This window comes from Coturnix japonica, chromosome 24 (assembly GCF_054131305.1).
Source record: "Coturnix japonica strain WE chromosome 24, WE-NBRP24, whole genome shotgun sequence".
NCBI classification, from domain to species: domain Eukaryota; kingdom Metazoa; phylum Chordata; class Aves; order Galliformes; family Phasianidae; genus Coturnix; species Coturnix japonica.
This window is the reverse complement of record NC_140686.1, coordinates 7,273,772-7,525,439: the sequence shown is the minus strand read 5'-3', so window position 1 is coordinate 7,525,439 and position 251,668 is coordinate 7,273,772. Positions and strand designations below refer to the sequence as shown.

General features: G+C 48.7%; 14 protein-coding genes, 43 pseudogenes and 10 gene segments (V, D, J or C); 35 read left to right on the top strand and 32 right to left on the bottom strand.

Moving 5' to 3' along the window:
- Positions 1 to 10,249: 10,249 nt before the first annotated feature.
- Positions 10,250 to 11,296, bottom strand: LOC107324972 (feather keratin Cos1-2 pseudogene; annotated as a pseudogene). The gene is made up of 2 exons (XR_014937095.1): positions 11,279 to 11,296; positions 10,250 to 10,984 (listed from the first exon to the last, which is right to left on the bottom strand). The product of XR_014937095.1 is annotated as a feather keratin Cos1-2 pseudogene (transcript).
- Positions 11,297 to 15,034: 3,738 nt separating this feature from the next.
- On the top strand, positions 15,035 to 16,160 carry LOC107324978 (feather keratin Cos1-2 pseudogene; annotated as a pseudogene). Its single transcript, XR_014937094.1, has 2 exons — positions 15,035 to 15,055; positions 15,427 to 16,160. The product of XR_014937094.1 is annotated as a feather keratin Cos1-2 pseudogene (transcript).
- Positions 16,161 to 24,404: 8,244 nt separating this feature from the next.
- Positions 24,405 to 25,543, top strand: LOC107324973 (feather keratin Cos1-2 pseudogene; annotated as a pseudogene). Its single transcript, XR_014937136.1, has 2 exons — positions 24,405 to 24,432; positions 24,786 to 25,543. The product of XR_014937136.1 is annotated as a feather keratin Cos1-2 pseudogene (transcript).
- A 2,809-nt stretch (positions 25,544 to 28,352) lies between these two features.
- On the bottom strand, positions 28,353 to 30,424 carry LOC146757239 (feather keratin Cos1-1/Cos1-3/Cos2-1 pseudogene; annotated as a pseudogene).
- A 78-nt stretch (positions 30,425 to 30,502) lies between these two features.
- On the bottom strand, positions 30,503 to 35,448 carry LOC146757238 (feather keratin Cos1-2 pseudogene; annotated as a pseudogene). The gene is made up of 2 exons (XR_014937135.1): positions 35,273 to 35,448; positions 30,503 to 34,901 (listed from the first exon to the last, which is right to left on the bottom strand). The product of XR_014937135.1 is annotated as a feather keratin Cos1-2 pseudogene (transcript).
- Positions 35,449 to 37,460: 2,012 nt separating this feature from the next.
- LOC146757237 (T cell receptor alpha variable 4-like) lies at positions 37,461 to 38,472 on the top strand. The segment is given in 2 exon segments: positions 37,461 to 37,589; positions 37,766 to 38,472. Coding segments are annotated over 2 exon segments (459 nt in total).
- A 315-nt stretch (positions 38,473 to 38,787) lies between these two features.
- LOC107324968 (feather keratin Cos1-1/Cos1-3/Cos2-1-like) lies at positions 38,788 to 39,757 on the bottom strand. The gene has a single exon (XM_085523738.1). The coding sequence runs from the start codon at positions 39,463 to 39,465 to the stop codon at positions 39,160 to 39,162; it is 306 nt and encodes a 101-aa protein (XP_085379864.1). The 5' UTR covers positions 39,466 to 39,757; the 3' UTR covers positions 38,788 to 39,159.
- A 9,581-nt stretch (positions 39,758 to 49,338) lies between these two features.
- On the bottom strand, positions 49,339 to 50,306 carry LOC146757236 (feather keratin Cos1-2 pseudogene; annotated as a pseudogene). Its single transcript, XR_014937093.1, has 2 exons — positions 50,177 to 50,306; positions 49,339 to 49,805 (listed from the first exon to the last, which is right to left on the bottom strand). The product of XR_014937093.1 is annotated as a feather keratin Cos1-2 pseudogene (transcript).
- Positions 50,307 to 51,934: 1,628 nt separating this feature from the next.
- LOC146757235 (T cell receptor alpha variable 4-like) lies at positions 51,935 to 53,328 on the top strand. The segment is given in 2 exon segments: positions 51,935 to 52,513; positions 52,623 to 53,328. Coding segments are annotated over 2 exon segments (429 nt in total).
- An 850-nt stretch (positions 53,329 to 54,178) lies between these two features.
- On the bottom strand, positions 54,179 to 54,484 carry LOC146757234 (feather beta keratin-like). The gene has a single exon (XM_085523737.1). It carries the CDS (start codon positions 54,482 to 54,484, stop codon positions 54,179 to 54,181), a length of 306 nt encoding a protein of 101 aa, XP_085379863.1.
- Positions 54,485 to 57,445: 2,961 nt separating this feature from the next.
- On the bottom strand, positions 57,446 to 58,682 carry LOC107324971 (feather keratin Cos1-2 pseudogene; annotated as a pseudogene). Its single transcript, XR_014937134.1, has 2 exons — positions 58,539 to 58,682; positions 57,446 to 58,167 (listed from the first exon to the last, which is right to left on the bottom strand). The product of XR_014937134.1 is annotated as a feather keratin Cos1-2 pseudogene (transcript).
- A 2,102-nt stretch (positions 58,683 to 60,784) lies between these two features.
- LOC116654440 (T cell receptor alpha variable 4-like) lies at positions 60,785 to 61,535 on the top strand. The segment is given in 2 exon segments: positions 60,785 to 60,855; positions 61,032 to 61,535. Coding segments are annotated over 2 exon segments (513 nt in total).
- Positions 61,536 to 62,228: 693 nt separating this feature from the next.
- On the bottom strand, positions 62,229 to 63,511 carry LOC146757233 (feather keratin Cos1-1/Cos1-3/Cos2-1-like). Its single transcript, XM_085523690.1, has one exon. It carries the CDS (start codon positions 62,732 to 62,734, stop codon positions 62,429 to 62,431), a length of 306 nt encoding a protein of 101 aa, XP_085379816.1. The 5' UTR covers positions 62,735 to 63,511; the 3' UTR covers positions 62,229 to 62,428.
- A 9,303-nt stretch (positions 63,512 to 72,814) lies between these two features.
- On the bottom strand, positions 72,815 to 74,064 carry LOC146757232 (feather keratin Cos1-2 pseudogene; annotated as a pseudogene). Its single transcript, XR_014937133.1, has 2 exons — positions 73,921 to 74,064; positions 72,815 to 73,549 (listed from the first exon to the last, which is right to left on the bottom strand). The product of XR_014937133.1 is annotated as a feather keratin Cos1-2 pseudogene (transcript).
- A 1,997-nt stretch (positions 74,065 to 76,061) lies between these two features.
- Positions 76,062 to 77,072, top strand: LOC146757231 (T cell receptor alpha variable 4-like). The segment is given in 2 exon segments: positions 76,062 to 76,256; positions 76,366 to 77,072. Coding segments are annotated over 2 exon segments (477 nt in total).
- A 783-nt stretch (positions 77,073 to 77,855) lies between these two features.
- On the bottom strand, positions 77,856 to 78,252 carry LOC146757230 (feather keratin Cos1-1/Cos1-3/Cos2-1-like). Its single transcript, XM_085523736.1, has one exon. It carries the CDS (start codon positions 78,232 to 78,234, stop codon positions 77,929 to 77,931), a length of 306 nt encoding a protein of 101 aa, XP_085379862.1. The 5' UTR covers positions 78,235 to 78,252; the 3' UTR covers positions 77,856 to 77,928.
- A 3,169-nt stretch (positions 78,253 to 81,421) lies between these two features.
- On the bottom strand, positions 81,422 to 82,896 carry LOC146757229 (feather keratin Cos1-2 pseudogene; annotated as a pseudogene). The gene is made up of 2 exons (XR_014937132.1): positions 82,515 to 82,896; positions 81,422 to 82,143 (listed from the first exon to the last, which is right to left on the bottom strand). The product of XR_014937132.1 is annotated as a feather keratin Cos1-2 pseudogene (transcript).
- Positions 82,897 to 85,404: 2,508 nt separating this feature from the next.
- On the top strand, positions 85,405 to 86,299 carry LOC146757228 (T cell receptor alpha variable 4 pseudogene; annotated as a pseudogene). The gene is made up of 3 exons (XR_014937091.1): positions 85,405 to 85,485; positions 85,662 to 86,045; positions 86,262 to 86,299. The product of XR_014937091.1 is annotated as a T cell receptor alpha variable 4 pseudogene (transcript).
- Positions 86,300 to 86,646: 347 nt separating this feature from the next.
- On the bottom strand, positions 86,647 to 87,586 carry LOC107324975 (feather keratin Cos1-1/Cos1-3/Cos2-1-like). Its single transcript, XM_015885415.3, has one exon. The coding sequence runs from the start codon at positions 87,355 to 87,357 to the stop codon at positions 87,052 to 87,054; it is 306 nt and encodes a 101-aa protein (XP_015740901.1). The 5' UTR covers positions 87,358 to 87,586; the 3' UTR covers positions 86,647 to 87,051.
- A 3,307-nt stretch (positions 87,587 to 90,893) lies between these two features.
- LOC107324969 (T cell receptor alpha variable 4 pseudogene) lies at positions 90,894 to 95,677 on the top strand (annotated as a pseudogene). Its single transcript, XR_014937131.1, has one exon. The product of XR_014937131.1 is annotated as a T cell receptor alpha variable 4 pseudogene (transcript).
- On the bottom strand, positions 92,824 to 93,126 carry LOC107324970 (feather keratin Cos1-1/Cos1-3/Cos2-1 pseudogene; annotated as a pseudogene).
- A 1,841-nt stretch (positions 95,678 to 97,518) lies between the features above and the next one.
- Positions 97,519 to 98,561, top strand: LOC146757227 (T cell receptor alpha variable 26-2-like). The segment is given in 2 exon segments: positions 97,519 to 97,678; positions 98,056 to 98,561. Coding segments are annotated over 2 exon segments (516 nt in total).
- Positions 98,562 to 101,151: 2,590 nt separating this feature from the next.
- Positions 101,152 to 102,191, top strand: LOC146757226 (T cell receptor alpha variable 4 pseudogene; annotated as a pseudogene).
- Positions 102,192 to 102,285: 94 nt separating this feature from the next.
- On the bottom strand, positions 102,286 to 107,770 carry LOC107324945 (feather keratin Cos1-1/Cos1-3/Cos2-1-like). The gene is made up of 2 exons (XM_085523735.1): positions 107,367 to 107,770; positions 102,286 to 103,010 (listed from the first exon to the last, which is right to left on the bottom strand). Exons 1-2 carry the CDS (start codon positions 107,565 to 107,567, stop codon positions 102,684 to 102,686), a joined length of 528 nt encoding a protein of 175 aa, XP_085379861.1. The 5' UTR covers positions 107,568 to 107,770; the 3' UTR covers positions 102,286 to 102,683.
- A 15-nt stretch (positions 107,771 to 107,785) lies between these two features.
- LOC146757225 (T cell receptor alpha variable 26-2-like) lies at positions 107,786 to 109,020 on the top strand (annotated as a pseudogene). Its single transcript, XR_014937130.1, has 2 exons — positions 107,786 to 107,895; positions 108,043 to 109,020. The product of XR_014937130.1 is annotated as a T cell receptor alpha variable 26-2-like (transcript).
- A 106-nt stretch (positions 109,021 to 109,126) lies between these two features.
- Positions 109,127 to 112,830, top strand: LOC107324958 (T cell receptor alpha variable 20-like). The segment is given in 3 exon segments: positions 109,127 to 109,899; positions 110,661 to 110,965; positions 112,613 to 112,830. Coding segments are annotated over 3 exon segments (572 nt in total).
- A 620-nt stretch (positions 112,831 to 113,450) lies between these two features.
- Positions 113,451 to 113,777, bottom strand: LOC146757224 (feather keratin Cos1-1/Cos1-3/Cos2-1 pseudogene; annotated as a pseudogene).
- Positions 113,778 to 119,627: 5,850 nt separating this feature from the next.
- LOC107307799 (T cell receptor alpha variable 17-like) lies at positions 119,628 to 122,257 on the top strand (annotated as a pseudogene). Its single transcript, XR_014937129.1, has 2 exons — positions 119,628 to 119,792; positions 120,168 to 122,257. The product of XR_014937129.1 is annotated as a T cell receptor alpha variable 17-like (transcript).
- Positions 121,685 to 123,107, top strand: LOC146757223 (T cell receptor alpha variable 1-2 pseudogene; annotated as a pseudogene).
- LOC146757222 (uncharacterized) lies at positions 123,055 to 124,348 on the top strand (annotated as a pseudogene).
- Positions 124,349 to 124,394: 46 nt separating this feature from the next.
- LOC146757221 (feather keratin Cos1-1/Cos1-3/Cos2-1-like) lies at positions 124,395 to 129,856 on the bottom strand. Its single transcript, XM_085523734.1, has 2 exons — positions 129,474 to 129,856; positions 124,395 to 125,119 (listed from the first exon to the last, which is right to left on the bottom strand). Exons 1-2 carry the CDS (start codon positions 129,672 to 129,674, stop codon positions 124,793 to 124,795), a joined length of 528 nt encoding a protein of 175 aa, XP_085379860.1. The 5' UTR covers positions 129,675 to 129,856; the 3' UTR covers positions 124,395 to 124,792.
- Positions 129,857 to 130,010: 154 nt separating this feature from the next.
- On the top strand, positions 130,011 to 131,126 carry LOC146757220 (T cell receptor alpha variable 26-2-like). The segment is given in 1 exon segment: positions 130,011 to 131,126. A coding segment is annotated over 1 exon segment (624 nt).
- Positions 131,127 to 131,221: 95 nt separating this feature from the next.
- On the top strand, positions 131,222 to 133,600 carry LOC146757219 (uncharacterized; annotated as a pseudogene). Its single transcript, XR_014937128.1, has 2 exons — positions 131,222 to 132,005; positions 132,788 to 133,600. The product of XR_014937128.1 is annotated as an uncharacterized LOC146757219 (transcript).
- Positions 133,601 to 135,179: 1,579 nt separating this feature from the next.
- Positions 135,180 to 136,193, bottom strand: LOC146757218 (feather keratin Cos1-1/Cos1-3/Cos2-1 pseudogene; annotated as a pseudogene). The gene has a single exon (XR_014937119.1). The product of XR_014937119.1 is annotated as a feather keratin Cos1-1/Cos1-3/Cos2-1 pseudogene (transcript).
- A 2,191-nt stretch (positions 136,194 to 138,384) lies between these two features.
- On the top strand, positions 138,385 to 141,088 carry LOC146757217 (T cell receptor alpha variable 4 pseudogene; annotated as a pseudogene). The gene has a single exon (XR_014937118.1). The product of XR_014937118.1 is annotated as a T cell receptor alpha variable 4 pseudogene (transcript).
- Positions 141,089 to 141,557: 469 nt separating this feature from the next.
- Positions 141,558 to 142,279, bottom strand: LOC146757216 (feather beta keratin-like; annotated as a pseudogene).
- Positions 142,280 to 144,808: 2,529 nt separating this feature from the next.
- LOC146757215 (uncharacterized) lies at positions 144,809 to 146,712 on the top strand (annotated as a pseudogene). The gene is made up of 2 exons (XR_014937127.1): positions 144,809 to 145,042; positions 145,426 to 146,712. The product of XR_014937127.1 is annotated as an uncharacterized LOC146757215 (transcript).
- A 30-nt stretch (positions 146,713 to 146,742) lies between these two features.
- Positions 146,743 to 150,809, top strand: LOC146757214 (T-cell receptor alpha chain V region 2B4-like). The segment is given in 2 exon segments: positions 146,743 to 147,415; positions 148,213 to 150,809. Coding segments are annotated over 2 exon segments (675 nt in total).
- A 1,038-nt stretch (positions 150,810 to 151,847) lies between these two features.
- On the bottom strand, positions 151,848 to 152,556 carry LOC146757213 (feather keratin Cos1-2 pseudogene; annotated as a pseudogene).
- A 2,655-nt stretch (positions 152,557 to 155,211) lies between these two features.
- LOC146757212 (T cell receptor alpha variable 4 pseudogene) lies at positions 155,212 to 156,383 on the top strand (annotated as a pseudogene).
- A 949-nt stretch (positions 156,384 to 157,332) lies between these two features.
- On the bottom strand, positions 157,333 to 158,393 carry LOC146757211 (feather keratin Cos1-1/Cos1-3/Cos2-1-like). Its single transcript, XM_085523688.1, has one exon. It carries the CDS (start codon positions 157,774 to 157,776, stop codon positions 157,474 to 157,476), a length of 303 nt encoding a protein of 100 aa, XP_085379814.1. The 5' UTR covers positions 157,777 to 158,393; the 3' UTR covers positions 157,333 to 157,473.
- A 3,433-nt stretch (positions 158,394 to 161,826) lies between these two features.
- On the top strand, positions 161,827 to 163,029 carry LOC146757210 (M1-specific T cell receptor alpha chain-like). Its single transcript, XM_085523652.1, is given in 4 exon segments — positions 161,827 to 161,986; positions 162,362 to 162,706; positions 162,709 to 162,750; positions 162,753 to 163,029. Coding segments are annotated over 4 exon segments (594 nt in total). The 5' UTR covers positions 161,827 to 161,943; the 3' UTR covers positions 162,917 to 163,029.
- Positions 163,030 to 165,460: 2,431 nt separating this feature from the next.
- On the top strand, positions 165,461 to 166,083 carry LOC146757209 (T cell receptor alpha variable 4 pseudogene; annotated as a pseudogene).
- Positions 166,084 to 166,600: 517 nt separating this feature from the next.
- LOC107324961 (feather keratin Cos1-1/Cos1-3/Cos2-1-like) lies at positions 166,601 to 172,032 on the bottom strand. Its single transcript, XM_085523731.1, has 2 exons — positions 171,685 to 172,032; positions 166,601 to 167,328 (listed from the first exon to the last, which is right to left on the bottom strand). Exons 1-2 carry the CDS (start codon positions 171,883 to 171,885, stop codon positions 167,002 to 167,004), a joined length of 528 nt encoding a protein of 175 aa, XP_085379857.1. The 5' UTR covers positions 171,886 to 172,032; the 3' UTR covers positions 166,601 to 167,001.
- An 82-nt stretch (positions 172,033 to 172,114) lies between these two features.
- On the top strand, positions 172,115 to 173,173 carry LOC146757208 (T cell receptor alpha variable 26-2-like; annotated as a pseudogene). The gene is made up of 2 exons (XR_014937125.1): positions 172,115 to 172,213; positions 172,361 to 173,173. The product of XR_014937125.1 is annotated as a T cell receptor alpha variable 26-2-like (transcript).
- Positions 173,174 to 173,623: 450 nt separating this feature from the next.
- LOC146757207 (uncharacterized) lies at positions 173,624 to 176,210 on the top strand. The gene is made up of 2 exons (XM_085523730.1): positions 173,624 to 174,217; positions 175,002 to 176,210. Exons 1-2 carry the CDS (start codon positions 174,169 to 174,171, stop codon positions 175,613 to 175,615), a joined length of 663 nt encoding a protein of 220 aa, XP_085379856.1. The 5' UTR covers positions 173,624 to 174,168; the 3' UTR covers positions 175,616 to 176,210.
- Positions 176,211 to 177,438: 1,228 nt separating this feature from the next.
- Positions 177,439 to 178,362, bottom strand: LOC107324960 (feather keratin Cos1-1/Cos1-3/Cos2-1 pseudogene; annotated as a pseudogene).
- Positions 178,363 to 180,162: 1,800 nt separating this feature from the next.
- Positions 180,163 to 182,379, top strand: LOC146757206 (T cell receptor alpha variable 4 pseudogene; annotated as a pseudogene). The gene has a single exon (XR_014937117.1). The product of XR_014937117.1 is annotated as a T cell receptor alpha variable 4 pseudogene (transcript).
- A 493-nt stretch (positions 182,380 to 182,872) lies between these two features.
- LOC146757205 (feather keratin Cos1-1/Cos1-3/Cos2-1 pseudogene) lies at positions 182,873 to 183,175 on the bottom strand (annotated as a pseudogene).
- Positions 183,176 to 183,590: 415 nt separating this feature from the next.
- On the bottom strand, positions 183,591 to 185,006 carry LOC146757204 (feather beta keratin-like; annotated as a pseudogene). Its single transcript, XR_014937116.1, has one exon. The product of XR_014937116.1 is annotated as a feather beta keratin-like (transcript).
- Positions 185,007 to 189,175: 4,169 nt separating this feature from the next.
- On the top strand, positions 189,176 to 190,407 carry LOC146757203 (T cell receptor alpha variable 17-like; annotated as a pseudogene). The gene is made up of 2 exons (XR_014937126.1): positions 189,176 to 189,350; positions 189,733 to 190,407. The product of XR_014937126.1 is annotated as a T cell receptor alpha variable 17-like (transcript).
- A 1,134-nt stretch (positions 190,408 to 191,541) lies between these two features.
- On the top strand, positions 191,542 to 194,630 carry LOC146757202 (uncharacterized). Its single transcript, XM_085523727.1, has 2 exons — positions 191,542 to 191,734; positions 192,533 to 194,630. Exons 1-2 carry the CDS (start codon positions 191,686 to 191,688, stop codon positions 193,156 to 193,158), a joined length of 675 nt encoding a protein of 224 aa, XP_085379853.1. The 5' UTR covers positions 191,542 to 191,685; the 3' UTR covers positions 193,159 to 194,630.
- Positions 194,631 to 194,716: 86 nt separating this feature from the next.
- Positions 194,717 to 195,393, bottom strand: LOC146757201 (feather keratin Cos1-1/Cos1-3/Cos2-1 pseudogene; annotated as a pseudogene).
- A 3,754-nt stretch (positions 195,394 to 199,147) lies between these two features.
- Positions 199,148 to 200,171, top strand: LOC107324942 (T cell receptor alpha variable 4-like). The segment is given in 2 exon segments: positions 199,148 to 199,229; positions 199,663 to 200,171. Coding segments are annotated over 2 exon segments (552 nt in total).
- A 685-nt stretch (positions 200,172 to 200,856) lies between these two features.
- On the bottom strand, positions 200,857 to 201,312 carry LOC107324959 (feather keratin Cos1-1/Cos1-3/Cos2-1 pseudogene; annotated as a pseudogene).
- A 7,838-nt stretch (positions 201,313 to 209,150) lies between these two features.
- LOC146757200 (feather beta keratin-like) lies at positions 209,151 to 210,755 on the bottom strand (annotated as a pseudogene).
- A 1,832-nt stretch (positions 210,756 to 212,587) lies between these two features.
- Positions 212,588 to 220,052, top strand: LOC107324951 (T cell receptor alpha variable 17-like; annotated as a pseudogene). Its single transcript, XR_014937121.1, has 3 exons — positions 212,588 to 212,846; positions 213,221 to 213,827; positions 219,917 to 220,052. The product of XR_014937121.1 is annotated as a T cell receptor alpha variable 17-like (transcript).
- Positions 219,088 to 221,697, top strand: LOC107324948 (uncharacterized; annotated as a pseudogene). Its single transcript, XR_014937090.1, has 3 exons — positions 219,088 to 219,136; positions 219,917 to 220,192; positions 220,492 to 221,697. The product of XR_014937090.1 is annotated as an uncharacterized LOC107324948 (transcript).
- An 80-nt stretch (positions 221,698 to 221,777) lies between these two features.
- On the bottom strand, positions 221,778 to 226,579 carry LOC146757199 (feather beta keratin-like; annotated as a pseudogene). The gene is made up of 2 exons (XR_014937122.1): positions 222,826 to 226,579; positions 221,778 to 222,517 (listed from the first exon to the last, which is right to left on the bottom strand). The product of XR_014937122.1 is annotated as a feather beta keratin-like (transcript).
- A 603-nt stretch (positions 226,580 to 227,182) lies between these two features.
- Positions 227,183 to 228,375, top strand: LOC107324950 (uncharacterized; annotated as a pseudogene).
- Positions 228,376 to 229,527: 1,152 nt separating this feature from the next.
- LOC107324949 (T cell receptor alpha variable 36/delta variable 7-like) lies at positions 229,528 to 232,117 on the top strand. The segment is given in 2 exon segments: positions 229,528 to 229,653; positions 230,442 to 232,117. Coding segments are annotated over 2 exon segments (633 nt in total).
- On the bottom strand, positions 231,769 to 233,225 carry LOC146757198 (syncytin-2-like). Its single transcript, XM_085523718.1, has one exon. It carries the CDS (start codon positions 232,997 to 232,999, stop codon positions 232,160 to 232,162), a length of 840 nt encoding a protein of 279 aa, XP_085379844.1. The 5' UTR covers positions 233,000 to 233,225; the 3' UTR covers positions 231,769 to 232,159.
- Positions 232,966 to 235,807, bottom strand: LOC146757197 (uncharacterized; annotated as a pseudogene).
- A 258-nt stretch (positions 235,808 to 236,065) lies between these two features.
- Positions 236,066 to 236,753, bottom strand: LOC146757196 (feather keratin Cos1-1/Cos1-3/Cos2-1 pseudogene; annotated as a pseudogene).
- Positions 236,683 to 239,676, top strand: LOC146757195 (uncharacterized; annotated as a pseudogene). The gene is made up of 2 exons (XR_014937120.1): positions 236,683 to 238,602; positions 239,137 to 239,676. The product of XR_014937120.1 is annotated as an uncharacterized LOC146757195 (transcript).
- Positions 239,677 to 244,945: 5,269 nt separating this feature from the next.
- Positions 244,946 to 245,655, bottom strand: LOC146757194 (feather beta keratin-like; annotated as a pseudogene).
- A 1,902-nt stretch (positions 245,656 to 247,557) lies between these two features.
- On the top strand, positions 247,558 to 249,183 carry LOC146757193 (uncharacterized). The gene is made up of 2 exons (XM_085523720.1): positions 247,558 to 247,789; positions 248,590 to 249,183. The coding sequence occupies exons 1-2, from the start codon at positions 247,627 to 247,629 to the stop codon at positions 249,162 to 249,164; spliced, it is 738 nt and encodes a 245-aa protein (XP_085379846.1). The 5' UTR covers positions 247,558 to 247,626; the 3' UTR covers positions 249,165 to 249,183.
- The last annotated feature ends 2,485 nt before the right edge of the window (positions 249,184 to 251,668 follow it).

The following is a 251,668-nucleotide window of genomic DNA, read 5'->3' as shown; positions in this document are numbered from 1 at the left end:
GGTTGTGACATGCTGCAGAGGCTCCTCTCATGCACTGTCCCTTGCAGCTTTAGAAGATATCCCTGCCAGTGGCACAGCAAGTATGTATTGGCCTTTGCTTTGCAGTGTTTCTGCCCTCAACTACCCCCACTCAAGTCTTGGAAACAGAGAACACAATCACTGCTTTGCTTACAGGAAAAACTAGGAGTATGTTGGAGGTCGTGGGGGCAAGCTACCCTGCAGGCTTTTAGTAATAGAACTCTTCCCACTCTCATCTCTGCTGCAGTTGAGAAGGAAGAGAGCACATAATTGAAGTAGAACTGTGTGGATATCTCTCTGGTGGCTAATGCAGCTCGTGTTGTTTAGTTGTGTTGTATCCCACCCACATCATCCTGCTTATGTCAGACCCAGCAGTGTCTGATTGATAATGGCCTCAGTCGATGTCTGCTATAGGTCCTGTGCTCATTCCTCTTGAGAACTCATGGACATGCACCCTGGTCAGGATGGACTTTGACGTCTCCTGTGGGTCCTGATGAAACTGTGCCCCTGCCCCACCAGACCCCTCTACAGCAGCACCAGCTCTTCTCCCCATCCCCTATGGCATGACCGGGGCAGCTGATTCCTCCAGTGTACCAAAGCGCATAAGATTATTTTCAGTAACTTGTATCAGCATTGCACTGTACACTCCCCATGTCCAGGCTTCAACATAGCCATTGCCAATTGCACACTGATGCTTGGTTGTTGTTGAGTGATGGGTGCATGCCCTGGGCTGGACTGGGTCATTTGGAGGAGAAGATCTGCTGCCATGATGGTACAGGGCAGGAAGCAGACACAACATGTGATGGGCTGGGCTGTGGTCAAGACATGCCCACCCTAACTGGATTAACCAGTGCTGCAGCTGACTACAAGTGCACAGAAATGTACAGCCTTAGTATGGGGAAGATTCAGGCACTCAATCCTCAGCCATCACACAAGCTGCGATCAGTGAAGATGCCCTAGATGTGCAGGCAGAGCCCCACATTTAGCTCACCCTTGTCAGTATCCACAGTAGTTGGTTTTGGGGACAAAACCTGCCAGTGCCACTTGATCCAACCTGATGTCACCCAGGTATGACACTTCCACCAGATCTCTTTGCCGCCATTCCCAGTACCTCACCACCTTTACTATAAGAAAGTTCCTCCTTTTAACCAATTTAAATCTCCTCTTTTTGTTTGAAACCATTTTCTTTTGTCCTATCACCACAGACCCTGCAAAAAAGTCTGTCCCCTCCTTTCTTATAGTCCATTTAGATACCGAAAGTCTGCTATCAGGTCTACCAAGAGACTTCTTTTCTCCAGTTTGAAAGTCCTACCTCTTTCAGCCTGTCTTCTTAGAGGACATGTTACATCCCCTGGATCATTTCTGGCATCCTGTCCCTTATGTGTGTTGACCTCACAACACAGCTTGGTGCCATCCACAAACTTGCTGAGAGTGAACTTGATCCCTCTGTCAATGTTATTAATGAAGATATTAAACAACACTAGTCCCAGTACTCACCCCTGAGGGACACCACTCAACACTGACCTTCATTTGGACATTGAGTCATGGATCACCAGTCCCTGGATATGATCTTGGTTGTTCCCAGGGCTCCCCATGCCCTGACTTGGTAGTCTCGGCTGGGGAGCAGACTGAACCCCCTGTGATTCTTGAAGAAGCGGTCAGGGAATTACTACTCCAACTGGACTGTCACAAGTACATGGGTCCGGATGAGATTCACTCGAGAGTGCTGAAGGAACTGGTGGAGGTGATTGCTGAGCCGCTTTCCATTATCTTTCAGCACTCCCTGTTAATGGGTGAGGTCCTGGAAGACTGGAGGCTTGCCAGCGTGACTCCCATTTACAAGAAAGGTTGTAAGGAGGATCCAGGGAACTACAAGCCTGTTAGCCTGACCTCAGCGTCAGGGAAGGTAATGGAACAGATTGTCTTGAGGGAGATCACGCGGCAGGTGTGGGATGACCAGGAGATCGGACCTAGCCAGCATGGGTTCGTGAAGGGCAGGTCCTGCCTGACCAATCTGATCTCCTTCAACGATCCTGTGACCCATCTAATAGATGAAGGAAAGGCTGTTGATGTGGTCTACTTAGACTTCAGCAAAGCCTTCGACACTGTCTCCCATGCTATTCTCCTGCAAAAGCTGGCAGCCCCTGGCTTGGATGAGTACACTCTCGGCTGGGTAAGGAGCTGGCTGGAGGGCCAGGCCCAGAGAGTGGTGGTAAATGGAGTTAAATCCAGTTGGAAACCAGTCATGAGTAGTGTTCCCAAGGGGTCAGTGCTGGGGCCTGTCCTCTTCAACATCTTTATTGATGACTTGGATGAGGGCAATGAGTGTGCCCTCATTAAGTTTGCAGATGACACCAAATTGGCAGGGAGTGTCGATCTGCCTGAGGGTAGAGAGGCCCTGCAGAGGGTTCTGGATATGCTTGAGAACTGGGCCGAAGCCAATGGCATGAGGTTCAACAAGACCAAATGCCGGGTTCTGCACTTTGGCCACACCAACCCCAGGCGGTGCTATAGGCTTGGGGCGGAGTGGCTGGAGGACTGTGTTAAGGAAATGGATCTGGGGGTACTGATTGATGCTCGGCTAAACATGAGCCGACAGAGTGCCCGGGTGACCAAGAAGGCCAATGGCATCCTGGCTTGCATCAAAAACAGTGTTACTAGCAGGAATAGGGAGGTAACTGTCCCCCTGTACTCAACATTGGTGCAGCCGCACCTTGAGTACTGTGTTCAGTTTTGGGCCCCTCACTGCAAGAAAGACATTGAGGCCCTGGAAAGTGTTCAGAGGAGGGTTACGAAGCTGGTGAGGGGTCTGGAGCATGGGCCTTATAAGGAGCGGCTGAGGGAGCTGGGATTGTTCAGCCTGGAGAAGAGGAGGCTCAGGGGAGACCTTATAGCTCAGAATCACAGAATCACAGAATTACCCGGGTTGGAAGGGACCTCAAGGATCATGTAGTTCCAACCCCCCTGCCTAGCAGGGCCACCAAACATACACCTTTACTAGATCAAGTTGCCCAGGGCCCCGTCCAACCTGGCCTTGAACACCTCCAAGGACGGGGCATCCACAACCTCACTGGGCAGCCTGTTCCAGGACCTAACCACTCTTCTAGTAAAGAACTTTCCCCTAACATCCAACCTAAATCTTCCCTCCTTCAACTTAAAACCATTTCCCCTAGTCCTGCTATTATCAGCCCTTTCGAAGAGTTTACTCCCTTCCTGGGAGTAAGTTCCCTTCAGGTATTGAAAGGCTGCAATGAGGTCACCCCGCAACCTTCTCTATAGCTCTCTATAACTTCCTGAAGGGAGGTTGTAGTGAGCTGGGGGTTGGCCTCTTCTCTCGTGTAATCAGTGATAGAACTAGAGGGAATGGTTTTAAGCTGTGCCAAGGGAGATTCAGACTGGACATTAGGAAGTATTACTTCTTGGAAAGGGTAGTCAGGCATTGGAATACACTGCCCAGGGAGGTGGTGGAGTCACCGACCATGGGAGTGTTCAAGAAACATTTGGATGTTGTATTGATGAATATGATTTAGCCGGGAAGTATTGGTAATTGTTGGACTAGATGATCTTCTAGGTCTTTTCTAACCTTGATAATTCTGTGATTCTGTAATCTCACAATCTATTTCTTGTCTATTGAACAGTTCATCCATGAAATCCATATCTTTCCAATTTGGAGAGAAGGGTGTTGAGGAGGACCATGTAAATGGCCTTACAGAAATCCAAGTATACTACATCATTGGCTCTACCTTTGTTCTTTGATACGGTTATGCCACCATAGAAGGTCAGTAGCTTGGTCAGGCAGCATTCTTCCAATAGGAGGCATCCTGAAAATACAATTTCCTTACTGAGAGCCAGGCAAGAAAGAGAGGAATGATTTCTTTTTTGAGGAAGGAAGGAAGAATTTAAGACTCAAGAAAGGGAACTGACATGAGGAATTAAACTTTTGTCAAAATATGAAATATGATCTTTTGACTATATGAGGAAGGGGACCAAGGTGTCCGAGGATTAAAATCAAAAGCTACTATTAACAGTAAATTTCTACCATTGAAATGAGACATTCAGCTTTCAAGGTGGATGTTCAGACCCTGAAATAAGATTTTGGATACCAAAATGAAGCTTTGGACCCTCCCATTGGCTGCTTGAATGCAGAATGGAATTTTTGTCTGTGAAAAGGAGGGTTTAATTAGGTTTTGAGCACTAAAAAGCTGTGTTTGGTCATCAAGAGGGAGGTTCTGAACACTCAAATAGTTCTAATTAGCGCTGCCTCAGAGAACCTTCCATCTGTCACCTCAGACAATGAGTCTTTCCACCAAGATCATGAGAGAGATCTCTCAGATAGAAAAAGTCTTGAGGATGGAAAAAAGTGCTGAGGAAAAGTCCCTGAGACAGCTTTGCTTCCAACTGCATGTTGGGCTGATTTCAGAGCAGCAGCCCAACTGTGAAACCCTTCATCCTCCATTACATGAAAGAGTACTGGGGACAAACAAAAACTCCACCATATTTTGCAAGACCTTTGTAAAAGACCTTTTTCAAGACCATCTCTTTCCGCATGATCTGAAGACAAATGGAGCAAGAATGCTCCCCCTGAGGGTGGATCCACAGGTAATAAGTTGGCTCGTCACCACTGGCGTGGGAGTACACTCCTTGGGAGGGTGGTCCCACTTAAGGGGATATCTCAAGAGCCCTGAGAACCCCACAGGTACAGCATGCAAGGTATCCAAAGAGTGAGGCCGTAGTGTGCTCAGGAATGTAAACTTTCTAATACTTTGGAAAAGTCACAGCTACAAAAGTGTGTCAGATCCATGGTTTCATTCTTCTGTGAGGGAGACAGCTGGAGACTGTCACTGAAGTGTATAAAGTGACTGGTCAAGTGGGGTGAGCAAATGCCCCAAATGATTTTTCTTTCTTTTCATGATAGGATCTGTGTTTGTCATTGCTGTTATCTTTGTAATTGTGAAGTGTTTCTGTTATAAAAATATTGTTTGTGGAATTCCATTTATAATATAAGTGCTATTGGTGTTGGGGACATTGGTTATAGCTCTTGTCCAGGGAATTCAATGTTCCTGTGCGCTGGGCATGTAGACAGGTTCCATTACCCAGCAAAGGATATTTTATAAGCGGCTACTGTATAGTGTGAATGTTAAATAATGGATCCAAGGTGTGAGTGGTATTACTGTGTGATCTGAGAGTAATTGGATGCTTGTTACACCCTGAAAATAATTGCAGTTTATTGTTAAATGCTTAACCTGTAATGCTGTTCAGGAATTACAGTGGAACACAAGAAACTGGCATATCTGTTGGTGTTGAGAGCCAGGGTTTAAAGAGGAACATGTATCAGGTTTAACTGATATACTGGCTATGAGGTGTGGGCCTTTGGGAACAATAAAGAATCAATAAGATTTAATATGGGGGGAGCACAGAGGAAGGAGGTTCCCAGGTGAACCTCACTTGGATGCATCTTGGCTCATTGGCGAGATATTGTCAGGGAGTCTGGGGGCACCCTGAGCAAGAAACATTTAATCAAGTATTTTGATCAGTGGTGGTTGTTATACAAGTTGGAAAGTGGTGAGAAATGGCCTGTAAATGGCACTTTGAATTACAATACCTTTCTGCAGTTAATGTGGTTTTTGTGGAGGAAGGGCAAATGGGAGGAAGCCACCTACACTGATATGTTCTTTACCCTCCATTATAACTCTGAATGGCAGCCAGATTGTGGTATAGGGCTGCCCCAGGACCCGATGGTTTTAGCTGTAGAAAAGGAGAAAAGGGGTGGGGAAAACGGTGACACAAAACGCTTCCTCATGTAGCATAGGGCAGTGTTGCACCAGACCAAACAAACTCAGGGACCCTACCCAGTTGCTGTTAACACTTTCATGCTCCAAGACTCCGTGGGCAGAAAACAGGTCACAGAGTGGGGAAGAAACTCCCCTGCTGCTGCCTACACCCCCACACAGTCCTTTAGCATCAAGAACTAGGAAACATGGGATAATCCAGGCACCCGTAGGGGAAGCTGTAGGGCCAGAGGGAGGGCCAGTTCTTATCAAGGTGCCCTTTTCCTCTTCTGATTTTGAGGTGTAGAGTGGAGTTGCTAAGGAATATCAGAGTGACCGCACAGGAGTAACAAAGCATTTTCAATTTTTGGTTAGCAGCATAGCCCCAACTGAAGTGATATTCAGCTTTTGCTAGAGTATTGTCAGTTGTTTACCTCTAAGTATAAGTCTATGGCAGGGGAGCACAGGCCCTGGGAGAAGAAAAAGGTGAGAAAAAATAGCTAGGAAAAAAGGAAGGGGTTTGCCACTACCTGGACAGTGCCATCCAAGCACTCCAGGAGAGGAGAAAAGGCCTGGAGACCATCGAGGCAGTGTATTCCAACTGACCGGACTTGAAGAAGGAACCATTGGAGGAGGCTGAGAACTCCTGGTATATTGATGGTAGCAGCTTTGTGCGACAAGCTGTACACAAAGCTGGTTACACTGTGACAACTGCTAGTAAGGTAACAGAGTCAAAATCCCTTACTCCAAACATGTTCGTGCAAGAGGCAGAAATTATAGCCTTGACCCAAGTATTAGAATTGGCAAAAGGAAAAAGAATTAACATATGGATGGGTTCAAAATACGCTTTTGGTGTTGGTCATGTCCATGGAGCATTATGGAAAGAGAGAATGGTTTTATCAACTCAAGGAAAAGGTATCAAACACACCAAGGAGATCCTTAGACTCTTGGAAGCAGTACAGCTACCAAAGGAGGAGGTCATCATGCATTATAAGGTGCACCAAAGGGGAGAATCACTGGGAAGCAAAGACGGCAGCAGAGGAGGATCTAGTGGAAGTACATCCCCTGACTCCAGAGAGTAAAATTCAAATTGATGGTGAACCAAAATATTCCAGGGAGGATCAAAGCTGACTGAAAATTTAGAAGGGCAAGTAGAAGAAGGGGGATGGGCAATTACTCCTCAGGATAAGGCAGTAGTTTCCTCAGCCCTGTTGTGGGCTATGGTGATGGCTGAACACAGGAAAACACACTAGGAAGTAGAAGCCCTGTACAAATATTTAAATCAAAGGATCACAGCTTGTAATTTATATACAACTGTCACACAGGTGACCCAAGGTTGTGAAATTTGCCTGCAAACCAATCCTAGCATTAGTCCTATTGGTGCCTATGGGGCAGATAGGAAAAGGAAATTATCCAGGGCAACAATGGCAAATTGATTTCTCAGAACTCCCAAGAAAAGGGAGGTACAGATACATGTTGGTATTAACAGATAACTTTTCAGGTTGGCCAGAGGCTTTCTCATGCAGGACCTGCAAAGCACAGGAAGTAACTGAAGTACTGTTACAGGAGATAATTCCAAGATTTGGGGTTCTAGTGACTATTTCCTCTGATCAAGGGCCTCATTTTGTAGCTAAGGTAGTAGCACAAGTAAGCCAACTATTAGGAACCGACTGGCAATTAGATACTTCCTATTGGCCACCGTCAAGTGGTCAAGTAGAGAAAATGAACCATCTGATCAAATTGCAAATTGTTGTTAGGGCAGGAGGCTGGGGTGACTTGGCCCCAAGCATTACCATTGGCTTTACTGAGAATAAGAACGAAACCTCAAGAGAGGGAAGGACTAAGCACATTTGAAATATTATATGGTAGGCTGAATATGATTAAGAAATGTACCTGAAATCAAGTAAATGAAGAGACCTTGACAGGATATATAATAGGCCTGCAACGGCACTTAAAAGAAATAGAAATGTTGGTTTTCGGCATAAAGGCAAGAGGACTGGATGGACCTGCTCATAATCTTAAACCTGGAGATCATGTATATGTCAAATCCCTCTCAGATTCACCACTTGAGTCCAAGTGGGGAGGACCATTTTTGGTGATATTAACATCAAATGCAGCAATCAAGGTGAAAGAACAGGCATTGTGGATTCATCATACTCGAGCTTCTTCCACCAGAGTGGATCTCCTCTAAACTCTCACCAGTGTTTGATAATGCATCCTAATGGTGAGTGTTTGGAATGTGCTAATTCACATGCTGTAACAAACTCACATGCCACTACATAAAGAACGAAGAGTAAAGCTTAACACTATCTAGAGATTCAAACCACGCGCATAACACAAAAAGTAGGAAAGCTTGGCACCATTACAGTATTACCCATGTACATGTGCTCACATACAAAATTAGGATGCTGGCAACCACAACACAACACAACAATCAGTAAGTGCTACAGTTTCTCTTAGGGGAGCCTGCATCCCTCAACCATCACTTTATAACAGTATTTGGGGGACATCAGAACACTCTTGGCCTTTTACGCAGGGTCTTAAATTGCAGGCTCACTATATATAGGGGTGCGCTCCTTGACAGTGTATGATGGGTACACTATCTACCCCTGCCCTGGGATCCCATTACACTTGCTCTCTGTACATGATATGGACTTCTGTCATGATTTGCTGGGGGCAATAAAAAAAATGCCTTACCATATTCCAGGGAACTTGCAGCCAGACCTAATGGAGATGGGATTGGGGGAAGAATCACTTGATGTACATGCTGAGTGGAAGTCCCCTCCAGTCCTTTGGTTCACAAGATCTCAGTAGCAAAGTCCCATCTACATTGTGAAAACTGCCATCCAAAATCCGGAAAGAAAACTAACTCCAATGCAGTATTAGATAGTGGCATTATTTTATGCCTCACAATACGTACCAGGCAATTTGACAAAACAAGCTTGTGTGCTCACAGTTCAAGTTCTACACTTGAACCGTTAAGACATACATCAGCATAGACATTCTTTTACAGAAACTCATTAACTCATTAAGATAATGCCCTTTGAGCACATGCAGTGTGGCCTCTGGTGGTCTTAAGACAGTGTACTCCATCCCCTTTATTTCAGCTTCAGCTTCTCCATGACCCTTGGCCAACTTTCAGCTTTTTGTTTTGTTTTGTTTTTCTCAGTTTGGCAGATTTCTATTGCTTGTTAGGCCACAATGAGCAACTTTCTCTCTCAGTGCACTTGAATCCAAGACAATATATGTGAAATTTGAGGAAAAGCTCCTTGTACCAGTTGGATGCAAAGAGAAAAGCAGTCTAATGTGGTTCTAGTGCTCCAGTGAAGCAGAATCGTTGAGAATGGTAAGAAAAAAAAAAAAAAAAAGAAAAGAAAGAAAGAAAAAAAAAAAGAGAGAGAGAAAGGCTGTTGACACAACAAACAAAGTTAAACTGGAAAGTTTTATAAGTAGCACTTGTCTATTTCTTATGATAAACCAACATATTGGTCCTTAAACTAATATATTAATCCCTCTTGCTAAACCAGACAAGCAAAGTTAAAATGGAAAGTTTTAGAACCAGCATCCTTGATTCCTTTGGAGAAATTAGTATACTGATCTCTACTGCTAAACCAGCCTATATCATTGTGAATCAGCCACATTACCAAACCTACTGGAGTTCAAGAGGTATTGGGCTATGTTCTCAGACATACAGTTTAATGTGCTGTGTGGGTGGACTCACTAACCTTTGTGGATCAGTTCTATCCCAGGATATCCAATGATTCTATGATTCTATGCTTTTCAGAGAGAAAAAGTTTCCTTTCAAAGTATTAATCTGGTTCTCTTCAATTAACATACTTGCAGGCAAGGAATAGGAGAGTCAGATCAACAATCTAACCTATTCCATAGTAGGATTTTGCCATTATCAGGAGAACGGTGAATCACCAACATGTGAGTTTGTTATTCTATCACAGATCTCAGTTTTAGATGATGGGTAATTCCAGCTCAGAAGAACCTTCTGGAAATTGCCCTAAGACAAGCACCACGTGTGTTATGTGAAGAAAGACTCACTGTTGAAGTGAGAGCTGGCATCCAGGCAGAGGCCAGATCTAACATCGACCTTACTGAAGTCTCTGTACAGTGACTATAGTGGATTAACAGGTAGCCTGGCCAAGCCAAGACAACAGAAGGCCAGGAATAACAGGCTGCCATTTGTAAAAATTCCTGTCACATTATGTGCTCCAGGCTCTAAGGAATGTGTTTAAGCAGAAGCACATAATGGCAAGGACTAAGAACACTTGGTTACAGAGTAACCAGGGATGACATCCTCTGCTTTAGAAGAGAGCTCCTGAGAGATTAAATCTCTGCAGCATGCACTGGCCTCCAGTATCTAGAACAGGGATGGAGTCTCCCCCTAAAAGCCAAGGCTTTCTTCTTTGGCCATGTATATGCACATGGAAAAATAACACAGAAGGACACACCAAAGAATGCAGCAAATGTTTAATGAGTCTGAAGACAGAAAGGATGTCACTCCAAGTACATACAACAAGTGTGGGGAGAGCAGGAACAGGCAAGAATCTGTTCCCCTTTCCTATGGCAGTGTTGCCACAGGGCCAACACTTACTGGCCAAGAGATAAAGAGAAGCAGGCAGGTCACTGAAGTCTGGTTTTGAGGGGTAATAACAGGGATCTGAGAGGGGAAAAACAGCAAAGCTATCAGATAGGAAGAGAGACTGAAAGAGAGTATCAGTAGACTTTCTCCATCCTGTCCATGAAGCCAGGCTGTCTTGTATGTGTCTGTCTTGCAGGGCAAAAACAGCAGCACGCTCCTTCTTCTATCCAGTGCCACAATCTGATTTCCTGGGTGTCCTTGTCTGGGTCAGTGTCTGGCACCTTTAGCAGGGGCATCTTCTGCCACAGTAGCGGTTGGAAATGCAGGAGAGGTCAAGGCCCCCTGAGGAGATGGGAACTCCCTCACAGCTGAGGATGCTGCCAACAGCAGCAGAGGTGGAGGATCCCACAGCAGTGTTCTGTGGGAAGGAGCTGAGGATGGGTCCGGGCAGGGTCACCACCACAGGAGAGGGCTGGATGACAATGGTGGAGGGCTGGCACTGTCTGACACAGGGCTCATTGCAGCTGCTGGCCAGAGGTGTTGGGCCACAGGGCTGGCATGGCTGGCACTGGTCACAGCAGGACATGTCTTGGAGCTGAAGTTGCACCTAGAAGAGCAGGCAGGGAGGAAGCAGAACATGGGGATGCCTGTTAGCATTCTATGAGACTTCCAAGGCACATGCACTGCTGGTAGTTGGAGGGATTGATAATTGCTTCATGTGCCCATAGCTTGCATAGTGCCCAAGCTTGAAAACAGCCATTGGAACATATCCAGCTAGTCTCTGGACTCTAGTCCACAGCCTACTTACTCACAGTTCCTGATGCCTTCCATGATGAATCTTGTCCCTACTTCCCTCTGTCATGACAAGCAGTCTCAAGAAAAGAAAGAGCTTCACACTCACCTGGTTCCAAAGAGAAGTCGAGAGTGGTGGATGACTGAGCAAGGAGCTGGGCTGTCTTTTATAATGGATATAAATTGCCCCAGGTCCAGAGGCATTACTTACAGCTGTGATTATTTTCTGACAAACATCTCTTGAATGCAAATCATCATAGTTAATGATATAGGCTGTACATTGCCTTCCTGTGCTGATTAATTAGATTTCCAGTTTTACTATGTCCATTCCTGGCTGAAGGCATCTTTTGAGTGTCAGGAACAGAGGTCAAAGCATTTTCGGACAATAAACATCAATTTGGGCAAGAGATTCATCTCTGAAGTTAGCACTGCACTGTGTCCTCCCCATGCTATAGCTTCAGCTCAGGCATTGCCAATTGCATGCCAATATTTGGCTGCTGCTGAGTGATGGATGAGCTGAGCTGCATGAAGTCTGTGGGTTGGACATACCTATCTTATATGATGGAACTCTTTCTGTCATTATACCTACCAGCCCACAGTACTGCTGGGCATTGTGCACTCCGGCTGTTTTCCTTTATGCAGCTTCTCAGGATAACATGGCTTCTCAAGCCCTAAATGCAAAGCCCTACAGAGCAGACTCATCTAGACAAGATCAGTGACTTCTATGTCTTCTGAAAGGCTCTCAATATACTTTCCATCTCTTTGCAGTCTCTCTGGTTACCATACAACACAATGAGCTCATTTAGGACATTGTCTTCAAATGAAATTTCCCCAGAATTCCTGCTGAAAGGGTTTGTTGGCTAAGTATACTATGTGACATATTTCTGAATGTGCCACCCACTTTTGTGCACTTGCCAGTACTGGGTCTGGCAGGGATACAATCCTCTGGCTGAGGAGAGTGTATGCCCATTGGCATGAGACAGGGGAAATGATGAAATGGCTGAAATACTGTATGCTGCCTTTTCCTCAGTTCTCATGGGTGAGGCTTGTTCTCAGGCCTGCATGAGAGGCTCTCCACAGAATTTTAGGGAGTGAAAAAACATTGCCTGTAAGGGAAGAAAACCTTATGGAACTTTTGTTCCACTTGGTCACACTTGTGTCCATAAGATGGGTGGGATGCATCCTTGGGTATTTGATCAGGTGATGCCATTGTCTTTCATCTCTCAAAGGTCATGAAGGTTGACGGGTGGCCCTCCTAGATAGGAAAAACAAACAAACAAACAAAAGAACCCCCTGCTCCCCCCAAGAAAAAAACCACATATCTTCAGAAGGGGGAAGAACAACAAGGTAGCTGAAAAACTAGATGATCTGCTGGGCTCTAACTGGCATGACCAGCTATTCAGAGTACAGCTAGGGAATGGTTACTATGAAAATGTCTTTCAGAGATCAGTGCTTAATAGTATTTAATGTTTCCAGTAATGGCCTGATGATGGGATAGTGTGTAATTGTGGCATGTGTGTGGAGAACCCACAGCTGGGAAGAGCAGTCAGGACACTGTAGGGCAGGGCTGCTAGTCATAGGGACCTGGACAGGTTGGAGAAACACCCTGATGGGAATCACAGGTCATTCAACAAGAGCAGGAGCAGGGCCGTGCATCTGGGGTGGAATAATGACAGGAAAGCATAATAGCTGCAGGCTGTCTTCCACAAAAGCAGCTCAGAAGAAAACAAGTACAGGCTATGCATGCCAGGCCTCCTCATACTGTGTGCACAGAAATGGTGCTAGAACCAGAACACCTCTCTGAGGGTGTGATGCAGGAGCTGAGACAGCCCCTTTGGCTTCCCTGGGCCCACAGAATTCTCACTTCATGGAGTGTGAGCTTGGGCTCATAGCCCCAGGCTGAGCTTGTGGAGTGTCAGCTGGGCCACAAGTGGTGGCTCGTTGGGGTGCGGGCAGACTGTAATATGATCTGACTTTTAATTTATCCTTTTAAAGGCAATCAAATATGTTGACATATTTTGCATCTTTTCAAATAAAACTGCTATTGCTTTCTCAGATTTTTTTTTTTTATTTTTTTTTTCTCTGCTCTCCTGTGAGACTCTGCCTTTTGGGTCACACTACTTCTCTGTTCTATGTCCCTGATGGAGGAACTGGAGCAGCTGTAATCACTGCATCCAGTGCAGCTCAGATTCTATTCTTAAATTTTACTTTTTCCTGCATTATTTCTTTCTAACTCACTACAGAGAATGACAACTAGATTTAGCTGTCAGTGTCCCTGTTTGTTGCAGCAAAGTTGGACAAGTTGATTTTTAAAGGTTCATTCCAACTCAAACGATTCTGTGATTCTAAGAAAGTGTGCCTTCACTCGTGCAGATAGAGTAACTGGCCTTATACAAGCGTATCCAGTGCCATGAGATGATGAGGTACAAAAACTGTGGTTGGGAAGGGCATGCTGACATTGGTAGAGACAATTCCCAGTATTGTGGTTAAAAGCGTGGGGAAGTGGGGACAGAGATGGTGAAGGCTCTTCTGGGTGCTGCCGGGGGCTGGCTGTAGGCTCTGCTCTCCTGATGGGGGGACAAATCAGCACCCACAAGCATTTGTGCAAATCCATCACACAAAAGACACGAGCATATGCTAGTGGCCTTGTATGTGTTAATGACATTGTGTGGTACTCAGAGAGACGTGGAAACATGTACAGAGAGATCTGACGAGGACTCTGGAGACACTGATGCTGACAAGACATGTTTGCTTTATTGGGCCTTCTGTTCAAGACTTGAGAAGCCTGTTAGTTATCCTGAGGAGCTGCAGAGAGGGAATCTACTGCAGGGTGCTAATAGTCACCAGTGCTTTGACCTAATGGTTGTAATGACAGAAATGAGCTTCCATCACTGAAAGAAAAATACGTACAAGTTTTTTTTCAGTTGTTCACTCAGAAAATAAGACACAAAAATATGGAAAGGAAGAAGGAGCTCTCTATGGAAAGACTTATACAGTAAAACCTGGGGAAAATTCACCTGATTTTGTATTATTCTGCACAAAATTGGCAATCCTATCACATGAAGGGATAGAAGATTAACTTGCTGACCATATAGTTCTTCTTTCTAACTGGAACAGCCCTTTTGTTCCACTATCTGCTGTTAGGCCTTTCTTTTGAGATCTGGAATTACACTGCACTACTATTTGCCCCATATCAAGATCCCTGAGAGAAAACAGGAGGAGACAAAACAGGGCAGCAGAATTTTCCAGAGAGCAGTACCAAGTGGGATAGGGTCTCACGCAGGAGATGGTACCTCTCTTGCCAGAAGGTCTCCTAAAAACCCCTATGGAATGACCCTGGCTGACATCACTTGCCTTTGCCGGACTCTACTATCACATGAGCAGAGTTTGTTGATGACAGTGGTGTTTGTTGCATGGAAATGCTTCAAACTCCCTTCATGCCATTCAAAAGATGACTTCAATGTGGAATGGGCATGACATAAAGCTGGAAATGAGAAACAACTGCAAAGGATGACAATGTATGGTCTATACTATTATCTGGGATCACCATTTGACTTTGCTGGACTCTTCCAACATGGAAGCTGAATCTTTTGCCTAAATTAATATTCATTACCTGAAAGTGATTGGGCCTCTCTTCCTGCAACTCAGAAGATGCCTTCAGCCAGGAATGGACATAGTAAAACTGGAAATGAAATTAAGCAGTGCAGTAAGTCAACAATCAGTCTATGTCATTAACTGGGATGTTTTTCATTCAAGAGGAGCTTCTCAGAAAATAGTCAATGCTATAAGTGATGACTTCAGAGCTTGGGAAGCTCACATGCACTATAAAAGACAGCCCAGCTCGTCCCTCCCTCATCCACCACTCTTGCCTTCTCTTTGGAACCAGGTGAGTGTGAAGATCCTTCTTTTATGCCTCATTCTGCCAAGGAAGGTCACACAGTAGTGGATGTCACAGCTGATATCAGTCTGTTCCATGCCAAATCGTAGGACTGTTGTCAGGGGGAAGGGAAGTAAGGTGAAGGCTTGTCATGGAAGGAATATGGGTCTGTGAGAATTTAGCTTACAAACTAGAGTAGAGAAATGAGCTGAATAGGTACTTTTGGCTCAGTCTGAGCTATGGCAGGATGAGACCAAGACAACCTTAACTATCCCTGCACAGTCTGCAGACTGCAGCAGTTCATGGCTCCTTCATAGTGTGGTGACATTCATCTCCTCATATATCCCCATGTTCTGCTTCCTCCCTGCCTGCTCTTCTAGGTGCAACTTCAGCTCCAAGACATGTCCTGCTGTGACCAGTGCCAGCCATGCCAGCCCTGTGGCCCAACACCTCTGGCCAGCAGCTGCAATGAGCCCTGTGTCAGACAGTGCCAGCCCTCCACCATTGTCATCCAGCCCTCTCCTGTGGTGGTGACCCTGCCCGGACCCATCCTCAGCTCCTTCCCACAGAACACCGCTGTGGGATCCTCCACCTCTGCTGCTGTTGGCAGCATCCTCAGCTGTGAGGGAGTTCCCATCTCCTCAGGGGGCCTTGACCTCTCCTGCATTTCCAACCGCTACTGTGGCAGAAGATGCCCCTGCTAAAGGTGCCAGACACTGACCCAGACAAGGACACCCAGGAAATCAGATTGTGGCGCTGGATAGAAGAAGGAGCGTGCTGCTGTTTTTGCCCTGCAAGACAGACACATACAAGACAGCCTGGCTTCATGGACAGGATGGAGAAAGTCTACTGATACTCTCTTTCAGTCTCTCTTCCTATCTGATAGCTTTGCTGTTTTTCCCCTCTCAGATCCCTGTTATTACCCCTCAAAACCAGACTTCAGTGACCTGCCTGCTTCTCTTTATCTCTTGGCCAATAAGTGTTGGCCCTGTGGCAACACTGCCATAGGAAAGGGGAACAGATTCTTGCCTGTTCCTGCTCTCCCCACACTTGTTGTATGTACTTGGAGTGACATCCTTTCTGTCTTCAGACTCATTAAACATTTGCTGCATTCTTTGGTGTGTCCTTCTGTGTTATTTTTGTTTGTTTATTTGTTTGGTTTTTTTTCTATCTGCATAGCAGTGACAAACAGAGAAAACTACGGCTTTTAGGAGGAGTTAGCTAGGGAGGCTTCATCAAAGCTCTAAATACTCAAGGCCAGTGCATGCTGCAGAGATTTCATCTTTCATACACCCTCTTTCAAGGCAAAAGAAGTCACCTCTGGTTACTCTGTAACAAATGGCTGTTCATCCTTGCCTTGATGTACCTCTGCTTAAACATATCCCCTAGAGCCTGGAGCACATCATGTGATGGCAATCTTTACCAATGGCAATCTGTATCTGGCCTGGCCTTCTGCTGTCCTTTTGGCTTGGTCAGGCTCCCTGTTGGTCCACTGCAGTGACTTGGTGGGGACTTCAGAAAGGCCATTCCTGGATCTGGACTTGGTCTGGATGCTAGCTCTCACTCCAACTGAGAGACTTCCTTCACATAACACATGTTGTGCCTGCCTTAAGGCAATTACCAATATCAGCTGATATGTCCAGTCGATATATAGGAGGGAAGGGAAGCCATCCAGAGGGACCTAGGCAGGCTGGAGAAGTAGGCCCGTATGAACCTAATGAGGTCCAACAGGGTCAAGTACAAGGTGTTGCATTTGGGCCAGGGCAATTCTGAGTACTTAGGCAGACCAGGTGAAGAACCCCTTGAGAGTAGCCCCATGGAGAAGGACTCAGAGGTCCTGGTGGACAAGAAGCTGGACTTGAGCCAGCAGTGTGCATTTGCAGCCCAAAAGGCCAACTATATCCTGGGCTGTATTAAAAGAGGAGTGGCCAGCAGGGAGAGTGAGGTGATTGTCCCCCTCGACTCAGCTCTCGTGAGGCCTCATCTGGAGTACTGTGTCCAGGCCTGGGGCCTGCAGTACAGGAAGGATATGGAGCTCTTGCAGTGGGTCCAGAAGAGGCCACTAAGATGATCAGAGGGTTGGAGCAATTCTCCTATGGAGAAACACTGAGGGAAGTGGGCTTGTTTAGCTTGGAGAAGAGAAAGCTCTGGGGAGACCTCATTGTGGTCTTTCAGTACTTGAAGGACACATATAAAAAGGAGGGGGAATGGCTATCTATGAGGCTGGGTAGTGGTAGGACAAGGGGGAATGGTTTTAAACTGAGAAACGGCAAGTTTAGGTTAGATATTAGGATTAGATATTATTATTACTCAGAGGGTGGTGACACACTGGAACAGGTTGCTCAAGGAGGTTGTGGATGCCCCTTCCCTGGATGAATTCAAGGCCAGGCTGGATGTGGCTCTGGGAAGCCTGGTCTGGAGGTTGGTGACTCTGCCCATGGCAGGGAGGTTGAAACTAAATGATTTCTGAGGGCCTTTCCAACCCAGGCTATGATTCTGTGATTCTATGATTCTATGATACCAGTAGGTGCTTCCGGGCTGGTATTACCTGTTATTTAAAGGTGAGATCTGTGATGGATTAACAGACTCACATTTTTGTTGTTCACCCTTCTGTTGATAATGGCAAAATCCTCCTAGAGAATAAATTAGATTACTGATATCATCTTTCCTATTTCCATGCCTGCAGAGTATGTTAATTGATGAGAAAAACGCATCTTATTTTCTCTGAATCACATAGCATCACAGAATCATTGGATATCCTGATATAGAATTGACCCACAAAGGTCAATGATTTCACCTGAAGTCTCAGCACACGGTTAATGCAAAATTAAACCCCATGTCAGAGGGCATAATCCAAATACTTCTTGAAATCTAGTAGGCTTGGCACTGTGTCTACTTCACAGGAGAGCCTGTTCCAGTGCATAAACAATTTGAGTGTCAACTGCAAAACAAATTTTAGCAAATATTGCAAGAAAGCTGTTCAGAAAATGAAAATGACAGTGACACATGAGGCAGAAGTGGAGAACACCTTCTGCTGAGTGAAAGGAGAGGTAACAGGGAGAACTGCATGATGCTGATGTCAGAAATTAACATGAAAAGACAAGTACTTTGGATGATGAGGATGGAAACCATAAATTCAACGGTTTAAACTGGCACTGCCTCAGAAGAAGCATAAAATCATAGTACAAACAGAAACTGATGTTCCTGCTACCCAGTCTGTGCCGATACAACAAGAAAAACATTGAGTTCAGATGCTGGTCACTTTCCCTTTGACAAAGGTCAGGCCATCAGGATTAAGAAAGATGTGGAGCAGATAATCACAAGTGCCACCTGGAATGGTTTGTTTAGCCCAAGAGAAGGAATTCAGTCACAAGTGCCCTGTTTTTTTCTGCCGTGGCTTTATGATTTCAAAATGAGATGTCAGAGTGAGGTTTCATAGTTGAATAAGAGCAGCAACAAGCTTTAAGCAGAATGTCTTTACCTAGCTTATGTGGCTCTTTTCATGGCCTCTGCTGATCACTGCTGGTATCAATCTCTCCATTCTGTCTCCCTCACTTCTTCCACAGACACAGGTGTAGAAATATTAGACCATCCTTCTCCAGTTATCAATTCAGCTATTATTCATGACAGTTCTGGAAGTGAGCTACAAATTACAGTCTCTAAAGTACAGTATATTTTCTTGTTCCTGACTTTTTCTTTTGTACCAATTTCCAGTAATGAAGTCAGATTAATATTCTGTGGCAGAATTCTGTCTTGCAGTGCAAGACAAAGGAATGCTTTCTGTTCCTGTCCTTCTCCTTGTTGATGGAACAGATGAACACACACACGCACAAGCAAACACAGATTTGAGGTGGGGCAGGAGCATAGGCCAAAGTAAGGATGTGAGAGATTAAGCCTGTATAGAAGGCAGATCTACACAGAACAACCTCTACACAGAACTGCCTTTCCTACAGAGTTTTGTGTTCTTCCAAGCCTCCCTAGTGCTTCTGAGGAGGTTTTTCCATCATCCTTTGAGGAAAATAATATGTGCTGTATGATGAGTGGGAAGTGTAATTGGGGCCATGGCTAGTCCTGGCTCCATCTCTTCAGGCTCAGAGCATTAAGGCAACAGGGCTGAGGGAGTCCAAAGAGAAGAACAGCAAGAACAGCAGAAAATGTGTGGGTGATCATATTTCCTGGAGCAGTGCATGCATTTGAGGAAGCAGGGATTTTAAGTGGTTTGGCAACAGTAGCAGAGGATCACTCTGGGGAACTTAGAAAAATGATCTGTAATGCCTCCAAAGGAGAAATTTCATCTGACAAATACCAAACCATTTTGTCTAGGCATGGTTTTTTTTTACGGGAAAGTTTTCAAAGAAAGGGGTGTGTGTGTTTTTCCCTGTGGAGTAATAGAAAATGATACTGGAATTCCCCTGATTTCCCTCGGGCTCTGGAATCCCACAGAAAAATCTGCAGTTAATCCAAGCCTGAATGAAGGGCTGCTCCTGGGAAATCTCTCATGTGAGGTGGCATTTGGGAAATGATTCCCTGGATGATTTTGGGTGGTGATACAGTTGGGGTTGCCACAGAATGTTTCCAGTGTCACTTGTGTTTTGTTGAAGCCATTGGCCTGAGTCACTGTCATCAAATTTCTCCTACTAGTCTCTCTAGGCATTCCCTTCTCTCCCAATTGCTGCATCCACTGAGAAAGAGCCCTGTGAATCTAACAGCTATTTCATCCCAAGGAGCCAGCAGAGTCTCATAGAATTGTTCTTTTACCTGTTTCAGGAGCCAGGATGACATAATGAAAAGGGACGAGTCCCTAGAAGCTGCGAAAAGGAATCAAGAAATGACTAGGGACTCTGGCTCAGCTTCAGTTTCCTGTACTGGTCACACTGGACAACAGTGAATGAGTCTTCTGCAGCCAATGATTCATTCCTGGACCTAAAATTCCGTGACTTTTCAATTCCAGCACTCAGAAAAAGAGTTCAGTTGGGAACAGGTGTAGCAAAAGCAAGAAAATGAAAAGGCAGTGTAAGTGGAAACAGCCACACTGCCCATATCATTAGCTGGGATGTTTTCCATTCATTATGAATACTACAGGGAATAATCACTTCTGTGTATGATACCCCCCAGGCCTAGGGCTGTTCAGGGCCAACATATTTTTTAGAAGTATCTGAAGTGTTTGAATGAAACCAAGAAATCCTCTTGCCTCTCTGTGACATGCTCTGCAATAACCAGTGCCTGTCATGCCTATCCTATTGTATGACCTCACCAGCCAACAACCACAAGTAACCCTGTGTCAGACAGGGTAAAAACCATACTGTCATCATCAATCCTCTTCCCATGACAGTGGCCCAGCTTGGCCCCATCCTCAGCTCTTACCTGCAGAACACAGTTGTTGTACACTCTCTCTCTGCTGCAATTAGCAGCATCCACAACTGTGATGGGGTCTCTATCACCTCTGGGTGCATTGATCTCTCCTGCATTTTCAGACATTACTATGGTAGAAAGTGTTTCCCATGCTTTATGCTATGCTCCCCATCTTCTACTCCTTTCTCTTTTCCTTATATTCCCTTCTTCTGGGTGTACAATTCCCTTCAGCCAACCAGAGCAATATGCTGTCCTCTCTCACTCAATGGGGCTGACAGAAGGATGTGCTATAGGATCTTCACTATGGTGGGCAAAGATTTTAGGCAGCTCTGGTGCTGCCTGCACAACAGTTCCACTTGGAAGAAAACTCATTTCTCTCTTCAGAGTCACTAACGTTTCCTGCATCCCAGCCTCTGCCTCCATGTGATCCTTTTCATGGTGGTCTCAATTTGCTAGGAATGAAGGGCAGCCCTGGACTGCACATAATAAAGTGAGGACTTACTGGAGCCTTTAATCGTGTGGAAAGCACTTGACACTGTCCTCAAGATATCCTTGTCTCTAAATTGAAGAGACATGGATTTAACAAATGGCCCTCTGAATGAATAAGTAATTGCCAGGATGGTCATACTGAGAAATTTGCGGTCAATGGTTTGATGTCCAGCTGGAGAACAGTGACAAATAGCATACTCCAGTTTTCCATACTGGGACCAGTAGTATTTAACACCTTATTTATTACACAGTAATAGAAATGAGTGCACTCTCAGCATATTTTCAGGCAACACCGAGTTGTTTTGTGCAGCTGACATTCTGGAGGTAAGGGATGCTATCTAGAAGAAGCTTGACAGGCTTCAGAGGTTGGCCCATGCAAGCCTCATAAAAATCAAGAAGACCATATGTAATGTAGGTGGTGGCCATTCTAAGAACAAATATAGGCTGGGCAGACAAATGGATAGAGGGCAGCACTGCGGAGAAGAGCTTAAAGATATTGGTTGTTGAAAAACTTCACATGATCCATCAGTGTTCTTCCAGTCCAGAAAGACAGCAGTGCCCTGGGCTGCATCAAAACCTGCATGATCAGCTGTTCAAGAGAGGGGATTCTCCCAGTCTACTCCTCTCACAGGAGACCCTACTAAGAACAATGTGTTCAGCTCTGTGATCATCAACACAAGAACAACGTGGACCTGTGGGAGCAAGTCCAGAGGAGGGCCATAATTATGATTTCACATGGCTAGAGCACCACTGCTGTGAAGAGAGGCTGAGAGTTGAGGTTGTACACTCTAGAGAAGAGAGGGTTCAAGGGAGATATCTTTGCAACATTCCGGTACCTAAAGGGTACAAGAAAACAGAAGAGGGGCTCTATATCAGGAAGCACAGCAATGGGACACGGGCTAAGAGCTTTTATCTAGGAAAGTATAGGTTATATTAGATATTCAGAATAACTTAAAAGAATGGGGAGGCACTGGAACAGGTTACCTAGGGAAACTGTGAAAACCCCATTCCTAGCAAGGTTCAGGGTCAGCTGTACAGGGCTTTGAGAAACATGGTCCTTCCAACACAAGGCATTTTATGATTCTGTGATCACATTAGCAATTTCAATGATGGTCACCAGACCTAGATAAAAGTCCGTATTTGTTATATCCAAAGATACACACACAAAGACTTCTGCAAAGGTTACTTGACAATTCCCCTGCTTTAGACAGGTGAGACAGTCTCATTTTCTCTGAGGTTTTGGTGATCAATCTGAGGTAATACTTAGGTATACACTGCAATATTACACACCAACAGACAAAAGCTAACATTACTAGAAATGCAGCTATGACTTTCTTAATCCATAATCTTAAGCAGCCAAGAAGTCAGCCTCCTTGAAACCCAGAAGTATTGCCTTTTTGAACCCCATGCAATATTTTTGTCTATTTCCATATTTCTCCCAAATCTATAGAAATCCTACTACTTCACTCTACATAGAAGCAACACTTAATGTTAATTGCTTCAAAACCTCCTTCTTTTGCCAAATTTGATGCCAAATTCTGTGTTCACATGTTCTGGAAAATGAGAACAAGCCCATTAATTGGTCTTATTAGCAATTTGAAATGCCTGCTGGATGAATTTATGAAACACATTCTGATCCCATGAGTTTCTTGGTACACTTCCTAAAGTCAACAGAACTGTGTCGTGGTTTTATGATTTTTGTTATCAGTATTCTACAACATAATGTCATGTAGTGCACTGGTAGTTAAAGAGTTCATGCTGCAGTTCCGTGGATTGTTGATAGTTCCAGGTACTCTTTGCAGAAGAGAAGAATAACTGCATCTCCTGGAAGACTTCGCTGTTCCATTTTCCACTTGGAGGGAAAGGTAAAACTGCTTGGGAGTCATGAGATTGTCCCTTCTTCTTCCACTTGTCTCTTTGGTGTGTCCCCATGCAGCTTCCCCTCTAAACCTCTTCAATATCTTTTTAGTACTCCTTTGGACATCACATAATAGTTTGCCTTTTTTGTATTGTGGCTCTCAAAACAGCATGCAGTGCTTAAGGTGAGGCAGCATCAATGCAGTGGCCAGTGGGACAATCATTTCCCTTGACTGTCTACCAATGATGTGCATGATGCACCCTAGGATACAGCTGGTCTTCCTGCTCGCCTGAGCACAAAGTTTTCTTGTGTTCAACTTGCTGTTGACTTAAACCCCCAAATTTCTTTTGGTAAAGCTGATCTCCAGTGTCTCATTCACCAGTCTGTATGTACAACCAGGGTGGTTGCCCCTTCCCAGGTGCTGAACCTGGCACCTGCTCTTGTTAAACTTCAATGTGGTTGGTGATTGCCCAGATCTCTAATTTGTCTAGATCTCTCTGCAAGGCCCTTCCAACCTTGATGGAGTCAACAGTTCCTTCCAATCTAGTATCATCAACCAACTTGGTCAAAGTACCTTCTAGTCCTACATCCAAGTCATTAATAGTGGGCCCACCTTTTCATAGTATCATCATAGTATCATAGTCTCGTGCGGGTTGGAAGGGACCTTAGAGACCTTTTGAATTTGACAAGATGCTTTTGGATAGCATTCCTTTCTTCTGCCACGTGAGCTGCATCACTTACCTTTGTAGTGTCCACAAACTTGCTGAGAACGTACTAGATCCCATCATATGTCATTGATTAAGATGTTTCAGACTACCAGGCCAAATATGAACCTCTAACTGGACACAGAATCATCAACACCACCACACTGGCTACAACCATGAAAACAGTTCTTCAACCACCAAATACTCCACCATTTGAACTCACATCTCTCTGACTTAGAGATAAAGATGTGCTAAAGGATGATGTCAAAAGCCTTGCACAAGTTCAGATAGATGACATCTCTTGCTTTCACTTTGTCCACAGATGTCATAACTCCATCACAGCGGGCTACTAGATAGGTCAGGCATGAACAACCTGTGAAACTGTGCTGGCCATCTCAGATCATCTTTCTTACTAAAACAGACCTTCTGTTACACCATTTGACACCAGGCCTTTCTTTTGAGATTTGGAAAAGACACTGCACAACGTCCTACCCCATACCAAGGTCACTGAGGCAAAACAGGATGAGAAAAAACAGGGCAGAAGAATTTTCCAGAGAGCTGTGTAGATAGGGACACACCCAGGGGCTGGTAAACTTCTTGCCAGAAGGGCCCCCAGAAACCACTAAGGAGTGACTCATTCTAACATCATTTGCGTTTGCTGGACTATTCTACCATGTGAGCTGAGTATGTTGCCCACACTGATGTCTGTTGTGCAGAAATGCCTGGGCTTCCCTTCGTGCCACTCAAAAGATGTCTTCAGTGAGGACTGGGCATGACCTAAAGCTGAAAATTAATCATAGCAGCACAGGGAGCCAGCACATGCCCCTTTCATCAGCTGGGATGTTTTGCATTCAAGAGCAGTTTGTCAGAAAATAAACATGTGATGAAGTGATGCCTCTGGTCAGCTTGGGTCCACTATAAAAAGGAGTCCAGCTCTTTGCTCCCTCATCCACTACTCTTGAATCCTCCTTCTTGGGAACGAGGTGAGTGTGAGGCTCCTTCTTTTCTCAATCTCCATCAGAAGGCCTGAGCTCAGTGGACCTTTTATTTGCTATCACCACTGTTCTGTGCAAAATCCCAGGACCACTTCTCATGCAAGAGGTTTGGCATGGAGGAAACCAGACCAGTATTGCAGGGGTTGGTGGGCTAGGATCTAAGAAGTAGCTGGATAGTTACTGGGTCACTCTTTCTGGGTCCTGGAAGGAAGAGGCCAGGAAGACCTTGACCACCCCTGCACAGCCTCCACCCCTGGCATTTCATGTGCATAGTTCCCTGATGGTGGAATGGCCAACTCCCCTTCACCCTCTACTTTCTTTGCCTGGCCCTCTCTCAACAGGTACACCTCTAACCCCCAAACATGTCCTGCTGTGATCAGTGCCAGCCATGCCAGCCCTGCGGCCCAACCCCTCTGGCCAGCAGCTGCAATGAGCCCTGTGTCAGGCAGTGCCAGCCCTCTACCATCGTCATCCAGCCCTCTCCTGTGGTGGTGACCCTGCCCGGACCCATCCTCAGCTCCTTCCCACAGAACACCGCTGTGGGATCCTCCACCTCCGCTGCTGTTGGCAGCATCCTCAGCTGTCAGGGAGTGCCCATCACCTCTGGGGGCTTAGACCTCTCCTGCATTTCCAACCGCTACTGTGGCAGAAGATGCCCCTGCTAAAGGTGCTGGACACTGAACCAGACAAGGACCCCCACGATCTCATGACATGGTGTTGGACAGAAGAACAGAATTTGTGCTGCTGCTTTCAGAGTAAATGACCATCTCTGGCTTATGCTGTCAGGACAGACAGAAGGGCCAGCCTGGCTTATGTGACTACATGGACAAAGTACCAATACTCTCTTCCACTCATTCTTTCTCTTTTCTTTGTTGTTTTCTGTTTACCCTCAGAACTAACACTGAAGGTCCCAGAAACCAGCTGAGTGGCCTAGTAGCCTCTCTGGTTTGATGAACTGTTAGATAGATTCCCTGTGGCATTCTGCCATGGGGAAAGGGCAACAGATCCTTATCTGCTCCTGCTGCACCCTGCACTCAGGGTCTTCACTTGACTGACATCATTTCTCTCTTTAGACTCATTAAATGTTCACTGCAACACTCATTGCATCCTTCTGTGGTTAATTCCTTCTTCATATTACTATGGTCTGGTGAGAAAACAATTACTTAGATAGAACTAGCATAGTCCATCACTTCCCTGGGCAATGGAATGTTGGGCACTCCGTAGACATTCATTCTTCAGTCAAGGCCATGTCTAGATCAGTCTTGCACCTGACTGCTGCTAACTCTTCCTTTCCAGGCCTTTTTGTGGCTCTTCAAGATAAGGTAGGCAGGTGCTTTTAAAGCCTTAAATGGAAGGCTTAATAGAGCAGATGTTGTCAGCATCAGTAGCTCCAGTGTCTTCAAGTCTCTCAGTACACCTTTCCTCTCTATGTAGTCTCTCTGAGTACCACACAATATCATTGACATATACAGGAATATAAGGATACACATCTGTCTTCTGTGTGCTGGATTTGTGCAAATGTCTGTGGGTGCAAATTTTTACATGATTCCATTCATATGTTCATGAGCTGGTGACTTTTCCTTTGTGTATGGTCAACAGATACAGAGTGGTGTGGTCAAATTGGCGTCCATAGACTGTAAAGCTACCACATTAGAAAAGGATAATTGGAAATAAGTGGAAAATACCCATATTGTAGGCTCACAGGAAAAAACTCCAAGAGGATCAATCTCCAGAAAGAGATCCTTCCCCCATGGCAGTCAACCCTAAAGTGGGGTCTAGGAGAGGTGAAGCCAGGCTCCACCCCTTCTGGTCACACAGGTGAATTGCCTTCACCTGTGCTCCTGCAGCTGTCTCAGTGCTTGCCTCAGCTGATCAATCAGAGGTTCAGGCTGTGATTCAACAGTTCCCATACACCTGTGGCCAGCTTTCTGGAGCTGTGGCAGTGCTGGCTGATCTGCGTGGTGGCTCATCCTGCTTTGACCTGTGTTGGGCACAGACAGCATACCACAGCTCAGCAATATTGTCAGCAGTATCCCATCCTGTTCTGTCCTGCTGCTCTCCTGCCTATCCTTCTTGCATCATGGTGGGTAGGGATGCTGTTTTCCCCTCCACCAAAGGAGCTTTCACAGCTCTTACCCAGCTCTCTGCACACTTGCCTACCCTGAGCAGCATTGTAGGATGAGAACAGCTTTCAGCAGACAAAGCCTGTGCAGGGATGCCCAGCACTTACATTCCAGTCCACATACCTCTAGCTTCTGCTATGCTTCTGCTTAGAATCCCTCAGCCCTGCTGCCTGGGTGCTCTGGCCATGATGAGATGGGTCAAGAACAGGCTATGGGCTTACATCCCCATCTACGATATAGTATATCCTATTCCCCAAAGGATTATTGGAAGAATCCCAGGTTCTCTAGGAAGTACTTATCTGTGCAGAGCTGCAGGAGTTCCCATGTGCATAATTCTCATACCATTCTCTTGGCCTTCTCTTCCACTCCATTGGGAGCTTGTGTGTACTAGACTATCTATGCATGTTCACCTGTTCCATCAACATGGAGAAAGACATATAAAATCCTTACAACAAAGCACTCTGTTGTGATTTGCCCTGCAGCCTAAGCTTAAAGTCCCATGTCCTGGAGAGCTTCAGCAGCCTTGACATCTGTACAGGAAAGTCTTTGCTGGTATTCTGTGGGCAGATAGTGACATTACAGATATTTCTCTGTAATGTGATGTATCCATCCTCATCTTTGATTCTTCTTCTTCCCCTCCTCCACTGTCAAGCACTGGATGTTCAGGTTTCAACCCAACTCTTTAATCTCTTCAGCTCTATTTATTCAAATAAAGGGAAAGTCTGCTGGGGCATACCCCTATAGGATCTCTCATAGTATTGGGCTACACAGCCCTCTTTTATCCCTGTGCCCTGACACTGGAGGGCCCTTTCCAATTTGCTGAAGTACTTGGGGTTCACATTATTCTCTGTTCATCTATCAGTGCTCACCCACCCCCAGCAGCTGCTCCCCTTTGTTTTCTTTGTTTATACATATATCATAATCTGGATTCAGAGTTTGTTGTTTCACCCAACTAGGACTATCTCTGTATCCTGTACATTCTAACAATCTCTCTTCTCTCCAGTAAACAAAATTTACTTGCAGATGCTAAGCTAGTGTGTGCTGCCATATTCTTGTAAGATAAGTCTGTTTAGCCAGATCCTTCTGACCAAAATATTTATTCTAACTTTTATCTTCTTTTGTAGGAACAGTAATCTTTACTTTGTTCTTTCCATATATTATTTGCAAGGACTCTTTATCCTTGTTTTTCCTTCACAGGGAAGGTTCGGGTTGGATACTAGGAAATAATTATTCTCAGGAAAGGTATAGAGTTATTGGAACAGGCTGTCAGGGGAAGTGATGGAGTTGCTGTCCCTGTAAGACCCCAAGAAAAAGATGCGCAGAGCCCAGCTCTCAGTAACCCAAGCCCCGCTACCCGCGCACGGGTGTCGAGCACTAGCAGCCCGGAGCAACCCCGAGTGACTGGAGCGAGGCGGATCTGGCTGAGAGGAGGCTCCACGGGCGGAGCAGATCTGGCGCTGGCGGGGGCAGAACGGCGGGATGCAGCAGTGCTAGGCGGGGCTGGCCGCGATGCTCCTGGGTGTGCGGGGCTGATGGGGGTTGTGGGGGCCAGCGCCAGCCTCGCCTCCGTTCCTCCGGCTTCTTTCAGATCTCGTGCCATTCTCTTCTTCCCTCCTGCTTCCAGCGATCCTTTCCTGCAGTACTCTATTCCTTTAAAAATTCCTCACTTCTGCCTCCTGTAAGCCCTTTCACTCTCATTCCATTCTCCTCCTGAAACCACATGTGACGTTTTTTGTTGGAGAAAAGGGATTTCCTGAGTTTCCTTCTTCTTTTCTTCTAGGCAGTGGCTGTAAACAGAGCCCAGGTGCAGAAGGAGCCATCGGCAGAGACCAGCGAGAGCACCGGTATCAGCATCACCTACTCACATCCCAACATATGAATACATCCACTGGTACCGTCAGCTCCCGGGCTGAGGCCCTACATTCCTCGTCAGCAACATTAAAAGCTCCAAGGAGATGCCAGAACAGGCGGGGCTGCTGTCGGTGTCGGCAGATCTCCATTCCAGCACCCTGTGACTCGCCTGGCCCTGACTCAAGGACGCGGTGGTGTATTAATGAGCGTTGTTTGCACGGGGAGAAGAGTCGGGGCTGTGGCTGGGCACTAACTGCTGTGGGAGGGGTGAGGGCACAGTGCCGTCCGGGACTGCAGGTGTCGCTGCCTCCAGGGCCGCCAGACTCCATACTGACCAGGGTGAACCTCCCTGAGTTCTTGAGAGAAATAAGCGCGCCACCCCACAGCAGCCACTGACGGAGGCCAACAGTGACATGTTTGAGGTGACCAAAATGGCATAAATAACAATACAAGCTGTGTTGGACACCAGAGGGATCTCCACACAGTTCTACTTGATCTTCCATCCTTTCCTCATTTCCCAGTACCACTTTCATGATAGCAGTAGGAGCCCTATTCCTAAGAGTCTACAGAGTGGCATCCCCCATGGCCTTCCACACAGTCATAGATTTTCCTGTGAGCAGAGCAGAGATTGTGTTCTCCATTTCCAATACCTGTGGAGGAAATTGTGAGCAGAAAGCACCACAAGGAAAAAGCCAATATCCTCATGCTTTGCAATAGCCAGCTGCAAGTTAAGGTGCACAAGTGAGGAGACTCTGCAGTGCATTTCAATTTCCTATTCTTCTGCAAATGGAAAATATTCTCCTTAAAAACTCACACCGATAAAGAGCAGAGCCATTCTAGCTGAGCTGTTTTGGAGGCCGTACACAGTGGAAAGTAATATCAAAAGCTCAAACTGAGATGCAGAAATCTTTAATGAATATATAAAGAGAAAAATGAGGTCATTCCAAGACGGGGCACAGTGCAGGATTTGCTGGACCTTATATTTCAGTTCGTGCAAGGCATATGCCTTCTTTTCTGACAGAGCATGAGCTGATTCTGAGGAGCCTCTCAGCTAAGATAAGCATAGGAAGGAAAATAAAAACAGAAAAAGCAGTAAAAGAGGCAGGAATGTGTATAGGTAGAGGAATAGAGGATAAGACATGAGTGAGATACTTAGAAAGTCCAGGCTTGCTCCATCCCCTTATTATTTTCTAGAGTAGCTGAGGATGGTCAGGTAATCTGGAAGCAGGGGCTTATAGATTCCTACTTGATTCAGAACCATGTTTGTGGTTTACGGATGAATTTCTCCAGGACAACGGCCAGCGCCTTTAGCAGGGGTTGGATCTTCTGCCACAGTAGCGGCTGCCGAAGCCAGACAGGTCAAAGCCCCCTGAGGTGATGGGCACACCTTCTGAGCTGAGGATGCTGCCAACAGCAGCGGAGGTGGAGGATCCCACAACAGTGTTCTGTGGGAAGGAGCTGAGGATGGGTCCAGGCAGGGTCACCACCACGGGAGAGGGCTCAATGACAATGGTGGAGTTCTGGCACTGCCTGACACAGGGCTCATTGCAGCTGCTGGCCAGAGGGGTTGGACCACAGGGCCGGCATGGCACACACTGGGTGTAGCAGGACATGTCTTGGGACTTGAGGTACACCTGGAGAGAGAGGTAGAGGGAAGTAAAGCATGAGGGTATGTGAGGGACAGCCTCAGTAGCCTCTCCCAAAGGAGCCAAGGCAGCTACTAAGGATGGCTGCATCAGGATGCCACATTCCTTTATTATGCCAGGGCCCTACAAAGAACAATGTGTCCCAGGGAGGCTCTCTCATTGACAATATATATCTAAAGCCATGTAATCTGTGTCACAAACACACTCTGCACAGACATTATCCCCTCTATAGTCTCCCATACCATGGAGCTCCATTATCTGATTAGATTCCTATTGAAGCAAAAGTCACACTTTTCAAGAGAGGAAGAGAGGGCTTCACACTTACCTGGTTCCCACTGAGAAAGCTGCAAGAGAAGTGGATAGGAGAGCTAGGAATCGGGCTGCCTTTTATGCTGATCCTTCACTGCTAACACCATTGATATAGCCCATAATTTTCTGACAAGCCAACCTTGAATACGTGCTATCCCTTCTCATTATGTGGGCTGTGTTTTGGTTTCTTGTAGTGCTACCTTTTCATTTCCAGATTTATGCCATGCCCATTCTGTAATGAAGGATTCTTTGAAGTACTGCAATGGAAGACCCAAAGATCTGTCATTCAGGATTGCATGGTGAGTCAGATGACTCAGTTCTATTGGTGAATAGGTCCAAAGCAAGCAAGTTGAGCCTGGTTTACTGCAGTGGGGCTGTGGGAAGTGCCATCCACAGGATAAGGTTCTGAAAGTATCAGCTGGATACCCAAGGTTTCCTGCACATTATTTTTCCCTGCTGCCACTTATTTTCGCCTTCCCGTATGAGTAGATAGAAAAGTATCCAGAGCTGAATCAAAAGAAGAGTGCCCAGCAAGGCAAGGGAGATGATTGTCAGCCCCATCTGGAGTATGGTATCCAGATATGCACCCCTAGATATACTCTTTCACTGAGTGGGTGGTGAATCATGCAATTGTAGAATCAACAAGGTTGGAAAAGACCCACAGGATCCCACAGTCTGACCATTCACCTTTCACCAACAGTTCTCACTAATCCACGTCCCTCAACACAATGTTAAAACATTCCTTGAACACCTCCAGGGTCAGTGACTTCACCACCACCCTGGGCAACCCATTCCAGTGCTTGACAACTCTCTAAGTGAAGTAGTATTTGCTAACGTGCAGCCTGAACCTCCCTTGGCACAGCTTGATGCCATTCCCTCCAGTCCTATCACCAGTTACACGAGAGAAGAGGCCAAATCCCAGCTCACAACAACCTCCCTTCAGGAAGTTATAGAGAGCAATAAGGTCTCCCCTGAGTCTCCTCTGGACTGAACAGTCCCAGCTCCTTCAGCCACTCCTCACAAGGCCTGCTCTCTAGACCCTTCACCAGCTTTGTTGCCCTTCTTTGAACATGCTCCAGGGCCTCAATGTTTTTCTTGCAGTGAGGGACCTAAAAATGGACAAAGTAGTAGAGGTACGGCCTCACCAGAGCTGAGTACAGGGTGAAAATTACTTCCCTTTTCCTGCTTGCAACACTTCTGATGCAAGACAGGATGCCACTGTCCTTCTTTGCCACCTGGGCACACTGAGCTGAGCATCAATCAATCCCCCCAGGTTCATTTCCTCTACACAGTCCTCCAGCCACTCTGCCCCAAGCCTGTAGCATTGCCTGGGGTTATTGTGGCCAAAGTGCAGGATCCAGCATTTGGTCTTGTTGAACCTCATTCCACTGGCTTCAGCCCAGCTCTCCAGCCTGTCCAGATCCCTCTGTAGGGCCTCGCTACCCCCAGGCAAATCAGTACTCCCAGCCAAGTTGGTGTCATCTGCAAATTTACTGAGGGTGCACTCAATGCCCTCATTCGGGTCATCAGTAAAGGTACTGAGGAGGATGGGCCCCAGCACTGACTCCTGGGGAACACCACTCATGACCAGTTGCGAGCTGGATTAACTCTGTTCACCACCACTCTCTGGGCCCAGCCCTCCAGCCAGCTCCTTACCCAGTCAAGAGTGTACCTGTCCAAACCACGGGCTGCCAGCTTCTGCAGAAGAATACTGTGGGAGACAGTGTCAAAGGCTTTGCTGAAGTCTAGGTAGACTACTACATCAGCAGGCTTTCTCTTATCCACCAGGAGGATCAAAAGATCATGGAAGGAGATCAGGTTGGCCAAGCAGGACCTGCTCTCTGTGAATCCATGCTGCCTAGGCCAGATCCCCCAGCTGTCCTGCATGGTTGCTATGTGATCTCTCTCAAGACAATCTGCTTCATAACCTTCCACGGCACTGATTTCAGTCTAGCAGGTCTGTAGTTCCCTGGATCCTCCTTACAACCCTTCTTGTAGATGGGAGTCACACTGGTAAACCTCCAGTCTTCTGGGACCTCACCAGTCACCAAGGAGTACTGATAGATGATGTATTGTGTTCAGTTTTGAGATCCTCACAACAAGACATCAAAGCTCTGGAACATTTCCAAAGAAGGGCAACAAAACTTGTGAGGGGTCTGGAGCACAAGTCTTATGAAGAGTGGTTCAGGGAGCTGGGATTGTTTAGCCTGGAGAAGAGAAGGATCAGGGGAGACCTCATTGCACTCTACAACTTCCTGAAGGGAGGTTGTGATGAGGAGGGGCTTGGCCTTTTCTAGTCCAACTGCCATGCTAAAGCACCTAAATCAGGCCAAACAGGAAAGCATCCGGGTGGGTTTTCAGTATCTCCCAAGAAGGAGATTCCAAAGGCTCTCTGGGCAGCTTGTTCTAGTGATCTGCTCTTTGATGTTTGAAGTAAAGATCTTTCCATGTTTGGATGGTGTTTCCTGTGTATGAGTCTGTGCCTGTTCCCACCTGTTTTGTCACTGGGCACCACTAAAAAGATACTGGCTCCTCTTGACACCTGCCCATTATATACCTATTAGCATTGATATGATCCCCTCCTAGTCTCCTCCAGGCTAAACAATCCCAGAACTCTCAGCCTTTCCTCTAAAGGAAGATGTTTCTGGCCCTATAAAAGATCAAAAAGGGTCAAAATATTGTCTTTGCTTCATCCAGAAATTATCTGAAGGGACTGGCTAGGTGCAACATGGCTGTTGTTTCTCTCTTAGTGGAAAATCCATCTCCTCCAAAGCAAAAACAGGCATGATCAGAAAAGGATGTGGGAGAAGGTCTTCAGACTCATTTGGTTACCAAGAAGAAAGAGGTGAGAGATGTTGATTAGAGGGTGAAGGGATCAGGCTGCCTTTAATGTAGACCTGCACTCCCTCAGGTCCAGGCATAGCTTTTATGGAAGTGACAATTTTCTGAGGTGCTTCTGATGAATGGAAAACAGACAATGACATGAGCTGTGTGGCTGCTTCCCTTAATACTGTTAATTCATTTTCTGTCTTATGCCTCATCCATTCCCTCATGGATGCTTCTTCTTTGTTATGGGACTGAGAGGCCTCAGTGTTTGTGAGCAAGGAATAAGTCAGTGATGGCAGAGGACTCAGCTCAAGTGCTGAGATGGATTCAGCTCAGGCAAGTGATGATGGCCCTGCATACACATTTGCTATGTCTTCCTCTTACCCTCCATCCCAACTCACTCCAGAGGTCTCATGTCATTGTATGTTCAGACAGATGGGTTGGACTGCTGGGTTTCAATTCTCTTCATCATCAAGTTGCCCTCTGGATAAGCTGCATAACTTCCTTGGGCTCCACTCACGGAGCTGCCCCTGCACATCTGCAAACTGTGTTGTCATCCCATCTGCAACTTTGTCCTGATTCTTTGTCCTGCAGTTTTGCCCTACCAGAAAGTCTCCAGAGTCTCCTCAGTCAGAAATCCTCTCCTGTGAGTGACATTCATGAGCATTCCCATTCACATGGTATTCTCAGGTGTCGAGGAGATATGTGTAAGGAGATACACAGCAAGGCAGGGACAATGGTAATTGGAGATGGAGGAACATCCTGGAATCTGTCTCCTTCCAGTCAGTGTGCTTAAAAAGTGATTGTCAGCAGTGTGCACAGAGCTCCAGTAAACTGAGTAGTGATGCAGTCTCCCTAACTAGTTTTCACCAAAGGCATCACATTCTCCTTTTGTAATCTCTATGATGGTGGGAAAAGAAAAACAAACACACAAACAAACAAAAAAAGCACCAACACAAAAGGAAACTCAGAGGGATGCAGAAGGTGTTTAATGAGTCTGAGAAATGATGTCACCCCAAGCAGAGAGCCTGTGTGCAGAGAGCAGCAGGAGCAGACAAGAAGCTGTTCCCCTTTCCTATGGCAGCATTGCCATAGAGACCTGTCTTCTAGCCCAGAGTTTTAGGGAGATGAGCAGGTCATTCACGATTCATTTTGGGGACACTAACAGAGATCTCTAATAAAAAAAGACAGAAATGATATTAGATAGGAAGAGTAAGTGGAAGAAAGAATCAGTGGATGTTCTCCATGTTGATGGAGGCTCCAGGTAGTCCTGTACAAGTCTATTATGCAAGGCAGCACCACAAAATTTGTTCTTCAGTCCAGTGCCATGTTCAGCCTCCATAGGCGTCCTTTTCTGGAGCAGTGTTCAGCTCCTTTAGCAGGGGTTGCACCTTCTGCCACAGTAGCGGTTGGAAATGCAGGAGAGGTCAAGGCCCCCTGAGGAGATGGGCACACCCTCAGAGCTGAGGATGCTGCCAACAGCAGCAGAGGTGGAGGATCCCACAGCGGTGTTCTGTGGGAAGGAGCTGAGGATGGGTCCGGGCAGGGTCACCACCACGGGAGAGGGCTGGATGACAATGGTGGAGGGCTGGCACTGCCTGACACAGGGCTCATTGCAGCTGCTGGCCAGAGGGGTTGGGCCACAGGGCCTGCATGGCTGGCACTGGTCACAGCAGGACATGTCTCAGGGATGGAGGTACACCTGGCAGAAGGGACAGGGAGGAAACAGAACATCAGAATGCATGAGGAACAGCCTATCATCATGCTGAGAGGGAAACAATGTACATGCAGTGCTGGGAGCTGAAGTCAGCTCAGGGATGTGCAAGGGATTCTTGGTCTCATCCTGACCGAGCACAATAAAAGCCACTGGGTCCTGTTCAGCTACAGCCTAGGCTGTAGCCCAGAAGCCACCTCCTTACAGGCCCAGCCTCACCCATGATGTACATTCACCCCACTTCCCTCTCACAGGATAAGCAGAGCCAGGCATGGAACAGAGCTAATAGCAGCTGAGAGTTCTACTACATTTAGAACTCTTTTCTGCAGAATGGAGAGAACAAGGAGCTTAACACTCACCTGATTCCCAAGAAGATGGAGGCAAGAGAAGTGAATGAGGCAGCAAGGAGCTCGACTGGCTTTTATAATGGACCCAAGCTGCCCCATTTCCAGAGGCATCCCTTACAGCAGTGATTATTTTCTGAGAAGGTCCTCATGAATGCAAAACATCCCAGCTAATGATATGGGCTGTGTGTTGGTTTCCTGTGCTGCTGTTTTTCACATCCGGATTTATGTCACTCCCGTTCCTCACTGAAGGCATCTGCTGAGAGGAAGGAAGAAAGACCCAAGTTTTGCCAGGCAGTATATGTCAGTGTGGGCAAAGCAGTCAGTTCACATGCTGAAAGAATCCAGCATAGGCTAATGATATCAGCATGCTTAGTAGGCCATTGAAGTGATACAGCTAAACACTTTCTGCTACATATACGCAGGTGCCTCTGGGTATAGGTGTTTGCATGATTCCACACATGTGCCTGAGTAGGTGAGTGTTTGTGTGACTTACATGTCCCACAGTCTCAAGCTGAACAACCTCAGAGCAAACCTGGCAGATGTGTTTCCCAGCAAAGTCACAGAAATGCAGATGTATGTATCTTTAGTCCTCTTTTTCTTTGTGACACCGGTTGTTGCAATATTGTTAGGCTTGCTAATACTCCTTGATGAATACCCCGGAGTTTGTTTACAAAACAGGAAGAATCTGAGCTTTTGTACCAAGTAGATTATAGTGACATACCTAACACCTTGAATTAAGTCGATAAGGGAAGTTCTACTTTGATTCAGCAAATATTGTGAATGCAGTTCTTGTGTGATCAAGACAAAGAGCACACCGAGCATTAGTGAAAATGGGGTTCAAGCAGTGAGCAGAGGAAGGAAAAATAGTGACTTCATCCAGAGGGCTGTAGGATCACCACCACAAAATGTCTGAACATGTATGATGGTGCAGATCCCTACGTTAATGGGAAGTATGGAATACCTATGTACTGTACAGGAAAATGTTTGCATATATAACATAAGCAAAGAATCTAAGCTGAGGATTTTTTGTGCAACATACACATGATATGTGGAGCTTATCCCCCACGCATCCGGCACAGAAAATAAGGAATGCCTGGCTTCTAGCACTCTGGTTTGATCGATGTGAGTTTCATGATTGACTGATTTACAGTATCACTACTGTCTGACCTGAACATCTCCTGGTACAGTTTTGTGCCATTCCCCCACATGTCCTGTCACCAGATAACAGGGAGAAAAGACTGGCACCTCCCTCTCTGCTTTCACTCTTCGAGAAGTTGAAGAGAGTAATGAGGCCACTTCAAAGCTTTACAACACACATGTCCTCAAACTCTCCTCAAAGGATATGCCTTCCAGCCACCCTATCAGCTCTGCTGCCTGCCTCTGGCCGCATTAAACATCTCAACAAACTTGCTGTGTTTTGGAGCCCAGAATTGCAAAATACGTTCCAGGTGAGCACACCAAGACAAACAAAGGTGAGTGAATAACCTTTTTTGATCAGTAGGCTATGGAGTGCTTCGTACATACAAAAATTCATTTGGACCTCTTGGCTGCAAGGGCAGTCCAGCTGTGAGCAACCCTGAGACATTGCTGCCCATGCAGAGATACAGGCAAGAACACCACTGGCCTGCCTGACATGAAAACTTGCCTGGGAATAATAGTGAGAAAAGTATCCTTACGTCCACTGTGGCAGCAAAAAGGAAGCTAAGGAGGCTGTATTTCCATTGGATCACAAAATGTCAGAAACAGTGGGAAGCAAACGTGTAATAAAATGATGGCTTCATTTTCCACCATTTTCGTGATAATTCTTTTAGACTGACCTACAACGGTCCTGAGCTTTATTCACAGAATTCAAGGAAAAGAAGCACTCCCTATAAAGAAAGAAAACCAAATGGAGAACTTAATCCAGTTGGACATACTTGTGCCCTTGAGATGATGTGGGATGCATCCCAGGGTGTTTGATAAGGTGCTATAATTATAATGCAGCTCTATGTCATGTCTCAGGAGTCATGACATTGGAGGGATGGTGGTCATAGCTAGGACAAAACAACATGCATCAAAGACATTCAGAAGGACTCAGAAGGGGAACTAAGGGAATTACTATCCAAATGTACTCCATTCAGCCCTTTCTCAACGACGTGTTGAGAGCAGATCCCTCTTGATGCCATCCAAAAGACAGCCCCGGGGCGGAGCTGGCAGCGGCGGCGGGGAGGAGGCTTCGCGGGCGGGGCACAGCCGGAGCTGGCGGTGGTAGAGCGGAGCCGGCGGCGGAGCGGCGGGATGCGGCAGTGCTGGGCGGCGGGGCTGGCGGGGCTGGTCTCAGTGCTCCTGAGTGCGTGAAACTGCCGCTGGCGCGGCGGGACGGAGGGCTGCCTGGCCCTGAGGCCGGGCTCCTTTACTGTCCGTCCGGCATCTTTTCGTCCTCGTGTGACACTCTCTCTTCCTTCATGAAATGTCAGTAGGAGAAAACGGATTTTCTGAGTTTACTGCTTCTTTTCTTCTCTGCAGTGGCTGTGAGCAGAGCTCAGGTGCAGCAGGAGCTGTCGGCAGCGACCAGCGAGGGCAACGGCATCAACATCACCTGTTCACACCACAACATACAGACCTACGAGTACATCCACTGGTACCGGCAGCTACCGGGCAAAGGCCCCGCATTCCTCGTCAGCACTCTTAAAGGCTCCAAAGAGGTGCCGGACCCGGAGGGGCTGCTGTCGGTGTCGGAAGACCGCCGCTCCAGCGCCCTCTGGCTCGCCCGGCCCAGGCTCGGGGACGCGGCGGTGTATTACTGCGCGTTGTTTGCACGGGGAGGAGAGATGGGGCTGCGGCCGGGCATGAACCGCTTTGGGCGTGGTGGGACAGTGCCGTCTGGGCCCGCAGAGGGCGCTGCCTGTAAGGGCCGTCAAACTTCATCCTGACCAGGGCGCACCTCCCTGCCTTCTCGAGAGAAAAGAGCAGTACACCCATAGCTGACATTGCCTGGAGCCAATGTCAGTCAGACAGAGTTACGTTTGAGGTGGGCAGGACGGAAAACTGTCAAGCTGTGCTTGGCATCAGAGAGACATCCACACCGTTCTATTCCATCTCCTACTCTCTTGTCCTTCCCCAGTGCAGGACATACGAGAGCAGGAGGAGCCCTGTTCCTAAGAGCCTGCAGGGTTGCCTGTTGCCATGGCCTTCCACACAGTCAGAACATTTCCCGTGAGCACTGCAGAGGTTGTGTTCTCTCTGCAGGATCTGTGTTGGTAGTTGTAGGCACAAACATTATAGTCAAAGGCCAAATGCTGCTTCCTCTGACATTGCTAGTATTATTTTCTTCATCTGCAAGGGAAAATGATGAAGACACAGTCTCTACAGTCTGTCACCCTCTCATTCTAATGGGAATGGAGAAGGATCTACATAAACATTCATCCTGTACCCACCAGGAGTAAAGCCATTCTCTCTGGCAGCTCTAGAGGCCACACAGGGAGGGAAATAATATCAAAGACTCAAACTAAGATGCAGAAATCTTTAATGAACATTTCAAAAGGAAAATGAGATCTCTTTGAGCAGAGGCTCTGCAGCACAGGTTTCACACGATCCCTTGTTTGAGTTAATGCAGGGAATGTGCCTTATTTTCTAGTAGAGTGTGGATTGGTTCTGAGGAGCCACACATCTCAGGGGATCATAGGTAAAAACTATTAGAGAGAAAGTGCAGACAGAGATAGGTAGGTGAAATGAGGAATGGAAGGTGAGACATGAATCACGTTGTCAGAAATCCCAGGGTTACCCCTTCCACTCAGCATATCTTAGAGTAGATGAGGATGGTCAGGTATTCTGTAAGCAGTGACTACAAGATTCCTTCTTGATAGAGCACCACGTTCAGGGTATAAGGACGAATTTCTCCAGAACCACGGCCAGCGAATTTAGCAGGGCGGGTACCTTCTGCCACAGTAGCGGCTGCCGAAGCCAGACAAGTCAAAGCCCCCCGAGGTGATGGGCACACCCTCAGAACTGAGGATGCTGCCAACAGCAGCGGAGGTGGAGGATCCCACGACGGTGTTCTGTGGGAAGGAGCTGAGGATGGGTCCGGGCAGGGTCACCACCACAGGAGAGGGCTCAACGACAACATTGGAGTTCTGGCACTGCCTGACACAGGGCTCATTGCAGCTGCTGGCCAGAGGAGTTGGGCCACAGGGCCGGCATGGCACACACTGGGTGTAGCAGGACATGTCTCAGGGCTGGTGGTACACCTGGGAGAGAGAAATACAAGGAAGTAAATCACAAGGATATGTGACAGACGGCCTGGGTAGCCTCTCACAAAGGAACCAAGGCAGCTACTATGGATGGACGTGAAAGCTGTGACAGGGTGCCACATCCCTTCATTATGCCAGGGCCCTACAAAGAACAGTGTGGCCCAGGGAGGCTCTCATTGACAATATGAATCTGAAGCCATGTAATCTCAGTCGCGAATACACTCTGCACAGACATTATCCCTTCTATGGTCTCCACTACCACTACTTACTATCACTATCTGATAACTTTTCTATTGAATCAAAATCTCACTTTTCAAGAGTATAACAGAGGGTTTCACACTTACCTGCTTCCCAACAAAGAGACAAGAGAAGAGGATGGAAAAGCTGGAATCTCGGCTGCCTTTTATACAGGTTCTGTATTGCTTCAGGCTAAGAGACAACCTTGATACAGGCACTAATTTTCTGAAATGCTAACCTGGAATACAAGCCATCCCTTCTCATCATATGGGCTCTGATTTGATTTCCTGTGCTGCTTCCTATTCATTTCCAGGTATCTGCCCTGCCCATTCTCTAATGAAGGACTCTTTGAAGTGCACCTTTCATCAAAAGGAAGCTGTTTGTCATCCTGTAAAACTACACAGGGGAGCAAAAGATGCACTTCACTTTATCCAGTGATTATATAAAATGGCTGGCCAGATGCAACAGGGCTGCTGTCTTTCTTAGTGGAAAATCCACCCCAGCCAAGCCCAATCCAGTCATGATCAGAAAGCATGTGGGAGAAGGGCTTCAGACTCATGTGGCTACCCAGAAGAAAGAGGTGAGAGACGTTGATTAGAGGGTGAAGGAATCAGGCTACATTAAAGAATGTAGACCCTGCACTGCCCCAGGCCCAGGCATAGCCTTTATGGATGTGACAGTTTTCTAAGGTGCTTGTGATGAATGAAAAACAGACAATGACATGAGCTGTGTGGCTGCTTCCCCTAATGCTGCTTGTTCATTTCCTGGCGTATGCCACACCCATTCCCTCATGGAGGCTTCTTCTGAGTGCTGAAATTGAGAGGCCCCGGTACTTCTGGGACAGGAATGAGTCAATGATGGAAGAGAACTCAGCTCAAGTGCTGAGATGGATCAAGCTCAGGCAAGTGATGCTGGCTGGGGCTACCATGCATGCACATTTGCCTTTTCATCCTCTTTTTCTCTATCCCAACTTGATCTAATGGTCTCATGAGTTTGGATACCAAGGCAAGTGGCTTGAACTGCTAGGTTTCAGTTCTCTTCCTCAACCCACTGACCTAAGGAGAAACTGTGTGATTTCCTTGGGCTCCACTCAATGGCCTGTCAATGCACATCTACAAACTGTGCTGTCATCTCATCTGGAGCCCTGTCCTGCTCAGAGCACTGCAGCCTTGCCCTGCCAGAGAGGCCCCCAGTGTCTCCTCAGTCAGCTTCCCATTTATTCAGCATGAGCCTACCAGCCATGTGCATTGGTGTTGAGTGCACACTTGTACCTGAAGTGTGCATGAGCTTCTGTTTCTGTGCCTGCATTGCTTGAATTTTTTTTTTTTTTTTTTTTATTTTTTTTTTTCCCAGGACATTGATGTAACACCTGTGTGCAGGCACGCGTGTGTTTATGTGTATGCACACATGATATGTGCTTCTGCAGAATTAGCCTGACCCCGTGCACAAGTCCAGCAGGTCACAACACCTACAGTGTTCCCTCTGTGCGCTGGCATCATATGCTGGCACAGCCTGAATACCTCAAAATCTGAATGAATCTAGAGAAGTCTGCAATGTTTGTGTTTAACTGATTAGTGCCTGCAGCCAAATCTAGTCTTTCCCTGGTGCCCCCTAGCATCTCCCAGCACCCACCTGCTTCCATAAGGTCATCCCATCTCCTGACCCAGGTGGAAAGAAGTTCCCATGGGAATCTGCTGGGTCCTTTGAGATGAAGTAATCCTTATATTCAGAGGGCCGTTTGTCAGAGGATGCAGTGACTGGGAGAGAAGGGAATACCTAGAGAGACCAGGAGGAGGGATATAGTGACACTTGGTCTCAGGATAATGGCTTCAACAAAACAGCAGTGACACTGCAAATCTTAGAACTATGGCAAAGGACAGCAGGACATAGGTGACCAAATAGAATCTTCTAGGCTTAAACAGACCACACCAGTTTACATGTGGTCTTGTTTTCATTTCCTTTTCCATGTGTCTCCAAATCTTGATGGGAATGGCCTCACCTTTGTTGCCTTTCACTTCACTGTGGGAAGTTAAAGGCAACAAAGGATCCCAGTGTATATCTTCCTTAGTTCATGTTCTTGAGATCTGGTATAGTATTGTTCCCAAAAGTGGAGAATTTCCGTGTCAACAGAAGAAACACTTCTGTTTCCAGGTGAAACGCAGTCATCTAAGTATCACTGAATGTCTAGTTTTCTCAGTGTTGCCCTTGGTTGACATACGCACTTGTCACTGAGTTCTCTCTAGAGCTCACTCCGGGACAGTGGGGACAAACCCAGGGGAGCAGGAACAAAAGTGCCTCCCTTCTCTAGCAGCGCGGTGCAGCATGGCACGGAGCGGCCCGGCCCGGCCACGTGCATATCAGGAGAGGGGAAGGGAAGGGATATTACGATTGGGTCAAAAAAAAATGAAATAGGAAAAAGTGATCTGAGAATGAACGGCAGTTTAATAACCTAATAACACTAAACAACAACAAGAGAGTTTCAACAAAGAGAATGCCATGTCCCCAATGTCACCGATGAGCTGTGGAAGGTGGGAAGCTCCGACTGCGCTGTCTCCTCGCAGAGAGTCGGGCCAGAAACCCCATCCTCTTCCCGACTTCCCCTCCAGTGCTGCTCCCCACATGCCCATTTAAGGCAGTCCACAGAAAAAAAAAAACTTATCCCCTTTACTCCCATTATTTGGCATGGTGTTCTGATGTGGAATACCAACACCAACCAAATTACAAAACCATAACAACACTATACTGAAATACAGCAGTAATATCAATGTGCACTTGTCCTGTGGTACTGGGACTGTTCTTACCCTGGCCTCTGGGAGAGGAATTTCATGGCTCCTTCCTTATTGTCCAAGCTGCTCTCTTTTTATAGTTGTTTCTGACACCTGCATCATATTCATAGTTCTCCTTGCTCCCTCTCCTTTCACTCACCAGAAGGCATTCTCCACTTGTGCTTTCATCACACCAGTATTCCCATTTTTTAGTAGATTTCTTGAAACAGACACAAGACAATGTGTTACAAAGGAGGCAGGACTCAAGAGGATTTTGGTTTACATTTTCTTAAGCCTGTGTGGAGAAAGATGATGGAGTCACTGACTTTTGTCTGTTTGCCTATTCTACCTCAGGGTATGCTATGATTCCCTGATTCCCTGCCTGTGACAGTTTACAAGGTTATCTGTGAACACTGTTGGTTTTTTTACAAAAAAAAAAAAACAATAAAAAGGAGTGGCCTTGCTGAAGGTGTGACTGCATTTTTCGAGTTGGAAAACAGCAAGGAAGTCAAGGCACAGGGAACCTCTGGATTTTCTTATCGTGGGGCAACTGGGCCAAGCAAGACACTGTGCTGAAGAGTGCTGTGATTGTGGCACCATCCCATTCAACAGCATTCAAATCCAGCCCTGCCATTATCCGCCAAATTCAACCTCACCTGAGACTCCCAGCAGCTGCCCTTCCATACTACTGAGGCTTGGCTGAAGTGCAGAGTATCTTGTTGCAGGAGCCTGGGGAGTGCGGGGGAATTCCAGGATCAATTTACATCACACCACAAGGAGAAAAACACACTTGTTATAATATGAAAACATTTCCCTTAAGGAACTTGCCTAGACACAACGTTTTGGCAGTTGCCAGATTTAACCTTTCGTTTGGCTACATTACATGTACTTGTTTTTAGCATCTAAAAATAACCGCTGCTATGTCCAGTTAGCTTTTACCACCGTTGCTGGATTTAGTAGCACCCACTCTTCTTCCACACACGCAGGGAAGGACACACTCAAGGATGCAGCAAATGCTTTATGAGTCTGAAGAAGGAAATAAAATCACTCCAAGAGTGGACACCAAGTGTGGAGTGCGACAGGAACAGACAAAAAACACTCCTACAGCAGCGTTGCCACAGGGCTCTCATTTCCTGGCCAAAAATTATAGCGAGGTAAGCAGGTAACTTGTGGATGATTTTGAGGGTTACCAAGAGAGATCTCTGAAGAGAAAAGACAGCAATAATATTTTCTGAGAAGCTCCACTTGAATGCAAAACATTGCCAGTATAGACCCCGTGATATTTTTCTATGCTGTTCAATTTTATTTCTGGCTTTATGCTATGTTTAGTCCTTGCTGAAGGCATCTTAGAAGTGGCTGGAAGAGACGCTCAAGCATTTTTGGGCAATACACATGCATTTGGACCTAAGATTCAGCTCATGTGCTGGAAGAGACCTGCAAAGGCAATTGATGTCACGTTGGGTAGCTCCTTAGGGTCTCCATTGCCCTTCTAGTAAGAAGTGGCCCAGCTCCTGATTCTTACCCTACCTCAAACTGCTCTCAGGAAAATTCTGCTGTCCACTTTTGCATCCTTCTGTTCTGCTCCAAGGATGAGAGTATGGGAACAGAAGTAGTGCAGGATACTTTCCAGATCCCCAAAGAAAGGTCCATCACTAAAGTGTGTAATTAAAGTGTGTCGGAAGACCGCCGCTCCAGCGTCCTCTAGCTCTCCCGGCCCCGGCTCGGGGACGCAGCGGTGTATTTCTGTGCCGTGAACCCACGGAAATCAAAGCCAGGGCTGCGGGCGGGCATGAATCTCTTTGGGCGTGACAGGGGCACAGTGCCTTCCCTGCATGCAAGGGCGCTGCCTGTCAGGGAGAAGAGTCAGTGCGCTGCTTCACAACCTCCCATTCTCCAGGGAATGGAGAACTGTTTCTTTAAACACTCATGCTCACTGACTACAAAGCCGTGCTCCCATGCAATTCAGATCATTCCCTGTGAAATCCTGTGCAGTGTGTTACAACCTCCTATTCTTCTGGGAATGGAGAAGGGTCTCCAAAATCACACAAACAATATACACCAAGAGCAAAGCCATTCTCCCTGGGCAGGTCAAGAGGCCATAAATGGTGGAAAGAAAACTCAAAAGCTCAAATGAGACACAGAAATATTTAACGAATGTTTGCAGAGAAATACGAGATCACAGTGAGCAGAGGTTTCACAGAACAGAATTAATTCAGGCCCATCTTTGAGCACACACAAGATTAGTGCCTTTCTTTTTGGAAAGGTACGGGATGATTCTCGGGACTCTAATAATGCACAGAAGCAGAGAGGGGGGGAAAAAAAGAAAAAAAAGTTCAGAGTGTGTGGGATGGGTGGTGGGAAAGGAAAATGGAGAGATGGGTCGGTAGAGAAAAAGAAAATGAGACATGAGCCATGTCTTAAGAAAGCCCAGGATTTCCCCTTCCACTCAGCATATCCCAGAGTAGATGAGGATGGTCAGGTATTCTGTAAGCAGGGACTAGATGATTCATTCTTGATACAGCACCACGTTCAGGGTATATGGACAAATTTATCCAGAAACACACCCAGCAAATTTAGCAGGGCGAGCACCTTCTGCCACAGTAGCGGCTGCCAATGCCAGACAAATGAAAGCCCCCCGAGGTGATGGGCACTCCCTCAAAACTGAGGATGCTGTCAACAGCAGCGGAGGTGGAGGATCCCACGACGGTGTTCTGTGGGAAGGAGCTGAGGATGGGTCCAGGCAGGGTCACCACCACGGGAGAGGGCTCAATGACAACATTGGAACTCTGGCACTGCCTGACACACGGCTCATTGCAGCTGCTGGCCAGAGGAGTCTGCTCCAAAGTCTCCCCAGAGCCTCCTCTTCTCTAGGATAAACAACAACAAGTCACTCAGAGCAGGAGTTCTCCAACTCTCTGATCACATTCATGGCCCTTCTCTGGAATCACTCCAACAGGTCAGTGTCTTTCTTATGCTTGGAGATGCACAGATGAACTACATGTGGCTGTACTACATGTGGCTTCTCACAAGAACAGTGGGGGAAGTTCATATCCCTTGAACTTCTCGTTGTGTTTCTTCAGATATTTTCTCATTGCTCCTGTGGGTGATGTCAATCCCCGTGCCCATGTCACTGTGAAGCTTTACAAATAATTTTTAATAACAACATAGATATTGAGATCGAGTGCATCCTCAGCAAGTTTGTGGATGACAGGAAACTCAGTGGTGTAGCTGATATAACTGAAGTGGGGATGCCATCCTAAGGGACCTGCACAAGCTTGAAGGATGAGCCCTTATGAACACACTGAGGTTCAACGATGCTGAGTGCAAGATATTGCATTAGTGTTGGGGAAACCCCAGATATCTGTACAGACTGAGAGAAGGATGGCTTGAGAGAAGCCCTGTGAAGTAGGTCCATGACTGGCTCAAAAGAGAAGTGCCTATCTGGACAAGGAAGGTGATGGTCAGCCCCATCTGGAATACTGCACCCAGACCTACAGCCTCATATATACCCTTTCACTGAGTGGATGGTGAAGTGCTGGAACTGGTAACCGAGAGGATCTGTGGGTGCCCTACCCCTGGAGATGTTCTAAGTCTAGTTTGGATGGAGCCCTGGTAGCTTGTTCCCATGCCTGATTTAGCATTTGTCACCCCTGCCCTCAACATAGTATTTGAAACTAGATGAAATCTGACATCCCCTTCAACAAATGGATTTTCAGGATTCTACGATTTCACGGTCACTGCAGCTAAGGCTGTCTTTGACATTCACATTTTTAACAAACCCATCCTTGCTGATACAAATGTGTCCTGCAGTAGGATATTTCCTATCACATGACCCAGCAAGGTGAGGAATGATGGTTTTTCCTTATGGTGTATCTAAATATGTCTTCATCAGCTTTAAGTAACAGTGCTTGAAAGATGAATCTGTTCAATGTGTCCCACTCTCCCATGCCTACAGGAGTGATAGAGTGCCCTTATCTAATTCCCATGAAAGTAATGGTTTTCTCCTAAGGCCATCTCTGTGCAGTTGTTAAGGTCACATGGAGAAACACTCAGGAATGCAACAAAGTGAAAGCCTCTAGTGTGGGATGTAGCAGGAGAAGACAGGACACATGCTATGAACAGAGGAGTTTCTACAGGGCATCCTTCTACCAGGCACAAAACTGGAGAGAGGCATGTAGCAGATCTCTTTAGGCAGAGAGTGTAGGTGTATCTAAAAGAGTTCCTTGAGAGAGTGAGGGAAAAAAAAAAAAAAAAAAAAAATGTAAAGAAAAGTGAGAACAAGAGTGGAAGAGAATAATAGTAGACACTGGCCATGTTGTCATAGAAGCCAGGGTTGACACTACCCCTAATGTAAAGCCATCCCACCCATTGCTTCTCCACCGAGCACACCATCTATAAAATCCACATCTCACCATCACTCCAAGGGAGTGAAAATCCCCTCTCATGCCCTCAACTTATCCCCAGAAAACAAGGACTGACCCTCAGAGAGTTGCCAGAAAATCCCCCAGGGAAGCATTTGAGGTCTTCAGGTCTACAGGTTTCAGGTTCTGAATATGCCCAGAGAAAGAGATTCCAAAACCTCTTTGGGCAGCTTGTTCCAGTGCTTTGTTCTTTCACACTCAAAGTAAAGAAGTCCTTTCTCATGTTTGGATGGAGATTCCTGTGTATGAGTTTGTGCCTGTTCCCACTTAACCTGTCCCTGGGTACCACTATAAACATCCAGGCCCCATTACCTTGACACCCACACTACATATATTTATTAGCACTGATAAGATCTCTTCTTAGTCTTCTCCACATTAAACAGTCCAGGACACTCTTAGACTCCAAAGGCCACTTCATTTCCTCCAAAGGAAGATGTTTGTATTCCTTCAAAATGGTACAAAGAAGCAAAATGTTGCTTTCATCTAGAAATGATCTCAAAAGAAAAATGAGATGCAACAAAGCTGCTGTTTCTTTGTGGAAAATCCATTACAGCCAAGTCCCACTCAGGCACGATCCGAATAGCATGTGGGAAAAGGGCTTCAGAATCACATGGATTCCAGGAATAAATAGATGAGAGATGTTGATTAGAGGGTGAAGGAATCAGGCTGCCTTTTATAGTGACCCTGCACTGCCCCAGGCCCTGATGTGGCCTTCAGGGAAGTGACAGTTTTCTAAGGTGCTTGCTATGAATGGAAAACAGACAATGTAATGAGCTGTGTGACTGCTTCCCTTAATGCTGTTTCTTCACTTCCTGGCTTATTCCACTCCCACTGCCTCATGGAGGCCTCTTCTGAGCACTGGGATTGAGAAGCCTAGGGGTTTGTGGGCTAGGAATAAGTCAGTGATGGCATAGAACTTAGCTCAAAGTGCTGAGATGGATCCATCTCAGACAAGTGATGCTGGCCTGAAGCTAACCTGTACACACATTTGCCTGTCTTTCTCTTTTTCTCCATCCCAATTGCTCCAGTGGGTCATATGATTGGATGCTAGGGCATGTGGGCTGGACTGCTGGGTTTCAGTTCTCTTTATCATCATGTTGTCCAATGGATAAGTTGCATAACCTCTCACTGGGCCATCCGTGTACATCTGCAAATGGGTCAGGGGCACAGTGACATCTGAGCCTGCAGTGAACACTGCCTAATGTGCACCGAACTCCATCCTGACCAAGGTGCACATCCCTGAGTTCTCAAGAGAAATGAGCACTGTACGCACAGCAGTGATTCACTGAGGCCAGTGTCAACCAGACACAGTTGAGCCTGGGATGGGCAGGTCTGCAAGCCATGCAACAGCAGGACTGACTGCATGAGGTGTGTTTTATACCAGGGGGACATTCATGCAGTTCTGTTCCATTTTCTTTCCTTTCCTTCCTCAATGCAGAATGTATGAAAACAAGAGGACCTCCCTTCCCAAGAGCCTGCAGGATGGCCTGAGCCTATGTCCTCCCACACACTCATAGTTATTCATGTGGAGACACTGGAAGTTATGATCTCCATTTGCAGGACATGCAGGTATAGTGCAAGTGAAAGGCTGATTGCCTCTTACTCTGCAATATCCAGAATACCTCATTCAGAGGCAAGGATCACCGCCCAAATCAGAGCCTCTGTAGTATGACATAACCTCCCTTTTTCAGGGAATGGGAAAGGTCACAACAAATACTCATATCCACCAAGAGCAAAGCCATTCTCCCCGGGCAGCTCTGGAGAACATACATGGTGGGAGGTAACATAGAAAGCTCAAAGTGAGATGCCAGTGTCTTTAAGTAAAGATGAAAAGTAAATCACTCAGAGCAGGGGCTCCACTGTATAGGATTTGTCTTATCCTGTGTTTGAGTTCATGCAGTGCATGGGCCTTCTTTTCCAGCAGAGGCTGCTAAGGAAAATAGAGGAGAAAAACAAAACAAAACAAAACAAAACAAAGCAAAACAAAACAAAAAAAGAAAATGAGAAAATGGAGAGAATGAGGTGGGTGAATAAAGTGACATGAGCCATGTTTTCAGAAAGTCCAGGATTCACATTCTCCGTTTGTAATCTCTATGATGGTGGGAAAACCAAAACATAGACACAAACAAAAAAAAAAAGCACCAACACAAAAGGAAACTCAGAGGGATGCAGAAGGTGTTTAATGAGTCTGAGAAATGATGTCACCCCAAGCAGAGACCCTGTGTGCAGATAGCATCAGGAGCAGACAGGAAGCTGTTCCCCTTTCCTATGGCAGCATTGCCACAGAGCCCTGTCTCCTAGCCCAGAGTTTTAGGGAGATGAGCAGGTCACTCAGGGTTCATTTTGGGGACACTAACAGAGATCTCTAATAAAAAAAGACAGAAATGATATTAGATAGGAAGAGTAAGTGGAAGAAAGAATCAGTGGATGTTCTCCATGTTGATGGAGGCTCCAGGTAGTCCTGTACAAGTCTATTATGCAAGGCAGCACCACAAAATTTGTTCTTCAGTCAAGTGCCATGTTCAGCCTCCATAGGCGTCCTTTTCTGGAGCAGTGTTCAGCTCCTTTAGCAGGGGTTGCACCTTCTGCCACAGTAGCGGTTGGAAATGCAGGAGAGGTCAAGGCCCCCTGAGGAGATGGGCACACCCTCAGAGCTGAGGATGCTGCCAACAGCAGCGGAGGTGGAGGATCCCACAGCAGTGTTCTGTGGGAAGGAGCTGAGAATGGGTCCGGGCAGGGTCACCACCACGGGAGAGGGCTGGATGACAATGGTGGAGGGCTGGCACTGCCTGACACAGGGCTCATTGCAGCTGCTGGCCAGAGGGGTTGGGCCACAGGGCCTGCATGGCTGGCACTGGTCACAGCAGGACATGTCTCAGGGATGGAGGTACACCTGGCAGAAGGGACAGGGAGGAAACAGAACATCAGAATGCATGAGGAACAGCCTATCATCATGCTGAGAGGGAATCAATGTACATGCAGTGCTGGGAGCTGAAGTCAGCTCAGGGATGTTCAAGGGATTCTTGGTCTCATCCTGACCGAGCACAATAAAAGCCACTGGGTCCTGTTCAGCTACAGCCTAGGCCGTAGCCCAGAAGCCACCTCCTTACAGGCCCAGCCTCACCCATGATGTACATTCACCCCACTTCCCTCTCACAGGATAAGCAGAGCCAGGCATGGAACAGAGCTAATAGCAGCTGAGAGTTCTACTACATTTAGAACTCATTTCTGCAGAATGGAGAGAACAAGGAGCTTAACACTCACCTGATTCCCAAGAAGATGGAGGCAAGAGAAGTGAATGAGGCAGCAAGGAGCTCGACTGGCTTTTATAATGGACCCAAGCTGCCCCATTTCCAGAGGCATCCCTTACAGCAGTGATTATTTTCTGAGAAGGTCCTCATGAATGCAAAACATCCCAGCTAATGATATGGGCTGTGTGTTGGTTTCCTGTGCTGCTGTTTTTCACATCCGGATTTATGTCACTCCCGTTCCTCACTGAAGGCATCTGCTGAGAGGAAGGAAGAAAGACCCAAGTTTTGCCAGGCAGTATATGTCAGTGTGGGCAAAGCAGTCAGTTCACATGCTGAAAGAATCCAGCATAGGCTAATGATATCAGCATGCTTAGTAGGCCATTGAAGTGATACAGCTAAACACTTTCTGCTACATATACGCAGGTGCCTCTGGGTATAGGTGTTTGCATGATTCCACACACGTGCCTGAGTAGGTGAGTGTTTGTGTGACTTACATGTCCCACAGTCTCAAGCTGAACAACCTCAGAGCAAACCTGGCAGATGTGTTTCCCAGCAAAGTCACAGAAATGCAGATGTATGTATCTTTAGTCCTCTTTTTCTTTGTGACACCGGTTGTTGCAATATTGTTAGGCTTGCTAATACTCCTTGATGAATACCCTGGAGTTTGTTTACAAAACAGGAAGAATCTGAGATTTTGTACCAAGTAGATTATAGTGACATACCTAACACCTTGAATTAAGTCGATAAGGGAAGTTCTACTTTGATTCAGCAAATATTGGGAATGCAGTTCTTGTGTGATCAAGACAAAGAGCACACCGAGCATTAGTGAAAATGGGGTTCAAGCAGTGAGCAGAGGAAGGAAAAATAGTGACTTCATCCAGAGGGCTGTAGGATCACCACCACAAAATGTCTGAACATGTATGATGGTGCAGATCCCTACGTTAATGGGAAGTATGGAATACCTATGTACTGTACAGGAAAATGTTTGCATATATAACATAAGCAAAGAATCTAAGCTGAGGATTTTTTGTGCAACATACACATGATACGTGGAGCTTATCCCCCACGCATCCAGCACAGAAAATAAGGAATGCCTGGCTTCTAGCACTCTGGTTTGATCGATGTGAGTTTCATGATTGACTGATTTACAGTATCACTACTGTCTGACCTGAACATCTCCTGGTACAGTTTTGTGCCATTCCCCCACATGTCCCGTCACCAGATAACAGGGAGAAAAGACTGGCACCTCCCTCTCTGCTTTCACTCTTCGAGAAGTTGAAGAGAGTAATGAGGCCACTTCAAAGCTTTACAACACACATGTCCTCAAACTCTCCTCAAAGGATATGCCTTCCAGCCACCCTATCAGCTCTGCTGCCCGCCTCTGGCCGATTTAAACACCTTAACAAACTTGCTGTGTTTTGGAGCCCAGAATTGCAAAATACGTTCCAGGTGAGCACACCAAGACAAACAAAGGTGAGTGAATAACCTTTTTTGATCAGTAGGCTATGGAGTGCTTAGTACATACTAAAATTCATTTGGACCTCTTGGCTGCAAGGGCAGTCCAGCTGTGAGCAACCCTGAGACATTGCTGCCCATGCAGAGATACAGGCAAGAACACCACTGGCCTGCCTGACATGAAAACTTGCCTGGGAAGAATAGTGAGAAAAGTATCCTTACGTCCACTGTGGCAGCAAAAAGGAAGCTAAGGAGGCTGTATTTCCATTGGATCACAAAATGTCAGAAACAGTGGGAAGCAAACGTGTAATAAAATGATGGCTTCATTTTCCACCATTTTCGTGATAATTCTTTTAGACTGACCTACAACAGTCCTGAGCTTTATTCACAGAATTCAAGGAAGAGAAGAAGCACTCCCTATAAAGAAAGAAAACCAAATGGAGAACTTAATCCAGTTGGACATACTTGCATCCTTCTGTTCTGCTCCAAGGATGAAAGTATGGGAACAGAAGTAGTGCAGGATACTTTCCAGATCCCCAAAGAAAGGTCCATCACTAAAGTGTGTAATTAAATGTTGGATTTAGTAAGACACAATAGTAAGAGGTCTAGAGGCAGCAAATACATCCCAACTCCCTTCTGGTGGTGGGAACACCATCTTTCTTCAGCATCAGAAATAAACTAGTCAGACTGTGCAGACTCTCTCAGCCGGGAGCCACCCCGAATTATGCGAGTTCAGGGGGCGGCCCCGGGGCGGAGCTGGCGGAGATAGCGGGGAGGGGTCGCCTCGAGTGGATTTGAGCCGGGGCTGACAGAGGCTGCGCGGCAGAGACGGAGGAGCGGAGGGATGTGGCAGTGCCGGGAGGCGGCCTGGTGGGACTGGCCGCGGTGCTTATGGGTGAGTGGGGCTGCTGCAGACGGGCCGGAATGCGGGAGCTGTTGGGGGACGGAGCCGCGGCCACAAATGGATTTTCTGATTGTGCTGTTTCTTATCTTCTCGGCAGTAGCCGTGAGCAGAGCTCAGGTGCAGCAGGAGCCGACGGCAGAGACCCACGAGGGCACCGGCATCAACGTCACCTGCTCACACCCCAGTATACAGGGCAGCGACAACATTAACTGGTACCGTCAGTTCCCGGGCAAAGGCCCTACATTCATCGTCAGTGCTTTTAAAGGCTCCAAGGAGGTGGCGGACCCGGCGGGGCGGCTGTCGGTGTCGGAAGACCGCCGCTCCAGCGCCCTGTGGCTCGCCCAGCCCCGGCTCGGGGACGCGGCGGAGTATTATTGCGCCGTGAGCACACGGGAAGCGAAGCCGGGGCTGCGGCCGGCCATGAACCGCTTTGGGCGTGGCGGATGCACACTGCCTTCCGTGCATTCGGGGGCGCTGCCTGTCAGGGCCGCCAAACTCCATCCTGACCAGAGTCCGCCTCCCTGAGTTCTCGAGAGAAATGAGCACCGCCCCATAGCTGACATTGACTGGGGCCAGTGTCAGTCACAAATATTGACATTTGAGGTGAGCAGGACGGCAAAACTGTCAACATAAGCTGTGTTTGACATCAGAAAGATATCTATGCAGTTCTATTCCATCTCCTACTCTCTTGTCTTTCCCCAAAGCAGTACATATGAGAGCAGGAGGAGCCCTGTTCCTAAAAGCCTGTGGGGCTGCTTGTTCCTATGGCCTTGCAGAAAATTACAATTTTTCCTGTGAGCACTGCAGAGGCTGTGTTCTCTCTCTGCTGGACCTGTGTAGACAGTTGTAGGCAGAAATACTGCAAGTCAAAGGCCAGTAGCCATTTGTATGGCCCTAGACAGGCATATCTTCTATGGACTGCTAGGGACAGTGCTCAAGAGAAGAGTCAGTGCGCTGCTTCACAACCTCCCATTCTACAGGGAATGGAGAACTGTTTCTTTAAACACTCATGCTCACTGACTACAAAGCCGTGCTCCCATGCAATTCAGATCATTCCCTGTGAAATCCTGTGCAGTGTGTTACAACCTCCTATTCTTCTGGGAATGGAGAAGGGTCTCCAAAATCACTCAAACAATATACACCAAGAGCAAAGCCATTCTCCCTGGGCAGGTCAAGAGGCCATAAATGGTGGAAAGAAAACTCAAAAGCTCAAATGAGACGCAGAAATATTTAATGAATATTTGCAGAGAAAAACGAGATCACAGTGAGCAGAGGTTTCACAGAACAGAATTAATTCAGGCCCATCTTTGAGCACACGCAAGATTAGTGCCTGTCTTTTTGGAAAGGTACGGGATGATTCTCAGGACTCTAATAATGCACAGAAGCAGAGAGGGGGGGAAAAAAAGAAAAAAAAGTTCAGAGTGTGTGGGATGGGTGGTGGGAAAGGAAAATGGAGAGATGGGTCGGTAGAGAAAAAGAAAATGAGACATGAGCCATGTCTTAAGAAAGCCCAGGATTTCCCCTTCCACTCAACATATCCCAGAGTAGATGAGGATGGTCAGGTATTCTGTAAGCAGGGACTAGAAGATTCCCTCTTGATGCAGCACCTTGTTTGTGGTATATGGACGAATTTCTCCAGGACCACAGCCTACAGCTTTAGCAGGGCAGGCACCTTCTGCCACAGTAGCGGCTGCCGAAGCCAGACAAGTCAAAGGCCCCCGAGGTGATGGTCACTCCCTCAGAGCTGAGGATGCTGCCAACAGCAGTGGAGGTGGAGGATCCCAAGGCAGTGTTTTGCGAGAAGGAGCTGAGGATGGGTCCAGGCAGGGTCACCACCACAGGAGAGGGCTCAATGACAACATTGGAAATCTGACACTGCCTGACACAGGGCTCATTGCAGCTGCTGGCCAGAGGAGTTGGGCCACAGGGCCTGCATGGCACACACTGGGTATAGCAGGACATGTCTTGGGGCTGGAGATACACCTGGGGGAGAGAGATAAAAGGAAGTAAATCACAAGGATATGTGAGGGACAGCCTGAGTAGCCTCTTACAAAACAGCCAAGGTAGCTACTAAGGATGCAGGTGGAGGCTGTAACAGGAGCTCACATCTCTTCCTTGTGACAGAGCACTACAAAGAGCAATGTGGCCCACGGAGATTCTCTCTGATTATATAAATCTGAAGCCATGTAAGCTGTGTCACAAATACACTCTGCACAGACATTATCCCTTCTATGCTCTCCCACAGGATAGAGCAATACTATCTGGTAACATTTCTATTGAGGCAAAATCTCACTTCTCAAGAGTAAGATGGATGGAGGACTTTGCACTTACCAGGTTCCCAACAAGATGGAGGTAGAGAAGAGGATAAGAGAGATGGAATCTGGGATGTCTTTTATACTGGTCCTTTATTGCTGCAGGCCCTGAGACACCCTTGCTACAGGCAATAATTTTCTGACAAGCTAACCTGAATATATGCCACCCCTTCTCATTATGTGGGCTGAGTGTTGATTTCCCTCGGTGCTACCTATTCATTTCCAGATTTTTTGCTCTGCCTACTTGGTCTACTTGGTCTTACTTAAAAGACAGTACATCTTCTCCTGTTCTTACTATCACTGATTAAGACTCCCTCTCTATCTCTCATAATGGAATACAGCTCCAAAGTCTCCCCAGAGCCACCTCTTCTCTAGGATAAACAACAACAAGTCACTCAGAGCAGGAGTTCTCCAACTCTCTGATCACATTCATGGCCCTTCTCTGGAATCACTCCAACAGGTCAGTGTCTTTCTTATGCTTGGAGATGCACAGATGAACGCTGTACTACATGTGGCTTCTCACAAGAACAGTGGGGGAAGTTCATATCCCTTGAACTTCTCGTTGTGTTTCTTCAGATATTTTCTCATTGCTACTGTGGGTGATGTCAGTCCCTGTGCCCATGTCACTGTGAAGCTTTACAAATAATTTTTAATAACAACATAGATATTGAGATCGAGTGCATCCTCAGCAAGTTTGTGGATGACAGGAAACTCAGTGGTGCAGCTGATATAACTGAAGTGGGGATGCCATCCTAAGGGACCTGCACAAGCTTGAAGGATGAGCCAGTATGAACACACTGAGGTTCAACGATGCTGAGTGCAAGATATTGCATTTGTGTTGGGGAAACCCCAGATATCTATACAGACTGAGAGAAGGATGGCTTGAGAGAAGCCCTGTGAAGTAGGACTTGGGGATCCTCGTAGATGAAAAACTTCACGTGAGCTAGCAGCGTGCACTTGTATCCCAGAAGGCCAAAAGTATCCATGACTGGCTCAAAAGAGAAGAGAAGTGCATACCTGGACAAGAGAGGGGATGGGAGAAGGGCTTCAGACTCACGTGGATTCCAGGAAGAAATAGATGAGAGATGTTGATTAGAGGGTGAAGGAGTCAGGCTGCCTTTTATAGTGATCCTGCACTGCCCCAGGCCCTGATGTGGCCTTCAGGGAAGTGACAGTTTTCTAAGGTGCTTGCTATGAATGGAAAACTGACAATGTAATCAGCTGTGTGGCTGCTTCCCTTAATGATGTTTCTTCACTTCCTGGCTTATTCCACACCCACTGCCTCATAGAGGCTTCTTCTGAGCACTGCGATTGAGAAGCCTAGGGGTTTGTGGGCTAGGAATAAGTCAGTGATGGCATAGAACTTAGCTCAAAGTGCTGAGATGGATCCATCTCAGACAAGTGATGCTGGCCTGAGGCTAACCTGTACACACATTTGCCTGTCTTTCTCTTTTTCTCCATCCCAATTGCTCCAGTGGGCTCATATGATTGGATGCTAGGGCATGTGGGCTGGACTGCTGGGTTTCAATTCTCTTTCTCATCATGTTGTCCAATGGATAAGTTGCATAACCTCTCACTGGGCCATCCGTGTACATCTGCAAATGGGTCAGGGGCACAGTGCCATCTGAGCCTGCAGTGAACACTGCCTAATGTGCACCGAACTCCATCCTGACCAAGGTGCACCTCCCTGAGTTCTCAAGAGAAATGAGCACTGTACGCACAGCAGTGATTCACTGAGGCCAGTGTCAACCAGACACAGTTGAACCCGAGGTGGGCAGGTCTGCAAGCCATGCAACAGCAGGACTGACTGCATGAGGTGTGTTTTATACCAGGGGGACATTCATGCAGTTGTGTTCCATCTTCTTTCTTTTTCTTCCTCAATGCAGAATGTATGAAAACAAGAGGACCTCCCTTCCCAAGAGCCTGCAGGATGGCCTGAGCCTATGTCCTCCCACACACTCATAGTTTTTCATGTGGAAACACTGGAAGTTATGATCTCCATTTGCAGAACATGCAGGTATAGTGCAAGTGAAAGGCTGATTGCCTCTTACTCTGCAATATGCAGGATACCTCTTTCAGAGGCAAGGATTACCGCCCAAATCAGAGCCTCTGTAGTGTGACATAACCTCCCTTTTTCACTCAATGGAGAAAGGTCACAACAAATACTCATATCCACCAAGAGCAAAGCCATTCTCCCCGGGCAGCTCTGGAGAACATACATGGTGGGAGGTAACATAGAAAGCTCAAAGTGAGATGCCAGTGTCTTTAAGTAAAGATGAAAAGTAAATCACTCAGAGCAGGGGCTCCACTGTATAGGATTTGTCTTATCCTGTGTTTGAGTTCATGCAGTGCATGGGCCTTCTTTTCCAGCAGAGGCTGCTAAGGAAAATAGAGGAGAAAAACAAAACAAATCAAAACAAAGCAAAACAAGAAAAAAGAAAATGAGAAAATGGAGAGAATGAGGTGGGTGAATAAAGTGACATGAGCCGTGTTTTCAGAAAGTCCAGGATTCACCAAAGGCATCACATTCTCCTTTTGTAATCTCTATGATGGTGGGAAAACCAAAACAAAGACACAAACAAACAAAAAAAGCACCAACACAAAAGGAAACTCAGAGGGATGCAGAAGGTGTTTAATGAGTCTGAGAAATGATGTCACCCCAAGCAGAGACCCTGTGTGCAGAGAGCATCAGGAGCAGACAGGAAGCTGTTCCCCTTTCCTATGGCAGCATTGCCACAGAGCCCAGAGTTTTAGGGAGATGAGCAGGTCACTCAGGGTTCATTTTGGGGACACTAACAGAGATCTCTAATAAAAAAAGACAGAAATGATATTAGATAGGAAGAGTAAGTGGAAGAAAGAATCAGTGGATGTTCTCCATGTTGATGGAGGCTCCAGGTAGTCCTGTACAAGTCTATTATGCAAGGCAGCACCACAAAATTTGTTCTTCAGTCAAGTGCCATGTTCAGCCTCCATAGGCGTCCTTTTCTGGAGCAGTGTTCAGCTCCTTTAGCAGGGGTTGCACCTTCTGCCACAGTAGCGGTTGGAAATGCAGGAGAGGTCAAGGCCCCCTGAGGAGATGGGCACACCCTCAGAGCTGAGGATGCTGCCAACAGCAGCGGAGGTGGAGGATCCCACAGCAGTGTTCTGTGGGAAGGAGCTGAGAATGGGTCCGGGCAGGGTCACCACCACGGGAGAGGGCTGGATGACAATGGTGGAGGGCTGGCACTGCCTGACACAGGGCTCATTGCAGCTGCTGGCCAGAGGGGTTGGGCCACAGGGCCTGCATGGCTGGCACTGGTCACAGCAGGACATGTCTCAGGGATGGAGGTACACCTGGCAGAAGGGACAGGGAGGAAACAGAACATCAGAATGCATGAGGAACAGCCTATCATCATGCTGAGAGGGAATCAATGTACATGCAGTGCTGGGAGCTGAAGTCAGCTCAGGGATGTTCAAGGGATTCTTGGTCTCATCCTGACCGAGCACAATAAAAGCCACTGGGTCCTGTTCAGCTACAGCCTAGGCCGTAGCCCAGATGCCACCTCCTTACAGGCCCAGCCTCACCCATGATGTACATTCACCCCACTTCCCTCTCACAGGATAAGCAGAGCCAGGCATGGAACAGAGCTAATAGCAGCTGAGAGTTCTACTACATTTAGAACTCATTTCTGCAGAATGGAGAGAACAAGGAGCTTAACACTCACCTGATTCCCAAGAAGATGGAGGCAAGAGAAGTGAATGAGGCAGCAAGGAGCTCGACTGGCTTTTATAATGGACCCAAGCTGCCCCATTTCCAGAGGCATCCCTTACAGCAGTGATTATTTTCTGAGAAGGTCCTCATGAATGCAAAACATCCCAGCTAATGATATGGGCTGTGTGTTGGTTTCCTGTGCTGCTGTTTTTCACATCCGGATTTATGTCACTCCCATTCCTCACTGAAGGCATCTGCTGAGAGGAAGGAAGAAAGACCCAAGTTTTGCCAGGCAGTATATGTCAGTGTGGGCAAAGCAGTCAGTTCACATGCTGAAAGAATCCAGCATAGGCTAATGATATCAGCATGCTTAGTAGGCCATTGAAGTGATACAGCTAAACACTTTCTGCTACATATACGCAGGTGCCTCTGGGTATAGGTGTTTGCATGATTCCACACACGTGCCTGAGTAGGTGAGTGTTTGTGTGACTTACATGTCCCACAGTCTCAAGCTGAACAACCTCAGAGCAAACCTGGCAGATGTGTTTCCCAGCAAAGTCACAGAAATGCAGATGTATGTATCTTTAGTCCTCTTTTTCTTTGTGACACCGGTTGTTGCAATATTGTTAGGCTTGCTAATACTCCTTGATGAATACCCTGGAGTTTGTTTACAAAACAGGAAGAATCTGAGCTTTTGTACCAAGTAGATTATAGTGACATACCTAACACCTTGAATTAAGTCGATAAGGGAAGTTCTACTTTGATTCAGCAAATATTGGGAATGCAGTTCTTGTGTGATCAAGACAAAGAGCACACCGAGCATTAGTGAAAATGGGGTTCAAGCAGTGAGCAGAGGAAGGAAAAATAGTGACTTCATCCAGAGGGCTGTAGGATCACCACCACAAAATGTCTGAACATGTATGATGGTGCAGATCCCTACGTTAATGGGAAGTATGGAATACCTATGTACTGTACAGGAAAATGTTTGCATATATAACATAAGCAAAGAATCTAAGCTGAGGATTTTTTGTGCAACATACACATGATATGTGGAGCTTATCCCCCATGCATCCAGCACAGAAAATAAGGAATGCCTGGCTTCTAGCACTCTGGTTTGATCGATGTGAGTTTCATGATTGACTGATTTACAGTATCACTACTGTCTGACCTGAACATCTCCTGGTACAGTTTTGTGCCATTCCCCCACATGTCCTGTCACCAGATAACAGGGAGAAGAGTCTGGCACCTCCCTCTCTGCTTTCACTCTTCGAGAAGTTGAAGAGAGTAATGAGGCCACTTCAAAGCTTTACAACACACATGTCCTCAAACTCTCCTCAAAGGATATGCCTTCCAGCCACCCTATCAGCTCTGCTGCCCGCCTCTGGCCGCATTAAACATCTCAACAAACTTGCTGTGTTTTGGAGCCCAGAATTGCAAAATACGTTCCAGGTGAGCACACCAAGACAAACAAAGGTGAGTGAATAACCTTTTTTGATCAGTAGGCTATGGAGTGCTTCGTACATACAAAAATTCATTTGGACCTCTTGGCTGCAAGGGCAGTCCAGCTGTGAGCAACCCTGAGACATTGCTGCCCATGCAGAGATACAGGCAAGAACACCACTGGCCTGCCTGACATGAAAACTTGCCTGGGAAGAATAGTGAGAAAAGTATCCTTACGTCCACTGTGGCAGCAAAAAGGAAGCTAAGGAGGCTGTATTTCCATTGGATCACAAAATGTCAGAAACAGTGGGAAGCAAACGTGTAATAAAATGATGGCTTCATTTTCCACCATTTTCGTGATAATTCTTTTAGACTGACCTACAACGGTCCTGAGCTTTATTCACAGAATTCAAGGAAAAGAAGCACTCCCTATAAAGAAAGAAAACCAAATGGAGAACTTAATCCAGCTGGACATACTTGTGCCCTTGAGATGATGTGGGATGCATCCCAGGGTGTTTGATAAGGTGCTATAATTATAATGCAGCTCTATGTCATTTCTCAGGAGTCATGACATTGGAGGGATGGTGGTCATAGCTAGGACAAAACAACATGCATCAAAGACATTCAGAAGGACTCAGAAGGGGAACTAAGGGAATTACTATCCAAATGTACTCCATTCAGCCCTTTCTCAACGACGTGTAGAGAGCAGATCCCTCTTGATGCCATCCAAAAGACAGACCCGGGGCGGAGCTGGCAGCGGCGGCGGGGAGGAGGCTTCGCGGGCGGGGCACAGCCGGAGCTGGCGGTGGTAGAGCGGAGCCGGCGGCGGAGCGGCGGGATGCGGCAGTGCTGGGCGGCGGGGCTGGCGGGGCTGGTCTCAGTGCTCCTGAGTGCGTGAAACTGCCGCTGGCGCGGCGGGACGGAGGGCTGCCTGGCCCTGAGGCCGGGCTCCTTTACTGTCCGTCCGGCATCTTTTCGTCCTCGTGTGACACTCTCTCTTCCTTCATGAAATGTCAGTAGGAGAAAACGGATTTTCTGAGTTTACTGCTTCTTTTCTTCTCTGCAGTGGCTGTGAGCAGAGCTCAGGTGCAGCAGGAGCTGTCGGCAGAGACCAGCGAGGGCAACGGCATCAACATCACCTGTTCACACCACAACATACAGACCTACGAGTACATCCACTGGTACCGGCAGCTACCGGGCAAAGGCCCCGCATTCCTCGTCAGCACTCTTAAAGGCTCCAAAGAGGTGCCGGACCCGGAGGGGCTGCTGTCGGTGTCGGAAGACCGCCGCTCCAGCGCCCTCTGGCTCGCCCGGCCCAGGCTCGGGGACGCGGCGGTGTATTACTGCGCGTTGTTTGCACGGGGAGGAGAGATGGGGCTGCGGCCGGGCATGAACCGCTTTGGGCGTGGTGGGTGCACAGTGCCGTCTGGGCCCGCAGAGGGCGCTGCCTGTAAGGGCCGTCAAACTTCATCCAGACCAGGGCGCACCTCCCTGCCTTCTCGAGAGAAAAGAGCAGTACACCCATAGCTGACATTGCCTGGAGCCAATGTCAGTCAGACAGAGTTACGTTTGAGGTGGGCAGGACGGAAAACTGTCAAGCTGTGCTTGGCATCAGAGAGACATCCACACCGTTCTATTCCATCTCCTACTCTCTTGTCCTTCCCCAGTGCAGGACATACGAGAGCAGGAGGAGCCCTGTTCCTAAGAGCCTGCAGGGTTGCCTGTTGCCATGGCCTTCCACACAGTCAGAACATTTCCCGTGAGCACTGCAGAGGTTGTGTTCTCTCTGCAGGATCTGTGTTGGTAGTTGTAGGCACAAACATTATAGTCAAAGGCCAAATGCTGCTTCCTCTGACATTGCTAGTATTATTTTCTTCATCTGCAAGGGAAAATGATGAAGACACAGTCTCTACAGTCTGTCACCCTCTCATTCTAATGGGAATGGAGAAGGATCTACATAAACATTCATCCTGTACCCACCAGGAGTAAAGCCATTCTCTCTGGCAGCTCTAGAGGCCACACAGGGAGGGAAATAATATCAAAGACTCAAACTAAGATGCAGAAATCTTTAATGAACATTTCAAAAGGAAAATGAGATCTCTTTGAGCAGAGGCTCTGCAGCACAGGTTTCACACGATCCCTTGTTTGAGTTAATGCAGGGAATGTGCCTTATTTTCTAGTAGAGTGTGGATAGGTTCTGAGGAACCACACATCTCAGGGGATCATAGGTAAAAACTATTAGAGAGAAAGTGCAGACAGAGATAGGTAGGTGAAATGAGGAATGGAAGGTGAGACATGAATCACGTTGTCAGAAATCCCAGGGTTACCCCTTCCACTCAGCATATCTTAGAGTAGATGAGGATGGTCAGGTATTCTGTAAGCAGTGACTACAAGATTCCTTCTTGATAGAGCACCACGTTCAGGGTATAAGGACGAATTTCTCCAGAACCACGGCCAGCGAATTTAGCAGGGCGGGTACCTTCTGCCACAGTAGCGGCTGCCGAAGCCAGACAAGTCAAAGCCCCCCGAGGTGATGGGCACACCCTCAGAACTGAGGATGCTGCCAACAGCAGCGGAGGTGGAGGATCCCACGACGGTGTTCTGTGGGAAGGAGCTGAGGATGGGTCCGGGCAGGGTCACCACCACAGGAGAGGGCTCAACGACAACATTGGAGTTCTGGCACTGCCTGACACAGGGCTCATTGCAGCTGCTGGCCAGAGGAGTTGGGCCACAGGGCCGGCATGGCACACACTGGGTGTAGCAGGACATGTCTCAGGGCTGGTGGTACACCTGGGAGAGAGAAATACAAGGAAGTAAATCACAAGGATATGTGACAGACGGCCTGGGTAGCCTCTCACAAAGGAACCAAGGCAGCTACTATGGATGGACGTGAAAGCTGTGACAGGGTGCCACATCCCTTCATTATGCCAGGGCCCTACAAAGAACAGTGTGGCCCAGGGAGGCTCTCATTGACAATATGAATCTGAAGCCATGTAATCTCAGTCGCGAATACACTCTGCACAGACATTATCCCTTCTATGGTCTCCACTACCACTACTTACTATCACTATCTGATAACTTTTCTATTGAATCAAAATCTCACTTTTCAAGAGTATAACAGAGGGCTTCACACTTACCTGCTTCCCAACAAAGAGACAAGAGAAGAGGATGGAAAAGCTGGAATCTCGGCTGCCTTTTATACAGGTTCTGTATTGCTTCAGGCTAAGAGACAACCTTGATACAGGCACTAATTTTCTGAAATGCTAACCTGGAATACAAGCCATCCCTTCTCATCATATGGGCTCTGATTTGATTTCCTGTGCTGCTTCCTATTCATTTCCAGGTATCTGCCCTGCCCATTCTCTAATGAAGGACTCTTTGAAGTGCACCTTTCATCAAAAGGAAGCTGTTTGTCACCCTGTAAAACTACACAGGGGAGCAAAAGATGCACTTCACTTTATCCAGTGATTATATAAAATGGCTGGCCAGATGCAACAGGGCTGCTGTCTTTCTCTTAGTGGAAAATCCACCCCAGCCAAGCCCAATCCAGTCATGATCAGAAAGCATGTGGGAGAAGGGCTTCAGACTCATGTGGCTACCCAGAAGAAAGAGGTGAGAGACGTTGATTAGAGGGTGAAGGAATCAGGCTACATTAAAGAATGTAGACCCTGCACTGCCCCAGGCCCAGGCATAGCCTTTATGGATGTGACAGTTTTCTAAGGTGCTTGTGATGAATGAGAAACAGACAATGACATGAGCTGTGTGGCTGCTTCCCCTAATGCTGCTTGTTCATTTCCTGGCGTATGCCACACCCATTCCCTCATGGAGGCTTCTTCTGAGTGCTGAAATTGAGAGGCCCCGGTACTTCTGGGACAGGAATGAGTCAATGATGGAAGAGAACTCAGCTCAAGTGCTGAGATGGATCAAGCTCAGGCAAGTGATGCTGGCTGGGGCTACCATGCATGCACATTTGCCTTTTCATCCTCTTTTTCTCTATCCCAACTTGATCTAATGGTCTCATGAGTTTGGATACCAAGGCAAGTGGCTTGAACTGCTAGGTTTCAGTTCTCTTCCTCAACCCACTGACCTAAGGAGAAACTGTGTGATTTCCTTGGGCTCCACTCAATGGCCTGTCAATGCACATCTACAAACTGTGCTGTCATCTCATCTGGAGCCCTGTCCTGCTCAGAGCACTGCAGCCTTGCCCTGCCAGAGAGGCCCCCAGTGTCTCCTCAGTCAGCTTCCCATTTATTCAGCATGAGCCTACCAGCCATGTGCATTGGTGTTGAGTGCACACTTGTACCTGAAGTGTGCATGAGCTTCTGTTTCTGTGCCTGCATTGCTTGAATTTTTTTTTTATTTTTTTTTTTATTTTTTTTTTTCCCAGGACATTGATGTAACACCTGTGTGCAGGCACGCGTGTGTTTATGTGTATGCACACATGATATGTGCTTCTGCAGAATTAGTCTGACCCCGTGCACAAGTCCAGCAGGTCACAACACCTACAGTGTTCCCTCTGTGCGCTGGCATCATATGCTGGCACAGCCTGAATACCTCAAAATCTGAATGAATCTAGAGAAGTCTGCAATGTTTGGGTTTAACTGATTAGTGCCTGCAGCCAAATCTAGTCTTTCCCTGGTGCCCCCTAGCATCTCCCAGCACCCACCTGCTTCCATAAGGTCATCCCATCTCCTGACCCAGGTGGAAAGAAGTTCCCATGGGAATCTGCTGGGTCCTTTGAGATGAAGTAATCCTTATATTCAGAGGGCCGTTTGTCAGAGGATGCAGCGACTGGGAGAGAAGGGAATACCTAGAGAGACCAGGAGGAGGGATATAGTGACACTTGGTCTCAGGATAATGGCTTCAACAAAACAGCAGTGACACTGCAAATCTTAGAACTATGGCAAAGGACAGCAGGACATAGGTGACCAAATAGAATCTTCTAGGCTTAAACAGACCACACCAGTTTACATGTGGTCTTGTTTTCATTTCCTTTTCCATGTGTCTCCAAATCTTGATGGGAATGGCCTCACCTTTGTTGCCTTTCACTTCACTGTGGGAAGTTAAAGGCAACAAAGGATCCCAGTGTATATCTTCCTTAGTTCATGTTCTTGAGATCTGGTATAGTATTGTTCCCAAAAGTGGAGAATTTCCGTGTCAACAGAAGAAACACTTCTGTTTCCAGGTGAAAAGCAGTCATCTAAGTATCACTGAATGTCTAGTTTTCTCAGTGTTGCCCTTGGTTGACATACGCACTTGTCACTGAGTTCCCTCTAGAGCTCACTCCGGGACAGTGGGGACAAACCCAGGGGAGCAGGAACAAAAGTGCCTCCCTTCTCTAGCAGCGCGGTGCAGCATGGCACGGAGCGGCCCGGCCCGGCCACGTGCATATCGGGACAGGGGAAGGGAAGGGATATTACGATTGGGTCAAAAAAAAATGAAATAGGAAAAAGTGATCTGAGAATGAACGGCAGTTTAATAACCTAATAACACTAAACAACAACAAGAGAGTTTCAACAAAGAGAATGCCATGTCCCCAATGTCACCGATGAGCTGTGGAAGGTGGGAAGCTCCGACTGCGCTGTCTCCTCGCAGAGAGCCGGGCCAGAAACCCCATCCTCTTCCCGACTTCCCCTCCAGTGCTGCTCCCCACATGCCCATTTAAGGCAGTCCACAGAAAAAAAAAAACTTATCCCCTTTACTCCCATTATTCGGCATGGTGTTCTGATGTGGAATACCAACACCAACCAAATTACAAAACCATAACAACACTATACTGAAATACAGCAGTAATATCAATGTGCACTTGTCCTGTGGTACTGGGACTGTTCTTACCCTGGCCTCTGGGAGAGGAATTTCATGGCTCCTTCCTTATTGTCCAAGCTGCTCTCTTTTTATAGTTGTTTCTGACACCTGCATCATATTCATAGTTCTCCTTGCTCCCTCTCCTTTCACTCACCAGAAGGCATTCTCCACTTGTGCTTTCATCACACCAGTATTCCCATTTTTTAGTAGATTTCTTGAAACAGACACAAGACAATGTGTTACAAAGGAGGCAGGACTCAAGAGGATTTTGGTTTACATTTTCTTAAGCCTGTGTGGAGAAAGATGATGGAGTCACTGACTTTTGTCTGTTTGCCTATTCTACCTCAGGGTATGCTATGATTCCCTGATTCCCTGCCTGTGACAGTTTACAAGGTTATCTGTGAACACTGTTGGTTTTTTTACAAAAAAAAAAAAACAATAAAAAGGAGTGGCCTTGCTGAAGGTGTGACTGCATTTTTCGAGTTGGAAAACAGCAAGGAAGTCAAGACACAGGGAACCTCTGGATTTTCTTATCGTGGGGCAACTGGGCCAAGCAAGACACTGTGCTGAAGAGTGCTGTGATTGTGGCACCATCCCATTCAACAGCATTCAAATCCAGCCCTGCCATTATCCGCCAAATTCAACCTCACCTGAGACTCCCAGCAGCTGCCCTTCCATACTACTGAGGCTTGGCTGAAGTGCAGAGTATCTTGTTGCAGGAGCCTGGGGAGTGCGGGGGAATTCCAGGATCAATTTACATCACACCACAAGGAGAAAAACACACTTGTTATAATATGAAAACATTTCCCTTAAGGAACTTGCCTAGACACAACGTTTTGGCAGTTGCCAGATTTAACCTTTCGTTTGGCTACATTACATGTACTTGTTTTTAGCATCTAAAAATAACCGCTGCTATGTCCAGTTAGCTTTTACCACCGTTGCTGGATTTAGTAGCACCCACTCTTCTTCCACACACGCAGGGAAGGACACACTCAAGGATGCAGCAAATGCTTTATGAGTCTGAAGAAGGAAATAAAATCACTCCAAGAGTGGACACCAAGTGTGGAGTGCGACAGGAACAGACAAAAAACACTCCTACAGCAGCGTTGCCACAGGGCTCTCATTTCCTGGCCAAAAATTATAGCGAGGTAAGCAGGTAACTTGTGGATGATTTTGAGGGTTACCAAGAGAGATCTCTGAAAAGAAAAGACAGCAATAATATTTTCTGAGAAGCTCCACTTGAATGCAAAACATTGCCAGTATAGACCCCGTGATATTTTTCTATGCTGTTCAATTTTATTTCTGGCTTTATGCTATGTTTAGTCCTTGCAGAAGGCATCTTAGAAGTGGCTGGAAGAGACGCTCAAGCATTTTTGGGCAATACACATGCATTTGGACCTAAGATTCAGCTCTTGTGCTGGAAGAGTCCTGCAAAGGCAATTGATGTCACGTTGGGTAGCTCCTTAGGGTCTCCATTGCCCTTCTAGTAAGAAGTGGCCCAGCTCCTGATTCTTACCCTATCTCAAACTGCTCTCAGGAAAATTCTGCTGTCCACTTTTGCATCCTTCTGTTCTGCTCCAAGGATGAGAGTATGGGAACAGAAGTAGTGCAGGATACTTTCCAGATCCCCAAAGAAAGGTCCATCACTAAAGTGTGTAATTAAAGTGTGTCGGAAGACCGCTGCTCCAGCGTCCTCTAGCTCTCCCAGCCCCGGCTCGGGGACGCGGCGGTGTATTTCTGTGCTGTGAACCCACGGAAAACGAAGCCGGGGCTGCGGGCAAGCATGAATCTCTTTGGGCGTGACGGGGGCACAGTGCCTTCCCTGCACGCAAGGGCGCTGCCTGTCAGGGCCGCCAAACTCCATCCTGACCAGAGTGCACCTCCCTGAGATCTCGAGAGAAATGAGCACCGCCCCCATAGCTGACACTGACTGGGGCCAATGTCAGTCACAAATAGTGACATTTGAGGTGAGCAGGACGGCAAAACTGTCAACAAAAACTGTGTCTGAAATCAGAGAGACATCCACACAGTTCTATTCCATCTCCTACTCTCTTGTCTTACTCCAAAGCAGTACGTATGAGAGCAGGAGGAGCCCTGTTCCTAAAAGCCTGTGGGGCTGATTGTTCCTATGGCCTTCCACACAGTTACAGCTTTTCCTGATAGCAATGAAGAGGCTGTGTTCTCTCTCTGCTGGACCTGTGTAGACAGTTGTAGGCAGAAATACTGCAAGTAGCCACTAGTATGATCTTAGACAGGCATAACTTCTATGGACTGCTAGGGACAGTGCTCAAGAGAAGAGTCAGTGTGCTGCTTCATAACCTCCCATTCTCCAGGGAATGGAGAACTGTTTCTTTAAACACTCATGCTCACTGACTACAAAGCCGTGCTCCCATGCAATTCAGATCATTCCCTGTGAAATCCTGTGCAGTGTGTTACAACCTCCTATTCTTCTGGGAATGGAGAAGGGTCTCCAAAATCACTCAAACAATATACACCAAGAGCAAAGCCATTCTCCCTGGGCAGGACAAGAGGCCATAAATGGTGGAAAGAAAACTCAAAAGCTCAAATGAGATGCAGAAATATTTAACGAATGTTTGCAGAGAAAAACGAGATCACAGTGAGCAGAGGTTTCACAGAACAGAATTAATTCAGGCCCATCTTTGAGCACACGCAAGATTAGTGCCTGTCTTTTTGGAAAGGTACGGGATGATTCTCGGGACTCTAATAATGCACAGAAGCAGAGAGGGGGGGAAAAAAAGAAAAAAAAGTTCAGAGTGTGTGGGATGGGTGGTGGGAAAGGAAAATGGAGAGAAATGGGTCGGTAGAGAAAAAGAAAATGAGACATGAGCCATGTCTTAAGAAAGCCCAGGATTTCCCCTTCCACTCAGCATATCCCAGAGTAGATGAGGATGGTCAGGTATTCTGTAAGCAGGGACTAGATGATTCATTCTTGATACAGCACCACGTTCAGGGTATATGGACAAATTTATCCAGAAACACACCCAGCAAATTTAGCAGGGCGAGCACCTTCTGCCACAGTAGCGGCTGCCAATGCCAGACAAATGAAAGCCCCCCGAGGTGATGGGCACTCCCTCAAAACTGAGGATGCTGTCAACAGCAGCGGAGGTGGAGGATCCCACGACGGTGTTCTGTGGGAAGGAGCTGAGGATGGGTCCAGGCAGGGTCACCACCACGGGAGAGGGCTCAATGACAACATTGGAACTCTGGCACTGCCTGACACACGGCTCATTGCAGCTGCTGGCCAGAGGAGTCTGCTCCAAAGTCTCCCCAGAGCCTCCTCTTCAATTTGTCACTTGTTGTGACAACAACAAGTCACTCAGAGCAGGAGTTCTCCAACTCTCTGATCACATTCATGGCCCTTCTCTGGAATCACTCCAACAGGTCAGTGTCTTTCTTATGCTTGGAGATGCACAGATGAACTACATGTGGCTGTACTACATGTGGCTTCTCACAAGAACAGTGGGGGAAGTTCATATCCCTTGAACTTCTCGTTGTGTTTCTTCAGATATTTTCTCATTGCTACTGTGGGTGATGTCAATCCCTGTGCCCATGTCACTGTGAAGCTTTACAAATAATTTTTAATAACAACATAGATATTGAGATCGAGTGCATCCTCAGCAAGTTTGTGGATGACAGGAAACTCAGTGGTGTAGCTGATATAACTGAAGTGGGGATGCCATCCTAAGGGACCTGCACAAGCTTGAAGGATGAGCCCTTATGAACACACTGAGGTTCAACGATGCTGAGTGCAAGATATTGCATTAGTGTTGGGGAAACCCCAGATATCTGTACAGACTGAGAGAAGGATGGCTTGAGAGAAGCCCTGTGAAGTAGGTCCATGACTGGCTCAAAAGAGAAGTGCCTATCTGGACAAGGAAGGTGATGGTCAGCCCCATCTGGAATACTGCACCCAGATCTACAGCCTCATATATACCCTTTCACTGAGTGGGTGGTGAAGTGCTGGAACTGATAACCGAGAGCATCTGTGGGTGCCCTACCCCTGGAGATGTTCTAAGTCTAGTTTGGATGGAGCCCTGGTAGCTTGTTCCCGTGCCTGATTTAGCATTTGTCACCCCTGCCCTCAACATAGTATTTGAAACTAGATGAAATCTGACATCCCCTTCAACAAATGGATTTTCAGGATTCTACGATTTCACGGTCACTGAAGCTAAGGCTGTCTTTGACATTCACATTTTTAACAAACCCATCCTTGCTGATACAAATGTGTCCTGCAGTAGGATATTTCCTATCACATGACCCAGCAAGGTGAGGAATGATGGTTTTTCCTTATGGTGTATCTAAATATGTCTTCATCAGCTTTAAGTAACAGTGCTTGAAAGATGAATCTGTTCAATGTGTCCCACTCTCCCATGCCTACAGGAGTGATAGAGTGCCCTTATCTAATTCCCATGAAAGTAATGGTTTTCTCCTAAGGCCATCTCTGTGCAGTTGTTAAGGTCACATGGAGAAACACTCAGGAATGCAACAAAGTGAAAGCCTCTAGTGTGGGATGTAGCAGGAGAAGACAGGACACATGCTATGAACAGAGGAGTTTCTACAGGGCATCCTTCTACCAGGCACAAAACTGGAGAGAGGCATGTAGCAGATCTCTTTAGGCAGAGAGTGTAGGTGTATCTAAAAGAGTTCCTTGAGTGAGTGAGGGAAAAAAAAAAAAAAAAAAAATGTAAAGAAAAGTGAGAACAAGAGTGGAAGAGAATAATAGTAGACACTGGCCATGTTGTCATAGAAGCCAGGGTTGACACTACCCCTAATGTAAAGCCATCCCACCCATTGCTTCTCCACCGAGCACACCATCTATAAAATCCACATCTCACCATCACTCCAAGGGAGTGAAAATCCCCTCTCATGCCCTCAACTTATCCCCAGAAAACAAGGACTGACCCTCAGAGAGTTGCCAGAAAATCCCCCAGGGAAGCATTTCAGGTCTTCAGGTCTACAGGTTTCAGGTTCTGAATATGCCCAGAGAAAGAGATTCCAAAACCTCTTTGGGCAGCTTGTTCCAGTGCTTTGTTCTTTCACACTCAAAGTAAAGAAGTCCTTTCTCATGTTTGGATGGAGATTCCTGTGTATGAGTTTGTGCCTGTTCCCACTTAACCTGTCCCTGGATACCACTATAAACATCCAGGCCCCATTACCTTGACACCCACACTACATATATTTATTAGCACTGATAAGATCTCTTCTTAGTCTTCTCCACATTAAACAGTCCAGGACACTCTTGGACTCCAAAGGCCACTTCATTTCCTCCAAAGGAAGATGTTTGTATTCCTTCAAAATGGTACAAAGAAGCAAAATGTTGCTTTCATCTAGAAATGATCTCAAAAGAAAAATGAGATGCAACAAAGCTGCTGTTTCTTTGTGGAAAATCCATTACAGCCAAGTCCCACTCAGGCAAGATCCGAATAGCATGTGGGAAAAGGGCTTCAGAATCACATGGATTCCAGGAATAAATAGATGAGAGATGTTGATTAGAGGGTGAAGGAATCAGGCTGCCTTTTATAGTGACCCTGCACTGCCCCAGGCCCTGATGTGGCCTTCAGGGAAGTGACAGTTTTCTAAGGTGCTTGCTATGAATGGAAAACAGACAATGTAATGAGCTGTGTGACTGCTTCCCTTAATGCTGTTTCTTCACTTCCTGGCTTATTCCACTCCCACTGCCTCATGGAGGCTTCTTCTGAGCACTGGGATTGAGAAGCCTAGGGGTTTGTGGGCTAGGAATAAGTCAGTGATGGCATAGAACTTAGCTCAAAGTGCTGAGATGGATCCATCTCAGACAAGTGATGCTGGCCTGAAGCTAACCTGTACACACATTTGCCTGTCTTTCTCTTTTTCTCCATCCCAATTGCACCAGTGGGCTCATATGATTGGATGCTAGGGCATGTGGGCTGGACTGCTGGGTTTCAATTCTCTTTCTCATCATGTTGTCCAATGCATAAGTTGCATAACCTTTTGGGTTCCTCTCACTGGGCCATCCATGTACATCTGCAAATGGGTCAGGGGCACAGTGACATCTGAGCCTGCAGTGAACACTGCCTAATGTGCACCGAACTCCATCCTGACCAAGGTGCACATCCCTGACTTCTTAAGCAGAGCACTGTACCCACAGCAGTGATTCACTGAGGCCAGTGTCAACCAGACACAGTTGAGCCTGGGATGGGCAGGTCTGCAAGCCATGCAACAGCAGGACTGACTGCATGAGGTGTGTTTTATACCAGGGGGACATTCATGCAGTTCTGTTCCATTTTCTTTCCTTTCCTTCCTCAATGCAGAATGTATGAAAACAAGAGGACCTCCCTTCCCAAGAGCCTGCAGGATGGCCTGAGCCTATGTCCTCCCACACACTCATAGTTATTCATGTGGAGACACTGGAAGTTATGATCTCCATTTGCAGGACATGCAGGTATAGTGCAAGTGAAAGGCTGATTGCCTCTTACTCTGCAATATCCAGGATACCTCTTTCAGAGGCAAGGATTACCGCCCAAATCAGAGCCTCTGTAGTGTGACATAACCACCCTTTTTCACTCAATGGAGAAAGGTCACAACAAATACTCATATCCACCAAGAGCAAAGCCATTCTCCCCGGGCAGCTCTGGAGAACATACATGGTGGGAGGTAACATAGAAAGCTCAAAGTGAGATGCCAGTGTCTTTAAGTAAAGATGAAAAGTAAATCACTCAGAGCAGGGGCTCCACTGTATAGGATTTGTCTTATCCTGTGTTTGAGTTCATGCAGTGCATGGGCCTTCTTTTCCAGCAGAGGCTGCTAAGGAAAATAGAGGAGAAAAACAAAACAAAACAAAACAAAACAAAGCAAAACAAAACAAAAAAAGAAAATGAGAAAATGGAGAGAATGAGGTGGGTGAATAAAGTGACATGAGCCATGTTTTCAGAAAGTCCAGGATTCACCAAAGGCATCACATTCTCCTTTTGTAATCTCTATGATGGTGGGAAAACCAAAACAAAGACACAAACAAACAAAAAAAGCACCAACACAAAAGGAAACTCAGAGGGATGCAGAAGGTGTTTAATGAGTCTGAGAAATGATGTCACCCCAAGCAGAGACCCTGTGTGCAGAGAGCATGAGGAGCAGACAGGAAGCTGTTCCCCTTTCCTATGGCAGCATTGCCACAGAGCCCTGTCTCCTAGCCCAGAGTTTTAGGGAGATGAGCAGGTCACTCAGGGTTCATTTTGGGGACACTAACAGAGATCTCTAATAAAAAAAGACAGAAATGATATTAGATAGGAAGAGTAAGTGGAAGAAAGAATCAGTGGATGTTCTCCATGTTGATGGAGGCTCCAGGTAGTCCTGTACAAGTCTATTATGCAAGGCAGCACCACAAAATTTGTTCTTCAGTCCAGTGCCATGTTCAGCCTCCATAGGCGTCCTTTTCTGGAGCAGTGTTCAGCTCCTTTAGCAGGGGTTGCACCTTCTGCCACAGTAGCGGTTGGAAATGCAGGAGAGGTCAAGGCCCCCTGAGGAGATGGGCACACCCTCAGAGCTGAGGATGCTGCCAACAGCAGCAGAGGTGGAGGATCCCACAGCAGTGTTCTGTGGGAAGGAGCTGAGGATGGGTCCGGGCAGGGTCACCACCACGGGAGAGGGCTGGATGACAATGGTGGAGGGCTGGCACTGCCTGACACAGGGCTCATTGCAGCTGCTGGCCAGAGGGGTTGGGCCACAGGGCCTGCATGGCTGGCACTGGTCACAGCAGGACATGTCTCAGGGATGGAGGTACACCTGGCAGAAAGGACAGGGAGGAAACAGAACATCAGAATGCATGAGGAACAGCCTATCATCATGCTGAGAGGGAATCAATGTACATGCAGTGCTGGGAGCTGAAGTCAGCTCAGGGATGTGCAAGGGATTCTTGGTCTCATCCTGACCGAGCACAATAAAAGCCACTGGGTCCTGTTCAGCTACAGCCTAGGCCCTAGCCCAGAAGCCACCTCCTTACAGGCCCAGCCTCACCCATGATGTACATTCACCCCACTTCCCTCTCACAGGATAAGCAGAGCCAGGCATGGAACAGAGCTAATAGCAGCTGAGAGTTCTACTACATTTAGAACTCATTTCTGCAGAATGGAGAGAACAAGGAGCTTAACACTCACCTGATTCCCAAGAAGATGGAGGCAAGAGAAGTGAATGAGGCAGCAAGGAGCTCGACTGGCTTTTATAATGGACCCAAGCTGCCCCATTTCCAGAGGCATCCCTTACAGCAGTGATTATTTTCTGAGAAGGTCCTCATGAATGCAAAACATCCCAGCTAATGATATGGGCTGTGTGTTGGTTTCCTGTGCTGCTGTTTTTCACATCCGGATTTATGTCACTCCCGTTCCTCACTGAAGGCATCTGCTGAGAGGAAGGAAGAAAGACCCAAGTTTTGCCAGGCAGTATATGTCAGTGTGGGCAAAGCAGTCAGTTCACATGCTGAAAGAATCCAGCATAGGCTAATGATATCAGCATGCTTAGTAGGCCATTGAAGTGATACAGCTAAACACTTTCTGCTACATATACGCAGGTGCCTCTGGGTATAGGTGTTTGCATGATTCCACACACGTGCCTGAGTAGGTGAGTGTTTGTGTGACTTACATGTCCCACAGTCTCAAGCTGAACAACCTCAGAGCAAACCTGGCAGATGTGTTTCCCAGCAAAGTCACAGAAATGCAGATGTATGTATCTTTAGTCCTCTTTTTCTTTGTGACACCGGTTGTTGCAATATTGTTAGGCTTGCTAATACTCCTTGATGAATACCCCGGAGTTTGTTTACAAAACAGGAAGAATCTGAGCTTTTGTACCAAGTAGATTATAGTGACATACCTAACACCTTGAATTAAGTCGATAAGGGAAGTTCTACTTTGATTCAGCAAATATTGTGAATGCAGTTCTTGTGTGATCAAGACAAAGAGCACACCGAGCATTAGTGAAAATGGGGTTCAAGCAGTGAGCAGAGGAAGGAAAAATAGTGACTTCATCCAGAGGGCTGTAGGATCACCACCACAAAATGTCTGAACATGTATGATGGTGCAGATCCCTACGTTAATGGGAAGTATGGAATACCTATGTACTGTACAGGAAAATGTTTGCATATATAACATAAGCAAAGAATCTAAGCTGAGGATTTTTTGTGCAACATACACATGATATGTGGAGCTTATCCCCCACGCATCCAGCACAGAAAATAAGGAATGCCTGGCTTCTAGCACTCTGGTTTGATCGATGTGAGTTTCATGATTGACTGATTTACAGTATCACTACTGTCTGACCTGAACATCTCCTGGTACAGTTTTGTGCCATTCCCCCACATGTCCTGTCACCAGATAACAGGGAGAAAAGACTGGCACCTCCCTCTCTGCTTTCACTCTTCGAGAAGTTGAAGAGAGTAATGAGGCCACTTCAAAGCTTTACAACACACATGTCCTCAAACTCTCCTCAAAGGATATGCCTTCCAGCCACCCTATCAGCTCTGCTGCCCGCCTCTGGCCGCATTAAACATCTCAACAAACTTGCTGTGTTTTGGAGCCCAGAATTGCAAAATACGTTCCAGGTGAGCACACCAAGACAAACAAAGGTGAGTGAATAACATTTTGATCAGTAGGCTATGGAGTGCTTCGTACATACAAAAATTCATTTGGACCTCTTGGCTGCAAGGGCAGTCCAGCTGTGAGCAACCCTGAGACATTGCTGCCCATGCAGAGATACAGGCAAGAACACCATTGGCCTGCCTGACATGAAAACTTGCCTGGGAAGAATAGTGAGAAAAGTATCCTTACGTCCACTGTGGCAGCAAAAAGGAAGCTAAGGAGGCTGTATTTCCATTGGATCACAAAATGTCAGAAACAGTGGGAAGCAAACGTGTAATAAAATGATGGCTTCATTTTCCACCATTTTCGTGATAATTCTTTTAGACTGACCTACAACAGTCCTGAGCTTTATTCACAGAATTCAAGGAAGAGAAGAAGCACTCCCTATAAAGAAAGAAAACCAAATAGAGAACTTAATCCAGTTGGACATACTTGCATCCTTCTGTTCTGCTCCAAGGATGAAAGTATGGGAACAGAAGTAGTGCAGGATACTTTCCAGATCCCCAAAGAAAGGTCCATCACTAAAGTGTGTAATTAAATGTTGGATTTAGTAAGACACAATAGGAAGAGGTCTAGAGGCAGCAAATACATCCCAACTCCCTTCTGGTGGTGGGAACACCATCTTTCTTCAGCATCAGAAATAAACTAGTCAGACTGTGCAGACTCTCTCAGCCGGGAGCCACCCCGAATTATGCGAGTTCAGGGGGCGGCCCCGGGGCGGAGCTGGCGGAGATAGCGGGGAGGGGTCGCCTCGAGTGGATTTGAGCCGGGGCTGACAGAGGCTGCGCGGCAGAGACGGAGGAGCGGAGGGATGTGGCAGTGCCGGGAGGCGGGGCTGGTGGGACTGGCCGCGGTGCTTATGGGTGAGTGGGGCTGCTGCAGACGGGCCGGAATGCGGGAGCTGTTGGGGGATGGAGCCGCGGCCACAAATGGATTTTCTGATTGTGCTGTTTCTTATCTTCTCGGCAGTAGCCGTGAGCAGAGCTCAGGTGCAGCAGGAGCCGACGGCAGAGACCCACGAGGGCACCGGCATCAACGTCACCTGCTCACACCCCAGTATACAGGGCAGCGACAACATTAACTGGTACCGTCAGTTCCCGGGCAAAGGCCCCACATTCATCGTCAGCGCTTTTAAAGGCTCCAAGGAGGTGCCGGACCCGGCGGGGCGGCTGTCGGTGTCGGCAGACCGCCGCTCCAGCGCCCTGTGGCTCGCCCGGCCCCGGCTAGGGGACGCGGCGGAGTATTATTGCGCCGTGAGCACACGGGAAGCGAAGCCGGGGCTGCGGCCGGCCATGAACCGCTTTGGGCGTGACGGGGATACAGTGCCTTCTGTGCACGCGGGGGCGCTGCTTGTAAGGGCCGCCAAACTCCATCCTGACCAGAGTGCACCTCCCTGAGATCTCGAGAGAAAAGAACACCGCCCCCATAGCTGACACTGACTGGGGCCAATGTCATTCACAAATAGTGACATTTGAGGTGAGCAAGACGGCAAAACTGTCAACATAAACTGTGTCTGAAATCAGAGAGACATCCATGCAGTTCTATTCCATCTCCTACTCTCTTGTCTTACTCCAAAGCAGTACGTATGAGAGCAGGAGGAGCCCTGTTCCTAAAAGCCTGTGGGGCTGATTGTTCCTATGGCCTTCCACACAGTTACAGCTTTTCCTGTTAGCAATGAAGAGGCTGTGTTCTCTCTCTGCTGGACCTGTGTAGACAGCTGTAGGCAGAAATACTGCAAGTAGCCACTAGTATGATCTTAGACAGGCATATCTTCTATGGACTGCTAGGGACAGTGCTCAAGAGAAGAGTCAGTGCGCTGCTTCACAACCTCCCATTCTCCAGGGAATGGAGAACAGTTTCTTTAAACACTCATGCTCACTGACTACAAAGCCGTGCTCCCATGCAATTCAGATCATTCCCTGTGAAATCCTGTGCAGTGTGTTACAACCTCCTATTCTTCTGGGAATGGAGAAGGGTCTCCAAAATCACTCAAACAATATACACCAAGAGCAAAGCCATTCTCCCTGGGCAGGACAAGAGGCCATAAATGGTGGAAAGAAAACTCAAAAGCTCAAATGAGACGCAGAAATATTTAACGAATGTTTGCAGAGAAAAACGAGATCACAGTGAGCAGAGGTTTCACAGAACAGATCTAATTCAGTCCCATCTTTGAGCACACACAAGATTAGTGCCTGTCTTTTTGGAAAGGTACGGGATGATTCTCGGGACTCTCATAATGCACAGAAGCAGAGAGGGGGGGGAAAAAAAAACAAAAACAAAAAAACCAAGAAGATCAGAGTGTGTGGGATGGGTGGGGGGAAAGGAAAATGGAGAGAAATGGGTCAGTAGAGAAAAAGAAAATGAGACATGAGCCATGTCATAAGAAAGCCCAGGATTTCCCCTTCCACTCAGCATATCCCAGAGTAGATGAGGATGGTCAGGAATTCTTTAAGCAGGGACTAGAAGATTCATTCTTGATACAGCACCACGTTCAGGGTATATGGACAAATTTCTCCAGAACCACGGCCAGCAAATTTAGCAGGGAGGGCACCGTCTGCCACAGTAGCGGCTGCCAAAGCCAGACAAGTCAAAGCCCCCCCAGGTGATGGGCACACCCTCAGAACTGAGAATGCTACCAACAGCAGCAGAGGTGGAGGATCCCGCGACGGTGTTCTGTGGGAAGGAGCTGAGGATGGGTCCAGGCAGGGTCACCACCACAGGAGAGGTCTCAAAGACAACATTGGAACTCTGACACTGCCTGACACAGGGCTCGTTGCAGCTGCTGGCCAGAGGAGTTGGGCCACAGGGCCTGCATGGCACACACTGGGTGTAGCAGGACATGTCTCAGGGCTGGAGGTACACCTGGGAGAGAGAAATACAAGGAAGTAAATCACAAGGATATGTTAGGGACAGCCTGAGTAGCCTCTTACAAAACAGCCAAGGCAGCCACTAAGGATGCAGGTGGAGGCTGTAACAAAAGCTCACATCTCTTCCTTGTGACAGAGCACTACATGGAGCAGTGTGACCCATGGAGATTCTCTCTGAATATATAAATATATAGCCATGTAAGCTGTGTCACAAATACACTCTGCACAGACATTATCCCTTCTATGCTCTCCCACAGGATAGAGCAATACTATCTGGTAACATTTCTATTGAGGCAAAATCTCACTTCTCAAGAGTAAGATGGATGGAGGACTTTGCACTTACCAGGTTCCCAACAAGATGGAGGTAGCGAAGAGGAAAAGGGAGATGGAATCTGGGATGTCTTTTATACTGGTCCTTTATTGCTGCAGGCCCTGAGACACCCTTGCTACAGGCAATAATTTTCTGACAAGCTAACCTGAATATATGCCACCCTTTCTCATTATGTGGGCTGTGTTTTGATTTCCCTCGGTGCTACGTATTCATTTCCAGATTTTTTGCCCTGCCCATTCTCTTATGAAGGATTCTTTGAAATTCTGTTATGAAATGTCCAAAGATTTGTACTGCAGGATTGCATTTGTGAGACAGGTGACTCAGATGTCTTGCAGTCCCATCCATCCTGGCCGTGAACACTTTCCCGGATGTGGAATCAACAACATCTCTGGGCAACCTGTTCCAGTGCCTCACCATCCTCATAGGAAAGAACGTCTTCCTAATATCTCACCTAATTCTACTTGGTCTTACTTGAAAGACAGTACATGTTGTCCTGTTCTTACTATCACTGATTAAGAATCCCTCTCTATCACTCATAATGGAATACAGCTCCAAAGTCTCCCCAAAGCCTCCTCTTCTCTAGGATAAACAAAATCAAGTCACTCAGAGCAGGAGTTCTCCAACTCTCTGATCACATTCATGGCCCTTCTCTGGAATCACTCCAACAGGTCAGTGTCTTTCTAATGCTTGGAGATGCACAGCTGAACTCTGTACTCCCTGTGGGCTCACACAAGAACAGTGGGGGAAAATCACATCCCTTGAACTTCTCGTTGTGTTTCTTCAGATAATTCCTCATTGCTACTGTGGGTGATGTCAATCCCAGTGCTCATGTCACTGTGAAGCTTTACAAATAATTTTTAATAACAACATAGATATTGGGATCGAGTGCATCCTCAGCAAGTTTGTGGATGACAGGAAACTCAGTGGTGCAGCTGATATAACTGAAGTGGGGATGCCATCCTAAGGGACCTGCACAAGCTTGAAGGATGAGCCAGTATGAACACACTGAGGTTCAACGATGCTGAGTGCAAGATATTGCATTTGTGTTGGGGAAACCCCAGATATCTGTACAGACTGAGAGAAGGATGGCATGAGAGAAGCCCTGTGAAGTAGGACTTGGGGAACCTGGTAGATGAAAAACTTCACATGAGCTAGCAGCGTGCACTTGTATCCCAGAAGGCCAAGAGTATCCATGACTGGCTCAAAAGAGAAGAGAAGTGCATACCTGGACAAGAGAGGGGATGGGAGAAGGGCTTCAGACTCATGTGGATTCCAGGAATAAATAGATGAGAGATGTTGATTAGAGGGTGAAGGAGTCAGGCTGCCTTTTATATAGTGACCCTGCACTGCCCCAGGCCCTGATGTGGCCTTCGTGGAAGTGACAGTTTTCTAAGGTGCTTGCTATGAATGGAAAACAGACAATGTAATCAGCTGTGTGGCTGCTTCCCTTAATGCTGTTTCTTCACTTCCTGGCTTATTCCACACCCACTGCCTCATGGAGGCTTCTTCTGAGCATGGGATTGAGAAGCCTATGGGTTTGTGGGCTAGGAATAAGTCAGTGATGGCATAGAACTTAGCTCAAAGTGCAGAGATGGATCCATCTCAAACAAGTGATGCTGGCCTGAGGCTAACCTGTACACACATTTGCCTGTCTTTTTCTCCATCCCAATTGCTCCAGTGGGCTCACATGATTGGATGCTATGGCATGTGGGCTGGACTGCTGGGTTTCAATTCTCTTTCTCATCATGTTGTCCAATGGATAAGTTGCATAACCTTTTGTGCTCCTCTCACTGGGCCACCCGTGTGCATCTGCAAATGGGTCAGGGGCACAGTGCCATATGAGCCTGCAGTGAACACTGCCTAATGTGCACCAAACTCCATCCTGACCAAGGTGCACCTCCCTGAGTTCTCAAGAGAAATGAGCACTGTACGCACAGCAGTGATTCACTGAGGCCAGTGTCAACCAGACACAGTTGAACCCGAGGTGGGCAGGTCTGCAAGCCATGCAACAGCAGGACTGACTGCATGAGGTGTGTTTTATACCAGGGGGACATTCATGCAGTTCTGTTCCATCTTCTTTCTTTTCCTTCCTCAGTGCAGAATGTATAAAAACAAAAGGACCTCCCTTCCCAAGAGCCTGCAGGATGGCCTGAGCCTATGTCCTCCCACACACTCATAATTTTTCATGTGGAGACCCTGGAGGTTATGATCTCCATTTGCAGAACATGCAGGTATAGTGCAAGTGAAAGGCTGATTGCCTCTTACTCTGCAATATCCAGAATACCTCTTTCAGAGGCAAGGATCACCGCCCAAATCGGAGCCTCTGTAGTGTGACATAACATTCTCCCTTTTTCAGGGAATGGGAAAGGTCACAACAAATACTCATATCCACCAAGAGCAAAGCCATTCTCCCCGGGCAGCTCTGGAGAACATACATGGTGGGAGGTAACATAGAAAGCTCAAAGTGAGATGCCAGTGTCTTTAAGCAAAGATGAAAAGTAAATCACTCAGAGCAGGGGCCCCACTGTATAGGATTTGTCTTATCCTGTGTTTGAGTTCATGCAGTGCATGGGCCTTCTTTTCCAGCAGAGGTTCATAAGGAAAATAGAGGGGAAAAACAAAACAAAACAAAACAAAACAAAGCAAAACAAAACAAAAAAAGAAAAAAGAAAATGAGAAAATGGAGAGAATGAGGTGGGTGAATAAAGTGACATGAGCCGTGTTTTCAGAAAGTCCAGGATTCACATTCTCCTTTTGTAATCTCTATGATGGTGGGAAAACCAAAACAAAGACACAAACAAACAAAAAAAGCACCAACACAAAAGGAAACTCAGAGGGATGCAGAAGGTGTTTAATGAGTCTGAGAAATGATGTCACCCCAAGCAGAGACCCTGTGTGCAGAGAGCATCAGGAGCAGACAAGAAGCTGTTCCCCTTTCCTATGGCAGCATTGCCACAGAGCCCAGAGTTTTAGGGAGATGAGCAGGTCACTCAGGGTTCATTTTGGGGACACTAACAGAGACCTCTAATAAAAAAAGACAGAAATGATATTAGATAGGAAGAGTAAGTGGAAGAAGGAATCAGTGGTTGTTCTCCATGTTGATGGAGGCTCCAGGTAGTCCTGTACAAGTCTATTATGCAAGGCAGCACCACAAAATTTGTTCTTCAGTCAAGTGCCATGTTCAGCCTCCATAGGCGTCCTTTTCTGGAGCAGTGTTCAGCTCCTTTAGCAGGGGTTGCACCTTCTGCCACAGTAGCGGTTGGAAATGCAAGAGAGGTCAAGGCCCCCTGAGGAGATGGGCACACCCTCAGAGCTGAGGATGCTGCCAACAGCAGCGGAGGTGGAGGATCCCACGGCGGTGTTCTGTGGGAAGGAGCTGAGGATGGGTCCGGGCAGGGTCACCACCACGGGAGAGGGCTGGATGACAATGGTGGAGGGCTGGCACTGCCTGACACAGGGCTCATTGCAGCTGCTGGCCAGAGGGGTTGGGCCACAGGGCCTGCATGGCTGGCACTGGTCACAGCAGGACATGTCTCAGGGATGGAGGTACACCTGGCAGAAGGGACAGGGAGGAAACAGAACATCAGAATGCATGAGGAACAGCCTATCATCATGCTGAGAGGGAATCAATGTACATACAGTGCTGGGAGCTGAAGTCAGCTCAGGGATGTGCAAGGGATTCTTGGTCTCATCCTGACTGAGCACAATAAAAGCCACTGGGTCCTGTTCAGCTACAGCCTAGGCCCTAGCCCAGAAGCCACCTCCTTACAGGCCCAGCCTCACCCATGATGTATGTTCACCCCACTCCCCTCTCACAGGATAAGCAGAGCCAGGCATGGAACAGAGCTAATAGCAGCGGAGAGTTCTACTACATTTAGAACTCATTTCTGCAGAATGGAGAGAACAAGGAGCTTAACACTCACCTGATTCCCAAGAAGATGGAGGCAAGAGAAGTGAATGAGGCAGCAAGGAGCTCGACTGGCTTTTATAATGGACCCAAGCTGCCCCATTTCCAGAGGCATCCCTTACAGCAGTGATTATTTTCTGAGAAGGTCCTCATGAATGCAAAACATCCCAGCTAATGATATGGGCTGTGTGTTGGTTTCCTGTGCTGCTGTTTTTCACATCCGGACTTATGTCACTCCCATTCCTCACTGAAGGCATCTGCTGAGAGGAAGGAAGAAAGACCCAAGTTTTGCCAGGCAGTATATGTCAGTGTGGGCAAAGCAGTCAGTTCACATGCTGAAAGAATCCAGCATAGGCTAATGATATCAGCATGCTTAGTAGGCCATTGAAGTGATACAGCTAAACACTTTCTGCTACATATACGCAGGTGCCTCTGGGTATAGGTGTTTGCATGATTCCACACATGTGCCTGAGTAGGTGAGTGTTTGTGTGACTTACATGTCCCACAGTCTCAAGCTGAACAACCTCAGAGCAAACCTGGCAGATGTGTTTCCCAGCAAAGTCACAAAAATGCAGACATATGTATCTTCAGTCCTCTTTTTCTTTGTGACACCGGTTGTTGCAATATTGTTAGGCTTGCTAATACTCCTTGATGAGTGCCCTGGAGTTTGTTTACAAAACAGGAAGAATCTGAGCTTTTGTACCAAGTAGATTATAGTGACATACCTAACACCTTGAATTAAGTCGATAAGGGAAGTTCTACTTTGATTCAGCAAATATTGTGAATGCAGTTCTTGTGTGATCAAGACAAAGAGCACACCGAGCATTAGTGAAAATGGGGTTCAAGCAGTGAGCACAGGAAGGAAAAATAGTGACTTCATCCAGAGGGCTGTAGGATCACCACCACAAAATGTCTGAACATGTATGATGGTGCAGAACCCAACGTTAATGGGAAGTATGGAATACCTATGTACTGTACAGGAAAATGTTTGCATATATAACATAAGCAAAGAATCTAAGCTGAGGATTTTTTGTGCAACATACACATGATACGTGGAGCTTATCCCCCACGCATCCAGCACAGAAAATAAGGAATGCCTGGCTTCTAGCACTCTGGTTTGATCGATGTGAGTTTCATGATTGACTGATTTACAGTATCACTACTGTCTGCCACTTCTGCACATTTACAGTATCACTAGTGTCTGCCATTCCCTCACATGTCCTGTCACCAGATAACAGGGAGAAGAGTCTGGCACCTCCCTCTCTGCTTTCACTCTTCGGGACGTTGTAGGGAGTGATGAGGCCACCTCAAAGCTTTACGACACAAATGTCCTCAAACTCTCCTCAAAGGATATGCCTTCCAGCCACCCTATCAGCTCTGCTGCCCTCCTCTGGCCGATTTAAACACCTTAACAAACTTGCTATGTTTTGGAGCCCAGAACTGGAAAATACATTCCAGGTGAGCACACCAAGACAAACAAAGGTGAGTGCATAAACTTTTTTGATCAGTTGGCTATGTAGTGCTTAGTACATACAAAAATTCTTTTGGACCTCTTGGCTGCCAGGGCACAATGTTGACTCTTGTTTAGCCCAGTGTCAGCCAGCACATCTAGAACCCTTCAGGTTCTGTGAGTCTGTGCTACTCAGTTGCTCAGCTGCACTTCAAGGGTGTCCCCAGTCTAAGACCAGAGACTAAACAACACAATGAAAGGAAGGCACAGCATGTGTTGGCCATGGTAAACACACCATAGATTAAGGTAGTCAGGATGATTGAGGCTGGAAGATGGTGATATACTGGAAGAAGGAAAATGCTCTAGATTTAGTTGCACACGTGAAGATTCAGAAGCGACACAGCCCTCTTGACCCTCAGAGAAAATATTAGAACAATTGAGGGGGCTCCTCAGAAGAAGCTATACTGGAGCATTATGACTGTAGGAAGAAGAAAAGGTGTGTGAGTCTTAAAAGAGACACTTCCCATTCATGGTGGATTCTGCAATTTGCTGAAGTCTTAGCTGTTCGATTTCCTTGCTAAGGAATGGCAACTCCAGTGCAGCAGAAGGACTTGTCTGCATATTAGTGTAAAATCCCTTACAACTCTTGCATGTGAGTCTTCCAAACAGTGGTGGCTTTAACCACCCCAACAAATGCTGGATTAGCAATATGGCTGGACATCAGGAATTCTGGAGATTTCTCAATTTGAAAAGGGGAAGTAGAGCTGTGAGCAACCCTGAGACATTGCTGCCCATGCAGAGATACAGGCAAGAACACCACTGGCCTGCCTGACATGAAAACTTGCCTGGGAAGAATAGTGAGAAAAGTATCTTTACGTCCACTGTGGCAGCAAAAAGGAAGCTAAGGAGGCTGTATTTCCATTGGATCACAAAATGCCAGAAATAGTGTGAAGTAAATGTGTTATAAAATGATGGCTTAATTTTCCACCATTTTCATGATAGTTCTTTTAGACAGACCAACAACGCCCCTGAGTTTCATTCACAGAACTCAACGAAGTGAAGAAGCACTTCGTATAAAGAAAAAAAAGAAAAACCAAATGGAGAACTTAACCAGTTGGACATACTTGAGCCCTTGAGATTATGTGGGATGCATCCAAGGGTGTTTGATAGGGTGCTGTCATTGTAATGCAGCTCTATGTCATGTCTCAGGAGTCATGACGTTGGAGGGACAGAAGTCATAGCTAGGACAAAAAAAAAAAAAAATGAATCAAAAACATTCAGAAGGACTCAGAAGGGGAACTAAGGGAATTACTCCATTCCAAATGTACTCCATTCAACCCTTTCTCAACGACGTGTTGAGAGCAGATCCCTGTAGATGCCATCCGAAAGACAGCCCCGGGGCGGAGCTGGCAGCGGCGGCGGGGAGGAGGCTTCGCGGGCGGGGCACAGCCGGAGCTGGCGGTGGTAGAGCGGAGCCGGCGGCGGAGCGGCGGGATGCGGCAGTGCTGGGCGGCGGGGCTGGTCTCAGTGCTCCTGAGTGCGTGAAACTGCCGCTGGCGCGGCGGGACGGAGGGCTGCCTGGCCCTGAGGCCGGGCTCCTTTACTGTCCGTCCGGCATCTTTTCGTCCTCGTGTGACACTCTCTTATCCTGCATGAAATGTCTGTAGGAGTAAATGGATTTTCTGAGTTTACTGCTTCTTTTCTTCTCTGCAGTGGCTGTGAGCAGAGCTCAGGTGCAGCAGGAGCCGTCGGCAGAGACCACCGAGGGCAACGGCATCAACATCACCTGCTCACACCACAACATACAGACCTACGAGTACATCCACTGGTACCGGCAGCTCCCGGGCAAAGGCCCCGCATTCCTCGTCAGCACTCTTAAAGGCTCCAAAGAGGTGCCGGACCCGGAGGGGCTGCTGTCGGTGTCGGAAGACCGCCGCTCCAGCGCCCTCTGGCTCGCCCGGCCCAGGCTCGGGGACGCGGCGGTGTATTACTGCGCGTTGTTTGCACGGGGAGAAGAGACGGGTCTGCGGCCGGGCATGAACCGCTTTGGGCGTGGTGGGGGCACAGTGCCGTCTGGACCCGCAGGGGGCGCTGCCTGTAAGAGCCGTCAAACTTCATCCAGACCAGGGCGCACCTCCCTGTCTTCTCGAGATAATGAACACCGCCCCCATAGCTGACATTGCCTGGAGCCAATGTCAGTCAGACAGAGTTACGTTTGAGGTGGGCAGGACGGAAAACTGTCAAGCTGTGTTTGGCATCAGAGAGACATCCACACCGTTCTATTCCTTCTCCTACTCTCTTGTCCTTCCCCAGTGCAGGACATACGAGAGCAGGAGGAGCCCTGTTCCTAAGAGCCTGCAGGGTTGCTTGTTGCCATGGCCTTCCACACATTTCCCGTGAGCACTGCCGAGGTTGTGTTCTCTCTGTAGAATCTGTGTTGGTAGTTGTAGGCATAAACATTATAGTCAAAGGCCAAATGCTGCTTCCTCTGACATTGCCAGTATTATTTTCTTCATCTGCAAGTGACAATGCTATAGACACGGCCCCTGCAGTCTGTCACCCCCTCTCATTCTAATGGGAATGGAGAAGGATCTACATAAACATTCATCCTGTACCCACCAGGAGTAAAGCCATTCTCTCTGGGCAGATCTGGAGGCCACACAGGGAGGGAAATAATATCAAAGACTCAAACTAAGATGCAGAAATCTTTAATGAATGTTTCAAAAGGAAAATGAGATCTCTTTGAGCAGAGGCTCTGCAGAACAGGATTCACACGATCCCTTGTTTGAGTTCATGCAGGGAATGTGACTTATTATCTAGAAGATTATGGACTAGTTCTGAGGAACCTCAAATCTCAGGGGATCATAGGACAAAAGGATTGGAGAAAAAGTGGAGAAAGTGTTAGGAAGGTGAAATGAGGAATGGAAGGTGAGACATGAAGCACGTTGTCAGAAATCCCAGGGTTACCCCTTCCACTCAGCATATCTTAGAGTAGATGAGGATGGTCAGGTATTCTGTAAGCAGTGACTACAAGATTCCTTCTTGATAGAGCACCACGTTCAGGGTATAAGGACGAATTTCTCCAGAACCACGGCCAGCGAATTTAGCAGGGCGGGTACCTTCTGCCACAGTAGCGGCTGCCGAAGCCAGACAAGTCAAAGCCCCCCGAGGTGATGGGCACACCCTCAGAACTGAGGATGCTGCCAACAGCAGCGGAGGTGGAGGATCCCACGACGGTGTTCTGTGGGAAGGAGCTGAGGATGGGTCCGGGCAGGGTCACCACCACAGGAGAGGGCTCAACGACAACATTGGAGTTCTGGCACTGCCTGACACAGGGCTCATTGCAGCTGCTGGCCAGAGGAGTTGGGCCACAGGGCCGGCATGGCACACACTGGGTGTAGCAGGACATGTCTCAGGGCTGGTGGTACACCTGGGAGAGAGAAATACAAGGAAGTAAATCACAAGGATATGTGACAGATGGCCTGGGTAGCATCTCACAAAGGAACCAAGGCAACTACTATGGATGGACGTGAAAGCTGTGACAGGGTGCCTCATCCCTTCATTATGCCAGGGCCCTACACAGAACAGTGTGGCCCAGGGAGGCTCTCATTGACAATATGAATCTGAAGCCATGTAATCTGAGTTGTGAATACGCTCCGCAGACATTATCCCTTCTATGATCTCCACTACCACTACTTACTATCACTATCTGTTAACTTTTCTATTGAATCAAAATCTCACTTTTCAAGAGTACAACAGAGGGCTTCACACTTACCTGCTTCCCAACAAAGAGGCAAGAGAAGAGGATGGAAAAGCTGGAATCTCGGCTGCCTTTTATTCTGGTTCTCTATTGCTTCAGGCTAAGAGACAGCCTTGATACAGGCACTAATTTTCTGAAATGCTAACCTGGAATACAAGCCATCCCTTCTCATCATATGGGCTCTGATTTGATTTCCTGTGCTGCTTCCTATTCATTTCCAGGTGTTCTTCCCTGCCCATTCTCTAATAAGGACTCTTTGAAGTGCACCTTTCATCAAAAGGAAGCTGTTTGTCATCCTGTAAAACTACACAGGGGAGCAAAAGATGCACTTCACTTTATCCAGTGATTATATAAAATGGCTGGCCAGATGCAACAGGGCTGCTGTCTTTCTCTTAGTGGAAAATCCACCCCAGCCAAGCCCAATCCAGTCATGATCAGAAAGCATGTGGGAGAAGGGCTTCAGACTCATGTGGCTACCCAGAAGAAAGAGGTGAGACATGTTGATTAGAGGGTGAAGGAATCAGGCTACATTAAAGAATGTAGACCCTGCACTGCCCCAGGCCCAGGCATAGCCTTTATGGATGTGACAGTTTTCTAAGGTGCTTGTGATGAATGGAAAATAGACAATGACATGAGCTGTGTGGCTGCTTCCCCTAATGCTGCTTGTTCATTTCCTGGCGTATGCCACACCCATTCCCTCATGGAGGCTTCTTCTGAGTGCTGAAATTGAGAGGCCCCGGTACTTCTGGGACAGGAATGAGTCAATGATGGAAGAGAACTCAGCTCAAGTGCTGAGATCTGGATCAAGCTCAGGCAAGTGATGCTGGCTGGGGCTACCATGCATGCACATTTGCCTTTTCATCCTCTTTTTCTCTATCCCAACTTGATCTAATGGTCACATGAGTTTCGATACCAATGTAGATGGTTGCTGGGTTTCAGTTCTCTTCCTCAACCCACTGCCCTGTCCCTGCACATCTGCAAATTGTGCTGTCATCTCATCTGGAGCCCTGTCCTGCTCAGAGCACTGCAGCCTTGCCCTGCCAGAGAGGCCCCCAGCGTCTCCTCAGTCAGCTTTCCATTTACTCAGCATGAGCCTACCCAGCCACATGTGAGCATGTGCATTGCATTGGTGTTGAGTGCACACTTGTACCTGAAGTGTGCATGAGCTTCTGTTTCTGTGCCTGCATTGCTTGAATTTTTTTTTTATTTTTTTTATTTTTTTCTTTTTCAGGACATTTATGTAACACTTGTGTGCAGGCACGGGTGTGTTTTTGCGTATGCACACATGATATGTGCTTCTGCAGAATTAGTCTGACCCCGTGCACGAGTCCAGCAGGCCCCAACACCCACAGTGTTCCCTCTGTGCACTGGCATCATATGCTGGCACAGCCTGCATACCTCAAAGTCTGAACTAATCTAGAGATGTCTGCAATGTTTGTGTTTAACTGATTAGTGCCTGCTGCCTAGATCTAGTCTTTCCCTGGTGCCCCCTAGCATCTCCCAGCACCCACCTTCTTCTGTAAGGTCATCCCATCTCCTGACTCAGGTTGAAAGAATTTTCTATGGGAATCTGCTGGGTCTTTTGAGATGAAGTAATCCTTATATTCAGAGGGCTGTTTGTCAGAGGATGCACCGACTGGGAGAGAAGGGAATACCTAGAGAGACCAGGAGGAGGGATATAGTGACACTTGGTCTCAGGATAATGGCTTCAACAAAACAGCAGTGACACTGCAAATCTTAGAACTACGGCAAAGGACAGCAGGACATAGGTGACCAAATAGATTCTTCTAGGCTTAAACAGACCGCACCAGTTGACATGTGGTCTTGTTTCCATTTCCTTTTCCATGTGTCTCCAAATCTTGATGGGAATGGCCTCACCTTTGTCACTGTGGGAAGTGAAAGGCAACAAAGGATCCCAGTGTATATCTTCCTTAGTTCATGTTCTTGAGATCTGGTATAGCATTGTTCCCAAAAGTGCAGAATTTCCGTGTCAACAGAAGAAACACTTCTGTTTCCAGGTGAAACGCAGTCATCTGAGTATCACTGAATGTCTAGTTTTCTCAGTGTTGCCCTTGATCGACATACACACTATACTGAAATACAGCAGTAATGTCAACATGCACTTGTCCTGTGATACTGGGTGTGTTCTTATTCTGGCCTTTGGGGGAGGAATTTCATGGTTCCTTCCTTATTGTCCAAAGTGCTCTGCTTCTTATGGTTGTTTTTGACACGGCATCAGATTCATAGTTCTCCTTGCTCCCTCTCCTTTCACTCACCAGAAGGCCTTCTCCTCTTGAGCTTCCATCACATCATGGATCACATTTTTTAGTAGATTTCTTGAAATAGACACAAGACAATGTGTTACAAAGGAGACAAGACTCAAGACGACTGTGGTTTACCTTTCCTTAAGCCTGTGTGGAGAAATGTGTTGGAGTCACAGACTTTTGTCTGTTTACCTATTCTACCTCAGGGTATGCCATGATTCCCTGATAACCTGCATTTCACAGGTGATGAGATGATCTGTGGACACTATGGTTTTTTCAACAAAAAATAAAAAGGACCAGGACTGGCCTATCTGAAGGTGTGACTGCAGGTTCTGAGGTGGAAAACAGCAAGAAAGTCAAGGCACAGGGAACCTGTGGATTCTCTTATCTTGAGGAATACTGGGTCAAGAAAGGCATTGTGCTGAAGAGTGGACTGGCTGAAGGTGTGACTGCATGTTTCAAGGTGCAAAACCATCTCACTCAGTCTTGTGCACACTGGATGGACAAATTACCAGTCACTGGGGAGAGTGGCATGAGTGGCTTGTTGCCAAATGGTGGAGTCAGACTGGGGCTGAAGATGTCCCTGCCATGTGCTGTGTGCTGCTACTAGAAGAGGGGTCCACAATTCTCTAATGGAACACATGCAGGTCTTGTACCCCAACCAGATGTGGCAGGCACAGTTTTTATCCCCATTAACACCCGGATGTACAGCCAATACTCAGGGAGATGTGAAGTTCAGCACGTGCAGCTGGAATAGGGATGGATTGTCTGAATCCTCCCTCAAAGAGATTTTATAGTGTGGATATCTCTGTGATGCGGGCTTAGTTTTGGATCCGGTTGATCCTGTCAGGGAATCTGTAACTGTGCCTCCAGGCTCCCTCTCAGACTCTTCTACGCATTCAAATCCTGATGCTCTACATTTCCAGCCGCCGTCCCGGCGCCTTTGCCGGCCTTTCTCGGTCTCCTCGAGCAGCGATATCAGGACCATGGGCAGCAGCAGCCTGCGGGACCCGGGGCTCGGGGAGATCTCAGGTTGCCGCGTTTCCGGGCAGCAGCGCACGACCCGTTTCCGCTGCCGGGTTTCGGGATCTGCGGCGGCGCCTGGCACAGTGGGGGTAACCGGCCTCGGCCACTTCGCGCTCCCTGACCATTCCCGTCCCGTCCGTATTCTCTCCTGCCCCTCCCGCAGGGGACACTGCAGGCGGGAAGGTGGTTTCTTCTATATTGCAGGAGCTTTCGCAGCTGTCCCTCAGCTCGTCTCCTACTCGGCCGTGCAGGGGTTCCTCTGCAGTACACTAAGAGCCCAAACCCCGCTACCCGAGCACGGGTGCACAGCACTCGCAGCCCGGAGCAACCTCGAGTGACGCCAGAGGAGACAGGGAGGAGTAGGGCGGAGCAGAGCTGCGGGATGCGGCTGTACGGGCGGGGCTGACCGCGGTACTCCTGGGTACGCGGGGCTGCCGCCGCTGGGGCCGGGGCCGAGCTCGCCTTTTTCCGCCCCACTTCTTTCCGACCTCCTGCCCTTCTCTCGGCTGCATTCAGCCCGGTTGTTTCCAGCGAATTCAGCCCACCGATCCCTCCGTCCTCCCTTCCTCCCCACGTTCCTGACTATAGATATCCCTTCCCCCACTGGTGCATCCTTCACAGTCTTTTCTCCTCAGCTGCTTTTGCTTCTGGGATGTGATATTTTTGGTTGGAGCAATGGATGTTCTGAGATTGCATCTTCTTTTCTTCTCAGCAGTAGCTGTCAGCAGAGCTCAGGTGCAGCAGGAGCCTACTGCAGAGACACTCGAGGGCACCGGTATCAGCGTCACCTGCTTACATCCCAGTATACAGGGCGAAGACAACATCCAGTGGTATCGTCAGCTCCCGGGTCAAAGCCCCGCATTCCTCGTCAGCGCTTTTAAAGGCTCCAAGGAGGTGGCGGACCCGCTGGGGCGGCTGTCGGTGTCGGAAGACCGCCGCTCCAGCTCCCTGTGGCTCTCCCGGCCCCGGATCGCGGACGCGGCGGTGTATTACTGCGCCGTGAACCCACGGGAAGCCAAGCCGAGGCTGCGGCCGGGCACGAACCGCTTTGGGCGTGGTGGGGGCACAGTGCCGTCGGGACCCGCAGGGGGCGCTGCCACTCCTCCCGCCTTATTCGCCTCTCCCCTCCCGGCTGCGTACGAGCTGAGCAAGTCCCTCGCTCTGCTCGGCATCCCACGGAGTTACGGTTTCCAGCTGCACACCTTCTTGAGTGTTGAGTGTATGTTCTGATGTCACGGACACCTTCATGTGATCTCCTCAGTGGCACTGTTTTGAGAGTATGAGACTGAGAGTATTCAGGGCCTCTTGTGGTAGAACATCTATCTGTCTTCTTCAGCTGCAAGGGACAATGCTCAAGACGAGTCTCTGCAGTCTGTCACAACCTCCTGTTCTTCTTTGGGTGGAGAAGGGTCGATATTAGTACTCATCTGCAGCCAAGCTGTACTCCCACAACAATTCTGAAGGCAATTAACTTTGGAAAGTAACATCAAAAGCTCAAATGAGATGCAGAAATATTTAATGAATTTTTAATAGAGGAAATGGATTTGTACAGAGCTTCATAGCACACAGGAGCAGAAGGGAGAAAAAATAAAGGGGGAGAGGGGCGTGGGTGGAGAGAAGGAAGAAGAAAATAATGTGGAAGGGATTGGAAGAGACATGAGCCTTGTTTTCAGAAAGCCTAGAATTGCCCCTTCCTGCCAGCATTCCCCAGAATAGCTGAGGACTGTCAAGGACTCTGAAAGCAGTCTTGAAAATTCCTTCTTGATACAGCATCACGTTCGCAATTTCAAGAAGAATTTCTCCAGCAGCATGGCCAGTGGCTTAATCAGGGCGGGTACCTTCTGCCACAGTAGCGGCTACCAAAGCCAGACAAGTCAAAGCCCCCCGAGGTGATAGGCACTCCCTCAGAACTGAGGATGCTGCCAACAGCAGCAGAGGTGGAGGATCCCACAACAGTGTTCTGTGGGAAGGAGCTGAGGATGGGTCCGGGCAGGGTCACCACCACAGGAGAGGGCTCAATGACAATGGTGGAGTTCTGGCACTGCCTGACACAGGGCTCATTGCAGCTGCTGGCCAGAGGAGTTGGGCCACAGGGCCGGCATGGCACACACTGGGTGTAGCAAGACATGGCCTAGGACTGCAGGTATGCCTAGGAGAGAGGAAGAGAAGGAAGTAAAGCATGAGGGTACATGAGGAACAGCCTGGGTAGTCTCTCAGAAAGGAGCCAGGGAAACTACTATGGATGGAGGAGAAGGCTGAGAAAGTCAGATGGCTTCATTATGTCAAGTATGTATCTGTCTAAAGCTATGTAAGCTGTGTCCCAAGCACTGTCTCAGCAGACGTCATCTCCTCCATGGTCTCCCATAGCATAAAACTCAACTATCTCATAATGTTTCTGTTCAGGCAAGAGAAGAAGAGAGGGCTTCACAATTACCTGGTTCCCAATGAGGAGAAGGCAACACAGGTGCATGGCAAAGTATGGAACTAGGCTGCCTTTTATAATGGTCCTTCATCCCTGCAGGTCCAGAGGTCCAGTTGATGCATGCCATAATTTTCTGACCAGCTAACCTTGAATGCAAGCTATCCTTTCTCATTATATGGGCTGTTTTTTTATTTCCTGCAGTGCTACCTTTTCATTTTCAGATTTATGATGTGCCCACTCTCTAATGAAGGTTTCTTTGAAGTGCCGTCCACAAACAAGACCCTGCACTGCCCCAGGCCCAGGCGTTGCCTACATGGAAGTGACAATTTTCTAAGGTGCTCGTGATGAGTGGAAAACAGCCAATGGCATGAGCTGTGAGGCTCCTTCCGTTAATTCTGCTTGTTCATTTCCTGGATTATGCCACACACATTCCCTCAAGGAGATTTCTTCTGAGTGCTCGGATTGAGAAACCTCAGTGTTTGTGGACCAGGACTGAATCAGTGATGGCAGAGGACTAATGGATCCAGCTCAGTCAAGTGATGCTGTCTGGGGCTACCCTGCATATGCATTTGACGTGTCTTCCTCTTTTTCTCCATCCCATCTTGTTCCAGTGGGCTTATGTGATTGGATGCTATGGCACGTGAGCTGGATTGCTGGGATTCAATTCTCTTTCTCATCATGTTTTCCTCTGGATAAATTGCATTACCTCTTTGGACCCCTCTCACTGAGTCATCCCTGCACATCTGCAAATTGTGCTGGCAGCTCATCTGGAGCCCTGTTGTGCTCAGAGCACTGCATCTTTGCCCTGCCAGAAAGGTCCCCAGTGTCTCCTCAGTCAGCTCCCCATTGCCTCAGCCCATGCCTCTGCATCCATGTGTGCGCTTAAGCATGAGTGATGAGTGCACACATGTACCTGAAGTATGCGTGCGCTTTTGTTTCTATGTGTGCTTGCTCTTTAGTGAGTGCATTGATGTAGCCTTTATTTTCAGAGGGCTGTTTGTCAGAGAATGCAGTAATTGGGAGAGAAGGGAATTCCTAGAGAGACCAGTAGGAGGGATGTGATGATGCTGCATCTGAGGGCAATGGCTTCAACAAAACAGCAGTGAACCAGAAAATGTAGAGCCATGACAAAAGAGAGCAGGAGATCAGTGATCAAATTGATTCTTTTGGGCTTTAACAGACCACCCCAGGTGGCACATGGTCCTGTTTGTCATTATCTTTCCCATGCCTCTCCTAAACTTAATGAGAATGACTTCTCCTTTGTCAGTGTGGGAAGTGAAAGGCACCTGAGGATCCCAGTCTCTATCTTCCTTAGCAAGTTCATCTTCATGGAGATCTGGTATAACATTGTTCCCAAAAGTGGAGGATTTCTTTTGTCATATGGGAGAATTATAAGTGTTTCCAGGTGAAAGTCACAGTCATCTGGGAATCTAGAATGTCTAGTCTTCTCAGTGTTGCTCTTTGCTTTACATATATGTATATATATTGTGTACTGCCAGGAATATCATTGTCCATTTAGCCTGTAGGTCTGGGTCTGTTTGTAGCCCGGTCTTTGGGACAGGAACTTGATTGTTCTCTTCCTCATTTTCCTAAATGCTTTGCATTTTGCATATGTTTGCATATGTTCTGACATCGGCATTATCTTCATAGTTCTCCCTGCTCCCTCTCCTTTTACTCATCAGAAGGCATTTTCCACCTGTGCTTCCATCATACCACAATTCCCATTTTTTAGTAGATTTCTTGAAAGAGATGAGAAACAAGCTGTTACAAATGAGACCAGAATCAAGAGCATTGTGGTTTAGCTTTCCTTAAGCCTGTGTGGAGAAAGGTGATGGAGTCACAGACTTTTGTGTGTTTGCTCTACCTCAGAGTATGCTATGATTCCCTGATTCCCTGCATTTCACAGGTGATGAGATGATCTGTGGACACTGTGGCTTTTTTAACAAAAAAAAAAAAAAAAAAAGGAACAGGAGTGTCCTGGCAGAAGGTGTGACTGTAGGTTTTGAGGTGGAAAACTGTAAGAAAGTTAAGGCGCAGGGAACCTGTGGATTCTCTCATCTTGGGGACAATTGGGTCAGGAAAGGCACTGTGCTGAAGAGTGCTGTGATTGCAGCACCCTTACATGCAGCAGTGTTGAAATCCAACCCTGCCATCATCCTCCATATTCAGTCTCACCAGAGACCTCCCAGCAGCAGCCCTTCTGTACTGCTGAGGCTTGGCTGAAGTGCAAAACATTTGGTTGCAGATGCACATAGCCCATGGGAATGCAGGGGAATTCCAGTATCTATTTACATCACCCTACAGAGAGAAAAGCACACTTGCTATCCTTTGGAAATTATTCAATTAAAAAAACTTAAGAATGGTTTGGCAGTTGCCAAATTTAAGCTTTCCTTTGAATACATTACTTGTACTTGTTTTTATCATCCAGAGAGAACCACTGCTATGTCCAGTTATCTTTTGCCACTGTTGCTGGATTTAGTAGAAGCCACTCTTTTTCCACAGAAGCAGGGAAGGACACACTAAAGGATATAGCATATGTTCAGTTTGTCTGAAGAAGGAAATAAAATCACTCCAAGAGTGGCCTTCAAGTGTGCGGTGCAGCAGGAAGAAACAAGTTTCATTCCTACAACAGTGTTGCCACGGGGCCCTCATTTCCTGGCCAAGAAGTGTAGAGGGGAAAGGAGGTCACTTCAGGCTGGCTTTGAGGGGTTCTAACAGAGATCACTGAGGAGAAAAGACAGCAGTAATATTTTCTGAGAAGCTCCACCTCTGTTCAAAACATTGCAGATGTAGGCCTCGTTGTTTTCCTATGCTGTTCAATTTCATTTCTGGCTTAGTGCTATGCTCATTCCTTGCTGAAGGCAACTTAGGAGTGGCTAGAATGGAGACTCGGGTATTTCTGGGCAATACAAATCCATTTGGGCCGAAGATTCAGCTCTTGTGCTGGAAGAGTCCAACAGAGGCAAATGGTGTCATGCTGAACTCCACTACTTGGAGGCATTCTGGCAAGTGGCACAGCTCCTGGGTGTGACCTTATTCCACCTCAAAGTGCTCCCAGGACAATCCTGCTTGGCTCTTTTGCCTCTTTTTTTTCTGTCCCAGAGATCAGAGTATTATGAAGGCTAAAAAAGGTTCTAACAAAGACATGAACAGGCAAATCCAGATGGCATCAGAGCTGTGAACGAGGCCTGCTCTGTCCTGTTTCTGTAGTGCAGAGTAGTGTAGGATCCTTTCCCTTTCCCGCAGCAGTCAGTGCGTTTGTGCAGAGGGCAAATAATGTCTGAGCAACATCAGTGCATCCTGTACACTGCTCAGGAGACGGTGAAAAAATCAAGGATAGTGAATGTTATGTGCCTAGATTTTGGCATGACCACATTCACTGCCTGTTGTATAGTCCCCTCACAATCAAATAGGTGAGTTATGGCTTGGGTTAATGCATAATAATGTAGGTGAAAAACTAGATGATCTGCTGGGCTATAACTGCTGTGACTGTTATTCAGAGTACAGCTGGGAACAGGAATCTATAATGGGGCTTCTGAGGGATGAGTGCTGGACCAGTAGTCTTTGAATTTCCATTAATGCTCTATGTGACTGGATGAAGTGCCTTATAAGCATATATACACACACATACATATATATAGTATATATAGGAGTGTCCCCGTCTCACTATCGGAACAGAGGTCAAAAAGCAGAAGTCAAAGCCTGTTGCTGCACGTTCCCAGCCGTCTGTCCCGGTGACGCTGCCGGCCTTTCTGGGGCTCCTCGAGCAGCAACATCAGCACCAAGGGCAGCAGGAGCTGCGGAACCCGGAGTACACGACCCGTTCCCGCAGCTCCTTGGGCACAGACGGGCGACAAAGGCTCAGAAGCGTTGCACTGCTCGAGCCGTCCCATGCCACTGTGTGAGCTCTCGGCTGCCCTTCTCTCTGGGGACGCTGTAGGCGGGCAGCTGCTTTCTCCTGTACCAAGGGGCTTTCGCAGCCTTTTCTCAGCTCTCCACCTACACCGCAGTGCCCGGCCTACGCTGCAGCACATGCAGAGCCCAAAACCCGCTGCCCGCACACAGGAGCCCAACACTCGCAACTCGGAGCAACCGCGAGTGACGCCGGCGCAGGGCGCAGCCCCAGGGCGGAGCTGGCGGCGGCGGAAGAGGCGCCGAGTGCCGAGCTGAGCAGGGGCTGGCAGTGCAGCGCGGAGCGGGCGGCGGAGCGGCGGGATGCGGCAGTGCCGAGCCGCGGTGCTGGCCGCAGTGCTCCTGGGTGCGCGGGGCTGCTGGGGTTTCTTTCCGACATGTTGACCCTTTCTTTCCTGACGGCTGCATTCAGACCGGCTGTTACCGGAGAGCTCAGTGCACCGTTCCCACCTGTCTGCCCTTTCTCCCTGCGCTCCTTAAAAAATCCCTCCCCACGCTGCTGCTTCCCGCAACAACTTTTGCTCTCACCCCTTGCTCTTTCTGGTTTGGAACCTCCGTAAAAATATCCCAGCTTTTTTTTTTTTTTCCCCAGACAACAAGTTAGTGAGATATTTCATCTACTCAGAAAACGTTAATCTCCGTGAACCTTTTATTTTCTCCTCTACATAACATTGATTTTCTAGTGAAGGCATTTCCTGAGCTTGATGTTTATTTTATTCTCAGCATTGGCTGCGTGCAGAGCCCAGGTGCAGCAGGAGCCTTCGGTAGAGACTAGAGAGGGCACCGGCATCAACGTCACCTGCTCACACCCCAGCATACAAGCCAATTACATCCACTGGTATCGACAGCTCCCGGGCCGAGGACCCGCAATCCTCGTCAGCGCTGTTACAGGCTCCAAGGAAGTTCCGGACCCGATGGGGCGGCTGTCGGTGTCGGCGGACCGCCGCTCCAGCGCCCTGTGGCTCGCCCGGCCCCGATTCGGGGACGCGGCCGTGTATTACTGCGCCGTGGACCCACGGGAAGCTAAGCTGGGGCTGCGGCCGGGCACGAACCGCATTGGGCGTGGCGGGGGCACAGTGCCGTCCGTGCCCGCAGGGGGCGATGCAGCACCTCCGGCTGGGACCTCCCGAGCTGACATTGCTGACATTGCTGACATGGAACATGTCCCTCGCACTGCTCGGCATCCTCCGGAGTAAGGCCTTCGAGCTGCACGCCTTGAGTGCGGCATGTCGAGGTCGCAGACACAATCAAGCGGTTCCCACAGTGGCTATTCCTTAAAACCACCAGATGGTGTGACAGGATTTAGTGCCCCTGCAGGTGAGGTGTAGATTCAGTAGAGGCCACTGTAAGGTGTGTTGGTTGTGAGGTCTGCTGGTTCATGCTGGCTGTGGATCAAGTCCCTTCTCAGTTCCAAGGGAAGTACAATTAAAAGGGACAGTGATAATGCATAGAGTAACCCCAAAATGTAAGCATAAGGGAGACAAGGAGGGAGACAAGAACTCTTCAGCACCTAACGAGTGCCATTAGAGAACGATTGCTGTTAGATTAGAAATGAGTGACTGAGTTTTGTTAGTGACAAGTGACAAAATGAAAAGAAAGATGAGGAATGCTCTTGAGGGACTTGTGGGGCTATTCACACATATTAAGGAATGTTTAGGGAAAGGTCAAAGGCGTCACAAAATGGGTTGTAGGGAGGAAAAACAGGATGCACTGCAGAGGAAGGACAAAAATTTCCGGTCAGTACACCTTCAGGGATAAGCCCTGTGCCTGACCACCACAGCACATCCTGTCGTCTTCTTAATTCTTGACTTGTCTGTGCAGTGTTGAAACTGTGCTCTATTTCTCATGTGGGAGTGCACCAAGATCTAGGCCAGTAGATGCAGAGACTGCTGTGCAGTAGAGATCTGGCTGTCAGAGACCAAAACCACATCCAAAGCATACCAGGCAGGGGTATTGGATGTGGCTGTGAGATTGTGGGAGTCCTTGTAAAGCCAGTGGATGAAAGTATGTTTCCACTGGGGAACTGCAATGCTTGTCAGCCAGAGAGGAGGAACAACACTTGGCTCTGTGCTTAAGGATTATAAGAGAAATGGTGGTGTTACCTGTGGGTGTTGCTAATGGCAGTGTGCACCCTGCCTGTGGAGCCAGCAGACTCATTTCCGGCAGCTCTGTCATCTTGGTCTGGGAGGTGGTTTTCTGCCTCCTTCTCACTCAGCAAACAGAAGGGTCGGTCTCAGCATGCACCGCAGCTATCTCGTCCTCACTGCCTTCCTGGGACAACTGCTGGGTAAGTGCTGGCTTCTAATCAAGGCATCCATCTTCTCCCCAGGAAGTGCTCACCAGCCTCACCGGGTCTTCGTGGCAAACAGCTCCTGAGTTACAACAAACCTTGGGCAAATATTAATGGACAAACATGGTTGTGCACCAGTCCTCTCAAGATTCTGCTGCTGTCAAAAGTGATGAGGAAAGATAGTGAGACCACAGAACTATCTCTTGTTTTTCTCTTTTTTCTCTTTTTCTTCCTTTCTCTTCTGACCCACCTCCTGCCACCCGCAGAGATTGCATCCATTGCCGCATTCCCACATTTCAGCCTTTCCAGCAGAAAGAAGCAGATCCTGTCAAAGTCACAAGAGTGGCATTAAACATTTAATCCCATCAGCATGAAGTGGATGTTGCCTGATGCATACTGACCATGGCTTTCCGTGTTCTCTTGGATGTCAACATAGCCAGAGATCACACTTGTCAAACTTCAGCTCATCTTTGTGTACAGTAAGGGTCTTAGGAGCTCTCCAAGAGGATGTGGATGAGGAAGCAAGATGCATCTTTTCCCACTAGCTCCATGGGTCCTTCAACCTGCAGAGCCAGGACAGGCTGTTCCCTGTTGCCCTCAGCAGGAATGGAGCACAGAACCTGATCTGACCTACAAGCTCAGATCCCCTTCCAGAACCACCTTGCCCAGGCCTCAATACTTTTCTGCAGAAAAAAGGACAGCGAGCACTCTCTCAATCTGTTTTGTGTCCACTCAGTGTTGGCAGCCCAGAGCCTTCCCTGCAGAGCTGCTCACCTTTGCTTTCTTCTTCCAGATGCCGTGGGGCAGACCATTGTCACCCAGCAAGAAAGACAGGTCACAGTGGAGAAGAGAAATACCTTCCAGACCACCTGCACATACCAGACCTCCTACTTTTATGGCTTGTTTTGGTACCAGCAGAAGAAAGGCCAGGCCCCACAACTGGTCACATATCACACAGCAGCAGGCCCCAAGCACAATAGCCGTTTCACCACGTGGCTGAACACCACCGGGAAATACAGCCTCCTGCAGCTGGCAGAAGTCGAGCTCTCTGACAGCGCCTTGTACCTCTGTGCTGTGCAGGACACCCTGGTGCAGGGAGCTTCCTTGGCCGTGCAACAACCCCGGGGAGAGAGGAGTCTTGTCTATGCAAGGCGGAGCTCTGGGGAAGGGGCCCTCAGCTCTCCCCTGGCAGTGCGACCTGGTGTAGGGAACCTGCTTTGGCAGGGGGTTGGACTCGATGATCTCTGGAGGTCCCTTCCAACCCCTACAATAGCCATAGCTAGACTGAGAAAGGGAAATCAAGGAACTGCTGGCCAACTGCACTCCATGCAATCCTTCATCAACGATCTGTTTTAGAGCGGATGTCTTTAGATGTAATTGCTGGACATCCAAATGACAGCAAGGTGGTTCCGATTAGCCACGGGGCGGAGTTGGGGCGGTGACGGGGAGGAGGTGCCGCGGGGCGGAGCAGAGAGCCAGGGCTGGCAGGGGCAGCGCGGCGCAGGCGGCGGAGTAGCGGGTTGTGGTAGTGCCGGGCGGGGCTGGCGGGTCCGGCCGCTGTGCTCTTGGGTGCGCGGGGCTGCCGCAGGCGGGGTCCGACTTTGGGTCCTGCGGAGTCCGGTGGCGCGAACGCTTCTGGACCGTTGGTTGCTTTTCCAGCCCGTACATCTCTCTGCTACAGTGTGAAATTTCAGCCGGAGAAAATGCATTTTCTCAGTTTCTTTCCTCTTTTCTTCTCAGCAGTCGCTGTGAGCAGAGCTCAGGTGCAGCAGGAACCGTCGGCACAGACCAGCGAGGGCACAGGCATCAACATCACCTGTTCACACCCCAATATACAGTCCAGCGAGTACATCCACTGGTACCGTCAGCTCCCGGGCCGAGGCCCCACATTCCTCGTCAGTGCTTTTAAAGGCTCCAAGGAGATTCCGGATCAGGCGGGACGGCTGTCGGTGTCGGAAGACCGTCGCTCCAGCGCCCTGTGGCTCGCCCGGCCCCGGCTCGCGGACGCGGCGGTGTATTACTGTGCCGTGGGCACACGGGGAGTGGAGCCGGGGCTGCGGCCGGGCACGAACCGCTTTGGGCGTGACGGGAGTACAGTGCCGTCCGGGCCCGCAGGGGGCGCAGCGTTCAGGGCCGCCAAACTCCATCCTGACTAGAGTGCACCTTCCTGTCTTCTTGACAGTCAGACACATCTGTGTTTGAGGTGAGCAAGATGGCACGAATGACAATACAGGCTCCGTTGTACACCACGGAGATGTCCTCACAGTTCTACTACGTCTGCTATTATCCCTGATGCCACACTGACGATAGCAGAAGAACCTAGTTTCTATGAGACAGCAGAGTGGCTTGTACCCATGGCCTCCCACACAGCTGAACCTTTTTATATGAGCAGAGCAGTTGTTGTGTTGTCCCTACAAATAACCTTTGGGCTGAGTTATAGGTATAAATGTTGCAAATAATGGCTGAAATTGTTCTGCCATAGGCAGAGAGATCTCCAGCTGCAAGGAACTGTGCACAAGACAGCAGCCTCTGCAGCGTGCCACAACCTCCCATTCTTCTGGCAAAGGAAGGTGGTTTCAATAAACACTCCTCTAATATATACCAAGAGCAAAGCCATAGCTCTAGAAGCCTTACAAGCTGGAAAGAAAAATCAAAGGCCCAAATGAGATGCAGAAATCTTTAATGAATATATTTAGAGAAAAATGAGATCACACTGGGCAGGGACTTCAGAGTGCAGGATGCACCCATTCCCGTGTTTGACCTCTTGTAAGGCTAGTGACAGCCTTTTTGGAAGGGAAGGGATGGTTCTAAGGAGCTTCATAGGAGCAGAAGAGGAGGGAAGAATATATGAAAAAAGAAAATGGACTGAAAGGGTTAGGTAGAGGCAAAGAAAAAGAGACATGAGCCATGTTTTCAGAAAGCCCAGGATTGCACTTTCCTCTCAGCTTCTCCTAAGGTAGCTGAATCGGGTCAGGAATTCTGAAAGCAGTGGCATGAAGATTCCTTTTTGATACAGCACCATGTTCATGGTTCAGTTTCTCCAGCAGTACGGCCAGCAGCTTTAGCAGGGGTTGCATCTTCTGCCACAGTAACGGCTACCAAAGCCAGACAAGTCAAAGCCCCCAGAGGTGATGGGCACTCCCTCAGAGCTGAGGATGCTGCCAACAGCAGCAGAGGTGGATGATCCCACAACAGTGTTCTGTGGAAAGGAGCTGAGGATGGGTCCAGGCAGGGTCACCACCACGGGAGAGGGCTCAACGATGATGGTGGAGTTCTGGCACTGCCGGACACAGGGCTCATTGCAGCTGCTGGCCAGAGGGGTTGGGCCACAGGGCCGACATGGCACACACTGGGTGTAGCAGGACATGTCTTGAGACTGGCGGTACACCTAGGAGAGAGGGACAGAAAAAAGCAGAGCATGAGAGCATGCGAGAAACAGCCTGGGTAGCATCTCACAAAGGAGCTAGGGCAACTACTAAGGATGGAGGAGAAGGCTGAGAAAGAAAGTCACATTTCTGCATTATGCCAGGGTCCCACAAAGAGTTGTCTGGATGTGAGAGACTCTTTTTGAGTGCATCAATCTAAAGCCATGTAAGCTGTGTCCCAAGCATTCTCTGAGCAGACGTCATCTCCTCCATGGTCTCCCATAGCACAGAACTCAATTGTCTGATAACATTTTGTTGAGACAAGAGGAGGAAAGAAGGCTTCACACTTACCTAGTTCCTAGTGAGGAGAAGGCAAGAGAAGTGGATGGCAGAGTTGGGAACTGGGCTGCCTTTTATATTGGTCTTTCATTGCTGCAGGTCCAGAGGTATGGTTGATACAGACCATAATTTTATGACTAACTAACATTGAATGTAAGCTATCCCTTCTCATTATATGGGCTGGTTTTTTATTTCCTTCAGTGCTACCTTTTCATTTCCAGATTTATGATGAGCCCATTTTCTAAAGAAGGTTTCTTTGAAGTTCTGTGATTAAAGGCACAAACATTTATAGGGCAGAATTTCATGGGTGAGACCGATGTCTCAGCTCTAGTGGTGATCAGGTCTGGAGAAGGCAGGTGAAGTCAGCCTGATAAAGTGTAGTGGGGTTGTCATGGTTCTATGACTTTTGTTATCATTGTTCCACATCATAATGTCATCCAGTGCAGTGGGAGTTAAACTATTAATTCTGGAGTTCCATGGATCTTTGATAGTTCCATTACCTGTCTCAGAACAGAAAAATGAACTACAGCTCTCAAAAGACTAGACTGTTTCTTTTCCATTTTTTGTTCAGAAGATAAATCTGTCTCGGAATCACAGGACTGTTTGTACTTTTTGCATCGAAGAGGGGTTTGAAAAACCAAAAGTAGGTCAGACCAGACTCGTTGTAGGGCTAACTAAAAGAGATCTTTGGGGAAAATGGATTGTAAACAGAACGGATGTTAAAAGTGAGTAGAAGAGAGTCATGGTTGACACCGGACATGTTATCAGAGAAGCCAGAGTAGACACTTCCTCTCAAATGCAACCATCCAATTCATTGCTTCTCCTCTGAGTGCACCTTCTATCAAATCCACATCTCTCCATCTCTCCAGAGGATGGAAGTCCGCCTTCATGTCCTCACCTTATTCCCTGACAACAAAAATTACCTTTCTTCCTTTGCTACACAAGACTACAACAACAAAGGATCATGTGGAGGTGAAGATTGGGAAGCAGACAGTTGTAAGGACTAGGAAGAGACACTTGATCTCACTTTGAGAGAACCCTGTCAGTGCAGGCAGCTGAAAAAATCTATTGCTGAGGTTCCATCAAAATCCTATCTGACTGTCCCATAGAGGGAGAGCAGCCAGCAGAATGCCTGGAAGTCTCCTGTGTCCTGCGGGTCTTAAAGAATAGTAGAAAGGAAAGAGAAATGAGATAGTAGGAGACAAGTAAATGAGGCTGTAGCAATGTCTTCAGAGAGTATTTCCTGCCCTGTTTTTTGAAGAGAGCACTGGACACTCGATCTTTCTGACATGCATGGCCGGGATCTCAGTCCTCAGTTCAGCAAACCTTACAAATTCCTGGGGGACCAGGCATGGACTTTCATTTGAGGTTTAGCACAACAGGATTCCATCTGCTGCAATAGCACCTGGCAGTGCAGGAGAGTTCACTGTACCCAAAAGAGACGCAGACTCCATCACTGCTGAGGATGCTGCCAACAGCAGCAGATTTGGAGGATCTCACATTAGTGTTCTGCATGAAGGAGCTGTGGATGTGGGCAGACTGGACCACTATCACAGGAGGGGTCACAGTTATGACAGTGGAGTTAGGCACTGCATCATTTCAGCTTTTGACCAGCAGCATGAGTCCAGAAGTCCAGCATGGCAGGTACTGGGCATGCTGGGCACTAGTCATAGGGGTACATAGATCAGGGCTGAAGCTGTACGTGGGAGAGATGCTGAGGAGAAAGCAGAGCACAGGAACATAAGAGGAACAGTCCATGAAGCTCCAAGGAACACAACAATGAGCCATTTTAACTGGCAGGTAGAATCAAAATATCACAGAAATGTAGGGGTTGGAAGGGACACGTGAACATCATCTAGTCCAACTTCCATAGTAAAGCACATTCCCTAGATCAGCCTGAACAGGATCTCATTCAGATGTGTTTTCAGTATCTCCCAAGGAGATTACAAACCTCTATGGGCAGCTTATTTCAGTGCTTTGCTCCTTCACGCTCATATGAAAGAAGATATTCCTTTGTGTGACTTTGTGCCTCTTACCACACTGAGCACTACTGAAAAAATCTTGGTCCCATCCTCTTGATACCTTTCCTTTCGATAACTATAAGTATTGATATAAACCTAGCTCAGACTCCACCAAGCTAAACAATGCCTGGTCTATCAGAATTTCATTTGTAGGAAGATGCTTATGGCTGCATAATAATTAACAAATGGATAAAAGATTGTCTTCACTTTATCCAGATGTGATGTGAAAATGCTGGCCAGATGCAACAAGTCATCTGCCACTCTTATTGAAAAATCCACATTAGACAAGCCCAACACAAACATACCAGAAAAGGAAGTGGGAGAAGGGCTTCAGACTCATGTGGTTACTAGGAAGAAAGAGGTGAGAGATGTTGATTGGAGGGTGAAGGAATCAAGCTGTCCTTAATGTAGACACTGCACTGCCCCAGGCCCAGGCATAGTCTTCATGGACATGAAAGTTTCTAATGTGCTTGTGATGAATGGAAAACAGACAATGTCAAGAGTTGTATGACTGCTTCCTTGAATACTGCTTGTTCATTTCTTGGATCATGCCACACCCATTCCATCATGGAGGCTTCTTCTGAGTACCAGCATAGAGAGGCCTTACTGTCTGTGGGACAGGACTGAGTCAGTGATGGCAGAGGACTCAACTCAAAGTGCTGCGGGGGATCCATCTTAGGCAAACTATGCAGTCTGGGATTACCCTGCATGCACATGTGCCATGACTTCCTCTTTTCCTCCATCCCAGCATACTCCAGTGATCCCATGTGTTTGGATTCCAAGGCAGGTGGGCTGGACTGCTGGGTTTCAGTTCTCTTCTTCATCGCACTGCATTGTGGTGAAATTGCATGACCTCCTTGGGCTCCTCTCACTGGGCCATCGCTGCACATCTGTAAATTGTGCTGGCAGCTCATCTGAAGCCCTATCCTGCTCAGAGCACTGCAGCCTTGCCCTGCCAGATTGGTCCCCAGTGTCTCCTCAGTCAGCTCCCCATGGCCTCAACCAATGCATCTCCAGCCATGTGTGTGCATTAGCTTGAGTGATGAGAGCACACGTACCCAGAGTGTGCTTGATCATTCTTTTCCCTGTGCTTTTGTGAGTGCATTGATGTAGCCTTTATTTTCAGAGGGCTGTTTGTCAGAGAAGGCTGAAAATGGTAGGGAAGGGAATACGTAGAGAGACCAGTAGGTGAAATATGATGAGACTGTGTCTGAGGGAAATAGCTTCAAGAAAAGAACAGTGAACCAGAAAATGTAGAGCCATGACAAAGGAGAGCAGGAGGTCAGTGACCAAATTGTTTTTTCTGGGCTTAAAGAGACCAACCAGGTGACACATGGTCCTGTGTGTCATTATCTTTCCCGTGCATCTCATAATCTTGATAGGAACAGCATCTCCTTTGTCAGTGTGGGAAGTGAAAGATACCTGAGGATCCCAGTCTATAACTTCCTTAGCAAGTTCATCTTCATGGAGATCTGGTTTACCATTGTTCCCCAAATTGGAGAATTTCTTTATCATCAGGAGAAATGCTCTGCTTTTCATGGAAGGGACATACAGAGAACGGGATGAACACCTGGGGAGGGATAGAGTGGTGTGCGGAAGGGGCCCCTGAGATCTGCTTGAGCCACGTGTTTGATCCCCACAGATTGTTCTGTCCTCTTATGAATCATTTCTTAGCTCTGCACCATCTCACTCAGTCTTGTGCACACTGGATGGACAAATTACCAGTTACTGGGGAGAGTGGCATGAGTGGCTTGGTGCCAAATGGTGGAGTCAGACTGGGGCTGAAGATGTCCCCGCCATGTGCTGTGTGCTGCTACAAGAAGACGGGTTCGCGATTCTAATGGAACAAGTGCAGGCCTTGAACCCCAACCAGATGTGGCAGGCACCTTTCCTATCCCCATAAACTTTGCTTTGGATCCCGCTGATCCTGTCAGGGAATCTGTAACCGTGACTCCAGGCTCCCTCTCAGACTCTCCTAAGCATTCAAATCCTGTTGCTCCGCATTCCCGGAGGCCCTACCCGGTTCCGCAGCCGGCCTTTCTGGGACTCCTCGAGCAGCGACATCAGCACCACGGGCAGCAGCAGACTGCGGGACTCGGAGCTCGTGGAGCTCTCGCGGTGCCGCGTTCCCGGGCAGCAGCACAAGACCCGTTTCCGCTGCCGGGATTCCGGAGTTGCGGCAGCACCGGGTACAAGCGAGGCACCAGGGGTCGGCCGCATCGCTCTCCCCTCTCGCCTGCCCAGGTCGTGGGGGACTCTGTAGACGGGCGACTGGTTTCTTCTGCTCCGAAGAAGCTTTCACAGCAGTCCCTCAGCTCTCCTCTTACGCGTCCGCACCTGGGCTACGCTATGGGACACGCAGAGCCCGAACAGCACTTCCCGAGCAGTTACCGAGCACTCGCAGCCCGGGGCAACCCCGAGTGACAATGGAGCAGGGCGCCGCCCCGGGGCGGAGCTGGCGGCGGCGGAGGGGAGGAGGCGCCGAGGGAGGAGCAGAGCCGGGGCTGGCGGAAGCAGCGCTGCGCGGGCTGCGGAACAACGGGATGAGGTTGTGGCGGGCAACAGGGCTGGCGGTTCTGGCCGTGGTGCTCCTGGGTGCGCGGAGCTGCCGCCGGCGGGGTCGCACTGCGGGGGCTACAGGGGGATGGGGCTGTGCTCTCATCTTGCCCTTCGGCTTCTCTCCGAGCTCGTGCAGCTCTCTCAGCCTGCATGAAATTTCAGCGGGAGACAATGGATCTTCTGAGTTTGCTGCTGCTTTTCTTCTCAGCAGTGACTGTGAGCAGAGCCCAGGTGCAGCAGGAGCCGTCTGCAGAGACCAGCGAGGGCACCGGCATCAACATCACCTGCTCACACCCCGACACACAGTTAGACCAAGTCATCCAGTGGTACCGTCAGCTCCCAGGCAGAGGACCCACATTCCTCGTCAGCGTCATTAAAGGCTCCAAGGAGGTTCCGGACCCGGCGGGGCGGGTGTCGCTGTCGGCAGACCGCCGCTCCATCGCCCTATGGCTTGCCCGGCCCCGGATCGGGGACGCGGCGGTGTATTACTGCGTCTTGGGCACACGGGGAGAGGAGCCGGGGCTGCGGCCGGGCACGAACCGCTTTGGGCGTGGCGGATGCACAGTGCCGACCGGGCCCGCAGGGGGCGATGCCGCTCCTCCCGCTGGGGACGCCCGAGCTTACAGTGCTGACCTGGAGAATGTCCCTCGCACTGCTCGGCATCCTCCGGAGTAAGGCATTCCAGCTGCACACCTTCATGAGCGCGGCATGTCGAGGTCACAAACACCGCACAAACACAGGTGGTCCCCACAGTGTCTCTGTTTTCAGACTATGAGATAGTGTGACAGGATTGAGGGCCTCTGGAGGTGAGGTGTATTTTCAGCAGAGGCCTCTGTAAGGTGTGTTGACTGTGAGGGCTACTGCCTCATGCTGGCTGTGGATCAAGTCCCTTCTCAGTTTAAAGGGAATTACAAGTAAAATGGAGTCTGATAAGCAAAGCACAGACTGACCCCAAACTGTAAGCAAAAAGGGAGACAAGGAAGGGAACCAGAACTCTTCGGACCATAATTCTTTGGCCATTAGGAAACTAAAGCTGTTAGATTTGATGTGAGTGACATAGAACTTTGTGAGCAACAAGTTAGAAGATGAAAACAAATAATAAGGATGCACTGGAGCCATCTGTGTAATCTCTGACAAATTTTAAGGCAATGCATACATAATGGGTCAAAGTTGTGGGAAATGCGGCAGTGAGAAAATGACCAGGATGCACTTCAGAGGAGGGAGGACACAGATTTCCAGTCAGTACACCTGCTGGGATAAGACCTATGCCTGACCAGCACAGCACAGGTCTCTTCGTAAGTCCTGACTTACTTGTGTAACATTGAAATGTACTCTCTTTCTCATATGGGAGTGCACCAAGGTCAAGGACAGCAGATGTAGAGACTGGCTGCCAATGGCCAAAACCACATCCATAGCACATCAGGATTAAACTGTGAGGAAAATGGGACAGAGGTGGGTAAGGAAACACAAAGCCTGGGAGTGGAGGTTCAGCAGGCTGAGATCCCATGGTAATATCTGCGGGACCAGCACGAGTGTGGGGAAGTGTGTGAGAGGAGTGGGGGACTGCATGCATTTGTTGGCCAGTGATCAGCAGGCTGGCCTATCCTAAAAAATGGTTGAGAGCCACATGCTGGCTCCTGGCAGGGGCCTGTGTTAACACTGATGAGCTGTGTGACTATGGGAGTGCTTGTCAAGCCAGTGGGTGAAGGTGTGTGCTTCCACCTTGGAACTGCAATCCTCATTAGCCAGAGAGCAGGAAGAGCACTTAGCTCCATGCTTAAGGCTTATAAGAGAAATGGTGGTGTTACCTGTGGGTGTTGCTAATGGCAGCGTGCACCCTGCCTGTGGAGTCAGCAGAGTCATTTCCGGCAGCTGTGACATCTTAAGCTGCGAGGTGGTTTTCTGCCTCCTTCTTACTCAGCAAACAGAAGGGTCGGTCTCAGCATGCACCGCAGCTATCTCGTCCTCACTGCCTTCCTGGGACAACTGCTGGGTAAGTGCTGGCTTTTAATCAAGGCATCCATCTTCTCTTCAGGAAGTGCTCACCAGCCTCACCGGGTCTTTGTGGCGAACAGCTCCTGAGTAAAACTTAGCCTTGGGCAAACAATGGTAGACAAACATGGTTTTGAACCAGTCCTCTCAAGATTCTGCTGCTGTTGGAAATGATGAGGGAAGATACATAAGAGAGACTTCAGGACCTCTTCTGCTTTTCTCTGCTTTTTTTTCTGGCATATCTGCTGCAACCACCGGAGATTACAGCTATCTCTGCATTCCCACATTTCAGCTTTTCCTACAAATAGAAGCAAATCCTGTCAAAGTCACAAGAGTGACATTAAAAATCTCATCCCATCAGCATTAAGGGGATGCAGGCTGGTGCACATTGTCCATGGCCTCCTGTATTCTCCTGGATATCAGATCAGGCAGAGATGACATTTGTCACCCCCCATCTCAGCTTAGAGTATACTGAGGGACGTAAGAGTGCTCCAGGATGACAGGGATAAAGAAGCAGGATGTGTCTTTTCCCAGTAGCCCCATGGATCCTTCAACCTGCAGAGCCAGGACAGGCTGTTCCCTGTTGCCCTCAGCAGGGAAACAGCACAGCATCTGCTTTGGCCTACAACATCAGAGGTCTTCCAAAACCACCTTGCTATGTCTAGGCCTCAACAACTTTCTGCCTTCTCTCCCATTATTTTGTACCCAATCATTTTTGGCGTACCGGAGCCTTCCCTGTTCACCTTCACTTTCTTCTTCCAGATGCCATGGGGCAGACCATTGTCACCCAGCAAGAAGGACAAGTCACAGTGGAGGAGGGAAACATCTTCCAGACCTCCTGCACATACCAAACCTCCAGTATTTATGGCTTGTTTTGGTACCAGCAGAAGAAAGGCCAGGCCCACAACTGGTCACATATCACACAGCAGCAGGCCCCAAGCACAACGGCAATTTCACCACATGGCTGAACACCACCGGGAAATACAGCCTCCTGCAGCTGTCAGAAGTCGAGCTCTCTGACAGCGCCTTGTACCTCTGTGCTGTGCAGGACACCCTGGTGCAGGGAGGTTCGTTGGCCATGCAACAACCCCGGGGAGGGAGGGGCCGTGTCTGTGCAAGGTGGAGCTCTGGGGAAAGGGGCCTCAGTTCTCCCCTGGCAGCGCTGCTTCCCCTGTGCACACAGAGATCTGCAGGTCAACATCCTCTTCCAGAAGGCGCTGATGTCTGTTTCTTGAGAGGAATGAAAAGTGATGGAAGAGGTCCTGACCTGGACATCCTCTTCCTTTACACTCCTGGGGCACAGGAGTTTTTCCGTGGGCTGTGCAGACAACACATGCTGCATTGTGATTTGTCTGCTGTGCACTGTAGGCTTTAAGCAGCAGGTCTGAAAGTCACCTGAGCTTTGCAGTCCCATGCAGACTGCTTCTTGGTTCATGGACATTTGCCCAATTTCCCAGCAGGGTGAACATCACCAGATGTGACCCTTCCTGGAGAAAGCAATGTTGCTGTTACACTGCTTCAGTAAGAGCTTCTTTCCCTAAGCTCTATGTGGAAATCTCAGAGTTGGGAGGGGCACAGGAGATGAGGCATGTTTTTCCAGTAGTAATTCTTCCACATGAATGCTTTCCACATGATGAAAGAGTCCCATAAGTCCTCACCTTACCATATGCAGTCCAGGGCTGCCATTCATTACTAGCAACTTGTGTCTTCCATGTGTTGCCAAAAAACTTTGCCTATCACCCATGGTTCAGATCTGATTGGACAGCTTTCTGTTGGTCCCATATAGTGAGAGTGAGCACAATATAATCTGGGTTGGCTATGGGGAATTACACACTGTGAAGGGAATACAAGGAAAAGAGAGAAAAGTGTAGCAGATAAGGACCTTAGTATTCTGCACGACATGCACTTTCTGCCATAGTCGTGTCTGGAAATAGAGTAGAGATCAAATAACACAGAGGTGATGGAGACTCCGTCACTGTTGAGGATGCTGTCAATCACAGCAGATGTGGAGGATCCCACAATGATGTTTGGCAGATAAGAGATGAGGGTGAGGCCAAGCAGGGCCACTGTCATAGGAAGGGATTTAATGATGACAGTATATACTTGCAGCTGTTGGCTGGTGAGTTTGTACAGTAAGATGGACATGGCAGGACATGGACATTGCAGGACGTGTCTCAGAGAGGTGAGAGGGTTTCTTGTCTTCATCCAGACGAGACCCTTCTTTTGTTAATACATTGGTCCTGCACTGCCCTTGGCCTGGGGTGAGCATGCATAGGAGTGACCATTTTCTGCAGTGTTTGTAATAAATGGAAGACATCCCAGCTAATCATACAGGCTGTGTGGCTGTTTCCACTTACACTGCCCTTTCATTTTCCGGATTTTATCACACCCATCTGTTTGTCACAGAAGTTTTATCTGAGTGTTAGGATTGAGAGGTCCCATGACTTCTAGGCCGGGTATGAGACAGAAGAGAAAAAGTCAGGAACAAGGAAAACGGTATACTAGAGAGACTGCAATTAGTAAGTCACTTCCAGGAAGGGTCATGAAGAATGTCTGAATGAATGCCTGGAGGAGAATGGAAGGTGTACTTCCCACACTCAGATGTACTACTCCCACAGTCAGGGAAGGTGTACTCTCAGTGACGAGCTAGTCCAAGTCATGTGAATGTACAATAGAGACATAGGCCAATACCCATGAAAACACCGCCTTCCAAGTTCTGGATGGTTTTGTGGGAACATCAGCACTGCCCCTCCCAAAGCCAGAGCAACAGATTTCCCCAGAGTCTGTGGGACTTCTGCCTTCTCTGGACCTTCCCCGTGCACAAAGGTCCTCTCATGAAGATGTCATCTGTCAGGATTTCCATTCATTTGACATGCTCAAGGGTCAAGGAGATCTGTGTAAGGAGAAACACCAGAAGTCAGTGAGTGACTGATGGTAATTGTTTGTGGAGTAACATCTAGCAATGTCTTCCTCTCCTTCAAGAGAGTGTGCTTGAAGAATGAATGTCTGCAGTGTGCCATGACCTCCAATAACCTGAGGAGTGATGGAGTCTTCCAAGCTTGCTATCACCAAAGGCATCACTTTCTCCCTTGGCCATCTCTGCAGATGTGGAGGGAAAAAGTCCACACCAACACAGAAGGAAACACTGAGGGATGCAGAAATTGTTTAATGAGTCTAAGGACAGAAATATTGTCACTCCAAGAAGAGGCCCTGTGGGCAGTGAACAGCAGGAGCAGACAAGAATCCGACCCCATTTCATACATCCGCATTGCCAATGAGCTGTATCTCCCAGCCCAGAGTTTTGGGAGATGAGCAGGTCACTCAGGGCTCATTTTAGGGGGTAACAACAGAGGTCTCTAAAAGTAAAAGGACAGAAATGATATTAGATAGAAAGAGTGAGTAAGAACAAGTATCAGTAGACTTTCTCCATGTTGACAGAGAGCCAAAATGCTGCCACCACATGTCTGACTTGCAGAGCAAAAACAGCAACACATTTCTTTCTCTGTCCATTGCCATGTTCAGAATTCCTGGGGGTCCTTGCCTGCACCACCTTCAGCAGGGATTGCACCTTCTGCCACAGTAGCGGTTGGAAATGCAGGAGAGGTCAAGGCCCCCAGAGGTGATGGGCACACCCTCAGAGCTGAGGATGCTGCCAACAGCAGCAGAGGTGGAGGATCCCACGGCGGTGTTCTGTGGGAAGGAGCTGAGGATGGGTCCAGGCAGGGTCACCACCACGGGAGAGGGCTGGATGACAATGGTGGAGTTCTGGCACTGCCTGACACAGGGCTCATTGCAGCTGCTGGCCAGAGGAGTCGGGCCACAGGGCCTGCATGGCTGGCACTGGTTGCAGCAGGACATGTCTCAGGGATGGAGGTACACCTGGCAGAGGGGGCAGGGCGAAAACAGAACATGAGGACACATGAGGAGCAGCCTATCATCACGCTATGAAGGAATCAAAGTGCCTGCAGTGCTGGGATATGAAGACAGTTCAGGAATGTGCAAGGGATTCTTGGTCTCATCCTGACACAGCCCAGTAAAAGCCTCTGGGAGTTATACAAGCACTGCCTAGACTTTAGGCCACAAGTTACCTCCTTACAGGCCCACCATCCTCCCCAGACAAACATTCTCCCTAATTCCCTCTCTCATGATAAGTGGAGCCAGGCATGGAACAGAGCTTATAGCAGGTGAAAGTTCCGTTGAGCTCAGAGCTCTGTTTGGAGAATAAAGAGAACAAGAAGGGGTTTCACACTCACCTGGTTCCCAAGAGGAAGATGTTGAGAGAAGTGGATGAGGCAGCAAGGAGCTGGGCTGTCTTTTATAATGGACCCATGCTGCCCCATTTTCCAGAGGCACAACTTGAAGTAGTGATTATTTTCTGACAAGTTCCTCTTGAATGCAAAACATCTCAGCTAATGATATGACCTATGTATTGGTTTCCTGAACTTTTCACATCCCAACTTCTGTCATTCCCATTACTCATGGAAGGCATCTTTTGAGTGGTAGGAAGAAAAACCTAAGCATTTCCAGGCAACACATGTCAGTGTGGGTAGAACACTCCGTTCACATACTGGAAGAATCCAGCAAAGGAAAATGATATCAGAGCAGTAATTTTTAGAGCATTGGTGTGAAACAATAGAGCCTGTGTGCTGGATTTATGCAAATGCCTGTGGGTATAGAGGTTTGCATGATTCCCCACGTGTGCATGAGCTGGTGAGTTGTTTTGTGACTTGTGTGGCCCTCTTAGCAACAAGTATTCTTGTCACATCAGGGGCAATTCAGGATCCCAATAGATTCTGCTAATCTGTCTTCTTGCTAGCAAAGCTAATGCAGAGAAGAGGACCTGGAAGGCATCTTCAGGTTCAACTACCTGACCTCATTAGTGTTAACAACAAGGAAAAGCATATTCATGAACGCATTATTAAAATGTCAGTCAACACTGACAGGCATGGGGCATCATCCACATATTTAGGAAGCCTGTACCAATGTTTGACCACCTTCACATTAAACTATTTTTATCCTAGTGATACCAGTTGTATCAATAGTGTTAAGCTTGCTAATGCTCATTGATGGATACCCTGGATTTTTCTGAGAAAACAGGAAGAATCTGTGCCCTTTTTCCAACTAGATAACAGTGATATACTGAACTGCTTGTATCAAGTAGGCAAGGGAAGTTCTGCTTTGAATCAGCTCATTTTGTGTATGCAAGGATTGTGTAATCAAGGCAAAGAACTAACTGAGCATTGGTGAAGACAGGGTTCAAGCAGTGATGACAGGGAGGAAGAGTACTGACTTCATCCAGAGGGCTGTGGGACCACCACCACAAAATTCTGAACATGTGCGATGAGACAGAACTCTACATTAATGATTTTAAGGGAACTATGGAATATCTGTGTACTGTACAGGAAAATGTTTGCATATGTTACAGAAGTAATGAATATAAACTGAGGGTATTTTGTGCAACATACACCTGATAGGTGGAGCTTATCCCCCATGCATCCAGCACAGAAAATGGATAAAAGCCAGGATAAAAGCCAGGCTTCTAGCCCTCCAATTTGAATCTCTGAGAGTTTCATGATCAACTGATCTGCAGCATCACTACTGTCTGGCCTGAACATCTCCTCTTGTGACATTCCCTCACATGTCCTCTCACCAGATAACAGGGAGAAGAGACCAGCACCACCCTTTCTGCTTTCCCTCTTCTGGAAGTTGTAGAGAGCAAAAATGTCCCTAATCTTTGTGTTCTCCAAATTGCAGAACCCACGTGTCCTCAGGCTCTCCTCACAGGACATGCCTACCAGCCCCCCTATCAGCTCTGCTGCCCTCCTCTGGCTGCTTTAAAGCACCTTGAACACCCTTCCTTGTGCAGTGCAGAACAGTCAAATACATTCCAGGTATTTGACAAGACATGACAAGGTTAGCTAATGTAGGGAAATAAATATTTATTGACCAATTGGGTGTTGAATGTGTAACGCATTCTGAAGTTCAGTTGGACCTCTTGGCTGCCAAGGAACAGCAGATGGAGTCCATTGCAAACAGGCCATAGAGAGAGGCAGTCATGATGTTTGAGGCTGGACAATGGTGATATCCTGCATCACAGAAGAGGCTCTATCAGTAGTCACAGACATGCAACTTCCAAAGAGGATGCAGGGATGCAGTCAGGAAGACCACAGCTCCTCCTGAGAGGAAACTTGCCAGGGAAGAATAGTGAGCAAAGTGTCCACCGTGGCAGCAAATAGATAGCTAAGGAGATTGTATGTCCACTGGACCTTGAGACAGAGTAAATAATGAGAAGTGCATATCTAACATAATGAATGCTTCTATTTCTTACATTTTCATGATTAGTCATGAAACTTGGATATACTTGTGTTCTTGAGCTGATGAGCAATTCATCCAAGGGTGTTTGATTGGCTAATGTCATTGTGATGCAGCTCTGTCATCTCTCTGGCGTCATGTCAGTTGAAGTCATAGCTAGACTGAGAAAGGGAATACAAGGAACTGGAATACAAGGCCAACTGCACTCCATTCAAAACTTCTTCAGAGATCTGTTTTACAGCGGATGTCTTTAGATGTCATTCTATGTGTGCTTGCTCTTTAGTGAGTGCATTGATGTAGCCTTTATTTTCAGAGGGCTGTTTGTCAGAGAATGCAGTAATTGGGAGAGAAGGGAATTCCTAGAGAGACCAGTAGGAGGGATGTGATGATGCTGCATCTGAGGGCAATGGCTTCAACAAAACAGCAGTGAACCAGAAAATGTAGAGCCATGACAAAAGAGAGCAGGAGATCAGTGATCAAATTGATTTTTTTGGGCTTTAACAGACCACCCCAGGTGGCACATGGTCCTGTTTGCCATTATCTTTCCCATGCCTCTCCTAAACTTAATGAGAATGACTTCTCCTTTGTCAGTGTGGGAAGTGAAAGGCACCTGAGGATCCCAGTCTCTATCTTCCTTAGCAAGTTCATCTTCATGAAGATCTGGTATAACATTGTTCCCAAAAGTGGAGGATTTCTTTTGTCATATGGGAGAATTATAAGTGTTTCCAGGTGAAAGTCACAGTCATCTGGGAATCTAGAATGTCTAGTCTTCTCAGTGTTGCTCTTTGCTTTACATATATGTATATATATTGCGTACTGCCAGGAATATCATTGTCCATTTAGCCTGTAGGTCTGGGTCAGTTTGTAGCCTGGTCTTTAGGACAGGAACTTGATTGTTCTCTTCCTCATTTTCCTAAATGCTTTGCTATTCATCATATGTTCTGACATCGGCATTATCTTCATAGTTCTCCCTGCTCCCTCTCCTTTTACTCTTCAGAAGGCATTTTCCACCTGTGCTTCCATCATACCACAATTCCCATTTTTTAGTAGATTTCTTGAAAGAGATGAGAAACAAGCTGTTACAAATGAGACCAGAATCAAGAGCATTGTGGTTTAGCTTTCCTTAAGCCTGTGTGGAGAAAGGTGATGGAGTCACAGACTTTTGTGTGTTTGCTCTACCTCTGAGTATGCTACGATTCCCTGATTCCCTGCATTTCACAGGTGATGAGATGATCTGTGGACACTGTGGCTTTTTTAACAAAAAAAAAAAAAAAAAAAAAGGAACAGGAGTGGCCTGGCAGAAGGTGTGACTGCAGGTTTTGTGGTGGAAAACAGCAAGAAAGTCAAGGCACAGGGAACCAGTAGATTCTCTCATCTTGGGGACAATTGGGTCAGGAAAGGCACTGTGCTGAAGAGTGCTGTGATTGCAGCACCCTCACGTGCAGCAGTGTTGAAATCCAACCCTGCCATCATCCTCCATATTCAGTCTCACCAGAGACCTCCCAGCAGCAGCCCTTCTGTACTGCTGAGGCTTGGCTGAAGTGCAAAACATTTGGTTGCAGATGCACATAGCCCATGGGAATTCAGGGGAATTCCAGTATCTATTTACATCACCCTACAGAGAGAAAAGCACACTTGCTATCCTTTGGAAATTATTCAATTAAAAAAACAAGCCTAGGCAAAATAGTTTGGCAGTTGCCAAATTTAAGCTTTCCTTTGAATACATTACTTGTACTTGTTTTTATCATCTAGGGAGAACCACTGCTATGTCCAGTTATCTTTTGCCACTGTTGCTGGATTTAGTAGAAGCCACTCTTCTTCCACGAAAGCAGGGAAGGACACACTAAAGGATATAGCATATGTTCAGTTTGTCTGAAGAAGGAAATAAAATCACTCCAAGAGTGGCCTTCAAGTGTGCGGTGCAGCAGGAAGAAACAAGTTTCATTCCTACAACAGTGTTGCCACGGGGCCCTCATTTCCTGGCCAAGAAGTGTAGAGGGGAAAGGAGGTCACTTCAGGCTGGCTTTGAGGGGTTCTAACAGAGATCACTGAGGAGAAAAGACAGCAGTAATATTTTCTGAGAAGCTCCACCTCTGTTCAAAACATTGCAGATGTAGGCCTCGTTGTTTTCCTATGCTGTTCAGTTTCATTTCTGGCTTAGTGCTATGCTCAGTCCTTGCTGAAGGCCACTTAGGAGTGGCTAGAATGGAGACTCGGGTATTTCTGGGCAATACAAATCCATTTGGGACGAAGATTCAGCTCTTGTGCTGGAAGAGTCCAACAGAGGCAAATGGTGTCATGCTGAACTCCACTACTTGGAGGCATTCTGGCAAGTGGCACAGCTCCTGGGTGTGACCTTATTCCACCTCAAGGTGCTCCCAGGACAATCCTGCTTGGCTCTTTTGCCTCTTTTTTTTCTGTCCCAGGGATAAGAGTATTATGGAGGCTAAAAAAGGTTCTAACAAAGACATGAACAGGCAAATCCAGATGGCATCAGAGCTGTGAACGAGGCCTGCTCTGTCCTGTTTCTGTAGTGCAGAGTAGTGTAGGATCCTTTCCCTTTCCCGCAGCAGTCAGTGCGTTTGTGCAGAGGGCAAATAATGTCTGAGCAACATCAGTGCATCCTGTACACTGCTCAGGAGACGGTGAAAAAATCAAGGATAGTGAATGTTATGTGCCTAGATTTTGGCATGACCACATTCACTGCCTGTTGTATAGTCCCCTCACAATCAAATAGGTGAGTTATGGCTTGGGTTAATGCATAATAATGTAGGTGAAAAACTAGATGATCTGCTGGGCTATAACTGCTGTGACTGTTATTCAGAGTACAGCTGGGAACAGGAATCTATAATGGGGCTTCTGAGGGATGAGTGCTGGACCAGTAGTCTTTGAATTTCCATTAATGCTCTATGTGACTGGATGAAGTGCCTTATAAGCATATATACACACACATACATATATATAGTATATATAGGAGTGTCCCCGTCTCACTATCGGAACAGAGGTCAAAAAGCAGAAGTCAAAGCCTGTTGCTGCACGTTCCCAGCCGTCTGTCCCGGTGACGCTGCCGGCCTTTCTGGGGCTCCTCGAGCAGCAACATCAGCACCAAGGGCAGCAGGAGCTGCGGAACCCGGAGTACACGACCCGTTCCCGCAGCTCCTTGGGCACAGACGGGCGACAAAGGCTCAGAAGCGTTGCACTGCTCGAGCCGTCCCATGCCACTGTGTGAGCTCTCGGCTGCCCTTCTCTCTGGGGACGCTGTAGGCGGGCAGCTGCTTTCTCCTGTACCAAGGGGCTTTCGCAGCCTTTTCTCAGCTCTCCACCTACACCGCAGTGCCCGGCCTACGCTGCAGCACATGCAGAGCCCAAAACCCGCTGCCCGCACATAGGAGCCCAACACTCGCAGCTCGGAGCAACCGCGAGTGACGCCGGCGCAGGGCGCAGCCCCAGGGCGGAGCTGGCGGCGGCGGAAGAGGCGCCGAGTGCCGAGCTGAGCAGGGACTGGCAGTGCAGCGCGGAGCGGGCGGCGGAGCGGCGGGATGCGGCAGTGCCGGGCCGCGGGGCTGGCCGCAGTGCTCCTGGGTGCGCGGGGCTGCTGGGGTTTCTTTCCGACATGTTGACCCTTTCTTTCCTGCTGGCTGCATTCAGACCGGCTGTTACCAGAGAGCTCAGTGCGCCTTCCCACCTGTCTGCCCTTTCTCCCTGCGTTCCTTAAAAAATCCCTCCCCACGCTGCTGCTTCCCGCAACAACTTTTGCTCTCACCCCTTGCTCTTTCTGGTTTGGAACCTCCGTAAAAATATCCCAGCTTTTTTTCTTTTTCCCCAGACAACAAGTTAGTGAGATATTTCATCTACTCAGAAAACGTTAATCTCCGTGAACCTTTTATTTTCTCCTCTACATAACATTGATTTTCTAGTGAAGGCATTTCCTGAGCTTGATGTTTATTTTATTCTCAGCATTGGCTGCGTGCAGAGCCCAGGTGCAGCAGGAGCCTTCGGTAGAGACTAGAGAGGGCACCGGCATCAACATCACCTGCTCACACCCCAGCATACAAGCCAATTACATCCACTGGTATCGACAGCTCCCGGGCCGAGGCCCCGCAATCCTCGTCAGCGCTGTTACAGGCTCCAAGGAAGTTCCGGACCCGATGGGGCGGCTGTCGGTGTCGGCGGACCGCCGCTCCAGCGCCCTGTGGCTCGCCCGGCCCCGATTCGGGGACGCGGCCGTGTATTACTGCGCCGTGGACCCACGGGAAGCTAAGCTGGGGCTGCGGCCGGGCACGAACCGCATTGGGCGTGGCGGGGGCACAGTGCCGTCCGTGCCCGCAGGGGGCGATGCAGCACCTCCGGCTGGGACCTCCCGAGCTGACATTGCTGACATTGCTGACATGGAACATGTCCCTCGCACTGCTCGGCATCCTCCGGAGTAAGGCCTTCGAGCTGCACGCCTTGAGTGCGGCATGTCGAGGTCGCAGACACAATCAAGCGGTCCCCACAGTGGCTATTCCTTAAAACCACCAGATGGTGTGACAGGATTTAGTGCCCCTGCAGGTGAGGTGTAGATTCAGTAGAGGCCACTGTAAGGTGTGTTGGTTGTGAGGTCTGCTGGTTCATGCTGGCTGTGGATCAAGTCCCTTCTCAGTTCCAAGGGAAGTACAATTAAAAGGGACAGTGATAATGCATAGAGTAACCCCAAAATGTAAGCATAAGGGAGACAAGGAGGGAGACAAGAACTCTTCAGCACCTAACGAGTGCCATTAGGGAACGATTGCTGTTAGATTAGAAATGAGTGACTGAGTTTTGTTAGTGACAAGTGACAAAATGAAAAGAAAGATGAGGAATGCTCTTGAGGGACTTGTGGGGCTATTCACACATATTAAGGAATGTTTAGGGAAAGGTCAAAGGCGTCACAAAATGGGTTGTAGGGAGGAAAAACAGGATGCACTGCAGAGGAAGGAGGACAAAATTTCCGGTCAGTACACCTTCAGGGATAAGCCCTGTGCCTGACCACCACAGCACATCCTGTCGTCTTCTTAATTCTTGACTTGTCTGTGCAGTGTTGAAACTGTGCTCTATTTCTCATGTGGGAGTGCACCAAGATCTAGGCCAGTAGATGCAGAGACTGCTGTGCAGTAGAGATCTGGCTGTCAGAGACCAAAACCACATCCAAAGCATACCAGGCAGGGGTATTGGATGTGGCTGTGAGATTGTGGGAGTCCTTGTAAAGCCAGTGGATGAAAGTATGTTTCCACTGGGGAACTGCAATGCTTGTCAGCCAGAGAGGAGGAACAGCACTTGGCTCTGTGCTTAAGGATTATAAAAGAAATGGTGGTGTTACCTGTGGGTGTTGCTAATGGCAGTGTGCACCCTGCCTGTGGAGCCAGCAGACTCATTTCCGGCAGCTGTGTCATCTTGGGCTGGGAGGTGGTTTTCTGCCTCCTTCTCACTCAGCAAACAGGAGGGTCGGTCTCAGCATGCACCGCAGCTATCTCGTCCTCACTGCCTTCCTGGGACAACTGCTGGGTAAGTGCTGGCTTCTAATCAAGGCATCCATCTTCTCCCCAGGAAGTGCTCACCAGCCTCACCGGGTCTTCGTGGCAAACAGCTCCTGAGTTACAACAAACCTTGGGCAAATATTAATGGACAAACATGGTTGTGCACCAGTCCTCTCAAGATTCTGCTGCTGTCAAAAGTGATGAGGAAAGATAGTGAGACCACAGAACGATCTCTTGTTTTTCTCTTTTTTCTCTTTTTCTTCCTTTCTCTTCTGACCCACCTCCTGCCACCCGCAGAGATTGCATCCATTGCCGCATTCCCACATTTCAGCCTTTCCAGCAGAAAGAAGCAGATCCTGTCAAAGTCACAAGAGTGGCATTAAACATTTAATCCCATCAGCATGAAGTGGATGTTGCCTGATGCATACTGACCATGGCTTTCCGTGTTCTCTTGGATGTCAACATAGCCAGAGATCACACTTGTCAAACTTCAGCTCATCTTTGTGTACAGTAAGGGTCTTAGGAGCTCTCCAAGAGGATGTGGATGAGGAAGCAAGATGCATCTTTTCCCACTAGCTCCATGGGTCCTTCAACCTGCAGAGCCAGGACAGGCTGTTCCCTGTTGCCCTCAGCAGGAATGGAGCACAGAACCTGATCTGACCTACAAGCTCAGATCCCCTTCCAGAACCACCTTGCCCAGGCCTCAATACTTTTCTGCAGGAAAAAGGACAGCGAGCACTCTCTCAATCTGTTTTGTGTCCACTCAGTGTTGGCAGCCCAGAGCCTTCCCTGCAGAGCTGCTCACCTTTGCTTTCTTCTTCCAGATGCCGTGGGGCAGACCATTGTCACCCAGCAAGAAAGACAGGTCACAGTGGAGAAGAGAAATACCTTCCAGACCACCTGCACATACCAGACCTCCTACTTTTATGGCTTGTTTTGGTACCAGCAGAAGAAAGGCCAGGCCCCACAACTGGTCACATATCACACAGCAGCAGGCCCCAAGCACAATAGCCGTTTCACCACGTGGCTGAACACCACCGGGAAATACAGCCTCCTGCAGCTGTCAGAAGTCGAGCTCTCTGACAGCGCCTTGTACCTCTGTGCTGTGCAGGACACCCTGGTGCAGGGACCTTCCTTGGCCGTGCAACAACCCCGGGGAGAGAGGAGCCTTGTCTCTGCAAGGCGGAGCTCTGGGGAAGGGGCCCTCAGCTCTCCCCTGGCAGTGCGACCTGGTGTAGGGAACCTGCTTTGGCAGGGGGTTGGACTCGATGATCTCTGGAGGTCCCTTCCAACCCCTACAATAGCCATAGCTAGACTGAGAAAGGGAAATCAAGGAACTGCTGGCCAACTGCACTCCATGCAATCCTTCATCAACGATCTGTTTTAGAGCGGATGTCTTTAGATGTAATTGCTGGACATCCAAATGACAGCAAGGTGGTTCCGATTAGCCACGGGGCGGAGTTGGGGCGGTGACGGGGAGGAGGTGCCGCGGGGCGGAGCAGAGAGCCAGGGCTGGCAGGGGCAGCGCGGCGCGGGCGGCGGAGTAGCGGGTTGTGGTAGTGCCGGTCGGGGCTGGCGGGTCCGGCCGCTGTGCTCTTGGGTGCGCGGGGCTGCCGCAGGCGGGGTCCGACATTGGGTCCTGCGGAGTCCGGTGGCGCGAACGCTTCTGGATCGTTGGTTGCTTTTCCAGCCCGTACATCTCTGCTACAGTGTGAAATTTCAGCCGGAGAAAATGCATTTTCTCAGTTTCTTTCCTCTTTTCTTCTCAGCAGTCGCTGTGAGCAGAGCTCAGGTGCAGCAGGAACCGTCGGCACAGACCAGCGAGGGCACAGGCATCAACATCACCTGTTCACACCCCAATATACAGTCCAGCGAGTACATCCACTGGTACCGTCAGCTCCCGGGCCGAGGCCCCACATTCCTCGTCAGTGCTTTTAAAGGCTCCAAGGAGATTCCGGATCAGGCGGGACGGCTGTCGGTGTCGGAAGACCGTCGCTCCAGCGCCCTGTGGCTCGCCCGGCCCCGGCTCGCGGACGCGGCGGTGTATTACTGTGCCGTGGGCACATGGGGAGTGGAGCCGGGGCTGCGGCCGGGCACGAACCGCTTTGGGCGTGACGGGAGTACAGTGCCGTCCGGGCCCGCAGGGGGCGCAGCGTTCAGGGCCACCAAACTCCATCCTGACTAGAGTGCACCTTCCTGTCTTCTTGACAGTCAGACACATCTGTGTTTGAGATGAGCAAGATGGCACGAATGACAATACAGGCTCCGTTGTACACCACGGAGATGTCCTCACAGTTCTACTACGTCTGCTATTATCCCTGATGCCACACTGACGATAGCAGAAGAACCTAGTTTCTATGAGACAGCAGAGTGGCTTGTACCCATGGCCTCCCACACAGCTGAACCTTTTTATATGAGCAGAGCAGTTGTTGTGTTGTCCCTACAAATAACCTTTGGGCTGAGTTATAGGTATAAATGTTGCAAATAATGGCTGAAATTGTTCTGCCATAGGCAGAGAGATCTCCAGCTGCAAGGAACTGTGCACAAGACAGCAGCCTCTGCAGCGTGCCACAACCTCCCATTCTTCTGGCAAAAGGTGGTTTCAATAAACACTCCTCTAATATATACCAAGAGCAAAGCCATAGCTCTAGAAGCCTTACAAGCTGGAAAGAAAAATCAAAGGCCCAAATGAGATGCAGAAATCTTTAATGAATATATTTAGAGAAAAATGAGATCACACTGGGCAGGGACTTCAGAGTGCAGGATGCACCCATTCCCGTGTTTGACCTCTTGTAAGGCTAGTGACAGCCTTTTTGGAAGGGAAGGGATGGTTCTAAGGAGCTTCATAGGAGCAGAAGAGGAGGGAAGAATATATGAAAAAAGAAAATGGACTGAAAGGGTTAGGTAGAGGCAAAGAAAAAGAGACATGAGCCATGTTTTCAGAAAGCCCAGGATTGCACTTTCCTCTCAGCTTCTCCTAAGGTAGCTGAATCGGGTCAGGAATTCTGAAAGCAGTGGCATGAAGATTCCTTTTTGATACAGCACCATGTTCATGGTTCAGTTTCTCCAGCAGTACGGCCAGCAGCTTTAGCAGGGGTTGCATCTTCTGCCACAGTAACGGCTACCAAAGCCAGACAAGTCAAAGCCCCCAGAGGTGATGGGCACTCCCTCAGAGCTGAGGATGCTGCCAACAGCAGCAGAGGTGGATGATCCCACAACAGTGTTCTGTGGAAAGGAGCTGAGGATGGGTCCAGGCAGGGTCACCACCACGGGAGAGGGCTCAACGATGATGGTGGAGTTCTGGCACTGCCTGACACAGGGCTCATTGCAGCTGCTGGCCAGAGGGGTTGGGCCACAGGGCCGACATGGCACACACTGGGTGTAGCAGGACATGTCTTGAGACTGGCGGTACACCTAGGAGAGAGGGACAGAAAAAAGTAGAGCATGAGAGCATGCGAGAAACAGCCTGGGTAGCATCTCACAAAGGAGCTAGGGCAACTACTAAGGATGGAGGAGAAGGCTGAGAAAGAAAGTCACATTTCTGCATTATGCCAGGGTCCCACAAAGAGTTGTCTGGATGTGAGAGACTCTTTTTGAGTGCATCAATCTAAAGCCATGTAAGCTGTGTCCCAAGCATTCTCTGAGCAGACGTCATCTCCTCCATGGTCTCCCATAGCACAGAACTCAACTGTCTGATAACATTTTGTTGAGACAAGAGGAGGAAAGAAGGCTTCACACTTACCTAGTTCCTAGTGAGGAGAAGGCAAGAGAAGTGGATGGCAGAGTTGGGAACTGGGCTGCCTTTTATATTGGTCTTTCATTGCTGCAGGTCCAGAGGTATGGTTGATACAGACCATAATTTTATGACTAACTAACATTGAATGTAAGCTATCCCTTCTCATTATATGGGCTGGTTTTTTATTTCCTTCAGTGCTACCTTTTCATTTCCAGATTTATGATGAGCCCATTTTCTAAAGAAGGTTTCTTTGAAGTTCTGTGATTAAAGGCACAAACATTTATAGGGCAGAATTTCATGGGTGAGACCGATGTCTCAGCTCTAGTGGTGATCAGGTCTGGAGAAGGCAGGTGAAGTCAGCCTGATAAAGTGTAGTGGGGTTGTCATGGTTCTATGACTTTTGTTATCATTGTTCCACATCATAATGTCATCCAGTGCAGTGGGAGTTAAACTATTAATTCTGGAGTTCCATGGATCTTTGATAGTTCCATTACCTGTCTCAGAACAGAAAAATGAACTACAGCTCTCAAAAGACTAGACTGTTTCTTTTCCATTTTTTGTTCAGAAGATAAATCTGTCTCGGAATCACAGGACTGTTTGTACTTTTTGCATCGAAGAGGGGTTTGAAAAACCAAAAGTAGGTCAGACCAGACTCGTTGTAGGGCTAACTAAAAGAGATCTTTGGGGAAAATGGATTGTAAACAGAACGGATGTTAAAAGTGAGTAGAAGAGAGTCATGGTTGACACCGGACATGTTATCAGAGAAGCCAGAGTAGACACTTCCTCTCAAATGCAACCATCCAATTCATTGCTTCTCCTCTGAGTGCACCTTCTATCAAATCCACATCTCTCCATCTCTCCAGAGGATGGAAGTCCGCCTTCATGTCCTCACCTTATTCCCTGACAACAAAAATTACCTTTCTTCCTTTGCTACACAAGACTACAACAACAAAGGATCATGTGGAGGTGAAGATTGGGAAGCAGACAGTTGTAAGGACTAGGAAGAGACACTTGATCTCACTTTGAGAGAACCCTGTCAGTGCAGGCAGCTGAAAAAATCTATTGCTGAGGTTCCATCAAAATCCTATCTGACTGTCCCATAGAGGGAGAGCAGCCAGCAGAATGCCTGGAAGTCTCCTGTGTCCTGCGGGTCTTAAAGAATAGTAGAAAGGAAAGAGAAATGAGATAGTAGGAGACAAGTAAATGAGGCTGTAGCAATGTCTTCAGAGAGTATTTCCTGCCCTGTTTTTTGAAGAGAGCACTGGACACTCGATCTTTCTGACATGCATGGCCGGGATCTCAGTCCTCAGTTCAGCAAACCTTACAAATTCCTGGGGGACCAGGCATGGACTTTCATTTGAGGTTTAGCACAACAGGATTCCATCTGCTGCAATAGCACCTGGCAGTGCAGGAGAGTTCACTGTACCCAAAAGAGACGCAGACTCCATCACTGCTGAGGATGCTGCCAACAGCAGCAGATTTGGAGGATCTCACATTAGTGTTCTGCATGAAGGAGCTGTGGATGTGGGCAGACTGGACCACTATCACAGGAGGGGTCACAGTTATGACAGTGGAGTTAGGCACTGCATCATTTCAGCTTTTGACCAGCAGCATGAGTCCAGAAGTCCAGCATGGCAGGTACTGGGCATGCTGGGCACTAGTCATAGGGGTACATAGATCAGGGCTGAAGCTGTACGTGGGAGAGATGCTGAGGAGAAAGCAGAGCACAGGAACATAAGAGGAACAGTCCATGAAGCTCCAAGGAACACAACAATGAGCCATTTTAACTGGCAGGTAGAATCAAAATATCACAGAAATGTAGGGGTTGGAAGGGACACGTGAACATCATCTAGTCCAACTTCCATAGTAAAGCACGTTCCCTAGATCAGCCTGAACAGGATCTCATTCAGATGTGTTTTCAGTATCTCCCAAGGAGATTACAAACCTCTATGGGCAGCTTATTTCAGTGCTTTGCTCCTTCACGCTCATATGAAAGAAGATATTCCTTTGTGTGACTTTGTGCCTCTTACCACACTGAGCACTACTGAAAAAATCTTGGTCCCATCCTCTTGATACCTTTCCTTTCGATAACTATAAGTATTGATATAAACCTAGCTCAGACTCCACCAAGCTAAACAATGCCTGGTCTATCAGAATTTCATTTGTAGGAAGATGCTTATGGCTGCATAATAATTAACAAATGGATAAAAGATTGTCTTCACTTTATCCAGATGTGATGTGAAAATGCTGGCCAGATGCAACAAGTCATCTGCCACTCTTACTGAAAAATCCACATTAGACAAGCCCAACACAAACATACCAGAAAAGGAAGTGGGAGAAGGGCTTCAGACTCATGTGGTTACTAGGAAGAAAGAGGTGAGAGATGTTGATTGGAGGGTGAAGGAATCAAGCTGTCTTTAATGTAGACACTGCACTTCCCCAGGCCCAGGCATAGTCTTCATGGACATGAAAGTTTCTAATGTGCTTGTGATGAATGGAAAACAGACAATGTCAAGAGTTGTATGACTGCTTCCTTGAATACTGCTTGTTCATTTCTTGGATCATGCCACACCCATTCCATCATGGAGGCTTCTTCTGAGTACCAGCATAGAGAGGCCTTACTGTCTGTGGGACAGGACTGAGTCAGTGATGGCAGAGGACTCAACTCAAAGTGCTGCGGGGGATCCATCTTAGGCAAACTATGCAGTCTGGGATTACCCTGCATGCACATGTGCCATGACTTCCTCTTTTCCTCCATCCCAGCATACTCCAGTGATCCCATGTGTTTGGATTCCAAGGCAGGTGGGCTGGACTGCTGGGTTTCAGTTCTCTTCTTCATCGCACTGCATTGTGGTGAAATTGCATGACCTCCTTGGGCTCCTCTCACTGGGCCATCGCTGCACATCTGTAAATTGTGCTGGCAGCTCATCTGAAGCCCTATCCTGCTCAGAGCACTGCAGCCTTGCCCTGCCAGATTGGTCCCCAGTGTCTCCTCAGTCAGCTCCCCATGGCCTCAACCAATGCATCTCCAGCCATGTGTGTGCATTAGCTTGAGTGATGAGAGCACACGTACCCAGAGTGTGCTTGATCATTCTTTTCCCTGTGCTTTTGTGAGTGCATTGATGTAGCCTTTATTTTCAGAGGGCTGTTTGTCAGAGAAGGCTGAAAATGGTAGGGAAGGGAATACGTAGAGAGACCAGTAGGTGAAATATGATGAGACTGTGTCTGAGGGAAATAGCTTCAAGAAAAGAACAGTGAACCAGAAAATGTAGAGCCATGACAAAGGCGAGCAGGAGGTCAGTGACCAAATTGTTTTTTCTGGGCTTAAAGAGACCAACCAGGTGACACATGGTCCTGTGTGTCATTATCTTTCCCGTGCATCTCATAATCTTGATAGGAACAGCATCTCCTTTGTCAGTGTGGGAAGTGAAAGATACCTGAGGATTCCAGTCTATAACATCCTTAGCAAGTTCATCTTCATGGAGATCTGGTTTACCATTGTTCCCCAAACTGGAGAATTTCTTTATCATCAGGAGAAATGCTCTGCTTTTCATGGAAGGGACATACAGAGAACGGGATGAACACCTGGGGAGGGATAGAGTGGTGTGCGGAAGGGGCCCCTGAGATCTGCTTGAGCCACGTGTTTGATCCCCACAGATTGTTCTGTCCTCTTATGAATCATTTCTTAGCTCTGCACCATCTCACTCAGTCTTGTGCACACTGGATGGACAAATTACCAGTTACTGGGGAGAGTGGCATGAGTGGCTTGGTGCCAAATGGTGGAGTCAGACTGGGGCTGAAGATGTCCCCGCCATGTGCTGTGTGCTGCTACAAGAAGACGGGTTCACGATTCTAATGGAACAAGTGCAGGCCTTGAACCCCAACCAGATGTGGCAGGCACCTTTCCTATCCCCATAAACTTTGCTTTGGATCCCGCTGATCCTGTCAGGGAATCTGTAACCGTGACTCCAGGCTCCCTCTCAGACTCCTAAGCATTCAAATCCTGTTGCTCCGCATTCCCAGACGCCCTACCCGGTTCCGCAGCCGGCCTTTCTGGGACTCCTCGAGCAGCGACATCAGCACCACGGGCAGCAGCAGACTGCGGGACTCGGAGCTCGTGGAGCTCTCGCGGTGCCGCGTTCCCGGGCAGCAGCACAAGACCCGTTTCCGCTGCCGGGATTCCGGAGTTGCGGCAGCACCGGGTACAAGCGAGGCACCAGGGGTCGGCCGCATCGCTCTCCCCTCTCGCCTGCCCAGGTCGTGGGGGACTCTGTAGACGGGCGACTGGTTTCTTCTGCTCCGAAGAAGCTTTCACAGCAGTCCCTCAGCTCTCCTCTTACGCGTCCGCACCTGGGCTACGCTATGGGACACGCAGAGCCCGAACAGCACTTCCCGAGCAGTTACCGAGCACTCGCAGCCCGGGGCAACCCCGAGTGACAATGGAGCAGGGCGCCACCCCGGGGCGGAGCTGGCGGCGGCGGAGGGGAGGAGGCGCCGAGGGAGGAGCAGAGCCGGGGCTGGCGGAAGCAGCGCTGCGCGGGCTGCGGAACAACGGGATGAGGTTGTGGCGGGCAACAGGGCTGGCGGTTCTGGCCGTGGTGCTCCTGGGTGCGCTGAGCTGCCGCCGGCGGGGTCGCACTGCGGGGGCTACAGGGGGATGGGGCTGTGCTCTCATCTTGCCCTTCGGCTTCTCTCCGAGCTCGTGCAGCTCTCTCAGCCTGCATGAAATTTCAGCGGGAGAAAATGGATCTTCTGAGTTTGCTGCTGCTTTTCTTCTCAGCAGTGACTGTGAGCAGAGCCCAGGTGCAGCAGGAGCCGTCTGCAGAGACCAGCGAGGGCACCGGCATCAACATCACCTGCTCACACCCCGACATACAGATCAACGACAACATTCACTGGTACCGTCAGCTCCCGGACAGAGAGCCTGCATTCATTGTGAGCGTTTTTAAAGGCTCCAAGGAGGTTCCGGACCCTGAGGGGCGGGTGTCGCTGTCGGCAGACCGCCGCTCCAGCGCCCTGTGGCTCGCCCGGCCCCGGCTCGGGGACGCGGCGGTGTATTACTGCGCCGTAGGCACACGGGGAGAGGAGCCGGGACTGCGGCCGGACACGAACCGCTTTGGGCGTGGCGGGGCACCGTGGTTTCCTGGCCCGCAGGGGGCGATGCGTCACCTCCGGCTGGGGCCTCCCGAGCTTACAGTGCAGACCTGGAGAATGTCCCTCGCACTGCTCGGCATCCTCCGGAGTAAGGCATTCCAGCTGCACACCTTCATGAGCGCGGCATGTCGAGGTCACAAACACCGCACAAACACAGGTGGTCCCCACAGTGTCTCTGTTTTCAGACTATGAGATAGTGTGACAGGATTGAGGGCCTCTGGAGGTGAGGTGTATTTTCAGCAGAGGCCTCTGTAAGGTGTGTTGACTGTGAGGGCTACTGCCTCATGCTGGCTGTGGATCAAGTCCCTTCTCAGGTCAAAGGGAATTACAAGTAAAATGGAGTCTGATAAGCAAAGCACAGACTGACCCCAAACTGTAAGCAAAAAGGGAGACAAGGAAGGGAACCAGAACTCTTCAGACCATAATTCTTTGGCCATTAGGGAACTAAAGCTGTTAGATTTGAAGTGAGTGACATAAAACTTTGTGAGCAACAAGTTAGAAGATGAAAACAAATAATAAGGATGCACTGGAGCCATCTGTGTAATCTCTGACAAATTTTAAGGCAATGCATACATAATGGGTCAAAGTTGTGGGAAATGCGGCAGTGAGAAAATGACCAGGATGCACTTCAGAGGAGGGAGGACACAGATTTCCAGTCAGTACACCTGCTGGGATAAGACCTATGCCTGACCAGCACAGCACAGGTCTCTTCGTAAGTCCTGACTTACTTGTGTAACATTGAAATGTACTCTCTTTCTCATATGGGAGTGCACCAAGGTCAAGGACAGCAGATGTAGAGACTGGCTGCCAATGGCCAAAACCACATCCATAGCACATCAGGATTAAACTGTGAGGAAAATGGGACAGAGGTGGGTAAGGAAACACAAAGCCTGGGAGTGGAGGTTCAGCAGGCTGAGATCCCATGGTAATATCTGCGGGACCAGCACGAGTGTGGGGAAGTGTGTGAGAGGAGTGGGGGACTGCATGCATTTGTTGGCCAGTGATCAGCAGGCTGGCCTATCCTAAAAAATGGTTGAGAGCCACATGCTGGCTCCTGGCAGGGGCCTGTGTTAACACTGATGAGCTGTGTGACTATGGGAGTGCTTGTCAAGCCAGTGGGTGAAGGTGTGTGCTTCCACCTTGGAACTGCAGTCTTCATTTGCCAGAGAGCAGGAAGAGCACTTGGCTCCATGCTTAAGGCTTATAAGAGAAATGGTGGTGTTACCTGTGGGTGTTGCTAATGGCAGCGTGCACCCTGCCTGTGGAGTCAGCAGAGTCATTTCCGGCAGCTGTGACATCTTAGGCTGCGAGGTGGTTTTCTGCCTCCTTCTTACTCAGCAAACAGAAGGGTCGGTATCAGCATGCACCGCAGCTATCTCGTCCTCACTGCCTTCCTGGGACAACTGCTGGGTAAGTGCTGGCTTTTAATCAAGGCATCCATCTTCTCTTCAGGAAGTGCTCACCAGCCTCACCGGGTCTTTGTGGCAAACAGCTCCTGAGTAAAAATAAGCCTTGGGCAAACAATGGTAGACAAACATGGTTTTGAACCAGTCCTCTCAAGATTCTGCTGCTGTTGGAAATGATGAGGGGATACATAAGAGAGACTTCAGGACCTCTTCTGCTTTTCTCTGCTTTTTTTTCACACTATCTCTGCCTTTCTTTTCTGGCATATCTGCTGCAACCACCGGAGATTACAGCTATCTCTGCATGCCCACATTTCAGCTTTTCCTACAAATAGAAGCAAATCCTGTCAAAGTCACAAGAGTGACATTAAAAATCTCATCCCATCAGCATTAAGGGGATGCAGGCTGGTGCACATTGTCCATGGCTTCCGGTATTCTCCTGGATATCAGATCAGGCAGAGATGACATTTGTCACCCCCCAGCTCAGCTTAGAGTATACTGAGGGACATAAGAGTGCTCCAGGATGACAGGGATAAAGAAGCAGGATGTGTCTTTTCCCAGTAGCCCCATGGATCCTTCAACCTGCAGAGCCAGGACAGGCTGTTCCCTGTTGCCCTCAGCAGGGAAACAGCACAGCATCTGCTTTGGCCTACAACATCAGAGGTCTTGCAAAACCACCTTGCTATGTCTAGGCCTCAACAACTTTCTGCCTTCTCTCCCATTATTTTGTACCCAATCATTTTTGGCGTACTGGAGCCTTCCCTGTTCACCTTCACTTTCTTCTTCCAGATGCCATGGGGCAGACCATTGTCACCCAGCAAGAAGGACAAGTCACAGTGGAGGAGGGAAACATCTTCCAGACCTCCTGCACATACCAAACCTCCAGTATTTATGGCTTGTTTTGGTACCAGCAGAAGAAAGGCCAGGCCCACAACTGGTCACATATCACACAGCAGCAGGCCCCAAGCACAACGGCCATTTCTCCACATGGCTGAACACCACCAGGAAATACAGCCTCCTGCAGCTGTCAGAAGTCGAGCTCTCTGACAGCGCCTTGTACCTCTGTGCTGTGCAGGACACCCTGGTGCAGGGAGGTTCGTTGGCCGTGCAACAACCCCGGGGAGGGAGGGGCCGTGTCTGTGCAAGGTGGAGCTCTGGGGAAAGGGGCCTCAGTTCTCCCCTGGCAGCGCTGCTTCCCCTGTGCACACAGAGATCTGCAGGTCAACATCCTCTTCCAGAAGGCACTGATGTCTGTTTCTTGAGAGGAATGAAAAGTGATGGAAGAGGTCCTGACCTGGACATCCTCTTCCTTTACACTCCTGGGGCACAGGAGTTTTTCCGTGGGCTGTGCAGACAACACATGCTGCATTGTGATTTGTCTGCTGTGCACTGTAGGCTTTAAGCAGCAGGTCTGAAAGTCACCTGAGCTTTGCAGTCCCATGCAGACTGCTTCTTGGTTCATGGACATTTGCCCAATTTCCCAGCAGGGTGAACATCACCAGATGTGACCCTTCCTGGAGAAAGCAATGTTGCTGTTACACTGCTTCAGTAAGAGCTTCTTTCCCTAAGCTCTATGTGGAAATCTCAGAGTTGGGAGGGGCACAGGAGATGAGGCATGTTTTTCCAGTAGTAATTCTTCCACATGAATGCTTTCCACATGATGAAAGAGTCCCATAAGTCCTCACCTTACCATATGCAGTCCAGGGCTGCCATTCATTACTAGCAACTTGTGTCTTCCATGTGTTGCCAAAAAACTTTGCCTATCACCCATGGTTCACATCTGATTGGACAGCTTTCTGTTGGTCCCATATAGTGAGAGTGAGCACAATATAATCTGGGTTGGCTATGGGGAATTACGCACTGTGAAGGGAATACAAGGAAAAGAGAGAAAAGTGTAGCAGATAAGGACCTTAGTATTCTGCACGACATGCACTTTCTGCCATAGTCGTGTCTGGAAATAGAGTAGAGATCAAATAACACAGAGGTGATGGAGACTCCGTCACTGTTGAGGATGCTGTCAATCACAGCAGATGTGGAGGATCCCACAATGATGTTTGGCAGATAAGAGATGAGGGTGAGGCCAAGCAGGGCCACTGTCATAGGAAGGGATTTAATGATGACAGTATATACTTGCAGCTGTTGGCTGGTGAGTTTGTACAGTAAGATGGACATGGCAGGACATGGACATTGCAGGACGTGTCTCAGAGAGGTGAGAGGGTTTCTTGTCTTCATCCAGACTAGACCCTTCTTTTGTTAATACATTGGTCCTGCACTGCCCTTAGCCTGGGGTGAGCATCCATAGGAGTGACCATTTTCTGTAGTGTTTGTAATGAATGGAAGACATCCCAGCTAATCATACAGGCTGTGTGGCTGTTTCCACGTACACTGCCCTTTCATTTTCCGGATTTTATCACACCCATCTGTTTGTCACAGAAGTTTTATCTGAGTGTTAGGATTGAGAGGTCACATGACTTCTAGGCCGGGTATGAGACAGAAGAGAAAAAGTCAGGAACAAGGAAAACAGTATACTAGAGAGACTACAATTAGTAAGTCACTTCCAGGAAGGGTCATGAAGAATGTCTGAATGAATGCCTGGAGGAGAATGGAAGGTGTACTTCCCACACTCAGATGTACTACTCCCACAGTCAGGGAAGGTGTACTCTCAGTGACGAGCTAGTCCAAGTCATGTGAATGTACAATAGAGACATAGGCCAATACCCATGAAAACACTGCCTTCCAAGTTCTGGATGGTTTTGTGGGAACACCAGCACTGCCCCTCCCAAACACAGAGCAACAGATTTCCCCAGAGTCTGTGGGACTTCTGCCTTCTCTGGACCTTCCCCGTGCACAAAGGTCCTCTCATGAAGATGTCATCTGTCAGGATTTCCATTCATTTGACATGCTCAAGGGTCAAGGAGATCTGTGTAAGGAGAAACACCAGAAGTCAGTGAGTGACTGATGGTAATTGTTTGTGGAGTAACATCTAGCAATGTCTTCCTCTCCTTCAAGAGAGTGTGCTTGAAAAATGAATGTCTGCAGTGTGCCATGACCTCCAATAACCTGAGGAGTGATGGAGTCTTCCAAGCTTGCTATCACCAAAGGCATCACTTTCTCCCTTGGCCATCTCTGCAGATGTGGAGGGAAAAAGTCCACACCAACACAGAAGGAAACACTGAGGGATGCAGAAATTGTTTAATGAGTCTAAGGACAGAAATATTGTCACTCCAAGAAGAGGCCCTGTGGGCAGTGAACAGCAGGAGCAGACAAGAATCCGACCCCATTTCATACGTCCGCATTGCCAATGAGCTGTATCTCCCAGCCCAGAGTTTTGGGAGATGAGCAGGTCACTCAGGGCTCATTTTAGGGGGTAACAACAGAGGTCTCTAAAAGTAAAAGGACAGCAATGATATTAGATAGAAAGAGTGAGTAAGAACAAGTATCAGTAGACTTTCTCCATGTTGACAGAGAGCCAAAATGCTGCCACCACATGTCTGACTTGCAGAGCAAAAACAGCAACACATTTCTTTCTCTGTCCATTGCCATGTTCAGAATTCCTGGGGGTCCTTGCCTGCACCACCTTTAGCAGGGATTGCACCTTCTGCCACAGTAGCGGTTGGAAATGCAGGAGAGGTCAAGGCCCCCAGAGGTGATGGGCACACCCTCAGAGCTGAGGATGCTGCCAACAGCAGCAGAGGTGGAGGATCCCACGGCGGTGTTCTGTGGGAAGGAGCTGAGGATGGGTCCAGGCAGGGTCACCACCACGGGAGAGGGCTGGATGACAATGGTGGAGTTCTGGCACTGCCTGACACAGGGCTCATTGCAGCTGCTGGCCAGAGGAGTCGGGCCACAGGGCCTGCATGGCTGGCACTGGTTGCAGCAGGACATGTCTCAGGGATGGAGGTACACCTGGCAGAGGGGGCAGGGCGAAAACAGAACATGAGGACACATGAGGAGCAGCCTATCATCACGCTATGAAGGAATCAAAGTGCCTGCAGTGCTGGGATATGAAGACAGTTCAGGAATGTGCAAGGGATTCTTGGTCTCATCCTGACACAGCCCAGTAAAAGCCTCTGGGATTTATACAAGCACTGCCTAGACCCTAGGCCACAAGTTACCTCCTTACAGGCCCACCATCCTCCCCAGACAAACATTCTCCCTAATTCCCTCTCTCATGATAAGTGGAGCCAGGCATGGAACAGAGCTTATAGCATCTGAAAGTTCCGTTGAGCTCAGAGCTCTGTTTGGAGAATAAAGAGAACAAGAAGGGTTTTCACACTCACCTGGTTCCCAAGAGGAAGATGTTGAGAGAAGTGGATGAGGCATCAATGAGCTGGGCTGTCTTTTATAATGGACCCATGCTGCCCCATTTTCCAGAGGCACAACTTGAAGTAGTGATTATTTTCTGACAAGTTCCTCTTGAATGCAAAACAACTCAGCTAATGATATGACCTATGTATTGGTTTCCTGAACTTTTCACATCCCAACTTATGTCATTCCATTGCTCATGGAAGGCATCTTTTGAGTGGCAGGAAGAAAAACCCAAGCATTTCCAGGCAACAGTGTGGGTAGAACATTCCGTTCACATACTGGAAGAATCCAGCAAAGGAAAATGATATCAGTGCAGAGTAATTAGAAGGGTATTGGTGTGAAACAACAGAGCCTGTGTGCTGGAGTTATGCAAATGCCTGTGGGCAAAGAGGTTTCCATGATTCCACACGTGTGCATGAGCAGGTGAGTTGTTTTGTGACTTGTGTGGCCCACTTAGCAACAAGTGTTCTTGTCACATCAGGGGCAATTCAGGATCCCAATAGATTCTGCTAATCTGTCTTCTTGCTAGCAAAGCTAATGCAGAGAAGAGGACCTGGAAGGCATCTTCAGGATCAACTCCCTGATCTCATTAGTGTTAACAACAAGGAAAAGCATATTCATGAAAGCATTATAAAAATGTCAGTCGACACTGACAGGCATGGGGCATCATCCACATATTTAGGAAGCCTGTTCCATTGTTTGACCACCTTCACATTAAACTATTTTTATCCTAGTGATACCAGTTGTATCAATAGTGTTAAGCTTGCTAATGCTCGTTGATAAATACCCTGGATTTTTCTGAGAAAACAGGAAGAATCTGTGCCCTTGTACTAACCAGATAACAGTGATATACTGAACTGCTTGTATCAAGTAGGCAAGGGAAGTTCTGCTTTGAATCAGCTCATTTTGTGTAAGCAAGGATTGTGTAACCAAGGCTAACTGAGCATTGGTGAAGACAAGGTTCAAGCAGTGAGGACAGGGAGGAAGAGTACTGACTTCATCCAGAGGGCTGTGGGACCACCACCACAAAAAGTCTGAACATGTGCGATGAGGCAGAACCATACGTTAATGATTTTATGGGGAGGTATAGAACATCTATATACTGTTACAGGAAAATGTTTGCATATGTTACAGAAGTAATGAAGATATGCTGAGGATATCTTGTGCAAAATGCACCTGATAGGTGGAGCTTATCCCCCATGCATCCAGCACAGAAAATAGATAAGGCCTGGCTTCTAGCCCTCCAATTTGAATCTCTGAGAGTTTCATGATCAACTGATCTGCAGCATCACTACTGTCTGGCCTGAACATCTCCTCTTACTGTTTTGTGACATTCCCTCACATGTCCTGTCACCAGATAACCAGCACCACCCTTTCTGCTTTCCGTCTTCTGGAAGTTGTAGATAGCAATGATGTCCCTAATCTTTTTGTTCTCTAAACTGCAGAACCCACGTGTCCTCAGGCTCTCCTCACAGGACATGCCTACCAGCCCCACTATCACCTCTGGCTCCTTTAAAGCACCTTGAACGCCCTTCGTTGTGCAGTGCAGAACAGTCGAATACATTCCAGGTATTTGACAAGACATGACAAGGTTAGCTAATGTAGGGAAATAAATATTTATTGACCAATTGGGTGTTGAATGTGTAATGCATTCTGAAGTTCATTTGGACCTCTTGGCTGCCAAGGCAAGGCAGGTGGACTCCGTTGCAAACAGGCCATAGAGAGGCAGTCAGGATGTTTGAGGCTGGATGATGGTGGTATCCTGAAGCAGGGAAGAGGCTCTATGTGTAGTCACAGACATGCAGCTTCCAAAGAGGATGCAGGGATGCAGTCAGGAAGACCACAGCTCCTCCTGAGATGAAAACTTGCCAGGGAAGAATAGTGAGCAAAGTGTCCACCATGTCAGCAAAAAGATAGCTAAGGAGATTGTATGTCCACTGGACCTTGAGACAGAGTAAATAATGAGAAGTGAATGTCTGACATAATGAATGCTTCTATTTCCTACATTTTCATAATTAGTCATGAAAGTTGGACATACTTGTGTCCTGGAGCTGACGAGCAATCCATCCAAGGGTGTCTGATTGGCTAATGTCATTGTGATGCAGCTCTGTCATCTCTCTGGGGTCATGTCAGTTGAAGTCATAGCTCGACTGAGGAAGGGAACAGAAGGAACTACTGGTCAACTCCATTCAAAACTTCTTCAGCGATCTGTTTTATAGCAGATGTCTTTAGATGTCATTGCTGGACATCCAAATGACAGCGAGGTGGTTCCCAGCAGCCGCGGGGCGGAACTAGGGGCGGCGACCTGGAGGAGGCGCCGAGGGCGGAGCAGAGAGCCAGGGCAGGCGGCGGTATCGCGGCGCGGGCAGCAGAGTAGCGGGCTGTGGCAGTGCCAAGCGCGGCTGGCGGGGTGCTCCTGGGTGCTCGTGGCTGCCGCCGGCGGGGCCGGACTTTGTGTCTGCGAGGGCCGGGGCCTCGGCCGCGAACGCCTCTGAATCTTTGGCTTGTTTCCCAGCTCGTGCACCTCTGTCCTGTGATATGAAATTTCAGAGGGAGAAAATGGATTTTCTGAGTTTGCTGCTTCTTTTCTTCTTGGCAGTGACTGTGAGCAGAGCCCAGGTGCAGCAGGAGCCTTTGGTAGAGACCAGCGAGGACACCGGCATCAACATCACCTGCTCACACCCCAGCATACAGTCCAACGAAAACATCCACTGGTACCGTCAGCTCCCGGACCGAGGTCCTGTCTTCATTGTGAGCGTTTTTAAAGGCTCCAAGGAGGTGCCGGACCCGGTGGGGCGGTTGTTGGTGTCTGCAGACCGCCGCTCCAGCGCCCTGTGGCTCGCCGTGCCCCTGCTCGGGGACGCGGCGGTGTATTACTGCGCCGTAGGCACACGGGAAGAGGAGCCGGGGCTGCGGCCGGACACGAACCGCTTTGGTCGTCCCGGGAGTACAGTGCCGTCGGGACCCGCAGGGGGCGCTGCCTGCAGGGCCAACAAACTCCATTCTGACCCTGTGTTCTCGAGAGAAAAGTAGTACACCCATTGCAGCGATTGACTGAATGTGAGTCACACACATCTATGTCTGAGGTGAGCAAGAAGGCATAAATGACAATTCTGTTACACACCACGAAGCTAAGCTTTGGGCTTAGCTGTGAGCAGAAATATTGCAAGGCAAAGGCCAATAGTTCCTTCTTCTACCCCTGTCAGAGAGACCTTCTGCTTCATGGTACAGTGCCCAAGAGAGCAACCTCTGCAGTCTGCAATGTGTCACAACCTCCCATTCTTCTGGCAAAGGAGAAGGGTCTCCATAAACATTCATCTCGTAGCCACCAGGAGCAAAGCCGATTCTCCTGGGCAGTTATGGAGGCCATTCAAGGTGGAAAGAATAATCAAAATCTCAAAGAAGATGCAGAAATCTTTAGTGAATGTTTATAGAGGAAAAAAATGTCACACTGAACAGAGGCTCCATGGTGCAGGTTTCAGCCAATTGCAATTCTGAGCTCACACAAGGCTTGTGCCGACGTTTTTGAAAGGAACCAGTTGGTTCTGAGGAGGCTCATAAACAATAGGAGATGAAGGGTGGAAAAAGAACGTCTTCCATCTGCTCCTACTTCCCCTGTGTGGCATGTGTGACAGCAAGAGGAGCCCTGTTTCTATGACCCAGCAAAGTGGCCTCTTTTCATGGCCTTTGACACCACAGTTTCTGTTCTGTAACAGGAGGTGAGGTTGTGTTCTCACTTAACTCAAGTTTTGGAGATAGCTGTGGGCAGAAACATAGCTAGGAAAAGGCCAGTAGTCTCTTGTTCTGCCACAGGTCTCTAGTGGCATCATTATCTTCTTCAGGTGAAAGCGACAGTGCCAAGACAACAGCCTCTACAGTCTGTCACAACCTCCTGTTCTTCTGGGGATGGAGAAGGGTGAATATAATACTCATCTAATACACATGAAGAGCCAAGCCATACTCCATGACAATTCTGGAGGCAGTTTAATGTGAAAATAACATCAAAAGCTCAAATGAGATGCAGAAATATTTAATGAATTTTTAACAGATGAAATGAATTTTTACAGAGCTTCATAGCACACTGGCCAGAGGGGTCGAGCCGCTGGGCCGGCATGGCACACACTGGGTATAACAGGACATGTCTTGGAGCTGGCGGTACACCTAGGAGAGAGAGATAGAAAAAAGTAGAGCATGAGGGCATGTGAGGAACAGCCTGGGTAGCATCTCACAAAGGAGCCAGGGCAACTACTAAGGATGGAGGAGAAGGCTGAGAAAGAAAGTCACATCTCTGCATTATGCCAGGGTCCCACAAAGAGTTGTCTGGATGTGAGAGACTCTTTTTGAGTGCATCAATCTTGTTGGGCATGAATAGCTATCCTGGGCCTTCCTGAACCCATTGGAGTGTTGATTTCAGAGGGACTGGGTGCTCCATTGTGTGGCCTTCTGTAGCTGTTAGCAATGCTGCCCTGTGGAAGCCCTTGAACTCATGTGGCAAAAGTATGGCACAGGCAGGAGGTCTGCAGAAGGCTGTTAGGAGCACACAGAAAAGCTGCCCAGGTGCATCAGGAGTCATTGGCAGAGACTAGCCAGGGCACTGGCATCAACAGCACCTGCTCACACACCAACATACTGGCCTATTACATCCAGTGGTACAGTCAGTTCCCAGGCCAAGGCCCCACATTCCTCATCAGTGCTTTTAAAGGCTCCAAGGAGATTCCAGATAAGGCGGAATCTTCAGCGTTGGAAGACTGCTGCTCCAACACCCTGTGGCTCACCCGGCCCCCGTACACGGACGCTGCTGTGTATTATTACACATTGGTAGCACAGGGAGAGGAGCCAAGGCTGTGGCCGGTCATGAACTGCTTTGGAAGTGGTAGGGGCAAAGTGCTGTCCAGGCCTGCAGGGGACGCTGCCTGCAGGGCCACCAAACCATGCTGACCAGGGTGCAATGCCTTGAGTTCCCAAGAGAAATGAGCACCACACACGCGGCAGTGATTCATTAAGGCCAATATGAGTCATGCACAACTATGCTCACCTAGGTGATCAAGATGGCATAAATGACAATACAAGCTCTGTTGTACACCACTAAGATGTCCTAACAATTCTACTACATCTGCTATCCTCTCTTTCCTCCCTGGTGCCACACTGATGATAGCAGGAGGAACCCAGTTTCTATGAGACAGCAGAGTGGCTTGTACCCATGGCCTCCCACACAGTGGTTGGAAGAAAAATCAAAAGCTCAAATGAGATGCAGAAATCTTTAATGAATATATTTAGAGGAAAATGAGATCACACTGGGCAGGGACTTCACAGTGCAGGATTCACTCATTCCCATGATTAAGCTCTTGCAAGGCTAATGCATGCCTTTTAGGGAGGGAAGGGATGGTCCTTAGGAGCCGCATAGGAGCAGAAGAGGAAGGTAAAAAAAATATATGGAAAAGAAAACGGAGTTAAAGGGTTAGGTACAGGCAAAATGAGACATGAGCCATGTTTTCAGAAAGCCCAGCACTGCCCTTTCCTGCCTGCAGTTCCCTAGGTAGCTGAGATTGTTCTGGTATTCTGAAAGCAGTGGCTTGAAGATTCCTTCTTGATCAAGCACCGTGTTTGTGGTTTATGGGCAAATTTCTCCAGGATCATGGCCAGTGGCTTTATCAGGGCAGGCACCTTCTGCCACAGTAGCGGCTGCCAAAGCCAGACAAGTCAAAGCCACCTGAGGTGATGGGAACACCCTCAGAGCTGAGAATGCTGCCAACAGCAGCAGAGGTGGAGGATCCCACAACGGTGTTCTGTGGGAAGGAGCTGAGGATGGGTCCAGGCAGGGTCACCACCACAGGAGAGGGCTCGACAACAACATTGGAACTCTGGCACTGCCTGACACAGGGCTCATTGCAGCTGCTGGCCAGAGGGGTTGGGCCACAGGGCCGGCATGGCTGACGCAGGGTGTAGCAGGACATGTCTCAGGGCTGGAGGTACACCTAGGGGAAAGGAAGAGAAGTAAGTAGAGCATGAGGGCACGTGAGGAACAGCCTGGGTAGTCTCCCACAAAGGAGCCAAGGCAACTACTAAGGATGGAGTTAAAGGCTGAGAAAGTCAGACGGCTTCATTATGTCAAGTCCTGATAATGGACTGTCCAACCTATACAGTGTCCCAAGCATTCTCCAAGCAGACGTCATCTCCTCCATGGTCTCCCATAGCACAGAACTCAACTGTCTGATAACATTTTGTTGAGACAAGAGGAGGAGAGAAGGCTTCACACTTACCTAGTTCCTAGTGAGGAGAAGGCAAGAGAAGTGGATGGCAGAGTTGGGAACTGGGCTGCCTTTTATATTGGTCCTTCATTGCTGCAGGTCCAGAGGTATGGTTGATACAGACCATAAATTTCTGAATAACTAACTTTGAATGTAAGATATCCCTTCTCATTATATGGGCTGGTTTTTTATTTCCTTCAGTGCTACCTTTTCATTTCCAGATTTATGATGTGCTCATTCTCTAATGAAGGTTTCTTTGAAGTGCCGTCCACAAACAAGACCCTGCACTGCCCCAGGCCCGGGCATTGCCTACATGGAAGTGACAATTTTCTAAGGAGCTCATGATGAATGGAAAAGAGCCAATGGCATGAGCTGTGTGGCTCCTTCCCTTAACGCTGCTTGTTCATTTCCTGGATTATGCCACACCCATTCCCTCATGGAGGTTTCTTCTGAGTGCTCAGATTGAGAGACCTCAGTGTTTGTGGATCAGGACCGAATCAGTGATAGCAGAGGACTCATGGATCCAGCTCAGTCAAGTGATGCTGTCTGGGGCTACCCTGCATATGCATTTGACGTGTATTCCTCTTTTTCTCCATCCCATCTTGTTCCAGTGGGTTTATGTGATTGGATGCTGTGGCACGTGAGCTGGATTGCTGGGATTCAATTCTCTTTCTCATCATGTTTTCCTCTGGATAAATTGCATTACCTCTTTGGACCCCTCTCACTGAGTCATCCCTGCACATCTGCAAATTGTGCTGGCAGCTCATCTGGAGCACTGTTGTGCTCAGAGCACTGCAGCTTTGCCCTGCCAGAAAGGTTCCCAGATTTCTTGAAAGAGATGAGAAACAAGCTGTTACAAATGATACCGGAATCAAGAGCATTGCAGTTTAGCCAAGAAGTGTAGAGGGGAAAGGAGGTCACTTCAGGCTGGCTTTGAGGCATTCTTACAGAGATCACTGAGAAAAAAGATAGCAATAATATTTTCCGAGAAGCTCCACTTCAGTTCAAAACATTTCATTTCTGGCTTTATGCTATGTTCAGTCCTTGCTGAAGGCAACTTAGGAGTGGCTAGAAGGGAGACTCAAGTATTTCTGGTCAATACAAATCCATTTGGACCAAAGACTCAGCTCTTGTGCTGGAAGAGTCCTGCAAAGGAAAATGGTGTCATGCTGAACTCCACTACTTGGAGGCATTCTGGCAAGTGGCACAGCTCCTGGGTGTGACGTTATTCCACCTCAAACTGCTCCCAGGACAATCCTGCTGGCCTCTTTTGCCTCTTTCTTTTCTGCCCCAGAGATCAGAGTATTATGAAGGCTAAAAAAAGTTCTAACAGAGACATGAACAGGCAAATCCAGTTGGCATCAGAGCTGTGAAAGAGGCCTGCTCTGTCCTGTTTCTGTAGTGCAGAGTAGTGTAGGATCCTTTCCCGCAGCAGTCAGTGCGTTTGTGCAGAGGGCAAATAATGTCTGGGCAACATCAGTGCATCCTGTACAGCGCTCAGGAGACAGTGAAAATATCAAGGATGGTGAATGTTATATGCCTAGATTTTGGCATGACCAAATTCACTGCCTGTTATATAGTCCCCTCACAATCAAATAGGTGAGGGGTTAATGCATAATAATGTAGGTGGAAAACTAGATGATCTGCTGGGCTCTAACTGTTGCGACTGCTACTCAGAGTACAGCTGGGGACAGGAATCTATAAAGGGGTTTCTGAGGGATGAGCGCTGGACCAGTAGTCTTTGATTTCCATTAATTCTCTACATGACTGGAAGAAAAGCCTTATAAGCATATATACACGCACATACATATATATAGTATATATAGGAGTGTCCCCGTCTCACTATCGGAACAGAGGTCAAAAAGCACAAGTCAAAGCCTGTTGCTGCACGTTCCCAGTCGCCTGTCCCGGTGACGCTGCCGGCCTTTCTGGGGCTCCTCGAGCAGCGACATCAGCACCACGGGCAGCAGCAGCTGCGGAACCCGGAGCTCCGGGAGCTCTCGGGGTGCCGCGTTCCCGGGCACAGGGAACACGACCGGTACACGACTCATTCCCGCAGCGTCGGGCACAGACGGGCAACAAAGGCTCAGAAGCGTCCCGCTCCCCGAGCCGTCCCATGCCTCTGTATGTGCTCTCCGCTGCCCTTCTATCTGGGGAAGCTGTAGGCGGGCAGCTGCTTTCTCCTGTACCAAGGGGCTTTCGCAGCTTTTTCTCATCTCTCCGCCTACACCGCAGTGCCCGGCCTACGCTGCAGCACATGCAGAGCCCAAACCCCGCTACTCGCACCCAGGATCCCAACACTCGCAGCTCGGTGCAACCGGGAGTGACGCCGGCGCAGGGCGCAGCCCCAGGGCGGAGCTGGCGGCGGCGGAGGGGAAGAAGCGCCGAGTGCCGAGCTGAGCAGGGACTGGCAGTGCAGCGCGGAGCGGGCGGCGGAGCGGCGGGATGCTGCAGTGCCGAGCCGCGGTGCTGGCCGCAGTGCTCCTGGGTGCGCGGGGCTGCTGGGGTTTCTTTCCGACATGTTGACCCTTTCTTTCCTGCCGGCTGCATTCAGACCGGCTGTTACCGGAGAGCTCAGGCTACCGTTGCCACCTGTCTGCCCTTTCTCCCTGCGCTCCTTAAAAAATCCCTCCCCCCGCTGCTGCTTCCCGCAACAACTTTTGCTCTCACCTCTTGCTCTTTCTGGTTTGGAACCTCCGTAAAAATATCCCAGCTTATTTATTTATTTATTTATTTTCTGAGAACAATTTAGTGAGATTTTCCATCTACTCAGAAAATGTTCATCTCTGTGAACTTTTTATTTTCTCCTCTGCATAACATTTCTTTCCTTGCGAAGTGATTTCCTGAGCTTCCTGTTTATTTTCTTCTCAGCATTGGCTGCGTGCAGAGCCCAGGTGCAGCAGGAGCCTTCGGTAGAGACCAGAGAGGGCACCGGCATCAACATCACCTGCTCACACCCCACCGTACAAGCCGTCCACTGGTATCGACAGCTCCCGGGCCGAGGCCCCGCAATCCTCGTCAGCGCTGTTACAGGCTCCAAGGAAGTTCCGGACCCGATGGGGCGGCTGTCGGTGTCGGCAGACCGCCGCGCCAACGCCCTGTGGCTCGCCTGGCCCCGGCTCGGGGACGCGGCGGTGTATTACTGCGCCGTGGACCCACGGGAAGCTAAGCTGGGGCTGCGGCCGGGCACGAACCGCACTAGGCGTGGCGGGGGCACAGTGCCGTCCGTGCCCGCAGGGGGCGATGCAGCACCTCCGGCTGGAGCCTCCCGAGCTGACATTGCTGACATGGAACATGTCCCTCGCACTGCTCGGCATCCTCCGGAGTAAGGCCTTCGAGCTGCACACCTTCATGAATACGACATGTCGAGGTCACAGACACATTCAGGCGGTCCCACAGTGGCTATTCTTTAAAACCACCAGATGGTGCGACAGGATTCAGGGCCTCTGCAGGTGAGGTGTAGATTCAGTAGAGGCCACTGTAAGGTGTGTTGGTTGTGAGGTCTACTGGTTCATGCTGGCTGTGGATCAAGTCCCTTCTCAGTTCCAAGGGAAGTACAATTAAAAGGGACAGTGATAATGCATAGAGTAACCCCAAAATGTAAGCATATGGGAGACAAGTACTCCTCAGCACCTAATGGGTGCCATTAGGGAACCACTGCTGTTAGATAAGAAGTGAGTGACTGAGATTTTTGAGTGACAAGTGACAAGATGAAAAGAAAGATGGGGAATGCTCTTGAGGGACTTGTGGGGCTATTGACACATTTTAAGGAATGTTTAGGGAAAGGCCAAAGGTGTCACAAAATGGGCTGTAGGGAGGAAAAACAGGATGCATTGCAGAGGAAGGAGGACAAAAATTTCCAATCATCACTCCTTCAGGGATAAGCCCTGTGCATGTCCTCCACAGCACATTCTGTCTTCTTAATTCCTGATTTGTCTGTGCAGTGTTGAAACTGTGCTCTATTTCTCATGTGGGAGTGCAACAAGGTCTAGGCCAGTAGATGCACAGACTGCTGTGCAGTAGAGATCTGGCTGCCAGAGACCAAAACCACATTCGAAGCACATCAGGAGTAAACCAGTGACTGGGAGGAAAGAGTATTAAAGTCTGAGACTGAAGTGGGTAATGAATCACAAAGCCTGGGAGTGGAGGTCTGGCAGGCTGAGGTCCCATTTAATGTCTGAGGGATTAGCATGAGTGGGGGGGATGTGTGTGAGAGGAGTGGGTGACTTCACTCATCTGATGGCCAGTGAACAACAGAATGGCCTATCCTAAGCAAAAGAGGAGAGCCAAATGCAGTGTAGGAGAAGCCAGTCCAGGCAGGGGTATTGGATGTGGCTGTGAGATTGTGGGAGTCCTTGCGAAGCCAGTGTATGATGGTGTGTGCTTCCACTGGGGAACTGCAGTCCTAATTAGCCAGAGAGGAGGAATAGGCTTCCTCCTCATCATTCTAAGCTTTGTGCTTAAGAATGATAAGAGAAAGTGTGTGCCCCGGTGGCGCAGTGGTTAAGGACGCCGCCTTGCAACACCGGGGCCCGGAGTTCGAATCCCCCCTGTGGCGCAAGTGCTAGAAGAGCCGCTCTGCTCCACAGAGGCTCGAATCCCGGGGGCTGGACTCGATGATCTCTAATGTCCCTTCCAACCCGCACGAGACTATGATACTATGATGATACTATGATCTGTGGGTGTTGCTAATGGCAGTGTGCACCCTGCCTGTGGAGCCAGCAGACTCATTTCCGGCAGCTGTGACATCTTAGGCTGCGAGGTGGTTTTCTGCCTCTTTCTCACTCAGCAAACAGAAGGGTCGGTCTCAGCATGCACCGCAGCTATCTCGTCCTCACTGCCTTCCTGGGACAACTGCTGGGTAAGTTCTGGCTTTTAATCAAGGCATCCATCTTCTCCCCAGGAAGTGCTCACCAGCCTCACCGGGTCTTTGTGGCAAACAGCTCCTGAGTTACAGCAAGCCTTGGGCAAATATTAATGGACAATTGTGGTTTTGCAGCAGTCCTCTCAAGATTCTGCTGCTGTCAAAAGTGATGACGGAAGATAGTGAGACCACAGGACTCTCTCTTGCTTTTCTCTTCTTTTTTTCTCTTTTTCTTCCTTTCTCTTCTGACCCACCTCCTGCCACCCACAGAGATCGCAGCCATCCCTGCAGTCCCACATTTCAGCCTTTCCCACAAAAAGCAGATCCTGTCAAAGTCACAAGAGTGACATTAAACATTTAATCCCATCAGCATGAAGTGGATGTTGCCTGGTGCATAAAGACCATGGCCTTCCGTGTACTCTTGGATGTCATCATAGCCACAGATCACACTTGTCAGCCTTTAGCTCGTAATTGCGTACAGTGAGGGACTTAGGAGCTCTCCAAGAGGATGGGGACCAGGAAGCAGGATGCATCTTTTCCCACTAGCTCCATGGGTCCTTCAACCTGCAGAGCCAGGACAGGCTGTTCCCTGTTGCCCTCAGCAGGAATGGAGCACAGAATCTGATCTGACCTACAAGCTCAGATCCCCTTCCAGAACCACCTTGCCCAGGCCTCAATACTTTTCTGCAGGAAAAAGGACAGCGAGCCCTCTCTCAATCTGTTTTGTGTCCACTCAGTGTTGGCAGCCCAGAGCCTTCCCTGCAGAGCTGCTCACCTTTGCTTTCTTCTTCCAGATGCCGTGGGGCAGACCATTGTCACCCAGCAAGAAGTACAAGTCACAGTGGAGGAGAGAAATACATTCCAGACCTCCTGCACATACCAGACCTCCTACTTTTATGGCTTGTTTTGGTACCAGCAGAAGAAAGGCCAGGCCCCACAGCTGGTCACATATCACACAGCAGCAGGCCCCAAGCACAATGGCCGTTTCACCACGTGGCTGAACACCACCAGGAAATACAGCCTCCTGCAGCTGGCAGAAGTCGAGCTCTCTGACAGCGCCTTGTACCTCTGTGCTGTGCAGGACACCCTGGTGCAGGGAGGTTCGTTGGCCGTGCAACAACCCCGGGGAGGGAGGAGCCGTGTCTGTGCAAGGTGGAGCTCTGGGGAAAGGGGCCTCAGTTCTCCCCTGGCAGCGCTGCTTCCCCTGTGCACACAGAGATCTGCAGGTCAACATCCTCTTCCAGAAGGCACTGATGTCTGTTTCTTGAGAAGAATGAAAAGTGATGGAAGAGGTCCTGACTTGGAACTCCTCTTCCTTTACTCTCCTGGACAACACAGTTTTTCCATGGGCTGTGCAGAGAACACATGCTGCATTGTGATTTGTGTGCTGTGCACTGTAGGCTTTAAGCAGCAGGTCTGAAAGTCACCTGAGCTTTGCAGTCCCATGCAGACTGCTTCTTTGTTCTCTGATATTTGCGCAGTTTCCCAGCAGGGTAAACATCACCAGATGTGACCCTTCCTGGAGAAAGCAATGTTGCTGTTACACTGCTTCAGTAAGAACTTCTTTCCTTAAGCTCTATGTGGAAATCTCAGAGTTGGGAGGGGCACAGGAGATGAGGCATGGTTTTCCAGTAGTAATTCTTCCACATGATTGCTTTCCACATGATGAAAGAGTCCCACAAGTCCTCACCTTAACATATGTAGTCCAGGGCTGCCCTTCATTCCTAGTAATTTGTGTCCTCCAGCATTGTCCCTTTTGCCTGGGTACAGACTGAGTATCAGGAATATCACAATCAGATTCTACTGGGATGACGGGCATCTTCTGGGGTACAGTCCACCTTTACCCTTGGCTTCATTGCTCCTATCCTCATGCTGTGATTTCCAAGTCATTTTCCTATAACTGCATCGCCTCTACTGTTCTCTCTATTCTCTTTTATGTCACTTACCAGAAGGCATTCTTCTCCCATCCTTCCCATCTCAGCATGGTTCCCTCTATCGGAGGCCAAGGCCATAGCCAACACTATCCTACCTGAAAGCTCCACCCCTTGATTGCTCTGGACCTAGAAGGAACCAGGCAGGGCTAGAGGAGTGCAGTATGCTGGGCCATAGAGTCGAAGACCTGCAGCACAGCAAAGGGAGGGTTGTGCTACTGTGTAGAGACCCCTGACCAGGGAACAGGCCAGTGCTATTCTTTATGGTTACATTCTTTATGAGCTCTGGTGGGCTTTGTTCTGATGCTTGGTGTCTTGTGATCCCACCTGAGCCAGCACTGCCTGACACAACAGCTGTCCTGAGGAGAGATGATGCCATCCTCATATTATGTAGAAATGATTCTGCATGGCACTGCTGTTTTGCTGGCATCAAACAGAATCTGTGTGAAACCAAAGCACTCACAAAACAGATCCCCAGGATGTGCTAATGTGTGAAGTCATAGGCGTCTGTGTAGGGAGCAGTGATACTGTATGGGGCACAAGGAGTATTTCAGCCCCAGGGCCCAGGGAATATCAAAGGATCTTGGAGTCTGGGGAAAGATACCCCAGTGTGAGTCCTGGATTTGCCTGGTGTATGCCTGTCTCGCTCCAATTTAAGAGTGAGGCAAAGGTTCTTTTGATAATGTTATGCCTGGCGTGAGATTAAGAAGAAGAACATTCAAATGTTGATCCGACCAGTTTATTGGAAGTAATAGACAATTGAGGGGATGGGGAAGGGAGAGCGACGAATGCCAAAATTAGGGTGATGGGGAAGGGAAAGTAGGCGATAGAAAAAGATAGAAAAGAGCAAGAATTACGTTAAAGCGGGGAATAGTCACCTCCTGGAAGCAGCAGCGTCCCGTAGCACATTTTTATCGTTGGTCCGGGGCAAAATAAGCGTAGGGGAGAGCAGCAGCGAAGTAGCAGGCCGCAGATCGATGAAACGCAGAGAAGATGGTCAGAGTAGCAAGGTCTCAGGAAGTGGAGTCTCGGGCAGCAAGGTCCCTCGGAGCAGTCTCAAGCAGCAATCCCAGAAGAGATAATAGGCAGCAGTAGGACAACGGTGGAGGAATCTGAGGTCAGATACCTAGATGCCCACAAAGGTTCTTCAGCATGCAGGCATCTTCTTCAGCATGCAGGCGCTCGCGTAGAGAGGCATCTGATGACAGGAAACCTCCTTGTTTCCGTAGTGAGGCATCTGGTGTCAGAAAACCTCAATATTCGGGGTTTGTCCGTGCCCTTTTTATCCTTCTTTCCAGCCTTTGAGACATTTCGGGACGGCTCGGGTCAGAGTCCTGTGATTTCCTCAGAGATGTCAATCTTCCTTGAGATGAGCCAACACGAGAGAAAGACCACTTAAGGGCCATCAGTCCTCAGAGATGGCCATCTTCCTTGAGATAGGCCTACACAAAAGATCACTTAAGCGCCATTGATCAGTATCTTATCTCCCTTTCGTAGCTCCCGGACTTGTCCATCTCCTAAACAAAGGGATTTCTCGAACCTTGGTTCTTGTGTGTCTCAGACAAAGGCAGTCCTGGAACCTTGGCCAGGACTTGCCTGAACATGTCCATTTCAGCAAACTTTGAGACAGTAATGTAAAAAGCATGGCCTCTTACAATGCCCTGGCTGACTGGGGGAAGTACAAAGATCCTGTTGAGTCCAGAAAGATGTCACACTCTCACTGCCATGTCCCACTGGAGATGGGGATATCTCCTCTCACATGTCTTCAGAGGACAAGGGTAAGGTTGGGGCACTTTAAGGGTCTTCCAGATCCTGAGCCTGAGGAGAACTGTTCCATTTTTGGAGAAGACATGACACCACTGAGAAACTGAGTGTTTGGGGTATGAGTAACTATCCTGGGCCTTCCTGCACCCATGGGACTGTTGAGATCAGATGGAATGGGGGCTCCAATGCATAGCCCTCTGTAGCAAGTCAAAGTGATGGGAATGTACAATAAAAACATAGGCCAATATCCATGAAAATGATACCTTCCAAGTTCTAGATGGCTTTGTGGGAACACCAGCACTGCCCCTCCCAAACACAGAGCAACAGATTTCCCCCGAGTATGTGGGATTTCTGTCTTCTCTGGGCCTCCCCCATGCACAGAGGTCCTCTCATGAAAATGTCATTTGTCAGGATTTCCATCCACTTGACATGCTCAAGGGTCAAGATCTGTGTAAGGAGAAAAACAGGAAGGCAGGGACTGATGGTAATTGGTGGTGGAGGATCACCTAGCACTGTCTTTCTCTCCTTCAAGAGAGTGTGCTAGAAAGATGACTGTCTGCAGTATGCCCTGACCTCCAATAACCTGAGGAGTGATGGAGTCTCCCAAGCTTCCTATCACCAAAGGCATCACTTTCTCCTTTGGCCATCTCTGCAGATGTGGAGGGAAAAAATCCACACCAACACAGAAGGAAACACTGACGGATGCAGAAATTGTTTAATGAATATAAGGAGAGAAATGTTATAACTCCAAGCAGAGGCCCTGCGGGCAGTGAACAGAAAGAGCAGACAAGAATCAGTTCCCATTTCCTATGTCCACATTGCCAAAGAGCTGTATGTCCAAGCCCAGAGTTTATGGGAGATTAACAGTTCACTCAGGGCTTATTTAGGGGGTAACAACAGAGGTCTCTAAAGGCAAAAGAACAGAAATGATATTAGATATAGTGAGTAATAAGTACACTGTATTAGATACAGTGAGTATCAATAGACTTTCTCCTTGTTGACAGAGAGCCAAAATGCTGCCACCACATGTCTGACTTGCAGAGCAAAAACAGCAACACATTTCTTTCTCTGTCCATTGCCATGTTCAGAATTCCTGGGGGTCCTTGCCTGCACCACCTTTAGCAGGGATTGCACCTTCTGCCACAGTAGCGGTTGGAAATGCAGGAGAGGTCAAGGCCCCCAGAGGTGATGGGCACACCCTCAGAGCTGAGGATGCTGCCAACAGCAGCGGAGGTGGAGGATCCCACGGCGGTGTTCTGTGGGAAGGAGCTGAGGATGGGTCCGGGCAGGGTCACCACCACGGGAGAGGGCTGGATGACAATGGTGGAGGGCTGGCACTGCCTGACACAGGGCTCATTGCAGCTGCTGGCCAGAGGGGTTGGGCCGCACGGCTGGCATGGCACACACTGGTTGCAACAAGACATGTCTCAGGGATGGAGGTACACCTGGCAGAGGGGGCAGAGTGAAAACAGAACATGAGGACACATGAGGAGCAGCCTATCATTACACTATGAAGGAATCGAAGTGCTTGCAGTGCTGGGATATGAAGACTTTTCAGGAATGTTCAAGGGATTCTTGGTCTCATCCTGACACAGCCCAGTAAAAGCCTCTGGGAGCTGTACAAGCACTGCCTAGACCCTAGGCCACAAGTTATCTCCTTACAGGCCCGCTGTCCTCCCCAGACAAACTTTCTCCCTAATTCCCTCTCTCATGATAAGTAGAGCCAGGCATGGAACAGAGCTTATAGCAGCTGAAAGTTCCATTGAGCTCAGAGCTCTTAGGAGAACAAAGAGAACAGGAAGGGGTTTCACACTCACCTGGTTCCCAAGAAGGAGGAGGTGAGAGAAGTGGATGAGGCAGCAAGGAGCTGGGCTGCCTTTTATAATGGACCAAAGCTGCCCCATTTCCAGAGGCGCAACTTGAAGTAGTGATTATTTTCTGACAAGTTCCTCTTGAATGCAAAACATCTCAGCTAATGATATGACCTATGTATTGGTTTCCTGAACTTTTCACATCCCAACTTCTGTCATTCCCATTACTCATGGAAGGCATCTTTTGAGTGGTAGGAAGAAAAACCTAAGCATTTCCAGGCAACACATGTCAGTGTGGGTAGAACACTCCGTTCACATACTGGAAGAATCCAGCAAAGGAAAATGATATCAGAGCAGTAATTTTTAGAGCATTGGTGTGAAACAATAGAGCCTGTGTGCTGGATTTATGCAAATGCCTGTGGGTATAGAGGTTTGCATGATTCCCCACGTGTGCATGAGCTGGTGAGTTGTTTTGTGACTTGTGTGGCCCTCTTAGCAACAAGTATTCTTGTCACATCAGGGGCAATTCAGGATCCCAATAGATTCTGCTAATCTGTCTTCTTGCTAGCAAAGCTAATGCAGAGAAGAGGACCTGGAAGGCATCTTCAGGTTCAACTACCTGACCTCATTAGTGTTAACAACAAGGAAAAGCATATTCATGAACGCATTATTAAAATGTCAGTCAACACTGACAGGCATGGGGCATCATCCACATATTTAGGAAGCCTGTTCCAATGTTTGACCACCTTCACATTAAACTATTTTTATCCTAGTGATACCAGTTGTAGCAATAGTGTTAAGCTTGCTAATGCTCATTGATAGATACCCTGGATTTTTCTGAGAAAACAGGAAGAATCTGTGCCCTTTTTCCAACTAGATAACAGTGATATACTGAACTGCTTGTATCAAGTAGGCAAGGGAAGTTCTGCTTTGAATCAGCTCATTTTGTGTATGCAAGGATTGTGTAATCAAGGCAAAGAACTAACTGAGCATTGGTGAAGACAGGGTTCAAGCAGTGATGACAGGGAGGAAGAGTACTGACTTCATCCAGAGGGCTGTGGGACCACCACCACAAAATTCTGAACATGTGCGATGAGACAGAACTCTACGTTAATGATTTTAAGGGAACTATGGAATATCTGTGTACTGTACAGGAAAATGTTTGCATATGTTACAGAAGTAATGAATATAAACTGAGGGTATTTTGTGCAACATACACCTGATAGGTGGAGCTTATCCCCCATGCATCCAGCACAGAAAATGGATAAAAGCCAGGATAAAAGCCAGGCTTCTAGCCCTCCAATTTGAATCTCTGAGAGTTTCATGATCAACTGATCTGCAGCATCACTACTGTCTGGCCTGAACATCTCCTCTTGTGACATTCCCTCACATGTCCTCTCACCAGATAACAGGGAGAAGAGACCAGCACCACCCTTTCTGCTTTCCCTCTTCTGGAAGTTGTAGAGAGCAAAAATGTCCCTAATCTTTGTGTTCTCCAAATTGCAGAACCCACGTGTCCTCAGGCTCTCCTCACAGGACATGCCTACCAGCCCCCCTATCAGCTCTGCTGCCCTCCTCTGGCTGCTTTAAAGCACCTTGAACACCCTTCCTTGTGCAGTGCAGAACAGTCAAATACATTCCAGGTATTTGACAAGACATGACAAGGTTAGCTAATGTAGGGAAATAAAGATTTATTGACCAATTGGGTGTTGAATGTGTAACGCATTCTGAAGTTCAGTTGGACCTCTTGGCTGCCAAGGAACAGCAGATGGAGTCCATTGCAAACAGGCCATAGAGAGAGGCAGTCATGATGTTTGAGGCTGGATGATGGTGATATCCTGCATCACAGAAGAGGCTCTATCAGTAGTCACAGACATGCAACTTCCAAAGAGGATGCAGGGATGCAGTCAGGAAGACCACAGCTCCTCCTGAGAGGAAACTTGCCAGGGAAGAATAGTGAGCAAAGTGTCCACCGTGGCAGCAAATAGATAGCTAAGGAGATTGTATGTCCACTGGACCTTGAGACAGAGTAAATAATGAGAAGTGCATATCTAACATAATGAATGCTTCTATTTCTTACATTTTCATGATTAGTCATGAAACTTGGATATACTTGTGTTCTTGAGCTGATGAGCAATTCATCCAAGGGTGTTTGATTGGCTAATGTCATTGTGATGCAGCTCTGTCATCTCTCTAGCGTCATGTCAGTTGAAGTCATAGCTAGACTGAGAAAGGGAATACAAGGAACTGGAATACAAGGCCAACTGCACTCCATTCAAAACTTCTTCAGAGATCTGTTTTACAGCGGATGTCTTTAGATGTCATTGCTGGACATCCAAATGACAGCAAGGCGGTTTCCAGCAGCCGCGGGCGGAACTAGGGGCGGCGACCTGGAGGAGGCGCCGAGGGCGGAGCAGAGAGCCAGGGCAGGCAAGGGCAGCGGAGTAGCGGGCTGTGGCAGTGCCAAGCGCGGCTGGCGGGGTGCTCCTGGGTGCTCGTGGCTGCCGCCGGCGGGGCCGGACTTTGTGTCGTGCGAGGGCCGGGGCCTCGGCCGCGAACGCCTCTGAATCTTTGGCTTCTTTCCCAGCTCGTGCACCTCTGTCCTGTGATATGAAATTTCAGAGGGAGAAAATGGATTTTCTGAGTTTGCTGCTTCTTTTCTTCTCGGCAGTGGCTGTGAGCAGAGCTCAGGTGCTGCAGGAGCCGTCGGCAGACACCAGCGAGGGCACCGGCATCAATATCACCTGCTCACACCCCAGTATACAGGCCGATATCATTCACTGGTACCGTCAGCTCCCGGGTAGAGGCCCCGCATTCCTCGTCAGCGCCGTTAAAGGATCCAAGGTTGTGCCGGACCCGGTGGGGCGGTTGTTGGTGTCGGAAGACCGCCGCTCCAGCACCCTGTGGCTCGCCTGGCCCCGGCTCTGGGACTCGGCGGTGTATTACTGCGCGTTGGCAGCACGGGGAGAGGAGCCGGGGCTGCGTCCCAGCACGAACCGCTTTGGTCGTCCCGGGTGCACAGTGCCGTCAGAACCCGCAGGGGGCGCTGCCTGCAGGGCCAACAAACTCCATTCTGACTAGGATGCACCTCCCTGTTTTCTCGAGAGAAAAGAGCAGTACACCCATTACAGCCATTGACTGAATGTGAGCCTGACACATCTATGTCTGAGGTGAGCAAGACAGCATAAATGACAATACAAGTTCTGTTGCGCACCACGGAGACCTCCTCACAATTCTGCTATCCTCTCTTGCTTCCCAGATGCCACACTGATGAAAGCAGGAGGAGCCCTGACTCCATGAGCCAGCAAGGAGCCTTTTACCCATGCTTCTTCCATAAGCTGAGCAGTGGTCATGTTCTCCCTTTAAATAACCTCTGGGCTTAGCTGTGAGCAGAAATATTGCAAGGCAAAGGCCAATAGTTCCCTCTTCCACCACTGGTAGAGAGACCTTCTGTTCAAGGTACAGTGCTCAAGAGAGCAGTCTCTGCAGTCTGCAGTGTGTCACAACCTCCCATTCTTCTGACAAAGGAGAAGGGTCTCCATAAACACTCATCTCTTACCCACCAGGAGCAAAGCCGTTCTCCTGGGCAGTTATGGAGGCCATTCAATTGGAGATGCAGAAATCTTTAGTGAATGTTTATAGAGGAAAAAAATGTCACACTGAACAGAGGCTCCATGGTGCAGGTTTCAGCCAATTGCAATTCTGAGCTCACACAAGGCTTGTGCCGACGTTTTTGAAAGGAACCAGTTGGTTCTGAGGAGGCTCATAAACAATAGGAGATGAAGGGTGGAAAAAGAACATCTGCCATCTGCTCCTACTTCCCCTGTGTGGCATGTGTGACAGCAAGAGGAGCCCTGTTTCTATGACCCAGCAAAGTGGCCTCTTTTCATGGCCTTTGACACCACAGTTTCTGTTCTGTAACAGGAGGTGAGGCTGTGTTCTCACTTAACTCAAGTTTTGGAGATAGCTGTGGGCAGAAACATAGCTAGGAAAAGGCCAGTAGTCTCTTGTTCTGCCACAGGTCTCTAGTGGCATCATTATCTTCTTCAGGTGAAAGCGACAGTGCCAAGACAACAGCCTCTACAGTCTGTCACAACCTCCTGTTCTTCTGGGGATGGAGAAGGGTGAATATAATACTCATCTAATACACATGAAGAGCCAAGCCATACTCCCATGACAATTCTGGAGGCAGTTTAATGTGAAAATAACATCAAAAGCTCAAATGAGATGCAGAAATATTTAATGAATTTTTAACAGATGAAATGAATTTTTACAGAGCTTCATAGCACACAGGAACAGAAGGGAGAAAAAATAAAGTGGAGGGAGGGGGGTGGGATAGGGGAAGAAAAAAGAAAGTAATGTGGAAGAGATTGGAAGAGACATGAGCCTTGTTTTCAAAAGCCTAGCATTGCCCCTTCCTGCCAGCATTCCCCAGAATAGCTGAGGACTGTCAAGGACTCTGAAAGCAGTCTTGAAGATTCCTTCTTCAGACAGCATCACATTCACAGTTTCAAGAAGAATTTCTCCAGGATCACAGCCAGTGCCTTTATCAGGGCAGGCATCTTCTGCCACAGTACCGGCTGCCAAAGCCAGGCAAGTCAAAGCCCCCAGAGGTGATGGGCACTCCCTCAGAACTGAGGATGCTGCCAACAGCAGAAGAGGTGGAGGATCCCACGGCGGTGTTCTGTGGGAAGGAGCTGAGGATGGGTCCGGGTAGGGTCACCACCACAGGAGAGGGCTCGACAACAACATTGGAACTCTGGCACTGCCTGACACAGGGCTCATTGCAGCTGCTGGCCAGAGGGGTCGAGCCGCAGGGCCGGCATGGCACACACTGGGTATAACAGGACATGTCTTGGAGCTGGCAGTACACCTAGGAGAGAGAGATAGAAAAAAGTAGAGCATGAGGGCATGTGAGGAACAGCCTGGGTAGCATCTCACAAAAGAGCCAGGGCAACTACTAAGGATGGAGGAGAAGGCTGAGAAAGAATGTCACATCTCTGCATTATGCCAGGGTCCCACGAAGAGTTGTCTGGATGTGAGAGACTCTTTTTGAGTGCATCAATGTCGTTGGCCATGTAAGCTGTGTCCCAAGCATTCTCTGAGCAGACGTCAACTCCTCCATGGTCTCCCATAGCACAGAACTCAACTACCTGATAACATTTCATTGAGGCAAGAAGAGGAGAGAAGGCTTCACACTTACCTAGTTCCTAGTTAGGAGAAGGCAAGAGAAGTGGTTGGCAGAGTTGGGAAATGGTCTGCCTTTTATATTGGTCTTTCATTGCTGCAGGTCCAGAGGTATGGTTGATACAGACCATAATTTTATGACTAACTAATATTGAATGTAAGCTATCCCTTCTCATTATATGGGTTATTTTTTTATTTCCATCAGTGCTACCTTTTCATTTCCAGATTTATGATGAGCCCATTTTCTAATGAAGCTTTCTTTGAATTGCTTTGATTAAAGGCTCAAACATTTATAGGGCAGAATCGCATGGGTGTGGCTGATGCCTCAGCTCTAGTGACTATCAGTTCTGGAGAAGGCAGGTGAAGTCAACCTGATATAGTGTAGTGGGGTTATCATCAGAGCACTGCAGCTTTGCCCTGCCAGAAAGGTCCCCAGTGTCTCCTCAGTCGGCTCCCCATTGCCTCAGCCCATGCCTCTGCATCCATGTGTGCGCTTAAGCATGAGTGATGAGTGCACGCATGTACCTGAAGTATGTGTGCGCTTTTGTTTCTATGTGTGCTTGCTCTTTAGTGAGTGCATTGATGTAGCCTTTATTTTCAGAGGGCTGTTTGTCAGAGAATGCAGTAATTGGGAGAGAAGGGAATTCCTAGAGAGACCAGTAGGAGGGATGTGATGATGCTGCATCTGAGGGCAATGGCTTCAACAAAACAGCAGTGAACCAGAAAATGTAGAGCCATGACAAAAGAGAGCAGGAGATCAGTGATCAAATTGATTTTTTTGGGCTTTAACAGACCACCCCAGGTGGCACATGGTCCTGTTTGCCATTATCTTTCCCATGCCTCTCCTAAACTTAATGAGAATGACTTCTCCTTTGTCAGTGTGGGAAGTGAAAGGCACCTGAGGATCCCAGTCTCTATCTTCCTTAGCAAGTTCATCTTCATGGAGATCTGGTATAACATTGTTCCCAAAAGTGGAGGATTTCTTTTGTCATATGGGAGAATTATAAGTGTTTCCAGGTGAAAGTCACAGTCATCTGGGAATCTAGAATGTCTACGCTTCTCAGTGTTGCTCTTTGCTTTACATATATGTATATATATTGCGTACTGCCAGGAATATCATTGTCCATTTAGCCTGTAGTTCTGGGTCTGTTTGTAGCCCGGTCTTTGGGACAGGAACTTGATTGTTCTCTTCCTCATTTTCCTAAATGCTTTGCATTTTGCATGTGTTTGCATATGTTCTGACATCGGCATTATCTTCATAGTTCTCCCTGCTCCCTCTCCTTTTACTCATCAGAAGGCATTTTCCACCTGTGCTTCCATCATACCACAATTCCCATTTTTTAGTAGATTTTTTGAAAGAGATGAGAAACAAGCTGTTACAAATGAGACCAGAATCAAGAGCATTGTGGTTTAGCTTTCCTTAAGCCTGTGTGGAGAAAGGTGATGGAGTCACAGACTTTTGTGTGTTTGCTCTACCTCAGAGTATGCTATGATTCCCTGATTCCCTGCATTTCACAGGTGATGAGATGATCTGTGGAAACTGTGGCTTTTTTAACAAAAAAAAAAAAAAAAAGGAACAGGAGTGTCCTGGCAGAAGGTGTGACTGCAGGTTTTGAGGTGGAAAACTGTAAGAAAGTTAAGGCGCAGGGAACCTGTGGATTCTCTCATCTTGGGGACAATTGGGTCAGGAAAGGCACTGTGCTGAAGAGTGCTGTGATTGCAGCACCCTTACATGCAGCAGTGTTGAAATCCAACCCTGCCATCATCCTCCATATTCAGTCTCACCAGAGACCTCCCAGCAGCAGCCCTTCTGTACTGCTGAGGCTTGGCTGAAGTGCAAAACATTTGGTTGCAGATGTACATAGCCCATGGGAATGCAGGGGAATTCCAGTATCTATTTACATCACCCTACAGAGAGAAAAGCACACTTGCTATCCTTTGGAAATTATTCAATTAAAAAAACAAGCCTAGGCAAAATGGTTTGGCAGTTGCCAAATTTAAGCTTTCCTTTGAATACATTACTTGTACTTGTTTTTATCATCCAGAGAGAACCACTGCTATGTCCAGTTATCTTTTGCCACTGTTGCTGGATTTAGTAGAAGCCACTCTTCTTCCACGAAAGCAGGGAAGGACACACTAAAGGATATAGCATATGTTCAGTTTGCTTGAAGAAGGAAATAAAATCACTCCAAGAGTGGCCTTCAAGTGTGCGGTGCAGCAGGAAGAAACAAGTTTCATTCCTACAACAGTGTTGCCACGGGGCCCTCATTTCCTGGCCAAGAAGTGTAGAGGGGAAAGGAGGTCACTTCAGGCTGGCTTTGAGGGGTTCTAACAGAGATCACTGAGGAGAAAAGACAGCAGTAATATTTTCTGAGAAGCTCCACCTCTGTTCAAAACATTGCAGATGTAGGCCTCGTTGTTTTCCTATGCTGTTCAATTTCATTTCTGGCTTAGTGCTATGTTCAGTCCTTGCTGAAGGCAACTTAGGAGTGGCTAGAATGGAGACTCGGGTATTTCTGGGCAATACAAATCCATTTGGGCCGAAGATTCAGCTCTTGTGCTGGAAGAGTCCAACAGAGGCAAATGGTGTCATGCTGAACTCCACTACTTGGAGGCATTCTGGCAAGTGGCACAGCTCCTGGGTGTGACCTTATTCCACCTCAAAGTGCTCCCAGGACAATCCTGCTTGGCTCTTTTGCCTCTTTTTTTTCTGTCCCAGGGATAAGAGTATTATGGAGGCTAAAAAAGGTTCTAACAGAGACATGAACAGGCAAATCCAGATGGCATCAGAGCTGTGAACGAGGCCTGCTCTGTCCTGTTTCTGTAGTGCAGAGTAGTGTAGGATCCTTTCCCTTTCCCGCAGCAGTCAGTGCGTTTGTACAGAGGGCAAATAATGTCTGAGCAACATCAGTGCATCCTGTACACTGCTCAGGAGACGGTGAAAAAATCAAGGATAGTGAATGTTATGTGCCTAGATTTTGGCATGACCACATTCACTGCCTGTTGTATAGTCCCCTCACAATCAAATAGGTGAGTTATGGCTTGGGTTAATGCATAATAATGTAGGTGAAAAACTAGATGATCTGCTGGGCTATAACTGCTGTGACTGTTATTCAGAGTACAGCTGGGAACAGGAATCTATAATGGGGCTTCTGAGGGATGAGTGCTGGACCAGTAGTCTTTGAATTTCCATTAATGCTCTATGTGACTGGATGAAGTGCCTTATAAGCATATATACACACACATACATATATATAGTATATATAGGAGTGTCCCCGTCTCACTATCGGAACAGAGGTCAAAAAGCAGAAGTCAAAGCCGGTTGCTGCACGTTCCCAGCCGTCTGTCCCGGTGACGCTGCCGGCCTTTCTGGGGCTCCTCGAGCAGCAACATCAGCACCAAGGGCAGCAGGAGCTGCGGAACCCGGAGTACACGACCCGTTCCCGCAGCTCCTTGGGCACAGACGGGCGACAAAGGCTCAGAAGCGTTGCACTGCTCGAGCCGTCCCATGCCACTGTGTGAGCTCTCGGCTGCCCTTCTCTCTGGGGACGCTGTAGGCGGGCAGCTGCTTTCTCCTGTACCAAGGGGCTTTCGCAGCCTTTTCTCAGCTCTCCACCTACACCGCAGTGCCCGGCCTACGCTGCAGCACATGCAGTGCCCAAAACCCGCTGCCCGCACACAGGAGCCCAACACTCGCAGCTCGGAGCAACCGCGAGTGACGCTGGCGCAGGGCGCAGCCCCAGGGCGGAGCTGGCGGCGGCGGAAGAGGCGCCGAGTGCCGAGCTGAGCAGGGACTGGCAGTGCAGCGCGGAGCGGGCGGCGGAGCGGCGGGATGCGGCAGCGCCGAGCCGCGGTGCTGGCCGCAGTGCTCCTGGGTGCGCGGGGCTGCTGGGGTTTCTTTCCGACATGTTGACCCTTTCTTTCCTGCTGGCTGCATTCAGACCGGCTGTTACCGGAGAGCTCAGTGCACTGTTGCCACCTGTCTGCCCTTTCTCCCTGCGCTCCTTAAAAAATCCCTCCCCACGCTGCTGCTTCCCGCAACAACTTTTGCTCTCACCCCTTGCTCTTTCTGGTTTGGAACCTCCGTAAAAATATCCCAGCTTTTTTTTTTTTCCACAGACAACAAGTTAGTGAGATATTTCATCTACTCAGAAAACGTTAATCTCCGTGAACCTTTTATTTTCTCCTCTACATAACATTGATTTTCTAGTGAAGGCATTTCCTGAGCTTGATGTTTATTTTATTCTCAGCATTGGCTGCGTGCAGAGCCCAGGTGCAGCAGGAGCCTTCGGTAGAGACTAGAGAGGGCACCGGCATCAACGTCACCTGCTCACACCCCAGCATACAAGCCAATTACATCCACTGGTATCGACAGCTCCCGGGCCGAGGCCCCGCAATCCTCGTCAGCGCTGTTACAGGCTCCAAGGAAGTTCCGGACCCGATGGGGCGGCTGTCGGTGTCGGCGGACCGCCGCTCCAGCGCCCTGTGGCTCGCCCGGCCCCGATTCGGGGACGCGGCGGTGTACTACTGCGCCGTGGACCCACGGGAAGCTAAGCTAGGGCTGCGGCCGGGCACGAACCGCACTGGGCGTGGCGGGGGCACAGTGCCGTCCGTGCCCGCAGGGGGCGATGCAGCACCTCCGGCTGGGACCTCCCGAGCTGACATTGCTGACATTGCTGACATGGAACATGTCCCTCGCACTGCTCGGCATCCTCCGGAGTAAGGCCTTCGAGCTGCACGCCTTGAGTGCGGCATGTCGAGGTCGCAGACACAATCAAGCGGTCCCCACAGTGGCTATTCCTTAAAACCACCAGATGGTGTGACAGGATTTAGTGCCCCTGCAGGTGAGGTGTAGATTCAGTAGAGGCCACTGTAAGGTGTGTTGGTTGTGAGGTCTGCTGGTTCATGCTGGCTGTGGATCAAGTCCCTTCTCAGTTCCAAGGGAAGTACAATTAAAAGGGACAGTGATAATGCATAGAGTAACCCCAAAATGTAAGCATAAGGGAGACAAGGAGGGAGACAAGAACTCTTCAGCACCTAATGGGTGCCATTAGGGAACGATTGCTGTTAGATTAGAAATGAGTGACTGAGTTTTGTTAGTGACAAGTGACAAAATGAAAAGAAAGATGAGGAATGCTCTTGAGGGACTTGTGGGGCTATTCAAACATATTAAGGAATGTTTAGGGAAAGGTCAAAGGCGTCACAAAATGGGTTGTAGGGAGGAAAAACAGGATGCACTGCAGAGAAAGGAGGACAAAATTTCCGGTCAGTACACCTTCAGGGATAAGCCCTGTGCCTGACCACCACAGCACATCCTGTCGTCTTCTTAATTCTTGACTTGTCTGTGCAGTGTTGAAACTGTGCTCTATTTCTCATGTGGGAGTGCACCAAGATCTAGGCCAGTAGATGCAGAGACTGCTGTGCAGTAGAGATCTGGCTGTCAGAGACCAAAACCACATCCAAAGCATACCAGGCAGGGGTATTGGATGTGGCTGTGAGATTGTGGGAGTCCTTGTAAAGCCAGTGGATGAAAGTATGTTTCCACTGGGGAACTGCAATGCTTGTCAGCCAGAGAGGAGGAACAACACTTGGCTCTGTGCTTAAGGATTATAAGAGAAATGGTGGTGTTACCTGTGGGTGTTGCTAATGGCAGTGTGCACCCTGCCTGTGGAGCCAGCAGACTCATTTCCGGCAGCTCTGTCATCTTGGGCTGGGAGGTGGTTTTCTGCCTCCTTCTCACTCAGCAAACAGGAGGGTCGGTCTCAGCATGCACCGCAGCTATCTCGTCCTCACTGCCTTCCTGGGACAACTGCTGGGTAAGTGCTGGCTTTTAATCAAGGCATCCATCTTCTCTTCAGGAAGTGCTCACCAGCCTCACCGGGTCTTCGTGGCAAACAGCTCCTGAGTTACAACAAACCTTGGGCAAATATTAATGGACAAACATGGTTGTGCACCAGTCCTCTCAAGATTCTGCTGCTGTCAAAAGTGATGAGGAAAGATAGTGAGACCACAGAACTATCTCTTGTTTTTCTCTTTTTTCTCTTTTTCTTCCTTTCTCTTCTGACCCACCTCCTGCCACCCGCAGAGATTGCATCCATTGCCGCATTCCCACATTTCAGCCTTTCCAGCAGAAAGAAGCAGATCCTGTCAAAGTCACAAGAGTGGCATTAAACATTTAATCCCATCAGCATGAAGTGGATGTTGCCTGATGCATACTGACCATGGCTTTCCGTGTTCTCTTGGATGTCAACATAGCCAGAGATCACACTTGTCAAACTTCAGCTCATCTTTGTGTACAGTAAGGGTCTTAGGAGCTCTCCAAGAGGATGTGGATGAGGAAGCAAGATGCATCTTTTCCCACTAGCTCCATGGGTCCTTCAACCTGCAGAGCCAGGACAGGCTGTTCCCTGTTGCCCTCAGCAGGAATGGAGCACAGAACCTGAACTGACCTACAAGCTCAGATCCCCTTCCAGAACCACCTTGCCCAGGCCTCAATACTTTTCTGCAGGAAAAAGGACAGCGAGCCCTCTCTCAATCTGTTTTGTGTCCACTCAGTGTTGGCAGCCCAGAGCCTTCCCTGCAGAGCTGCTCACCTTTGCTTTCTTCTTCCAGATGCCATGGGGCAGACCATTGTCACCCAGCAAGAAAGACAGGTCACAGTGGAGAAGAGAAATACCTTCCAGACCACCTGCACATACCAGACCTCCTACTTTTATGGCTTGTTTTGGTACCAGCAGAAGAAAGGCCAGGCCCCACAACTGGTCACATATCACACAGCAGCAGGCCCCAAGCACAATAGCCGTTTCACCACGTGGCTGAACACCACCGGGAAATACAGCCTCCTGCAGCTGGCAGAAGTCGAGCTCTCTGACAGCGCCTTGTACCTCTGTGCTGTGCAGGACACCCTGGTGCAGGGACCTTCCTTGGCCGTGCAACAACCCCGGGGGAGAGAGGAGTCTTGTCTCTGCAAGGCGGAGCTCTGGGGAAGGGGCCCTCAGCTCTCCCCTGGCAGTGCGACCTGGTGTAGGGAACCTGCTTTGGCAGGGGGTTGGACTCGATGATCTCTGGAGGTCCCTTCCAACCCCTACAATAGCCATAGCTAGACTGAGAAAGGGAAATCAAGGAACTGCTGGCCAACTGCACTCCATGCAATCCTTCATCAACGATCTGTTTTAGAGCGGATGTCTTTAGATGTAACTGCTGGACATCCAAATGACAGCAAGGTGGTTCCGATTAGCCACGGGGCGGAGTTGGGGCGGTGACGGGGAGGAGGTGCCGCGGGGCGGAGCAGAGAGCCAGGGCTGGCAGGGGCAGCGCGGCGCGGGCGGCGGAGTAGCGGGTTGTGGTAGTGCCGGGCGGGGCTGGCGGGTCCGGCCGCTGTGCTCTTGGGTGCGCGGGGCTGCCGCAGGCGGGGTCCGACTTTGGGTCCTGCGGAGTCCGGTGGCGCGAACGCTTCTGGACCGTTGGTTGCTTTTCCAGCCCGTACATCTCTCTGCTACAGTGTGAAATTTCAGCCGGAGAAAATGCATTTTCTCAGTTTCTTTCCTCTTTTCTTCTCAGCAGTCGCTGTGAGCAGAGCTCAGGTGCAGCAGGAACCGTCGGCACAGACCATCGAGGGCACAGGCATCAACATCACCTGTTCACACCCCAACATACAGTCCAGCGAGTACATCCACTGGTACCGTCAGCTCCCGGGCCGAGGCCCCACATTCCTTGTCACCACTTTTAAAGGCTCCAAGGAGATTCCGGATCAGGCGGGATGGCTGTCGGTGTCGGCAGACCGCCGCTCCAGCGCCCTGTGGCTCGCCCGGCCCCGGCTCGCGGACGCGGCGGTGTATTACTGTGCCGTGGGCACACGGGGAGTGGAGCCGGGGCTGCGGCCGGGCACGAACCGCTTTGGGCGTGACGGGAGTACAGTGCCGTCCGGGCCCGCAGGGGGCGCAGCGTTCAGGGCCGCCAAACTCCAACCTGACTAGAGTGCACCTTCCTGTCTTCTTGACAGTCAGACACATCTGTGTTTGAGGTGAGCAAGATGGCACGAATGACAATACAGGCTCCGTTGTACACCACGGAGATGTCCTCACAGTTCTACTACGTCTGCTATCACCTCTTTCCTCCCTGATGCCACACTGACGATAGCAGAAGAACCTAGTTTCTATGAGACAGCAGAGTGGCTTGTACCCATGGCCTCCCACACAGCTGAACCTTTTTATATGAGCAGAGCAGTTGTTGTGTTGTCCCTACAAATAACCTTTGGGCTGAGTTATAGGTATAAATGTTGCAAATAATGGCTGAAATTGTTCTGCCATAGGCAGAGAGATCTCCAGCTGCAAGGAACTGTGCACAAGACAGCAGCCTCTGCAGCGTGCCACAACCTCCCATTCTTCTGGCAAAAGGTGGTTTCAATAAACACTCCTCTAATATATACCAAGAGCAAAGCCATAGCTCTAGAAGCCTTACAAGCTGGAAAGAAAAATCAAAGGCCCAAATGAGATGCAGAAATCTTTAATGAATATATTTAGAGAAAAATGAGATCACACTGGGCAGGGACTTCAGAGTGCAGGATGCACCCATTCCCGTGTTTGACCTCTTGTAAGGCTAGTGACAGCCTTTTTGGAAGGGAAGGGATGGTTCTAAGGAGCTTCATAGGAGCAGAAGAGAAGAGAAGAAGAATATATGAAAAAAGAAAATGGACTGAAAGGGTTAGGTAGAGGCAAAGAAAAAGGGACATGAGCCATGTTTTCAGAAAACCCAGGATTGCACTTTCCTCTCAGCTTCTCCTAAGGTAGCTGAATCGGGTCAGGAATTCTGAAAGCAGTGGCATGAAGATTCCTTTTTGATACAGCACCATGTTCATGGTTCAGTTTCTCCAGCAGTACGGCCAGCAGCTTTAGCAGGGGTTGCATCTTCTGCCACAGTAGCGGCTGCCAAAGCCAGACAAGTCAAAGCCCCCAGAGGTGATGGGCACTCCCTCAGAGCTGAGGATGCTGCCAACAGCAGCAGAGGTGGAGGATCCTACAACAGTGTTCTGCGGGAAGGAGCTGAGGATGGGTCCGGGCAGGGTCACCACCACGGGAGAGGGCTCAACGATGATGGTGGAGTTCTGGCACTGCCTGACACAGGGCTCATTGCAGCTGCTGGCCAGAGGGGTTGGGCCACAGGGCCGACATGGCACACACTGGGTGTAGCAGGACATGTCTTGAGACTGGCGGTACACCTAGGAGAGAGGGACAGAAAAAAGCAGAGCATGAGGGCATGCGAGAAACAGCCTGGGTAGCATCTCACAAAGGAGCTAGGGCAACTACTAAGGATGGAGGAGAAGGCTGAGAAAGAAAGTCACATTTCTGCATTATGCCAGGGTCCCACAAAGAGTTGTCTGGATGTGAGAGACTCTTTTTGAGTGCATCAATCTAAAGCCATGTAAGCTGTGTCCCAAGCATTCTCTGAGCAGACGTCATCTCCTCCATGGTCTCCCATAGCACAGAACTCAACTATCTGATAACATTTTGTTGAGACAAGAGGAGGAGAGAAGGCTTCACACTTACCTAGTTCCTAGTTAGGAGAAGGCAAGAGAAGTGGATGGCAGAGTTGGGAACTGGGCTGCCTTTTATATTGGTCTTTCATTGCTGCAGGTCCAGAGGTATGGTTGATACAGACCATAATTTTATGACTAACTAACATTGAATGTAAGCTATCCCTTCTCATTATATGGGCTGGTTTTTTATTTCCTTCAGTGCTACCTTTTCATTTTCAGGTTTATGATGAGCCCATTTTCTAATGAAGCTTTCTTTGAAGTTCTGTGATTAAAGGCTCAAACATTTATAGGGCAGAATTTCATGGGTGAGACCGATGTCTCAGCTCTAGTGGTGATCAGGTCTGGAGAAGGCAGGTGAAGTCAGCCTGATAAAGTGTAGTGGGGTTGTCATGGTTCTATGACTTTTGTTATCATTGTTCCACATCATAATGTCATCCAGTGCAGTGGGAGTTAAACTATTAATTCTGGAGTTCCATGGATCTTTGATAGTTCCATTACCTGTCTCAGAACAGAAAAATGAACTACAGCTCTCAAAAGACTAGACTGTTCCTTTTCCATTTTTTGTTCAGAAGATAAATCTGTCTCGGAATCACAGGACTGTTTGTACATTTTGCATCGAAGAGGGGTGTGAAAAATCAAAAGTAGGTCAGACCAGACTCGTTGTAGGACTAACTAAAAGAGATCTTTGGGGAAAATGGATTGTAAACAGAACGGATGTTAAAAGTGAGTAGAAGAGAGTCATGGTTGACACCGGACATGTTATCAGAGAAGCCAGAGTAGACACTTCCTCTCAAATGCAACCATCCAATTCATTGCTTCTCCTCTGAGTGCACCTTCTATCAAATCCACATCTCTGCATCTCTCCAGAGGATGGAAGTCCGCCTTCATGTCCTCACCTCATTCCCTGACAACAAAAATTACCTTTCTTCCTTTGCTACACAAGACTACAACAACAAAGGATCATGTGGAGGTGAAGATTGGGAAGCAGACAGTTGTAAGGACTAGGAAGAGACACTTGATCTCACTTTGAGAGAACCCTGTCAGTGCAGGCAGCTGAAAAAATCTATTGCTGAGGTTCCATCAAAATCCTATCTGACTGTCCCATAGAGGGAGAGCAGCCAGCAGAATGCCTGGAAGTCTCCTGTGTCCTGCGGGTCTTAAAGAATAGTAGAAAGGAAAGAGAAATGAGATAGTAGGAGACAAGTAAATGAGGCTGTAGCAATGTCTTCAGAGAGTATTTCCTGCCCTGTTTTTTGAAGAGAGCACTGGACACTCGATCTTTCTGACATGCATGGCCGGGATCTCAGTCCTCAGTTCAGCAAACCTTACAAATTCCTGGGGGACCAGGCATGGACTTTCATTTGAGGTTTAGCACAACAGGATTCCATCTGCTGCAATAGCACCTGGCAGTGCAGGAGAGTTCACTGTACCCAAAAGAGACGCAGACTCCATCACTGCTGAGGATGCTGCCAACAGCAGCAGATTTGGAGGATCTCACATTAGTGTTCTGCATGAAGGAGCTGTGGATGTGGGCAGACTGGACCACTATCACGGAAGGGGTCACAGTTATGACAGTGGAGATAGGCACTGCATCATTTCAGCTTTTGACCAGCAGCATGAGTCCAGAAGTCCAGCATGGCAGGTACTGGGCATGCTGGGCACTAGTAATAGCGGTACATAGATCAGGACTGAAGCTGTACGTGGGAGAGATGCTGAGGAGAAAGCAGAGCACAGGAACATAAGAGGAACAGTCCATGAAGCTCCAAGGAACACAACAATGAGCCATTTTAACTGGCAGGTAGAATCAAAATATCACAGAAATGTAGGGGTTGGAAGGGACACGTGAACATCATCTAGTCCAACTTCCATAGTAAAGCACATTCCCTAGATCAGCCTGAACAGGATCTCATTCAGATGTGTTTTCAGTATCTCCCAAGGAGATTACAAACCTCTATGGGCAGCTTATTTCAGTGCTTTGCTCCTTCACGCTCATATGAAAGAAGATATTCCTTTGTGTGACTTTGTGCCTCTTACCACACTGAGCACTACTGAAAAAATCTTGGTCCCATCCTCTTGATACCTTTCCTTTCGATAACTATAAGTATTGATATAAACCTAGCTCAGACTCCACCAAGCTAAACAACGCCTGGTCTATCAGAATTTCATTTGTAGGAAGATGCTTATGGCTGCATAATAATTAACAAATGGATAAAAGATTGTCTTCACTTTATCCAGATGTGATGTGAAAATGCTGGCCAGATGCAACAAGTCATCTGCCACTCTTATTGAAAAATCCACATTAGACAAGCCCAACACAAACATACCAGAAAAGGAAGTGGGAGAAGGGCTTCAGACTCATGTGGTTACTAGGAAGAAAGAGGTGAGAGATGTTGATTGGAGGGTGAAGGAATCAAGCTGTCTTTAATGTAGACACTGCACTGCCCCAGGCCCAGGCATAGTCTTCATGGACATGAAAGTTTCTAATGTGCTTGTGATGAATGGAAAACAGACAATGTCAAGAGTTGTATGACTGCTTCCTTGAATACTGCTTGTTCATTTCTTGGATCATGCCACACCCATTCCATCATGGAGGCTTCTTCTGAGTACCAGCATAGAGAGGCCTTACTGTCTGTGGGACAGGACTGAGTCAGTGATGGCAGAGGACTCAACTCAAAGTGCTGCGGGGGATCCATCTTAGGCAAACTATGCAGTCTGGGATTACCCTGCATGCACATGTGCCATGACTTCCTCTTTTCCTCCATCCCAGCATACTCCAGTGATCCCATGTGTTTGGATTCCAAGGCAGGTGGGCTGGACTGCTGGGTTTCAGTTCTCTTCTTCATCGCACTGCATTGTGGTGAAATTGCATGACCTCCTTGGGCTCCTCTCACTGGGCCATCGCTGCACATCTGTAAATTGTGCTGGCAGCTCATCTGAAGCCCTATCCTGCTCAGAGCACTGCAGCCTTGCCCTGCCAGATTGGTCCCCAGTGTCTCCTCAGTCAGCTCCCCATGGCCTCAACCAATGCATCTCCAGCCATGTGTGTGCATTAGCTTGAGTGATGAGAGCACACGTACCCAAAGTGTGCTTGATCATTCTTTTCCCTGTGCTTTTGTGAGTGCATTGATGTAGCCTTTATTTTCAGAGGGCTGTTTGTCAGAGAAGGCTGAAAATGGTAGGGAAGGGAATACGTAGAGAGACCAGTAGGTGAAATATGATGAGACTGTGTCTGAGGGAAATAGCTTCAAGAAAAGAGCAGTGAACCAGAAAATGTAGAGCCATGACAAAGGAGAGCAGGAGGTCAGTGACCAAATTGTTTTTTCTGGGCTTAAAGAGACCAACCAGGTGACACATGGTCCTGTGTGTCATTATCTTTCCCGTGCATCTCATAATCTTGATAGGAACAGCATCTCCTTTGTCAGTGTGGGAAGTGAAAGATACCTGAGGATCCCAGTCTATAACTTCCTTAGCAAGTTCATCTTCATGGAGATCTGGTTTACCATTGTTCCCCAAACTGGAGAATTTTTTTATCATCAGGAGAAATGCTCTGCTTTTCATGGAAGGGACATACAGAGAACGGGATGAACACCTGGGGAGGGATAGAGTGGTGTGCGGAAGGGGCCCCTGAGATCTGCTTGAGCCACGTGTTTGATCCCCACAGATTGTTCTGTCCTCTTATGAATCATTTCTTAGCTCTGCACCATCTCACTCAGTCTTGTGCACACTGGATGGACAAATTACCAGTTACTGGGGAGAGTGGCATGAGTGGCTTGGTGCCAAATGGTGGAGTCAGACTGGGGCTGAAGATGTCCCCGCCATGTGCTGTGTGCTGCTACAAGAAGACGGGTTCACGATTCTAATGGAACAAGTGCAGGCCTTGAACCCCAACCAGATGTGGCAGGCACCTTTCCTATCCCCATAAACTTTGCTTTGGATCCCGCTGATCCTGTCAGGGAATCTGTAACCGTGACTCCAGGCTCCCTCTCAGACTCTCCTATGCATTCAAATCCTGTTGGTCCGCATTCCCAGACGCCCTACCCGGTTCCGCAGCCGGCCTTTCTGGGACTCCTCGAGCAGCGACATCAGCACCACGGGCAGCAGCAGACTGCGGGACTCGGAGCTCGTGGAGCTCTCGCGGTGCCGCGTTCCCGGGCAGCAGCACAAGACCCGTTTCCGCTGCCGGGATTCCGGAGTTGCGGCAGCGCCGGGTACAAGCGAGGCACCAGGGGTCGGCCGCATCGCTCTCCCCTCTCGCCTGCCCAGGTCGTGGGGGACTCTGTAGACGGGCGACTGGTTTCTTCTGCTCCGAAGGAGCTTTCACAGCAGTCCCTCAGCTCTCCTCTTACGCGTCCGCACCTGGGCTACTCTATGGGACACGCAGAGCCCGAACAGCACTTCCCGAGCAGTTACCGAGCACCCGCAGCCCGGGGCAACCCCGAGTGACAATGGAGCAGGGCGCCACCCCGGGGCGGAGCTGGCGGCGGCGGAGGGGAGGAGGCGCCGAGGGAGGAGCAGAGCCGGGGCTGGCGGAAGCAGCGCTGCGCGGGCTGCGGAACAACGGGATGAGGTTGTGGCGGGCAACAGGGCTGGCGGTTCTGGCAGCGGTGCTCCTGGGTGCGCTGAGCTGCCGCCGGCGGGGTCGCACTGCGGGGGCTACAGGGGGATGGGGCTGTGCTCTCATCTTGCCCTTCGGCTTCTCTCCGAGCTCGTGCAGCTCTCTCAGCCTGCATGAAATTTCAGCGGGAGACAATGGATCTTCTGAGTTTGCTGCTGCTTTTCTTCTCAGCAGTGACTGTGAGCAGAGCCCAGGTGCAGCAGGAGCCGTCTGCAGAGACCAGCGAGGGCACCGGCATCAACATCACCTGCTCACACCCCGACACACAGTTAGACCAAGTCATCCAGTGGTACCGTCAGCTCCCAGGCAGAGGACCCACATTCCTCGTCAGCGTCATTAAAGGCTCCAAGGAGGTTCCGGACCCGGCGGGGCGGGTGTCGCTGTCGGCAGACCGCCGCTCCATCGCCCTATGGCTTGCCCGGCCCCGGATCGGGGACGCGGCGGTGTATTACTGCGTCTTGGGCACACGGGGAGAGGAGCCGGGGCTGCGGCCGGGCACGAACCGCTTTGGGCGTGGCGGATGCACAGTGCCGACCGGGCCCGCAGGGGGCGATGCCGCTCCTCCCGCTGGGGACGCCCGAGCTTACAGTGCTGACCTGGAGAATGTCCCTCGCACTGCTCGGCATCCTCCGGAGTAAGGCATTCCAGCTGCACACCTTCATGAGCGCGGCATGTCGAGGTCACAAACACCGCACAAACACAGGTGGTCCCCACAGTGTCTCTGTTTTCAGACTATGAGATAGTGTGACAGGATTGAGGGCCTCTGGAGGTGAAGTGTATTTTCAGCAGAGGCCTCTGTAAGGTGTGTTGACTGTGAGGGCTACTGGCTCATGCTGGCTGTGGATCAAGTCCCTTCTCAGTTTAAAGGGAATTACAAGTAAAATGGAGTCTGATAAGCAAAGCACAGACTGACCCCAAACTGTAAGCAAAAAGGGAGACAAGGAAGGGAACCAGAACTCTTCGGACCATAATTCTTTGGCCATTAGGGAACTAAAGCTGTTAGATTTGAAGTGAGTGACATAGAACTTTGTGAGCAACAAGTTAGAAGATGAAAACAAATAATAAGGATGCACTGGAGCCATCTGTGTAATCTCTGACAAATTTTAAGGCAATGCATACATAATGGGTCAAAGTTGTGGGAAATGCGGCAGTGAGAAAATGACCAGGATGCACTTCAGAGGAGGGAGGACACAGATTTCCAGTCAGTACACCTGCTGGGATAAGACCTATGCCTGACCAGCACAGCACAGGTCTCTTCGTAAGTCCTGACTTACTTGTGTAACATTGAAATGTACTCTCTTTCTCATATGGGAGTGCACCAAGGTCAAGGACAGCAGATGTAGAGACTGGCTGCCAATGGCCAAAACCACATCCATAGCACATCAGGATTAAACTGTGAGGAAAATGGGACAGAGGTGGGTAAGGAAACACAAAGCCTGGGAGTGGAGGTTCAGCAGGCTGAGATCCCATGGTAATATCTGCGGGACCAGCACGAGTGTGGGGAAGTGTGTGAGAGGAGTGGGGGACTGCATGCATTTGTTGGCCAGTGATCAGCAGGCTGGCCTATCCTAAAAAAAGGTTGAGAGCCACATGCTGGCTCCTGGCAGGGGCCTGTGTTAACACTGATGAGCTGTGTGACTATGGGAGTGCTTGTCAAGCCAGTGGGTGAAGGTGTGTGCTTCCACCTTGGAACTGCAATCCTCATTAGCCACAGAGCAGGAAGAGCACTTAGCTCCATGCTTAAGGCTTATAAGAGAAATGGTGGTGTTACCTGTGGGTGTTGCTAATGGCAGCGTGCACCCTGCCTGTGGAGTCAGCAGAGTCATTTCCGGCAGCTGTGACATCTTAGGCTGCGAGGTGGTTTTCTGCCTCCTTCTTACTCAGCAAACAGAAGGGTCGGTATCAGCATGCACCGCAGCTATCTCGTCCTCACTGCCTTCCTGGGACAACTGCTGGGTAAGTTCTGGCTTTTAATCAAGGCATCCATCTTCTCTTCAGGAAGTGCTCACCAGCCTCACCGGGTCTTTGTGGCAAACAGCTCCTGAGTAAAAATAAGCCTTGGGCAAACAATGGTAGACAAACATGGTTTTGAACCAGTCCTCTCAAGATTCTGCTGCTGTTGGAAATGATGAGGGAAGATACATAAGAGTGACTTCAGGACCTCTTCTGCTTTTCTCTGCTTTTTTTTCACACTATCTCTGCCTTTCTTTTCTGGCATATCTGCTGCAATCACCGGAGATTACAGCTATCTCTGCATGCCCACATTTCAGCTTTTCCTACAAATAGAAGCAAATCCTGTCAAAGTCACAAGAGTGACATTAAAAATCTCATCCCATCAGCATTAAGGGGATGCAGGCTGGTGCACATTGTCCATGGCTTCCTGTATTCTCCTGCATATCAGATCAGGCAGAGATGACATTTGTCACCCCCCAGCTCAGCTTAGAGTATACTGAGGGACATAAGAGTGCTCCAGGATGACAGGGATAAAGAAGCAGGATGTGTCTTTTCCCAGTAGCCCCATGGATCCTTCAACCTGCAGAGCCAGGACAGGCTGTTCCCTGTTGCCCTCAGCAGGGAAACAGCACAGCATCTGCTTTGGCCTACAACATCAGAGGTCTTCCAAAACCACCTTGCTATGTCTAGGCCTCAACAACTTTCTGCCTTCTCTCCCATTATTTTGTACCCAATCATTTTTGGCGTACTGGAGCCTTCCCTGTTCACCTTCACTTTCTTCTTCCAGATGCCATGGGGCAGACCATTGTCACCCAGCAAGAAGGACAAGTCACAGTGGAGGAGGGAAACATCTTCCAGACCTCCTGCACATACCAAACCTCCAGTATTTATGGCTTGTTTTGGTACCAGCAGAAGAAAGGCCAGGCCCCACAACTGGTCACATATCACACAGCAGCAGGCCCCAAGCACAATAGCCGTTTCACCACGTGGCTGAACACCACCGGGAAATACAGCCTCCTGCAGCTGGCAGAAGTCGAGCTCTCTGACAGCGCCTTGTACCTCTGTGCTGTGCGGGACACCCTGGTGCAGGGAGGTTCGTTGGCCGTGCAACAACCCCGGGGAGGGAGGGGCCGTGTCTGTGCAAGGTGGAGCTCTGGGGAAAGGGGCCTCAGTTCTCCCCTGGCAGCGCTGCTTCCCCTGTGCACACAGAGATCTGCAGGTCAACATCCTCTTCCAGAAGGCACTGATGTCTGTTTCTTGAGAGGAATGAAAAGTGATGGAAGAGGTCCTGACCTGGACATCCTCTTCCTTTACACTCCTGGGGCACAGGAGTTTTTCCGTGGGCTGTGCAGACAACACATGCTGCATTGTGATTTGTCTGCTGTGCACTGTAGGCTTTAAGCAGCAGGTCTGAAAGTCACCTGAGCTTTGCAGTCCCATGCAGACTGCTTCTTGGTTCATGGACATTTGCCCAATTTCCCAGCAGGGTGAACATCACCAGATGTGACCCTTCCTGGAGAAAGCAATGTTGCTGTTACACTGCTTCAGTAAGAGCTTCTTTCCCTAAGCTCTATGTGGAAATCTCAGAGTTGGGAGGGGCACAGGAGATGAGGCATGGTTTTCCAGTAGTAATTCTTCCACATGAATGCTTTCCACATGATGAAAGAGTCCCATAAGTCCTCACCTTACCATATGCAGTCCAGGGCTGCCATTCATTACTAGCAACTTGTGTCTTCCATGTGTTGCCAAAAAACTTTGCCTATCACCCATGGTTCAGATCTGATTGGACAGCTTTCTGTTGGTCCCATATAGTGAGAGTGAGCACAATATAATCTGGGTTGGCTATGGGGAATTACGCACTGTGAAGGGAATACAAGGAAAAGAGAGAAAAGTGTAGCAGATAAGGACCTTAGTATTCTGCACGACATGCACTTTCTGCCATAGTCGTGTCTGGAAATAGAGTAGAGATCAAATAACACAGAGGTGATGGAGACTCCATCACTGTTGAGGATGCTGTCAATCACAGCAGATGTGGAGGATCCCACAATGATGTTTGGCAGATAAGAGATGAGGGTGAGGCCAAGCAGGGCCACTTTCATAGGAAGGGATTTAATGATGACAGTATATACTTGCAGCTGTTGGCTGGTGAGTTTGTACAGTAAGATGGACATGGCAGGACATGGACATTGCAGGACGTGTCTCAGAGAGGTGAGAGGGTTTCTTGTCTTCATCCAGACTAGACCCTTCTTTTGTTAATACATTGGTCCTGCACTGCCCTTAGCCTGGGGTGAGCATCCATAGGAGTGACCATTTTCTGCAGTGTTTGTAATAAATGGAAGACATCCCAGCTAATCATACAGGCTGTGTGGCTGTTTCCACTTACACTGCCCTTTCATTTTCCGGATTTTATCACACCCATCTGTTTGTCACAGAAGTTTTATCTGAGTGTTAGGATTGAGAGGTCCCATGACTTCTAGGCCGGGTATGAGACAGAAGAGAAAAAGTCAGGAACAAGGAAAACAGTATACTAGAGAGACTGCAATTAGTAAGTCACTTCCAGGAAGGGTCATGAAGAATGTCTGAATGAATGGCTGGAGGAGAATGGAAGGTGTACTTCCCACACTCAGATGTACTACTCCCACAGTCAGGGAAGGTGTACTCTCAGTGACGAGCTAGTCCAAGTCATGTGAATGTACAATAGAGACATAGGCCAATACCCATGAAAACACTGCCTTCCAAGTTCTGGATGGTTTTGTGGGAACACCAGCACTGCCCCTCCCAAAGCCAGAGCAACAGATTTCCCCAGGGACTGGGGAAAAAAGTCTGTGGGACTTCTGCCTTCTCTGGACCTTCCCCGTGCACAAAGGTCCTCTCATGAAGATGTCATCTGTCAGGATTTCCATTCATTTGACATGCTCAAGGGTCAAGGAGATCTGTGTAAGGAGAAACACCAGAAGTCAGTGAGTGACTGATGGTAATTGTTTGTGGAGTAACATCTAGCAATGTCTTCCTCTCCTTCAAGAGAGTGTGCTTGAAAAATGAATGTCTGCAGTGTGCCATGACCTCCAATAACCTGAGGAGTGATGGAGTCTTCCAAGCTTGCTATCACCAAAGGCATCACTTTCTCCCTTGGCCATCTCTGCAGATGTGGAGGGAAAAAGTCCACACCAACACAGAAGGAAACACTGAGGGATGCAGAAATTGTTTAATGAGTCTAAGGACAGAAATATTGTCACTCCAAGAAGAGGCCCTGTGGGCAGTGAACAGCAGGAGTAGACAAGAATCCGACCCCATTTCATACGTCCGCATTGCCAATGAGCTGTATCTCCCAGCCCAGAGTTTTGGGAGATGAGCAGGTCACTCAGGGCTCATTTTAGGGGGTAACAACAGAGGTCTCTAAAAGTAAAAGGACAGAAATGATATTAGATAGAAAGAGTGAGTAAGAACAAGTATCAGTAGACTTTCTCCATGTTGACAGAGAGCCAAAATGCTGCCACCACATGTCTGACTTGCAGAGCAAAAACAGCAACACATTTCTTTCTCTGTCCATTGCCATGTTCAGAATTCCTGGGGGTCCTTGCCTGCACCACCTTTAGCAGGGATTGCACCTTCTGCCACAGTAGCGGTTGGAAATGCAGGAGAGGTCAAGGCCCCCAGAGGTGATGGGCACACCCTCAGAGCTGAGGATGCTGCCAACAGCAGCAGAGGTGGAGGATCCCACGGCGGTGTTCTGTGGGAAGGAGCTGAGGATGGGTCCAGGCAGGGTCACCACCACGGGAGAGGGCTGGATGACGATGGTGGAGTTCTGGCACTGCCTGACACAGGGCTCATTGCAGCTGCTGGCCAGAGGAGTCGGGCCACAGGGCCTGCATGGCTGGCACTGGTTGCAGCAGGACATGTCTCAGGGATGGAGGTACACCTGGCAGAGGGGGCAGGGCGAAAACAGAACATGAGGACACATGAGGAGCAGCCTATCATCACACTATGAAGGATTCAAAGTGCCTGCAGTGCTGGGATATGAAGACAGTTCAGGAATGTTCAAGGGATTCTTGGTCTCATCCTGACACAGCCCAGTAAAAGCCTCTGGGAGTTATACAAGCACTGCCTAGACCCTAGGCCACAAGTTACCTCCTTACAGGCCCACCATCCTCCCCAGACAAACATTCTCCCTAATTCCCTCTCTCATGATAAGTGGAGCCAGGCATGGAACAGAGCTTATAGCATCTGAAAGTTCCGTTGAGCTCAGAGCTCTGTTTGGAGAATAAAGAGAACAAGAAGGGTTTTCACACTCACCTGGTTCCCAAGAGGAAGATGTTGAGAGAAGTGGATGAGGCAGCAATGAGCTGGGCTGTCTTTTATAATGGACCCATGCTGCCCCATTTTCCAGAGGCACAACTTGAAGTAGTGATTATTTTCTGACAAGTTCCTCTTGAATGCAAAACAACTCAGCTAATGATATGACCTATGTATTGGTTTCCTGAACTTTTCACATCCCAACTTATGTCATTCCATTGCTCATGGAAGGCATCTTTTGAGTGGTAGAAAGAAAAACCTAAGAATTTCCAGGCAACACGCGTCAGTGTGGGTAGAACACTCCGTTCACATACTGGAAGAATCCTGCAAAGGAAAATGATATCAGTGCGGAGTAATTAGAAGGGTATTGGTGTGAAACAACAGAGCCTGTGTGCTGGAGTTATGCAAATGCCTGTGGGCAAAGAGGTTTCCATGATTCCACACGTGTGCATGAGCGGGTGAGTTGTTTTGTGACTTGTGTGGCCCACTTAGCAACAAGTGTTCTGATCACATCAGGGGCAATTCAGGATCCCAATAGATTCTGCTAATCTGTCTTCTTGCTAGCAAAGCTAATGCAGAGAAGAGGACCTGGAAGGCATCTTCAGGATCAACTCCCTGATCTCATTAGTGTTAACAACAAGGAAAAGCATATTCATGAAAGCATTATAAAAATGTCAGTCGACACTGACAGGCATGGGGCATCATCCACATATTTAGGAAGCCTGTTCCATTGTTTGGCCACCTTCACATTAAACTATTTTTATCCTAGTGATACCAGTTGTATCAATAGTGTTAAGCTTGTTAATGCTCGTTGATAAATACCCTGGATTTTTCTGAGAAAACAGGAAGAATCTGTGCCCTTTTTCCAACTAGATAACAGTGATATACTGAACTGCTTGTATCAAGTAGGCAAGGGAAGTTCTGCTTTGAATCAGCTCATTTTGTGTAAGCAAGGATTGTGTAACCAAGGCTAACTGAGCATTGGTGAAGACAAGGTTCAAGCAGTGAGGACAGGGAGGAAGAGTACTGACTTCATCCAGAGGGCTGTGGGACCACCACCACAAAAAGTCTGAACATGTGCGATGAGGCAGAACCCTACGTTAATGATTTTATGGGGAGGTATAGAACATCTATATACTGTTACAGGAAAATGTTTGCATATGTTACAGAAGTAATGAAGATAAGATGAGGATATCTTGTGCAAAATGCACCTGATAGGTGGAGCTTATCCCCCATGCATCCAGCACAGAAAATAGATAAGGCCTGGCTTCTAGCCCTCCAATTTGAATCTCTGAGAGTTTCATGATCAACTGATCTGCAGCATCACTACTGTCTGGCCTGAACATCTCCTCTTACTGTTTTGTGACATTCCCTCACATGTCCTGTCACCAGATAACCAGCACCACCCTTTCTGCTTTCCCTCTTCTGGAAGTTGTAGATAGCAATGATGTCCCTAATCTTTTTGTTCTCTAAACTGCAGAACCCACGTGTCCTCAGGCTCTCCTCACAGGACATGCCTACCAGCCCCACTATCACCTCTGGCTCCTTTAAAGCACCTTGAACGCCCTTCGTTGTGCAGTGCAGAACAGTCAAATACATTCCAGGTATTTGTCAAGACATGACAAGGTTAGCTAATGTAGGGAAATAAATATTTATTGACCAATTGGGTGTTGAATGTGTAACGCATTCTGAAGTTCATTTGGACCTCTTGGCTGCCAAGGCAAGGCAGGTGGACTCCGTTGCAAACAGGCCATAGAGAGAGGCAGTCAGGATGTTTGAGGCTGGATGATGGTGGTATCCTGAAGCAGGGAAGAGGCTCTATCAGTAGTCACAGACATGCAGCTTCCAAAGAGGATGCAGGGATGCAGTCAGGAAGACCACAGCTCCTCCTGAGATGAAAACTTGTCAGGGAAGAATAGTGAGCAAAGTGTCCACCATGTCAGCAAAAAGATAGCTAAGGAGATTGTATGTCCACTGGACCTTGAGACAGAGTAAATAATGAGAAGTGAATGTCTGACATAATGAATGCTTCTATTTCCTACATTTTCATAATTAGTCATGAAAGTTGGACATACTTGTGTCCTGGAGCTGATGAGCAATCCATCCAAGGGTGTCTGATTGGCTAATGTCATTGTGATGCAGCTCTGTCATCTCTCTGGGGTCATGTCAGTTGAAGTCATAGCTCGACTGAGGAAGGGAACAGAAGGAACTACTGGTCAACTCCATTCAAAACTTCTTCAGCGATCTGTTTTATAGCAGATGTCTTTAGATGTCATTGCTGGACATCCAAATGACAGCGAGGTGGTTCCCAGCAGCCGCGGGGCGGAACTAGCGGCGGCGACCTGGAGGAGGCGCCGAGGGCGGAGCAGAGAGCCAGGGCAGGCAAGGGCAGCGGAGTAGCGGGCTGTGGCAGTGCCAAGCGCGGCTGGCGGGGTGCTCCTGGGTGCGCGTGGCTGCCGCCGGCGGGGCCGGACTTTGTGTCCTGCGAGGGCCGGGGCCTCGGCCGCGAACGCCTCTGAATCTTTGGCTTGTTTCCCAGCTCGTGCACCTCTGTCCTGTGATATGAAATTTCAGAGGGAGAAAATGGATTTTCTGAGTTTGCTGCTTCTTTTCTTCTCGGCAGTGACTGTGAGCAGAGCCCAGGTGCAGCAGGAGCCTTTGGTAGAGACCAGCGAGGACACCGGCATCAACATCACCTGCTCACACCCCAGCATACAGTCCAACGAAAACATCCACTGGTACCGTCAGCTCCCGGACCGAGGTCCTGTCTTCATTGTGAGCGTTTTTAAAGGCTCCAAGGAGGTGCCGGACCCGGTGGGGCGGTTGTTGGTGTCTGCAGACCGCCGCTCCAGCGCCCTGTGGCTCGCCGGGCCCCTGCTCGGGGACGCGGCGGTGTATTACTGCGCCGTAGGCACACGGGAAGAGGAGCCGGGGCTGCGGCCGGACACGAACCGCTTTGGTCGTCCCGGGAGTACAGTGCCGTCGGGACCCGCAGGGGGCGCTGCCTGCAGGGCCAAGAAACTCCATTCTGACCCTGTGTTCTCGAGAGAAAAGTAGTACACCCATTGCAGCGATTGACTGAATGTGAGTCACACACATCTATGTCTGAGGTGAGCAAGAAGGCATAAATGACAATTCTGTTACACACCATGAAGCTAAGCTTTGGGCTTAGCTGTGAGCAGAAATATTGCAAGGCAAAGGCCAATAGTTCCTTCTTCTACCCCTGTCAGAGAGACCTTCTGCTTCATGGTACAGTGCCCAAGAGAGCAACCTCTGCAGTCTGCAATGTGTCACAACCTCCCATTCTTCTGGCAAAGGAGAAGGGTCTCCATAAACATTCATCTCGTAGCCACCAGGAGCAAAGCCGATTCTCCTGGGCAGTTATGGAGGCCATTCAAGGTGGAAAGAATAATCAAAATCTCAAAGAAGATGCAGAAATCTTTAGTGAATGTTTATAGAGGAAAAAAATGTCACACTGAACAGAGGCTCCACGGTGCAGGTTTCAGCCAATTGCAATTCTGAGCTCACACAAGGCTTGTGCCAACGTTTTTGAAAGGAACCAGTTGGTTCTGAGGAGGCTCATAAACAATAGGAGATGAAGGGTGGAAAAAGAACGTCTGCCATCTGCTCCTACTTCCCCTGTGTGGCATGTGTGACAGCAAGAGGAGCCCTGTTTCTATGACCCAGCAAAGTGGCCTCTTTTCATGGCCTTTGACACCACAGTTTCTGTTCTGTAACAGGAGGTGAGGTTGTGTTCTCACTTAACTCAAGTTTTGGAGATAGCTGTGGGCAGAAACATAGCTAGGAAAAGGCCAGTAGTCTCTTGTTCTGCCACAGGTCTCTAGTGGCATCATTATCTTCTTCAGGTGAAAGCGACAGTGCCAAGACAACAGCCTCTACAGTTTGTCACAACCTCCTGTTCTTCTGGGGATGGAGAAGGGTGAATATAATACTCATCTAATACACATGAAGAGCCAATCCATACTCCCATGACAATTCTGGAGGCAGTTTAATGTGAAAATAACATCAAAAGCTCAAATGAGATGCAGAAATATTTAATGAATTTTTAACAGATGAAATGAATTTTTACAGAGCTTCATAGCACACAGGAACAGAAGGGAGAAAAAATAAAGTGGAGGGAGGGGGGTGAGATAGGGGAAGAAAAAAGAAAGTAATGTGGAAGAGATTGGAAGAGACATGAGCCTTGTTTTCAAAAGCCTAGCATTGCCCCTTCCTGCCAGCATTCCCCAGAATAGCTGAGGACTGTCAAGGACTCTGAAAGCAGTCTTGAAGATTCCTTCTTGAGACAGCATCACTTTCACAGTTTCAAGAAGAATTTCTCCAGGATCACAGCCAGTGCCTTTGTCAGGGCAGGCATCTTCTGCCACAGTAGCGGCTGCCAAAGCCAGACAAGTCAAAGCCCCCAGAGGTGATGGGCACTCCCTCAGAGCTGAGGATGCTGCCAACAGCAGTAGAGGTGGAGGATCCCACAACAGTGTTCTGTGGGAAGAAGCTGAGGATGGGTCCGGGCAGGGTCACAATTACGGGGGAGGGCTCAACGACGATGGTTGAGTTCTGGCACTGCCTGACACAGGGCTCATTGCAGCTGCTGGCCAGAGGGGTCGAGCCGCAGGGCTGGCATGGCACACACTGGGTATAACAGGACATGTCTTGGAGCTGGCGGTACACCTAGGAGAGAGAGATAGAAAAAAGTAGAGCATGAGGGCATGTGAGGAACAGCCTGGGTAGCATCTCACAAAGGAGCCAGGGCAACTACTAAGGATGGAGGAGAAGGCTGAGAAAGAAAGTCACATTTCTGCATTATGCCAGGGTCCCACAAAGAGTTGTCTGGATGTGAGAGACTCTTTTTGAGTGCATCAATCTTGTTGGGCATGAATAGCTATCCTGGGCCTTCCTGAACCCATTGGAGTGTTGATTTCAGAGGGACTGGGTGCTCCATTGTGTGGCCTTCTGTAGCTGTTAGCAATGCTGCCCTGTGGAAGCCCTTGAACTCATGTGGCAAAAGTATGGCACAGGCAGGAGCTCTGAAGAAGGCTGTTAGGAGCACACCGAAAAGCTGCCCAGGTGCAGCAGGAGTCATTGGCAGAGACTAGCGAGGGCACTGGCATCAACAGCACCTGCTCACACACCAACATACTGGCCTATTACATCCAGTGGTACAGTCAGTTCCCAGGCCAAGGCCCCACATTCCTCATCAGCGCTTTTAAAGGCTCTAAGGAGATTCCAGATAAGGCGGAATCTTCAGCGTTGGAAGACTGCTGCTCCAACACCCTGTGGCTCACCCGGCCCCGGCTCACGGACGCTGCTGTGTATTATTACACATTGGTAGCACAGGGAGAGGAGCCAAGGCTGTGGCCGGTCATGAACTGCTTTGGAAGTGGTAGGGGCAAAGTGCTGTCCTTGCCCGCAGGGGATGCTGCCTGCAGGGCACCAAACCATGCTGACCAGGGTGCAGTGCCCTGAGTTCTCAAGAGAAATGAGCACCACACACGTGGCAGTGATTCATTAAGGCCAATATGAGTCATGCACAACTATGCTCGCCTAGGTGAGTAAGATGGCATAAATGACAATACAAGCTCAGTTATACACCACTAAGATGTCCTAACAATTCTACTACATCTGCTACCCTTTCTTTCCTCCCTGGTGCCACACTGATGATAGCAGGAGGAACCCAGTTTCTATGAGACAGCAGAGTGGCTTGTACCCATGGCCTCCCACACAGTGGTTGGAAGAAAAATCAAAAGCTCAAATGAGATGCAGAAATCTTTAATGAATATATTTAGAGGAAAATGAGATCACACTGGGCAGGGACTTCACAGTGCAGGATTCACTCATTCCCATGATTCAACTCTTGCAAGGCTAGTGCCTGCCTTTTAGGGAGGGAAGGGATCGTTCTTAGGAGCCGCATAGGAGCAGAAGAGAAAGGTAAAATATGTATGGAAAAGAAAACGGAGTTAAAGAGTTAAGTACAGGTAAAAAAGAGACATGAGCCATGTTTTCAGAAAGTCCAGGATTGCCCTTTCCTGCCTGCAGTTCCCTAGGTAGCTGAGTATGTTCTGGTATTCTGAAAGCAGTGGCTTGAAGATTCCTTCTTGATCAAGCACCATGTTTGTGGTTTATGGGCAAATTTCTCCAGGATCATGGCCAGTGGCTTTATCAGGGCAGGCACCTTCTGCCACAGTAGCGGCTGCCAAAGCCGGACAAGTCAAAGCCACCTGAGGTGATGGGAACACCCTCAGAGTTGAGAATGCTGCCAACAGCAGCAGAGGTGGAGGATCCCACAACGGTGTTCTGTGGGAAGGAGCTGAGGATGGGTCCAGGCAGGGTCACCACCACGGGAGAGGGCTCGATGACGATGGTTGAGTTCTGGCACTGCCTGACACAGGGCTCATTGCAGCTGCTGGCCAGAGGAGTCGGGCCACAGGGCCGGCATGGCTGACACAGGGCGTAGCAGGACATGTCTTAGGCCTGCAGGTACACCTAGGAGAAAGGAAGAGAAGTAAGTAGAGCATGAGGGCACGTGAGGAACAGCCGGGGTAGTCTCCCACAAAGGAACCAAGGCAACTACTAAGAATGGAGGTAAAGGCTGAGAAAGTCAGATGGCTTCATTATGTCAAGTCCTGACAATGGACTGTCCAACCTATACAGTGTCCCAAGCATTCTCCAAGCAGACGTCATCTCCACCATGGTCTCCCATACAACAGAACTCAACTATCTGATAACATTTTGTTGAGACAAGAGGAGGAGAGAAGGCTTCACACTTACCTAGTTCCTAGTTAGGAGAAGGCAAGAGAGGTGGATGGCAGAGTTGGGAACTGGGCTGCCTTTTATATTGGTCCTTCATTGCTGCAGGTCCAGAGGTATGGTTGATACAGACCATAAATTTCTGAATAACTAACTTTGAATGTAAGATATCCCTTCTCATTATATGGGCCGGTTTTTTATTTCCTTCAGTGCTACCTTTTCATTTCCAGATTTATGATGTGCTCATTCTCTAATGAAGGTTTCTTTGAAGTGCCGTCCACAAACAAGACCCTGCACTGCCCCAGGCCCGGGCATTGCCTACATGGAAGTGACAATTTTCTAAGGAGCTCATGATGAATGGAAAAGAGCCAATGGCATGAGCTGTGTGGCTCCTTCCCTTAACGCTGCTTGTTCATTTCCTGGATTATGCCACACTCATTCCCTCATTTAGGTTTCTTCTGAGTGCTCAGATTGAGAGACCTCAGTGTTTGTGGATCAGGACTGAATCAGTGATGGCAGAGGACTCATGGATCCAGCTCAGTCAAGTGATGCTGTCTGGGGCTACCCTGCATATGCATTTGACGTGTCTTCCTCTTTTTCTCCATCCCATCTTGTTCCAGTGGGTTTATGTGATTGGATGCTGTGGCACGTGAGCTGGATTGCTGGGATTCAATTCTCTTTCTCATCATGTTTTCCTCTGGATAAATTGCATTACCTCTTTGGACCCCTCTCACTGAGTCATCCCTGCACATCTGCAAATTGTGCTGGCAGCTCATCTGGAGCACTGTTGTGCTCAGAGCACTGCAGCTTTGCCCTGCCAGAAAGGTTCCCAGATTTCTTGAAAGAGATGAGAAACAAGCTGTTACAAATGATACCGGAATCAAGAGCATTGCAGTTTAGCCAAGAAGTGTAGAGGGGAAAGGAGGTCACTTCAGGCTGGCTTTGAGGCATTCTAACAGAGATCACTGAGGAAAAAAGATAGCAATAATATTTTCCGAGAAGCTCCACTTCAGTTCAAAACATTTCATTTCTGGCTTTATGCTATGTTTAGTCCTTGCTGAAGGCAACTTAGGAGTGGCTAGAAGGGAGACTCAAGTATTTCTGGTCAATACAAATCCATTTGGACCGAAGACTCAGCTCTTGTGCTGGAAGAGTCCTGCAAAGGAAAATGGTGTCATGCTGAACTCCACTACTTGGAGGCATTCTGGCAAGTGGCACAGCTCCTTGGTGTGACCTTATTCCACCTCAAACTGCTCCCAGGACAATCCTGCTGGCCTCTTTTGCCTCTTTCTTTTCTGCCCCAGAGATCAGAGTATTATGAAGGCTAAAAAAAGTTCTAACAGAGACATGAACAGGCAAATCCAGTTGGCATCAGAGCTGTGAAAGAGGCCTGCTCTGTCCTGTTTCTGTAGTGCAGAGTACTGTAGGATCCTTTCCCGCAGCAGTCAGTGCATTTGTGCAGAGGGCAAATAATGTCTGGGCAACATCAGTGCATCCTGTACACTGCTCAGGAGACAGTGAAAATATCAAGGATGGTGAATGTGTATAAGTCTATGGGGCCAGATGGCGTGCATCCCAGGGTCCTGAAGGAGCTGGCTGAGGTGGTTGCTGAGCCGCTCTCCATCATATTTGAGAAGTCGTGGCTGTCAGGTGAGGTCCCGGATGATTGGAGGAAGGGTCACGTCACTCCCATTTACAAGAAGGGGAGCAGGGAGGACCCGGGCTACAGGCCGGTGAGTCTCACCTCCGTGCCTGGGAAGATTATGGAACAGATCCTACTGGACAACATGCTTGATCACATAAAGAACGAGCATGTGATCCGAGACAGCCATCATGGCTTCACCAGGGGAAGGTCATGCTTAACTAATCTTGTGGCCTTCTATGATGGAGTGACGGCGTTGGTGGATGAAGGGAAGGCGACTGATGTCATTTACCTGGACCTGAGCAAGGCCTTTGACATGGTCCCCCATCACATCCTCATCTCCAAATTGGAGGGAGGTGGATTTGATGGGTGGACAACTAGATGGATAAGCAATTGGTTGAAAGGCCGCAGACAGAGGGTGGTGGTCAATGGCTCTATGTCCAGGTGGAGGCCGGTAACGAGCGGCATCCCTCAAGGGTCTGTCTTGGGACCGGTGCTCTTTAACATCTTTATTAATGACATCGAAGAGGGAATGGAGTGCACCCTCAGCAAGTTTGCTGATGACACCAAGCTGAGTGGTGCAGTCGATACGGTGGAGGGAACGAATGCCATTCAGAGGGACCTTGACAGGCTGGAAAGCTGGGCTTGGGTGAACCTAATGAGGTTCAACACAGCAAAGTGCAAGGTTTTGCACTTGGGCCGGAAGAACCCCAGGCACCTGTACAGCCTGGGAGGAGTTGTCCTTGAGAGCAGCTCGGCAGAGAAAGACCTAGGGGTCCTGATAGATGAGAAACTTAACATGAGCCTGCAGTGCGCTCTGGCAGCCTGGAAAGCAAATGGGATCCTGGGCTCCATCAGGAGAGGGGTGGTCAGCAGGGATAGGGAGGTGATCGTCCCTCTCTACTCTGCCCTTCTGAGGCCCCATCTGGAGTACTGTGTCCAGGTGTGGAGCCCTCAGTACAAAAAAGATATGGAGATTTTGGAAAGGGTCCAGAGGAGGGCCACGAATATGATCAGGGGGCTGGAGCACCTCCCCTATAAGGACAGGCTGAGGGAGTTGGGTTTGTTCAGCCTGGAGAAGAGAAGGTTGTGGGGTGACCTCATTGCAGCCTTTCAGTATCGGAAGGGAACTTACTCCCAGGAGGGGAGTAAACTCTTCGAAAGAGCTGATAATAGCAGGACTAGGGGAAATGGTTTTAAGTTAAAAGAGGGAAGATTTAGGTTGGATGTTAGGGGAAAGTTCTTTACTAGAAGAGTGGTTAGGTCCTGGAACAGGCTGCCCAGTGAGGTTGTGGATGCCCCGTCCTTGGAGGTGTTCAAGACCAGGTTGGTCGGGGCCCTGGGCAACCTGATCTAGTAAAGGCATATGTTTGGTGGCCCTGCTAGGCAGGGGGGTTGGAACTACATGATTCTTGAGGTCCCTTCCAACCCGGGTAATTCTGTGATTCTGTGATTCTGTGTGATTCTGTGAATGTTATATGCCTAGATTTTGGCATGACCAAATTCACTGCCTGCTATATAGTCCCCTCACAATCAAATAGGTGAGTTATGGCTTGGGTTAATGCATAATAATGTAGGTGGAAAACTAGATGATCTGCTGGGCTCTAACTGTTGCGACTGCTACTCAGAGTACAGCTGGGGACAGGAATCTATAAAGGGGTTTCTGAGGGATGAGCGCTGGACCAGTAGTCTTTGATTTCCATTAATTCTCTACATGAATGGAAGAAGAGCCTTATAAGCATATACACGCACATACATATATATAGTATATATAGGAGTGTCCCCTATCACTATCGGAACAGAGGTCAAAAAGCAGAAGTCAAAGCCTGTTGCTGCACGTTCCCAGTCGCCTGTCCCGGTGACGCTGCCGGCCTTTCTGGGGCTCCTCGAGCAGCGACATCAGCACCACGGGCATCAGCAGCTGCGGAACCCGGAGCTCCGAGAGCTCTCGGGGTGCCGCGTTCCCGGGCACAGGGAACACGACCAGTACAAGACTCATTCCCGCAGCGTCGGGCACAGACGGGCAACAAAGGCTCAGAAGCGTCCCGCTCCCCGAGCCGTCCCATGCCTCTGTATGTGCTCTCCGCTGCCCTCCCCTCTGGGGACGCTGTAGGCGGGCAGCTGCTTTCTCCTGTACCAAGGGGCTTTCGCAGCTTTTTCTCATCTCTCCACCTACACCGCAGTGCCCGGCCTACGCTGCAGCACATGCAGAGCCCAAACCCCGCTACTCGCACCCAGGATCCCAACACTCGCAGCTCGGTGCAACCGGGAGTGACGCCGGCGCAGGGCGCAGCCCCAGGGCGGAGCCTGCGGCGGCGGAGGGGAAGAAGCACCGAGTGCCGAGCTGAGCAGGGGCTGGCAGTGCAGCGCGGAGCGGGCGGCGGAGCGGCGGGATGCGGCAGTGCCGGGCCGCGGGGCTGGCCGCAGTGCTCCTGGGTGCGCGGGGCTGCTGGGGTTTCATTCCGACATGATGACCCTTTCTTTCCTGCCGGCTGCATTCAGACCGGCTGTTACCAGAGAGCTCAGTGCGCCTTCCCACCTGTCTGCCCTTTCTCCCTGCGTTCCTTAAAAAATCCCTCCCCCCGCTGCTGCTTCCCGCAACAACTTTTGCTCTCACCCCTTGCTCTTTCTGGTTTGGAACCTCCGTAAAAATATCCCAGCTTATTTATTTATTTATTTATTTTCTGAGAACAAGTTAGTGAGATTTTCCGTCTACTCAGAAAATGTTCATCTCTGTGAACTTTTTATTTTCTCCTCTGCATAACATTTCTTTCCTTGCGAAGTGATTTCCTGAGCTTCCTGTTTATTTTCTTCTCAGCACTGGCTGCGTGCAGAGCCCAGGTGCAGCAGGAGCCTTCGGTAGAGACCAGAGAGGGCACCGGCGTCAACATCACCTGCTCACACCCCACCGTACAAGCCGTCCACTGGTATCGACAGCTCCCGGGCCGAGCCCACGCATTCCTCGTCAGCGCTGTTACAGGCTCCAAGGAAGTCCCGGACCCGATGGGGCGGCTGTCGGTGTCGGCAGACCGCCGCTCCAGCGCCCTGTGGCTCGCCTGGCCCCGGCTCGGGGACGCGGCGGTGTATTACTGCGCCGTGGACCCACGGGAAGCTAAGCTAGGGCTGCGGCCGGGCACGAACCGCTTTGGGCGTGGCGGGGGCACAGTGCCGTCCGTGCCCGCAGGGGGCGATGCAGCACCTCCGGCTGGGACCTCCCGAGCTGACATTGCTGACATTGCTGACATGGAACATGTCCCTCGCACTGCTCGGCATCCTCCGGAGTAAGGCCTTCGAGCTGCACACCTTCATGAATACGGCATGTCGAGGTCACAGACACATTCAGGCGGTCCCCACAGTGGCTATTCTTTAAAACCACCAGATGGTGCGACAGGATTCAGGGCCTCTGCAGGTGAGGTGTAGATTCAGTAGAGGCCACTGTAAGGTGTGTTGGTTGTGAGGTCTACTGGTTCATGCTGGCTGTGGATCAAGTCCATTCTCAGTGCCAAGGGAAGTACAATTAAAAGGGACAGTGATAATGCATAGAGTAACCCCAAAATGTAAGCATATGGGAGACAAGTACTCCTCAGCACCTAATGGGTGCCATTAGGGAACCACTGCTGTTAGATAAGAAGTGAGTGACTGAGATTTTTGAGTGACAAGTGACAAGATGAAAAGAAAGATGGGGAATGCTCTTGAGGGACTTGTGGGGCTATTGACACATTTTAAGGAATGTTTAGGGAAAGGCCAAAGGTGTCACAAAATGGGATGTAAGGAGGAAAAACAGGATGCACTGTAGAGGAAGGAGGACAAAAATTTCCAATCAGTACACCTTAGGGGATAAGGTCTGTGCCTGACCACCACAGCACATTCTGTCTTCTTAATTCCTGATTTGTCTATGCAGTGTTGAAACTGTGCTCTATTTCTCATGTGGGAGTGCAACAAGGTCTAGGCCAGTAGATGCACAGACTGCTGTGCAGTAGAGATCTGGCTGCCAGAGATCAAAACCACATTCGAAGCACATCAGGAGTAAACCAGTGACTGGGAGGAAAGAGTATTAAAGTCTGAGACTGAAGTGGGTAATGAATCACAAAGCCTGGGAGTGGAGGTTTGGCAGGCTGAGGTCCCATTTAATGTCTGAGGGATTAGCATGACTGGGATTGATGTGTGTGAGAGGAGTGGGTGACTTCACTCATCTGATGGCCAGTGAACAACAGAATGGCCTATCCTAAGCAAAAGAGGAGAGCCAAATGCAGTGTAGGAGAAGCCAGTCCAGGCAGGGGTATTGGATGTGGCTGTGAGATTGTGGGAGTCCTTGCGAAGCCAGTGTATGATGGTGTGTGCTTCCACTGGGGAACTGCAGTCCTAATTAGCCAGAGAGGAGGAATAGGCTTCCTCCTCATCATTCTAAGCTTTGTGCTTAAGAATGATAAGAGAAAGTGTGTGCCCCGGTGGCGCAGTGGTTAAGGACGCCGCCTTGCAACACCGGGGCCTGGAGTTCGATTCCCCCCTGTGGCGCAAGTGCTAGAAGAGCCGCTCTGCTCCACAGAGGCTCGAATCCCGGGGGCTGGACTCGATGATCTCTAATGTCCCTTCCAAAACCCGCACGAGACTATGATACTATGATGATACTATGATCTGTGGGTGTTGCTAATGGCAGTGTGCATCCTGCCTGTGGAGCCAGCAGAGTCATTTCCGGCAGCTGTGACATCTTAGGCTGCGAGGTGGTTTTCTGCCTCTTTCTCACTCAGCAAACAGAAGGGTCGGTCTCAGCATGCACCGCAGTTATCTCGTCCTCACTGCCTTCCTGGGACAACTGCTGGGTAAGTTCTAGGCTTTTAATCAAGGCATCCATCTTCTCCCCAGGAAGTGCTCACCAGCCTCACCGGGTCTTTGTGGCAAACAGCTCCTGAGTTACAATAAACCTTGGGCAAATATTAATGGACAATTGTGGTTTTGCACCAGTCCTCTCAAGATTCTGCTGCTGTCAAAAGTGATGACGGAAGATAGTGAGACCACAGGACTCTCTCTTGCTTTTCTCTTCTTTTTTTCTCTTTTTCTTCCTTTCTCTTCTGACCCACCTCCTGCCACCCACAGAGATCGCAGCCATCCCTGCAGTCCCACATTTCAGCCTTTCCCACAAAAAGCAGATCCTGTCAAAGTCACAAGAGTGACATTAAACATTTAATCCCATCAGCATGAAGTGGATGTTGCCTGGTGCATAAAGACCATGGCCTTCCGTGTACTCTTGGATGTCATCATAGCCACAGATCACACTTGTCAGCCTTTAGCTCGTAATTGCGTACAGTGAGGGACTTAGGAGCTCTCCAAGAGGATGGGGACCAGGAAGCAGGATGCATCTTTTCCCACTAGCTCCATGGGTCCTTCAACCTGCAGAGCCAGGACAGGCTGTTCCCTGTTGCCCTCAGCAGGAATGGAGCACAGAATCTGATCTGACCTACAAGCTCAGATCCCCTTCCAGAACCACCTTGCCCAGGCCTCAATACTTTTCTGCAGGAAAAAGGACAGCGAGCCCTCTCTCAATCTGTTTTGTGTCCACTCAGTGTTGGCAGCCTAGAGCCTTCCCTGCAGAGCTGCTCACCTTTGCTTTCTTCTTCCAGATGCCGTGGGGCAGATCATTGTCACCCAGCAAGAAGGAGAGGTCACAGTTGAGAAGAGAAATACATTCCAGACCACCTGCACATACCAGACCTCCAACTTTAATGGCTTGTTTTGGTACCAGCAGAAGAAAGGCCAAGCCCCTCGGCTGGTCACATATCAGGCAGCAGCAGGCCCCAAGCAAAACGGCCGTTTCACCACGTGGCTGAACACCACCGCAAAATATAGCCTCCTGCAGCTGGCAGAAGTCGAGCTCTCTGACAGCGCCTTGTACCTCTGTGCTGTGCAGGACACCCTGGTGCAGGGAGCTTCCTCAGCCGTGCAACAACCCCGGGGAGGGAGGAGCCGTGTCTGTGCAAGGTGGAGCTCTGGGGAAAGGGGCCTCAGTTCTCCCCTGGCAACGCTGCTTCCCCTGTGCACACAGAGATCTGCAGGTCAACATCCTCTTCCAGAAGGCGCTGATGTCTGTTTCTTGAGAGGAATGAAAAGTGATGGAAGAGGTCCTGACTTGGAACTCCTCTTCCTTTACTCTCCTGGACAACACCGGTTTTCCATGGGCTGTGCAGAGAACAAATGCTGCATTGTGATTTGTGTGCTGTGCACTGAGGGCTTTAAGCAGCTGGTCTGAAAGTCACCTGAGCTTTGCAGTCCCATGCAGACTGCTTCTTTGTTCTCTGATATTTGCGCAATTTCCCAGCAGGGTGAACATCACCAGATGTGACCCTTCCTGGAGAAAGCAATGTTGCTGTTACACTGCTTCAGTAAGAACTTCTTTCCTTAAGCTCTATGTGGAAATCTCAGAGTTGGGAGGGGCACAGGAGATGAGGCATGGTTTTCCAGTAGTAATTCTTCCACATGATTGCTTTCCACATGATGAAAGAGTCCCACAAGTCCTCACCTTAACATATGCAGTCCAGGGCTGCCCTTCATTCCTAGTAATTTGTGTCCTCCAGCATTGTCCCTTTTGCCTGGGTACAGACTGAGTATCAGGAATATCACAGTCAGATTCTACTGGGATGACGGGCATCTTCTGGGGTACAGTCCGCCTTTACCCTTGGCTTCTTTGCTCCTATCCTCATGCTGTGCTTTCCAAGTCAGTTTCCTATAACTGCATCGCCTCTACTGTTCTCTCTATTCCCTCTTATGTCACTTACCAGAAGGCATTCTTCTCCCATCCTTCCCATCTCAGCATGGTTCCCTCTATCGGAGGCCAAGGCCATAGCCAACACTATCCTACCTGAAAGCTCCACCCCTTGATTGCTCTGGACCTAGAAGGAACCAGGCAGGGCTGGAGGAGTGCAGTATGCTGGGCCATAGAGTCGTAGACCTGCAGCACAGCAAAGGGAGGGTTGTGCTGCTGTGTAGAGACCCCTGACCAGGGAACAGGCCAGAGCTATTCTTTATGGTTACATTCTTTATGAGCTCTGGTGGGCTTTGTTCTGATGCTTGGTGTCTTGTGATCCCACCTGAGCCAGCACTGCCTGACACAACAGGAGTCCTGAGTCCTGTCCTGAGGAGAGATGCTGCCATCCTCACACTACGTAGAAATGATTCTCCAAGCCACTGCTGTGTTGCTGGCATCACTCAACTGCTAGGACCACACAGGGGAGCTGTACTCTCAGTGATGGGCAAGTTAAAGGGATGGGAACATACAATAGAGACATAGGCCAATACCCATGAAAATGATACCTTCCCAGTTCTAGATGGCTTGGGGGGAACACCAGCACTGCCTCTCCCAAACAAGGAGGACCAGATTTCCCCAGTGTCTGTGGGACTTCTGTCTTCTCGGGGCCTCCCCTATGCACAGAGGTCCTCTCATGAGGATATCATTTGTCAGGTTTTCCATCCACTTGACATGCTCAAAGATCAAGATCTATGTAAGAAGAAAAACAGGAAGACAGACTGATGGTAATTGGTGGTGAAGGAACATCTAGCAATGCCTTCCTCTCCCTCAAGAGATTGTGCTTGAAAGATGAATGTCTGCAGTGTGAACTGACGTCCAATAACCTGAGGAGTGATGGAGTCTCCCAAGCTTGCACCAAAGGCATCACTTTCTCCTTTGGCCATCTCTGCAGATGTGGAGGGAAAAAGTCCACACCAACACAGAAGGAAACACTGAGGGATGCAGAAATTGTTTAATGAGTCTAAGGACAGAAATATTGTCACTCCAAGAAGAGGCCCTGTGGGCAGTGAACAGCAGGAGCAGACAAGAATCCGACCCCATTTCATACGTCCGCATTGCCAATGAGCTGTATCTCCCAGCCCAGAGTTTTGGGAGATGAGCAGGTCACTCAGGGCTCATTTTAGGGGGTAACAACAGAGGTCTCTAAAAGTAAAAGAACAGAAATGATATTAGATAGAAAGAGTGAGTAAGAACGAGTATCAGTAGACTTTATCCATGTAGACAGAGAGCCAAAATGCTGCCACCACATGTCTGACTTGCAGAGCAAAAACAGCAACACATTTCTTTCTCTGTCCATTGCCATGCTCAGAATTCCTGGGGGTCCTTGCCTGCACCACCTTTAGCAGGGATTGCACCTTCTGCCACAGTAGCGGTTGGAAATGCAGGAGAGATCAAGGCCCCCAGAGGTGATGGGCACACCCTCAGAGCTGAGGATGCTGCCAACAGCAGCAGAGGTGGAGGATCCCACGGCGGTGTTCTGTGGGAAGGAGCTGAGGATGGGTCCAGGCAGGGTCACCACCACGGGAGAGGGCTGGATGACAATGGTGGAGTTCTGGCACTGCCTGACACAGGGCTCATTGCAGCTGCTGGCCAGAGGAGTTGGGCCACAGGGCTGGCATGGCTGGCACTGATTGCAGCAGGACATGTCTCAGGGATGGAGGTACACCTGGCAGAGGGGGCAGAGAGAAAACAGAACATGAGGACACATGAGGAGCAGCCTATCATCACGCTATGAAGGAATCAAAGTGCCTGCAGAGCTGGGATATGAAGACAGTTCAGGAATGTGCAAGGGATTCTTGGTCTCATCCTGACACAGCCCAGTAAAAGCCTCTGGGAGTTATACAAGCACTGCCTAGACCCTAGGCCACAAGTTACCTCCTTACAGGCCCACCATCCTCCCCAGACAAACATTCTCCCTAATTCCCTCTCTCATGATAAGTGGAGCCAGGCATGGAACAGAGCTTATAGCAGGTGAAAGTTCCGTTGAGCTCAGAGCTCTGTTTGGAGAATAAAGAGAACAAGAAGGGGTTTCACACTCACCTGGTTCCCAAGAAGGAGGAGGTGAGAGAAGTGGATGAGGCAGCAAGGAGCTGGGCTGTCTTTTATAATGGACCCATGCTGCCCCATTTCCAGAGGCACAACTTGAAGTAGTGATTATTTTCTGACAAGTTCCTTTTGAATGCAAAACATCTCAACTAATGATATGACCTATGTATTGGTTTCCTGAACTTTTCACATCCTGACTTCTGTCATTCCCATTGCTCATGGAAGGCATCTTTTGAGTGGCAGGAAGAAAAACCCAAGCATTTCCAGGCAACAGTGTGGGTAGAACATTCCGTTCACATACTGGAAGAATCCAGCAAAGGAAAATGATATCAGTGCAGAGTAATTAGAAGGGTATTGGTGTGAAACAACACAGCCTGTGTGCTGGAGTTATGCAAATGCCTGTGGGCAAAGAGGTTTCCATGATTCCACACGTGTGCATAAGCAGGTGAGTTGTTTTGTGACTTGTGTGGCCCACTTAGCAACAAGTGTTCTGGTCACATCAGGGGCAATTCAGGATCCCAATAGATTCTGCTTATCTCTGCCTTCCTGCTAGCAAAGCTAATGCAGAGAAGAGGACCTGGAAGGCATCTTCAGGTTCAACTCCCTGACCTCATTAGTGTTAACAAGGAAAAGCATATTCATGAAAGCATTATAAAAATGTCAGTTGACACTGACAGGCATGGGGCATCATCCACATCTTTAGGAAGCCTGTTCCAGTGTTTGACCACCTTCACATTAAACTATTTTTATCCTAGTGATACCAGTTGTATCAACAGTGTTAAGCTTGCTAATGCTCGTTGATAAATACCCTGGATTTTTCTGAGAAAACAGGAAGAATCTGTGCCCTTGTTCTAACCAGATAACAGTGATTTACTGAACTTCTATCAAGTAGGCAAGGGAAGTTCTGCTTTGAATCAGCTCATTTTGTGTAAGCAAGGATTGTGTAACCAAGGCAAAGAGCTAACTGAGCATTGGTGTAGACAAGGTTCAAGCAGTGAGGACAGGGAGGAAGAGTACTGACTTCATCCAGAGGGCTGTGGGACCACCACCACAAAAAGTCCAATCATGTGCGATGAGGCAGAACCCTACGTTAATGATTTTAGGGGAGGTATGGGAGGTATGGAACATCTATGTACTGTACAGGAGAATGTTTGCATATTTAACATATTTAATGAATATAAGTTGAGATTTTTTTTTGCAACACGTGTGATAGGTAGAGCTTATCCTCCATGCATCCAGCACAGAAAATAAAGAATGCCTGCTTTGTAACACTCCATCTTGTGTCTTTGATAGTTTAATGATCGACCAATTTACAGTATCACTACTTCCTGGCCTGAACTTCTCCTGGTTCAGCTTTGTGCCATTCCTCCACATGTCCTGTCATCAGTTACCAGGGAGAAAAACCCGGCACCTCCCCCTCTGCTTTCCTTCTTCGGGAAGTTGTAGAGAGCAATGATGTCGGCCCTAAGCCTTGTGTTTTCCAACTGAACAACCCACATGTCCTCAGGCTCTCCTCACAGTATATGCCTTCCAGCCCCACTATCGGCTCTGCTGCCCTCCTCTGGCCCCTTTAAACACCTTAACAAACTTGTTACGCTCTGGTGCCCAGAACTGAAAAACATGTTCCTGTTGAGGACACGCCAAGACTAAACACAGGGAGCATATACCTTTTTTGACGAACAGTCTATTTAGTGTGCAATGCACTGTAAAATTCAGTTGGACCTCTTGAATGCATGCCCACAGTGTCAGTTCTTGTTGAGCATAGTGACAGCAAGCACATCCAGATCCCCTCAAGATGTCTGTGCTTCTCAGGTGCTCAGCTGCACTTCAGGGGTGTCCCCACTCTAAGACTAGAGCCTGAACAATACAAAGCCTGGAAGGCACGGCAGGTGGTGGCCATAGCATGCAGGCCATACAGAGTGGCAGTCAGGATGGCAAAGGCTGCAAGATGGTGACAACCTGGAACGAGGAAAATGCTCTTGTTTTAGTCAGAGACATGCATCTTCAGGAGAGGTACAGCCCCACGGACACTGGAGGAAATACAGGATTCATCGAGGGGGCTCATCAGAAGAGACTGAACAAAAACCTTACATCTGTATGAAGAAGAAAGTGTGTGTGAGATTTAAAAGAGACATCTCTGTTTTGGTAGGGGATTCTCCAATTTGCTGAAGTCTTGGGTGTTTGTTTTCCTTGGCAAGGACTGCCACCTGCAGTGCTGCAGAGGGACTCCCAGGGATTGTCTGCATATCAGTGTGTTACCCAATAGAGCTCTTCCACGTGAGTCTCCTTCCAGACAGAGTTAACATTAACCACCTCAATAAATGCTGCATGGGCAGTACAGCTGGACATCAGGAATTCTGGAGATTTCTGAAATCAAAGAAAGACTATATTTATAATCCAGATAGCTGACAAAATGAATAAGGGAAACTGTCTATTGGAACCCCTCCTCACAAACAAGGAGAAACTCTTGAATACTGAATCAATAAAGGACATCCTTGGCTTCAGTGACCATGAGTCTGTGCAGCATAAGATCCTGAGAGGACTGACCAAGGACAGGTTTGCAATCATGGACTTCAAAAGGGCACATCTGAGGCTCCTCAGGAAGACAAGTGGCACAAGAAGGAAACTGCCATGGAGGGGAAACGGTGCAGGAGAGCTGAATAATCTTTGAAGACAGCCTCCTCAAAGCACAAGACAAGCCCATTCATGTGTGCAAACATACGCAACTTATACAAGCTTGCAGTCACATGGAGCTCCTATCAGAGACCCCCACCCCCTCAACCCCCCCATATATATATATATATATATATATAAAGGGAGAGAAAAAGGGAAGGCTAACTGTGCGTAAACATGAGACATTGTTGCACACAAAGGAATGCAGTCAGGAAGACCACAGCTCCACCTGGGATAAAAGTTTGCCTGGGAAGAATGGTGACAAAAGTATACACTGCGGCACCAACAAGATAGTTAAGGAGATTGTATGTGCACTGGACCATGAGACAGGGGAAACAGGTCTGACATAATGAATGATTCTTTTTTCCTACATTCTCGTGGTAAGCTTTGAAAGTTGAAGATACTTGTGTCCTTGAGATGATGTGCAATGAATCCAAGGGTGTTTGATCAAGTAATGTCATTATGATGCAGCTCTGTCATGTCTCAGGAGTCATGACAGCTGAAGGATGGCACTCGTATCAAGGAAACACCGAGAAAAGGAACTGCTGACCAACTGTACTTCATTCAATAATTCCCCAACTATGAACCTTTGAGCAGATCATTTTAGAAATCATTACGACGCATCGAATGGACAGCGAGGTGGTTCCGAGCAACCGCGGGGCGGAGCTGGCGGCGGCCGCGGGGAGGAGGCGCCGCGGGACGAGCAGAGCCGGGTCTGGCGAGGGAATAGCGGCGCGGGCGCCGGAGCGGCTGGATGTGGCAGTGCTGGGCTGCGGGGCTGGCGGCGATGTTCCTGGGTGCGCGGGGCTACCGCCGGTGGACCCGGACTGCGGGGGGGCGGGCTTCTTTCCGGCACGATTCGCATCTCTTTACTCCACGCTTAGATCGACCCGACTGCCTCCAGCAGTTCAGCTCACCTTTCCCTCCTGTCTGGAATTTCTCACTGCTCTGCATTAAAAATCAATGCAGTCACTGCAGCTTACTGCACAGACTTTTGCTCTCACTTCCTTCTACTTCTGGTTTAGACTCTGATTCCAAACATCATAGTTCTTTCTTTTATTATTATTATTATTACTGTTGTTGTTGTTGTTGTTATTTCGTTCTCAGGCAACGTATTAGTGAGACTTCTCAGAAAGTGTTCCTCTCCTCTGTGAACAGTTCTCTTTTTTTCGTCTGTGTTACGTTTCTGGTGTAGCCAAGGAATTTTTTGAGTTTGCTTATTCTTCTCAGCAGTGGCTGTTAGCAGAGCTCAGGTGCAGCAGGAGCCGATGACAGAGACCAGCGAGGGCACCGGCGTCAACATCACCTGCTCACTCCCTGAAACACAGTACAACCAAGTCATCCAGTGGTACCGTCAGCTCCCAGGTAGAGGCCCCGCATTCTTCGTCAGCGCCGTTAAAGGATCCAAGGAGGTGCCGGACCCGGCGGGGCGGCTGTTTGTGTCGGAAGACCTCCGTTCCAGCGCCCTGTGGCTCGCCATGCCTCGGCTCGGGGACGCGGCGGTGTATTACTGCGTCTTGGGCACACGGAGGGAGAAGCCGGGGCTGCGGCTGAGCACAAACCGCTTTGGGCGTAGCGGGGACACAGTGCCGTCGGGGCCCGCAGGGGGCGCTGCCTGCAGGGCCGCCAAACCCCATCCTGACCAGAGTGCACCTCCCCGAGTTCTCGAGAGAAATGAGCGTGGCACCCGTAGCAGTCACTGCCTGAGACCAGTGTCAGTCAAACACATCTGTGTTTAAGGTCAGCATGACAGCGTAACTGGCACTGCAGTCTGTTGGGCATCACAGAGACCTCCACACAATTCTATTACATCTGCCATCCTCTCCTACTTCCCCTATGCAGCATGGATGAACTCAAGAGGAGCCCTATTTCTATGACCCAGCAGAGTGGCCTGTTCTCATGGCCTTCAACACCATAGTTTCTGTTCTGTAATGGAGGCAAGGTTGTGTTCGCACTTAGCAGGATATTTGGAGGTAGTTGTGGGCAGAAACATAGCAAGGAAATGTCCAATATTCTCTAGAGACTCGTGGCAGGACATCTATCTGTCTTGTTCAGCTTGAAAGGAATGGTGCCCAAGAAACAGCCTCCGCAGTGTGTCACAACATCCTGTTCTTCTGGGGATGGAGAAGGATGAATATAATACTCATCTAATACACATGAAGAGCCAAGCCATACTCCCATGACAATTCTGGAGGCAGTTAAATGTGGAAAGTAACATCAAAAGCTCAAATGAGATGCAGAAATATTTAATGAATTTTTAACAGAGGAAAAGAATTTTTACAGAACATCATAGCACACAGGAGCAGAAGGGAGAAAAAATAAAGTGGAGGGAGAGGGGTGGGATAGGGGAAGAAAAAAGAAAGTAATGTGGAAGATATTGGAAGAGACATGAGCCTTGTTTTCAGAAAGTCCAGAATTGCCCCTTCCTCTCAGCATTTCCCAGAACAGCTGAGGATGGTCAAGGACTCTGAAAGCAGTATTGAAGATTCCTTCTTGATACAGCATCACTTTCACAGTTTCAAGAAGAATTTCTCCAGGATCACAGCCAGTGCCTTTATCAGGGCAGGCATCTTCTGCCACAGTAGCGGCTGCCGAGGCCAGACAAGTCAAAGCCACCCGAGGTGATGGGAACACCCTCAGAGCTGAGGATGCTGCCAACAGCAGCAGAGGTGGAGGATCCCACGACGGTGTTCTGTGGGAAGGAGCTGAGGATGGGTCCGGGCAGGGTCACCACCACAGGAGAGGGCTCGATGACGATGGTTGAGTTCTGACATTGCCTGACACAGGGCTCATTGCAGCTGCTGGCCAGAGGGGTCGGACCGCAGGGCCGGCATGGCACGCACTGGGTGTAGCAGGACATGTCTTAGGACTGGAGGTATACCTAGAAGAGAGGGATAGATGTTAGGAGAGAATCAGAGTACGTAAGGAACAGCCTGGGTAGCCTCTCACAAAGGAGCCAAGGCAACTACTAAGAATGGAGGAGAAGGCTGAGAAAGTCAGATGGCTCCATTATGTCAAGTCCTGACAATGAGCTGCCTAACACAGAGATACTCTTTGTTTGCATCAATCTAAAACCATGTAAGCTGTGTCCCAAACACTCTCTGAGCAGATATTATATCCTCCGTGCTCTCCCACAGCATAGAACTCAACTATCTGATAACATTACATTGAAGCAAGAGGAGGAGAGAGGTCTTACCTGGATCCCAATGAGGAGAAGGCAAGAGAAGTGGATGGCAGAGTTGGGAACTGGTCTGCCTTTTATATTGGTCCTTCATTGCTGCAGGTCCAGAGGTACGGTTGATACAGACCATAATTTTCTGACTAGCTAAACTTGAATGCAAGCTATCCCTTCCTTCCAGCCCATTATATGGGCTGTTTTTTTGTTTCCTGCACTGCTACCTTTTCATTTCCAGATTTATGATGAGCCCATTCTCCAGGGAAGGTTTCTTTCCAGTAGTGTGATTATAGACTCAGAGATTTATAGGGCAGAATTACTCTGGTGAGGCCGATGTCTCAGCTCAAGTTGTGATCTCATCTGGAGGAGGCAGGTGAAGTCAGCCCGATACAGTGTAGTGGTTCTATGACTTTTGTTATTGGTGTTCCACATTATAACATCATCCAGTGCAGTGGGAGTTAAACTGTTAATTCTGGAGTTCCATGGATCATTAATAGTTCTGTTATCTGTCACAGAAGAGAAGAATGTACTACAGCTACCAGAAGACTGTTCCTTTTCCATTTTCTGTTCAGAAGATAAATATGCCTGGCAGTCACAGGATAGTTTCTTTAGTACTGCATCAAAGAAGGGTTTGAAAAAATCAAAAGTAGGTCAGTCTAGACTCATTGTAGGTCTAACTAAAAGAGATCTCTGAGAAAAACGGATTGTAAACAGAACGGATGTTAAAAGTGAGTAGAAGAGAGTCACGGTAGACACGGGACATGTTGTCAAAGAAGGCATAGTAAACGCTTCCTCTTGAATGCAACCATCCAAACCATTGCTTCTCCACCGAGTGCACCTTCTATCAAATCCACACCTCTCCATCTCTTCAGAGGATGGAAATCTCCATTCATGTCCTCACCTTATCCCCTGACAACAAACATTCCCTTTCTTCCTTAGCTACACAAGGCTACCAAAAAAGTGGATCGTGTGGAGGTGAAGGTTGGGATGCACACAGTATAAGGACTCTGAAGAGAGAAATGACCTCACTTTGGGAGAACCCTGTCTGTGCAGACAGTAACCAGGAGCTGACAGAAATTTGTGCCCATCATCTATTGCAGAGATACCACTGAAAACATATCTGACCATCCCAGAGAGGGAGAGGAGCCAGCAGAGCCCAAGGAAGTCTTTTGTGGTCTTCCAGGTCTTCAAGGATAGAAGAAAGGGAAGAGAGTAGAGAGAGTAGAAGACAGGGAAATGAGGTTTTATCCATGTTTTCATTGAGCCATATCAGCCCTTTTTTTTAGAAGAGAGCACTGGACACTCAATCTTTCTGACATCCATGGCCAGGATCTCAGTCCTCAGTTCAGCATAGCTTACCAATTACTGAGGTACCCGGCATAGACACTCATTAGTGGTTTTAGCACATCAGGCTTCCATGTGCTGCAGTAGCATCTGGCCGTGTTCACTGTACCCAAAACTGAAGGAGACTCCCTCACTGCTGAGGATGCTACCAACAGCAGCAGACTTGGAGGATCTCACGGCAGTCTTCTGCATGAAGGAGCTGTGGATGTAAGCAGTCTGGACCACTATCACAGGAGGGGTCACAGTTATGACAGTGGAGTTCCGGTACTGCATCATTGCAGCTTTTGACCAGCAGCATGAGTACGGAAGTCCAGCATGGCAGGTACTGGGCATTGTGGGCACTTGTCATAGAGGTACATAGATCAGGGCTGAAGTGGAGAGATGCTGAGGAGAAAGCAGAGCACAGGGACATAAGTGGAGCAGTCCATGAAGCTCCAAGGAACACAGCAATGAGCCATTTTAACTGGCAGGTAGAATCAAAGAACCACAGAAATGTAGGGGTTGGAAGGGACACGTGGACATCATCTAGCCCAACTTCCATAGTAAAGTACATTCTCTACATCATCCTGAACAGGAATGCATCAAGGTTAGTTTTCAGTATCTCCCAAGAAGAAGATTACAAACCTCTATGAGCTGCTTATTCCAGTGCTTTGCTTATCCACTCTCATATGAAAGAAGTTCTTTGCCACGTTCAAATGGTTATTCCTGTGTATGAGAATGTGCCTATTTTCACACTCAGCACTACTATAAAGATCTTGGTCCTATGCTCTTGACACCTTTCCTTTTGATAATTATAAGCATTGATATGAACCTATCTTAGACTCCTTGAGGCTGAACAATGCCTGGTCTGTTGGAATTTCATTTGTAGGAAGATGCTTATGGCTGAATAATAATTAACAAAGGGATAAAAGATTGTCTTCAGTTTATCTAGAAGTAATGTGAAAATGCTGGCCAGATGCAACAAGGCAGCTGTCTAGCTCAGTAGAAAAATCCATCCATCCAAGCCCCATAGACACCTTAGAATAGGTAGTTGGAGAAGGGCTTCAGACTCATGTGGTTACTAGGAAGAAAGGGGTGGGAGATGTTGATTGGAGGGTGAAGGAATCTAGCTGTCTTTAATGTAGACCCTGCACTGCCCCAGGCCCAGGCACAGTCTTCATGGAAGTGACAATTTTCTAAGGTGCTTGTCATGAATTGAAAACAGACAATGACATGAGCTGTATGACTGCTTCCTTTAATGCTGCTTGTTCATTACTTGGATCATGCCACACCCATTCCCTCATGGAGGCTTCTTCTGAGTACTGGGATTGAGAGGCCTCAGTGTTTGTGGTCCAGGACTAAGTCAGTGATGGCAGAGGACTCAACTCAAAGTGCTGAGAGGGGTCTGACTCAGGCAAGTGATGGAGTCTGGGGCTACGCTGCATGCACATTTGCCACGTCATCCTTTTTTTCTAAATCCCAACACACTCCAGTGATTCCATGTGTTTGGATTCCAAGGCAGATGGACTGGACTGATGGGTTTCAGTTCCCTTCCTCATACAATGCTTTGTGGTGAAATTGCATGACTTCCTAGTGCATGGGGCATCATCCACATCTTTAGGAAGCCTATTCCAGTGTTTGACCACCTTCACATTAAACTATTTTTATCCTAGTGATACCAGTTGTAGCAATAGTGTTAAGTTTGCTAATGCTCGTTGATAAATACCCTGGATTTTGCTGAGAAAACAGGAAGAATCTGTGCCCTTGTACCATCTAGATAACAGTGATATACTGAACAACTTGTATCATGTCTGCAAGGGAAGTTCTGCTTTGAATAAGTTCATTTTGTGTAAGCAAGGATTGTGTAATCAAGGCTAACTGAGCATTGGTGAAGACAAGGTTCAAGCAGTGAGGACAGGGAGGAAGAGTACTGACTTCATCCAGAGGGCTGTGGGACCACCACCACAAAACGTCTGAACATTTGCAACGAGGCAGAAGCCTACATTAATGATTTTATGGGGAAGTATGGAATATAAGTGTTGAAAGAGATCCTGACCTGGAACTCCTCTTCCTTTACTCTCCGGGACAACACAGTTTTTCCATGGGCAGTGCAGAGAACACGTGCCACATTGTGATTTGTGTGCTGTGCAGTGCGCTGAGGGCTTTAAGGAACTGGTCTGAAACTCACCTGAGCTTTGCAGTCCCATGCAGACTGCTTCTTTGCTCTGTTTTTTGTCCAGATTCTCAGCAGGTTAGGCCTTTACAAAGTGGCCTTTCTGTATAATGCATTTGTAATTTTACGCTGTTTCCTTCCCTAAGCTTCATGCAGAAATCTCAGAGCTGGGAGGAGCACAGGAAATGATGCATTGTTTTCTTGTAGTAATTCTTCCACATTAATGCTTTCTACCTAATGAAAGACTCCCACAAGGCCTCACCATGAGGTATCATCTGCAGTCCAGGTCTGCCCTTTATTCCTAGCAAACTGAGACCACCATGTAAACGATTGTGTGGAGGCTGATGTTGGGACGTGGGTAACATTAGTGACTCTGAAGAGGGAAATGAATTTTCTTCCAATGGGAGCTGTTGTGCAGGCAGCACCGGAGCTGCCAAAACTCTGAGCGCAACACACCTGTTGAAGATCCTATAGGACATGCATCTGTCAGTCCCATACCACCCAGTTTGTCTATGGGGAATTAGACACTCATTACAAGTGAATAGCAGGGAAAGAGAGGAAAGAGTAGAAGATGAAGAACATAGCTTTGAGCATGGTGGGCAATTTCTGCCATAGTACTGTCCGGAAATGCAGTAGAGATCAAAGCACGCAGAGGTGATGCAGACTCCATCACAGCTGAGAATGTTGTCAATTACAGCAGGGGTGGAGGATTTCACGGTGGTGTTTTGCAGGTAAGAGCTGAGGGTGAGGCTGAGCAGAGGCACTGTAGTGGGAAGGGGTTTAACGATGACAGTATATACATGCAGCTATTGGCTGGTTAGTTTGTACCATTGGGTGGGCATGGCTGGCCCTGGTGATAGCAGGGCATGTCTCAGAGAGGCAGAAGGGGAGCATTTTTTTGTTAATATTTTGTTGAGCATTCAGAGGAGCCACCATTCACGGCAGTGTTTGTAATGAATAGAAAACGTCTTGGATAATCACACGGGCAGTGTGGCTGTTTCCACTTACACTGCCTTTTCATTTTCTGGATTCTGTTACACCCATATCCTCACAGAAGCTGCTTCTGAGTGTTAGGAATTAGAGGTCCCAGGATTTCTAGAACAGGTATGAGACAGAAGTGAAAAAATATGGAACAAGAAAAATTCTATATTTCATAGTCTGTTATTTGTAGCTGTCTTCCAGAAGGGGTCATGAAGAATGGCTGAATGAATGCCTGGAGGAAGATGGACAAATCTTTCTATACCCGTGTCTGTGGAAGAAGTGAGAGAGACAGGAAATGGAGAGAGACTGATAACAGCAGTGACCGTCAGAGGTCATGAGAAGACCACATAAGCCAGGAAAAGACATCCTGTTTGAAGTTTGCTGCTGCTCTTGTTGACCTATAAAACCTCCCTCTGACGTCATCATCAGAAAACACAAAGCCATGGCAAAGGAGAACAGGACTTCTGTGATTGAATGCATTCTCCTGGGCTAAACAGACCATCCCGGGTGTCACACAGTCCTGTTTGTCATTATCAACTCCATGTCTCTCCTAATCCTGGCCTGACCTTTGTCACAGCAGGGTGTGATCAGTACCTCTGGATCTCAACATTATCCTGTTGCTATGGTACAGACCAGGTATAAGGAATATCACAATCAGTTTCTACTATGATGATGGGGCCCTTCTTGGGCTGGCCTGCAGGGATACAGTCAGACTTTACCCTGTGCATTATGGTTCCTGTCATCATCATCCTCATGCTGTCCTTTGCATGATAGTTACCTACATCTGCATCACCTCCAGAATTCTCTCTATTCCCTCAAATTTCACTTACCAGAAGGCAATCATCACTGTCCCTCCTGTCCCAGCACAGTTCCCTATGTATCAGAGGCCAAGTCAAGATCCATCCAAAGCCTACCTGAAAGCTCCATCCCTTGAGTGCCCTGGAACTTTAAGGAGCCTGGCAAGGCAGGACAAGTGCAGTGTCACGGTTTAAACGAAAATTTACTTGCGTCCATGACAGGGGGGGCCGTGGGCCCTGCAGGGGCCCTAAGCCGAAAGGAAAAGTTAATTAGGAAAAGAAAACAGAGGCAACAATCTAAGGAGGCACACTTATTTACTAAATACTATATTGAAATACAGGATAACACAATATAAGATAATATAATTGAAATTAAGCTAACAAATCAAGAAAAATAGGAGAGAGAATGAGTCCTGAAACTGAGAGGCCTACTGTAAACTCTAGGCTGAAGTCTCCAACACACTCCCCTGAACTCCAGAACTCGAAAGAACATCAGTCCAGCTTGTGACAGAGATAATATAGTGTCCAGGTCCTGTGACCCATCTCTGACCGTGATTTTCTCTGGGATACGTAGTCTTTTTCTGTAAGTTGCAGATTCAGTAAAATTATTCATGCTTTATATGATGTTATGATGTGGAATACTGATAGCAAAATTACAAAATTATTAAACCATGACATGCAGTATGTTGGGCCATAGAGATATAGGCCTACAACAAAGCAAGGGGAGGGCTGTGCTGTTGTGTGGAGACCACTGGCCAGGGACCAGGCCAAAGCTATTCTTTATGGTTACACTGGGCTTTGGTGGGCTTGGTTCTGATGCTCTTTGTCCTGTGATCCCACCTGAGCCAGTACTGTCTGACACAACAGCTGGCCTGAGGAGAGATGCTGCCATCCTCATATTATGTAGAAATGATTCTCCGTGCCATTGCTGTGGTGCTGGCTTCACACAGAATTGGTGTGAAAGTAAAGCCTTCACAAAACAGATCCCCTGGGTGTGCTGATGTGTGAAGTCCCCAGTTTGTGTGTGGGGTGCAATGGTACTTCATGGAGTGCAAGGTCTTTTTCAGCCCAAATGCACAGGGACTATGAAAGGATCTTGGTGCCTGGGGAAAGACACCACAGTGTGAGTCCTGGATTTGGGCTGGTGCATGCCCTGCATGACTGGGGGAAGTACAAAGATCCCACTGAGTCCAGCAACATGTCACACTCTCACTGCCATGTCCCACTGGAAATGGGGATATCTTCTCTCACATGAAGTCTTCAGAGGAGAAGGGTAATGTTGGGTCACTTCAAAGGACTTCCAATTAATAAGCCTGAGGAGAATCGTTCCATTTTGGGGAAGACGTGACAATACCAAGAAGCTGTGAGTGTTTGGGCATGAATCACTATCCTGGGCCTTCCTGAACCCATGGGAGTGTTGATTTCAGAGGGAATGGGGGCTCCATCGTGTGGCCTTCTGTAGCTGTTAGCAGTCCTGCGCTGTGGAAGCCCTCGAACTCAGGTGACTTGGCAAAAGTATGGCATGGGCAGGAGCTCTGCAGAAGGCTGTTAGGAGCACACAGAAAAGCTGCCCAGGTGCAGCAGGAGTCGTTGGCAGAGACCAGCGAGGGCACCGGCATCAACAGCAACTGCTCACACACCAGTATACAGGCCTATTACATCCAGTGGTACAGTCAGCTCCCAGGCCAAAGCCCCACATTCCTCATCAGTGCTTTTAAAGGCTCCAAGGAGATTCCAGATAAGGCGGGATGGCTGTCAGCGTTGGAAGACCACTGCTCCAACACCCTGTGGCTCGCCCGGCCCCAGCTCGCGGACGCTGCTGTGTATTATTGCATGTTGTTAGCACAGGGAGAGGAGCCAAGGCTGCGGCAGCTCATGAACTCGTTTGGAAGTGGCAGGGCAAAGTGCTGTCCTTGCCCGCAGGGGACGCTGCCTGCAGGGCACCAAACCATGCTGACCAGGGTGCAGTGCCCTGAGTTCTCAAGAGAAATGAGCACCACACACGTGGCAGTGATTCATTAAGGCCAATATGAGTCGTGCACAACTATGCTCACCTAGGTGAGTAAGATGGCATAAATGACAATACAAGCTCAGTTATACACCACTAAGATGTCCTAACAATTCTACTACATCTGCTATCCTCTCTTTCCTCCCTGGTGCCACACTGATGATAGCAGGAGGAACCCAGTTTCTATGAGACAGCAGAGTGGCTTGTACCCATGGCCTCCCACACAGTGGTTGGAAGAAAAATCAAAAGCTCAAATGAGATGCAGAAATCTTTAATGAATATATTTAGAGGAAAATGAGATCACACTGGGCAGGGACTTCACAGTGCAGGATTCACTCATTCCCATGATTCAACTCTTGCAAGGCTAGTGCCTGCCTTTTAGGGAGGGAAGGGATCGTTCTTAGGAGCTGCATAGGAGCAGAAGAGAAAGGTAAAATATGTATGGAAAAGAAAACGGAGTTAAAGAGTTAGGTACAGGTTAAAAAGAGACATGAGCCATGTTTTCAGAAAGTCCAGGATTGCCCTTTCCTGCCTGCAGTTCCCTAGGTAGCTGAGTATGTTCTGGTATTCTGAAAGCAGTGGCTTGAAGATTCCTTCTTGATCAAGCACCGTGTTTGTGGTTTATGGGCAAATTTCTCCAGGATCATGGCCAGTGGCTTTATCAGGGCAGGCATCTTCTGCCACAGTAGCGGCTGCCAAAGCCGGACAAGTCAAAGCCACCTGAGGTGATGGGAACACCCTCAGAGCTGAGGATGCTGCCAACAGCAGCAGAGGTGGAGGATCCCACAACGGTGTTCTGTGGGAAGGAGCTGAGGATGGGTCCAGGCAGGGTCACCACCACGGGAGAGGGCTCAATGACGATGGTTGAGTTCTGACATTGCCTGACACAGGGCTCATTGCAGCTGCTGGCCAGAGGGGTCGGGCCACAGGGCCGGCATGGCTGACACAGGGTGTAGCAGGACATGTCTTAGGACTGCAGGTACACCTAGGAGAAAGGAAGAGAAGGAAGTAGAGCATGAGGGTACGTGAAGAACAGCCTGGGTAGTCTCCCACAAAGGAACCAAAACAAAAGGTCCCTTCCAACCCGCACGAAACTATGAAACTATGAAAATCCAAGGCAACTACTAAGGATGGAGTTAAAGGCTGAGAAAGTCAGATGGCTTCATTATGTCAAGTCCTGACAATGGACTGTCCAACCTATACAGACTCTTGGAGTGTATCAATCTAAAGCCACGTATGCTCGGTCCCAAGCACTCTCTGGGCAGATGTCATCTCCTCCATGGTCTCCCATAGCATAGAACTCAACTATCTCATAGCGTTTCTATTCAGGCAAGAGGAGAAGAGAGGGCTTCACACTTACCTGGTTCCCAGTGAGGAGAAGGCAAGACAAGTGGATGGCAAGGTATGGAACTGGGCTGCCTTTTATACTGGTCCTTCATCACCGCAGGTCCAGAGGTATGGTTGATGCAGGCCATAATTTTCTGACCAGCTTACCTTGAGTGCAAGCTATCCCTTCTCATTATATGGGCTGGTTTTTGATTTCCTGCTGTGCTACCTTTTCATTTCAGGATTTACAATGTGTCCATTCTCTAATGAAGGTTTCTTTGAAGTGCCATGATTAAAGGCTCAAAGACTTATTGTGTAGAATTGCTCTGGTGAGGACAGTGACTCAGCTCAAGTGCTGATCAGATCTGGAGGAGGCAAGTGAAGTCAGCCTGATACAGTGTAGTGGGGCTGTCATGGTTCTCTGGATTTTGTTGTCAGAGTGCTCCACATCATAACATCATCTAGAGCACTGGGAGTTAAAGTGTGTCAACGGTTTACAAGCTGGTTCTGCCCGGTTCCATTACTAGTGGGGCAGAGGGATTTCACAAAATCCTCCCCTCTGGAGAAGGGAAACAGGGGACCCCAAAATAAATAATATAATGTATATATTAAAAAAAAAAAAAAAAAAAAGCAATGATCTGATGAGAAACAAATTTACTAAATATGGTATTGGAATGCAAGATAATTTGAACTGAAGCTAATAAATCAGATATAATGAGAGAGTATCTGAAAGCTGTAGGCCTTACAGTAATACTGAAGTAGTTCGCGAAGTTGGGACAGTCAGCAGTGAGGAGAGACAAAGGAGAAGAGTGGCAAAGAGAAAAGTCTAAGGAAAGTGCGAGAGAGATGACCCACCTCTACCTTATATGCACTCCCCCCTGTGCAGGAATGATATCAGCACAGCGAACAGTCTTCTCGGGAACGTAGTTTCTTCTCCTTGGTATGTGGAACTGGGACATTAACACTTTAATTCCCAACACACTACAAGATGTTATGATGTGGAATACCAATGATCATAAAACCATGAGAAAGTGTTAATTCTGGAGCTCCGTGGATTGTTGATAGATCTGTTTCAGAAGAGAAGAATGAACTACAGCTCTCAGAAGACTTGACTGCTCCATTTTCATTTTCTGTTCAGAAGATCAATCTGCCTGGGAATCACAAGACCATTTGCTTTTTTCTGCATCAAAGAGGGGTGTGAAAAATCAAAAGCAGGCCAGTTCAGACACACTGTAGGTCTAACTAAAAAAGATATTTGAGAAAAAGGGGTTGCAAACAGGACTGATCTTAAAAGTATGTAGTAGAGAATAATGGTAGACACCAGAGATGTTGTCAGAGAAGCCAGGTGAGACACTTCCTCTCAACTTCAACCATCCAACCCATTGCTTCTCCACTGCACCATCTACCACATCCACGTCACTCCAGATCATGTCGTCACCTTACTGTCTGACAACAAACATTGCCCTTCTACTTTGACTACACGATACTACCACAAAAATGGATCATGTGGAGGCAAAGGTTAGGATACAGACAACTGTAAGGACTGAGAAGAAATGATCCATCTTTAAGAGGACCCTGTCAGTGCAGGCAGTAACCAGGAGTGGACAGATATTTGCGCTCATCGTCTATTGCAGAGATTCCACAAAAAACCTATCTGACTGTCCCACAGAGACAGCGACAGCAGAGAGCAGCCAGCAGAATATCAGGAAGGCTTTTGTGTTCTTCGGGTCTTCTAGGATAGTAGAAAGGGAAGAGAGAAGAGAGAGCAGAAGTTAGGGAAATGAGGCTTTATCCATGTTTTCAGTGAGACCTAGCTGCCCACTTTTTGAGGAAAGCGCTAGACACTCAGCGTTTCTGACACCAATGACCAGGATCTCGTTACTCAGTAAAGCATACATTCTGGGTTTCCATCCTGCCCTGGGTTCACTTCAGTGGCTTTAGCACACCATCTGCTGCAGTAGCATCTGGCATTGCAGGGGAGTTAACTGTACCCAGAACTGGTGGAGACTCCATCACTGCTGAGGATGCTGCCAACAGCAGCAGACTTGGAGGATCTCACAGTAGTGTTTTGCATGAAGGAGCTGTGGATGCGAGCAGACAGGATCAGGATCGCAGGATGGGGCACAGTCATGACAGTGGAGTTCAGGCACTGCATCATTGCAGCTTTGGACTCGGGGAGCTCTCGGGGCGCCGCGTTCCCAGGCAGCAGCACACGACCCGTTCCCGCTGCCGCGTTTCGGGAGCTGTGGCAGCTCCGGGCACAGACGGGCGGACAAAGGCTCAGAAGCGTCGCGCTCCCATGCCTCTGTGCTCTCGGCTGCCCTTTTCGCGGCAGCTTTCTACTGTACTGAAGGAGCTTTCGCAGCCTTTCCTCAGCTCTCCGCCAACACCGCAGTGCCCGGCCTACGCTGCAGGACATGCAGATTCCAAACCCCGCTACCCACAAGAGCCCAACACTCGCAGCTCGGTGCAACCGCGAGTGACGCCGGCGCAGGGCGGAGCTGGCGGCGGCGGAGGGGAAGAGGAGCCGCCTGCCGAGCTGAGCAGGGGCTGGCAGTGCAGCGCGGAGCGGGCGGCGGAGCGGCGGGATGGGGCAGTGCCGGGCCGCGGGGCTGGCCGCAGTGCTCCTGGGTGCGCGGGGCTGCTGGGGTTTCTTTCCGACATGTTGACCCGTTCTTTCCTGACGGCTGCATTCAGACCGGCTGTTTTCGGAGAGCTCAGGCTACCGTTGCCACCTGTCTGCCCTTTCTCCCTGCGTTCCTTAAAAAATCCCTCCCCACGCTGCTGCTTCCCGCAACAACTTTTGCTCTCACCCCTTGCTCTTTCTGGTTTGGAACCTCCGTAAAAATATCCCAGCTTACGTTTTTTCCCCAGACAACAAGTTAGTGAGATTTTCCGTCTACTTAGAAAACGTTAATCACCGTGAACCTTTTATTTTTTCCTCTGAATAACATTTCTTTTCCAGTGAAGGAATTTCCTGAGCTTGATGTTTATTTTATTCTCAGCATTGGCTGCGTGCAGAGCCCAGGTGCAGCAGGAGCCTTTGGTAGAGACCAGAGAGGGCACCGGCATCAACATCACCTGCTCACACCCCACCGTACAAGCCAATTACATCCACTGGTATCGACAGCTCCCGGGCCGAGCCCACGCATTCCTCGTCAGCGCTGTTACAGGCTCCAAGGAAGTTCCGGATCCGATGGGGCGGCTGTCGGTGTCGGCAGACCGCCGCTCCAGCGCCCTGTGGCTCACCCGGCCCCGGCTCGGGGACGCGGCGGTGTATTACTGCGCCGTGGACCCACGGGAAGCTAAGCCGGGGCTGCGGCCCGGCACGAACCGCATTGGGCGTGGCGGGGGCACAGTGCCGTCTTGTGCCCGCAGGGGGCGATGCAGCACCTCCGGCTGGGACCTCCCGAGCTGACATTGCTGACATTGCTGACATTGCTGACATGGAACATGTCCCTCGCACTGCTCGGCATCCTCCGGAGTAAGGCCTTCGAGCTGCACACCTTCATAAATACGGCATGTCGAGGTCGCAGACACATTCAGGCGGTCCCCACAGTGGCTATTCTTTAAAACCACCAGATGGTGCGACAGGATTCAGGGCCTCTGCAGGTGAGGTGTAGATTCAGTAGAGGGAACCCCCAGTCACTCCATGTATATATATTGGTTGTGTCCCTTGGTGACTTGAGGACATTAGGGTGCATTGTGCACCAGTGTCCACCAAGGCTTTATATTTCTGTGGTCGAGATGTGCCAGGCCACTTAATCCACACAGTCCAATATACTCTATTGTCCCTTTCCCCCCCCCCCCCCCCGGCTGGGGGCAGGGCCCCTCTATTGTTTACCTCGGTGGCTTGCAGCAACTGGAACTCTCCCCTTCTTGGAAGAGTTCACCTTGGTGGTTGTTTCACCTTGTAATTCTTTCACTCGTGCCTGAAGTGCAGAAGTGGATGAATTACCCCACTTCTTCATGTCCTCCCCATGACTACAGAGGAAAAACAACAAGGCAAGACGTGTAGTCTTATCGTTGTCATTTGCTTGAATACGAGGTGTCTTATCATTGTCATTTGCTTGAATACGAGGACATCTCTTTTTATGGTTGAGATTTTCGATGATACAGGTCGAGAGGAACTCATGTTGTTTAGCTTTCTCAATAGGCGATCGTGGAAATCCTGGTCTCCATCATCTTGTACCACCATGGATTCATCTACATCAGGCACATTAGCCAATTTGTCAATAATATCACTTTGTGTTCCCTCCATTTTGTTTAATCTTTCCACTATTTTGACAATGGCTGAAGTATACAGATTAACTTCTGTAGCGCTTATAAATAATTCAAGTTCCTGAAGCCTGCTAATTAGTTCATTCACAGGGGGTTTCCTTTCCCCTTTGCCATATACTAATGCAAGTGCACTGGCATGCTTTTCTGGAGCTGCCTTTGTAAAGTCACGCCACATTTGTCGTGGAACGCAGACTGCTTCAGGATCATGTAATTGGTTTGGATCGTTACGATTGAACTGGGGGCTGTATAGCATTTCCACCAGAGCACTTTCCCTCAAAAATTGGATACCTTTCTCTATATCAGTCCATTTCTTTTTCTCAGGCTCCAAGTCCCGTTTAAAAGGGAATCTATCTCTTACTGCTATCAACATCCGCTTCCAGAGGGTGTAGGACCGATTTTGGCATGTGCCAATACCTCTGTCCACACGTGAGTCCTTGGAAATGCTACCCAGTTGGCGAGCTTCACTGCCATCGAGCCACGCACTGTTGGCACCATTATCCCAGCAGCGAAGTAACCAAGTGACCATATGTTCTTTTGGATGACATGTGAAATCCTTTCTTAGATCTCGAATTTCACTCATTTTAAAAGATCGATCAATAATGGTCGTAATACTTTGCTCATCTTTTGCTCTATCAAGAGTCCCGGGTGTTGATGGTGGCAGCTGTGTCGATGAGGCTGCCCCATCTCTAAGTTTGGACTCGAGAAATTCTCGTAAAGAAAATCTGGCTTTTGGCTCCTCTTCTGACTCTGACCCTGACCCTGATGCTTGTGTTATTTCCTCCAGGTAACCCTCCTTCTTTTTCCTCTCTCCAAACTTCCTCTTCTCCTCTAACTTCTTCTGCTCCTCTAAAATCTTCTTGTACCCCTCTAACATCCTCTGCTCCTCCAACTCCCCCTGCTCTCCTGAGTCCCCCTGCTCTCCTGAGTCCCCCTGCTCTCCTGAGTCCTGCTCTACTAACTCCCTCCGCTCTTCCAACTCCTTCTGCATTTTCTCTAACTGAGTTGAAACTCGTTTTGTCTTTCGCCCTCTTACAGGGGCAACCAACATTGTATCTGGTGTCCCTGATAGTTGGTCCAATTGGACTACATGTGTCCCCAGTGGCTGGTCAGATTGAACTACATGTGCCCCCGGTGGCTGGTCAAATTGGACTACATGCGCCCCCAGTGGCTGGCCAAATTGGACTACATGTGCCCCCAATGGCTGGTCAAATTGGACTACATGTGCCCCTGGTAGTTGGTTACATACATTCAGCTCACCCCGGAGGGCACATAGCTGGTCTCGGAGAGCGTTCCGCTCGAACTGGACGGCACCGAGCTCAGTCTGGAGGCTGTTGTAGTTGGACTGGAGAGTGTTGTACCCGAACCGGAGGACGTTATGCTTGGCCTGGAGGGCAGTGTGCTCAGTCTGGAGAGTGTCATGGTCGGTCCAGAGGGCATTGTGCTCAGTCTGGAGAGTGTTGTACCCGGTCCGGAGGGCATTGTGCTCAGTCTGGAGAGTGTTGAGCTCGGTCCGGAGGGCGTTGTGCTCAGTCTGAAGAGCGTTATGCTCGGACCGGAGGGCATTATGCTCGGACTGAAGAGTGCTGTGCTCGGTCTGGAGGGTGTCACAATTGGGTTGAAGGACATCGTGCTTAGGCTGGAGGGTGCCGCGCTCAGACTGGAGGGCGTCATACTTGGCCTGAAGAGTGTTGTACCCGGACCGGAGAGCATTGTGCTCAGTCTGGAGAGTGTTGTGCTCGGTCCGGAGGGCATTGCGCTCAGTCTGGAGAGTGTTGTACTCGGACCGGAGGGCATTGTGCTCAGTCTGGAAGGCATTGTGCTCAGTCTGGAGAGTGTTGTGCTCGGTCCGGAGGGCATCGCAGTTGGGTTGGAAGGCATCGTGCTTGGCCTGGAGGGTGCCACACTCAGACTGGAGGGCGTCATACTTGGACTGGAGAGTGTTGTGCTCGGTCTGGAGGGCATTGTGCTCGGTCCGGAGGGCATTGCGCTCAGTCTGGAGAGTGTCGAGTTTGGATTGGATACTCTCATTCTCGGCCCTGAGAGTCTCTCTCTCAACCTCAAAATCTTCCCTCTCAGGAATGGTATTGAATAAGGCCCGATAAGCATTAGCTAGGCCCCAAGTAATTTGTGCCTCCTTAGATCTGCCTGAGCCACAACATTCCTGTCTCAAATACACAGTCAAACTCTCAGGATTCTTTAAGTGTTCAGGAGTAAAGCTCCATGACACTAAAGATGTCTGTCCTCTAAAAGTCTCTCCAAAGTTTCTCCACACTCCCTGCCACTCAGTATTCTCTGATTCTAGGGAAGACTTCCTCCTGATGTTATAATTCCAGATACTGAGTGAGATTACTACAATGACCAACAGTAAGTTCAGGGAGATTGACACAATTGACAGTGTGGTCCATTGGGACAACAGGTCATTCGAAGACTGCTTAAAGGATGCAAAGAAAAAAGGAAAAGCACGCTCAAAAACCACCATTTCCGTACTATTGGTTGCATTAGTTGCTCCCTGTGGAGCTGCATGCCAATACCAAATTAGCGTTGCTAACCATGCTTTCAATCTATTATACATTCCTATAACTTCATAGGAAAAATAGGCTAGCTTAAACATGGTCCAATATGTTTGGAGCATCGTAAAAGAGGAACTAATGAAATGCAGTACCTTATAAAGCACACTTAGTAGAGGGAACTTTTTTTTTTTTTTTTTTTTCCAATAGAGAGGAAAAAAAAGTAAAAAAAACAAAGCTCAGCAGTGTTTATAAAATAAACCGGGGTATTGGCAGTCCGCCTGGACTTTTCAAGGTCAAGCTCACAGGTGCAGAACCGCAAACACGAGATAGCTCCTTAACAGGGAAAAAACTTGTAGCTCTGTTAAAAGCTAAAAGAGCAACAGGAGAAAACACAGAAAAACAGCAACTCAATTTGCCCACATTCTCCACCAAAAATCTGTCACGGTTTGAACGAAAAATCCACCTGCGTCTGTGACAGGGGGCCGTGGGCCCCGGAGGGGCCCTAGGCCGAAAGGAAAAAGTTAATTAGGAAAAGAAAACAGCAGCAACGATCTAAGGAGGCACACTTATTTACTAAATACTATATCGAAATACAGGATAACATAATATAATACAATATAATTGAAAATTGAGCTAACGTATCAAGCAAAATAGGAGAGAGAATGAGTCCCGTACCCGAGAGGCCTACTGTGAAATCTAGGCAAACGGCTGAAGGCTCCCACACACTCCCCTGAACGCCAGAACTCGAAAGACGTCAGTCTAGTCTGCGACAGAGTTAATATAGAGTCCAGGTCCCGTGACCCATCGTGTTGTTCTCTGGGAGATGTAGCCTTCTTCTGTAAGTTGCAGATTCAGTAAAATTATTCATGCTTTATATGATGTTATGATGTGGAATACTGATAGCAAAATTACAAAATTATTAAACCATGACACCACTGTAAGGTTTGTTGGTTGTGAGGTCTACTTGTTCATGCTGGCTGAGGATCAAGTCCCTTCTCAGTTCCAAGGGAAGTACAATTAAAAGGGACAGTGATAAAGCATAGAGTAACCCCAAAATGTAAGCATATGGGAGACAAGGAGGGAGACCAGTACTCCTCAGCACCTAATGGGTAAGATTAGGGAACCACTGCTGTTAGATAAGAAGTTAGTGACTGAGATTTTTGAGTGACAAGTGACAAGATGAAAAGAAAGATGGAGAATGCTCTTGAGGGACTTGTGGGGCTATTCAAACATATTAAGGAATGTTTAGGGAAAGGTCAAAGGCGTCACAAAATGGGTTGTAGGGAGGAAAAACAGGATGCACTGTAGAGGAAGGAGGACAAAAATTTCCAATCAGTACACCTTAGGGGATAAGGTCTGTGCCTGACCACCACAGCACATTCTGTCTTCTTAATTCCTGATTTGTCTATGCAGTGTTGAAACTGTGCTCTATTTCTCATGTGGGAGTGCACCAAGGTCTAGGCCAGTAGATGCACAGACTGCTGTGCAGTAGAGATCTGGCTGCCAGAGACCAAAACCACATTCGAAGCACATCAGGAGTAAACCAGTGACTGGGAGGAAAGAGTATTAAAGTCTGGGACAGATGTGAGTAAGGAATCACAAAGCCTGGGAGTGGAGGTTTGGCAGGCTGAGGTCCCATTTAATGTCTGAGGGATTAGCATGACTGGGATTGATGTGTGTGAGAGGAGTGGGTGACTTCACTCATCTGATGGCCAGAGAACAACAGAATGGTCTATCCTAAGCAAAGGAGGAGAGCCACATGCAGTGTAGGAGAAGCCAGTCCAGGCAGCAGTACTGGATGTGGCTGTGAGATTGTGGGAGTCTTTGCGAAGCCAGTGGATGATGGTGTGTGCTTCCACTGGAGAACTGCAATGCTTGTCAGCTCAAGAGCAGGAATAGGGCTTTGTTCCCTGCTTAAGAATGATAAGAGAAATGTTGGTGTTAACTGTGGGTGTTGCTAATGACAGTGTGCACCCTGCCTGTGGAGCCAGCAGAGTCATTTCCGGCAGCTGTGACATCTTAGACTGCGAGGTGGTTTTCTGCCTCTTTCTCACTCAGCTAATAGGAGGGTCGGTCTCAGCATGCATCGCAGCTATCTCGTCCTCACTGCCTTCCTGGGACAACTGCTGGGTAAGTTCTGGCTTTTAATCAAGGCATCCATCTTCTCCCCAGGAAGTGCTCACCAGCCTCACCGGGTCTTCGTGGCAAACAGCTCCTGAGTTACAACAAACCTTGGGCAAATATTAATGGACAATTGTGGTTTTGCAGCAGACCTCTCAAGATTCTGCTGCTGTCAAAAGTGATGACGGAAGATAGTGAGACCACAGGACTCTCTCTTGCCTTTCTCCTCTTTATCTCTTCTGACCCACCTCCTGCCACCCACAGAGATCGCAGCCATCCCTGCAGTCCCACATTTCAGCCTTTCCCACAAAAAGCAGATCCTGTCAAAGTCACAAGAGTGACATTAAACATTTAATCCCATCAGCATGAAGTGGATGTTGCCTGGTGCATAAAGACCATGGCCTTCCGTTGTACTCTTGGATGTCATCATAGCCACAGATCACACTTGTCAGCCTTTAGCTCGTAATTGCGTACAGTGAGGGACTTAGGAGCTCTCCAAGAGGATGGGGACCAGGAAGCAGGATGCATCTTTTCCCACTAGCTCCATGGGTCCTTCAACCTGCAGAGCCAGGACAGGCTGTTCCCTGTTGCCCACAGCAGGAATGAAGCACAGAACCTGGTCTGGCCTACAAGCTCAGATCCCCTTCCAGAACCACCTTGCCCAGGCCTCAATACTTTTCTGCAGGAAAAAGGACAGCGAGCACTCTCTCAATCTGTTTTGTGTCCACTCAGTGTTGGCAGCCCAGAGCCTTCCCTGCAGAGCTGCTCACCTTTGCTTTCTTCTTCTAGATGCCGTGGGGCAGACCATTGTCACCCAGCAAGAAGGAGAGGTCACAGTTGAGAAGAGAAATACATTCCAGACCACCTGCACATACCAGACCTCCAACTTTAATGGCTTGTTTTGGTACCAGCAGAAGAAAGGCCAGGCCCCACAACTGGTCACATATCAGGCAGCAGCAGGCCCCAAGCAAAACGGCCGTTTCACCACGTGGCTGAACACCACCGCAAAATACAGCCTCCTGCAGCTGGCAGAAGTCGAGCTCTCTGACAGCGCCTTGTACCTCTGTGCTGTGCAGGACACCCTGGTGCAGGGAGCTTCCTTGGCCGTGCAACAACCCTGGGGAGGGAGGGTCTGAGTCTGTGCAAGGCGGAGCTCTGGGGAAGGGGCCCTCAGGTCTCCTCTGGCAGTGCGACCTGTGTAGGGAACCTGCTTTAGCAGAGGGGTTGGACTCGATGATCTCTGGAGTTCCCTTCCAACCCCTACAGTTCTGTGATTCTGTGATGTCAGCTGAAGCCATAGCTAGACTGAGAATGGAAATAGAAGGAACTACTGGCCAACTGCACTCCATTCAAAACTTCCTCAGTAATCTGTTTTAGAGCTGATGTCTTTAGATGTCATTCCTGGTCATCCAAATGACAGCGAGGTGGTTCCGAGTAGCCGCGGAGCGGAGTTGGGGGCGGCTACGGGGAGGTGGTACCGCGGGCGGAGCAGAGAGCCAGGGCTGGCGGGGGCAGAGCGGAGCGGGCGGCAGAGTAGCGGGTTGTGGCGGTGCCGGGCGGAGCTGCCGCAGGTGTGGCGCGAACACATCTGGATCGTTGGTTGCTTTTCCAGCTTGTGCATCTCTCTGCTCCAGTGTGAAATTTCAGCCAGAGAAAATGCATTTTCTCAGTTTCCTTGTTCTTTTCTTCTCGGCAGTGGCTGTGAGCAGAGCCCAGGTGCAGCAGGAACCGTCGACACAGACCAGCGAGGGCACCGGCATCAACATCACCTGTTCACACCCTAACATAGGAAACACAGGATACCAGGAGAACATCCACTGGTACCGTCAGCACCCGGGCCGAGGCCCCACATTCCTCGTTAATGCTTTTAAAGGCTCCAAGGAGATTCCGGATCAGGCGGCATGGCTGTTTGTGTCGGAAGACCACCGCTCCAGCGCCCTGTGGCTCGCCCGACCCCGGTTCGCGGACGCGGCGATGTATTACTGCGTGTTGGTAGCACGGGGAGTGGAGCCGGGGCTGAGGCCGGGACGAACCGCTTTGGGCGTGGCGGGGGCACAGTGCCGTCCGAGCCCGCAGGGGGCGCAGCGTGCAGGGCCACCAAACTCCACCCTAACCAGGGTGCATCTTCCGGTCTTCTTGACAGTCAGACACGTCTATGTTTTAGGTGAGCAGGATGGCATGAATGACAATACAGGCTCTGTTGTACACCACGGAGATGTCCTCACATTTCTACTACATCTGCTATCATCTCTTTCCTCCCTGTGCCACACTGATGATAGCAGAAGGAACCCAGTTTCTACGAGGCAGCAGAGTGGCTTCTACCTATGGCCTCCCACACAGTTGTGCCTTTTTATATGAGCAGAGCAGGGGTTGTGTTGTCCCTACAAATAACTTTGGACTGAGTTACAGGGAGAAATGTTGCAAGACATGGCCTATCCTGTTCTGCCATAGGCAGAGAGATCTCCAGCCGCAAGGCACAGTGCACAAGAGAGCTGCCTCTGCAGTGTGTCATAATCTCCCATTCATCTGGTAATGGAGAAGGGTCTCAATAAACACTCCTCTAGTACATACCAAGAGCAAAGCCATATTTCCTGGGCGATTCTAGAAGCCATGCAAAGTGGAAAGAAAAAATCAAAAGCTCAAATGAGATGCAGAAATCTTTAATGAACATATTTAGAGTAAAATGAGATCACACTGGGCAAGGGCTTCACAGTGCAGGATTCAACCAGTCCCACGTTTGAGCTCCCTCAAAGCTAGTGCTTGCCATTTTGGAAGGGAAGGGATGGTTCTATGGAGTCACATAGGAGCAGAATGGAAGGAAAAAATAATATAAGAAAAGAGAAAAAGGAGTGAAGGTGTTAGGAAGAGGCAAAAAAAAAAAAAAAAAAAGAGAGACATGAGCCATGTTTTCAGAAAGCCCAGGATTGCCCCTTCCTCTCAGCATTTCCTAGGATCGCTGAGATTGTTCTGGTATTCTGAAAGCAGTGGCTTGAAGATTCCTTCTTGATCGAGCACTGTGTTCGATGTTTATGGCAAATTTCTCCAGGATCATGGCCAGTGGCCTTATCAGGGCAGGCACCTTCTGCCACAGTAGCGGCTGCCGAGGCCAGACAAGTCAAATCCCCCTGAGGTGATGGGAACACCCTCAGAGCTGAGGATGCTGCCAACAGCAGCGGAGGTGGAGGATCCCACAGCGGTGTTCTGTGGGAAGGAGCTGAGGATGGGTCCAGGCAGGGTCACCACCACGGGAGAGGGCTCAATGACGATGGTGGAGTTCTGGCACTGCCTGACACAGGGCTCATTGCAGCTGCTGGCCAGAGGAGTCGGGCCGCAGGGCCGGCATGGCATGCACTGGGTGTAGCAGGACATGTCTTGGGACTGGAGGTACACCTAGAAGAGAGGGATAAAAGGAAGTAGAGAATCAGGGTACATAAGGAACAGCCTGGGTAGCCTCTCACAAAGGAGCTAAGGCAACTACTAAGGATGGAGGAAAATGCTGAGAAAGTCAGATGTCAGGTCTGGAAAATGAGCTGTCTGACCCAGAGAGACTCTTTGTGTGCATCAATCTACACCATGTAAACGGTGTCCCAAGCACTCTGAGCATACATTATCTCCTCTGTAGTCTCCCATGACATAGAACTCAACTATCTGATAATGTTTCATTGAAGCAAGAGGAGGAGAGAGGGCTTCACGCTTACCTGGTTCCCAATGAGGAGAAGGCAAGAGAAGTGAATGACAGAGTTGGGAACAGGGCTGTCTTTTATATTCGTCCTTCATTGCTGCAGGTCCAGAGGTACGGTTGACAGAGGCCATAATTTTCTGACTAGCTAACCTTGAATGCAAGCTATCCCTTCTCATTATATGGGCAGATTTTTAGTTTCCTGCACTGCTACTTTTTCATTTCCAGATTTACAGTGTGCCCATTCTCTAATGAAGGTTTCTTTGAAGTGCTGTGATTATAGACTTAAAGATTTATAGGCAGTATTACACTGGTGAGACCAATGCCTCAGCTCAAGTTATGATCTCATCTGGAGGAGGCAGGTGAAGTCAGCCTGATACAGTGTAGTGGGACTGTCCTGGTTCTATGATTTTTGTTATCAGTGTTCCACATCATAACATCATCTAGTGCACTGGGATTAAGAGTGTTAATTCTGGAGTTCCATGGATTGTTGATAGTTCTGTTATCTGTCATGGGAGAGAAGAATGAACAACAGCACCCAGAAAACTTTTCCATTTCCGTTTTCTGTTCAGAAAATAAATCTGCCTGGCAGTCACAGGACCGTTTCTTCTTTACTGCATCAAAGAGAGTGCAAAAAATCAAAAGTAGGTCAGTCCAGATTTGTTACAGGTCTAACTGAAAGAGATCTTTGAGAAAAAGGAATTGTAAACAGAAAGGATATTAAAGTGAGTAGAAGAGATTCATGGTTGACACCGGACATGTTATCAGAGAAGCCAGAGTAGACACTTCCTCTCAAATGCAACCATCCAACCCATTGCTTCTCATCTGAGTGCACCTTCTATCAAATTCACATCTCTCCATCTCTCCAGAGGATGGAAGCCCCCCTTCATGTTCTCACCTTATCCCCTGACAACAAACATTCCCTTTTTTCCTTAGCTACATGAGATTACCAAAGAAGTGGATCATGTGGAGGTGAAGGTTGGGATGCAGACAGCTGTAAGGACTCTGAAGAGACAACCAATCTCACTTTGAGAGAACCATGTCAGTGCAGGCAGTAACCAGGAGCTGACAGAAATTTGGGCCTATCATCTACTGCAGAGATTCCACAGAAAAACTATCTGACCATCCCACAGAGGGAGAGGAGCCAGCAGAGCCCAAGGAAGTCTTCTGTGTATTCCAGGTCTTCAAGTATAGTAGAAAGGAATGAGAAATGAGATGGATGACAGGTAAATGAGGTTGTAGAAATGTCTTCATTGTGCTCTTGCTTCCCTTTTTTTAGAAGAGAGCACTGGACACTCAATCTTTCTGACATCCATGGCCAGGATCTTAGTCCTCAGTTCTGCATACCTTACAAATTTTCTGGGGACCTGGCATTAATGGTTTTAGCACAGTAGGATTCCATCTGCTGCAGTAGCACCTGGCAGTGCCGGAGAGTTCACTGTACCCAAAAGAGACGCAGACTCCATCACTGCTGAGGATGCTGCCAACAGCAGCAGACTTGGAGGATCTCACAGAAATTTTCTACATGAAGGAGCTGTGGATGTGGGCCAATTGGACCACTATCACAGGAGGGGTCACAGTTATGACAGTGGAGTTCAGGCATTGCATCATTGCAGCTTTTGACCAGCAGCATGAGTACGGAAGTCCAGCATGGCAGGTACTGGGCATTGTAGGCACTTGTCATAGGGGTACATAGATCAGGGCTGAAGTGGAGAGATGCTGAGGAGAAAGCAGAGCACAGGGACATAAGAGGAGCAGTCCATGAAACTCCAAGGAACACAGCAATGAGCCATTTTAACTGGCAGGTAGAATCAAAGAATCACAGAAATGTAGGGGTTGGAAGGGACACTTGGACAACATCTAGTCCAACTTCCATAGTAAAGCACACTCCCTACATCAGGCTGAACAGGAAAGCATCCAAGTGGGCTTTCTGTATCTCCCAAGAAGGAGATTATTCCAGTGCATTGCTTCTACAAGCTCATATAAAAGAAGTTCTTACCCACATTCAAATACATATTCCTGTGTACGACTTTATGCCTGTTATCACACTGAGCACTTCAGAAAAGATCTTGGTCCCATCTTCTTGATACCTTTCCTTTCAATAATTATAAGCATTGAAATGAACCTATTTTAGACTCCACCAAGTCTAAACAACGCCTGGTCTATCAGAATTCCATTTGTAGGAAGATGCTTATGGCTGCATAATAATTAACAAAGGGATAAAAGATTGTCTTCAGTTTATCCTGGTGTGATGTGAAAATGCTGGCCAGGTGCAACAAGTCTGCTGCCTTTCTTATTGGAAAATCCACACAAGACAAGCCCAACACAAACATGCCAGAAAAGGAAGTGGGAGAAGGGCTTCAGACTAATGTGGTTACTAGGAAGAAAGAGGTGAGAGATGTTGATTGGAGGGTGAAGGAATCAAGCTGTCCTTAATGTAGACACTGCACTGCCCCAGGCCCAGGCATAGTCTTCATGGAAGTGTACAATTTTTTAAGGTGCTTGTGATGAATGGAAAACAGCCAATGACATGAGCTGTGTGGCTGATTCCCTTAAAGCTGCTTGTTCATTTCCTGGATTATGCCACACTCATTCCCTCATGGAGGCTTCTTCTGAGTGCTGAAATTGAGAGGCTTCAGTGTTTATGGGACAGGACTGAGTCAGTGATGGCAGAGGACTCAACTCAAAGTGCTGAGAGGGATCCATCTCAGGCAAGTGATGCAGTCTGGGGCTACCCTGCAAGCACATTTGCCATGTCTTCCTCTTTTCCTCCATCCCGTCTTGCTCCAGTGATCCCATGTCCGTGGATTCCAAGGCAGGTGGGCTGGACTGCTGGGTTTCAGTTCTCTTCTTCATCGCACTGCATTGTGGTGAAATTCCATGACCTCCTTGGGTTCCTCTCCCTGGGCCATCCCTGCACATTTGACAGAATGGTCCTCAGTGTCCTCTCCGTCAGCTCACCATGGCCTTAGACCACACATCTCCAGCCATGTGTATGCATTAGCTTAAGTGATGAGTGCACACATGTACCCAAAGTATGCTTGATCAGTTTTCTCTATGTGTACCTGAGCATTTGTGAGTGCATGGATGTAGCCTTTTTTATTTTTTCCACTGGGATTTTTCTGGGCTTAAAGAGACCATAACAGGTGGCACATGGTCCTGTTTGTCATTATTTTTCCCATGCCTCTCCTAATCTTGATGGGAATGGCCCCTCTTTTGTGAGCATGTGAACTGAAAGGAACTTGAGGATCCCAGCCTATAACTTCATTGGTAAGTTTATCTTCATGGAGATCTAGTATAACATTTTCCCCCAAACTGGAGAATTTCTTTATCACTGGGAGAAGTATTATTGTGTCCAGGTGAAAGGCACAGCTATCTGGGAATCTCTGAATGTCTCAGTGTTGCTCTTCGATTTACATATGCATTATAGTGCATAACACCAGGAATATCATTGTCCATTTGTCCTGTGGTTCTGGGTCTGTTGAGAGCAGGGGCGTTAGGACAGGAAATTGGTTGTTCTGATCCTCATTGTCCAAAATGCTCTGTTTTTCATTGTAGGTTCTGACATCAACATCATCTTCAGAGTTCTTCCTCTTCCCTCTCCCTTCACTCACCAGAAGGGACATACAGAGAACGGGATGAACACGTGGGGAGGGATAGAGTGGTGTGCGGAAGGGGCCCCTGAGATCTGCTTGAGCCACGTGTTTGATCCCCACAGATTGTTCTGTCCTCTTATGAATCATTTCTTAGCTCTTCACCATCTCACTCAGTCTTGTGCACACTGGATGGACAAATTACCAGTTACTGGGGAGAGTGGCATGAGTGGCTTGGTGCCAAATGGTGGAGTCAGGCTGTGGTTGAAGATGTCCCTGCCATGTGCTGTGTGCTGCTACAAGAAGAGGGTCCACGATTCTAATGGAACAAGTGCAGGTCCTGAACCCCAACCAGATGTGGCAGGCACAGTTTTTATCCCCAAAACCACCCGGGTGTACAGACAGTACTGCTAGAGTTGTGGGGTTCAGCCCATGCAGCTGGAGTCGGGGATGGATTGTCTGAATTTTCCTGAAATGAGATTTTATGGTGTGAATATCTCTGTAATCCGGGTTTAGCTTTGGGTCAGGCTGATCCTGTCAGGAAATCTGTAACCGTGCCTCCAGGCACCCTCTCAGACTCTCCTAAGCATTCAAATTCTGTTGCTCCACATTCCCAGCCTCATGACCCAGCGCCGCAACCGGCCTTTCTGTGGCTCCTCGAGCAGCGACATCAGCACCACGGGCAGCAGCAGCCTGCGGGACTCGGAGCTCGTGGAGCTCTCGCGGTGCCGCGTTTCCGTCCAGCAGCCCACGACCCGTTCCCGCTGCTGGGTTTCCGGAGTTGCGGCAGCGCCGGGTACACGCGAGGCACGAGGGGACGGCCTCATCGCCCTTGCCTATTCGTCTCTTCCTGTCTCTCTCTCCTCTCTCCTGCCCATGTCGCGGGGGACTCTGTAGACGGGTGACTGGTTTCTTCTGTTCTGAAGGAGCTTTTACAGCAGTTCCTCAGCTCTCCTCTTCCGCGTCCGCACCCGGGCTACGCTGCGGGACACGAAGAGCCTGAACTCCGCTTCCCGAGCACAGTCGCCCAGCACTCGCAGCCCGGAGCAACCCCGAGTGACAAAGGCGCAGGGCGCAGCCCCGGGGCGCAGCTGGCGGCGGCGGAGGGGAGGAGGCGCCGCGGGAGGAGCAGAGCCGGGGCTGGCGGAAGCTGCGCAGCGCGGGCGGCGGAACGGCGGGATGCGGTTGTGCCGGGCGGCGGGGCTGGCGGGGTTGGCCGCGGTGCTCCTGGGTGCGCGGTGCTACCGCCGGCGGGGTCGCACTTTGTGGGGACTACGAGGGGACGGTCCTGGGCTCTCCTCTTGCCCTTCGGCTTCTCTCCGAGCTCGCGCAGCTCTTTCATTCTGCATGAAATTGCAGCGGAAGAAAATGGATTTTCTGAGTTTGCTGCTTATTTTCTTCTCAGCAGTGGCTTTGAGCAGAGCTCAGGTGCAGCAGGAGCCGTCGGCAGAGACCAGCGAGGGCACCGGCGTCAACATCACCTGCTCACACAACAATATACAGCTAGGATATTACATCCAGTGGTACAGTCAGCTCCCAGGCAGAGGCCCGGCATTCCTCGTCAGCGCCGTTAAAGGGTCCAAGGAGGTGCTGGACCCGGTGGGGCGGCTGTCAGTGTCGGAAGACCGCCGCTCCAGCGCCCTGTGGCTGTCCCGGCCGCGGCTCGGGGACGCGGCGGTGTATTACTGCGTCTTGGGCACACGGGGAGAGGAGCCGGGGCTGCGGCTGAGCACAAACCGCTTTGGGCGTAGCGGGGACACAGTGCCGTCGGGACCCGCAGGGGGCGGTGCCGCTCCTCCCGCTGGGGCCTCCCGAGCTTACAGTGCTGACCTGGAGAATGTCCCTCGCACTGCTCGGCATCCTCCGGAGTAAGGCATTCCAGCTGCACACCTTCATGAGCGCGGCATGTCGAGGTCACAAACACCTTCCAATGGTCCCCACAGTGGTTCTGTTTAGAGACTATGAGATTGTTTGACAAGATTCAGGTCCTCTGGAGGTGAGGTGTATTTTCAGCAGAGGCCTCTGTAAGGTGTGTTGACTGTGAGGGCTACTGACTCATGCTGGCTGTGGATCACGTCCCTTCTCAGTTCAAAAGTAAAGTAAAATGGAGTCTGGTAAGCAAAGCACAGACTGACCATAAACTGTAAGCAAAAGGGGAGACAAGGAAGGGAACCAGAACTCTTTGGCCTGTAACTCTTTGGCCATTAGGGAACTACAGCTATTATGTTTGTAGTGAGTGATATAGAACTTTGTGAGCAACAAGTTACAAGCTGAAAACAAATATTAAGGATGCACTGGAGAAGCCTGTGAAATCTCCAACAAATCTGAAGGCTATTCATATGGAAAAGGGTCAAGAGTGTGGGAAAATTGGTGGTGAGAGATGGAATAGGATGCACTGCAGAGAAGGGAGGACACAAATATCCAGACAGTACACATGCTGGGATAAGACCTATGCCTGACCACCACAGCACATACTGTCTTCTTCTTAAGTCCTGACTTGCTTGTGTAACACTGAAACTTGTGCTCTCTTTCTCATGTGGGAGTGCACCAAGGTCTAGGCCAGCAGATGCAGAGACTGCTGTGCAGGAGAGATCTGGTTGCCAGTGGCCAAAAACACATCTAAATGCATCAGGATTAAATGAGTGACTGGGAGGAAAGAATTTTAGATTCTGGGACAGAGGTGCGTAAGGAAACACAAAGCCTGGGAGGGGAGGTTAAGCAGGCTGAGATCCCATGGTAATATCTGGGGGATCAGCACAAGTGTGGGGAAGTGTGTGAGAGGAGTGGGAGACAGCACACATCCATTCTTGAACAAACAACATGATGGCCTGCCATGAGTAAACGATGATACCCACATGCAGGGTAAAAGAAGCCAGGCTACAGGCAGAGAAATGCAATGTGCTGAGACCTCTTGCTAACACTGATGGGCTGTGTGATTGTGGGAGTCCTTGTGAAGCCAGCGGGTGAAGGTGTGTGCTTCCACTGGGGAACTGCAATCCTCATTAGCCACAGAGCAGGAACAGCACTTGGCTCTGTGCTTAAGGATTATAAGAGAAATGGTGATGTTACCTGTGGGTGTTGCTAATGGCAGTGTGCACCCTGCCTGTGGAGCCAGCAGAGTCATTTCCGGCAGCTGTGTCATCTTGGGCTGGGAGGTGGTTTTCTGCCTCTTTCTCACTCAGCAAACAGAAGGGTCGGTCTCAGCATGCACCACAGCTATCTCGTCCTCACTGTCTTCCTGGGACAACTGCTGGGTAAGTTCTGGCTTTTAATCAAGGCATCCATCATCTCCCCAGGAAGTGCTCACCAGCCACACCAGGGCTTTGTGGCAAACAGCTCCTGAGTAAAAATAAGCTTTGGGCAAATATTGATGGACAATTGTGGTTTTGCACCAGTTCTCTCTAGATTCTGCTGCTGTTGGAAATGATGAGGGAAGATACATAAGAGGGACCCAAGGACCTCTCCTGCTTTTCTCCACTTTTTTTTTCTCTCAATCTCTGCCTTTCTCTTCTGGCCCATCTGCTGCAACCACAAGAGATTGATGCCTTGTCTGCAATCCCACATTTCAGCTTTTCCTACAAAAAGAAGCAGATTCTGTCCAAGTCACAATAGTGGCGTTAACATCTCAGCCCATCAGCATTAAGGGGATGATGCCTGGTGAACACTGACCATAGCCTCCAGTATTCTCCTAGATATATCAGACAGAGATTATATTTGTCACCCCCAGCTCTGCTAAGAGTATACTGGGGGACCTAAGAGCTCTCCAGGATGATTGGAATGTAGAAGCAGGATGCATCTTTTCCTAATAGCTCCATGGGTCGTTCAACCTGCAGAGCCAGTACAGGTTGTTCCCTGTTCCTCTCAGCATGGGCACAGCACAGCAACTGCTTTGACCTACAAGCCCAGAGCTCTTCCACAACCACCTTGATATGTCCAGGTTTCAATACTTTTCTGCAGGACAAAACACTGTTTTGTATCCAGTCAGTGCTGGCGGGCTGGAGCCTTCCCTGCAGAGCTGCTCACCTTCGCTTTCTTCTTCCAGATGCCATGGGGCAGACCACTGTCACCCAGCAAGAAAGACAAGTCACAGTGGAGGAGGGAAACACCTTCCAGACCTCCTGCACATACCAAACCTCCAGCTTTGATGCCTTTCTTTGGTACCAGCAGAAGAAAGGCCAGGCCCCACAGCTGGTCACATATCAGGCAGCAGCAGGTCCCAAGCACAACGGCCGTTTCACCACGTGGCTGAACACCACTGAGAAATACAGCCTCCTGCAGCTGGCAGAAGTCGAACTCTCTGACAGCACCTTGTACCTCTGTGCTGTGAAGGACACCCTGGTGCAGGGAGCTTCCTCAGCCGTGCAACAACCCCGGGGAGGGAGGGGCTGTATCTGTACAAGGCGGAGCTCTGGGGAAGCGGCTCTCAGCTCTCCCCTGGCAGCGCTGCTTCCCCTGTGCGCACAGAGATCTGCAGGTCAACATCCTCTTCCAGAAGGCACTGATGTCTGTTTCTTGCGAGGAATGAAAAGTGATGAAAGAGGTCCTGACTTGGAAATTCCCTTCTGTAATCTCCTGGACAACACAGTTTTTCCATGGGCTGTGCAGAGAATACTTGCTGTATTGTGATTTGTGTATCTGGAGATGGGGATATTTGCTCTCACATAGAATCTTCAGTGGACAAGGGTAAGGATGGGGCACTTAAAAGATCTTCCAGATTGTGAGCTGGGGGAGAACTGTTCCATTTTTGGAGAAGACATGACATCAGTGAGAAGCTGTGAGTGTTTGGGCATGAGTCACTATCCTGGGCCTTCCTGCACCCACGGAAGTGTTGAGTTCAGAGGGACTGGGGGCTCCAATACATGGCCCTCTGTAGCTGGTACCAATAATACCCTGTGGAAGCCCCTGCACATAGGCAATTTGGCAAATGTGTGGCAGGGTCAGGAGCTCTGCAACAGCTGCTAGGACCACACAGGGAAGCTGTACTCTCAGTGATGAGCAAGTCAAAGTGATGGGAACGTACAATAGAGACAGGCCAATACCCATGAAAACGATACCTTCCCAGTTCTAGATTGCTTTGTGGGAACACCAGCACTGCCCCTCCCAAACACAGAGGAACAGGTTTCTCAGGAGTCTGTGGGACTTCTGTCTTCTCTGGACCTTCCCTGTGAACAGAGGTCCTCTCATGAAGATGTCATTTGTCAGTATTTCCATCCACTTGACATGCTCAAGGGTCAAGGAGATCTGTGTAAGGAGAAAAACAGGAAGGCAGGGACTGATAGTAATTGTTGGTGGAGGAACATTGTTACCTTTATCTTGTCAGTGTACTCTGGAAGTTTGCAGCTTGACCAATTACTGATATGACACCAATATGATGAGCAGTAAAATGGCGATTTATTGAAGCTAACACACGTATATATACCCTATGCCCTTCGTGTACGCCCACTGGAAACGTATACACCATATATCTTGATGGCATGGGGATGGACCTATCTCGTCACAGCCCGAAAAGCGCACACTCGCCTAATACAACATTTCCCCCTCCCCATGCCAAGAAAGCCTTATCCCGTTACAACGCGAACGCTAATCCTAATCTAAATTATATAAAGGTGTTAGTCCTTATCTAAACAAGTAATTTATAAAGGGAGATATGCAGATTGCAAAGCATGCAGAGATAAACGATGCTATATCTAACAATATTAGTAGTTTCTAATTAATACGTTCAAGGCACCTTTGGTTATATTATAACGTTCATCCTTCTGCTCAGAGTTTTGCGTATAACCGCTGGAACTCCATTTTCTCATTGAACACTCCTTCTATCATACGTTGTAAACAACCTTGTAGACATCTAAATATACATGGCACACATATCATTAATGCAAGAAATATAAGAAGCCCTATCACTAATGCCTTAAGTAGCTGTTTGAGCCATGGCCCAATACCTCCAAACAGACTTCCCAGCCAATCTCCAAAAGGATCATCCTGGATGCCAACCTTGGTGTGTTCTTGTAACCACTCCAACTTCTTGTGCAACGACTCACTATGATCACTCAAGTTAAAACAACACATCCCTTCAAAGTCCTTACACCCATGACCTTGTGCCAGAAGTAAGAAATCAATTGCCGCTCTGTTTTGGAGCACAGCGTGTCTAATGCTCTCTACATCTATAAGCAAATCTGAGAGTAGCCGAGAGGTAACATTAGCCTGTTTAACAGTCCAGCAGGCCAATCTCTCGATTTCTTTTAAAGCGTGTGCAGCAGCCACCCCGGGAACAAGGAAAGAAGCAAAGACTCTAGCAGTGGGTCCCCATAACCTTACGTCGTCCCCGCAGTCAGGCTCCAGAGCATGCATATCCCTTTTGGCTCGTGAATGATTAGATGCCTTGTAGATCTCAAAGATACTTGGGGATAAGATAGTCAATTTCCCCAGATAGCAAGGACCTCCTACTGGGTTCTTAGGAATCCCTTGCCAAGCACGATCCCCACAAATAAGAAATATCCCTGGTGGTAAGGCTTTTGCTGTATCATTGTTCCAAAGTTCTCCCATGAATGAAAATGATCCTTTGGGGATAGGGAAAACACAACAACCTGTGTTGAATGCCATATCTTCACAGTCGACCTTTCGGACAGACCCATCCGTCCTGCTAATATTAACAATCTCACCTATTGAGACGTTTATAGGACAATCTCCAGAACGATAAGGCACCGATCCGTTAGGGTAAAACCCACAATATCCTCCATCAATATCAAAGGTCTCATCATCACGGGGATACACAAGGGTATAGGGGACAGTTTGATTAGTTTTCGGGTCCCTCTGGATTAGTAGGGGCCCTCTGGACCAAGAAGTTGCTGCCTAGTTAGAGACAACCTTTTTATTGAGCCAAACATCATGCACCCAGGGGACAACCATTGTGAGCTATTGTTGTCCCAAGTATCATTTTGTACCATTTGTGAGCCAAGTAAATCCAGCTGCTGGGGCTCCTCAGGAAGAGTGATGTTTAACCTACAAATAGTACAAGCCATTTTCCTTCCGAGATAGTATACAGAATCATTTCCCAGCCACCTCCAAGTTCTTTCTAGTCCATTGCAGAACCGCAAACATCCACTCTTTTTCCCAAGGTAACCCTTAAACGCAGAGTCATCCCATTCTGGGACCCCTATAAGGCATGTTTGAAAGGGTGACGTAGCTGACTGTAATGCAAGACAAAAGTCTGTTCTTCCTGTCTGATTAGCCCATGTAACCCATAAGTTCCCCGGTTGTTGAATCAAATGAATGCCCCCCACCGGCGACCAACACAGACACAAAAGGCACAACAGCATTAGCATGGTAGTTCTCGTTGGCAGCAAGGGTTGTTTCTCTGAGTTCTCAGGTTTCTTTTTCTTCGGTATCCACGAGAAAGTCCTTCTGGGCTCCTTTGGTTCGGGATTCATTGGGCGTCCGATCAGCAGGTCTTGATGATCTCTCCTGGAGTGTTCAAAGTCCCAGGTGCCGCCCTTATAATCTGTTGAATGTCTGGCAGCGATTTTTGTTTAAGACATCTATCATGACTAAAGATTGGACCCCCTTTGGGAGGTCAGACCCCTCCACCGCACGGATCAAGCGATTCGCAAAATCAGAGAATGGCTCGGAGGGCTCCTGTTTGATGTCTGTCCATGGGAGCACAGGCTCTGCAACCTTAGCCACCATCCGCAGAGCCTGAAGGGCTGCGGTCGTGAGTGCTGCCAACTCCCCTGCTCTAAGCGCATTTGCCTGGCCCTCCGGGGACCCCACCATGCCATCTGCTAACCCCTGAAGACGCGCAAGAGTCGTCTTGTCTTTTCGACCCTGGCCATTAGCTGGATGGTTATTATCGCGGGTCGCAGCGGCTACCACAACTTGAAGCAGCCTATTCCACTCGTCGTACCATAAGGTATATTGCACAGGCTCAAGAATGACACGCATAAGGCTGACCACATCATAAGGCAGAAGACTAGAGGCCATGAGAGCCTCAACTGCTGCCATAGTCACTGGAGAACGCAAGCCTTTGTTTTTGACCAAATCCGCAAGGCGAGTTACCGCCTTAGAGTTTAAAGGGGTCCAAGCTGTACCCTCTGTATTCACTGTTACAGGAAAGGCAAACGTATCCATCACATCGGCTGCTCTGAGATCCTCCCTCACCTGAGCCCAGTCAGTGAGTGTGGGCGGGCTCCACGGGCCAGATGCCACAGGACCACACCCCTCCTGGGCGTGTCCCGGGGCCGTCTGCATCGAAGTGCTACGCCCACATCCAGTGCCCTGCTGGGCGGAGTGATCCGCCCCTTCAGGGGAGTGGCTAGAGCAACAGGCAGAACCTGGCAGTGAGACAGTACCGTCCTCCCCCACTGCCCTCTTATCAGTTGTGCAGAGAGCAACAGTACATTCCACCGAGGGTCCCCCTCCCCCTTCATCCATAAATGATTTTAATGAAGGATATAGTCTCCGTGCTGGATAGGGAGGTGGGGGCGGGGTGTACTCTGGAGCTGAGTGGTCTTGTTCGACTTCCTCCTTCTTTGTTCTTGAAGGTGTTACATCAGTTGGAGCCGAGGGGGTCGGCGCCATCTTCTCCTCCTTTGGATCTGTAGGAGAGATGAGACCCCCCCCGGTTCCCCTCGCCCCCAACCCCAACAGTTCCCTAGCCCGATCCCCCGCAATCTTCTCTTCCCTTGCTGCCTTAAGCGCCTCCAAGACTAATCCCCAGACCTTGAACTCTGTAACTTTTCGGGTGGCCAGCACCCTTTGTGAAAGCGCCTTTGTGAGTGCATCCCAGTTATTGGGATCATATAAATCAGAGGGAGATGTTAACATCCCCTCCTTCTCTAGCAGCGAAAGAACTGCAGCAATCTCCTTCTTAGAAGGAACATCCTTCCCACAGTGAGTTTTACATGCATGCAGAATCACCTTAATAACAGCTTCCATGTCGCCTCCGGCCAAACGTATCCCACCTGGCCCCAACCTGGCGCTTCCCCAACCGTACCGAGGGGGTTCCGAGCTCTCCCTACTGCCTGACGAAGAGTTATGGCCAATCCTCCCGTCCCAGTCTTTCACCACTCCGCGAGTAAATAATTACTGCTCCGCAGTGAGAACCTTCGCCGTTAGAATTATAGCTGCTCCACTTCCAATCACGTCGGGGTCACCATTTGTTACCTTTATCTTGTCAGTGTTCTCTGGAAGTTTGCAGCTTGACCAATTACTGATATGACACCAATATGATGAGCAGTAAAATGGCGATTTATTGAAGCTAACACACGTATATATACCCTATGCCCTTCGTGTACGCCCACTGGAAACGTATACACCATATATCTTGATGGCATGGGGATGGACCTATCTCGTCACAGCCCGAAAAGCGCACACTCGCCTAATACAACAGAACATCTAGCAATGTCTTCCTCTTCTTCGAGAGAGTGTACTTGAAAAATGAATGTCTGCAGTGTGCCCTGACCTCCAATAACCTGAGGAGTGATGGAGTCTCCCAAGCTTGCTATCACCAAGGGCATTGCTTTAAACTTTGGCCATCTCTGCGGATGTGGGGTAAAAAAATCCACACCAACACAGAAGGAAACACTGAGGGTTGCAAAATGTGTTTAATGAGTCTAAGGAGAGAAATGCTGTCACTCCAAGCAGAGGCCCTGTGGGCAGTGAACAGCAGGAGCAGACAAGAATCCGTTCCCCTTTCCTATGTCCTCATTGCCAAAGACCTGTTTCTCCCAGCCCAGAGTTTTTGGGAGATGAGCAGGTCACTCAGGGCTCATTTTAGGGGGTAACAACAGAGGTCTCTAAAGGCAAAAGAACAGAAATGATATTAGATAGAAAGAGTGAGTAAGAAGGAGTATCAGTAGGCTTTCTCCATGTTGACAGAGAGCCAAAATGCTGCCACCACATGTCTGACTTGCAGAGCAAGAACAGCAGTACATTTCTCTGTCCATTGCCATGTTCAGAATTCCTTGGTGTCCTTGCCTGCACCACCTTTAGCAAGGATTGCACCTTCTGCCACAGTAGCGGTTGGAAATGCAGGAGAGGTCAAGGCCCCCAGAGGTGATGGGCACACCCTCAGAGCTGAGGATGCTGCCAACAGCAGCGGAGGTGGAGGATCCCACGGCAGTGTTCTGTGGGAAGGAGCTGAGGATGGGTCCGGGCAGGGTCACCACCACGGGAGAGGGCTGGATGACAATGGTGGAGTTCTGGCACTGCCTGACACAGGGCTCATTGCAGCTGCTGGCCAGAGGAGTTGGGCCACAGGGCTGGCATGGCTGGCACTGGTTGCAGCAGGACATGTCTCAGGGATGGAGGTACACCTGGGAGAGGGGGCAGGGCTAAAAAGAACATGAGGACACATGAGGAGCAGCCTATCATCATGCTATGAAGGAATCAAAGTGCCTGCAGTGCTGGGATATGAAGACAGTTCGGGAGTGTTCAAGGGATTCTTGGTATCATTCTGACACAGCCCAGTAAAAGCCTCTGGGATCTGTACAAGCAATGCCTAGACCTCCTTACAGGCCCACCGTCCTCCCCAGACAAACATTCTCCCTAATTCCCTCTCTCATGATAAACAGAGACAGGCATGGAACAGAGCTTATAGCATCTGAAAGTTCCATTGAGCTCAGAGCTCTGTTTGGAGAACAAAGAGAACAAGAAGGCGTTTCACATTCACCTGGTTCCCAAGAAGAAGGAGGTGAGAGAAGTGGATGAGGCAGCAAGGAGCTGGGCTGACTTTTATAATGGACCCATGCTGCCCCATTTCCAGAGGCACAACTTGAAGTAGTGATTATTTTCTGACAAGTTCCTCTTGAATGCAAAACATCTCAGCTAATGATATGACCTATGTATTGGTTTCCTGAACTTTTCACATCCCGACTTATGTCATTCCATTGCTCATGGAAGGCATCTTTCGAGTGGCAGGAAGAAAAACCCAAGCATTTCCAGGCAACAGTATGGGTAGAACATTCCATTCACATAGTGGAAGAATCCAGCAAAGGAAAATGATATCAGTGCAGAGTAATTAGAAGGGTATTGGTGTGAAACAACAGAGCCTGTGTCCTGGATTTATGTGAGTGCCTGTGGGTACAGAGGTTTGCATGATTCCACACGTGTGCATGAGTAGGTGAGTTGTTTTGTGACTTGTGTGGCCCACTTAGCAACAAGTGTTCTGATCACATCAGGGGCAATTCAGGATCCCAATAGATTCTTCTAATCTGTCTTCCTGCTAACAAAGCTAATGCAGAGAAGAGGACCTGGAAGGCATCTTCAGGTTCAATTACTTGACCTCATTAGTGTTAACAACAAGGAAAAGCATGTTCATGAAAGCATTATAAAAACGTCAGTCAACACTGACAGGCATGGGGCATCATCCACATCTTTAGGAAGCCTGTTCCAGTGTTTGACCACCTTCACATTAAACTTTTTTTATCCCAGTGATACCAGTTTTAGCAATGGTGTTAAGCTTGCTAATGCTCATTGATGGATACCCTGGATTTTTCTGAGAAAACAGGAAGAATCTGTGCCCTTGTACCATCTAGATAACAGTAATATACTGAACAACTTGTATCATGTCTGCAAGGGAAGTTCTGCTTTGAATCAGCTCATTTTTTGTAAGCAAGGATTGTGTAACCAAGGCTAACTGAGCATTGGTGAAGACAAGGTTCAAGCAGTGAGGACAGGGAGGAAGAGTACTGACTTCATCCAGAGGGCTGTGAGACCACCACCACAAAACGTCTGAACATGTGCAATGAGGCAGAAGACTACATTAATGATTTTATGATGAAGTATGGAATATTTATGTACTGTCTGAAAAAATGTTTGCAGATTTAGCATATGTGATGAATATAAGTTGAGAAATTTTATTTGTAACACATGTGTGATAGGTGGAGCTTATCCTCCATGCATCCAGCACAGAAAATAAAGAATGCCTGCCGTCCCGGTGCCGTTACCGGCCTTTCTCGGTCTCTCGAGCAGCGATATCAGCACCATGGGCAGCAGCAGCCTGCGGGACCCGGGGCTCGGGGAGATCTCAGGTTGCCGCGTTTCCGGGCAGCAGCGCACGACCCGTTTCCGCTGCCGGGTTTCGGGATCTGCGGCGGCGCCTGGCACAGTGGGGGTAACCGGCCTCGGCCACTTCGCGCTCCCTGACCATTCCCGTCCCGTCCGTATTCTCTCCTGCCCCTCCCGCAGGGGACACTGCAGGCGGGAAGGTAGTTTCTTCTATATTGCAGGAGCTTTCGCAGCTGTCCCTCAGCTCGTCTCCTACTCGGCCGTGCAGGGGTTCCTCTGCAGTACACTAAGAGCCCAAACCCCGCTACCCGAGCACGGGTGCACAGCACTCGCAGCCCGGAGCAACCTCGAGTGACGCCAGAGGAGACAGGGAGGAGGAGGGTGGAGCAGAGCGGCGGGGTGCGGCTGTACGGGCGGGGCTGACCGCGGTACTCCTGGGTACGCGGAGCTGCCGCCGGCGGGGCCGGGGCTCTGCTCGCCTTTATCCGCCCCACTTCTTTCCGTCTTCCTGCCCTTCTCTCGGCTGCATTCAGCCCGGTTGTTTCCAGCGAATTCAGCCCACCGTTCCCTCCCGTCCTCCCTTCCTCCCCACGTTCCTGAATATAGATACCCCTTTCCACACTGGTCCATCCTGCACGGCCTTTTCCATTCAGCTGCTTTTCCTGCTGGGATGTGATAATTTTTTGTTGGAGCAATGGATGTTCTGAGAGTGCATCTTCTTTTCTTCTCGGCAGTGGCTGTGAGCAGAGCCCAAGCGCAGCAGAATCCGACGGCAGAGACCAGCGAGGGCACTGGCATCAACATCACCTGCTCACACCCCAACATACAGGTCGACGACAACATTCACTGGTACCGTCAGCTCTCGGGCCGAGGTCCCGCATTTCTCCTCAGCACTTTTAAAGGCTCCAAGGAGGTGCCGGACCCGGCGGGGAGGCTGTCGGTGTCAGAAGACCGCCGCTCCAGCGCCCTGTGCTCTCCCGGCCCCGGCTCGGGAACTCGGCAGTGTATTACTGCGCCGTGAACCCACGGGAAGCGAAGCCGGGGCTGCGGCCGGGCACGAACCGCTTTGGGCGTGGTGGGGGCACAGTGCCGTCGGGACCCGCAGGGGGCGCTGCCACCCCTCCCGCCGTGTTCGCCTCTCCCCTCCCGGCTGCGCACTGCTGACAAGGAACATGTACCCCGTGCTGCTCGGCATCCCACGGAATTATGGGTTCCACTTTCACACCTTCTTGAGTGTTGAGTGTATGTGCTGATGTCACAGGCACCTTCATGTGATATCCTCAGAGGAACTGATTTGAGAGTATGAGACTGCAAGGATTCAGGGCCTGTGGCATTCTCCTCCAGAAGGCACTGATGTCTGTTTCTTGAGAGGAATGAAGTGTTGAAAGAGATCCTGACCTGGAACTCCTCTTCCTTTACTCTCCGGGACAACACAGTTTTTCCATGGGCAGTGCAGAGAACACGTGCCGCATTGTGATTTGTGTGCTGTGCAGTGCGCTGAGGGCTTTAAGGAACTGGTCTGAAACTCACCTGAGCTTTGCAGTCCCATGCAGACTGCTTCTTTGCTCTGTTTTTTGTCCAGATTCTCAGCAGGTTAGGCCTTTACAAAGTGGCCTTTCTGTATAATGCATTTGTAATTTTACGCTGTTTTCTTCCCTAAGCTTCATGCAGAAATCTCAGAGCTGGGAGGAGCACAGGAAATGATGCATTGTTTTCTTGTAGTAATTCTTCCACATTAATGCTTTCTACCTAATGAAAGACTCCCACAAGGCCTCACCATGAGGTATCATCTGCAGTCCAGGTCTGCCCTTTATTCCTAGCAAACTGAGACCACCATGTAAACGATTGTGTGGAGGCTGATGTTGGGACGTGGGTAACATTAGTGACTCTGAAGAGGGAAATGAATTTTCTTCCAATGGGAGCTGTTGTGCAGGCAGCACCAGAGCTGCCAAAACTCTGAGCGCAACACACCTGTTGAAGATCCTATAGGACATGCATCTGTCAGTCCCATACCACCCAGTTTGTCTATGGGGAATTAGACACTCATTACAAGTGAATAGCAGGGAAAGAGAGGAAAGAGTAGAAGATGAAGAACATAGCTTTGAGCATGGTGGGCAATTTCTGCCATAGTACTGTCCGGAAATGCAGTAGAGATCAAAGCACGCAGAGGTGATGCAGACTCCATCACAGCTGAGAATGTTGTCAATTACAGCAGGGGTGGAGGATTTCACGGTGGTGTTTTGCAGGTAAGAGCTGAGGGTGAGGCTGAGCAGAGGCACTGTAGTGGGAAGGGGTTTAACGATGACAGTATATACATGCAGCTGTTGGCTGGTTAGTTTGTACCATTGGGTGGGCATGGCTGGCCCTGGTGATAGCAGGGCATGTCTCAGAGAGGCAGAAGGGGAGCATTTTTTTGTTAATATGTTGTTGAGCATTCAGAGGAGCCACCATTCACAGCAGTGTTTGTAATGAATAGAAAACGTCTTGGATAATCACACAGGCAGTGTGGCTGTTTCCACTTACACTGCCTTTTCATTTTCTGGATTCTGTTACACCCATATCCTCACAGAAGCTGCTTCTGAGTGTTAGGAATTAGAGGTCCCAGGATTTCTAGAACAGGTATGAGACAGAAGTGAAAAAATATGGAACAAGAAAAATTCTATATTTCATAGTCTGTTATTTGTAGCTGTCTTCCAGAAGGGGTCATGAAGAATGGCTGAATGAATGCCTGGAGGAAGATGGACAAATCTTTCTATACCTGTGTCTGTGGAAGAAGTGAGAGAGACAGGAAATGGAGAGAGACTGATAACAGCAGTGATCGTCAGAGGTATGAGAAGACCACATAAGCCAGGAAAAGACATCCTGTTTGAAGTTTGCTGCTGCTCTTGTTGACCTATAAAACCTCCCTCTGACGTCATCATCAGAAAACACAAAGCCATGGCAAAGGAGAACAGGACTTCTGTGATTGAATGCATTCTCCTGGGCTAAACAGACCATCCCGGGTGTCACACAGTCCTGTTTGTCATTATCAACTCCATGTCTCTCCTAATCCTGGCCTGACCTTTGTCACAGCAGGGTGTGATCAGTACCTCTGGATCTCAACATTATCCTGTTGCTATGGTACAGACCAGGTATAAGGAATATCACAATCAGTTTCTACTATGATGATGGGGCCCTTCTTGGGCTGGCCTGCAGGGATACAGTCAGACTTTACCCTGTGCATTATGGTTCCTGTCATCATCATCCTCATGCTGTCCTTTGCATGATAGTTACCTACATCTGCATCACCTCCAGAATTCTCTCTATTCCCTCAAATTTCACTTACCAGAAGGCAATCATCACTGTCCCTCCTGTCCCAGCACAGTTCCCTATGTATCAGAGGCCAAGTCAAGATCCATCCAAAGCCTACCTGAAAGCTCCATCCTTCTCCATCATATTTGAGAAGTCGTGGCTGTCAGGTGAGGTCCCGGATGATTGGAGGAGGGGTCATGTCACTCCCATTTACAAGAAGGGGAGCAGGGAGGACCCGGGTAACTACAGGCCTGTGAGTCTCACCTCCGTGCCTGAGAAGATTATGGAACAGATCCTCCTGGACAACATGCTTGATCACATAAAGAACGAGCACGTGATCCTAAACAGCCAGCATGGCTTCACCAGGGGAAGGTCATGCTTAACTAATCTTGTGGCCTTCTATGATGGAGTGACGGCGTTGGTGGATGAAGGGAAGGCGACCGATGTCATTTACCTGGACCTGAGCAAGGCCTTTGACATGGTCCCCCATCACATCCTCATCTCCAAATTGGAGGGAGGTGGATTTGATGGGTGGACAACTAGATGGATAAGCAATTGGTTGAAAGGCCGCAGACAGAGGGTGGTGGTCAATGGCTCTATGTCCAGGTGGAGGCCGGTAACGAGCGGTGTCCCTCAAGGGTCCGTCTTGGGACCGGTGCTCTTTAACATCTTTATTAATGACATCGATGAGGGAATGGAGTGTACCCTCAGCAAGTTTGCTGATGACACCAAGCTGAGTGGTGCAGTCGATACGGTGGAGGGAACGGATGCCATTCAGAGGGACCTTGACAGGCTGGAAAGCTGGGCTCAGGTGAACCTAATGAGGTTCAACACAGCAAAGTGCAAGGTTTTGCACTTGGGCCGGAAGAACCCCAGGCACCTGTACAGCCTGGGAGGAGTTGTCCTTGAGAGCAGCTCGGCAGAGAAAGACCTAGGGGTCCTGATAGATGAGAAACTTAACATGAGCCAGCAGTGCACTCTGGCAGCCCGGAAAGCAAATGGGATCCTGGGCTCCATCAGGAGAGGGGTGGTCAGCAGGGATAGGGAGGTGATCGTCCCTCTCTACTCTGCTCTTGTGAGGCCCCATCTGGAGTACTGTGTCCAGGTGTGGAGCCCTCAGTACAAAAAAGATATGGAGATTTTAGAAAGGGTCCAGAGGAGGGCCACAAAGATGATCAGGGGGCTGGAGCACCTCCCTTGTGAGGACAGGCTGAGGGAGTTGGGTTTGTTCAGCCTGGAGAAGAGAAGGTTGCGGGGTGACCTCATTGCAGCCTTCCAGTACCTGAAGGGAACTTACTCCCAGGAGGGGAGTAAACTCTTCGACAGGGCTGATAATAGCAGGACTAGGGGAAATGGTTTTAAGTTGAAGGAGGGAAGATTTAGGTTGGATGTTAGGGGTAAGTTCTTTACTAGGAGAGTGGTTAGGTCCTGGAACAGGCTGCCCAGGGAGGTTGTGGATGCCCCGTCCTTGGAGGTGTTCAAGACCAGGTTGTACAGGGCTCTGGGCAACCTGATCTAGTGAAGGTGTATGTTTGGTGGCCCTGCTAGGCAGGGGGGTTGGAACTACATGATCCTTGATGTCCCTTCCAACACGGGTCATTCTGTGATTCTGTGATTTGAGTGCCCTGGAACTTTAAAGAACCTGGCAAGGCAGGACAAGTGCAGTATGTTGGGCCATATAGATATAGACCTACAACAAAGCAAGGGGAGGGCTGTGCTGTTGTGTGGAGACCACTGGCCAGGGACCAGGCCTGAGCTATTCTTTATTGTTACAGTGGGCTTTGGTGGGCTTGGTTCTGATGCTCTTTCTCTTGTGATCCCACCTGAGCCAGTATTGCCTGACACAACAGCTGGCCTGAGGAGAGATGCTGCCATCCTCATATTATGTAGAAATGATTCTCCATGCCATTGCTGTGGTGCTGGCTTCACACAGAATTGGTGTGAAAGTAAAGCCTTCACAAAACAGATCCCCTGGGTGTGCTGATGTGTTAAGTCCCCAGTTTGTGTGTGGGGTGCAATGGTACTTCATGGAGTGCAAGGTCTTTTTCAGCCCACATGCACAGGGACTATGAAAGGATCTTGGTGCCTGGGGAAAGACACCACAGTGTGAGTCCTGGATTTGGGCTGGTGCATGCCCTGCATGACTGGGGGAAGAACAAAGATCCCATTGAGTCCAGCAACATGTCACACTCTCACTGCCATGTCCCACTGGAAATGGGGATATCTTCTCTCACATGAAGTCTTCAGAGGAGAAGGGTAATGTTGGGTCACTTCAAAGGACTTCCAATTAATAAGCCTGAGGAGAATCGTTCCATTTTGGGGAAGACGTGACAATACCAAGAAGCTGTGAGTGTTTGGGCATGAATCACTATCCTGGGCCTTCCTGAACCCATGGGAGTGTTGATTTCAGAGGGAATGGGGGCTCCATCGTGTGGCCTTCTGTAGCTGTTAGCAGTCCTGCGCTGTGGAAGCCCTCGAACTCAGGTGACTTGGCAAAAGTATGGCATGGGCAGGAGCTCTGCAGAAGGCTGTTAGGAGCACACAGAAAAGCTGCCCAGGTGCAGCAGGAGTCGTTGGCAGAGACCAGCGAGGGCACCGGCATCAACAGCAACTGCTCACACACCAGTATACAGGCCTATTACATCCAGTGGTACAGTCAGCTCCCAGGCCAAAGCCCCACATTCCTCATCAGTGCTTTTAAAGGCTCCAAGGAGATTCCAGATAAGGCGGGATGGCTGTCAGCGTTGGAAGACCACTGCTCCAACACCCTGTGGCTCGCCCGGCCCCAGCTCGCGGACGCTGCTGTGTATTATTGCATGTTGTTAGCACAGGGAGAGGAGCCAAGGCTGCGGCAGCTCATGAACTCGTTTGGAAGTGGCAGGGCAAAGTGCTGTCCTTGCCCGCAGGGGACGCTGCCTGCAGGGCACCAAACCATGCTGACCAGGGTGCAGTGCCCTGAGTTCTCAAGAGAAATGAGCACCACACACGTGGCAGTGATTCATTAAGGCCAATATGAGTCGTGCACAACTATGCTCACCTAGGTGAGTAAGATGGCATAAATGACAATACAAGCTCAGTTATACACCACTAAGATGTCCTAACAATTCTACTACATCTGCTATCCTCTCTTTCCTCCCTGGTGCCACACTGATGATAGCAGGAGGAACCCAGTTTCTATGAGACAGCAGAGTGGCTTGTACCCATGGCCTCCCACACAGTGGTTGGAAGAAAAATCAAAAGCTCAAATGAGATGCAGAAATCTTTAATGAATATATTTAGAGGAAAATGAGATCACACTGGGCAGGGACTTCACAGTGCAGGATTCACTCATTCCCATGATTCAACTCTTGCAAGGCTAGTGCCTGCCTTTTAGGGAGGGAAGGGATCGTTCTTAGGAGCCGCATAGGAGCAGAAGAGAAAGGTAAAATATGTATGGAAAAGAAAACGGAGTTAAAGAGTTAGGTACAGGTTAAAAAGAGACATGAGCCATGTTTTCAGAAAGTCCAGGATTGCCCTTTCCTGCCTGCAGTTCCCTAGGTAGCTGAGTATGTTCTGGTATTCTGAAAGCAGTGGCTTGAAGATTCCTTCTTGATCAAGCACCGTGTTTGTGGTTTATGGGCAAATTTCTCCAGGATCATGGCCAGTGGCTTTATCAGGGCAGGCATCTTCTGCCACAGTAGCGGCTGCCGAGGCCAGACAAGTCAAAGCCACCCGAGGTGATGGGAACACCCTCAGAGCTGAGGATGCTGCCAACAGCAGCGGAGGTGGAGGATCCCACAACGGTGTTCTGTGGGAAGGAGCTGAGGATGGGTCCAGGCAGGGTCACCACCACGGGAGAGGGCTCAATGACAATGGTTGAGTTCTGACATTGCCTGACACAGGGCTCATTGCAGCTGCTGGCCAGAGGGGTCGGGCCACAGGGCCGGCATGGCTGACACAGGGTGTAGCAGGACATGTCTTAGGACTGCAGGTACACCTAGGAGAAAGGAAAAGAAGGCAGTAGAGCATGAGGGTATGTGAAGAACAGCCTGGGTAGTCTCCCACAAAGGAACCAAGGCAACTACTAAGGATGGAGTTAAAGGCTGAGAAAGTCAGATGGCTTCATTATGTCAAGTCCTGATAATGGACTGTCCAACCTATACAGACTCTTGGAGTGTATCAATCTAAAGCCATGTAAGCTGTGTCCCAAGCACTCTCTGGGCAGATGTCATCTCCTCCATGGTCTCCCATAGCATAGAACTCAACTATCTCATAGCGTTTCTATTCAGGCAAGAGGAGAAGAGAGGGCTTCACACTTACCTGGTTCCCAGTGAGGAGAAGGCAAGACAAGTGGATGGCAAGGTATGGAACTGGGCTGTCTTTTATACTGGTCCTTCATCGCTGCAGGTCCAGAGATATGGTTGGTGCAGGCCATAATTTTCTGACCAGCTTACCTTGAGTGCAAACTATCCCTTCTCATTATATGGGCTGGTTTTTGATTTCCTGCTGTGCTACCTTTTCATTTCAGGATTTACAATGTGTCCATTCTCTAATGAAGGTTTCTTTGAAGTGCCATGATTAAAGGCTCAAAGACTTATTGTGTAGAATTGCTCTGGTGAGGACAGTGACTCAGCTCAAGTGCTGATCAGATCTGGAGGAGGCAAGTGAAATCAGTCTGATACAGTGTAGTGGGGCTGTCATGGTTCTCTGGATTTTGTTGTCAGTGCTCCACATCATAACATCATCTAGAGCACTGGGAAGTGCAATTAAAAGGGACAGTGATAAAGCATAGAGTAACCCCAAAATGTAAGCATAAGGGAGTCAAGGAGGGAGACCAGTACTCCTCAGCACCTAACTGTTGCCTTTAGGGAGCCACTGCTGTTAGATAAGAGGTGAGGGACTGAGCTTTGTGAGTGACAAGTGACAAGATAAAAAGAAAGATGGGGAATGCTCTTGAGGGACTTGTGGGGCTATTCAAACATATTAAGAAATGTTTAGGGAAATGTCAAAGGAGTCACAAAATGGGTTGTAGGGAGGAAAAACAGGATGCACTGCAGAGGAAGGAGGACAAAAATTTCCAATCAGTACTGTTGTATTAGGCGAAGTACGACCCTCGGGATGTAACGTGATAGGCCTTCCCCTGCTGGGTCATGCATATGTAAAAAAGATATAGATGAAACTGGATACCTATATAAGGGACCCTCACATTCCAATAAACACCATTTTACCGCTGACCATATTGGTGTAACAAGCAGCTGTGACTTGGTCGGGGCCGTCGATACACATTCACAAAGGGACTTGACTTTCCAGGTTACCAGATCGAGGTAACAAGTACACCTTAGGGGATAAGGTCTGTGCCTGACCACCACAGCACATTCTGTCTTCTTAATTCCTGATTTGTCTATGCAGTGTTGAAACTGTGCTCTATTTCTCATGTGGGAGTGCAACAAGGTCTAGGCCAGTAGATGCACAGACTGCTGTGCAGAAGAGATCTGGCTGCCAGAGACCAAAACCACATTCGAAGCACATCAGGAGTAAACCAGTGACTGGGAGGAAAGAGTATTAAAGTCTGGGACAGATGTGAGTAAGGAATCGCAAAGCCTGGGAGTGGAGGTTTGGCAGGCTGAGGTCCCATTTAATGTCTGAGGGAACAGCACAAACAGGGGGATGTGTGTGAGAGGAGTGGGTGGCTGCACTCATCTGATGGCCAGTGAACAACAGAATAGCCTATCCTAAGCAAAGGAGGAGAGCCATATGCTGTGTAGAAACCAGGCTCCAGGCAGGGGTATTGGATGTGGCTGTGAGATTGTGAGAGACCTTGCGAAGCCAGTGGGTGAAAGTATGTGCTTCCACTGGGGAACTGCAATGCTTGTCAGCCAGAGAGGAGGAATAGGGCTTTCCTCTGTGCTTAAGGATTATAAGAAAAATAGTGGTGTTAGCTGTGGGTGTTGCTAATGGCAGTGAGCGCCCTGCCTGTGGAGCCAGCAGAGTCATTTCCGGCAGCTCTTAGGCTGGGAGGTGGTTTTCTGCCTCTTTCTCACTCAGCAAACAGAAGGGTCGATCTCAGCATGCACCGCAGCTATCTCATCCTCACTGCCTTCCTGGGACAACTGCTAGGTAAGTTCCGGCTTTTAATCAAGACATCCATCTTCTCCCCAGGAAGTGCTCACCAGCCTCACCGGGTCTTTGTGGCAAACAGCTTCTGAGTAAAAATAAGCCTTGGGCAAATAATGACACACAAATGTAGGTTTTCAACAGTCCTCTCAAGATTCTGCTGCTGTTGGAAATGATGAGGGAAGATACATAAGAGAGACTTCAGGACCCTCTTCAGCTTTCTTCTGCTTATATTTTTCTATCTCTGCCTTTCTCTTCTGGCTCATTTGCTGCCACCCCAGAGATCGCAGACATCTCTGCAGTCCCACATTTCAGCCTTTCCCACAGAAAGAAGCAGATTCTGTCTAAGTCACAATAGTGACATCAAACATCTCAGTCCATCATCATTAAACAGATGCTGCCTGGTGCAAAATGACCATGGCCTCCAGTATTCTCCTGGTTAACAGCGCAGACAGAGATCACACTTGTCACCCCCCAGCTCAGCTTAGAGTATATTGAGGGACTTAGGAGCTCTCCAAGATGGCAGAGATGCAGAAGCAGGATGCATCTTTTCCCAATAGTTTTGTGGGACCTTCAACCTGCAGAGTTAGAACTGGTTGTTCACCATTCTTCTCAGCAAGGGCACAGCACAGGGTCTGCTTTGGGTCACAGAGCTCCTTCCAGTACCACCTTGCTATGTCCAGGCCTCAACACCTTTCTGCAGGACAAAAGACAGGGAGCCTTCACTCACACTGAAGTGAATTTGGTGTTGGAATACTGGATCCTTCCGTGCAAAGCTGCTTAACTTCGCTTTCTTCTTCCAGATGCCATGGGGCAGACCATTGTCACCCAGCAAGAACAACAAGTCACAGTGGAGGAGGGAAACACCTTCCAGACCTCCTGCACATACCAGACCTCCAACATTTATGGCTTGTTTTGGTATCAGCAGAAGAAAGGCCAGGCCCCACAGCTGGTCACATATCAGCCAACAGCAGGCACCAAACAAAACGGCCGTTTCACCTCGTGGCTGAACACCACTGCGAAATACAGCCTCCTGCAGCTGGCAGAAGTCGAACTCTCTGACAGCACCTTGTACCTCTGTGCTGTGAAGGACACCCTGGTGCAGGGGGCTTCCTCAGCCGTGCAACAACCCCGGGGAGGGAGGGGCTGTATCTGTACAAGGCGGAGCTCTGGGGAAGCGGCTCTCAGCTCTCCCCTGGCAGCGCTGCTTCCCCTGTGCGCACAGAGATCTGCAGGTCAACATCCTCTTCCAGAAGGCACTGATGTCTGTTTCTTGAGAGGAATGAAAAGTGATGAAAGAGGTCCTGACTTGGAAATTCCCTTCTGTAATCTCCTGGACAACACAGTCTCTCTAGTATACCGTTTTCCTTGTTCCTGACTTTTTCTCTTCTGTCTCATACCCGGCCTAGAAATCCTGGGGCCTCTCAATCCTAACACTCAGATGAAGCTCCTGTGACAAACTGATGGGTGTGACAAAACCCAGAAAATGAAAGGGGAGTATAAGTGGAAACAGACACACAGCCTGTATGATTAGCTGGGATGTCTTCCATTCATTATAAACACTGCAGAAAATGGTCACTCCTATGCTGAAGCAGTGCTCACCCCAGACCAAGGGCAGTGCTGGACCAATGTCAAAATAAAGGTCCAGTCTGGATGATGACAATAAACCCTCTTACCTCTCTGAGACACGTCCTTGCAATGTCCAGGGCTAAAAAGAACATGAGGACACATGAGGAGCAGCCTATCATCACGCTATGAAGGAATCAAAGTGCCTGCAGTGCTGGGATATGAAGACAGTTCAGGAATGTTCAAGGGATTCTTGGTCTCATTCTGACACAGCCCAGTAAAAGCCTCTGGAAACTGTACAAGCACTGCCTAGACCACAGGTTAACTCCTTACAGGCCCACCGTCCTCCCCAGACAAACATTCTCCCTAATTCCCTCTCTCATGATTAGGAGAGCCAGAGCTTATAGCATCTGAAAGTTTCATTGAGCTCAGAGCTCTGTTTGGAGAACAAAGAGAACAAGAAGGCGTTTCACACTCACCTGGCTCCCAAGAAGGAGGAGGTGAGAGAAGTGGATGAGGCAGCAAAGAGCTGGGCTGTCTTTTATAATGGACCCATGCTGCCCCATTTTCCAGAGGCACAACTTGCAGTAGTGATTATTTTCTGACAAACTCTTCATGATTGCAGAATATCTCAGCTAATGATATAGCCTGTGTGCCTGTGTGCCCCGGTGGCGCAGTGGTTAAAGACGCCGCCTTGCAACACTGGGGCCCGGAGTTCGAATCCCCCCTGTGGCGCAAGTGCTAGAAGTGCCGCTCTGCTCCACAGAGGCTCGAATCCCGGGGGCTGGACTCGATCTCTAAGGTCCCTTCCAACCCGCACGAGACTATGATACTATGATGATGACCTATGTATTGGTGGTTTCCTGAACTTTTTACATCCCAGCTTCTGTCATTCCCATTGCTCATGGATGGCATCTTTTGAGTGGTAGGAAGAAAAACCCAAGCATTTCCAGGAAACACATGTCAGTGTGGATAGAACACTCCGTTCACATACTGGAAGAATCCAGCAAAGGAAAATGATATCAGTGCAGAGTAATTAGAAGGGTATTGGTGTGAAACAACAGAGCCTGTGTGCTGAATTTATGTGAGTGCCTGTGGGTACAGATGTTTGCATGATTCCGCATGTGTGTGCATGAGCAGGTGAGTTGTTTTGTGACTTGTGTGGCCCACTTAGCAACAAGTATTCTGATCACATCAGCGGCAATTCAGGATCCCAATAGATTCTGCTTATCTCTGCCTTCCTGCTAACAAAGCTAATGCAGAGAAGAGGACCTGGAAGGCATCTTCAGGTTCAACTCCCTGACCTCATTAGTGTTAACAACAAGGAAAAGCATATTCATGAACGCATTATTAAAATGTCAGTCAACACTGACAGGCATGGGGCATTATCCACATCTTTAGGAAGCCTGTTCCAGTGTTTGACCACCTTCACATTAAACTATTTTTATCCTAGTGATACCAGTTGTAGCAATAGTGGTAAGCTTGCTAGTGCTCATTGATGAATACCCTGGATTTTTCTGAGAAAACAGGAAGAATCTGTGCTCTTTTTCCTACCAGATAACAGTAATATACCGAACAACTTGTATCAAGTTGGCAAGGGAAGTTCTGCTTTGAATCAGCTCGTTTTGTGTAAGCAAGGATTGAGTAACCAAGACAAAGAGCTAACTGAGCATTGGTGAAGACAAGGTTCAAGCAGTGAGGACAGGGAGGAAGAGTACTGACTTCATCCAGAGGGCTGTGGGACCACCACCACAAAAAGTCCAATCATGTGCGATGAGGCAGAACCCTACGTTAATGATTTTATGGGGAAGTATGGAATATCTATGTACTATACAGGAAAATGTTTGAATATGTTACGAAAGTAATGAATATAATCTGAGGATATTTTATGCAACATACACATGATAGATGGAGCTTATCTCCCATGCATCCAGCACAGAAAATAGATAATGCTAGGCTTCCAGACCTCCGGTTTGAATCTCTGAGAGTTTCATGATCAACTGATTTGCAACATCACTACTGTCTGGCCTGAACTTCTCCTCTTACAGTTTTGTGACATTCCCTCACACATCCTCTCACCATATAGCAGGGAGAAGAGACCCTGACCACCCTTTCTGCATTCTCTCTTCGGGACATTGTAGAGAGCAATGATGTCATTCCAAAGCTTTGTGTTCTCCAAACTACAGAACCCACATGTCCTCAGGTTCTCCTTAAATGATATGCCTACCAGCCCCACTATCAGCTCTGCTGCCCTCCTCTGGCTGCTTTAAAGCACCTTGAACACCCTTAGTTGTGCAGTGCAGAACAGTCAAATAT

Bases quoted from the DNA above. Each gene is read 5' to 3' on its own strand.
- LOC146757230 (XM_085523736.1), bottom strand. From the start codon at position 78,234: ATGTCCTGCTACACCCAGTGTGTGCCATGCAGGCCCTGTGGCCCAACT.
- LOC146757221 (XM_085523734.1), bottom strand. From the start codon at position 129,674: ATGCGGCCGACCCCTGGTGCCTCGCTTGTACCCGGTGCTGCCGCAACT. The intron at 125,120-129,473 runs GTAGGGCGTCTG...CCTCTCTCCTAG, and splicing joins AAGGCCGGCTGCGGAACCGG to GTGTACCGCCAGTCTCAAGA.
- LOC146757234 (XM_085523737.1), bottom strand. From the start codon at position 54,484: ATGTCCTGCTATACCCAGTGTGTGCCATGCAGGCCCTGTGGCCCAACT.
- LOC146757198 (XM_085523718.1), bottom strand. From the start codon at position 232,999: ATGGCATTCAACACAGGTTGTTGTGTTTTCCCTATCCCCAAAGGATCA.
- LOC146757233 (XM_085523690.1), bottom strand. From the start codon at position 62,734: ATGTCCTGCTACACCCAGTGTGTGCCATGCCGGCCCTGTGGCCCAACT.
- LOC107324961 (XM_085523731.1), bottom strand. From the start codon at position 171,885: ATGCGGCCGACCCCTGGTGCCTCGCTTGTACCCGGCGCTGCCGCAACT. The intron at 167,329-171,684 runs GTAGGGCGTCTG...CCTCTCTCCTAG, and splicing joins AAGGCCGGCTGCGGAACCGG to GTGTACCGCCAGTCTCAAGA.
- LOC146757207 (XM_085523730.1), top strand. From the start codon at position 174,169: ATGCACCGCAGCTATCTCGTCCTCACTGCCTTCCTGGGACAACTGCTG. The intron at 174,218-175,001 runs GTAAGTTCTGGC...TTCTTCTTCCAG, and splicing joins CTTCCTGGGACAACTGCTGG to ATGCCATGGGGCAGACCATT.
- LOC107324968 (XM_085523738.1), bottom strand. From the start codon at position 39,465: ATGTCCTGCTACACCCAGTGTGTGCCATGCCGGCCCTGTGGCCCAACT.
- LOC146757193 (XM_085523720.1), top strand. From the start codon at position 247,627: ATGGCAGTGAGCGCCCTGCCTGTGGAGCCAGCAGAGTCATTTCCGGCA. The intron at 247,790-248,589 runs GTAAGTTCCGGC...TTCTTCTTCCAG, and splicing joins CTTCCTGGGACAACTGCTAG to ATGCCATGGGGCAGACCATT.
- LOC146757202 (XM_085523727.1), top strand. From the start codon at position 191,686: ATGCACCGCAGTTATCTCGTCCTCACTGCCTTCCTGGGACAACTGCTG. The intron at 191,735-192,532 runs GTAAGTTCTAGG...TTCTTCTTCCAG, and splicing joins CTTCCTGGGACAACTGCTGG to ATGCCGTGGGGCAGATCATT.
- LOC107324945 (XM_085523735.1), bottom strand. From the start codon at position 107,567: ATGCGGCCGACCCCTGGTGCCTCGCTTGTACCCGGTGCTGCCGCAACT. The intron at 103,011-107,366 runs GTAGGGCCTCCG...CCTCTCTCCTAG, and splicing joins AAGGCCGGCTGCGGAACCGG to GTGTACCGCCAGTCTCAAGA.
- LOC146757211 (XM_085523688.1), bottom strand. From the start codon at position 157,776: ATGTCCTGTTATACCCAGTGTGTGCCATGCCGGCCCTGCGGCTCGACC.
- LOC107324975 (XM_015885415.3), bottom strand. From the start codon at position 87,357: ATGTCCTGCTACACCCAGTGTGTGCCATGCCGGCCCTGTGGCCCAACT.